General features: G+C 37.5%; 4 protein-coding genes and 1 long non-coding RNA gene across 7 annotated transcripts; 4 read left to right on the plus strand and 1 right to left on the minus strand.

The window, feature by feature from the left end:
- The first annotated feature begins 3,293 nt into the window (after positions 1-3,293).
- On the plus strand, positions 3,294-6,518 carry TSPYL1 (TSPY like 1). Its single transcript, XM_036893543.2, has one exon. It carries the CDS (start codon positions 3,400-3,402, stop codon positions 4,696-4,698), a length of 1,299 nt encoding a protein of 432 aa, XP_036749438.2. The 5' UTR covers positions 3,294-3,399; the 3' UTR covers positions 4,699-6,518.
- An 11,843-nt stretch (positions 6,519-18,361) lies between these two features.
- TSPYL4 (TSPY like 4) lies at positions 18,362-22,377 on the plus strand. The gene has a single exon (XM_036893533.2). The coding sequence runs from the start codon at positions 18,450-18,452 to the stop codon at positions 19,671-19,673; it is 1,224 nt and encodes a 407-aa protein (XP_036749428.2). The 5' UTR covers positions 18,362-18,449; the 3' UTR covers positions 19,674-22,377.
- Positions 22,378-27,147: 4,770 nt separating this feature from the next.
- Positions 27,148-196,565, minus strand: NT5DC1 (5'-nucleotidase domain containing 1). Of its 3 annotated transcripts, none has more exons than XM_036893531.2 (12): positions 196,349-196,562; positions 190,576-190,667; positions 189,144-189,215; positions 186,529-186,635; positions 183,711-183,790; positions 182,179-182,260; positions 80,295-80,469; positions 78,470-78,567; positions 61,847-61,965; positions 60,577-60,729; positions 40,751-40,919; positions 27,148-28,233 (listed from the first exon to the last, which is right to left on the minus strand). In XM_036893531.2, exons 1-12 carry the CDS (start codon positions 196,439-196,441, stop codon positions 28,118-28,120), a joined length of 1,356 nt encoding a protein of 451 aa, XP_036749426.1. In that variant the 5' UTR covers positions 196,442-196,562; the 3' UTR covers positions 27,148-28,117. The 3 variants fall into 3 exon arrangements, with proteins under 3 accessions (XP_036749426.1, XP_036749425.1, XP_036749427.1); XM_036893530.2 differs by having other exon boundaries at positions 182,179-182,263; XM_036893532.2 differs by lacking the exon at positions 60,577-60,729 and having other exon boundaries at positions 182,179-182,263; positions 196,349-196,565.
- LOC130679825 (uncharacterized) lies at positions 36,611-58,617 on the plus strand. The gene is made up of 2 exons (XR_008992781.1): positions 36,611-37,340; positions 58,382-58,617. It is a non-coding gene; the product is annotated as an uncharacterized LOC130679825 (long non-coding RNA).
- Positions 173,299-182,170, plus strand: COL10A1 (collagen type X alpha 1 chain). Its single transcript, XM_036893529.2, has 2 exons — positions 173,299-173,495; positions 178,240-182,170. The coding sequence occupies exons 1-2, from the start codon at positions 173,300-173,302 to the stop codon at positions 180,108-180,110; spliced, it is 2,067 nt and encodes a 688-aa protein (XP_036749424.2). The 5' UTR covers position 173,299; the 3' UTR covers positions 180,111-182,170.
- Positions 196,566-236,021: the final 39,456 nt, after the last annotated feature.

A 236,021-nucleotide genomic window follows, 5' to 3' on the forward strand; every position in this document is an offset into this window, starting at 1 on the left:
CTATTAGGTTTATAAGTGGATAATGTTATCTATGAATTTCATTTCAAGAAAGTTAAGACTGTTTTAGAAAATGTTATAAAAAGGTAACATTGGGTCTGATAGGGTTTAGAATTTAGGGATCATGAATAACTGCCTTTCCTTTAAACAGAATGCACATCCTTGGGCACTTTCCTAACTAATATTAACATGCTTTCAGATAGGGGAGTAGAGGAGGAGGCAGAAAATTGTGTATTCTTTTAATTCATTTAAATGAGGATAGTTTTATGCTCTTCTTTTAAGAAGTGACTTCACATTTTGTTCAGAGCATGAACTCCTGAATAAACTACCTGGATTCAAATCTTGGGTCTACCATTTGTATGTCCTTTTGAGTAAATGACTCAGTCTCTTTGCCTCAGTTTCCCAGTGAGTAAAATGAATGTCATTATAGCATTACCTCACACGGTTCTTATGAGAACTAAATGATTCAATACATAGGATGGTATTTACCACAGTGTCTGGTATATATCAGAAGCAATAAGACATGAAAGATATCACTAATATAACCAGAAAATGTATATTTCTGCAAAACAAAAATGTATAAACTGGTGCTAACCTCCTTATCACCTGAGAAGTCATTCCTAAAGAATCTGATTCCTTGATATGGTGGATAATAACTTCATGGTTTTTGTGAATGTTTTCTTACAAATTCATATTAGAAAAGATTAGGCTATCTTTTGGGCAGTGAGATTTATTACCGAATGCCAAGGAAATGCTCTGTAATGTATAAATGTATCTTATATTCCAAAATGCAAAAAGGTAATATATGAAGCACAGCTAAAATATATTTCCCTATCAAATAAAATATATACCAGTATAGACACACTATATTAGTGTTTGTAAGATCATTTAATGTTTTATTTTACTCAAATCAACAAATATTATTAATGATCAACCAAAATCTCAGCTGCATGCTATGCTAAGCAAATAAAAAGAAGAAACATTGTACTCCTACCCTTGGGGTGATGTTGGCATGATGAGACTACATGTATGTAACAACCAGAGCCACTAAGAGAAAGTGAATAATCAATGCTAAATTGCATGGCACAATTCATAAAAGAGTTGTAGGAATTCAGAGGAGGAAGATATTGAGTCCTAGCATGCTAGGAAGCCAAGCCAAGAAAAAGGACAATGTTTCTTTAAGGCTTTAAGAACACAGAGGAATCACAGGGTGCTTGAGGGCAATGTAACAATGTACCCGGCACACGGACCCAGTGATATGGAACAGCTTGTTGATCATAGTCGTGTAGGCCCGTTAGTTTACAATAGAGTATCCGGATACCCTTTAGTGAGATAGGTTAAAACATAACTAGCATTCTGGCTGAACCTATAGTACACTAACAGCTCCCACTGCAACAGTCCTGGGGGCTGACTCTCCTTTACCCTAGTAGTGAAAGTAAAAGGCATGGCCTCCCTGCGCTCGGGGCTCAGCCTTTGGATATGAACTCACTGAGCTAGTGCTAGCACTAATTAACTGCTTCTCGCCTAACGTCCCGGTGTCCCGACTCCTTGTTCGTAATTCCTGCAGTTCCTGCAACAGTAGGGTGGTAAGGAAAGTTGCACCTAGGAAAGGGGAAGGAAAATGCAGCAGTTATTATATGATAACCTTGATTAAGTTACTTAACCTCAAAAACTTGACAATTTAATGCATGTAATATGCCTAGCACATTCTAAAGCAAGATAGGTTTGTGGTGTGGCCTTAGGGAATGGACAGTACTGCCTAAAAAGAATGTTTCAGAATAGTGGGATAACTTGTGCCATGTATAAGAGACACATATCCCTTTTAAGACTTTAGGTTCAAAAAGACAAGAAAAAAGTTCTACATGTTATAGTCCTACTAATTTTTTTGTGGCAAATAGCAATCACATTTTTGTTCCTGCATGTAAAATAACTCCTTGAGCACATGAGACTTGGTGCAGGTTGAACTCCTGGACAGCTCCTTCTTACAAGCAAAGATTCTTTTAAAAGAAGTCATGGTGTAGCATAGACATACCTACTTTTCCTTCTAAATCCTTGCTTCTTTCTGGCCTTGTATTCAAAAGTGATCATAACCTGGACTCTCTATATTCCATAACAACGAATTATAATCACACTTATTTCTCTACTGTGATTTTCAGATAATTAACATTAGAAGAAATTTAAGTTTCTCCTAATTTTCTGTACATATTCAATCAAATATTCTATATAATGTTTTTTCCAAATTTAATGACAAAAAGAGAAAGGGTTCCTCCAAGTATCTTGGTATTGTCTAGGCAAACTACTCAGCGGAATCTTGGTTACAATTTACATGCACTATCTATCACTGGAGTCTTTCCTAACATTGTCTGTTAGAGAACTAATTAATTAATTATACTTGTGCTTCCTTATCTGCTTCAACCGGCTTTTCTTCATAAAAATGGTGGTGGGCGGGATCCCCACACCCCCAACTCCCCAGTGGTATTTCTCTGAGGTCTTGTAGCTATTTAACACCATTTTGCCTCCTAAGTCAACAAACTAAAACAACCAGAGTTTGTTCCTCTTAAATAATTCTAGGAGCTGATTGCTATGAACGGACAGCGCACTATCGACAACATTTCCTACCTCCCAGCAGAACTAAATTCGTTAACAGGTTCAGTTTATGGGACTGGGAATAGCTTTTCTATTTTCTGCAGTGAGGGGCCATGGAGCAAGATTTAGCAAATTGATCCTGGCTTCCTTCCTGCAGACATTATGCAGCACAAACTCTTCTTTGATGCATATTATAAATTTAGGGCTAACAAGGGGATTATTATATGCATCACTGTAGTGACAAAAAGCCGGGGAGTAGCTCGCTCTCCCAGTAATGTTAGAGGCTAGAAGTGATATTTTCAGATCATTTTTACTTGAGGAAAGGGAAACCCTTTGCTATTCATCTTAGTTTTTAAAAAAAAGACTAGATTTTTCCTCCTGGCCGTTATGAAGTAACGGAATGGAAACCCAGAAAAATTCGTTTCAGTGCCAGCAGGCAGTGTAGTACTGTGAGCCCTACAACTGACCCCAGCCTACAGGCTGGAGGCAGTTTCCAGAACTATCTCAGGGAGGGTCCTCACTGCTTTCAGTCTCTGGTTCGATCTACATTTGTTTGCGTAAATCAGATTATCGCTCCACCCGATTAATTCGTATAAACAAATTTAAGGGAAAGCACTCAGGCACCATAAGCCACTGCGGAAACAGTCCCGGGAGCCGCGAGTTCTCGCGTTAAGACTGTGATATACAGTCTTGACGTCATCGTCACGGGGACGTTCGCGATACTACAGGGTAGGCGGAGCTTGCGGTCGTTTGTGAGCAGCGCGGCATCTGTGAGGTAAACAGCAGTCATCCTTACTTGGTTTGGGTGCTGCGACCATGAGCGGCTCGGGTGGGGTCGAGAGGACGCCTCTCCCCCAGACCCATAGTCTCACTACGCTCGACCGTCCCGCCGGAGACACGGATCCACATAAGTGCCAGAAGCGACTCGAGGAAGCTGAGGCGTCACAGGTGATGGCGGAGGCGGGTGAGGAAAGCCGGGAGGCGGTTTCGCTCCCAGTGGGAGCGCGCCACTACCCCGCGGACGGCGGCCGTGCGCCCCAGGTCCGAAGCGGTGGAGATCGAGGTCATGTAGCGACCACAGCGGGCCAGGAGGAGGCCCTGTCTCTCACCGCGGGCGAGGGAGCCGTGTCTGTGTCCGTGGCAACGGACAGCAGCCTGAGAAATGGATGTCAGTGTGGAGAGCCAGGCGGCCTGGGTCGCGGGCAGACCCTAGAAATCCGTGGCGCGGAGAGGTCGGCGTGTGAGGTGTTGGCTGAGGCCGAGGCCGAAGCCGAGGAAATGAAGACTGGGAAGTGTACCGTCTTCTCAGTAGCAGTGGGTGAGGAGGTGGTTGAGAAGGAAAGAGTGAAGGAAGAGAAGGCTGTGGAACAGAAGATGGAGGTAGAGGAGAAGCCAGTAGGTGAAGAAGTAGAAATGGAGGAAAACAAGCTTGTGGAGGAGGTGGAGGAGGAGGCAGGGCCCCAGCTCCTGAATATGGATCTCCGCATGAACCCTTTGGAGGCCATCCAAATGGAACTGGACACTGTGAATGCGCAGGCCGACAGGGCCTTTCAGCAACTGGAGCATAAGTTTGGAAGGATGCGTCGACATTACCTGGAACGGAGAAATTACATCATTCAGAATATCCCGGGCTTCTGGGTCACTGCCTTTCGGAACCATCCTCAGTTGTCCCCCATGATTAGGGGCCAAGATGCAGAGATGTTAAGATACATAACCAATTTGGAGGTGAAGGAACTCAGACACCCTAGAACTGGCTGCAAGTTCAAGTTCTTCTTTCGAAGAAACCCCTACTTCAGAAACAAGCTGATAGTCAAGGAATATGAAGTCAGAGCCTCTGGCAGAGTGGTCTCTCTCTCCACTCCAATCATATGGCGTCCAGGCCATGAACCACAGTCTTTCATTCGCAGGAACCAAGGTGTCGTCTGCAATTTCTTCACCTGGTTTTCGGATCACAGTCTTCCAGAGTCAGACAAGATTGCAGAGATTATTAAAGAGGACCTGTGGCCAAATCCACTGCAATACTACCTGCTGCGTGAAGGAGTCCGTAGGCCCAGACATCGCCCAATAAGGGAGCCAGTGGAGATCCCCAGGCCCTTTGGGTTCCAGTCTGGTTAAACTCTTCCCTTGTGAAGGCTCCTGCACAAGGTCTTCCACCACCTCTTGCTTGACCTGTGCTTGGGGCAACAGAAATGGGTATGCCTTTTTTTTCCCCTGACATTTCTGCAACTTTTAATTTCTGGACATTCAGTTCTGGCAACCTCAAGAATGACATTTTGTGGCCATGTTCTTCATTTCCACATGGCCTTCATACTGTTCTGCATTCCTACCACATGTTGCATGACCATGCATCACAGCACTCCTAAGCAAAGCAAAGCAATGCTGTAAATTGCACTGCCTTTATCTGCACTGCTTGAACCCTGTTTGTTCCCATGCCTTTGATCTGGCTCTGTCTAGGACTGTGTTCCACCCACTTTGTTTTGCAGTATAGGCATGTAACCTGTGGACAATTGGAGGGAAGAAAGGAGATTTGAAAGAGCAGCAGTAGGCCACTTGGCCTGTGTGACTTATGTGACTCCATTGCTCTTATATCTCTGGTCACCTATTGCTGCCTGCTACTGGCTATGCTCACCTTGGCTGCTACCTACTAGATGAACATCTTCTAGATCATTGTCAGCCCCACACTTTGGTTTCTGGTAAATAAGAATCTCCAGAACTGTTGGTGGACCCAGGTTTCTTGCCAGCATACAAAAGTCCCTTCATTACTCTCCCCAAAAGACCTCTTCCTGATTTCTTACCCCCCTCTTCTCTCCACCCCATCATCCGGGAACCCTACTAATTGACAGGCAAGTGGTTGAGATGACAAGTTGGACCTTGTCCAGGTACCCCCTTTATGCCTGCTCTCCTCATTCTGAACATGATGAAGTGCCAGGTGGCAGTCACTTTCTGTCTCCTGTCTCTTAAAAGTGATAGCTCAGAAACATCTACAAAAGTAGGCCTTTTAGTTTAATTTGGCTCTCTCTGTTATTTCCAGGGTAAGTTTGTTCCAGAAAATAGGCTGCCAGAGCTGTTATTTCCCTTTGCTTTCTCTACCCTCCACTTCCTGTAGCAACATCTAGAGGGCTTAAAGGGACACAGATCTAGATGAAATGCGAAGTGATAATCTAGTTCATATGATTGGGAGAACTAAAGAGATTGTGATGGGTGACCAAAGTGGGGAAAACCCCACGAAAGACCACACACAAAATTTGGCCAGGTAAAAATTGGGCTTAAAATTAAGACTGGCTGACTGAGAGCCTCTAGGGAAGAGGTTCTTTGTCAGTAGTGATGGAAGGAGAAATACTTTTTCTCTGGGTTTCCGTGGGAGAATTGAAGAGGGCGTTAAAATATGTTCATTGCCTAGAAAGAGTTCTTTAAAGAAATACAAACACAGCAACTTTGGGTGCTTTCTCCTTTTCATTTGACTTTTAATTTATGTGGAAGATTAATACAGTGTCCTTTATTTCACTAGCCTTTAGTAAAATACTGTTTCTGTACTGCTTACTGGGAAAATTGAGCTATACAGGCTTGCTTTTGCTTTCAGTTGGGAACATTTGGAAAAGTTTTCTTTATAATATAGAGATTTAAATGAATATTAGTAAGGGTTTTCACTTGTTTCTGTGAAAACTGTATCCTTAGAAATATAGTTTGAATAACTTCGTCTTGTCAGATTCTGAAGACGGGGAATTGTTGTTCTTCATGGAAAAATAGCCTACAAGAAATGTGTGGCTTTATTGTCTTACTTGATAATTTGCCCTGGTAACAACTTAGTAGATGTGTCTCTTTTCCTAAATAGCATAAATACTTGTGAAGTTGTTCTATCAATTTGAAGTGTACCATTGATGTATTTTTCTTTTCTTATATGCATCATAGTAAAATAAAAGCATGTTACTCTGCTAGATTTTTCATTTTTTGCTGTGCCTGTAAACCTGATTGAAGAAATTGTTCAAAATAACAACAGGTTATGGAATTAAGGTTCTTAAATGGATCCAACAGGCACTATGCCAAAAGTGAGAAACTAGGGCATACTACTACTGGTCCTTCCAAGGTACAGAGGCTTATTGTTGGTATTGTTTGGCTTTAAAATGTTAACAATTGTAACTGCTTACTCCTGACGTCACTTTTTTCCATGCAGCTTTGTGCAGCACCACCTCCCTTCAGTTCCCCAAAGCTTCCATATTTGTCTCTGTAAATGATATTCTCAGGTCATTCGGGCTCTTCTTTTTATTCACTTGAGCATTTAATAAGCAAACATTCAGAGATTTTCTATTGTAACTGATAGGCTCTTCTATCCCTGTACTTCCTCAGCTGTAAAAAAGTATTCATTTCTTCAAAATTCACAACCTTCTATCTGTGTCAGATCCTTGAAGGAGTGTCATAGATAACTCTTCTGTTTTATTAAATAATAATAACAATTCTGTTCCGCTTAGGGAAATGTTTCTTTACCTGGTGTACTTATAGGGACCCCTGTTTTAGAAAACATAATAATTCATATAATTCATAATTTAACAAATATTAAGGCACTCTTATCAGGCCTTGGCAAGATAACAAGAATAGTAATAATAAAGGCAGTTCCCTTTATTGTTAAAGATTGAGGAAAGACTGATATACAAATAACTGACACAGTGACACAGGAAAGTAAAATAGATGTATTTTCACATGCTTTTCACTCTCTTTCCTATTTTTTTCCACTTTGGAATCTTTGTGAAAACATCCTTTACTGGATCTAGTATGTTTTGCATAGCTGTCACCAGATGATACATTGAATTACAAAATGAACAACTCAAATGGAGCAAAAGAACAAAATAACCTAGTACCCAGAAAGACTTTTGATTAGGTAATGGAAAGAAGAAAAGTTTTCAAGGCATTTGTAAAACTAACATCAAACCATTTGCAGTCTTTCTTTAAATAAAAGAAAATTTCTTGTTTAATCAGAAAAGGTCCAAACACTATATTAAAACTTTCACTTACCATTTTAATGGAGCATTACTTAACTTTGAGTCAACTTGCACGTGCTTCGTTTTTGTAAAGTTTAAAGTGATTATTACACTGGAGATAGAAGGGAGTCAGACTAGATCTTAGTAGCCACTTGCACTTGAAATGCGGCTAGTCCAAAGTGAGATCTAAGTGTAAAATACACAAAATACAATTTCAAAGACAGTATGGAAAAAATCATGTAAAATATTTAAATGTTATTGATTGCATATTGAAATTATATTTTTGATACATGGACTTAAAATACAGTAATTAAATTACCCCTATTCATATTTTTTAATGTGGCTACTGGCAAATTTTAAATTACGTAGTACAACGTGGTTTCAGATTTCTCAAAGCATATAAAATATCTATAGAAATTAAACATGCTATTTCCCCCCATGAAGTTTTTTGTGACTTTAGGCATATTATCTAGCTAAAATTCAGGATAGATAAAGTATAATTAGAGGCTAATGGGTAAAAAGAAGGTACAATGAAATATCTCTACTCAACTTGTTCTTTAAGATATACTTAGTACTTGGCAAAAGTAGTTGGCAAAATGTACTGTGTTAAATGTTTCTGGATGTAAGTAGGGTAAAACTGGGTGCCAAATTTGCACTGATAGTTATATTGGTTATTTAGTCTTTTTAACAACATTTAGAACCCATAGCTTCATATTTTTCTAGAATAAAATATTCTCTGTATTTTGATACTTGAATCTCAGAAAATAATTTCAATCATTAGTATACCATTTTGTGTATGTAACATGGTCTCCAAATTTTAATAGTTGGCCAGCAACAGAAAAAAAATAATCTGAGTCTAGCATTGCATCAAGTCAATTCAATGCTCACCTCTTGCAGAAGCGTGTTTTTGTGAAGATTAGTCTTGTAATTGCTGTCATGTTGCAGCAATTACTATTTTATATTGGATACTATATTAAGGATTATGTGGGATAGTAAAGCAAAAGTCCTTGCCCTTGAGGAACTCACTGTCTAATTGAGGAGGGTGGTACCTTTCCTTGCATGTTTCCTGTTCTCCCTCACATACTCAAACCAGTCATGTACACAAGTAAACTCCGGGTGTATGTCCAAGAGAGGTGTCAGATAATCAACAACATCCCCGTAGGACAGTAACTTTCTCTGAGCCTTGGTAACCTTGTCAGCAATGCAGATGATGCTACCTGTATTATAAACTAATATATTTTCTGGGATGTATTTGGAAAATACATGATAAAGTAGAGAGGATGAAACAGCAAACATTTGGAAACTTACTATGTGCCAGGCACTGTGCTAAAAGATTCCAAGTATAAACTAGTAAAGGTTAGAGTGCAAAAAGGCTAAATGCCTCTTATTTAATGTGTAATCAGTAAGTGCAAATTTCCATTTATCTTGCTCTCAATTTTTATTTTTCAATTTAATTTACAATCTACCCTAATAAGTCTCAAACTTGACTACCCATTATAAATAGCTGGGAGCTTTGAAAAATTCTTGATACCTAGGCTCTACCCCAGACTAATTAAATTAGACCCTAAGGTGCAGACAACTTTGAGAATCATGGATAGCCTTTCCCTGGATTCGTCAAGTGAGGGAATACCCACTCTTCAGTTCTGTTAAATTTCTCAGAAATTTAGTAACATCCAGCTATTTCAAAGGGTCTGGCATGTAGTAAACACTCAGCACGTCTCCGTATTTTGACTCCTGTAGCCTTGCAGAATGGAATTAGCTTGATTTCACAAAAAGATCATAATTATATCTTTCCCATGAACTCCTATTCACCAACCTGGCCAAACAGTTGATCTTTGCATGGCTTCACTTACATCTGTATTTTTTCAGCAAGTATATTGGAAATTTTTTTTTTTGAGATTTGGGACAATTTGAAAAAACATTTTCTCTTGCTTTGTTGTAAAAATATAGTATTTAATATATAAACATACAAAATTGTGTTAATTGACATCCGTAAAGCTTCCTGCCAACAGTAGGCTATTAAGTTTTGGGGGAGTCAAAAGTTATATGTGAATTATTGGTTGAATGGTGGTTCAGCACCCCTGCCCCCACATTGTTCAAGCAACAACTGTGTATCAACTTCAGTACTGCATATTCATTCATTATGCTAATTAGAGTCATTATGCCAGTATTATAAAGTTTGATACCCAGAACTGAACAAAATAACACCCAAATAACAGAACAGAACAGGATTGTTACTGCCTTTATTAGAAATAGTGTATTTCTCTAAATGGATCCTGGGAGAACATTAGCTTTGGGGGCAGAAATATTTCCCTTTTCATTACTAATGAGATAATTTACTGTACCCTTTAAAGTATTAAGTGCTGCTGAGTTGGGCTGCTTCATCTCATACTTTGTTGAACAATAGTTTGTGTCCAACACTTTACATGTATCTATATGAATTTTTATTCTATCAAATTAGGCTATTCAAATTTGGAGGATTATTATTTCTAATGAGTAATTTTACCCCCTAAATTCATGTGTTTGCAAATCTGGTCTGTAGCCAGGTCATTTTTCAAGTGTTCACTCCCAGAAAACTTCTTTCAGAGTGAGACAGCATCTTTAGAATATGATCTTTAATCAACTTTGGATCCACCTAGTATCTAGTCTCTCTTTATATGTAGTTTAACTGTTCTTGGGCAAGCACACTTGGCACCTCTTTAGAAAGTAGGGAAAGATGCCCCCTCCAGGCTGAGGGATTAGGAAAGTATACCAGTTCCTCCTACTTGCAGTTCATAATAGCTGATGGACTTTGTTTTCCAAATTCCCTAGTCAAAAAAGGAAGTATCTTAGTGATCCTTGTTTACTTCTATTGATCACTCTGCTTTTAAGATTTTAATACTGCTATATCAACTGAGTTTGAAATTCTTCAAAATAAAAAATATATTTAATATACAGGTAAAAAATGCACAAAGATCTTGATCAATTGATAATTTTGAACAATTTCCGTAAAGTTAATAAGTCACATTTAAGAGATTGTTCTGTAATTGGCAACTATAGGATAGGAAGCACACATTATGAAGAGTTATCAGGGATGGTGGGTTATTTCATACAGCTCTTGATAGACCCAACATTGCCCCCAATTGACCACATATCTAGAAACTTAAACTTATTTTGAGATTCATGTACTCTTATACAAAATTCTAGAAATAAGAGTTTTGTTATCGAGGGCTTGGTTTCAACACAGTTCTTGAGACTGAGTCCACTGATGGAGAAGAAGTTGGCACTGCAGAATCAACTACGAGAATTGAAAGCAAGTTTGATATGTCTGAGATAGTAACTTCATTTCCAAGTCTCATTTCTTCCAGATTCAAGCTGGTTCCAGAGATCAGGGCACCTTAGTATTGGAAAATGTGTTCTCCACTTGCTTTCCAGTGAGTATACATAATCCGGTTTGAATCCATTTGCATTTTCTTCATTACATTAACAGTGGCTAACTTTGAGTGCTAAACATTTAATCCCTACTAAACAAAAACTGTTGTTTTTGACTTAGCCCTCTCTTTTTGCTCTTTTAAGTGACCAAAGATGTTATCTAATAATAAATTTGTGGTTTTTTTGGTCATTGTTTTCTTCATTAAAATATAATTTACATACAGCCCAGGAGTATTATAGCAGTTCTAGTCACAATGGCTCAAATCTAGAAACAAACTAAATGTCCATCAACAAACCAATTACCTTTATGTTAACCAATAATGGGTCTCCAAACCCTATCAGAGTTTAACTAGTTCCTGCATTTAAAAATGAAATCTTTGTTATTTGGTACTGCTTGAATTAAATTGCTTGGTTTTACTTTCCCTCAGAAGAGAGTAGGCCAAAGTAGTTCAAATGTTTTCATATCTTTTTGGAATTTGGCTGCTGAGATCTAAAGAACTTTTATCACTAAAAAATGAAGAGTATGTGTATTAAGGTTTAACTGGATCAGTACAGTGAGTACTTATGACAGGCATTTAATTCTCATCTTTACCAAGCTCTGACTTCTTTCAGCACAGTACAATTAAGAGTTATGTTGAAATGGGTCTAAGAACCAGTAATTGTATGGTAGTTAGGTGCTATTTTCAACCATTTCAATGGCCAAGCTTCTCTAAGTTTACTCTCAGGTCAGTTTTGAGGATCCTCTCCAATTAGCTATTAAAAGCATAGATTTAACATAACTAATTTTTTTTCTTAAGGTATTTTGTAAAGTCTTTTTTAATATCATGTGGAAGAATGTAGTAAAGCATTTTAGTTTCAGCAATTTTTATAAAGTCTTAAGAGTAATGTCATGTGGTAAACCATTCTACTTCTAGTAATAAACTTTCTTTTAAATATGAAGTGGAAATAATATATGCTTAAAATCATTTAGAAATGACTGAAACATAGTGAACAAGCATTAACTTTGTCCCAGTGTTTCATGTCCTTTTCAAATTATTCAGATTATATCCTGTTTGGTCCAGTTCAATTTACTGCTTCATTCTTTACAGATGTCTTTCATCTTTGAAATTCTATACCCTGAGTTTCACAATGGAATCTGACATTGATTTTTTTATACTGACTCCACTATAGTCTGTTTAGTATAGGTAAATCTTAGCATAAAAATAATAAAAATTTATCAAGTCAGCTTTTATTTATTAAAAGCCCATTGGGATAACGCTTTGCATATATCTCATTTTATCTCCACAACAATCCTATAAATTCAGTTTTAATATCTTTCACTTTATGTATGAGGAAATTGTGGCTCAGAAGTCAATTTACTTGTTTAAATTGAACAGCTGTTAAGGGCACAACTGAGACTTGAAGCCAGATCTGTATGATTCCAATGTTTATGTCTTTACCCAGTGTATTAATTAGGGTTCTCCAGGTAAATATAGCCAATAGGAAGATAATTTTTATGAAGGATTGACTCGTGATTATGGACACTGAGAAGTCCCATGATCTGCCATCTGTAAGATAGAAACACAGGAATGCTGATGATGGTGTAATTCCAGTCTGAGTCCTACCTAAAGCCTGAGTATGAGGGGAGCTGATGGTGTAAATACCAGTCCAAGGGCAAGAGAAGACTGATGTCCCAACTTAACTATTTAGGCAGCATACAAAGGTGTGAGGTCATTCAGATCAGTGACCTGTCCCTTATTTCCCTTATGATTGGGGAAAGTAAGGCTATATGACATTTTCTGGGGCTAAATATTATCAGAGGGAGCCGACATAACCAAACAAGCTTTTCTGAGAAATTTTAACTTTGTAACAGTAATAGCCTAAGTATAGTAAAGATTGTGATTCAATTTTAATAATATAGAGCATCAAACATATTGAAAGCTCATGCCATAGTCCTTTTAATGAATGTGTGGCTAATAAAATTGCCATAAATATTCTCTTCAGAGCATATAGACTTTAACATCAAAAGCAGACAAACTAGAGTCAAATATATTATCATTTTGAAGACCATTTCCTCCCTATAGTGACCAGGAATAGAAACCTCATATCATATTCACAAGCATTAAAAAACTGATTCTCAGTGTGTGTGTGTACCATCTCCTAGGGGGTCTTTGGGAAGTTTGCCAGAGTTATTTTGGTTATTAAAATGAATTGGGTGCTAGTGATATTTATTAGGGGCCTTAGGGATACTAGACATCTTGCAGTGTGAGGGACATGCCCATTCATGTAGATGGAAATTTATTATTATTTAAGCCTAGAGCCTAACACTATTGTATATATGAAAATGTAGTTTTATACATGGCATTTTTGAGAGCAACTTATTTAATATACTTTAAAGTAAGTAAGATACATCATTACCTAACACTAAAATGAAAATAAAATGTGGCATAAAGTTTTCTAATACTTACACATTTTATTAACAATTAACAGTGAAAAGGCAACCTATGGAATGGGAGAAAATATTTGCATGTCATTTCATGAAGGCATGACCAAGCATTTAAAAATTAAAATAGGTATTTTAAGAGCTATTTCCCTTTTATTTCTCCTTTAAATTATAACTAAGATATATTGATTTAAAAAATTCTAATGATGGTATACTAGTGAATTTCAAGAAAAAGTTATAAAAGAATATTTTTAAGGAGGAATATTTTTCTTCTAAGAATATTATTTCTATTCATCTAGAAAATCTCTTACAAGCTCAACTTTATTGCCCCTGTATTGACAGTTCTGATGTTACTATGGCTGGGCTCATGGGTCCCACACTTGGTGTAATGCTCTACTGTGCCATCTTGAAGTTCTCAATAAATTTTGAACAAGGAGCTCCATGTTTTCATTTTGCTCTGGGCCCTGCATATCATGTGGTCCTGACTGCAACCAACAGAAAAATAATAATCTCTGGCTTTGAAGTAACACTTTTTTACATTAAGTGCTTCTACCTGTTATCTCATTTGATCCTCACGACTAAGCAGCCAGAAGAGAAGAAAAAGTGGTAGAGAAGATAAAACCTTGAAGTCAGAAGAGGCCTGGGTTCAAATCTAGACTTTACAGTAACCTGGGGCTAGTGATTTAATTTCTCTTATTTTCAGCTTTCTCTTCTGTAAAATAGCAGTACTACCTGCCACATTAAATATGAAAATATGATGGAATGATTATGTAAAATAATGTATGGCACATGATATACACTAAGTCTTTTCCTATTTCTAGCTCTTCTCTCTCACTCTTCCTATTTGCAAGATATAAAAATTGAAACAAGGTTAAATGGTCTTCCAAGTGTGTTACTCTGGTTCCTCTGAAAAGCAGAAGTTATTTGGATTAAATGAACCAAGATTTTATTAGGGGAAACACCTGAGTGAGTGAAATTGGGAGGGAGCCAGAAAAAAAGATGGAAGCAAGTCTGATTTTGAGTGAAAAGGAGAGCAAGAAGAAGTTGGTAGAAGTGTACTAGACTCCTATATCGCCTAAGGCAGATTCAGCAAGGCCAGTGGGGTGTCCTTGAGCCAAGTAGAGTCAGATGTCAGTCCTATCTCCCAGAAAGCAGCTTTCTAGTACCCTATGCTCAGTCACTGGCTGGAGTAGTTCATGGGAGGTGTGGTCTTAGTATGAAAAGTCTGTAGATTGCAGGGTGCAGCAGTCATTGCAATTATTTTCCCTGTATTTGGAGGTCTGTGAGGTGCATTTTCATGGCCACCACATCAAACTTCACATTGAATTGGTGCCAAAGCCAGATCTACCCTTGACTCTTACCTATAAGGAATTTTCCTGTAATAGAACTTCCTGGATTGTGAAGGATGTGGTTCTTCAAACACTGTTTTCTCGAAAAGCAGGACAGCTTTCTGTTGGAAGTGGCAAATTTGGCCTGGCCCTGGACACAGAGGGGCTGACTGCTGAAGATGCCTTTGTCCTGTTTTGAGAAATGTTTCTATGGAATGCTTCTGTTGCTGCTCAACTCAACTCTGGGCTTTTAGAGGCCAGGAGAGGTGACTCATATGCTAAGGGTCATTCAGGGCATATTGTTCAAAAGTATCTTTTGACTGTAAATGGTTCATTAAATATTTTTTAAAGAAAGGAAGGAAAAGAAAGAAAGAAGGAACTGGGGGTGAGAGAGGAGAGAAACATTAGAAAAGCAACTTCTTACTTAGAAAGAATGTTCACTTACATTACAATGTTGACCCATTACTGTAAGAAGTGGATGAAGATAGGTGAGGTGATCTTACTAGTCCCATTTTTAAAAAATGTGTAAATTGAGATTTTGAAAAGTTAAACCGCTTGCCCAAATTTCCATAGTTTACGGAAAGGTACGGGTGGGACTGTAGCCCATGCCTAATGACCTCCTCTAGTAAGAATGGGTCTACATAACACCATTAAAGAAAAAACAAGCAAAAGGAATATTAGATCTAATAGATTGAGAACTTTCAACTTAAGGCCTTGATGCAAGGATCATGAATTCTTGTTTTTTCCTTAAGAACTGGGCACTTACCAACAATTTGTGGATGGGGAAGGGTAAGAGAAAAATGAAGATTTAACATAAGTTGGGATGGTTGTATGGTCTTATTTTCAAGGAAGTACCTTCTCACTTTTATGTGTAGGGTTGCAGAATAATATAATGAATGACTGCACAGGTTTTTGAGTCAGATTACCTGGGTCTGGAATGCTGGCCTCTTTGCTGGTGTGACTTTGTGTGACTCAATTTCTCTTTGCCAAGTCCTTCTGAGGTAAATTAAAATGGAAGTCATAAGAGTACCACCTCACAGGGTTGTTGTGAGGATTAAATAACACATTTAAGTGTGTGTCCGGTATATAGAAGACACTAAATAAAGGTTAACTATAATGTGTACATAACCAGAAATCATATTGTTCTGAAAAAACAATCTTGCTGTTCAAAAGAGTAATAATAGGGGATATTTCATAAATTTTCCAGTATTTACTGTGCATTTTAGTAAAGTCATTTCTATTTGTATTAATTTATGTTTGAACTTCTGTTAAACTCCTTGTCCCATAGGAAATGAAAATTACCTCTTACATGGCATTGTTTGTGGATATTTTTCCATAGAATCGTAAGTTGTTATGTATCTTTTTCTGTGCAGTGAGGTTTATTGCCAATAGAACAGGCTCAGTTGTACACAAAAAATATAAAATGATTCATAGTTACAATATATATATCCACCCTACTCAAAATGAAATACCAGCACAGTCATATTATTCACTTTGATAAAACCTTTAAGATTTTTCATTTAAATCTAATCATCAAGTTTCATTAGCTTCTTCTATGAGGTAGTCACTGGGCTATACTATAGTAAATATGCCAAGGAAGAAGCAGCCACTAATGCAGCTCTTGTCTAGCTGGGATGAGGAAACTGATCTGCATGAAACAACCAAGAAAGTTAAAGATAGAAGATACATAAATACTAAATTGGATGGCAAAGGATGTAAGAATTATAAAAATTCAGAAGACTATCAAAATGGTAAGGCAGTTAAGGAAGGTTATTCATAGAAGATGGGAGGAGACAATTTGCCAATTAAAGTGTGTCCAATCATGGACTTTCAAAGAATGGTCAGACAGTTATTAGTGGAAAAGGACTCCACTGACAGGAAAAATCAAAGCCAGAGACAGGAATGTTTAAAGTAATGGAGATTTAATCGTCCAACAGATTTCTTTTCCTAAGGAATCTTTAGGAAAAGAAAGGCAAAGTAGTGTCAAAAGAATAACTCAAATAAATATAGTCACTTAACTATATTACACTGTTTACTTGTTTAGAAGAAGGATAAATCAATAGATTAATTTCACCTCACAAAGACAAAAATAGGACTTATTTAAAGAAAGAAGAAAGGGGAGAGAAAAATTAGTGTAGTCTGGGAAGAGTGAATCTTGTTTGCACATTTTTTCAGGGAGATAACCAATTAGCTGGCAGCTGTCAATCTAGACAGTCTGTCCTTGAGTAGGCTGACTAGAGATATAAATTCTTAATTTCTTATGAATTCTCTGGAAGACTTTTGTGAGCTAAACTATAAAGCTGCATTACAGGCTGTTTTTCTGTAACGTCTGCAGTGTCCTTCCATTATTTGCATCTCATTCTTAGTTGGGCCAGGTCTGCACTACTTTCCTCACTGGAAGTCTCAATATACCTGCTGCTTTTCTCTAATTCTTTTTCCCTAAATCTTTACTTCTCACTGGATTTTCTTCTGAGTCCTAATTTGAAAGTGATCATAATCTGGGGTTCTCTAGTGGAATTTCTATTACAAAGAATAATAACCATAATCATTTTTGTAATATAATTTAAACATTCAAACTATACAAGATATGTTTTCCTTCATTCTTGCATTTTTCAAAGGATTAATTCTTTCACACTCCAACAAATAACAGATAATAGTGACAATAATATCAAATGAATTGGATGAACTGACTTGAATAAACAGTATTTTTTTTTTACTTTTTAAGTAAAGATTTTAACATTAACATTTTAAATGTTACTGAAGATATTAAAACAATTAATGGCATCGGTACCCCCAAAATAGTTGATTTTACTCCTGTCCTGCAGTGAATTATCACAGGAGCACATTTTGGCAAGTATTTGCTGGCTCCATGCCCAAAGGCATTACGAAGCAGGATTCTTTTAGGTTAAGATTGTAACCTGAGGATTAGAAACATGTAACACACATACTTTTTGAAACTGAAATCTTCTTAAGTTATATTTCTTCTAGTAATGTTCAAAAAGACTAAATTTGCGCGCTCGCGCGCATGTGGGTTCCAAGAAAGGAAAAGACATATTATTTATATTTAAAGTTAAGAGGAAATATCCGATTTCTTCGTAGTGGTTGACCAAAGCACACAAACTTTAAAATCTCAAAGGCTAATTGAAATAATCCTTCATTTTGTCTTACTAGGATCAGAAAATATTCCCTTTCAGCGGCTCCTAATTTTTTAAATGATGACACAACACAGCAACACTTCACTTTATTAAAAATCAAACTCAATTCTTTGATAACAGCCATAACTCTGCACATTAAAGAAATGTTAATTGCTGAATCTACAAGAGAAGGCATTTGCGCTAATTTGAATAGACAATAGAATAAAATACCTCGAGTAAATATTTTAAAGAATAGTTTAGGTGTCTTATAAATTCATTTAGAGCTTAGGAATCCATATTAACACAGTTCTCACATGCTTGAGTTTAGTGTGCGTCCATCTATGTAAGCCAAGTCTTCTCCAGACTGACGAAATTCATATTTTGTAACACAAAGGAATACCCTTGACAAAAGCATAATCACAAAGAGCAACGAGTTATCGCGCGAGGTTAAGACGAGACCGCCCTGACGTCACCGGTTGCCATGGCAGCAGGCCCTAGCGTGAAAAGGGGGGCGGTGCGAGGGGCGGGTTGGAGTGGAGCGCGGCTTCTGCAGAGGACAAGGCCCTAGTGCAGATCTGCAGCTCTAACTTCTGCCAAAATGAGCGGCCTGCGTGAGGGCAACAGCTTCCCTGTCGCTGAAACCTGCGGCCTCGCTACTCCTGATCATGCCTCGGGACACCCGGCCCTAAACCAGTGCCAGGACGAGAAAACGGAGGCAGCACAGGTGAGGGCAGGCGCAGGTGAGGGCGGCTTGGAGACTGCGGCGGAAGGAGGAGCAGCCCGGGGCCCCGCGATCTGGGGCCCCCCGCTCCGCATTCGAGTTGCAGGGAGTCGCGGCCGCTCAGCGACCAAAGTGGGCCAGAAGGAGGTTACCCCTCCCACCGAAGGCCGGGAGGCAGCCTCCGCCTGCGCCTCGGTGGCGACCTACAGTAGTCAGGAAAATGGCTGTCCGCGTAGAGAGAAAGCTCCAGAAGCCTGTGGCGCAGGGGGTTTGGGGTTTCAGACGATGATGCCTCGCGCTAAAATCAAGGAAATGACAAAAAAGTGCTCCGTTTCTGCAGCAGCAGAAAAAGAGGGAGTAGCTGAGGAGGTGGTGGAGGAAAAGAAGGTGATACAAAAGGAAAAAAAGGTGGTAGGAGGAATGAAAGAGGAAACTCGGGCCAGGGCCCCGAAGGTCAATAACTGCATGGACTCGCTGGAGGCCATCGATCAGGAACTGTCAAATGTAAATGCTCAGGCTGACAGGGCCTTCCATCAGCTGGAGCGCAAGTTTGGCCGGATGCGAAGGCTCCATATGCAGCGCAGAAGTTTCATTATCCAAAATATCCCAGGTTTCTGGGTCACTGCCTTTCGAAACCACCCCCAGCTGTCACCTATGATCAGTGGCCAAGATGAAGACATGATGAGGTATATGGTCAATTTGGAGGTGGAGGAGCTTAAACACCCCAGAGCAGGCTGCAAATTCAAGTTCATCTTTCAGAGTAACCCCTACTTCCGAAATGAGGGGCTGGTCAAGGAATATGAGCGCAGATCCTCTGGCCGGGTGGTGTCTCTTGCCACTCCAATCCGCTGGCACCGAGGCCAAGACCCCCAGTCCCATATCCACAGGAACCGGGAAGGGAACACTATCCCCAGTTTCTTCAATTGGTTCTCCGACCACAGCCTTCTAGAATTCGACAGGATTGCTGAGATTATCAAAGCAGAACTGTGGCCCAATCCCCTACAATACTACCTGATGGGTGAAGGGCCCCGCAGAGGATTTCGAGACCCAGCAAGGCAGCCAGTGGAGAGCCCCAGGTCCTTCAGGTTCCAGTCTGGCTAATCCTGTGCTTGTGAGAAGCTCCTGCACAAGTTTCCTTACCACCACCTTTTGGACCTGTGCTTAGCCAACAGCATGCAGTCTTCCATCTGCTTTTTCCTCGCACTGGATTATTTTGTCCTTTGTTTCTTCCAACTCTTCAACAATCAGTTCCAAGACTCTCTCTTCTATGCCTGTGCTTTTCCTCTGGGCCTTCATGCTGTTCTGCATCCTGTTATATTTTCCAAGTGCATGACTTCTGTGCCAAGCACATGATGCTGTAGATACACATTGCCTTCCTTTGCATGCCTTGGGCTCTGTCTGTGACTATGATCTTCTCCCAGTTTTTTAAGTGTTATCTATCACAAAAAAGCTCGATACGTGCAAATGACTGCTGGGTTTCATACTTTATGCTGGTTGCCCTGTGAAACCCATGTACTGCACGGGAGGTCTGGGAGTGTCCCTGCTGCAAGATGAAGGTGATATGGATGATGCTGGCTGTCAGCCAAACTGGACATTGCAGGCTGCCACTGACAGGTTCCCAACTGCCTTCCTGGGTCCATGCCATCCACCCTGCTGATCATCTGGCAGGATAAGCAGGTGGCTGGTGGGTGGCTGCTAGGAATGGGATGGGGTAACAGATGAGAGGTATTCTGTGTTATCACTGTTGGTCGTCTTATGTCTTTGGGCACTTTGCATTGTGACCTGGTACTGGTGAGTATGAAGGCCTATGCTGTGGCCCTGCCCAAACCTCTCAGCTTTCTGGATGAGCTTTGCACAGGCACCATTGCCTTCCTCTTCAGGAACGATCTGTAGACTTAGACTTCTAGGTAGCATAAAGGAACTCCCTGCTTCTCCCACCCTATGGTTACCCATCAACCTAATTGTCATATGTTCAAAGCAGGTCTTATGGAGTACACTTCCAGCAGTTGGCCTTTCTAAGCCTGAGCAAACAAACCACCTTAATCTCCTCTGCAGCGTTATTAGGTAGCCCCCTCCTGACCCTATTGCACCCACTGTGAGCATGACAAAGTTGTCAGGGTGGGAGCACTATGGAAGAGGTATGTTTGGCTTGTGGGGCCTGTTGTGCATCTGTCTCTGTCTCTTCCTCTTCTCTCTCTCTCCTCACTCCCTCCTCCTCTGTTCCCTTACCGTCCTCCCTCCCTTCCTCCGAAGCAGTTAAAACTCAGAAACGGAGAACAAGACTGGCAAAAAAACTGGTGGTTTAATTTGCTCTCTGTTTGATTGTGTCCAGAGGGAGAAAGGTTACTAAACAATAGACTCCAGAACTCTTACTGCCTTTTTCTGCCCTGACCCCAAATTGATATAGCAAGGTCTAAACATTTCAAAGGGAGACCTGTAGGTTGATTGCTTAGTTTGGGCAGTGTTCTTTTGGGCCAGCTTTGACATCCACACCTTTTCCCCTGTCCTACCAAAACCTTACGTGTGTTTCTTGAGCTTCAGTGTGAGAAGCTGGGAGGACAGGCAAAAGAGCCTCACAGTTTCAGACAGACCCAGAGCAGGTTGTGTTCTAAAGCAACCGAAGTTTCACTCCATGGAAATCCTTTTTTTGGGCCTTGGTCCACTTAGAAATAACCCCAAAGCAGCATTTTGAAGGTGTTACTTTGTTACCAAGTGGCCTCCTGTGCCTGGCCTTTTTGGCTCTCAGCCCTCTTTCCCCACTTCCTTCCTGATTTTATCCTAATAAATGAGGGGCAGGCTGCAGTCTGCACTGAGGGATGCCAAGCCTCCCTCCCAGGGCGTAAAGGGATATGTGTAGTCCCTCCATTTCCAGGAGAGCTCCCAGGTGGAGAGCAGTGCTGTCAGGGCTGTCTGACTTGGGAGTTGTATGGTGGTGGTAATGACTATATGCCCTTACGCTTTCTCCTTTCATTTTGAAGGCCTTGCCCTAAGCTCCATGAAGGCTTGGGAGGTCTGGACACAGAGCAGTGGGAATGCTGCTCTAGGCTGGGCAAGCTGAAAGCCCGAAACAAAAATAAGCATCCTGTGGGGTGGGCTAGGAAAGGCAGAATGGAAAGCCTGGAGCCCTGCAGGGCCAGGGGTGGAAGGTCCAGAGGCTTTCCTCAGAAAAGGTGGGAGAGTCAAAGTGGTTGACGTTTAAAGAGGATGCTTGGAGGAGTTAGGTTCTACTCCCATTTTTTTCTCAATCTTTGGATTCACCAGATGTTTGTGCATAAAAATGCAAGTGGATGTTTTTTCCGTGTTATTCTAGGATTGACTGTATGTGGAAGATTATTGGTATATGCTCCATATTGCATTATGTTTGAGTAAATCCTATTCCCTTTTCCCATTTTTGCTTGATGGCAAAATTGACATTTACAGGCCTGCTTTTTGCTTGTAATTGAGATTGCACAAAAATACCAAACTTGTTCCTCGTGCAGTATGAAGACTTCTGTGAATATTCATTAATATATCAGTTTGTTCTGGTCTCTCTTCAAATATATAGCTCTGCTCTTAGAAATGTTATTTGAATGTGATCTTTGAAATTTTGCAAATTGTTTCTGTGTTTTGTGAAAGCAGTCTCAAAAAGAAAAACATAACTCTGTTGTCTTACTTGATATTTCTTGCCCTAGTTGTAATGTTGTTGACATTTTATGTTCCTAACCAGTGTATTTGTACAATTGCTCTGTCAAACTAAAGAAGAATTTAGTATTTTAGTCTTCTCCTTTGTGCTTGAAGGCAAAATAAAATTGGCCACTCTGCTGTATTTCTTGTTTTCTCAAAAAATAAGTTTCTGTGTTGTCTAGGCTAATAAAAGGTTGGGAAATAAAATTACCAAGTTGTCACAGTAAACATCATTCTGAAGCTTTGAATAAAAAGGGGGGGGGAGGGCAAGAGCCACCAAAAATTTCCAAGTGTTTTTTAGTTGGAAAAAGGTAAATAAGCCCAACTGCAACTGCATATTTGGCATAATTTTCCCTGTACAATCAGTGTAGTTTTAGGTGGTAATTAAAGCACCATACTGTCATTTACTTAAAATAAATAACAGTGGAAAACTGTCCTCCATGTACCATCCTTGTTTACTACATTTATGGTAACTATATTCTCCCTTTGTCTTACTCTTAATAAGCTTAAGGTAGAGTTGCAGAAAAATTAGTCATTGTACATTATGTAAGTACTAATTTCTTACAGCAGTGTGGTGCCTTAAAAAGAATAACATGATTGAAATATGTCTAGAAACAAACGATGTGGGACATAACTTCAATTACCAGTAATATTTTGCTGTTCAGCAGCTATCACAGGAAGGTTTAGGAGATAAATACCTCGGCATTCTCTGTAGTAGAGGGCTGTGGATGCTGCAAGATTTGCGAAGATGAATAACCAAGTATTTTTAGTCATCCAAACAAAAATTTGACATAAGCTGCCTAAAATTACTGATTTGAAGTAGAGATTGTTAAGTATAGTTAGACTGGCTGATTCTTGGTGCAGTTCTTACTTGCAAGTTCTACTTGCTGAAGTATAACTTTTCTAGGCCTGGAGAACTTTTTATTAGCTAGATTTTCTTTTGCAGGCTCTACACCCATCTAATCCTAAATTCTCACAATGTTCCTTTTACCTTTTCAGTTTCAGTGATTGATGTCTGCATCATCAGTCACTTGTTTCAAGCATTAATTAGTTCTACCAGTCAGCAAATATCCTTTTTGTTGCCCTTGGTTTATTGTCAGCTTTAGCCTAACCACTTTTTTCTAGAAGGCTGGTACCACTCATCTGTTACAGATTTCCATTGTTTCTGTTCTGTTGTAACACAGGCATTCTCTAGGTTTCAGTTACCAGCCAACTGGTTCACTCCTATTCCCTGCTCCCACTTCTTTGCATTACTTTTTCTTCTTCCTCAGTTCTAGACCCAAATTATTCTTCATGCCGACTTCCAAACCAGTTAAGAGGTTCTCCCATCTGTTCACCAAGGGAGCGCTGTCATTTTGGTCTGCTTAGGCTATATGGCCCCGTGAATAGTAAGCTTTTCTGTTCTGGGTTTTGAGCTCGGACACCCATAAACCTGACCTTCCTCACTCAGGTCACCTCCTCATCATTTTCTGTTTCTGCTGCTCCATCTCCAGCTTATTCAAGTTTCCTTAAATCCAATTTCATTATTAAAAACCAAATGGATTACCTATATTCTTAATTTTTTATTGCCCTGCCCCATGGAGTTGTAATTTGAATCTTGGTATTCAATTTTGTGTCAGATACACCTTCTTTGGTGTGATAATCTTGAGATCTGAGATACGTCAGGCACTTTCACTTGTGTTCTCATGTTACTTTCATAATCCTGAAATAATCTTCATTTTAATAGTTGAGAAAACAGGCTCAGAAAGTTAAACTGCCTAAGATGCAAGCCACAGACTCAAGTTTTTTTATTTCAAGCTAGAGTCCCTTCTGCTAACAGTTAGTTATCTGTATTAAATTTGGCATAAAACAAAACAAAAACCTTACTTATGTGGGTATTCAGGACTCAGCTGAAGGTTATTCTTAACCCACTTGTAAATGGTACTTTGTCATTTATTTTAATACAACACTCTGAACATGGTAAGACATTCCTGAAATTTACATACATAATCTTGATGTTTGGTGCATAAATGAAATTAGCAGTTTTTTCACTCATCAAAGGGAGAAAATGCACCAAAAGGACTCTAAATACATCTATAAATTTAGTTGCTAAGAACTGTGAAGAAATGTTGACATCTGTTAAATTTAGAGAATTTTTAAAATTCAACTTGGTGGTAGCTTCTAACAGGTAGCTACTAGTATTTTCCTTCTCTTCTTTATAAAACGTCCAATTTTATTAAGTTTGATCTTTGCCAAAAAGTACTTAGGCCAAAGTACCAAGAAAATAAACAAATAAATATTTTTAAGACTCTAGAAATAGGTGCATGGTAGAAAAACCTGTTAAGCATTCTACGTGCTGTTCTTGTTCTATGTAATAACCCAAGTTCCTAATAGGCTCAGATAGCCCATTTCCTACTAGGTTTACTTGGACCAGTTTTCATTATTCCTTCTCCATTTTGGTTTCCTTGGCACCAGAGAGGGAAATGTGTCAAGTATTAAAGGAGAATGTTTGAACCTGAATATGCAGAGTAGATCTGCTTTTTGATGGCTTTAGTATATGTGGCTTCTAAGAGTGATACATTTTAGGACTCCTGTGATCCGTGGTTCTCTATTTTACTCTTCCAGGTAAGTTCTATGTTGTAGATATTTTACTAAATTCTAAATAGCTTAAGGACAGAGATTATCTGATCCCTCACATGTCCTAACATGCTGTGATTATTAAATTGAAGTGTGGTTCTAGACTGGGAATTTCCCCCAAATCAAGAGCCAATACTGCAAGACTTATATGTGTCCGTCAGCTAAGAGCATGATTTTTGGGGCCAAACTTAAGCAAACTTAGTACAGACTCTATTCATTAGTAACACTGCAAGTTTGAGCAAGCACATCATTTTAATCTCTGTGAACTTCAGTGTCCTTATCTGTAAAATTTTAATAATTACTCACACCTCATATAGTTGCTGCAGGGGGTATATAGGGAGCAAATAAGGTGAAGTACATGAAATAGCCTGGTGAGGAATCAAGCACTCATTACCATGATTTTTTTTACCACAATTCTGATGATGATTCTTGAGTCAACCACAGGAAACACCTTTTTGAATTCATTCTATGTAGACTGCACAATGCACATGGATTTTCAAGGGACCACACTGGGTGAATTCTCAAATATATTAGTGCTAGTCTTGCACTAATCTGGAAACCAACACTTATGAAAACCATGGGCTTAAAAGCCTGAGAAGATGTAAAGGAATATTACTGCAACATCACACATTTGAAAAAAGCTATCCATGTGATCCTAACATAGTCAGGGTTATTGGTATCAAAGGGATAGTTTGACATACCATGTTATGCTGTTTTGTTATATAAAATAATCATATAGGCTTGATTTACACTCAAACCAATTCACCAGAAGTGTGTGTATACGTGTGTATGTGCATATATATATACACACACACACATACACACACACATACATACATATATATATAAGCTTTAAATATAAAGTTATTATATATTTGAGCACTGGTGGGCAAGTAATACTTGATTTCAGTTTAGAGTTTAATAAATTCTGAGGTAGTTGATTCTAGATTGCAATTTGTGGTTCATTAAAGTTTCTGCTACCTCAATATTCCAGATACCAAATTATGACAAACTGACCAATGTGTCCTTCAAATCTTTCCTTTGCTGATGAGATCAACAGTGACCAGCAAAGAAAATTTCAGCTCCCTTGCATTTATTTGTAGGTATCCTTTAGATGATAAATGTCTGCCTGTATACTAATACTAAACTTAAGTCCTCTGCTCATTTATACCACTTTCCTACTTTTTTACTTCAAATTTTATTAAGGAATATACTACTTTTCTTCTCTAATATCCTCTTTTAAATTTTTATAGTGCCATTTTTGGATGGTTATTTTTACTTTTCATATCCAATTAGAAATATTGCCACTTTTAGAAACAATGAAATAAAAATTTTAAAAGTCCAACAGAAAGAGAACATTCATTGACTGACTCTACTAGAAGGATGGGAAGGAAACTTGAAAATAAATTCTAACCTTCTAAAGATGATAAAAAATGAGGTTGGATTGTAACTTGTTTTGATTCCTCAGGTAGGTACTAGTCAAGTAGGACTAAAACTTCTGATTTGAGTCAGTTTTTTTCTCCACTTCTAGTGGCCAAAAAAATGCAGTTAAGGTTTTTTGGGTTCTCATTTTTCATCTTAGCAATAGCAGTTCATAAGCATTTAAAGCTGTATTATTCTTTGCCATTGACAAAGTAAATATGCAGAAGGGAAAATAGCTTTATTTTTAAAATAATATTTATTGAAAGTATACATGAGATAGCATCTTTCATTTAGCCCTAAACTTGATAATGTATGCTCATTATCATATTCCAATGAAATGCTGGAAATCAATTTGAAATACATTACCACATATTAGTAGATATCAAACAAAGCTACTACTCACTTTGAGGAAAAAATTTCAGTAGCTGTTTATTTAACCTGAGATACTCATCCCCACAATATATTTGGGATTATATGAGTTTTAAAAATTTAACAAAATATCTTTTTGTTGCATGTGTCAATATGCTAAATTATCTACTACAATCCCAGAAAAATAATGATAGTGAACAGTATGATTTCTGATACTGACCATGATGGACAGAGTGAAATTACAGCATAAAGAGTAGCCAGCAATTTATATTGTAAACATTATCTGGCTCCAAACATTTTGCAACAAATAGCCACTAATATGACTACATATAGCACACAGAACACAATGATCCTGTATTGTAAAGAACTACAAAGCCTCTTAAAAGCAGTTTTTCTCAACTTTTTTTTTTCATTACCACTCCCTGAGGAGAAAAATTAAGCCCAAATTAAATTTAAGTAATAAATAAATTTGAATTATATTTCTCCCTAATGAGAGAAATTAATAGTAAGAAAAAAGATTTTATTGGGTAGGGTTAAACTTTGGAAGGCTACAATCCATTCCCTTATCAAAAATTTTTTCCAAGAACCAGTTTTTGTCCCATTGAGGATACATGCCTTTAAGTGAATGAAAATGAATCCAACATTATTAGGGGAGACAAACCCTACCTGGTAACCCTGGAAGTTAAAATAGTTGGCTTCCCATTTCAGATCATTTTTGTTCCATATTGGCTGTGTGTGTGGTCTCAGAAGAAATCATGCCTTTTTTTTTTTTTTGGAAAACACAGTAACAGAATAAAACCTGATCATGTGAAAAAAGTAATTTATTCTTAGTGAATTCTGTTCTTGGCTATAAATTGAAGGAACAGGTGTAGATCAGTTCTCACTTCTGGCTGCATTTTCCCAGGGCATTTAAAGATGTCAATGTTCATCTATATCCCGACTAACTAAACCAATAGGAGGTTATGGTCTAGATAGTGGTTCTCAAACTTTGTGTGAAACATACTATTGTTAAACACAAATTGCTGGGTCCCATTCCCAGGTTTTCTGATTCTGTAGGTCTGGGGTGGGGTCTGCAAATTTGCATTTCTATCAAATTCTCAGGTGATGCTATGCTAGTGGTTTGAGGACCACACTTTGAGAACTACTGGTCTAGGCATATGTGAAAATATGTGTGTGTTTATGTATGTGTGGATGTGCAAACATATCTCCCCAGGGTGAATTCTAATGTCAGAGTTATTAGCATAGAAAATATAAATAAAGATCTTTTCAGTTCTAAGATACTGAGATTTCAATATAAGGTGAGTTGTTGGGTGTCAAGGCAATCTATATAGAAAGAAGACCTATTGAAAAACATACTGACACCTTGGTCAGTATTTATTAAGAATTTGTTCATTTTACAGTATATTTTTGAAAATTAACATTTTTACAGTACATGTGCTGCATATCTGGTTCTTCACTTCATTCTTCAGTAAAGATTATTTGGTTTTTAGTGTCTCATCATTTGATAAAATCAATGGAGGGTTTGGATAGTAGCCAGCTGTTTTTGAATTCTTTGAAGAGAACCTCATAAATTTGTAGTCCAGGGGTAATTCTGGAAAAAAAAATTTTGGTTATTTGGCAGAGTTCAGAAGGCCTTTCATAAATATAAATAAATAAAAACTTAATAGCCATTGATAATAAAACTTTTTTAGTTTTGTAATTTTAATATTTGTCACCTGGATAGGTTGCACCTAGGAAGAAGAGAGTAGATGTCTTTCCCTATAAAGTTTACAATAATACTTAAGTCAAATTACATTTAGATATATTGCAAATCATTTTCAGAGCTTTAACTAGTGAGTTTAATTTTAATACTCTCTGCAGAATTAACATATAAAGAATTCTTGCTCATCTGATTTTTTTTTTTTAATTTAAAAATCTCTCAAACCTTACTCAGAGGATCATATAATTAGTAACTGAGAACTAATAATCTTCGTAATCTTCATAGACTTTAGTAATAAGAGAGTTACTAAGAATTAATAATTGAATGCTTAGTTAAATAAAGATTTTCATATGCACATTGTGGCAACTTTCTTTATATGATAAGCATTACACACTCACAGACTCACAGCCAAAAGGGGAATCGGGAGAGAGAACATGCATACTTCATTGATGGTAGGGCACTGTGTATATTCATAAGTTTCTCAAAAGCCAGCCTTGAGACATTTTCTTCCCAAATTTCTTCACATTACCAGAAATATTATATGTGAAACCCTATGATATATGTTATGATAGTCATTCTGTATGCAGATACTGGGCAGTAATCCTTACATTACGATTTTCCCAAGTAAAACTTCATTTGGTAGTAGTATTTTGAAAATGACACCAGCTAGTGTAAAAATTATACTTTATTATTTGTGCCAGTGAGAACCATTAAGGTCTAAGCCATCAATTCTTATGAGGAGAAAACTAGTGCTAGAGATTGGGAAGAATGAACACTGCCTTTTTGATGCTAGAGAAAACTAAGGTTACTATAAATAAAAACATTCGGTATTAGTGAATTTCATTGGTCTTCACTACTTAGCTGGAGTGTATTTTGAGGTACTGAAAAGTAAATTGATAAAACTGAGTTTCTGAAATTATACTTCTGAGTTCATAGATTTCTGGTAAGCCATCAAAATGTACAGACTAATAGTAGAGCCAGACATCTCTTTCTCTATCTTTCCTACACATTTCCTAAAGTAGATGTTTAGGTTTCCATACATCAAAATGCTTATAAACCAATCATCTTCATACTGTTTATGGATAATAAGTCCATTTTTATAACATCTGTAAAAATGGATTCTATGTGCTTAAAGATCGGTGAGATAATTCAGACTAATAGGATATCCATGAATAAAGTAGTATTACATGAAAACAAAAAGGTTTTTAAGAGGTAAAGGGGAGTATCAGGTTTGTTTTTCATCTCCTATCTCATTTAAAACAAAACTTTTATCTACTATCCCAGGTAGCAAAAAAGGTCTACGATTGTTAAGAAATTTGATTATGGATAGCCAAAATGATATGAGATGACTATTCTGTTCAAACAAGGATCTCCATCCAGACTGGGGATTCAGCAAGGGGGGAAAACATTTGCCTCTGTGTTGTAGGAAAATTGTTGTTGGATGCTGACTATTTGGAAGAAAAGAGAAAGGAAGACAACTAAATTCTTGTTTATCATAACAATGTTCTACTAAACATTGAGTACTAAATACACTATAATAGCAACCATGTTATCTAACAGTTATATGAAGTGAACTAAAATGAACATATATTCTTAAACAGTAAATTCAATTAAAATAATATAACAAAAAAGAATAAATCCTGGGACTTTTCTTTTCAATTAAAGTAGCAGCAAGATAACATTTATATAAAGATTCTATCTTCAACATGTCTAAAGCCATGGCCATCACATTATTTTTCTTCCAGCCATTTTTTTGGGAAGGCAAATTACACAGGAATACCCAACTTCACTGAATATATGTTACTGAAATAGTAAATTAAAGGTTCTGTGTGAGCCTTAGCTTCCTTATGAAAATGTGATCCTTGCAGTGAGTACTAACTTAGAGATTAATGCTTTGTTTTTTGGGGAAGTGTCTTGGTCATCATAATTAACAACTGAATATAACACATCAAGTCTCTCTCATTCTTTCTCCACACAAAAAAAACTGGTGTTTGTTTAGCTTTGTTTGACTACTGGTAAGCCCTAATTAACATTTTCTCCTCGGAGAAGTTAGATGACAAAGGCCCTGCCAGGTTCATTTCCAGTGCGCTTTGAAGTAAGCTTTTGCAAAATGCAAAAGGTAAGATGCGCTGATGTTATTATTGCTCCTTTAAGGAGGGGTGATAGAGAGGGGGTTATTTTCCAATTCTTTGGAGAAATATTTAAATCCTGGAATAATAGAGATTCACTTTTCTTTGACTTTCTTATTTCACAACCATATCTCACTGAATAGTTTTTATTCAGGTACTTTTGAATAATGCAGTGACTTCCATTATCACACTACCTTACTCTCTAACCATAAATCTGAATCACACTGAAAGTAAGTTAGAATGAAATAACAAACATTGGAAATAACAGTATATTTCTGGCCTGGTTCCTCCTTTCAAGTTGCAAGATCCATTTCTTTAACAGGAAAATTGTAAAAAGGAAGAAATATTTTAAGTCGTTTTCCTTTAATTTTATGGGTGTTATCATGGAACAAAATGAATAAACCATTCCATTCCTTTGATTCCATTATAATATTAATATTTCAACGAGCAGGACACGCTGATGTGTTGGACCTGTACACTGGTGGGGGGCGGACCTTTTGGAAGGCCACACATGTCTTAGGGTCTTCAGCAGCAGCAGCATCACTAACTCAGATAAACATCTTGCTTTACTTTTTCTCACATCCATTCTGTGAGGGAGGAAATGCAGCCTGGTCTTATCCCCAATTTAAGGAAGAATCTGAGGTTCAAAAAACTTAAGTAGACATTCATTTCTAACTTCGAGCTGAGACAACTTGAAAAACAGGATATAATAACATCAGTCTGAAGTCACTGGAGAGACTGGAGAGCTGAAGAGGCACCTAAGACCTGAGGGCACACAATTCCTGAGAAGGAACAGTAAACATAGAAGGGAGCTGACGCGTCAGTTTCTTCCTTTAGGCCCCTGAATTCTGTCTGACAGGGCCAGTTACTAGCAGCAGAAAAACCAGCAGGTCTCGGCAGTCTTGAAGAGCTGCAGATAACAAAAATTGAGGGGCTGTGAAGGAGGCAGTGAAGAACTGGACTCTGCTGGCTTTCTCCTCAAACCCTTTGCCAAATTCTGAGGGAAATTCAGGAAACTAAGCAGCAAGCAGAAGCATACACCTCTGTAAAGCAGATTTTTCAAGTCCCATTGTATTGACAAAATGGATTAATTTCTGACCTGAGAGTTTCAGTTATATATCTCTAAAAAGAATTTATTATTATGAAATGATTCTTCAATGTTATTAGTGTTTTTTTCCATTTGTTCTGCTTACTCTTAGCATTCACTTCTTCCCATTTTTTTTTTGATTTTAAAATATTTTACAAAATTAGCTCTATGCATATCACTAGAATTCTCTTCATAATTATCTCAGATATTACAACATACATTTGGACTTAACAGTATCTAACATACTCTTACCTTTACCATATAATACAAAGATGTTAAAACACTTAACTCCAGCTGTTCCACTTTGGAATTTATATGCTATTGGTGTCACAATTAAAAATTTAAAAAAAAATTTTGGTGTCATTAATGTACAATTACATGAGCAACATTATGGTTACTAGACTCCCGCCATTATCAAGTCCTCACCACATACCCCATTACAGTCACTGTCCATCAGCATAGTAAGATGCTATAGAGTCACTACTTGTCTTCTCTGTGTTATACTGCATTCCTGTGACAGGCCCCTACATTATGTGTGCTAATCATCGTAATGCGCCTTTTTTCCCCCTTATCCCTCCCTCCCCACCCATCCTCCTCAGTCCCTTTCCCTTTGGTAACTGTTAGTCCATTCTTGGGTTCTGTGAGTCTGCTGTTTTGTTCCTTCAGTTTGTTCTTTGTTCTTATACTCCACATATGAGTGAAATCATTTGGTACTTGTTTTTCTCCACCTGGCTTATTTCACTGAGCATAATACCCTGTAGCTCCATCCGTGTTGTTGCAAATGGTAGGATTTGTTTTCTTCTTATGGCTGAATAATATTCCATCGTGTATATGTACCACATCTTCTTTATCCATTCATTTACTAATGGACGTTTAGGTTGCTTCCATTTCTTGGCTATTGTAAATAGTGCTGTGATAAACATAAAGGTACATATGTCTTTTTGAAACTGGGATCCTGCATTCTTAGTGTAAATTCCTAGGAGTGGAATTCTGGGTCAAATGATATTTCTATTTTGAGTTTTTTGAGGAACCTCCATACTACTTTCCACAATGGTTGAACTAATTTACATTCCCACCAGCAGTGTAGGAGGTTTCCATTTTTTCCACATCCTCACCAACATTTGTTGTTTGTCTTATGGATGTTGTGGGGTGTTATCTCTATATTAATTTGCATTTCCCTTATGATTAGTAATGTGCAGCATCTTTTCATGTGCCTGTTGGCCATCTGAATTTCTTTGGGGAAGTGTCTGTTCAGATCCTCTGCCCATTTTTTGACTGGATTATTTGCTTTTTGTTTGTTGAGGTGCGTGAGCTCTTTATATATTTTGGATGTCAACCCATTATCGGATATGTCATTTATGAATATATTCTCCCATACTGTAGGATGCCTTTTTGTTTTACTGATGGTGTCCTTTGCTGTACAGAAACTTTTTAGTTTGATATAGTCCCACTTGTTCATTTTTGCTTTGTTTCCCTTGCCCAGGGAGATATGTTCATGAAGAAGTTGCTCATGTTTATGTCCAAGAGATTTTTGCCTATGTGTTTTTCTAAGAGTTTTATGGTTTAATGCCTTACATTCAGGTCTTTGATCCATTTCGAATTTACTTTTATGTATGGGGTTAGACAGTGATCCAGTTTCATTCTTTTACATGGAGCTGTCCAGTTTTGCCAACACCAGCAGTTGGAGGAGACTGTCATTTCCCCATTGTATATCCATAGCTCCTTTACCATATATTAATTGACCATATATGCTTTGGTTAGTATCTGGACTCTCTATTCTGATCCACTGGTCTATGGGTCTTTCTTGTGCCAGTACCAAATTGTCTTGATTACTGTGGCTTTGTAGTAGAGCTTAAAGTTGGGAAGCAAGATCCCCCCTGCTTTATTCTTCCTTCTCAGGATTGCTTTAGCTATTCGGGATGTTTTAAGGTTCCATATGAATTTTAGAACTATTTGTTCCAGTTCGTTGAAGAATCCTGTCAGATTTTGATAGGGATTGCATTGAATCTGTAGATTGCTTTAGGCAAGATGGCCATTTTGACAATATTAATTCTACCTACCCAAGAGAATGACATGAATTTCCATTTATTAGTGTCCTCTTTAATTTCTCTTAGGAATATCTTATATTTTCAGGGTATAGGTCTTTCACTTCCTTGGTTAGGTATATTCCTAGGTATTTTATTCTTTTTGATGCAATTGTGAATGGAATTGTTTTCCTGCTAGCTCATATTAATGTATAGGAATGCAACAGATTTCCGTGTATTAATTTTGTGTCCTGCAACTTTGCTGGTTTCAGGTACTAGTTTTAGGAGGTTTGGAGTGGATTCTTTAAGTTTTTTTACATACAATATCATGTCATCTGCAAACAGTGACAGTTTGACTTCCTCCTTACAAATCTGGATGCCTTTTATTTCTTTGTTTTGTCTGATTGCCAAGGCTAAGACCTCCAGTACTATGTTGAATAAAAGTGGGAAGAGTGGGCATCCTTGTCTTGTTCCTGATCTTAGGGGAAAAGCTTTCAGCTTCTTGCTGCTAAGTATGATGTTGGCTGTGTGTTTGTCATACATGGCCTTTATTATGTTGAGGCACTTGCCCTGTACACCCATTTTGTTGACAGTTTTTATCATGAAGGTATGTTGAATTTTGTCAAATGCTTTTTCAGCATCTATGGAGAGGTCACATGGCTTTTGTCCTTTTTGTTGATTAGTGGATGACATTGATGGATTTTCGAAAGCTGTATTTTCCTTGCATCCCGGAGACGAATACCAATTGAACATGCTGTATGATCCTCTTGCTGTATTTTTGAATTTGGTTTGCTAATATTTTGTTGAGTATTTTTGCATCTATGTTTATCAGGGATATTGGTCTGTAATTTTCTTTGTTTGTGGTGTCTTTGCCTGGTTTTGGTATTAGAGTGATGCTGGCTTCACAGAGTAAGTTTGGAAGTATTCCCTCATCTTCTCTTTTTTGGAAAACTTTAAGAAAATGGGTATTATGTCTTCTCTAAATGTCTGATAAAATTCAGTGGTGAATCCATCTGGTCCAGAGGTTTTGTTCTTGGGTAGTTCTTGACTACCGATTCAATTTCATTGCTGGTAATTGTTTAGATTTACTGTTTCTTCCTTGGTCAGTCTTGGAAGGTTGTATTTTTCTAGAAAGTTGTCCATTTCTTCTAAGTCATCCAGTTTCTTGGCATATAGATTTTCATAGTATTTTCTAATAATTCTTTGTATTTCTGTGGCGTCCATAGTGATTTTTCCTTTCTCATTTCTGATCCTGTTTATGTGTGTAGATTCTCTTTTTCTCTTAGTAAGTCTGGCTAGGGGTTTATCTATTTTGTTTATTTTCTCAAAGAGCCAGCTCTTGGTTTCATTCATTTTTTCTATTGTTTTATTCTTCTCAGTTATATTTATTTCTTCTCTGATCTTTATTATGTCCCTCCTTCTGCTGACTTTGGGCCTCACTTGTTCTTTTTTTTCCAGTTTCAACAATTGTGAATTTAGGCTTTTCATTTGGGATTGTTCTTACTTCTTTAAATAGGTCTAGATTTCTGTACAGTTTCCCCTTAGAACTGCCTTCGCTGCATCCCACAGAAGTTGGGACGTGGTGCTGTTGTTCATTTGTCTCCATACATTGCTTCATCTGTTTTAATTTGGTTATTGATCCATTGATTATTTAGGAGCATGTTGTTAAGCGTACATGTGTTTGTGAGCCTTTTTGTTTCCTTTGTAAAGTTTATTTCTAGTTTTATATCTTTGTGATCTGGGAAGTTGGTTGGTAGAACTTGAATCTTTTTGAATTTACTGAGGCTCTTTTTGTGGCCTCTTATGTGGTCTATTCTTGAAAATGTTCCATGTGTACTTTAGAAGAATGTGTACACTGCTGCTTTTGGGTGTAGAGTACTGTAGATGTCTGCTAGGTCCATCTGTTCTAGTGTGTTGTTCAGTGCCTCTGTCCTTACTTATTTTGTCTGGTTGATCTGTCCTTTGGAGTGAATGGTGTGCTGAAGTCTCCTAAAATGAATGCATTGCATTCTATTTCCTCCTTTAGTTCTGTTAGTATTTGTTTCACATATGCTGGTACTCCTGTGTCGGGTGCATATATATTTATAATGGTTATATCCTCTTGTTGGACTGAGCCCTTTATCATTATGTAATGTCCTTGTCTCTTGTTACTTTATTTGTTTTGAAGTCTATTTTCTCTGACACAAGTACTGCAACACCTGCTTTTTTTCTCCCTATTGTTTGCATGAAATATATTTTTCCATCCTTTCACTTTTAGTCTGTGTATGTCTTTGGGTTTCAGATGAGTCTCTTGTAGGCAGCATATAGATGGGTCTTGCTTTTTTATCCATTCCATAACTCTGTCTTTTGATTGGTGGATTCAGACCATTTACATTTAGGGTGATTATTGATAGATACGTACTGATTGCCATTGCATGTTTTGGACTCGTGGTTACCAAAGGTTCAAGGGTAGCTTCTTTACTATCTCCCCATGTATCTTAACTCACTTATTAGGCTGTTACAAACAGTCTGATGATTCTTTATTTCTCTCCCTTCTTTGTCTTCTTCCTCCACTCTTTATATGTTAGTTGTTTTAATCTGTTCTCTTTTGTGTTTCCCTTGACTGATTTTGTGGATAGCTGATTTTATTTTGCCTTCAGTTAGTATCTGCTTGGTCTGCTTTCTTTACTGTATTTTTATTTTCTCTGGTGACATCTATTTAGCTTTAGGAGTACTTCCATCCAGCGCAGCCCCTTAAAAAAATACCGTAGAGATGGTTTGTGGGAGGTAAATTCCCACAACTTTTTTTTATGTTGGAATTGTTTAATCATTCCTTCAAATTTAGATGATAATCTTGCTGTATACAGTAGTCTTGGTTCAAGGCCCTTCTGTTTCATTGCATTGAGTATATCATGCCATAGTTTCCTGGCCTGTAAAGTATCTGCTGAGAAGTCTGATGACAGCCTCATGTATTTTCCTTTGTAGGTGATCTTTTCTCTCTCTCTGGCTGCTTTTAATACTCTGTCCCTGTCTTTGATCTGCCATTTCTTTATTATATGTATTGGTGTTCTCCTCCTTTGGTCCCTTGTGTTGGGAGATGTGTGAACTTCCATGGTCTGAGAGACTATTTCCTTCCCCAGATTGGGGAATTTTCAGCAATTATTTCTTCAAAGACACTTTCTATCCCTTTTTCTCTCTCTTCTTCTGGTACCCCTATAATGTGAATATTCTTCCGTTTGGTTTGGTCACACAGTTCTCTTAATATTCTTTCATTCCTAGAGATCCTTTTATCTCTCTCTACCTCATCTCTGTATTCCTGTTCTCTGATTTCTGTTCCATTAACAGTCTCTTGCACCTCATCCAGTCTGCTCTTAAATTCTTCCATTGTTTGTTTCATTTATGTTATCTCTTCAGGAATTCATCTCTTGGCTCTTGGATATTTCTTTGTAGCTCCATCAGCATGCTTATGACTTTTATTTTGATTTCTTTTCCAATAAGATGGGTGATTTCAGTCTCAGCAGGCCCTCTCTCTGGTGTTTGATGGATTTTGGACTGAACAAGGTTCTTCTGCCTTTTCACGGCAATGGAAGTGATCACTGGCAAGTGGCACATGTGTCAGCTGGGATAACAAAGTCCCTTTCTGCTTGCTGGTTGCCTTGCCTGTCTTCGTTCTGCCTCTGCCAGTCCACCACATACATGGAGCAGCCTCTGGGTTAATCCCCTGAGCTGCCATGGGCAGGGCAGCTCTTGGGATGTCCTAGGGCACTGGCGGGTTTGCAGGTGAGTAGTGTGTTCTCCCATGGGAACAGAGCCTCCTCGTGCTTCTGGACTCTGCGCTGGTCTCTGCTGCCTGTGTTGGGCAACTGCACACAGGGAGCAGTCTGTTGATTGATCCCGAGCTGCCATGGGCAGGATGGCCCTTAGGATGGCCTAAAGTTGCAGGTGAGCAGCAGGTGTTTGCCATGAGAACAGAGCGCCAGGTGCTTCTCAGACTCCATGCCGGTTTCCTCTGCCTATGACAGTCAGTCGGGTGCAGGGGGCAGCCTCTGGGTTAATCCCCTGAGTTGCTGTGGGCAGGGCGGCCCTTGAGATGGCCTAAGGCAACTGGCGGTGGCTGCCAGTGAGCAGCGTGTGTTCGCCTCAGGAACAGAGCCCCTGCGTGCTTCCTGGACCCTGTGCTGGCTTCCTCTGCCTGTGTCGGTCAGCAGCACACAGGTGGCAACCTCTGGGTTAATCCTGAGCTGCTGTGGGCTGGGCAGCCCTCGGGATGGCCCAGGGCACTGGTGAGGGTTGCAGGCGAACAGCGTGTTTACGAGAATAAAGCCCCTTTGTACCTTCTGGACTCAGCACCGGTCTCTGTTGTCTGTGCTGGTCAGCTGTGAGCAGGCAGTAGCCTCTGGGTCTGGCCCGGTTAGCTGTGTGCTTGGAGAAGCCTCTGTGTGGTTGCCGTGGGTGGGGCTGCTCCCCGGCAATGGCGGGTCAGCCGGTTTGCTTGCAGTGCCAGCCGGGAGGAATGAACAGCAATTTGCTCATGGCTGTGAGGGGCTTCCGAGCTGCGTTGCTATCCAGGGGGTCAGGGCGCCTGAAGTTCCTTAAAGTTCCCAGCCTCCTGGGCTAAGTGTGCCAGGACGATTTTGTCCACCTGTTAAACCCTTATCCTTTTAAGACTTTAAAAGTGCCCACTTTTCCTTTGTCCCAGGGCAGAACCTGTTCATAGTCTTACTCTCAGATTTTGCTTTTCCTTTTTTCTAATATCCAGTATACCATGCAATGTGTGTCTCTGCTCCCAGTGCAGATTACTAGGGCTGGTTATTTAGCAGTCCTGTGCTTCCATTCCCTCCCCACTCTGATTCTTTTCCTCCCACTGGTGAGCTGGGGTGGAGGGAGCGCTCGGGTCCCGCTGGGTCACAGCTTTGTATCTTACCCTTTTTGTGAGATGATGAGTTCTCGCAGATGTAGGTGTAGCCTGGCTGGTTACTGTATCTTCTGGTCACTCTTTTAGGAATAGTTGTATTTGCTGTATTTTCAAAATATATATGGTTTTGGGAGGAGATTTCCACTACCCTACTCACACTGCCATCTTGAGAATCACTCTAAAATTCTTTACTTAAACTAAACCTCACAGATTTTAAAATATTGTTTCCAACAATAAATACTTTATTTATTTACATATCTGTATTTCCACTGCTGTATATTCTTTCTTGCACTTCCAGGCTTCTATCAGAGATCATTCTTTCTTTTGTCTGAACAATAACGCCTTTTAGTATTTTCTTTAGTGCCATTTTTCTGGAGATACATTTTCTTCATTTTTGTCTGTCTATAAATATTTTTCTTCTATTCCTTAGTAATGTCTTTACTGGGTACAGAATTCTATCAAGAATGACAGGTATTTTCTTTTCAGCAATTTATATTCCATTGTGTTTTGCCCTCCTTTGTTTATGGCAGAAGTCAGATATCATTGTAAATTTTACCCTTTTGAAGTACTTCTTTGAAATCAATCTGTCTATTCTCTGGCTGCTTTAAATATTTCTTAATTATCTTTCCGTTTTTAGCAGTTAACTTTGGATTTTTTGGTTGATAAATTTTCAAAATTGAAGTATAGTTGCTTTACAATATTATATTGGTTTCAAGTATACCACATAGCGATTCAACAGTTACACACACCATTAAATCCTCTCCCCAACTAGTGACAATTATCTCTCACTATAGAAAGATGTTACAGAACTACTGACTATTTTCCATGCTGTACTTTTATCCCAATGACTAATTTAAGCTATGATTAAGATTTTATGGCTCTTTATCCCCTTCTCCTATTTTATCCCACCCACCCCAACCCCTCCCCCATGGTAACCACCAAGCCACTTCTCAGTGTCTATGAGTCTATTGCTGTTTTGTTTTGTTTTTAGGTTTCACATATTTATTTTGCCTAAGTTCCTTGGGCTTCTTAAACCTTTGGCTTATTCTTTGGACATTTTTGGACAGTTTGAATCTATTGATTTTGGCTTATTATCTCATCGCCTGGAATTCCAGTTACAGAAAATTTCCTTCTTGGTTTATTTCCTGTGTCTCTTAGTCCCTCTTCTGTATCTTTCATCATCTCTCTTCATGTTTCATTCTGGATATTTTGTTTTGGCCTATTTTCTAATGCACTAATTCATTTTTCAGCTGAGTCTGATCTGCTATTAAACTAATCCATTGAAGTCTTAATTTTAATTTTGTAATATTTCAGTTTTAGAATTTCCATTCTTTATGCAGTTTTTCTGTCTCTACCAAGTTTCTCACTCCTTTCTTTTCTGTACTTGACCACAGTAAACTTGGCTATTTGTGTTGGTATAGTCTCGTATCCTTGTGTGCCTGGCTGTTTTTCATATGTGCTAAACCTTATATTAATTTATTTTAGAAATAATTTGAGTCCTAGAATGACATTATCTTCCTCAAAAGAAAATATTCATTGATTGCTACCAGATGCCTTGCGGCATTCCCCACCTAGGATCTTCGCAATACAGTTTTGGGGATTACACTGATTTGAAGCTGAGCTTCAACCATCCTTACTCTAAGGTAAATTCCTTCAGGGTCTCAACATAGAACGAGATGGTCTGCCAGGCCCACCTCTCTTTTGGCAGGCCCTATCCTTCACTTTCTATGCCTGTGAGTTTTATGAAGCTACTGCAAGGGCCACTCATTTTTGGGGGTGTCCTCTCTCAAATAAGCAAACACTCCATGGGAAAACCAGCCCCCAAAGTCAGGTTCACCTTACTTGGCCTCCTTAACATCTTGTCCTGGTAATTTTTCCCTGCACTTATCCTATGTCTTCAAGCAGACTTAAAACAAAAAAATCCAAAGGGGCACTATAATTAGCAATTACAATATAGAAAGGTCATGGGGAAGGCAGTACAGCACAGAGAAGACAAGTAATGACTCTACAGCATCTTACTATGCTGATGGACAGTGACTGCAATGGCAGTGGGTGTGAGGACTTGATAATACAGGTGAATGTTGAAACCACAATATTATTCATGTGAAGCCTTCATAAGATCGTGTATCAATGATACTTTAATAAAAATAAATAAGTAAATATCAAAAAATATATCATGGAAAGATTTTCTCCTTTTTTAAATGGGAGAATTCAAGTATGTAAGGTCATTACTGTCTAGTCACAGGTAAAACTTTATAAGTATTTCTCCCCTTACCTGCTATAGCTTCAATACTTGGAATTGCAATAGTGCTGTAAGTACTGATTCTCTTACAAGACCATGTATAAACCAAGGAGTCTTCTGCATTTTCCAGTCCTGGAATTGAATCAATAAAAAAAGAGCCCCATTTTTTAGATAATGTATTCAGAGGCTTTGCCTTTGGTCCCTGAAAGAAAAGAACAATGAAAACTATAATTAATTAATGTTTGATCTCATAATGTTTCCCCCCACATTTGATATAAATCAAAATTTAAAAAAAAACTATGAATTTCACTTGTTTACCTTTAACCAAATATATATTATATAAGAAGTAAAACAAAGCTTAAAAGTCCTTTAAAGGTTTCCTCTCCTGGCTTTGTTTGGGAACCCTTTCTCATCCTCTGAGATTTGGCCTGAATGCCATCAATGATGTCTGCCCTGACCGCCCACACTCCGGCTGGATTAGGTCTCCTCTATTTTCGCACACCCTCAGTTTCTCTCTAATATAATAATTCTCATACTAAGTTGCAATTACACTATTTACTCTTGATAGATTATGAACTACATAAGGTCAGGAACTTTCTTCTATATTAATATATCTCTAAGGCTTGGTGCCTAGGACAGAACAGGCACAAAAACTGTGGATGAAATAAAAGGCTTATTCAAAAAATATGAGCATTAAAGATAGTAGTGTGAGAGCTGAGAAAGAAACCTCCTACCAAAACGACAAATAATATGAAAATATAGCAAATACATCTAATCCTGAAAGAGCAACAGGAAAGAAGGCACCTGGGGAAAACAGCAGACCTCAAGGAAAGGAGTAAAGTACCAAAACCATGACCCAGAGGGATCCAAGGCCTTTCCCCACCCCATATCATTGGCAGGAGGAAGAGAAACAGATAGGGGAAGGGGTGGAGGCCTAGGACTGCTGAACATCCAGTCATGGAGATCTGCTTTGGGAGCACAAACCTACATTGCATGGTGCTATGAAGATTACTAGGGCAGAAAGCTAAGACAGGTAGAATACTTGGAGAGACAGAGATTCCAGCTGCTTGGGGAAAACGTACCCACAACTGGCCACTCTGGGAAAAAAGAAAGGCAGGCAGGGTGAGAGACTTCCTAACACCGAGAGGACTGCTAAAGGGGCAAGGATTGCACAGAAGTTGCTGCTCAGGAGAAAGGACAGGTGGACAAAATAGTCTGGGTGAACTCAGCCCAGCAGGTTGGGAACTTTTAGGAGCTTCAGGCACTCCAACCCCTTGGCTGGCTACACAGCTCTGACGCCTCCCACCATGATATGCAGCCTGCTGCACCTTCGGGCCAGCACCAGCATGCAAACCGGTTGCAGACGTCCTTGCTTCAGCCACCCAGAGGGAGGCCCTGCCCAGGGAAGCTACAAGTGCAAACCATAGAAGCTTCCCCCTCCACACATGACCCACTGGCCCTGGCAGTGGAAACAGGCACTGCAGCCGGGAAGCAGGAAACAGCTCTTTCCTCCCAACAGGCACCAGCGCCACTCCCCTGCAACACCCAACATCACTCTGGGGGCTAAGCAGATCCAGAGTAAAGCTTCTGGGCACTAGAGGGCACCACCTACAAATATGAAACGTCAAAGGAACCTGGTTCAAACCAAAATCCCACAAACAACAGAAAACATAAAATGGAGGGATTTAGCAGCAGATTAGATGAGGTAGAGGAGACAGTAAAGGGAATAGAAATTAGAGAAAAGGAATACAAAGAAGCTGAGTCAAAGAGAGAACTAAAAGGATCTCTAGGAATGAAAGAATATGAAGAGAACTATATGACCAAACCAAATGGAACAATATTTGTATTATAGGGATACCTGAAGAGGAAGAGAGATAAAAAGGGATAGAAATTGTCTTTTATGAAGTAATTGCTGAGAACTTCCTCAATCTGGAGAAGGAGATTGTCTCTCAGGCCATGGAGATGCACAGATTTCCCAACAGAAGGGACCCAAGGAAGACAACACCAAAACATAAAATAATTAAAATGGTAAAGATCAAGGATAAGGACAGACTGTTAAAAGCAGCCAGAGAGAGAAAAAAGATCACATGTAAAGAAAAACCCATCAGGTTATCATCAGACTTAGCAGAACCTTACAGGCCAGAAGGGAGTGGCATGATATATTTACTGTAATGAAACAGAAGGGCCTCCAAGCAAGAATATTCTAGCCAGCAAGATTGTCATTTAAATTTGAAGGAGGGATTAAACAATTCCCAAACAAGCAAAACTTGAGAGAATTTACCTCCCACAAACCATCTCTATGATGCATTTTGGAGAGACTGCTATAGATGGAGGTGTTCCTAAGGCTAACTCACGAGAGAATATGAAACCACAGTAAAGAAAGTAGAATAGTTAATTACTAAGCAGACCGAAAATCAAATCACTACCCCAAAAGTCAGACACGGAATAGACAAAGAGTACAGAATATGATACCTAATAAATAAAGAATGGAGGAGGAAGAAAAAGGAGAAAAAAACAAGAAACTTTAGATTGTGTTTGTAATAGCATACTAAGTGAGGTAAGTAAGAGTGTAACATAGTAAGGAAGGTACCCATGAACCTTTGGTAACCACGAACATAAGCCTGCAATGGCAATAAGTACATACCTATCGATAATCACCCTAAATGTAAACGGACTGAATGCACCAATCAAAAGACATAGAGTCACGGACTGGATAGAAAAACAAGACCCATCTATATGCTACCTACAAGAGATGCACTTTAAACCCAAAGACATAAACAGAATAAAAGTGAAGGGATGGAATAAAATATTTCATGCAACGAATAGGGAGAGAAAAGCAGGTGTTGCAGTACTTGTATCAGACAAAATAGACTTCAAAACAAAGAAAGTCACAAGAGACAAATAAGGACATTACATAATGATAAAGGGGTCAGTCCAACAAGAAGATATAACTATTATAAATATCTATGCACCTAACAGAGGAGCACCTACATACGTAAAACAAATACTAACAGAATTAAGGGAAATAGAATGCAATGCATTCATTTTAGGAGACTTCAACACAACACTCACTCCAAAGCACAGATCAATCAGACAGAAAATAAGTAAGGAGACAGAGGCATTGAACAACACATTAGAACAGATGGACCTAACAGACATCTACAGAACATTCCCTCCAAAAGCAGCAGGATAAACATTATTCTACAGTGCACATGGAACATTTTCAAAAATAGATCATATACTGGGATACAAAAAGAGCCTCAGTAAATTCAAAAAGGTTGAAATTGTACTAACTTGTTTCTCAGATCACAAAGGTATGAAACTAGAAATAAATTATGCAAAGAAAAGAAAAAGCCCACAAACATATGGAGGCTTAACAACATGCTCCTAAGAAACCAATGGATCAATGACCAAATAAAAACAGACATCAAGCAATATATGGACAAAAGAGAGCAATAAGTCAACAACACTTTCACTGTGGGACACAACGAAGGCCATGCTAAGAGGGACATATATTGCTATACAGGCCTACCTCAGGAAAGAACAATCCCATATGAACAGTCTAAACTCACAATTAATGAAACTAGAAAAAGAAGAACAAATGAGGCCCACATTCAGTAGAAAGAGGACATTAACAAAGATTAGATCAGAAACAAATAAAATCGAGAAGAATAAAACAATAGAATCAATGAAATCAGAAGCTGGATCTTTGAGAAAATAAATAAAATAGATAAATCCCTAGCCAACTTATCAAGAAGAAAACAGAGTCTACACACATAAACAGAATCGGAAATGAGAAAGGGGAAATCACTTCAGACAACACAGAAATACAAAGAATTATTAGAGAATACTATGAAAAATATATGCCAAAAAACTGGATAACTTAGAAGAAAAGGACAATTTTCTAGAAAAACACAACCTTCCACGGCTGACCCAGAAAGAAACAGAAAATCTGAACAGACCAATTACCAGCAAAGAAATTGAACTGGTAATCAAAAAACTACCTAAGAACAAAACCCCTGGACCAGATGGCTTCACCGTTGAATTGTATCAAACATTTAGTGAAGACCTAATACCCATCCTCCTTAAAGTTTTCCAAAGAGTAAAAGAAGAGGGAATATTTCCAAACTCATTCTATGAGGCCAGAGTAACTCTAACACCAAAACCAGGCATAGACACAACAAAATAAGAAAATTACAGACCAATATCCCTGATGAACAGAGACGCAAAAATACTCAACAAAATGTTAGCAAACCAAATTCAAAAATACATCAAAAAGATCATCCATCATGATCAACTAAGATTTATTCCAGGGATGTAAGGATGGTACAACATTCGAAAATCCATCAACATTATCCACCATATCAACAAAAAGAAGGACAAAAAAAAAATCACATGATCATCTCCATAGATGCTGAAAAAGCATTCGATAAAATTCAACATCCATTCATGATAAAAACACTCAAAAAAAGGGTATAATGGGCAAGTACCTCAACATAATAAAAGCCATATATGACAAAAGCACAGCCAGCTTCATACTTAAAAGCGAGAAGCTGAAAGCTTTTCCATTATGATAGGAATAAGACAAGGATGACCCCTCTTCAAACTTTTATTCAACATAGTTCTGGAGGTCCTAGCCATAGCAATCAGCACAAAGAAATAAAAGGCACCCAGATTCGCAAGGAAGAAGTTAAACTGTCACTCTTTGCAGAAGACATGATGTTGTATATAAAAAACCCTTAATAATCCACCCCAAAACTACTAGAACTAATAACTGAATTCAGCAAAATTGGCAGGATACAAAGGCAATACACAGAAATCTCTTGCATTCCTATATATTATTGATGAACTAGCAGAAAGAGAAATCAGGAAAATAATTCCATTCAGAATTGCATCTCAAAGAATAAAATACCTAGGAATAAACCTAATGAGGAAATGAAAGACCTATGCCCTGAAAACTACAAGACACTTATGAGAGAATTAAAGAGGATACTAATAAATGGAAAAGTATTTGGTTCTCATGGATAGGAAGAATTAATATTGTCAAAATGGCCATCCTGCCTAATGTAATCTACAGATTCAAAGCAATCCCTATGAAAATAACAATGGCATTCTTCAACGAAGTATGGTAAATAGTTGTAAAATTCATATGGAATCACAAAAGGTCCTGAACAGCCAAAGCAATGCTGAGAAAGAAGAATAAAGCTGGGGGGATTACGCTCCCAGACTTCAAGCTCCACTACAAAGCCACAGTAATCAAGAAAATTTGGAACTAGCATAAAAGCAGACCCATGGATCAATGGAACAGACAAGAGAGCCCAGATATAAACCCAACCATATATGGTCAATTAATATACAATAAAGGAGCTATGGACATACAATAGGGAAATGACAGCCTCTTCAACAACTAGTATTGGCAAAACTGGAGAGCTACATGTAAGAGAATAGAAACTGGATTATTTTCAAACTCCATACACAAAAACAAGCTCTAAATGGCTCAATGGCATAAATGTAAGTCATGAAACCATAAAACTCTTAGAAGAAAACACAGGCAAAAATCTGTTGAATGTAAGCATGAGCAACTTTTTCATGAATGCATGTCCTCGGGCAAGGGAAACAAAAGCAAAAATGAACAAATGGGACTACATCAAACTAAATAGCTTCGAAACAGCAAAGGACACCATCAACAGAACAAAAAGGCATCCTATAGTATGGGAGAATATATTCATAAATGACATATCAGACAAGGAATTTACATCCAAAATATATAAAGAACTCACATGCCTCAGCATTGAAAAAGCAAATGACCTGATTTAAAAATGGGCAGAGAATAAGAACAGCACTTTGCCAAAGAAGAAATTGAGATTGCCAACAGGCACATGAAAAGATGCTCCAAATCACTAATTAACAGGGAAATGAAAATTAAAACCACAATGACATAGCATCCCACACCAGTTAAGATGGCCAAGATCTAAAAGATTAGGAACAACAAATGCTGGCAAGGATGCAGAGAAAGGGAAACTCTCCTACACTGCTGGTGGAAATGTAAATTAGTTCAACCACTGTGGTAAGCCATATGGAGGTTCCTCAAAAATCTAAACATAGACATACCACTGGACCCAGGAATTCCACTCCTAGGAATTTACCAAAAGAAAGATCTCAGATTGAAAAACACATAAAGAAAGATGGCGGTGTGAGAGTTGAGACAGAAGCTTCCTCCTAAAACCAGAGACAGTATGAAAATATAATTAATATGACTAATTTTGAGAGAGCAACAGGAAAGAAGGCTGCGCCAAACTGCATACACCTGGAGAAAAGAATAAACTTCATGAACAGGGTAACGTACCAAAGCCGTGGCCCAAGCCCTTCACCCACCCCAGCTCACTTGCAGGAGGAAGAGAACCGGGGTGGGGAGGGAGTTGAGGCCTGGGACTGCTGAATACCTAACTCCAGAGATCTGCTCTGGGAGCACAAACCTACATTTCATGGTGCTTTCGTGGAACTCTCATGATTAGAGGGTTGGAAAGCTAAGACTGGAGAGACTGAGATTCCAGCCACTTGAAGAAAGCAGGGGTCCATATCCAGCTGCTCCGGGACAAAAGAAAGGCAGGCAGAGAGACTTCCTAACAGCAAGAGGGCTGCTAAAAGGGGAAGGATTGCAGAGCTTACTGCTCAGAAGAAAGGACAGGTAGATAAAATTATCCAGATGCACACTGCCCAGCAGGGTGGGAACTTCCCCAATCTTCAGGTGCCCCAGCTCCCTGGCTGGCTACACAGCTCCAAGGACACCCTCTGTAATATGCAGCCTACTGTGCCTTTCTCCCAGCCAGCGACACCTGGTTTGTAAACCAACAACCCTTATCCTGGCATTAGGCCAGCCAGAGGGAAGCCCCATCTACAGCAACTACAAACCAAAAACATAGAGGCTTATAACTGTTTGTTCGGCCCACAGGTTCTGGCAGTGGAGGCAGGCATAGTAGCTGGGAAGCAGGAAACAGCTCTTTCCTCCCCCCAGGAACCAAAACCGATCCCCTGCGACCCCTAATATTAATTCAGTGGCTGAGTAGGCCCAGAGAGTAGAACTTTTGGGCACTAGAGACCACCACATACAAATATGAAACACCAAAGAAAACTCATTCAAACTAAAATTATGAATACAACACCTGAGAAAGAATCAAATGAAATCAACCTCATGAATCTTCCAGAAAGGGATTTCAAAATAAAAATCACTAACATGCTCATGGATATACAGAAAAACATTCAACAACTCAGGAATAAATTCTGGTTGGAGATACAATTGTTGAAGAGCACAATGGAGGGCTTTAAAAGCAGATTAGATACAGGGGGAGTAGACAATAAATGAAATAGAAATTAGAGAATACAAAGAAGCTGAGGCACAGAGAGAAAAAAGGATCTCTAAGAATGAAAGAATATTGAGAGAACTGTGTGACCCATCCAAACGGAACAATATTCACATTACAGAGGTACCAGAAGAAGAAGAGAGAAATAGGGATAGAAAGTGTCTTGGAGGAGGTAATTACTGAAAACCTCCCCAATCAGGAGAAGGAAATAGTCTCTCAGGCCATGAGGTGCACAGATCTCCCAACACAAGGGAACCAAGGAACACAATACCAAGAGATATAGTAATTAAAATGGCAAAGATCAAGGACAAGGACAGACTACTAAAAGCAGCCGGAGAGAGAAATAAGATCACATACAAAGGAAAGCCCACCAGACTATCAGACTTCTCAGCAGAAACCTTACAGGCCAGAAGGGAGTGACATGATATATTTAATGCAATGAAGCAGAAGGGCTTCGAACCAAGAATACTTTATCCGGCAAGATCATTTAAATTTGAAGGGGGGATTAAACAATTTTCACATAAGCAAAAACTGAATTTACCTCCCATAAGCCATCTCTGCAGTGTATTCTGGAAGGATTGTTATAGATGGAAGTGTTCCTAAGGTTTAATAGCTGTTACCAGAGGTAATAAAACTACAGTAAAGAAAGTAGAAAAGCTAATTACTAAGCGAATGCAAAATTAAATTAACTATTCTCAAAGTCAATCAATGGATAGACAAAGAGTACAGAATATAATACCTAATATATAAAGGATGGAGGAGGAAGAAAAAGGAGGAGAAAAAGAATAATAACCCTAGATTGTGTTTGTGATACCATATTAAGTGAGTTAAGTTAGACTCTTAGATAGGAAGAAAATTAACCTAGAACCTTTGGTAACCACGAATCTAAAGTCTGAAATGGCAATAAGTACACACCTATTGATAATCACCGTAAATGTAAATGGACTGAATGCACCAATCAAAAGACACAGAGTCAATGAACGGATAATAAAACAAGACCCATATATATGCTGCCTACAAAAGACTCACTTTAAACCCAAAGACATACACAGACTAAAAGTGACGGGATGGAAAAAGATATTTCATGCAAACAATAGGGAGAAAAAAGCAGGTGTTGCAGTACTTGTGTCAGACAAAATAGACTTTAAAACAAAGAAAGTAACAAGATACAAGGACATTACATAATGATAAAGGGGTCAGTCCAACAAGAGAATATAACTATTATAAATATCTATGCACCCAACACAGGAGGACTTACATATGTGAAACAAATACAGAATTAAAAGGGAAAATAGAATGCAATGCATTCATTCTAGAAGACTTCAACACTCCACTCACTCTGAAGGACAGATCATCCAGACAGAAAATAAGTAAGGACACAGAGGCACTGAACAACACACAGATGGAGACCTAACAGACATCTACAGAACACTACACCCAAAAGCAGCAAAATACACATTCTCCTCAAGTGCACATGGAATATTTTCAAGAATAGATCATATCCTAGGCCACAAAAAGTGCCTCAGTAAATTCAAAAAGATTGAAATTGTACCAACCAGTTTTTCCAAACACAAAGGTATGAAACTAGAAATAACTTACACAAAGAAAATGAAAAATTCCACAAACACATGGAGGCTTCACAACATGCTCCTAAATAACCAATGGATCAATGATCAAATAAAAACAGGGATCAAGTAATATATGGAGACAAATGACAACAATAATTCAATACCGGAAAATCTGTGGGATGCAGCGAAGGCCGTTCTAAGAGAAAGTACATTGCAAAACAGTCCTACCTCAGGAAAGAACAACAATCCCATATGAATAGCCTATACTCACAATTAACAAAACTAGAAAAAGAAGAACAAATGAGGTCCAAATTCATTAGAAAAAGAGATATAATAAAGAACAGAGCAGAAACAAATAAAACTGAGAAGAATAAAACAATAGAATCAATGAAGTCAGTAGCTGGTTCTTTGAGAAAATAAACAAAATTGATAAACCACTAGCCTGATTTATCAAGAAAAACAGAGAGAAGAAATGGCCATTGGTCCGTTCCATCATCCTAGCCATGGTGATCAGACAACACAAAGAAATAAAAGGCATCCAGATTGGCAAGAAAAATAAACAGAATCAGAAATGAGAAAGGAGAAATCACTACAGACACCACAGAAATACAAAGAATTATTAGAGAATACTATGAAAAATATATGCCAAAAAACTGGATAACCTAGAAGAAAAGGACAACTTTCTAGAAAAATACAACTTTCCATGGCTGACCCAGAAAGAAACAGAAAATCTGAACAGACCAATTACCAGCAATGAAATTGAATTGGTAATCAAAAAACTACCTAAGAACAAAACCCCTGGACCAGATGGCTTCACCGCTGAATTGTATCAAACATTTAGTGAAGACTTAATACCCATCCTCCTTAAGGTTTTTCAAAGAGTAGAAGAAGAGAGAATACTTCCAAACTCATCCTATGAGGCCAACATCACTCTAATACCAAAACCAGGGAAAGAAACCACAAAAAGAGAAAATTACAGACCAATATCCCTGATGAACAGAGATGCAAAAATACTCAACAAAATGTTAGCAAACCAAATTCAAAAATACATCAAAAAGATCATCCATCATGATCAAGTAAGATTTATTCCAGGGATGCGAGGATGGTACAACATTCGAAAATCCATCAACATTATCCACCACATCAACAGAAAGAAGGATAGAAAAATCACATGATCATCTCCATAGATGCTGAAAAAGCATTTGACAAAATTCACTGTCCATTTATGATAAAACCTGTCAATAAAATGGGTATAGGGGGCAAGAACCTCAACATAATAAAGGACATATATGACAAACCCACAGTCAATATTATACTTAACAGCAAGAAGCTGAAAGCTTTTCCTTTAAGATTGGGAACAAGACAAGGATGCCCACTCTCCCCACTTCTTTCAACATATTACTGGAGGTCCTAGCCATGGAAATCAGAAAGCACAAAGACATAAAAGCATCCAGATTGGCAAGGAATAAGTTAAACTGTCACTATTTGCAGATGCTATGATATTGTACATAAAAAACCCTAAAGAATCCACTCCCAAACTACTAAATCTAATATCTGAATTCAGTAAACTTGCAGGATACAAAATTAATACCCAGAATCTGTGGCATTCCTATACACTAACGACAAACCAGCAGAAAGAGAAATCAGGAAAACAACTCCATTCACAGTTGCATCAAAAACAATAAAATACCTAGGAATAAACATAACCAAGGAAGTGAAAGCCCTATATCCTAAGAACTACAAGACACTCATGAGAGAAATTAAAGAAGATACAAATAAATGGAAACACATCCCGTGCTCATGGATAGGAAGAAAACAGCCATCCTGCCTAAAGCAATGTACAGATTCAATGCAATTCCTATCAAACTACCAACAGCATTCTTCAATGAACTAGAGCAAATCGTTCTAAAATTCATATGGAACCACAAAAGACAATGAATAGCCAACGCAATAGTGAGAAGGAAGAATAAAGCTGGGAGGATTATGCTCCCCAACTTCAAGCTCTACTACAAAGCCACAGTAATCAAAACAATTTGGTACTGGCACAAGAACAGAACCATAGACCAATGGAACAGACTAGAGAGCCTAGATATAAACCCAACCATATATGGTCAATTAATATATGATAAAGGAGCTATGGAAATACAATGGGGAAATGACAGCCTTTCCAACAACTGGTGCTGGGAAAACTGTGGACAGCTATATACAAGAGAATGAAACTGGATTATTGTTTAACCCCATATACAAAAGTAAACTCAAAATGGATCCAAGACCTGAATGTAAGTCATGAAACCATTAAACTCTTGGAAGAAAACATAGGCAAAACCTCTTAGACATAAACATGAGTGACCTCTTCTTGAACATATCTCCCTGGGCAAGGAAAACAACAGCAAAAATGAACAAGTGGGACTATATTAAGCTGAAAAGCTTCTGTACAGCAAAAGACACCATCAATAGAACAAAAAGGAACCCTACAGTATGGGAGAATATATTTGAAAATGACACATCTGATAAAGGCTTGACGTCCAGAATATATAAAGAGCTCACATGCCTCAACAAACAAAAAACAAATAACCCAATTAAAAGATGGGCAGAGGAACTGAACAGACAGTTCTCCAAAACAGAAATACAGATGGCCAACAGACACATGAAAAGATGTTCCACATCGCTAATTATCAGAGAAATGCAAATTAAAACTACAATGAGGTATCACCTCACACCAGTAAGGATGGCTGCCATCCAAAAGACAAACAACAACAAATGTTGGCGAGGCTGTGGAGAAAGGGGAACCCTCCTACACTGCTGGTGGAAATGTAAATTAGTTCAACCATTGTGGAAAGCAGTATGGAGGTACATCAAAATGCTCAAAACAGACCTACCATTTGACCCAGGAATTGCACTCCTAGGAATTTACCGTAAGAATGCAGCAATCAAGTTTGAGAAAGACCAATGCACCCCTATGTTTATCACAGCACTACTTACAATAGCCAAGAATTGGAAGCAACCTAAATGTCCATCGATAGATGAATGGATAAAGAAGATGTGGTACATATACACAATGGAATACTACTCAGCCATAAGAAAAGGGCAAATCCTACCATTTGCAGCAACATGGATGGAGCTGGAGGGTATTATGCTCAGTGAAACAAGCCAAGCGGAGAAAGAGAAATACCAAATGATTTCACTCATCTGTGGAATATAAGAACAAAGGAAAAACTGAAGGAACAAAACAGCAGCAGAATCACAGAACTCAAGAATGGACTAACAGGTACCAAAGGGAAAGGGACTGGGGAGGATGGGTGGGTAGGGAGGGATAAGGGGGGGGGAGGAAGAAGGGGGGTATTAAGATTAGTATGCATGGGGGAGTGGGAGAAAGGGGAGGGCTGTACAACACAGAGAAGGCAAGTAGTGATTCTACAACATTTTGCTATGCTGATGGACAGTGACTGTAAAGGGGTTTATAGGGGGGACCTGGTATAGGGGAGAGCCTAGTAAACATAATATTCATCATGTAAGTGTAGATTAATGATACAAAAAAAAAAAAAAAAGGAAAATGCAGTTCCTGTGTGGTGACCTCCAGTGATTTCTACACAAGGGTATAAAGGGCATATAAAAGTGTAGGCAAAGGGTCTGTTTGTGTTTATACAGAGGATCAAAGCCTAATTTGGCTACCCCGAAAATCAACTAAGATACGATATGAAAAAGAACTTCCAACATCTGCACTCTCTGGAAGACTCATGCCAGAAGATGATCATCAAAAAACCCCAACAAAGATCCACACACTGCTACAGGTGTAGATGCACTCATCCCACCAGTTCCTGGACTTGCCATGGGAATGAGGAAGGAGCTATCTAAGCTGGCCTGTGCACACAGTAAAACAACAAATTTGACTGGATCTATACTGTTGGAACTCAACCAAGAATTAGGAGAAGTGCAAATTGTAGCGCTCCAAAATCTTACAACTACAGACTATTTACTGTTAAAAGAACATATGGGACGTGAACAATCCCCAGGAATGGGTTGTTTTAATTTGTCTGATTTCTCTCAGACTGTTCAAGTTCAGTTGGACAATATCCACCATATCATAGATAAGTTTTCACAAATGCCTAAGGTGCCTAACTAGTTTTCTTGGTTTCACTGGAGATGGCTGGTAATTACAGGTATGCATTGGTTATGTAACTATACTCCTATTATGTTAATGTGTGTGCGCAGTTTAAGTAGTAGCTTAAAACTTATACATGCTGAAGTTACTCTATAAGAAGATATGTCAAAGAAATAATCAATCTTCCCATGTTTTCTTCCGCCTGCTACTTCTATAGCTTTTCTTCTTCCTTCCTAATTACAACCCTTAAATAGAATTCGTGCCTCGTATCATAATTCTTCCAAGTGGTAAAGATACCTCAAGACAAATGTTGGGCATAGAAGATACAGGGCATAAATATGCAAAGAAATAAAAAGCTAACCATTTCAAACAATAAGGCTTCTCTCTCACTTACCAACTTTACATTTCCCTGTATGGCCCCGGAAGATGACTGGTTAGCCAGAGACGGGTAAGATTCCTCAAGGGAGGAACAACCTAAGACAGGCACAGTCGCAGGGGGGTCATCAGGTGAGAAATTGGGGATCAACAGAGGTGAGGCTTAGAACCTCACCCCCCCTGTTCTGAGAGAAATCTTCTGCATACGTGGATGTTTTATTGCCCTGGTCTAGCTTGGATTAACACATAGTCTACAGGCACACACCTGATCATCTACATTTGCTCTCTTACAACACTAAACTATGTTTTCTACCTTTATCTTGTATCTACCTACCACTTCAGCATTTTATTAAAAATAATAATAACAATAAAGAGAGAAATGTGGTATCCACATATAAATCAAGTATAAAAATCAAAAGAGTATTCATATTTGAACTGACTGTTTATAGTTCATAATGGATGAGCAAAACCGAAAGTTTCTGTTTCCCTTTTACTGTTCACCATGTAACTTATTCACTATGTAAGAATTTGTTCTACATGTAAGAACTTGTTTGTTATGCCTCAGAAGATTGGAGACTGACGAAAATTAGGCTTGGGGTGGATTAATGATTGTGCATTGAGCATTGACTCCCCTATACAGAATTTTATTGCTGTTAACAACCATTTGATCAATAAATATGAGAGATGCCCTCACAAAAAACAAAACAAAACAAAAAAAAAAGGACAGACTTCCAATTGTAAAATAAATAAGTAACCGGGATGTAACATATAGCATAAGGAATATAGTCAAAATATTGTAACAACTTGGTATGGTGATAGCTCATACCTAGAATTATCATGTATATAAATGTTGAATCACTGTGTTGTACACCTGAAACTAATGTAATGTAATACCGTGTGTCAACTACCCTTCAATAAAAAATAATTATCTACAAAAAAAAAAAAAGAACTGAATGTAAGTCATGAAACCATAAAACTCTTAGAAGACAACAGAGGCAAAAATCTCCTGTGCATAAGCATGATCAACTTCTTCCTGAACCCATCTCCTCGAACAAGGGAAACAAGAACAAAAATGAACTCATGGGACTACATCAAACTAAAAAGTTTCTGTACAGCAAAGACACCATCAACAGAACAAAAAGGCATCCTTACAGTGTGGGAGAGCATATTTGTAAATGACATATCCGACAAGGAGTTAAAATCCAAAATGTATATAAAGAACTCACACGCCTCAACACACAAAAAGCAAATAACCTAATTAAGAAATGGGCAAAGGACATCAAGAGAGAACTCTCCAAAGAAGAAATTCAGATGGCAACAGATACATGAAAAGATTCTCCACATCACTAATCATCAGGGAAATGCAAATTAAAATCACAATTAGGTATCACCTCACACCAGTAAGGACGGCCAGCATCAAAAAAGACTAAGAACAACAAATGTTGGCGAGGAAATCGATTAAGATGAACCCTCCTATACTGCTGGTGGGAATGTGAGCTAGTTCAACTGTTGTTGAAAGCAATATGGAGGTTCCTCAAAAAACTAAAAATAGAAATACCATTTGACCCGGGAATCTCACTCCTTGGAATTTACCCAAAGAATACAACTTCTCAGACTGAAAAAGACATATGCACCCCTATGTTTATTGCAGCACTATTTACAATAGCCAAGATATGGAAGCAATCTAAGTGTCCTTTCGTAGATGAATGGATAAAGAAGAGGTGGTACATATACACAATGGAATACTATTCAGCCTTAAGAAAGGAAAAAATCCTACCATTTGCAACAACATGGATGGAGCTGGATGATATTATGTTCAGTGAAATAAGCCAGACGGAGAAAGATAAGTGCCAAATGATTTCCCTCATTTGTGAAGTATAACAACAAAGCAAATCTGAAGGAACAAAACAGCAGCAGACTCAAAGACTCCAAGAAGGTACTAGCGGTTACCAAAGGGGAGTGTTGGGGGAGCCTGGGTGTGGAGGAAGGGAGAAGAGGATTTAGGGGCATTATGATTGGTAGACATGATGTGGAGGGATCATGGGGAAGACACTGTAGAGAAGACAAGTAGTGAGTCTGTGGCATCATACTTAGCTGATTGACACTGACTTCCATGGGGTATAGGGGGGACTTGATAATAAGGGTGAATGTAATACCGCGTGTTTTTCATGTGAAACCTCCATAAGAGTGTATATCAGTGATACCTTAATAAAAGAAAAAGAAAAAAAATACTTCCCAGCATTTTATAGATATGGCATCAAATTTAAGGATTAAAAAGAAATCCTGCCAGATCCATAAATCTGTAGTATAAAATCTATTGTCCTTTTCTGATGAAAATTTCATTTTAAAGGATCACACAGTCCCAAAGATGCCTTTAGATTTATGATTCTTGGTGCTGAGAAGCATTTTGTGAAGCAAGATAAGAATATATGTGTTTAGATTAATTTTGTGAATATGTGTTTGAGAATCACTCAGCAAGAATCTATTTTGGATTCACCAAATATATTTAGAGCCCTATTAACATGAATACGTATGCTACTATATGTACATTTAAGGTGTATTTAAGTATAATCTCTCAAGGTTTAAGGAGCAATTTATAAAAAAGATTTTTTTATTTAATTCATTTTCTAAAATAATGAGTCTGAAATTAATGACTCACATCACACATACTGTATGTAGATTATGGCTCTGTAAACATTGGTAGATTAAAAAATTTAGTATATGTACATGTTGAACAAGAGAATGGTGTTAGACGGCTGTTTAAAATGAATGGCCTTATTAAGATATCTCTGCTAATCCAATAAGCCCTTACTTAAGTCTGATACTTGTGAATAAAAATTTTGAATATTGTTCTGAAATTTATGTATACATACACACACACACACACACACACACACACACACACACACACACACCCCTACTAAATCCCCCACAGTGTGAGTAGATTTAATGATATATATATATATAGGAGAGGATATTATACATATATAAACTAAAGTGTATATGGATTTCTGTTTCTTCATAGTTTCATGAATCTGAAATGTTTCATTTACAATCTCAATAATGACATATAATATGTATATATATCAATGTTGTATGAACAGTGCCATGGCCACTGACCATAATGTAAAGAAGTTTTCAAGAAGAAAGAACACTGAATATACCAGTTTCTTCTACCTAATTTGTAATTCCGTTTTATTGAGAAGCCTGACTGCAGAAGAGCCTTGAGAAAAAACTTCACCAATTGAAAATATCTCATAGAAAGTAATTTGAAAGAAGACTGTAACCCCAAACTCATTATACCCTTTATGAGAGTAATAGGGAAAATGTCTCCAAAATGGCATTATTTAAATACCTACTATTGCTACAGGTAAAATTGAAAATTACATAGCTGCAAAGAATACTTTATTTTAAAAGCCCAAGAATACATTTTTATTTTGAGCTAAAGTAAGAAACAGATGAGATTATTATGAAGGAAGCTAGGGAGGAGCTCCCTTTCCTTTTTCTAAACAGGAGGCTAGTCTTATGAAATTACAACTGTCCAAGTAATTACAAGATTATGGAAGTGACTTTTGATTTATTTCTGGTAACAGAGATAAATGAAAACAAATAATTCTTCCTTAGCATCCTTAACTGCCTTAATTTAATGATCAAAATGTGCCATTTTTGCTTATCTGTCATGTTCCAATATAGGTGAGTGAGTAATCAATAAATACATTAAGATTTTAGAAAAAGTTTCTTGTATAAGCCTTTAAAGCCATGTAAGATGTTTTTTGTCCTCATCACAAAAAACAGGTCCCAAATGAAGTGGGGTAGAAGTGATTTCCACAGTCCAGATGGTTTTATCTAGGATGGAAGTTACTCTAAATATATGAGAAACTGAATTGAAGCCCAAGTGAAACAAAATGCTGATTTCCACAGAACGCTGTAAGTGTAAATGTTCTGGTTCACTCTGTCAGTCCTGAAATGACCTGGTCAATTTGGTTTTTAGTTATACGGTTCAAAGTTCACTTAGGCTGAAAAGTAACCAGAAATATGAAATTAAATCCCTTTGCATTCAGGTTTTGTACTCACCAAAAGACAGAATATCATGTATGTTCTGTGCTTGACATCTGGTTAGAAAACTGAACTGTTTTTCTTAATGATCACAAAATAAACAGAGGAACCCTCAGGTGATGCTTTGTGTTTAGCTTTCTTGACGGGCTGTTTCCCTCCTGCTGCAGCAATTGAGGATGTTTGTTTTCTTCTCTCCACCCAGGGAAGCAAGAAAAAATCAGAATCCCCACCACATGCTGTACTTATGCTTGGCTTTGATAAACAGACAGAAGAAGTGTGTGCAGAGAGACAAACCTGAACTCAAATATGAAAGCAGTCTGACTTTTAGAAGTTGTGGTTCTATGTTTGTATCAAAAGGTAACTTTTGAAAAAATCACATCATTGTTTTAAAATTATTCATAATCTGCCTTTAAATATAAGCAGAAAAGATGTCTGAAAGAGGATTTTCCTTAAAGCAGATAAAACAACTGTTGGCCTGAATCATCGGCTAAGGATGGGGCCATCGATACAAACACTGCTCAAAAACAAACTACAGACACATGATGGTATTCAGACTGACCAGGAAAATTTTAGTCAAGTAGTAGCAGGATACTTTGCTTTTTTAATGTAATGCTTTAGGCCACAGCCAGGAATCCTGTAGTAAAACACGTGCCTCGGACCCCAAGTGGACAGGGGAATCCATCTTCACAACTCTACTTTTCCTGGAATCTCAACAGTATGAGACATGGAAAGAGAGGTCAGGGTAAAGTGGAACCTTCTAAGGCTTTATTCTAATCCTGTTACTTGGCCAAACCCTCCCATTCCTTGCTTCCTTGCAAGGAGAAGAGTGAGTTGAGGAAGTGGAGTCTGGTAAGGGAGGAACATTATTTATTTCAATTCTCTCTTAGGAAATAGAACCTTCAAGCTGTGTGATTCACTATTTCCTGTCTAAGAACCAATTATTAACTAATTATTAACTTTTTGTGAAATTGTTTGTAACTAACAAGAGAAAAGGGGTCTGTGGAAATAGGATGGGGCTACTGTCCAGGTAATGCTGGAGGAAGCCTTCCCACAGATTCTTCATTTTATTACTGTACATACATTCTCACATAATTTTGAAGAAATCTTATCTCCTAATTTCTCTTTAGTGAAAACCTTCTCCAAAGTCACTCAGGTTAGAAGGTCTGACTTTTGATAGGTTGTTTTAAAACTCTTCTCAACTCAGAGTCCGAAGAACTTCTAATGTCATGTTGAAAACTAAATGTTACTCAGTGGAAATGGCATAGAAATCCTGATTCCTTTATTTGACCATTTTGTTTGGTCTGCTTACAATTATTACTACTTTTAAATAAACAGACTTAATTTTCTTAGAATAATTTTACATTTACAAAAAAATAGAGACATAGTATGAAGAGTTCTCATATATATGTTCCCATCCTCTGCACCCCCCATCTCTCCCATTATTGACATCTTGCATAAATTGGTGTGGTACATTTGTTACAACTGATTAACCAATATTGATACAGTATTATTACATGGTTTACATTAGGGTTCATGATTATGTCATACAGTTCTATGGGTTTTGACAAATACAGAGAGTCATGTATCCACTATTACCGTATCATACAGAATAGTTTTACCACCTTAAAAATCTCCTGTGCTCCATTTATTCATCCCCGTGATCCCTGAACCCCCACCACCCACTTTTACTCTTTATAGTTTTGCCTTTTCCAGAATGTCATGTTGGAATCATACAGTATGTGACCTTTTCAGACTGGCTTCTCTCACTCAGTAAAATGCATTTAAGGTTCCTTTGTATCTTTTTCTGGAGTGATAGCTCATGTCTTTTTATCATTATTTTTTGATTTGATGTTTGCTTTTGATGGGGTTTTCCTTCTTTATGATTGTTCTGGTATTTAGAAAAATACGTTTTATTCTTTGATCTTCCTTCTTTTTGCATTTTTTGCTTTATATGCTATTTTCCTTTTCTAGATGTATGATGTATTTTACTTTTCTTTATCTTAAGTCTTCACCTAAGTTCATTCTGGGCAGCCCAGGAATAAGTCTAAAGGAGTCACCAATTTAGTTAAAACAGACTCATGGAGAGAGAGCACAAGAGCTTTCGTTGCCAAGTAAAAGAAAAGCATGGAGAACAACTATAGTGAGTCAGGATCTGGCTGTTTCAGCAAAAAGCATCTGTGATGCCCCAATGCAGAGGGCAGGGAAGACAGACAGATGGTCAGCTTTATCTTGGCATCATTCAAAAATTATCAACCAGATCAACTATAGAGCTGAGAAGCCTACAAGATGACAGCAAGCGCCAGCAGTTCTCCTTGGTCTTGGCACAAACAAGTACTTTCTAAGATAGTCAAACATAAAGGTTTTTCTCTTAAGGGAAGAGCTGAAGGGTACCCTTACCTCATATTTTCCTTTCTTCTCTAGAGGCTCTGATTCCTCAGGCTTCCCATCTCTGTCCCCTCTGAGCTCTTCCAGGATGAGGACTGTCTCCCAGTTACTGTAATGACGGGCTGGGAAGATATCTGAATGCATGCTATCACCAAAGTAAACAACCTGAAAGTCAGACAGAAAATTCTGCCTTAAGCATGAGAATCTGTGGTGTTCATTTCACGAAAGGCAGGAGAAAATTCCTCACCAGGTATCAGAGTAAGACAAAGTTGCATAAAAACCTTAAACTTCCTTGAGTAACTTCACAGGTGAGCGTTGACTTACCTTATTTGGTTTGCATGGTGTCAGGTTTGTTCTAAGAAGTTATACAATGGATTTACAGGTAGAAGAAAGGCAGAGAATAAGTGATTTTATTAAATTTTCTGAAGGAGTCAGAGTCCATATGTTTACAGTTTAAACAGGCTACTAGAACTGAAGAACTGGTGAGATTTAAGAAACCTACTACAGTGGGTTAGATTAACAGGTGTGCACATCGTAATTGCTTTTCCAGAGAAGTTCTGGGCCCTGCCCAGATCTGGTGAAAGAGAATCTGTGAGAGTTGACAAGTGGACTATGGCAAGCTCCCCAAGTTTTCTGAGACAAAGCTCCATTGACACAGTCCACATCCCTCAACTTACAGATGAGAAAATAAGGCTAAGGGACTATGAACTAGAACCTCCAAGTCAGGATGCTCTGCCCACTGAACACCTCAGGAGTTCCCAGGGGACTGTGGTAGTATGAGAGCCAATGGAGCAGGACTCAGTTACCCACCAAACTCTCCTGCTCATGGGGCTCCTGGCAAACATTTTACAAGAAAAGGCCCAGTTGTTAAAAATGCACCAATGTCAATATCAACACCGTGGCCAGAATGTCAAAAGCAAGTGTATCTTTAGGCTTGGCTGTAATGTAATTTCAGTCATTGCTTGTTTTATATAAAAACTTTTTTGATGAAATGTTTTTGGAATATCATTCTCAGGTATCCCACACACTAATCCAGTGCATCCTACTTAGATCTGTAGTCCCTGCTTAGAACCCTTGCTCTTCTGTTATGGATAAAGATCCAGTCCACATCAACAAAGGAAAAGCTTATTTAAAGCAGAAGTAAAAGAGATTGGTAGATAGGCAGAGGCAGATAATTTCCCCATAGATAACTAAGAAGAATGCATTTAGGATTACGGTTTTAATTTATAATGGTTTGTGTCTGTAAGTGGGTATCAAGGACTCCACCTCAATCAGAAAATACCTTGGGTTCAGGTTTGCCAGTCATTTTCTTCAGAAGTTCATAAAGGTGTACAGCATTCCCTTGGGAGTACCAGCCAGGTTTATCAAGAGATGGCAGTGCCTCCTGTTCCTCGTCATTCTCTGAAAATATAGTTTGACAATCACATACTTTTTAATCAAGTGAGAGTACTTGGTTAGGCAGACTACATTTAGGCATGGCTGCAGGATATGGTCTGGGACCAGTATTCAGTGTGTACCTATGTATTATAAGTACTACATGGAGATACACATATATTTTTTGATCTTTACAACAGCCCTCTTAATTGGGGAAAATAAGGTTCATGGAAGTTATTTTTCCCAAGGTCTCAAAGCTGGTGTGTTGTTATTATTAATCAGACCCCATAGTTTACTAGTATTAAGACTTTAAACTGAGACTTGATAGATAGAGGGTAAAACAACAGCTCCCTCGACCATTTCTAAATTTGAATTTTAGGGCCTGAACATGGCCCATGGAATCTCCATAATCAAACTACTACAGCACAAAAAAATTTTTATCTGGCATCCCTGAGGACACCCATAACCTGTGATCTCTATCCTGGAGTGTCAGCCAGCACCCTGTGACATCTTTAAACAATGCCCAAATTCAGTGTTGGCACTGTCCTCCATTTATATTAAGAACAGTATCAGCAATGGCTAGGGACAAGAAAGTAGACTTTACAATGAATTTTGTAAACTTTATAAAGTTTGCTACCTTTACAATCTCCCTCAAATTAACTAATAAAACAGCATATCTTATGAAAACTACAAACCAGTATTATTTTCCTAAAATTCAATTGTCACAGCTTGAATTTAAAGCATTTTCAAAAGCTGCATGGAATGCATTAACTGAAGAAATCTTCTGATGAAAATATATTCAGAACAATTTTCTGTACCAAAGTTCTCTAAGATATCCAAATTATTCTTCAAGTATTTAACCTAATGACTAATGGATATTTGGGTTATAACTGTTAAGGGCCAAACTTAGACTTGGTCCTATGACCTGCAAACTCCCCCAAAGCTGACTGAAGTTAGGAAGCAAATGAGGGTTGGATAAAGATGTAGAACTGTAATTAATTAAAGAATTAAATCAAACCAACATTTTTCTGAAAATTATGATTTTCATTTGAATATAGCTAAGTTTTATAATAACAAAGTAAATCTTTTAATTTTCTTATTGTAAGAGCATCTGGACAAGAAAAGTAAAAATATGAAATAGTAAAATTTTAGTCAGTAGATGAGTTACAAAATAAATACGAGGACTGATGCAGCCAAAGCTATGGCTCACAGTCTTGAACAAAGATAAATTCTATAACTCATCTTAGGTAAGATAAATTCGCCATAGAGTAGTAGAACTTGTGAGAAGAGTTTTGCATGCTGTGGATAAAACTCCAATATTTCCAGAATCTCTCGCCTGGCATTAGTGCATCTCCGTATCAGTAGGTGTTTCCAAGGGGTGGAGAGAAGTAGTCCATCTCCATGTCAGTAGGTAATTACAAGGGTGAACAGGGCATATCTTGATGGGGGAGGTTGGGTGGGGCCTCTTCTTCTGCAGCCCAGTGAAGAGAGATGTGGGATGACTGCATGCAAAAAATAAATGGGTTTCTCCCACTTTATTTCTCCTTCTGACTGATTTCAGTTTCAAAGGTATTTTGCCCCGGGATTCTCCACCCAGAGTTACACATGTCTGTATCTCATCACTGACCTCAACTCACAACTGCCTCCCCTAACTCCCAAAGTGCTTGGTGGTAGAATCTTACCAATGTCTAAATGACATGTATTTATGTGATTATTTTGAATCAGTAGCACATTTACATATCTTGAAAGTCCCATTATTTAAACTCTATGTGCTCACCTCCTCTGTAAAAGGTAACCACTCTTTTATGCATATATATTAAATATAAATATATATTATTTTCCTTTTTTTATACATTCATTGAGGTATAACTTACATACAAAATAAACATCACATATATAAATCATATACTTTGATGAGTTTTAGTGTGCACACACACACCCTTATCTACCTGTTATGGGGCTGAATGTGTTTCCCTCAAATACCTATGCTGAAGCCTAACCCCCAGTACCTCAGAATGTACCTGTGTGTAAAGACAGGAACTTTAAAGAGGTGATTAAATTAGAACGAGCCCATTAGGGTGAGCCGTAATCCAATATGACTGGTGTCCTCATAAAATGAGATTAGGACCCAGAAGAGAGACCATGTGACAATATAAGAGAAGGTGCCCATCTACAAACCAAGAGAGACTATAGAAGAAACCAATCCTGTTGACAACTTGATTCCACACTTCTTGACTTCAGACTGTGAGAAAATAATTTTTGTTGTTCAAGCCACTCCCCCCCAGCCCCCATGTATTATGGCAGCTTGGGTAAATAATACAATATCCATGACTTTTTCCCTTTTAAATGCAAATATTAACATATTCTGTACTCTGTTATACAATTTAACTTTTGAAAAACTTTATTTTATAGACATACATTGTGATATGCCTGTTCTTTAAAAAACAGATGCACAGGAGGCAGAGTCAAGATGGCGGTGTGAGTAGAGCAGTGGAAATCTCCTCCCAAAACCACATATATTTTTGAAAATACAACAAAGACAACTCTTCCTAAAAGAGAGACCAGAAGACACAGGACAACAGCCAGAGCACATCCACACCTGCGAGAACCCAGCGCCTCGCGAAGGGGGTAAGATACAAGCCCCAGCCCGGCAGGACCTGAGCGCCCCTCCCCCCAGCTCCCGGCGGGAGAAGAGCAGGCAGAGCGGGAGGGAGACGGAGCCCAGGACTGCTGAACACCCAGCCCCCGCCATCCGCACCAGAGCGCAGACACATAGTGTGTGAGGTACTGGATGCTAGGGAAACAGGACAGTAAGACCTGTGAGTGGGTCTCCACAGCCGGCGCCCCTGGGACAAAGAAAAAGCGAGAGCTTCTTGAAAGTCTTAAAGGGACAGGGACCCCACAGTTGGACGAAGTGTCCCGGGACACGTAGCCCAACAGCTGGGAACCCGGGGAACTCAGGGTACCCTAACCCTAGGGAAGCAGCACACCTCGGAGGCCCCACACGGAGATAAACAGCCTCGCGGCCATTTCTCCTCTGACGCAGCTCTGCCATATTAGAGCAGCAGCCTGAGGCAGGCCAGGCCCACAGCAACCGCAAAGCTAAACTCCACAGCGGCCGGGCAAGAATCAGAAGCCCCGTCTACACGCAGATACTCAGCAGAAGCCGCTAGAGGCTGCTGTTCTCCCAGGAGAGGAAGGCCACAAACCAACAAGAAGGGACGTTCTCCCAGCTGTCAAAAGGCAGAATTTGAGGCTGAACAAGATCACAGAGTCAACCCGTGAGAAGGAGATAGACCTAACCAGTCTTCCTGAAAAGAATTCAAAATAAAAATCATTAATATGCTGACGGAGCAGCCGAGAAATATACAAGAGCTAAGGGATGACGTAAGGAGGGAGATTACAGAAGTCAAACACTCTCTGGAAGGTTTCATAAGCAGAATGGATAAGATGCAAGATGCCATTGATGGAATGGAAACCGGAGAACAGGAACACATAGAAGCTGACACAGAGAGAGATAAAAGGATCTCCAGGAATGAAACAATATTAAGAGAACTGTGTGACCAATCCAAAAGGAACAATATCCGCATTATAGGGGTACCAGAAGAAGAAGACAGAGAAAAAGGGATAGAAAGTGTGTTTGAAGAAATAATTGCTGAAAACTTCCCCAAACTGAGGGGGGAAATAATTGATCAGCCCACGGAAATACACAGAACTCCCAACGAGACCCAAGGAGGACAACACCAAGACACATAATAATTAAAATGGCAAAGATCAAGGACAAGAACAGAGTATTAAAGACAGCTAGAGAGAGGAAAAAGGTCACCTACAAAGGAAAACCCATCAGGCTATCATCAGACTTCTCAACAGAAAGCCTACAGGCCAGAAGAGAATAGCATGATATATTTAATGCAATGAAACAGAAGGGCCTTGAACCAAGGATACTGTATCCAGCACGATTATCATTTAAATATGAAGGAAGGATTAAACAATTCCCAGACAAGCAAAAGTTGATGGAATTTGCCCCCCAAAAACCACCTCTACAGGGTATTTTAGAGGGACTGTTCTAGACGGGAGCACTCTTAAGACTAAACAGAAATCACCAGAGAAAATAAAATCACAGCAAAGAAAGCAGACCAACCAAATACTAACTAAAGGAAAAAAATAAAATCATCTACCCATAAAAAGCAGTTAAAGGAAACATGAAAGAGCACAGAATAAAACAACCAACATATAAAGAATGGAGGAAGAGGAATAAGAAGGGAGAGAAGTAAAGAATCTCCAGACAGTGTATATAACAGCTCAATAAGTGAGCTAAGTTACGCAGTAAGATACTGAAGAAGCTAACCTTGAACCTTTGGTAACCACAAATCTAAAACCTGCAATGGCAATAAGTACATACTTTCAATAGTCACCCTAAATGTAAATGGACTGAATGCACCAATCAAAAGAAACAGAGTAATAGAATGGATAAAAAAGCAAGACCAATCTATATGCTGCTTACAAGAAACTCACCTCAAACCCAAAGACATGCACAGACTAAAAGTCAAGGGACAGAAAAACGTATTTCATGCAAACAACAGGGAGAAGAAAGCAGGTGTTGTAGTACTAGTATCAAGCAAAATAGACTTCAAAACAAAGAAAGTAACAAGAGACAAAGAAGGACATTACATAATGATAAAGGGTTCAGTCCAACAAGAGGATATAACCATTATAAACATATATGCACCCAACACAGGAGCACCAGCATATGTGAAACAAATACTAACAGAACTAAAGGGGGATATAGACTGCAATGCATTCATTCTAGGAGACTTCAACACACCACTCACCCCAAAGGATAGATACACCGGACAGAAAATAAGTAAGGACACAGAGGCACTGAACAACACACTAGAACAGATGGACCTAATAGACATCTACAGAACTTTACATCCAAAGCAACAGGATACACATTCTTCTCAAGTGCACATGGAACATTCTCCAAAATAGACCACATACTAGGCCACAAAAAGAGCCTCAGTAAATTCAAAAAGATTGAAATTCTACCAACAACTTTTCAGACCACAAAGGTATAAAACTAGAAATAAATTGTACAAATAAAACAAAAAGGCTCACAAACACATGGAGGCTTAACAACATGCTCCTAAATAATTAATGGTTCAACGACCAAAATAAATAGAGATCAAGGAATATATGGAAGTAAATGACAACAACAACACAAAGCCACAACTGTGGGATGCAGCGAAAGCAGTATTAAGAGGAGTATATAGCAATCCAGGCATACTTAAAGAAGGAAGAACAATCCCAAATGAATAGTCTAACATCACAATTATCAAAACTGGAAAAAGAAAAACAAATGAGGCCTAAAGTCTGCAGAAGGAGGGACATAATAAAGATCAGAGAAGAAATAAACAGAATTGAGAAGAAAAAAACAATAGAAAAAATCAATGAAACCAAGAGCTGGTTCTTGGAGAAAATAAACAAAATAGATAAGCCTCTAGCCAAACTTATTAAGAGAAAAAGAGAATCAACACACATCAACAGAATCAGAAACGAGAATGGAAAAATCACGACAGACTCCACAGAAATACAAAGAATTATTAGAGAATACTATGAAAACCTATATGCTAACAAGCTGGGAAACCTAGGAGAAATGGACAACTTCCTAGAAAAATACAACCTTCCAAGACTGACCCAGAAAGAAACAGAAAATCTAAATAGACCAATTACCAGCAAGGAAATTGAAGCGGTAATCAAAAATATACCCAAGAACAAAACCCCCGGGCCAGACAGATTTACCTCGGAATTTTATCAGCCATACAGAGAAGACATAATACCCATTCTCCTTAAAGTTTTCCAAAAAATAGAAGAGATGGAAATACTCCCAAACTCATTCTATGAAGCCAACATCACCCTAATACCAAAACCAGGCAAAGACCACACCAAAAAAGAATATAACAGACCAATATCCCAGATGAATGTAGACGCAAAAATATTCAATAAAATATTAGCAAACCGAATTCAAAAATATATCAAAAGGATCAGAGACCACAACCAAGTGGGATTAATCCCAGGGATGCAAGGAAGGTACAACATTCGAAAATCCATCAACAAAAAGAAGGACAAAAACCACATGATCATCTCCATAGATGCTGAAAAAGCATTCGATAAAATTCAACATCCATTCATGATAAAAACTCCCAACAAAATGGGTATAGAGGGCAAGTACCTCAACATAATAAAGGCCATATATGATAAACCCACAGCCAACATCATACTGAACAGCGAGAAGCTGAAAGCTTTTCCTCTGCGATCGGGAACAACACAGGGATGCCCACTCTCCCCACTGTTATTCAACATAGTACTGGAGGTCCTAGCCAAGGCAATTAGACAAAACAAAGAAATACAAGCAATCCAGATTGGTAAAGAAGAAGTTAAACTGTCACTATTTGCAGATGACATGATATTGTACATAAAAAACCCTACAAGACTCCACTCCAAAACTACTAGAATTGATATCGGAATACAGCAAAGTTGCAGGATACAAAATTAACACACAGAAATCTGTGGCTTTCCTATACACTAACAATAAACCAATAGAAAGAGAAATCAGGAAAACAATTCCATTCACAATTGCATCAAAAAGAATAAAATACCTAGGAATAAACCTAACCAGAGAAGTGAAAGACCTATACCCTGAAAACTATAAGACACTCTTAAGAGAAATTAGAGAGGACACTAACAAATGGAAACTCATCCCATGCTCTTGGCTAGGAAGAATTAATATCGTCAAAACGGCCATCCTGCCCAAAGCAATATACAGATTTGATGCAATCCCTATCAAATGACCAACAACATTCTTCAATGAACTGGAACAAATAGTTCAAAAATTCATATGGAAACACCAAAGACCCTGAATAGCCAAGGAAATCCTGAGAAAGAAGAATAAAGTAGGGGGGATCTCACTCCCCAACTTCAAGCTCTACTACAAAGCCATCGCAATCAAGACAATTTGGTACTGGCACAAGAACAGAGCCACAGACCAGTGGAACAGATTAGAGACTCCAGACATTAACCCAAACATATATGGTCAATTAATATTTGATAAAGGAGCCATGGACATACAATGGCAAAATGACAGTCTCTTCAACAGATGGTGTTGGCAAAACTGGTGAGCTACATGTAATAGAATGAAACTGGATCACTATCTAACCCTGTACACAAAAGTAAATTCGAAATGGACCAAAGATCTGAATGTAAGTCATGAAACCATAAAACTCTTAGAAAAAAACATAGGCAAAATACTCTTGGACATAAACATTAGTGACTTCTTCATGAACATATCTCCCTGGGCAAGGAAAACAAAAGCAATAATGAACAAGTGGGACTATATCAAGCTGAAAAGCTTCTGTACATCAATAGAACAAAAAAGTACCCTACAGTATGGGAGAATATATTCTTAAATGATAGATCCGATAAAGGCTTGATATCCAAAATACATAAAGAGCTCACGCACCTCAACAAACAGAAAGCAAATAATCCAATTAAAAAATGGGCAGAGGAACTGAACAGATAGTTCTCCAAAAAAGAAATTCAGATGGCCAACAGACACATGAAAAGATGCTCCACATCGCTAGTTATCAGAGAAATGCAGATTAAAACCACAATGAGATATCACCTCACACCAGTAAGGATGGCTACCATCCAAAAGACAAACAACAACAAATGCTGGTGAGGTTGTGGAGAAAGGGGAACCCTCCTACACTGATGGTGGGAATGTAAATTAGTTCAACCATTGTGGAAAGCAATATGGAGGTTCCTCAAAATGCTCAAAATAGACTTACCATTTGACCCAGGAATTCCACTTCTAGGAATTTACCCTAAGAATGCAGCACTCCAGTTTGAAAAAGACAGATGCACCCCTATGTTTATCGCAGCACTATTTACAATAGCCAAGATATGGAAGCAACCTAAATGTCCATCAGTAGATGAATGGATAAAGAAGATGTGGAACATATACACAATGGAATATTATTCAGCCATAAGAGGAAAACAAATCCTACCATTTGCAACAACATGGATGGAGCTAGAGGGTATTATGCTCAGTGAAATAAGCCAAGCGGAGAAAGACAAATACCAAATGATTTCACTCATCTGTGGAGTATAAGAGCAAAGGAAAAACTGAAGGAACAAGACAGCACAGAATCACAAAACCCAAGAATGGACTAACAGTTACCAAAGGGAAAGAGACTGGGGAGAATGGGAGGGTAGAGAGGGATAAGGGCGGGGAAGAAGAAATGGGGTATTATGATTAGCATGTATAATGTGGGGGGTAGGGGAAATGGGAGGGCTGTGCAACACAAAGAGGACAAGTAGTGATTCTACAACATCTTGCTATGCAGATGGACAGTGACTGTAATGGGGTTTGTGGGGGGGACTTGGTGTAGGGGAGAGCCTAGTAAACATAATGTTCTTCATGTAATTGTAGAATAATGATAACAAAAAAAGGGGGGGATTACTCCCTGATAGGATAAAATTAACTGCAAATCAATGATTAATGCATGCTTTACATACCCTTAATTTTGATCTTTTAAAGGGTGTTGGATGATCAGCTATGGAAGTACATTTTTCTGATAATATTTCTTTCTCTTAAAAAAAAGCAGTTCCTGTGTGGTGCTTTCCAATAGGTTCTTCACAATGGTATAAAGGGCATATCAAAGTGTGGGCAAAGGGTTTGTTTGTGTTTATACAGAGGATCAAATCCTAATTTGGCTACCCAGAAAATGAATTAAGATACGATATGAAGAAGAACTTCCAACATCAACATCCTCTGGAAGAGTCACTCCAGAAGATGATCATCAAAAAATTTCAACAAAGATCCTGGTGCTGTTGCAGTTGTAGCTGCATTCATCCCACCGGTTCCTGTACTTGCCATTGGAATGAAGAAGGAGATATCTAAGCTGGCCTGTGCATACACAGTAAAACAACAAATTGGACTGGATCTATATTGTCGGAACTCAACCAAGAATTAGGAGAAGTGCAAGTTGAATGCTCCAAAATCATGCTACTATAGACTATCTACTGTTAAAAGAACATATGGGATGTGAACAGTTCCCAGGAATGTGTTGTTTTAACTTCTCTGATTTTTCTCAAACTATTCAAATTCAGTTAGACAATATCCATCATATCATTGATAAGTTTTCACAAATGCCTAGGGTACCTAATTGGTTTTCTTGGTTTCACTGGATATGGCTGGTAATTTTAGGTCTGCTTTTGTTATGTATCTGTATTCCTATTCTGTTAATGTGTGTACGCAATTTAATTAGTAGTTTGTTAGAACCAATACATGCTTATGTTACTCTACAAGAAGTTATGTCAAAGAAATAATCAATCTTCCCATGTTTTCTTCCGTCTGCTACTTCTATAGCTTTTCTTCTTCCTTCCTAATTACAGCCCTTTAGTAGAATTTCTGCCTCATATCGAAAATTACTGAGTATCATAATTCTTCCAAGTGGTAAAGATACCTCAAGACAAATGCTGGGCATAGAAGCCACAGGGCATAAATCTACAAAGAAGTAAAAAGCTAACCTTTTCTAAGAATATTGCTTCTCTCTCACTTACCAACTTTACATTTCCTTGTATGGCCCCGGAAGAAGACTGGTTAGCCAGAGACGGGTAAGATTCCTCAAGGGAGGAACAACCTAAGACAGGCCCAGTCGCAGGGGGGCCATCAGGTGAGAAATTGGGGATCAACAGAGGTGAGGCTTAGAATCTCACCCACCCTGTTTTGAGAGAAATCTTCTGCATCTGTGGATGTTTTGTTGCCTTGTCTAGCTTGGATTAATACTTAGTCTATAGGCACAGACCTGATCATCTACATTTGCCCTTTTACAGCACTAAATTATGTTTTCTACCTTTATATTGCATCTACCTACCACTTCAGCATTTTATTAAAATAATAATAATAATAATAATAAGGGAGAAATGTGGGATTCACATATAAATCAAGTATAGAAATCAAACGAATAATTATATCTTGCTTGATTGTTTATAGTTTATGATGCATGATCAAAACCGAAAGTTTCTGTAATATGACTGCCCTTGCACTTTTCACCATGTAAGAACTTATTGACTATGTAAGAAGTTGTTCACCATGTAAGAACTTGTTCGTTATGCTTCAGAAGATTGGAGACTGTTGAGAAATAGGCTTGGGGTTGATTAATGACTGTGCATTGAGTCCCCTATACAGAATTTTATTGTTGTTAACAACCACTTGATCAATAAATATGAGAGATGCCCTCTCAAAAAAAAAAAAAGATGCATTTTGCATGACTTATTTAATAGCTCTTCATTGATAGACAAGAGATGTTACCAATTTGTTGTTACAAGGAAACATCTACAAATTTAAGAAAACCCACAAAGCCTGGTGGGATCAAACAGTCTGAGCTGGAAACAGCTCATTTTATCTTCTTTTATCTCTACTCAACTATATTTTACAGAACATTTTAGGTATGAGGGATGTAGTAATGAACTAGGTGGTGGCCCAAGCCCCTGCCCTCAGGACACTTATATGCTGGTAGTAATCTCTGACTTGCTAAAGGTTTTACTAAACAATGATTAAAATATGTATTTACAATTCTTTGATTTCTAGAACTCCTTCCTTTATTATATGAACTTGACTGAATAGTTCATATTTACTTTTATATATCCCTTCTTCAATTTTGACCTAGAAATTTTTTTCCTAATTGTGTATTTTCATATGCACTTTCTCCATTTTTTTGGCATGGGCAGTTAAGACAGTTTTCAAGTAAAATATTTGCTAAAGTGCTGTCTGTGTTGGGGGCCATAATAGGAAAATTATACTATTATAGGGAAATAAACACCATACCAGTGAGTTGGAGCAACTTTAATAGAATTGAAAGTGAAACTCTTATTATTTTGGTTTTGGGGCTTTACTATTCATTCAATATTGATAATTCTTTAATAACTAAAAGCACTTAATTATTTCAAAGTATTTTTCTTTGGTTTAAATATCTTATCTAGCTCATTTCATACCTAGTATAGTGGGACATTTATTTCTTTCCGAGTAACAATCTACAATCAAGTGCACCAAACATTTTGTTGGGGTCACTAAAATTTGTCACTGGTCATCTTCAGACCAGTAACATCTGCTTCACCACAAAATTTGTTTAGAAATGCAGAATCTAAGGCTTTACCCAGGTCTACTGAATCAGAATCTCCATTTCAACAAGATCCCTAAGTGATCTGAATGCACATTAAAGTCTGAGAAATAATGATGTGGAGAGAACAGCAGGAAATAAAGACTTTATAGAAGAATAAAAGGCAGTCATTTCAGCAAGGATAAAGTAATAATGGGTACCTGCAGGGTACAGAGTGAAGATGAAAAGGTAATTTAGCAGCCAGATTTGGAATTTGCTTTAGGATGCTCTTTGGAGTGGGGAGGCAATGAGATTCAGTGTGTATATGATTAACTATACTGTGTGCCTAACAGTAATAAATGAGCAATATAAAATATATTTAAATCAAGTGGCAAATGGAAATCTGTGCCAATGAAAAGTATTTGAGGGCAGCTGGCAAGAGATAGAGGGGAGAGGTATAAAAGGACAGCCAAGTACAGAGATGAGTTAAAGCCTCTCAACAGGAGTGATGAAGGCTTAATGAGATGGAAAAGAGCAGAGATTAGTATTTCTGGGATAGTTTAAATAGGACCTGATGCAGTGTGGATGTGACAGTGACAGGGACCCTGGGCTTAGACAGAGTAGGGTGAGAGCCTCTGGAAACAACAAAACAAGATGATTCATTGTGGGATTTGCTTTAGCCTGCTGGGGTCCCAGCTTATTATTCTTTTGACTTTACCCAGGTGCTGCTTTTCCTCCTCCAGCCCTAATCAAGTGATTTGCAACAAGGACAATTTAGCAAGCAAGCCCAAAACAATTTAGTAAAAACAGGAAGGATTCCATCTTCAAGATAAGATTGCATTTTAAAACCCAATTAGTTAAAAAATAAGTTTCTTAACATACTCTTTGACAGACAATAACTCAGCCCACCTTGGGAGCAAAGCAGTCAGTTTTGATTGATATGCTCCCATACCAGGAAGCTGCTATCCTGGGAGGAAACCAGAGCAATAAATTTCTTGTAAATAACCCTGAAGACTAATAAGAAACTTAATGTCTCTTTCAAGATAAACATTTTGGGACCACTTAGCAGGTCTGCATCCCTAGCCCTTTACCTCTCACCCGCGTATAAATCACCTAGACAATGCACCACCCTGGGACTCTCTTGTCCCCTCCTGGTGTAAGCCAGGAGCTCTGCCCTCTGGCTTTATCTCTCACTTGCTCTCCTACCTTGAGTGTTTGCGAAAGTTCATTCTTCAACTCTGCAAACAAGAACACCGGCATCAACGGGGTCAAGATAATGGAGGTTTCTAGTTGGGGCAATCAGGCAATCAGTGGATAATCATATAAAATGAACACAAGGCAACCAGCATGTTTGGTTTCTAGGTGGAAGGAGGGTATCTAGTTGGACTTAAGAATACTGAGTGGCGCCGTCTGATGTGCAGGAGGAAATAAGGAATGAGGCTCTGGGAAAGAAGTCTCTGGCTAGGGAAAGATTTGAGACTTGCTGTATTGGTGACAGCTGAGGCCAGGGGACCAAAGACAGCAAGTTGGGTCAAGATTCCCAAATTGGGGGAGGAAAAAGGGGTAGGTGGCAGCACTGGGGACTAGCGGGTGACAGACACGGTCCCTATCCCCAAAGCATTTACAATCTTGTCGGGTGGACAGTTCCTTAGTGCCCGCACCACCCAGCCTTGGCACTGGTGGGAACCTGCGTCACACACTGTCTGTGGGGGTAGGGGGGAAGGATGCTGCAGATTTTGCCTAGAAGAGCTTCCTAGCTCCCGAACAGTCCTGCGTTGGCAGGAGCTCAGCCAGCAAGGGTCCCGACATCACCCGCTCCGTCTTGTCTCCCTGACAGTGGCTGACGTCAGGCCTGTGTGACTGCATCACGGACATGCTGTCAGCCCGGCTCGCCCGGTGCCTTTGGTCCCAGCAAGCCCCTTCGCCTTAACTTTATTTCTAACTTGAACCATTTGGGGGAGTGATTTGATTCACCTGACACTGGAGTTTATTTAACGGGACTGACAGGACTTGTGTCGCAGAATAACACTAACTGCCATATGGTGGTTACAAGGCGGGTGGAGGCTGGGAGATCGGTCACTGCGATACCAGCAGCGATCTAAGTGTACATTTCATACAAAAGATGGTAAGGCTGCGGCAGGGCTGTGGCAGGTGTCGGACCTGAGAGAACTGAAGGACAGGGGAGAAGGGAGCTGAGGATGACTGCCTTCCCCAGCTTGGGCAAACTCCGTGGTTGGGAAAGTTTGTGGGAAGGGGAGCATGCTAAGACGGGAGGAGAAATTAATGTGGTGTTAAAGGCACTGTCAAGTTTCATGCAGGCTGGGGCTGCGGTGTGTGGAGAGTTTAGGAAACAGAAATATGACTCTCAGGGAAAAGTGAAGTGGAGAGATAAGGAATTGGAGTCATTCGTGTAGAGTGATTGTTAAAACCACCAGAGTGGTAGAGAGTGATGACAGCAGAAGGGAGGAGGGCCAATACAGAATGCTGGAGAGCATCCCCTTTAGAAGAGGAAAGCAGAGGGAAAGCAGCAGTGGAACCTAAAGAGCAGGTGAGGCGGGTGAAAAATCGGAATCAGCAGCAAAATAAATACAATGACAGAGCATTATGGGAGATTCTTTACTATGAGCAGTATGATCTTTTTATTAATACTCTGGCAATCTTTTCTGCACTCTAAATGGGAGTAAACTATTTTGTGTTAACTCCAAAAACTGTATGAATCAGTGTTTCTTCCACTGAAATATTGTAGATCAGAGGCCCAGAAAACCAAAGCTGGAAAGAACTTTAGAGATTTTCTAGTCTAATCCCTTCTGGATGGGAAAAAACTGAGGCAAATTTTTCTATATACCTATAGGAAGAGCATGGAATCTCTTATGTTCTGAGGCCCCAGGCATTTTATATTAGTTATTATAGACCATGGTGGTAGGACTTTAGGTCCTACTTCTTCTAGACTTTTTGTGTCTGAAAGTACAAAGAGAATGAAAAGCAGTAAATTCCTTTTTAAAACAGAGTTTTTGTGGAACCCAAATGTAAAACTATTTTAAAGATTGGTATAATTATTATTTGCATATTTTTAAAGTTAAGGTTTATAACATTTTCATAATATAAATTCAGTCAATATGACTATCAAGTCTTTGAATGTAATATTTGAAAATACACTTTGGATACCTATCATTATTATATCAGCCCCCAAATCCAATTTGATACCATATAACCGAAAAAAAAAATGGTGCACAGAAATCGTAAGTACTTAAACTTATGTATGTAATAAGTAATCACACATGAATACTCTTCAATTAGAGAAATACTGCATAAAATGCAGAAACTTGTCAATTTAAGTTAAGGGATCTGTGGTGTCCAAATTCAAAATTTTGGTTAACATTTTCCATTATTGGCATGTGTATGTATGTTTGGGTGAAATTTTAGTATAGAACAGGTATTTTCTTGAAATATGATAACCTTGCAGATAAAAATTAAAAAGAAAACATTTATTGAGCACTTAGTTATGCATGCAAATAAAAGTTTGTGAAGAGAAAAACATTTAAATTATTTTTCTAGTTTCATACAGAGTATTCTTTCAATCCCTGATAACAGATTACTTCTTAATATCAAGGATTTATATAAGATTAAATCAATATAAAAAACATCACCAATCTTTCCCTTTACACTAGACCAGGGTTGCTTAATCTTGGCACCACTGATATTTGGGGCCAGATAATCCTTTGTTGGTGGTAGTGGTGATACAGTCTACTTAGCAGCATCCCTGCCCTCTACCCACTAGGTGCCAGTAGCATCCCACTTCCCAAGTCGTGACAACCAAAGGTTTCCAGACATTGCCAAATTTGTCCTGAGGAGCAAAACTGCTACATACAGCAAAGTATAGCTGAAAACCACTGTACTAGACCATTCTCATGGGCATATACCCATATTTTAACACCTTCAGTTGAAAAAAATTCCTACCCTTGATCTTCCATTGTCTTCAAGCTAAAACCTCAATTCTTTGACTATCTTTATAGCTAAAATTCTAGATAATAGTTTTCTACACTGACTGGTTCCAACACCTCCAATAAACTCTTCTGGACACTGCAATCTGATTTCTATCCTAACCACTGCTTGTGAAGACACCGGGGACCTCCATCTTGCCCACTCCAACGAACATTTCTCTTTCCTTTGTCTATTGACTTTGGCCATAGTTGACAACTCTCCCTGGTTTCTGAACACTGTATTCTCCTGTTTCTCCACTATAATCTATCTCATTGTACTCTTTCTTCTCTAACCTTCATGGTAGAGTGTGTCAGAGCTTGGTCTTGGCTTTTTAGCTATATACATTCTCTCTATATTTGAGCTCATATAAGCCCATAGCTCTAATATCTATGAGCTGATGGCTCCCAAATTTATATCCCGAGCATAACTTGTTCCCTTGGAATCTGGACTTACTATCAAATTTCCTAACTCATGACTCCAGTTAGATAACTCTCAAGCATTTCAAAATTAATATACTGAAAAATGAGTTCTTAATAGTTATAACCCCCATCCCACACAAACTTTTCCTCTGTATTCTTCATGGCTGTATGTTACCACCATTCACCCGTTTGCTCAGTTCAACAACCTTGAAGTTAGTTCTTATTACTCCCTTCTTTTCATTTGCTGCTCTTAAAGCATCACCAAGCCCTATGTTTTCCATTTCTACAATGTTATCTTAAACCTAATTCTCTCCATCGTAGCACTACCTCTTCAGACCAAACAACCACAGTCTCTCACCTGGCACACTCAATAGCTTGGTCTTCCTCTTTTTCTTTATCCTTCTCCACATCCAATCCACTCCCCACCCAGCAGCCAAAGAGGTCTCTGTGTCACTCTTATACCTCAACTGCAATAGATTCAAATTGCTAGTGCAATAAAACTAAAACCCATTTCCATGGTGGAATGGAAAGGCCTGCTTCCCTAGTTTTACCCTTTCTCAGTAATCACAGGCCTCTTCTCTGTCACTAGAAGTAACCAAAACTACTCTCAGCAGACCCTTTGCCTCTGTCCAGGGACACTCTTTCTCTGTTCTCATCCTTACCTGTCCTTCAAGTCCTGCCTAACCAGACCTGACCTTTGGACAGGCTTTCCCTGGCCAGCCACTCTAAGGTGGCCTCCCATTTAGTTTATCAGGCAGCCATTTCCCTCCCGGCAGGTAATGTGCCCTGCATTTACTGACTTGGCCATGTGTGTTAATGCATCTCCATAAGGGGAAAGAAGACTTGGCATCTCTTTTATACCCCTTGTTACACTTAAGACAGTACTGTGCACATGGCTGTCAACCAATGAGTACTTATTACGTCTCTGAATGGACAAGTCTTGAAAGAAGAAACAAAACATTAACTTACCAAGAGTCCGGAAAGGCCTTTGACTCGGTAAGTGGGAGAAGAAACCAGGCTTCAATGCATTTGTGATCACAATATCAAAAATATCTTCAAAATCATTCCTAAAAAGCAACAATATTTTTCATAAGTTTACTTAAAGGAATTAGAAAAGGTCCATATAAAACAAAACTTAATCTCTGCCTAATGATCACAGCATCATTTCTTACTTTTGATTATCTTTTACATGCTTTTACATACTTTGAGGTGAATCTTACACTGCAAATATAAGGTAGTTGAGAACTAGCCCTCTTGACACCTTGAATATGAAAAGAGGGAAAAAGCACATTAAAACTCATTAACTTTGGATACTGAGCTGGCTTCCTACAGTGGTAATAGTTATAGTGGGTGAATTCAACAGTTTCTAACAGCTAATATATTCATAAGCTGTGTCTTCAAATTTGGGGCATTAAGTTTGTCTGGGTTTATCAGCATTAGGAATTATTAATAATTTGTGTTTTACATGGATTCTACAGAAAAGTAGCATAACAACCAAGGCATCTTTCAGAAGGTGTTCAAAATGTAGAAAAGGCAGCTTCTTTTGAAAATCAGTGTAGTAAACATGGCGATTTTTCGATAATTATTTTTTAGACTGTACTTAGTATTATATTAAGGATTATTTGGGATGGCAAAGAAAAGGCAGTCCTGGTTCCTGTGGGACTCTCTATTACATCAGAGAGAGAATGTTTACCTAACATTCTAGAATACTTTTCAAAATCTAGACTACATTAGGGAGAAATTAAGTTAGGAAGAAAACCTTTTGCTATCTATGCTAATAAGGAAGAAATGAAGACTCCTGAGTGTTTATTCCGAAGCATGGCCCCACAACCAGGACAGCAAATGCTTTTTTAAGAGGCACCTTGTAGGGTTCCAGGACTTCAGCCTTAATTCACTTCAAGAATCCCAAGCCTATGTATTATTCAGAAAACAGAAAACCCACCAACAGATTACAAAGATACCACACACCAATCTAAACCCACATGTGCTGAGGAATATGGAAGTCAGGACGCTAAGGAAGTTGGCCAGAAGTCATTTTTGAGGATAAAATTTGCTTCATAATCATGGCAATTCAGTATTTGCTGAAATTTCAGGAAACTTGAGGGGAGATCTTCTAGCCCATTTTAGAATCTGGCTCTGACCATGGATAATCCCTGGTATTGCCTACAAGAATGGCATAAATAAATATTCATACGTACTGAAACCTACCAACTACTGTGCCTATTACTTTACCTCTATTATGCTGTATTTAAGCTTCCCCTCATACCTATGAGGTATTACTGTCCCATATTTAAAATGATGAAATTAAAGCTTAGAGAGGTTACAGAACCTACCCTAGGTCACAGAATAAGTCGCAAGGCAGAGCTGGAACCCATGTCTGTCTTATTTCAAGTCTATGCATTTACTGCCACAATTTTCATGGAAGTAAATTCTGTCCCTCACTGTGCTAAATGGTGAAGTACATAGCTCCACACTATAATGGCCAGAGGGACTGTACTTCAGGTATGTGTCAGGGAGTATAAGTTGCAACTCAGTGTCCCATTCACCTTTCAGAAAATCTAAAGCCCAGACCATTAGCGGGCTACGAGCATACTAGCCTGCCAGTAATACTGCTTTGCTAAAATGTACTTGGGGTATGTCACTGTCAGCTGATGTTGAGGGATGTTAAGAGAAACAATCACTTGTCAGTCAGCATTGTTTAATATGATATGATCAAGCACTTTTAAAAAAGTGGTTACCCAATTTCCTTTCAGTATTTTGTGAGACTATGAAAACAGAATGGCCCATCACTTACCCAAGGATATAGTCACAGAGAAGTCTACAGTAATCACTGTGAGAACTGGTAATCAACAAAAGAATTTTCCCAGCATTCTTCAGCTGTCGAAGCCACTTTTTTACAGATTCAGGACAACTGTGTAAATATCTGCCTGGATCGCTTTTTACTTCTGGAAAATATATTCCACAGTTTTCTGAAAAACAAAAATATCAAGGAGATTTTTCTTTCTAAAATTTTTTTACTCAGTATATTCTCAAGTTCCTATCCCTCAAAGCTTTCGAAAAAATTAAAAGGATAAAAATTAGGTATGATACAGTCTAGCAACGATGCCATTACTAACTATTTCTTAAGAATACTTTTTTCTTTGCCTAAAAAACATGATAATTGAAAATGTCAGTTGAGAATATCTGTAGTCTATTTGACAAGAACTGATGAACTGTTAAGACAGATAACATAAACACAATATCTATATTTTCAAATCAGAGAAAACCTTACTGCACTTGAAGTGCTAATTAATAAATATTCTTTCAATCATTCAACAAGTATTTGCTGAATACAGATAACAAATAAATATGCAGGTACACCAGGATTGCACCTTTGGCATGAAGCAGCCGACATGGCATCGGTGTTCCTGAGTCACAGCAGTGTTGTCCTAGATGGAGCTCAGACTACAAGAGCCAGTCTATTACAGCCTGTGAGAGGTGCTGAGATGTCAAATGGAAAAACCAGCCAGAAAAGGCCAGAAGTTAACAGTGAAAGCTGAAGGACTTGCGTCACCGGGATGGGCCTGTTGGTTCTGTCCCTTTGAGACTTTAGAGAGGCCAAGGGGTCAGCCTGAGCTCTGAGGTAGATGGTGCCAATGTCTCCAACAGTCCTGGTCAGTTGCCCACAGTGCTCACTTGAAATGGTGCCTTAAAAGTTGTGCGTACTTAGCAGACAACTTTGGCCGAAATGCTACTAGATTCATAAAGCAGTTTAGAGATACTGTTCTCTGGACATGATAAGCACTAACAAGTAGGTAAAGAGAACCCGAGTTCTTACTTCCTTTAACTGCTAGGAAAAGGACGCAAGCAAACAAAACAGCCAGTGAGTGGGCCTGTGCCGAAAGGCACACCGCAGCGGAGAAGGGCTGTACCTGTGGTTCTGTACAGTCTCAAGCACTTGGGAGAACGGAAAGGAAAATTACATTTCAGAATATCAGGACAGGAAAGAAAAGCCTATAAGAAAACCAGAACAAAAAAAGAAATGGTAGCAAATTCTGTTGTCTACCCGCCCAAATCCACTCTCCCTCCTCTTGGCTGGTGAGGACTCTGATTTTGTTTGAGGTTTTATCTTCCTCTGTGCTGTGTGCTCAGGAAAGGCATGGGTCTCTGTCAGTCTAACCTACTATGGGGATTCCTCCCCCTGCCAATGAACTGTTTAGGGAGCGCAGGAGACCCAGGCACGGCCTATGGGACCTGAGAACTCTGCTAATCATGGTCTTTGGCATGAGGTATACCACTGATAAGAAGGCATCTACATATGAGAACATCCCCTCTTCTCCTCTGGACTTTGCTATGGTTACATGGTCTACCTAACACTGCAGCAGCTTCCTTCAACACAAAGCCCAAGGCTGATGTACAAGGGATGACAGAGAGGACATCTGAAAGTGGCCTGGGGCCCTGAGGAAATCACCTGGTTTCTGACTAAGACACTGAATCAGTTTAAGTGCCATCCAAACTCTGGATGTCTTCTGGTCATGTAAAATGACTCCATTTAATAACAGCCTAAAGATTAAGGGTATCTATTGTTTCCACCCTACAGCAGAATAGGAGGCTCTATTCAGAAAAATACTATACTGCAGAATTAAGCACAGCCAGACCAAAAAAATAATGAAAGAAAATGTTCAGACATCGGGAGACCAAGAACAAAAACAAAATTCTTGCTCTTCTCGTATTTTGTCCTACAAGACATTTGTGTGTGAAATCTCTAGGATCTCTCAATATACCAGAAGCTATGTAATAGCCCTTAGAAATTAAAATATATCTTCTGTTTATTAAGGAAGAGAATGTACTAGTAAGAAAGGGCTAATTTAAGAAAGAAAAAAATAAAATTAAATAGCTAAGAATAGTCTGAGGAGTGAGTGACTATCAAAGTAATGGCAGAGGCTGTATTTCTCAAAATTTAGTATACCTAAGGGAGTCATGTAATATTATTTCACCCAGAAAAACAAAACTTTGTAGTAGTAGGAATACTATGGGCTGGATAACAAAATATTTGTAGTATATACTGCTAAAACATTTATAAACTTAAGCGCCTATATTCAGAAACTGCTGAGAAAAAGGCGGTTTTTTCTCCCTGGCTGTATGTGATTCATACCATCTAGTGATTGAAATGTAACTTACTGTTGAACGCTTATTATCCCATTTCCAAACCAAAAGGAAAGAGAAGCATATACATTTAGATATAGTATTTAAAAATTGTAGCCTACATTAATTTTTTTAGTTTCCCTTAGTAAGACTAGTGCAAAAGAGTGTGAACGTAATAGTTCAGTTGAAGAAAATTTATCTGGTGTAATAATAGGGGTGCCCTTGTTTTGTTCACAGGCCTGACTGGCATGGGCAAACTAAAAAAGACAAGTCCTGTACATCTAATGGTAGATTATGCTTTTACTATAAAAGATCACTGACTGTTGCTGGGAAAAATAATTTCATCCCCTTGTAGCCTCAAGTCATTAAAGGAACAGGAGGCATAATTCTGGCAAGTACAAACTCATCTTTTTTAAAATTTACTTTTATTGAGATATAATTGACATGTAACATGCTAGGAATACACCATGTTGACTTGCTACATGTATATACTGCTATATCCATAGCTTTGGCTAACTACTCTATCACGTTACATAATTATCATTTCTTTTTCTTTGTGGTGGTAACAATTAAGATCTAAACTCTTAGCAATTTTAAAGTTTTTAATACAGTATTGTCTGTAACTCACAATCATATCTTTATTGAAATAAATCAAGCTATTAAACCAAAGGAAGTTATGTTAAACATACTACATTGGATTATGATTGTCTATTAAATCATCCCCCAAAGTGACCATACACTCCTAAAGGTAAGGAGTCTTTCTGCTTGGCAGGCAACATTCATTCAATGAATGAATATGTAAATTAGTGCAGGGGCAGGCACAGGAACACTTATGATTACTCAAAGTAAATCTAACTGTGAGTGAAAGAAAATTACATTATTCATGTGTTATTTATCAAAGTCATCTATCTAAAGTAACTTCCATTCTTCCCCAACTGAAAAAAAAACCCATGTTTAATTATATACTGACAGATTAACATTGCCTGGACAAGACAGGAATTTAGACCTGGGGTAGAAAGGAATGGCCTTGTTTGTTCTCAATTCACAAAGTAGCCTGTGTTTTCACTTACCTCAAGAATTCTACTTCACTGCCACTTTACGTAACTCATTTTCCTGGCCTTTCTACTTCTCTTATAGTCTTAGATGGGGATCTTTTCTGCATCCAGGTGGAATTAAAGTAAAGTTTTAAAAACTAGTTTCTAAAGAATAAAAATTGCTTTTCTATATAAAAAATTTTGTTAATAAAATCATGGAAATAATAACGAAGAAGTATTGCATATGCACATAAAATGGCCTGAATGTTTCAAACATCATTCAGAACTTAGGGACCTCTTGTGGTAAAACAAAGTAAGTACAACTTGAATATTAAAAATATTAATTTTATGATTGTGCCACATCACTGTTTCTATCATTACGGAATAATTGTTTTTTTGTTAACTGTATCACTACTGTTTGCATGATTTATGGCTAGAGTTTTCAAAGCTGTTGTCCAAGCGGATCAGAGATGCTGGGATGTGTGCATCTCCACCATCAGCCTCTAATTAAGGGCTGTTGTTTGCATTGCAGAACATAATTTAGGAGAGACTGAAACATTTATGACCTTTACAAGCTATAGAAGAGCATGCCAGTGAACAGCTAAAACATTTAGCTATAAACTGCTTAAATGTACTTGCTGTAAGATATAATCTTCTGAAATACACACACACATATATATCTTTTTTGGCCAAGAGATACTGAAATATTTTTTGAAGGATGGAAAGATAAACATATTATCTTGATATAAAAAGATAAAGTGTGTCCTAAATTTCTTCAGTTTACTTACAGAGTACAAACATGATACTGAAATTTAATAATATAATATTTTTTGTTCATAGTCTTTATGTAGTTTGTTTCTATTTGTAAATAAATCAAGAATATCTAGATTGAGTAAAGTGAAAATGTACATGTTAACTATAATGCTTGGAAAAAGGTAACAAGTAAGAACTGGGAAATGAAGATATTTCATATAATTTACATTTTTTTTTTTAAATAATTATTTTTTATTGAAGGGTAGTTGACACACAGTATTACATTACATGAGTTTCAAGTGTACAACACAGTGGTAGAACATTTATATACATAATTCTAGGTTCCAGCTATCACCCTACCAGGCTGTTACAATATCTTGACTATATTCCTTATGCTATACATTACATCCCGGTTACTAATTTATTTTACCATTGGAAGTCTGTCCTTTTTTTTTTTTTTTTTGTGAGGGCATCTCTCATATTTATTGATCAAATGGTTGTTAACGACAATAAAATTCTGTATAGGGGAGTCAATGCTCAATGCACAATCATTAATCCACCCCAAGCCTAATTTTTGTCAGTCTCCAATCTTCTGAGGCATAACAAACAAGTTTTTACATGTAGAACAAATTCTTACATAATGAATAAGTTACATAGTGAACAGTACAAGGGCAGTCATCACAGAAACTTTCGGTTTTGCTCATGCATTATGAACTCTAAACAGTCAGTTCAAATATGAATACTCATTTGGTTTTTATACTTGATTTATATGTGGATACCACATTTCTCTCTTTATTATTATGATTTTTAATAAAATGCTGAAGTGGTAGGTAGATACAAGATAAAGGTAGAAAACATAGTTTAGTGTTGTAAGAGAGCACATGTAGATGATCAGGTGTGTGCCTGTAGACTATGTGTTAATCCAAGCTAGACCAGGGCAACAAAACATCCACGGAAGCAGAAGATTTCTCTCAGAACAGGGGGGGTGAGGTTCTAAGCCTCACCTCTGTTGATCCCCAATTTCTCACCTGATGGCCCCCCTGTGACTGTGCCTGTCTTAGGTTGTTCCTCCCTTGAGGAATCTTACCCGTCTCTGGCTAACCAGTCATCTTCCGGGGCCATACAGGGAAATGTGAAGTTGGTAAGTGAGAGAGAAGCCTTATTGTTTGAAAAAGTTAGCTTTTTACTTCTTTGCATATTTATGCCCTGTGGCTTCTATGCCCAGCATTTGTCTTGAGTAATTTACATTTTAACAGTAGTTGACTTCTAATCCTGTATCTGTGCCTTACCCTAAAGGTTCTGATTTAGTTGGTCTAAACTGGGGTGACTGACATTATTTTTTTAAAGCCTATCAAGTAATTTTAATGAATAGCTAAGATTAAGAATTACTGCTCTATAAGAACTAGAACTCTTGCTATTATTATCTGTATATCCTGCTTGCCTCATTGTATAATTTAAGCTCTCAGAGGACAGACATCTTAATTTTACAGTATTTTTATTACCTAACATACAGCCTTGTACACAATAGGCAATCAACACATATTAACTGCTGCAGATGTGTGATGTCACACATGGCATGAATGAAGGACCCTGTCTGATAAAGAGAAGGCTTGTGCTGGAGACAAGAATGAAGAAAAGAGAAAGGATGTAAGAGCTGAACATTCAAATGCATGTTCACTGACAGTGCTGAGGGAGGTTGGCTTGGTCCATATGACCAGGTAGGGGAACAAAGGGAAGGTAGCGCATTATGATGCCTAAACCTAGGAGCACAATGAGTCCTGGGTAGTATTTGCCCTAACCTAGAGATCTCTGGTGGGGCTCTAGAGATTCATGCCTGGCCAATCAGGCATTCGCAAACCTGTAAAGGGAGTTGCTTAGATGAACCATTTTAAACTTAGGATCGCCTTAGCCTACATCTCCATGGTGATGTCACAGCCAGATAACTCTTTAGTAACAATGAACACTCATTTCTACTGTGTTTCTCCTCTAAAACGTATCTTTGCTTGGCATACACAATCTTTCAAAAACAGAATTTCTGTAGAGTAGTGGTTCTCAAACTTCAGGGAACATTAGAATCACCATTTTAACAAGAAGACTTGTTAAAATACTCCCAGAGTTTCTGATTCAATAGATTTGGGGAGAGGCTGAAAATGCATTTCTAACAGTTTCCCAGGTCAGCTGATAGTCCAAGGACCACACTTTGAGAATTACTGTTAAATACCCTTTTAGAAAACCTATTTCTCTTAGAAGAACTTGATCCTCACTAATTTGGCCAGAGTACAAATCAGATTAAGCATATATAATGTAACCTGATGAAAATCCTCAAATCTGTGTCTTATGTTAAAAAGGATCAAAGCCAACAAGGCTTTAAGTTTTTAAAAATTATTTTTATTTATTGTATCTAAGGAAAGGATACATGCAAGGGTGAAGGTCTGATGGAATGTTTTTTGCAGTATTATTTTACAGGTACAGCAGAAAAAGCCCAGGCTTTGGAGTTGGACCTAAGCTTGAATTCCACGTTTGCCACTTAATTATACTGGTTGTAAGTTTTTTGAGAAAGTCTAGAAGCAGAGTTAATTTTTGTTAAAGGTCCTTATGTTTGGATAGACATTTTCATGTCTTTCCTGAAAAATGTGATTTGCATATAAAGTACATACTCAGTTTATTGTATATACTATATATTACAGGACAAGATGTGTGGTGGATTGAGTTCCCAAGATGGCCACATAATGTTTCCCACCTCACAAGTGTCTAGAGTTGGAGTCAACTGCTTCATTCCTTTCGATCTAGGAAGGTCCTTTTACCGCTTTGACCAATAGAATGAGGTACAAGTTACACCACTAGCTCCAGGTGTGGCCCTTAACTGGCCTGGAATCATCAACTTCCTGTCTCTTGGAAGCTGGTGCCATGTAAAAAGTGCAACCAATCTGACAGCACCACGCTATGAGGAGCAAGTCAGATGAGCTTATGTGTAGGTGCTCCAAATGCCAGCTCCTGCTGAGCTCCAAGCTGACAACTTCAATTGTAATATTCATGAGAGCCCCCTTCAGACATCCAGCCTAACGCCTTTCAGATGACTGTCTCCACCCCTGCTGACACCTGACTGCCATCACAGAGGAGACCCTAATGTGGGAAGCACCCAACTGAACCCAGAATGTAAGTGATAATAATAAATTGTGGTTTTTAAGCTACTAAGTTTTGTGGTGATTTCTTATGGAATAATTGATAACCAAAACAAGATGCTTTGGAATGAAGTCACAATTACAATTATCATCCTAATGCAATTCAGGATTAATAAGAAACATTCACAAATGCTTCTAGAAGCATCTGAAATAAAAATAAACAGGCTCTAAACTGTGTTCACTCCAAAGAATAGCTTGAAAGTTTCTATTGTACAAAAATTGACAGAACATAAATACATGTATAGCTTATATCAACATAAAACTTTTGAACAGTTTAAAGAAAACCAAAATTAACAAGTATTTAAGGCAAATTCTACATAGTACTTCTGACTTCTCACCTACTTCAAATGTGGAAACGTGAGCTTGGAAGCTGATACAATACTAACCAATTGCTGAAATACACTGTGATAACAACAAAAATATGAATCTTTGGAGATATTTACCCCAACTCAAGAACTTTGAGATTTCTTCAAATAATAGATTGATCTTCAAATAATATGCATTTTATAGATCATACTTTATCCCAAGGGTGCACTGTTTCCTTAATTACTTTAATTGAAATGGCCTCAGTGTCTTCAGAAATAGCTTTTCTTACCAATAAAGCCAAGAGTATGCAGAAGTAATGCTCATTTAGAGGAAATCAGCTTCAGAATACACATAAAGATTACAGTTGCAAAGGATTACTTACCCAATATCTGGTCTCACAGTGTCTTATGTAACTAGGAAAGCCCTATACAACCACTACCTGTCCGTGCCACATGTATAGCCAGGACACATGGAACTTAGTGAAGCAACTATTTTAATGAGGTAGTATTGTTTTTCATCACGCTTTCCAATCGAATCTATACTGCATCAGTTGTATCCTCTATATGTTTTTGTAAAATACAACTTGGCCAGTTATTCCAAGTTAATAAAAAAATTAGGGAAAAAATGCACTGAAGTTTTTAACTACTGAGATTTTAATTCAGATAATTGTTTTGTCAGAGGCATTCATCTTGTAATACAAAATTTGAAATTATGGACTTAATAAAATAGAAAAGTGCTGATTTCTCCTTAATATAACACACACAGATCTATTGGCTTTACATGTAATGCTCTGCAACACTGCTTGAGGAATAGCAATGCCCTACCCTGGAATTCCCAACCTGAAGGACACATGTGGGCCTCAGTGGGCGAATGAAGCCCAGCAGTGTCTCCAAGTTTGCCTGCTGATGTAAACGTTTGTGTCTGCGCCATCAGCAGAGGCAGGCCTCCTGGGGTCGGTGACATGTGACTCCAGGTGGTTAAGAACCATAGACTGAGATTTCCCAGATTAGGACAGTCCCGTAAAGGAAGGATTCCAATTTGCCCCCTTCGCCAACGTCAAGAAAAATATTACAGATATGTCTTAGAAATAAGGAGATTCCTTAGGAATAGTGATATAGAATTTTTATACAAATATAACTCCTGAAACACCACCTGTACTTTTTTTTACATGTATACATCCTAAATCTAATAAATTTACATTTACTTAGGATGGTTAAAGAATTGTTGTTTTTGTCAACTTTATTTATAGGTTAGAAATTACCAAATATACAATTTAAAAACACATACAAAACATAACTACATTGAAAATAACATTATTTAAAAAGATTATATCATTGCTTTTCTTATAAAATATATTGTTATAGGTAATTCCCTATATTGGGTTTTCTATTGTGTAACAAATCACCTCAAATACAGGGACTTAAAACAAGCATATGATCAAATCTCATGGTTCTGCTGGTTGACTGGGTTTAGCTCAGTGGTTCTTACTTGGGGTGTGCCAATTAGACGTCACTGGGTCTGGAGAAACATCTCTTCACTTAGCTAGCTTGGGCTTCCCAATAGTATGCTGGTTTCAGGGCAGCTGCACTTCTTAAAGGGCAGTGGGCTCCCCCTCTCCCCCGAGTAAGTGTGCCAAGACACTGAGGCAAACGCTGCAAGGACCCATGTGATCTAGCTAGGGAGCCACGTGATCTAGTCAGGGACCCACGCGGCCTAGCCAGGGAGCCATGTGACCTAGCCTTAGTCTTACCCTGCCACCACTGCTGCATTTTACTGTGCACTTCACCTGTTTTCTGTTCAGAATCATATTTGAGCTATTTCCGATGGCATTAACACTTATTTTAAAACATTTAAATGGTTTTAATTTAGTGTCATATTTTATAAATGGAATTATTTATAATAATTCTTTACTTCTAACAAAAACTGATATACTTTGAGTGTCTATTTTTGTTAAACATGATTCTAAGATCTTTACAACTGCTAATATATTTAATCCTTATTTGTAACAGCCCTGTGAGACAGATCCTATATTATTTCCATTTTGCAGTTGAGGAAACTGAGATACAGAAAGGCTAAGAAAATTGCTCAGAGCCAGGATTTGAATGCAGTCAGTCTGCTTTCAGAGACTCTGAAATACTGCCTTTCCAGTGGTATGGCATTTGGGTACCATATAACAACTTCAAGGATGCCATAAGTCCCTATTTTTTTTTTTATATCGTGCACTATTAGATAATACCATAGTTCAGGGCCTTTGGGTTGACTGGCATTTGAATAAGTGGGAGTTTGAGATTTGGACAAATCAAATTAGATAACTGCAGAGGAAAAAAGTAGTTATCAATATGCATTCTAATTACAGTTACAGCATCTTCAGCCTGTCCTGTTAAATATGAATTAGTAGAGACTACACATTTTGCTCAACATCACAGTTAATAACAAACTTGGAAATGGAATACAGTGCTCAAGAATCCTACTCCACGAAAGCTTGTGTGATGTCACATGCAACCTCCTCACCTATACAAGGTATATAACCTCATGGCTTATGTGTCTAAAACTATGCGTTTTAGATCTAACTTACCTGGCAATCAGTATCTATTAGAGAAAAATAATGTTCAGAAGAAACAAGTCAAATGCATTAAGGAGTATACCTATTTTGCTCTGTAATTACTGAGTAACTTACTTTTCCTCAGAATTTTTGCACAAGTTCTCTTTAGTCACTGAGCTGACGTTATCTATGCTACTATCTGGGAACTGAGACCTTACACTAAGATAGGAAAAACCCCAAATTAACTGTCTTAATTACGGAATAGATCACTTCCCTTCCTGGAGTGCACTGTCTACCCTTTGCTGCTTAGGAACCTTTGTGGCTTGTCACAGGTTATGTTCTGTGTGGAGCCCTTGACACTCTCACCCAGTCGCGCAGCTTCTGAGACGTCACTGATGACACTCATCATACCACACGATGATCAACACTTCCAGTAAGCGTGTTGCTGTGTTTTTCTTTCCCCTGCCACTGTGAGAGTTTTTTTAAGAAAGGAACTGTCTTTACATTCATATTTACATTCTTGATGCCAGGGAGACAGTGGAGGATTAATACCAGACAACATTTACAAGGTGATCATAAAAACTCAAGGTTGGCAAACCACAGCCCAAAGGCTAGGAAACATTTTTATATCTTAAGATGGTTATGTAAGTATCTCTATAAAGCCTGTAATCTTTATTATCTGGTCCTTTAAGAAAAAGTTTGCTGATTTCTGGTACAACTATTATATTTTATATTTATAGAACAGTAGCAATGAATAACAGTTGTAACTCAGTATTATAAGGTGATAACAAGAGTAATTAAAGTAATTAAGAAAATCACTAATTTGAGAGATTTTGTTTAAAGGTAATTCATTCTCTAGCAGAATGAATACTAAAAAATATTTTGTTATAAAACTGCTTTCTGAACAATATAAATACCTGTATGTATTTTTTTCACAATGTACTTGCTCTGCAACTGTTCTCTAGCCTGGTTTCTCTAAGAGTATTCTGTTGAGCCAGAAGAGGGTTCTCTTCACTTTACCATCTTGTTAAAACAAGTCTAAATTTGCCCTTGCCATTGACTTCGTGATTCTGGCACACTTTATTTTTAGTCTCTGAATAAAATGTTTTCAGGCTCACTTGATGTGCTGGTTCAAAGAGCAATAGCCAGGGCTACAGCAAGACACTGTAAGGGCTGGAACCTAACAGCTCGTAATAGTTTCCCTTGTTGATGTCAGAGGAAGTAGTAAGATCTAAGAAATGCACATGATGACACGATGACATCATCAGAGGGACCTAAAGAGCTTGTAGCTTGGGACAAATAAAGACATTATTGCCTAAATGCAGTCTTACAAATTAGCTGCATGAGAAACAGGAATGTTTTCCTTGGTACCACAAATTAAAGATGTCTCCAGGTAAAACATGAGACAATTTTTAGGGGCTAGCTTCAAAGAGATACACTGGAAGTTACATCTTAAATAATTTTTAACTGTATTTGCCAGGCATAAAACCATCTTGGAAGGTTTTATTTTCACCAGAGGAAGTGCACCCACTGATTAACCTGACTTGAATTCTCCCACCTCCTCCAGAAGGAAAGCTGGAAAAAAAACAGGAAAACTAAAACGGGGCAAAAGGAGGCTCAGAGATGTGCCAATGCTTATTCCTTTAAAAAAAAAAGGAAAGTTGACTTCTCCAGCTCTCAAACACCCAGAGATCAGAAACAGTAACAGAGCAACGATGGAGACATAAACTAGATAGCAGGGTTCAATTACTATAAATGTCTTAAGGAAACCTGCCTCCCACTGAGGACTCAAGGCTCAATTAACAGTTCTTTACCAAACAAAACCTTGGAATAGAACTTTCACTGTTTCTTCTAACTTGGTTTTTCCTCTGGAGTATGTAGCCTAACAGAATATCAGGGCAGTATTTTAGCACATACATGCTACACTAAATTCAGCTCCCAAATGAAGGTAAATAAATAAGCAGTCTGTTATGGGCACCAGTCTTCATTCTACAATAATCCATCATGAGATGCAGAGTACAGAAGACCCAGACACAGCTGCCTGAACCTCACTACCCAAAACAGGCTGAGATTCTGTAAAGAGTGGGCAGGGTCTCAGGTTGAAAGCAAAGCAGTGGGGACCTGGGCAGGCAGGATTCAAAGAGGAATAATGCTGGGTATGGCTCACTTCCTACTCTAGGTGGGACTTGGTCTTTTTCTTCTCTGGTGGCCCAATTCCTTTCACCTCTTTCACTATGCCTCCGTCAAATTTCTACAAGTACAACAAGTTTATACATCTAGGGTGTTTTCCTGAATTAACAAACACAGTCATGTTAAAATGATAATCAGATAAACTTTTTAGACACTTAAATATAAAAGGCTTTTAAAACCAAAAATCAAAAATAACTGTCAGTTAACATAAAAAGTCTTAAAAATGTTAAGAATTCAGTCTTTATATAATTTGTAAATATATACATATATATTAAAGTTTTGAAAGGATATTTTTCTGCTTTCTTTAGGCTACATTAAGTCTACAATAAAAACAAAACTTCTGCTTCTATAACTGCAGACTCTATTGACACTAATAGGAAATGTAGGTAGAGAAATATTTTTCCCACTAGTCTCTAAAACTCACGATCCAGTTATTGACTTCTTCCTTGGGGCCCACACTGTGTTGGCACTGAGGATACCAGATGATGTAGTTCTTCCTGCAAGAAGGCCTCAAGGTTGAGGAAGTAACTGTGGTTGAAGTGTAGTTTGAAGTGGGCTGGGCTAGACAGACAATCAACATGTCAGGGCTGCTGGGGAAGAAATGACTACACCTTCTCAGGCAGCTAAAGTGAGGAGTCAAGAGAAGATGGGATCTGGATTGGGCCTTAGTCAGAGAGACATTTCAGCAGGTCATGGAGGGAAGGAAGGGCAATCCAGCAGAGAGAATAGCACAGAAGAGGCAGAGAGTGGACTTCAGAGGAGGTCTGGGGCTAGAGTCCACGTGAACTCTGAATGCGAAGTGCAGGTTTTTCTCACTGCCTGGACAACACGACGTATTCGTTCCTTCTGAAGTGCCTTTGCTCAGCATGTCTGCTGTTCAGCCATCTCACTATCAACCTTATGCCATCACCTCAAAACTGACTTTTGCTTTGCTTTTCTAAGTTCGAACCTGCTTTGAGGAGTCAGCTTAATTCCCACTTTTTCTATTTTTTCTCTCCTTCGAATATGACAACGGCTATGTTCTAGTTCACATTCTCCAACTCTTCTTCATATTTTTCTTTAATTGCATGATAGATTTTTATTTTCTACTTAAGCTCCGTAAAGCAATTTTCTTTGTGCCATTGTAGTGTAAGCACTACAGCGATTAGATTCTGGACACACAGAACATTCCATAAAGGTAATTTAATTAAAACTTCTGTTAAGGAGGTTAAACATACTTGTCTGACATCTTAGTGTGCACACAGTATTATGTGGTTTAATAAAATAAACCATTTCTTTTGTAGACAAAGGTAACTTTATTCCTGCTCAATCTAAATGAGGCCTATTTTTAATATATTTTAATTAAACAGAATCTCAAGAGCTTAGAAGCAGCAGTGCACATTTGAGTGTTGGTATATATGTAATACATATCCTTAATTTTTCAGAAAACAATTCTAGTTATCAAGGCAGAGATCCTGCAAACTTCCAGGGCCCCCCCAAAAAAACATTGTAATATCAAACTATTTACTGATGAAAAGTTATATTCTGACTTTCTTTTGATCTAGAAAAAAATTTGTTAAGAAATCATATGTGATCGAACTGTTTCTCTTTGAAAGGAAAAGAGCTGTCACATAAATTCAGAGAACCTGAAAGACTGAAATTACTCGATAACGAAGAAGGAAACGAAGGAAAAAAAAATTTAAAATTCAATTGGAGGCTAATATTTTACTTACAGTGTTTGGCAAATGTTAGCAATAAACACTAAATGAGCAATGTGTACTCACTGAAGAAAAATGTGAATGAAAACAAAATTGTACTAGATCTCACAGATGACCATTAACAGTTTGATTTATCTGAAAACTATGACAAAGAAATTGCTTTTCCTTCTAGATAAGAACTCCGTTCAAGAGTTTAATCTAAATGTCTCCTTCCAGGAAACTAAATCATTATAGAGTACAGTATTAGAGAAGGGAATGTGTGATTGGCAATTGATTTCATTAAGTAGTAGCCGTTCGTATTGATCTAAGGAGAGTGGCTATTCCATTTCAATTGAAAAATCTTCAAAAGCCAGAGCAGTTTTGTATGGAGCAGACCCACATAAATCAGCACATTATAGGATGCAGTACTTGGTGTTTCTGGGAGGCCTCGATCCAAATTGCACAATCCTAACCCAAATCTCAGTTGTGACATCTACTTGGGTAAGTGTCTTAGTAATTCACATGCTTTGTTGGCTTATCTGTGAAATGATAATAACAAAACACACCCCATAACCTTACTAAGTAGATTAAAGGCAATAATGTATGTGGAACATCACAGCACTTGACACATAATACACACCCGGTGGTAGCTACCTTGGCTTAAGTACAGGCAATTAATCAACTATGAAATGCTGTGGGTCACACTATAACATGGAATTGCCCTACATGGGTCTAAAATGCAAGGTTTCCTTTATTGAAATGGCACTCACCTCCAAAATGTATTTTGAAAAAAACCCCAAAAGTTGTACTGACAGGGAGAGACAGGACAGTCTCTTTTTTTAACTTCCAGGGCAAAAGAGAGAGCAAGATGGCCTATTGCCACATTATATTATCATTTCTCACAAAGCACCAGACAGATAACCTTGGGGACCACAAAAATCCCCCTCCTCACTGTGCAGACATGATAACAAGGCTGATTTGCCTGTTATCAGACAATGAGGAAAAAGCATGATGGAATGAAAATCTTGTATCCTGATACTTTTATTCCATATTCCTGTCTCCTTCTATGACCTTATTATCTCCTTTATTAAGGTATTTTTCAACCTTTTTTGGAAAAATATATGAATGCAAGTAGTGAAAGTAAACACTTCTTAATATATCCTTCAACATAAAATCACACAAACAGCTGGTTGATTACTAAAGAAATGTGCAGAACCACTTGACAGCTTTTTAAAAAATTTATTTGACATATTCGAGGAATTTGTGCAATTCCTTTGGGAAATAAAATCGAGCAAGCACTCTGTGTAGCCATGTGGAGATTGTGAGGCTGGAGAAGCAGCTCCTCACCTAGTAAATTTCAATCTGCTAGGCAACAAGGAAATTATCTTTCCATAATGAAATGTCATTTTAAAATTATTTTGTAATTACCCAAGTAATACAAAAAAAATTATCCTTTCCCAAATTTGAAACACAGCACAAAAGTTTGAAGTCTTTCCTGAGTGCTATTTCCAAATTCTGGTCCCTTCCCTTTGTCTACCCTTATGGTATCATTATCATCATTTTGATGTATGTCCTTCCAGATAAGTTTTTGTAGATGTACAAACACACATATGTGTTCCACCTTTTGGTATATACCTTTCCAAAAAGATTTTATGGATTTATACACATGCATATATATTTTATAATACAAATTTTCTGCAATCTGCTTTGTTCATGTAACAACATGAGTTGGAGGTCTAGCTGTGTACCTACGAATTCATTCCCCTAATAATTATGAGCATCTACTACATGCCGTACATTGTTATAGTTGTTGGGGACATGGGAAAGAACAAAAAGCAAAGTTCCTGCTTTCACAGAGTGTATGTTCTAGAGAGACTTATTTCTTTTTGACTATGGCATGGCAAGCCACTGTATGAATGTATCTGAGCTGACTATGGCAGTCCTTCACTGATGAGTTTTTTTCATTATTACATATTTTTGAGTAAACATCATAGTGTATAATTCATTACGCATATGTGAGTATTTCTCTATGGCTTTTATCTACAAATGCAACTGCTGGGTCATTGCATATGTACATTTCTAATTTTAATAGATACACCCAGTTTCCTTCCCGAATGGTTATAACATTTTTAGCAGCATGTATGATATACCCTTATAGAACACTCTCACGAGAACATACTATCATACCTATTTTTGCCAATCTACTAGGTGAAAATTGGGCATCTTGTTATATTATACATTGAAGTTCCCTGGCTACTAATAAAGTAGAGCATCTTTCTGTATCTTTATTAGTTACCATCTTTCTTTTCTTTTGCATTTCTTTCTTTTTTTAATTAAGGTATCATTGACATACAATCTTACAAAGATTTCACAAGGAAAACAATGTGGTTATTACATTCACCCATATTATCGAGTCCTGCCCCCCCCATGCCCCATTGCGGTCACTGTCCATCAGTGTAGTAAGATGTCACAGAGTCCCTATTTGTCTTCTCTGAGCTACACTGACTTCCCCATGACCCCACACACACCATGTGCACCAATCATGATACCCACAATCCCCTTCTCCCTCCCTCCTTCCCCACCTTCCCCCACCCCTCCCCTTTGGTAACCACTAGTTCCTTCTTGGAGTCTGTGAGTCTGCAGCTGTTTTGTTCCTTCAGTTTTGCTTCATTGTTAATACTCCACAAATGAGGGAAATCATTTGGTATTTGTCTTTCTCTACCTGACTTATTTCACTGAGCATAATATCCTCTAGCTCCATCCATGTTGTTGCATATGGTAGGATTTGTTTCTTTGTTACGGCTGAATAGTATTCCCTTTTGCATATATAATACACAAAGTTGGGAATGAAGCACTCACTGAAAACATTTTTGAATTCAATTGGGTGAATTGAGGGATATTTGTGTCAAATTACTTTATTATAAAAATTCACCAAACACACTCTAAGTACACTTGGCCAATTCCAATATTATTAACTCAAGTATTCCTTACCATGCCCAAAGCCTTCAGGTTCACAGCAGTGCACTGTTCTCTTACCCAATTGTTTCCAGACAGGACCAAATTGCAAATTATATTGCCAAAGTGAACTGGGTCAAAGACCACCATTTTCAAGGTGTTTTTGGATGGACCTCTGGAAAGATGCGAGTGGGTATATTTGATGATGTGCATGTGTGTGTGTGTGTGTGGTTGGCCTAACACTGTTAAATCAGTTCCTAACACTGTTAAATCGTCCCTCCAACATGAATCCTGACGACATCAAGTACTGGTGAGGACACTAACTATATGAAGTATCTAGAACTCTCATAACACTATTGTAGGAAAATTGTTTGGCTATATTAAACAAAACTGAACACACACACATACTTAGCCTATGATGCAGCAATTCTACTTCTAGGTACAGGCCTATGACGAACATTATAATAGGTACACGAAACACATGTAAATGATGTTCATGAAACATTATTTGTAACAGTCACCAAGTTAAATTTACCCAAATGTCTACCAATTGTAGAATGGGTAAATAAATTGTAGTATAGCCACATAACAGTATACTGTACAGTAATGTAAATGAATGAATTAGTTAATTCAACAATAGTAATGAATTATAGGAACATAATTTTGGGGAAAAAGAAGCCAGATATTACAACATACATACAGCCAGATTCTACTTAAATAAAGATAAAAATTAGACAAAATTAATCTATGGTGTTAGTTGCCTCCAGGCAAGGGATACTGGCTGGACAGGAGCATGAGGAGGACTTCTTGGGGACTGGAAATGTTCTATTTGCTGAAATATGTTCATATTTAACAGTATTTAATAATAGTAATTGTAAAAAACTGATACATTTTCATGACCATAAAAATGAATCTAATAAATCAAGTAGAAACAAGTGATAAATCAGAAATTAAAGAATCACATCCAAAGAGAATCTATGCAACATGACATTGTAAGACCGTTCAGTATAGAAAAATAAGCATTTGGTAATTTAGTTTGTTCAAATTTGCATTAAATCACATTTTAGATTAACATCATTATTGCCTCTCTTCCAGCATAAGGAGTGTTTTTCTAATATCATAATTTGTGCAATTATGATATTAATAGTTGTCTATTAAACTTAATCAAAAAGCATTTGTGTTAAAAAGTCAAAGTTATGTTAGAAAAAAAATAGCACCCCTACTTCTTTTTGGCATTCCTGTATTATTTCTAGTAATACCTTTGTACTTTCCTCACTCCTTGAGATTTTCCAACCAAGGAATTGTTAGGTAACTGAGAACCATCACTTTTTCTAGTATCTTCTACAAAGTTCTGAGTTTGCTTGTTCAATCTAATGGCAGTGGTAGTGAAAACAGCTGACATTGTTTTAATATATTTATGCTTATATGTAATGCATTATGAATTTATAAACCACAGTTTCCCTTTTCCTAGACTGTAATCTCAGACTTCCATTCTTTAATGGAAATATAATGTGACTGGATTTTTGTTTGGCTCTGTAACTATCATTTGATCCTGATTTAAAGTGTCATTGAACTTTGCAGGCATAATATAACCGATTTGTATCTGTAAAAGAAAACAGCCCTTTGTTTTTACAATTAGAGAAATAAGTCTCTTGCCAATAATAATTTTCTAAAGATTCAGACCTTTAAAGGTAGAATCAAGGACATATGGATGACTCTTCTCATTTCCACTAAAAGGGGTATGGTGAACCAGACTCAGTGAATTTTATTTTTTAGTGTTGATTTAAGACCTCATTTTAAATTTAAGTTGGTCAAAATTTAAAAGAGGCTTTGTTCTGGCAATATTTATATACTCCAAATATCCTAAGCATAAGAAAAAAAGATTCTCAAAATTTTTTTCTCTAAAAGAATGGCCAACTGTGCAATGCTGAGAACTAACAGGTAAGAGGAACCCACATCATAACAGAGGATTCCTACACTGTCTAGACCTGTGCTGTTTAATACGGTGGTCATTAGCCACATGTAGCTATTTCAAGTTACATTAACTAAAATTTAAAAGTCAGTTCCTAAAGCAAAAACTGAAGGAACAAAACAGCAGCAGACTCACAGAACCCAAGAGTGAACTAACAGTTACCAAAGGGAAAGGGACTGGGGAGGGTGGGTAGGAAGGGATCGAGAAGGGGAATAAGGGGCATTATGATTAGCATACATAATATGGGTGGGGGCACGGGGAAGGCAGTATAGCACAGAGAAGATAAGTAGTGATTCTATAGCATTTTACTATGTTGATGGACAGTAGCTGTAATGGGTATGTGGTGGGGACTTGATAATGGGGGAAATCTAGTTGCTCATATAATTGTATATTAACGATAGCAAAATAAAAAAAGAAAGAAATAACCCATGTCAAGCACCAAAGAAAAAAAAAAAAAAGAAAAATCAGAAAATAACAGGTATTGGTGAGGATGTGTAGAAAAGGGAGCCCCTGTGCACTGTTGATGAAGATGTAAAATGATGCAGTCACTATCAAGAACAGTACGGCTATGACCCAGTAATTCCACTTTTGGACATATACCTAAATGAAATAAAAAGAGGATCTAAAAAAAAAAGTCAGTTCCTGCAACACCTTAGCCATGTTTCAAGTGCTGGCCAGCCACATATGGCTGCTGGCTACACTGGCCAGCACAGATACAGAGCATTTCATCACTGAGGAGGTACTACTGTCAGCACTTGCCTAGGTTAACTTCAGTTCACCAATCCTTAAATTACCAACCATGGCAGCATAACAGTGTGGCATTTGGATCAAAATAGCAAGCAAACATAATTTGGTACAGAAATAGAGCACTTTAAAAAAGGAGAAGTAATAGTTATACTCATGAAACCATGCCAAGGCTGCAGGGTGGGCAGCAGGTGGCTCAGGCCTTACACCTGTGTTTCACCTCTGTGTCCGTCCTTGTCCTCACTGGTCAGGTGGTGGCCATGTTACCTTCCCTGCTTCATGGGTGGGACGCCTAAGTGATGAGAGTGCTTTGGAAAGTGGTTAAACACACATTGTTTATGCTATTATTTTTATGTGAAACACCACTGTGGTATCAGCAGCAAGCGTAGCCTGACTGTGGCAAATGCTCAGCCACCGAGGTGATGAGAACTGAATAGCATCACTGAGGTGCCTGGTCTGGTCACATTAGGGAGTCCTGACTGTTCATTTATTATTAGTAACAGATTATTATCACTTAAGAGATTATATAGAATTCTGCTTTCTATATAATGGAGTGATTTAGTTTCTATAATGTTCACCTCCATACTTTTATATAGTGCTATATGCCCAGACTGAATAAACAATACCAGTCACTGGTTAGTTTAAGTATCATAGCTAGAGCTGGAAAGGTCAGAGTGTCATAGATGAACCAGTTCTAGCTGCCTACATTAAACTTCCTTATCCTGTAATACATTGCCTCTCCAAGGCTTTACCATTCTGAAGGATCTTCCCTCTTCCACATTCCAATTCTGCATGCATCCAGTCGCAGTTCTCTGCTTCACCCCACAACTGTCAATGGGGTGCCTCTGCAGCACCTTTCCATTCCCTTTTGAGAGCACAGAAACCAACCGGGGAACCTTCCAGCCCCTGGCCAGAAGAAAGCACCTGTACACTGTGCAGGAAGCTGCACCTCTGACTAGGTGGAGGGAGAAGAGGGGGTCACGTGTGCAATTCCTTGTAAGAGAAGGTAATCCTCGTCTGCCATAGGACCTACACCACCTCGGCAAAGAGCTGTTACCTCATAACCCTGGGCCTCCTTAGTTGGGAACCTAAGACTTCTCCAAGCTAATAGAAAGATAAAGTATGATTTATAAGGACATAAAAATCATCAATGGAATGAAGTAGGGAAGAAACTCCATGAACAGACTTTTAAAACTAAGGAATCATACACTAGAGCTTGATGACATATCCTTCTAGATAAAATAACCATTACAGGCATACCGCGGAGATATGCAGGTTTGGGTCTAGACCACTCAACATAGTGAGTTATCACAATAAAACGAGTCAAATGAACGTTTTATTTTTCTAGTGCATATAAAAGTATGTTACACTATACTGTACTTTAAATTTACAACAGCATGTCTAAAAAACAATGTACACACCTTAATTAAAAATACTTTATTGCATCCACTAAAGTGCTAACCATTATCTGAGCTTGTAGCAAGTCATAATCACTGATTACAGATCACCTTAACACATATAATAATAACAAAAAAGTTTGAAATATTGTGATAATTACCAAATGTGACACAGAGACACGAAGTTAGAAAATGCTGTTTGAAAAATGGTGTCAACAGACTTGCTTAATGGCGGGTTGCCACAAACTTTTGGTTTGTAAAAAACCCAGCACTGACAAAGTGCAATAAAGTGAAGCACAATATAATAAGGTGTGCATGTACTTACAATAGTTCCTTTAGCTCTGGCTTTTTAAATGAATTTTTAATTTTAGGATAATTTTAGATTTACAGAAAAAATGCAAAGATAGTACAAAGAATCCCACTTACCCTTTACTGTTTCTCTTATTATTAACATCTTACAATATGATGATATATTTGTCACAATTGATGAATCAATATTGATGCATTATTATTATTCAAGGTCCACACTTTATGTATGTTTCCTTAGTTTTTACCTAATAGCCCTTTTCTGTTTCAGGATCCCGTCTAAGATACCATATCATATTAAGTGGTCATGTCTCCTGAGGCTCCCTCTTGGCTGGGACAGTTTCTGACTTGCCTGGTTTGTGATAACCTCAACAGCTTTGAGGAGCACTAATCAGTTATTTTGTAGAATATCCCTCAACTGAGATTTTCTGATATTTCTTCATGGTGAGACTGGGGTTTTAGGTCTTCAGAAGGACGACAGAGGCTAGGTGCCATGCTCAGCATATCATATCAAGGGTATACACATTAACATGGCCTTACTGTTGATGTTGACCTTGATCAGCTGGATGAGGCAGCTGTCAGGTTTCTTCACTGTAAAGTTATTATTTTACCCCATTTCCTATACTGTGCTCTTTGGAAGGAAGTTACTATGCACAAACAGGCCATCATTAAGGAGTAGGGAGTTATGCTCCACTTCCTCAAGGAAGCATCTGTATAAATTATTTGAAATTCTTTTAGATAGGAGAGTAGTCTCTTCTCTGCATTTATTTATTTGTTCAACCTTTTATTTACATCACTATGTCTCACTGATATTTGTTTTATACTTTGGGTTATAATCCAATACTATATTTATTTTGTTTTTGAATTGTTCCAGCTTTGACCATTAGGAGCTCTGTTTTTTGATTCCTTTGTTCCTTTAACCTACACAGTCATTATTTACTTATTTATTTTTGGGGGGAAGAACTTGCCTACTTTCTGGCTGCAAGGCTACAAGATTGTACACTGTCTGTCCTGGCCTGAGGGTCAGACGTTCCTCCTCAGAGTCCTGGGTCATTTTACTGGAGTGGCATCAGAACCCAAGATCTGGGTGCTGGGCACCTTCATGTTCTGAAAGTTCAGGGCCCTTTCCAGTAGCTAATGTCTTCTGGATGAGGACAGTATCAAAGACCAGATTAACAACTTGTAGGAAAAAGGTAAAAAGAAAACAGCATTTTCAGAACATAGTCGTTTCAGGAGGGAAAATTTAACAGCGATCTCACAGATGCTTCTGTCTACCTAGAACAAACAACTGGAGATTTTGTCCTATATGGAAAGAGGTCTTTAATTAAATTATTATATTACAGCAAATATATATCAGTAATATATCTCAGCTGGAGGCGATTTTGTCCCATCCCTAGACATTCAATGCCTGGAGACATTTTTACGGAGGAGGGGGTATGCTGTTATTGGCATCTGGTGGACAGATGACAAGGATGTTGCCAGATATCCTGTAACACACAGAACACCTCCTACAACAAAGAAATACCCAGTTCAAAATGACAATGGTGCTATGGCTACAGACCCTGCAGCCAATGAAGTGACCACTAGAAGAACTTCATCTAATTTTTACATCATTTCTATATTTGTTGAATTATTTTTCTGTTGGTGGCTAGGAGGAACGATCACAGAAGACTATCTGACTCTGTGACCTCATAAGCTAGCTTATCAGAAGAAAAGGTCCCTCATTTTGGATAAGGATTGTGGTTCACAATCAGACAAAACAGACGCCTCTGTTTCTTACTTACTGGACAAACAGATGGGGTGCTCTTTAAAATGAGTTGCTTGAGTCAAGCAGGGCATGAACAGAGCAATTATTTCCCTCAAGTATGAGCATAATTCCATGTAATCAACCTGAAAAAGGATGGCACAGCTCCATCCAAATAAGCGAAAAGGGTGGCTTATTTACTGGCCATGCTGTCCCGTATTCTGGCTCAGGAACAAGTTGTGCAGAACAGTAAGGTGGCTTGGAAAATCTGCCAATGAATTAGTGAGCCTTAGTAAGTGGATGGCTGTGACCCAGAGACTGTTGTTCACTGCTCAGTGCCTCAGTTTGGAGAGGAAGTGGGTGACTGAATCCTAGTTTGTTGATATAGTCAGTGACCACCTAGCAGTTCGACAGAAGAAAGAACCTTTTTGTTCACCAGGATCTTTCTTGGAAACTTCAGTAAAAGCTTGCTCACTCCTGGTACTAGCACGTTAACGGAGGGCATTTTCTGAGCAAAGGTAGATGTGCCCTGGGGCCATAAGCTGCCATTGGCCTTATGAAAAAATACAGCGAGCTTACAGGGGAGTATAATTTGGGGTGATCTTTGGGGAGTTTCTGATGACATAGACATGTGCCTATAAAATACTCTATGCACTGTAATATCTGGTACATGGTCATTGCTTGTCAATAGTAGCAATAATAAAGAGCCAATGTTTATTTAGTGTTTTCTATGTGTCAGGCCCTGTGCAAAGTGCTTTACACTACCTCAGTGAATCCTCATAACTAGCCTGTAAGTACTATTACTAGGTGTATTTCCATACATATAATTTAAAAGTAATCGTGTCAATTGGCAAATGTTAAACAACTGGCAACTAGTAGAGCTGGTGTTTCAATCTCTAGTACTCTAAGACCTGGGTACCTTTTTCACCATGTTATTGTCCTTTACACCTATCACAGCCACTGAAATTATTATCAACCACCACACCATGGCTGTTTGTTCTTAAGAATTGGGTGGCAGAGGTAAGAGATCATGGAGGTCAAGAATGTTGAGTGATCCTACCTAGTACTTTCCAAGAACTCAATTCTGCTTAACTTTTCAAATCAGGGAAAATAGAGAAACCAGAGACCAAACAGGGAAAATCAAGGCTTTTGTGCGGACTTTGTAAAAAGTTCAGTTATAAGTTTTCATGGACCTCACTAAAGGGTAATGTCTGCCAACTGTGGTTTAGGGCTAAGCTGACCTCTAACATCCTTGGCCAGGCAGAGCAGGTCAGTGTCCAGATGCCGTGGAAGGCTCATGCCTATTCAGGCCCTAGCCAGGGAGAAGAGAGCAGAGGTGAAGAGCACAGCAGGCAAATTAAAAATGAGGACAGGAGGCAGGGGTGAATGGAGACCAGGGGACACCCTGTCCTAGAGGACACAGAAGACACTCTGCTCCCGACAACCCCTGGCTCTGAGGCTGTGGCTCTAACAAAAACAGACAGCTTCAGAGAGGCATGGACCCACTACAGACCAGGTCTGCCTTTCAGAAGTGAAGAGAAAATGAGCTGACTCTTCTTCTCTGGGAGAGGACTCTGGGGAAAACATGGCTGCTCCATCGCCAGGGCAGAAGGCAGGCAGAAGAGGAAGCATCTCCTCCTTGGCTCATGAAGAATAGTTAGCACTGTGTGTCTGTTAAAAACCAGCACACATGAGGCTGCATAAGTGGAATAGGTAAAGCTGGAGAGACTGAGTATTCCTGGCAACACAGACTTAAGAGGCAGAAAATACATCTTACCAGAAAGTCAGCAACACTAGTGAAATCCTCATAAAATGCCCCAGTAGGTAGGGATATGTGTGATTTTGTTTGGTGGAATGAAGCTGCACCTCCTATACCGCAACCTCAAGCTTCTATATATTAAAATTTGATAAAATTTTAGGTAATTTGCTAGTAAAAAACACCCACATGAAAAGAGAAAACTGCTTTCTAAATCAAACTAATTGCCAATAATAGGTTGATTTATAGTTTGAAGAAAATGCTTGGGAAATATTTAATTACTATTAAGTACAACAGGTTTAAATTTGATTAGGCACTTTCCTTTTTTGGTTAGAGCAATGCAGAAATTTGAGGAAAAATTAAAGAATATGACTTACATTTCAAATAACAAATGTGATTTGGAAATACAAATAATCAGTTAAGAATGTAATTCCTGGAAGTTGTTGCTGTGTGATTTGACATTTAAGCCATTAAAGGAAGTCACGAGTTTTTGGAATATATGAATGGCAGGAAAAGGAAAACTGTCTTGTGATACAATCTGACTCCTGGAGGTAGTATAAGGTCAGGGGAATCACAGGCATAACAAATGTCAAATTTCGCCCCTTTACATAACCAAACACAATTTTACAGGTGTTCAAACAACTACTGGGGCTGGTGGGTGCAAGGATGAATGACTAAGTGACTAAAATGCTTGTTATCAAATATGGTCAGAGAGTGTGAAACTCTCCCTGTCTCCACTTTACCCATTCCCAACTTGTGGTTCAAACAACTACTACGGGTCTCTCCTAAAATTAGTGCTACACAAGAAGAACTTCTTTGGTCTTCAATCTCCATCCATGATGCCAGTGTCTGCTCTGTGCACAAGCTGCTATTTGTTGCTATTATTGATCTAAATCTACCTAAACTTTCCATCTTAGTCAACAAATACATCTGGCTAATTAACAGCAGAGCCTACTGTTTTCTAAAGATGTGTCCTCTTCAACCAGAAATTTGGGAGATGTTCTGGCAGCCAATTTTCTAATGCCTGATTATGTACATTTGAGCAGGGAATTATCAAAGTAATGATTTCAAATGTGGTCATATCTAAAGGCAGAATATTTGGATTACTGTTGGCATCCCTGTAACGACCTATTATTAAAAATAAGTATTTTAGTAATGATTTGGTCATAATCTGGCCATGCCCAAGCTAATCTAGTATACTACCACTATCTCTCCAATAGAAACATATGTTAGTTAATTTAACAAAAATTTAGGTAAACTTAATAGAAATAAACAGGAAATAAAAGTTGGCAAAAAATTTCCAAAGTTTGGACAATCTGTATGAATTTGTAGTGAAATCTTGGTATAAAATCCTGATATGAGCAAGCCATTTTCTAACCAGCAGCTACACTATTTCACTTACTAACATACACCTGCACTGTGCATTGTCTATTTTGTTTTATAGAAATTTACTGTCTTGACATTTCAGTGAATGAGATAACTAAGAATTTCTATTGATGTGATAGATGCTGCCCCTAGGCTGGAAAGCAAAACGTTCCATGCTACTCAGGTATTAGAGCAGGACAGAAAGTTTGGAGGGAATGGTGAGCAGGAGTGACAGGGGAGCAAGATAACTTCAGGCTTGAAGAATTACAGTGTATCTTTTAGGTTTGCGGGTTGGGGTGAGATACACCACAGTATCCATCCCTGCTAGCAGTACTTAAAAAAAAAGTACTTGTATCAAAGAAATGCATGTACACAGTAAAACTATTACTACAATAATGTAGAGTGGTTTATAATGAAAAATAGGCTCTAGCCCCATGCCTGACCCTCTTTAGAACTGCCCTCAGAGGTCATCAGAGGTATTTGTTTTTAAATCTTCTAATCATTTACATTCAAAACACAATATAATTAGTTCTCAGTTTATCAGCATAGAAACATCTGACTTCCAACTAAAAAATAAGGATTTAATTAATTCACATTATTCTTTCCCCCCTTCATAATTTTTATAGGTATATTTAATTTTATTCTTTTACTGGTCATTTTTAACTTTAAATAATACACTTTTAACTTTAAATAATGCACTTCAAACTCTACTTGTGTTCCAACAATTTTTAAATTAGTGACTCCTTCGCACCCATTCTCTGAGGTCTCCATCCTAACTCTATCATCCTTATTTTTTCAAATTATTAACTAATCTTTTTATGTTTTGCTTATAAGTTGTCTCTAAAAATTAAAGACAAATAATCCTGTATTATATGTAAATATTGTTCATAGCAGAAACAAGTATTGTTAGAATCACATTTCTATTTCTAGAGGTTCATTTTTATGATCATTCCAAGAGCCTATTACTAGAATAAAGTTTAAATGGATTTTCATTTCTTAGTTTTCATAACTACTCAAAATTATGTCACATTTTTGTTGCACCATGATTGTACCATGACATTAATGTAGAGCTTTTTATCTGGTGTTTCTAATTGCCTTTTGAAAAATTGTTCATCAAATTCTTAAATTTTTTACAGGAAAATTGCATGTTTGGACCCAATATATAAAAATTAAAAATTCAAGGTTGATTTTAGTATGGTTAAAATGAAATTAAACATTTGAAAATACTGTTTTGTTCTCAAATGCCTAAGTGAAGAAAATCTTTGCTTACATGTCCTTTAGCACAAAGATGAACTGTATTCTACATATATTAAGGAACTCCATTGATTCGGTACTTTCAGTTTAATATAACACTGCTTGCACATATTATTTTAAGCTCATAATCCATGCAGGCGGCAATGTCATCTCCATTTCACAAATAGAGCAATTTAAGATTACAGAGACTGAGAGATTTAGCCAAGACCAGACTGTAAGTGAACTCTAAGTTTCAGATTTGAAACCAAGATTTTCATTTTCAAAGGCCAGTGCTCTTTGCTTCTGATACAGCTGCCTAACTAACAAACAGGCTCTTCCTCCTTTCTGTTTAGAAGTAAAACATGATTTTTTTTTTAATTTCGAAGTTTTCTTATCAGTTACAGTGCTACTATGGAAAGCAATACAGTACATTCACTCATTATTTATTTATTTTTATTATTTATTAATTAATTTATCTATTTTTATTGTTTTTCTTCTTTTTTTATTTTTAAGGTATTATTGATATACACTCTTAGGAAGATTTCACATGAAAAAATTGTGATTGTGGTTACTACATTTACCAATATTTTCAAGTTCCCGTCCATACCCCATTGCAGTCATTGTAGATCTAGTAAGATGACACAGATTCACTATTTGCCTTCTCTGTGCTACACTGTTTTCCCTGTGACCCCTCACACCATGTGTACTAAACATAACATCCCTCAAACCCCTTCTCCCTCCCTACCCAAACACCCTCCCACATCCCTCCCCTTTGGTAACCACTAGTCCCTTCTTGGAGTCTGTGAGTCTGCTGCTGTTTTGTTCCTTCAGTTTTGCTTCGTTGTTATACTCCACAAATGAAAATCATTTGGCACTTGTCTTTCTCTGCCTGGCTTATTTCACTGAGCATAATACCCTTCAGCTCCATCCAAGTTATTGCAAATGGTAGGATTTGTTTGTTTCTTATGGCTGAATAGTATTCCATTGTGTATATGTACAACCTCTTCTTTATCTATTCATCTACTTATGGACACTTAGGTTGCTTTCATATCTTGGCTATTGTACATAGTGCTGCAGTAAACATAGGGGTGCATATGTCTTTATGAATCTGAGAACTTGTATTCTTTGGGTAAATTCCAAGAAGTGGGATTCCCGAGTCAAATGATATTTATCATTTTAGTTTTTGGAGGAACCTCCATATTGCTTTCCACATTGGTTGAACAAACTTAATTCCCATCAGCAGTGTAGGAGGGTTCCACTTTCTCTGCACCCTCGCCAGCATTTGCTGTTCTTGGTCTTTTCGATGCTGGCCATTCTCACTGGTGTGAGGTGCTATCTCATTGTGGTTTTAATATGCATTTCCCTGATGATTAATGATGTGGAGCATCTTTTCATGTGTCTGTTGGCCATCTGAATTTCTTTATTGGAAAAGTGTCTCTTCATATCCTCTGCCCATTTTTGAATTGGGTTATTTGCTTTTTGGGTGTTGAGGTGTGTGAGTTCTTTATATATTTTGGATGTTAACCCCTTGCTGGATATGTCATTTACAAATATATTCTCCCATACTGTAGGATGCCTTTTTGTTCTGTTGATGGTGTCCTTCACCGTACAGAAGCTTTTTAGTTTGATATAGTCCCACGTGTTCATTTTTGCTTTTGTTTCCCTTGCTCAAGGAGATGCGTTCAGGAAGAAGTTGCTCATGTTTTTGTTCAGGATATTTTTGCCTATGTTCTCTTCTAAGAGTTTCATGGTTTCATGACTTACATTCAGGTCTTTGTTCCATTTCAAGTTTACTTTTCTGTATGGGGTTAAACAATAATCTGGTTTCATTCTCTGGCATGTAGCTGTCCAGTGTTGCCAACAACAGTTGTTGAAGAGGCTATCATTTCCCCACTGTATGTCCATGGCCCCTTTATCATATATTAATTGACCATATAAGGTTGGGTTTATATCTGGGCTCTCCATAGTCTGTTCCACTGGTCTATTCTGTTCTTGTGCTAGTACCAGATTGTCTTGGTTACTGTGGCTTTGTAGTAGAGCTTGAAGTTGGGGAGCATACTCCCCCCAGCTTTATTCTTCCTTCTCGGGATTGCTTTGGCTATTGGGGTTCTTTTGTGGTTCCATTTGAATTTTAGAACTCTTTGCTCTAGTTCATTGAAGAATGCTGTTGGGGTTTTGATAGGAATTGCCTTTAATCTGTAGATTGCCATTTTAACAATATTAATTCTTTCTATCCATGAGCATGGGATGTGTTTCCATTTATTGGTATCTTGCTTAATTTCTCTCATGAATGTCTTGTAGTTTTCAGGGTGTAGGTCTTGCACTTCCTTAGTTAGGTTTATTTCAAGGTATTTTATTCTTTTTGACGCAATTGTGAATGGAATCGTTACTCTGATTTCTCCCTCTGCTAGTTCATCGTTAGTGTACAGGAATGCAACAGATTTCTGTGTATTAATTTTGTATCCTGCAACTTTGCTGAATTCAGATATTAGACCTAGTAGCTTTGGAGTGGATTCTTTAGGGTTTTTTTATGTACAATATTATGTGATTTGCAAACAATGACAGTTTATCTTCTTCCTTACCAATCTGGATGCCCTTTATTTCTTTGTGTTGTCTAATTGTTGTGGCAAGGACCACCAGAACTATGATGAATAAAAGTGGGGCAGTGTCTTGTTCCTGATCTTAAAGGAAAGGCTTTCAGCTTCTCTCTGTTAAGTATGATGTTGGCTGTGGGTCTGTCATATATGGCATTTATTATGTGGAGGCACTTAACCTCTATACCCATTTTGTTGCGAGTTTTTATCATGAATGTTGTTGAATTTTGTCAAATGCTTTTTTGGCATCTATGGAGATGATCGTGATTTTTGTCCTTCTTTTTGTTGATATGGCGGATGTTGTTCATGGATTTTCTAATATTGTACCATCCTTGCATCCCTATAATAAATCCTACTTGATCATGGTTGATGATTATTTTGATATATTTTTGGATTGTTTGCTAATATTTTGTTGAGTATTTTTGCACGTATGTTCATCAGGGATATTGGTGTGTAATTTTCTTTTTTTGTGGTGTCTTTGCATGGTTTTGGTATTGGAGTGATGATGGCTTTATAGAATGAATTTGGAAGTAGTCCCTCCTCTTCTACTTTTTAGAAAATTTTAAGGAGGATGGGTATTAGGTTTTCACTAAATGTTTGATAAAATTCAGCAGTGAAGCCATCTACTTCAAGAGTTTGCTCTTAGGTAGTTTTTTGATTACCAATTCTATTTCCATACTGGTAATTGGTCTATTCTAATTTTCTGTTTCTTCCTGGGTCAGCCTTGGAAGATTGTATTCTTCTAGAAAGTTGTCTGTTTCTTCTAAGGTTATCCAGTTTGTTACCATATAATTTTTCACAGTATTCTCTAATAATTCTTTGTATTTCTGTGGTGTCTGTACTGATTTTTCCTTTCTCATTTCTTATTCTGTTTATGTGTGTACACTCGCTTTTTTCTTGATAGGTCTGGCTAGGGGTTTATCTATATTGTTTATTTTGTTGAAGAACCAGCACCTGCTTTCATTGATTCTTTCTATTGTTTTATTCTTCTCAATTTTATTTATTTCTGCTCTAATCATTATTATGCCTCTCTTTCTACTGAATTTGGGCCTCATTTGTTCTTCTTTTTCTAGTTTCGTTAATTGTGAGTTTACACTGCTTATATGGGATTGTTCTTCTTTCCTGATGTAGGCCTGTATTGCAATATATTTTCCTTTTAGCACGGCCTTCACTGCGTCCCACAGATTTTGCGATGTTGAATTATTATTTTCATTTGTCTCCATATATTGCTTTATCTCTGTTTTTATTTGGTCATTGATTAATTGGTTATTTAGGAGCATGTTGTGAAACCTCCATGTGTTTGTGGGATTATTCATTTTCTTTGCGTAATTTATTTCTAGTTTTATACCTTTGTGATCTGAGAAACTGATTGGTACAATTTCAACCTTTTTGAATTTATTGAGGCTTTTTTTGTGGCCTAGGATATGATCTATTCTTGAAAATGTTCCATGTGCACTTGAGAAGAATGTGTATTCTGCTGCTTTTGGGTGTAGAGTTCTGTAGATGTCTGTTAGATCCATCTGTTCTAATGTGTAGTTCAGTGCCTCTGTCTCCTTACTTATTTTCTGCCTGGTGGATCTGTCCTTCAGAGTGAGTGAAGTGTTGATGTCTCCTAGAATGAATGCATTGCATTCTATGTCCCCTTTTAATTCTGTTTGTATTTGTTTCACATATGTAGGTGCTCCTGTGTTGGGTGCATAGATATTTATAATGGTTATATCTTCTTGTTGGATTGACCCCTTATTCATTATGTAATGTCCTTCTTTATCTCTTGTGACTTTCTTTGTTTTGAAGTCTATTTTGTCTGAAACAAGTACTGCAACATCTGCTTTTTTCTTCCTATTAGTTGCATGAAATATCTTTTTCCATCCCTTCACTTTTATTCTGTTTATATCTTTGGGTTTAAAGTGAGTCTCTTGTAGGCAGCATATAGATGGGTCTTGTTTTTTTATTCATTCAGTGACTCTACGTCTTTTGATTGGTACATTCAGTCCATTTACATTTAGGGTGATTATCAATAGGTATGTACTTATTGTCATCTCAGACTTTAGATTCGTCATTACCAAAGGTTCAAGGGTAACTTCCTTCCTGCCTAAGAGTCTAACTTAGCTCACTTAGTAGCTATTACAAAAACAATCTAAAGGTTCTTTTTTCCTTCTCCATTTTCTTTCTCCCCCATTCTTTATATATTAGGTATCATATTGTGTACTCTTTGTCTATCTTTTGATTGACTTTAGGGGTAGATGATTTAATTTTGCATTTGCTTAGTCTGTTCTACTTTCTTTACTGTGGTTTTATTACCTCTGGTGACAGCTATTAAACCTTAGGAACACTTGCATCTATAGCAGTCCCTCCAAAATACACTGTAGAGATGGTTTGTGGGAGGTAAATTCTCTTAGTTTTTGCTTACCTGGAAATTGTTTAATCCCTCCTTCAAATTTAAATGATAATCTTGCCAGATAAAGTAATCTTGGTTCCAGGCCCTGCTGCTTCATTGCATTAAATACATCATTCCAGTCCCTTCTGGCCTGTAAGGTTTCTGCTGAGCATTCTGATGTTATCTGTCCTTGTCCTTGATCTTTGCCGTTTTAATTATTATGTCTTGGTGTTGTGTTCCTTGGGACCCCTGTGTTGGGAGATCCGTGCACCTCCATGGTCTGAGAGACTATCTCCTTCCCCAGATTGGGGAAGTTTTCAGCAATTTCCTCCTCAAAGACACTTTCTATTCCTTTTTCTCTCTCTTCTTCTTCTACCCCTATACTATGAATATTGTTCCGTTTCGATTGGTCACACAGTTCTCTCAATATTCTTTTCTTCTTTGAGATCCTTTTTTCTCTCTGTGTGTCAGCTTCTTTGTATTTCTCTTCTTTAATTTCTATTTTTTATTGTCTCCTCCACTGTATCTAATCTGCTTTTAAAACCTTCCATTGTACGTTTCACTTCTGATACTGTGTTCCATAATGATTGGATCTCTGAATGGAATTCATTCCTGAGTTCTTAAATATTTTTCTGTACCTCCATGAGCATTTTTATGATTTTTATTTTGAAATCTCTTTCAGGATGATGCATGAGGTCGATTTCATTTGACTCTTTCTCTGGTGTATTTATAATTTTGCTTTGAACCAGCTTCCTTTGATGTTTCATATTTGTATGTGGTCCCCTCTAGTGCCCAGAAGCTCTACTGTGGAGCTGCTCAACCCATGGAGCAATGTCAGGGGTCACAGTGGGGCTTTGTTGGTGCCCTGTTCATGAGGTTTTTTTCTTTTCTCCAGGTGTATGCAGTCTGGTGCAGCCCTCTTTCCTGTTGCTCTTTCAGGATTAGTTGTGTTAATACATTTTTGTATTATATGCGGTTTTAGGAGGAAGCCTCTGTTTTACCTCTCACGCTGCCATTTTTCTCACTCTTTATTTATTAATAGACATTATGGGGCAGAACTTTTATAAATAAACAATGGAAGGGCTGCAGAACTAGGAGAAAAACACATATAAACAAAAATCCTAAACAATAAAGAAAACCAAAAAACAAATTACACAAAAGTTGCTGGAATAACAAACTGAGTAGTCAACGAAGGCCAAATTTCATAAGCACCAACGTTCTCAAGTAATATGTGCAAGTCAGTAAGACTCTGGGGTTATGATGTACATATAGCTTTAATATGGTAGCATTCACATAAAATGGGACAGTGATCCCAACAATACTCTGACAAACCAAGTATATTTCACACAAACAGCTTCTTAGGAACAATTCTGAGTATTCACTCTGAAAGGGCAGCCCAAGACCACTCAGGAAGAGAACAGGATCTAAAGATGCCATGTGAGACCCAGGGGAAACTGACCCTAAAAAAGCAGGCTCACCTTACAATAGTATGAGTACAAAGAAGTGGGTTTCAGCTTAACACCAAGAGGAATCCCTAAAAGAGGAAATGTGCTCTTTGAAATTCACTAAATTTAAGTGGACCAGGTAGATTCTGGTTAATTGAAACGTTTCACACTCAACACAGGTGTAAGTCAAAACCTGATAATTAATTTTTGAAATTTCATATTTCATATTTGCCTTTTTCCAGGTACAAAATCAGTATTCTTTAATGTTCTTTAACATTAAAAGGAAACAATTAAAGAAAAAAAGTTTTTTTAAAAACAAGAACCTACTTAAATATTAGCAGAAATAGAAAATCCAATTTGAGCAAGAAGAAATGACCATTTTAAGTCTTTCATTTGTATATGCTTAAACTCTACTGCCAATTCTCTTTTTAAAATGATGGGAGGGGGACATGTATAATTCTGCAGCAGTAATGAATTTTAAAGGGTATTTGAATATATACAAAAAAGAGATTCACATGTTAGGCATTGTGCTGAACACATACACGTAATACATTATCTTATAATAATACAATTTATCCCAATTTTAAATATGAGCAAATAAAGAATTATAAGGGCTCATTAATTTGTCAAAGCCACACAGTTAAATCCAAACTCATGTACATCTCTTAAACATCACATACACCACTAACTACCTAATTAAGTGGACTAAAAGTACACGTGACAAATTCTTACCATGATATTAATGATTATCAATTTTCATCTGAATAATGGGCAAAGGGAGATTCATTAGATGCATTTCATAAACCCAATTCTCATTCTCATGTTTCTGACAAATTTCTACCTCATTTTTATTCTGTCTTAAAAAAGGAACAACATAGCTCACAAGTACAAAAATAGTTTGAATTCATCTCTGATACGTTTCCTACTCCCTTGCTGGTGAGAGCATTATTAACCAATGAGAACCTGGCAGCCTGAAGGTTCAGGGAATACAAATATACAAATACTGCATATCAATATGTATACGTTAAGGAATTAGGAAAAACATCTCAAATTTTAGATGATTTTAGAAACTTATAAAACCTACTTTATACACAAAACATGTTTAGAAAATTCTGTAGATTATTTTTAGCAAAAGGAAGATTTTCCTAATAGTAGTTTGGACAGACTATTTTCCCACTGCCCTTCCTTGCCTATACTTAGTCTTACCATGTAAAACAAATAATCAAGATGTGGTTAGTCTTACATATAATTTTAGCAGATACCTAAAAATCTGAGTTAGAAAGTGGTTGTTGAAGGCCCTTTCTTCTTATCACTGAACTATAAATCTATCAGCAAGTATTTGTGAAGCATGTACTAAATAGAAATCACTTGTACTAAAAAATCCTTTTTCTTGCCTTTTCTTTCCTTTGAATCATCTTTGTTTACTTATGGTTTTTGAAGACCTCAGATGCTCTTCCTTGTTTTGTACCTTGAAGCAGCTGGAATTTGGGTCAGAGGTAAAAATTCTTGCTGAACTACAGAAGGGCAGGACTTGTTTATTTTCTTTCTTTCTTTAAGATATTGACTTTCAGGGTTAAATATTTTAAAATGGGTAGCGTCACAAACTACATTCTTAAGGTATGGTTTCTCCTGCTAATAGCATTTAGCGCAGGAGCTCAGAAACTCGGGTGCTGGCCCTAGTACTAACACTAACTTGCTAGGCAACTCTGGTGAAGTCACTTTGGGCCTCTGAGCCTCAGTATCCTCATTTAATATAAAAAGCTATAGTTAATTTTTCAAGTCCTTCCTAGCTCTGGAATTCTAGGATTTCCTTGCACTGGTCTTTATCAACTGGGGTAACCACTAATTTGAAGACCATCTTGAAGCCCCCCACAGACCCCATCCCAAAAAACTGTAAGAGCATGCCTCTGGTACCTTCTTGGGTTACTGAAATCTACTAGAACTGTCACTTGCTCCTTAGAAGAATGATTCCTTCCAGCCCTTTTACATACCACATGATTTGTGGCAGTTCAGCTGTCAAGAATCCACAGACCACTACATTTTTGGCAGTTTTGTGGGTCTAAAGTCTTTCCTGTTTGATTTTATTCAGGATCCAATAAAGTTAAGAGTTGTATAAAAGTGGAGGCTTTCTGCACTGGGTGTTTATCCCCACAGCCACTGTCATCTTTATTCCTCTTGACTTTGAATTTAGCTGTGTAAAAAGAACAACTAATGTAACAGGGCATTTATTTTCTCAAGCTACAATGCCACGAAATCCTTTACCCCATATACTATCTCCTTCCCTTGAATCCCTCATCAGAATAACTATCCACATTTCCCTCTCTCTTTCTACATCTACTGACAAAACAATGTGTCTTCTTTCAAAATAAGAACCATCAGAAATTACTTCCTTGTTTCATGTGGCAGTAACTTCCCTTTCCAAGGGGACACCAGTATTTCACATAATAATAAAAGAAAAAAATAAGAAGATAATTTAAAAAATATTGTTTGGCTCTGGGAATGCTGCCTTTCCCTTGTTGAAAAAGTGGTGACAAGAAGAGAAGAAAATAAACACATACCAACTACTACAAGCCAGGCACTTTATATACCTCATCTCATTTAACATCCGCTACGACCTCTGTGTTACATACCCACAGTATAGCTGCAAAAAGTCTGGAGATTGATTCAGAGATGAAATAATTCGCCCATATTTAGACAGAGCCCATGCAGTTTCCATTTTATCATGCTGCTCTTATTACTCTGCCACTATCTTAAGACTATCAAAACAAAAGGACAACATATATTTCATTTCTCCATGGAAATCAGTTAAACAATTTCCTTGTTTCATCAAAAGTACTGCACAACAATTTGACAGGGACAGGAAAACAAAATTTTCTCAAAAAGCAAATGCATGCATGAAGAATATGTAATAAAATTATTATGTACTTCCTTTGAATGGCTGCTAATTAGCACTTAGCATTTAACTCAGTAGCTGCTGCCTACCATTATCAATTAGTTCATTTGCCCTACCTTCTGCATGTAAATGGATTTTTGTATTCATCTTCCATTAAGGAAACAGTTCTATAAAAATCATTTTCTTCACCCTTATAACACTTTACCTAGCCAATTATAAATATTTACTCTCACTTGACAAGCAAGCGCCTTTTTAAAGGAGAGGAAAAACAGTCTGCATAGCTGGTTTAAACTTTTGAACTTTATTTCATCCACAAGAACGATGGAGAATGAGCAAGCAGTCTTGTAAGCACAACTCAGTGCCACCCAACATACATTCATCTGTTTGTATCTTCATTCATGTGTTCTCCTTAATGTAAAAGGATTTGAATTAGTTTTATAAAATGCTTAGGAATAGAGATGTAAGATTAAACATCACAACCAGGGAAAATCAGAGTAAAATGCCAATACTAAGAAGATTAAAAATAAACTGCAAACAATATACAATATAATAATACAGGGACTATATGTAAGCTACAAATTGGACTCTGAGCTTACTGGAACTCAAAATGGGGAAAAATATAAATACACAATCAATTACATAATTCTAATGGTCTATGAGAGAAAAAAATTCTAGTTAATCAATTGAGGTAAAGTTTCTACCACAATTTACACCTAAAATAAATTTCTCAAGAGTGAAACTGAAAAAGCAAAATTCAAGTAGGAAAGGTATTCCTAAACATACTATTTCAATCAGATTCAATGAATCTTGGGGAAATCAATTGTAATGATGAGTACACTGATAGGTGAAGACTTTGTTCTAAAAGAATATGCAAGGTACCACCACTTCAAGGATTTATAAGGTTTGTTTTAAATAAAGTTCTAATGCATGAATCAGTGTAAATGTGTCACCTATCCACTGCAATTACAAAATTAGACTCCACACCTAAAAATGATAGCGGTGCTTAATTTCAAACACCCCCCCCAAAAAAATGAAAACAAAGTATTAGCTATGAAAAGAGGTCTTATGCTATCAAATCACAAGTTATACATGACTCTTTACAGAAATTACTGAAAAAATATACATGTACAGGAAAGCATAAAAACCATAAATCTATATTCTTCAGTGAAATATTATACAGTAAACTCATGTAATCACTGATAGATCAAGACACAAAACTTTTTCAGGATGCAGAAGCTCTCTAAAACTTCTCCCCAAAGTCTCACTATCATCCTGATATTTATGATCCTCACATCCTTTCTTTTATGGTTCTACCACTTAATTATGCTCTAGTTTATCCCATCCCAAAATTTATTACATAAACTGAATTATAGAGTATGTATTTCTTGTATTTTAAGATCCATTCATGCTGTTCATAAAGATGTGAATAGAATTCCATTTTATATGCATGACTTATTAGCTGCACGGTTGACAGGACATTTGGGTTGTCTCTAGTTTGGGGCTTTTGCGAATGCCAGTAAGAACATTCTTATGGTATATATAGTGGCATGGAACGGCTGAGTCATGGGAAGTGCACATCTTCAAGTTTATAGGATAATACCTGACAATTTTCAAAACTAGTTCGACCAATTTATACTCCCTCCTGTAGTCTGGAGGGTTCACATTGTCCCACATACTCACCAACTGCTACTACCACAGACTCATTCCAACCACTCCAATCAGTACCTGATGGTCTCTCACTGAGATTTTAATTAGCATTTTCCTGCTTATTAGTAAGCATAGAACATTTTTTATGTTTCTGGACACTTAAATCCTTGTTTGCGAACTGCCTGTCAAATCTGCTCGTTACTGGGTTGATGTCTTCCTGTTTTATAGAACTTCTTCATACTTTTGGATATAAGTCCTTCTACAGTTATATGTGTTCTAAATATCTTGTTATTCCATACTTTTCATTCTCTTAATGATGTATTTTAATGAACAGAGATATTTAATTTTAATATTTGTCAAATTCCCTGATTTTTTTAAAGATAGTATTCTTTGTATTGAATTTAAGCTATCTTTCATTACCTTAAGGTGATAAAGATATTCTCACAGACCTTCTTTCTGAAAGTTTGTTTGCTTTTTATATTTGTCTATAATCTATGTGGAATTGATTTCTGTGTATCATGTGGAGTGGGGATCATGTATTATGATTTTCTATATGGATTCCCAACTGTCAAGTCACCACTTATGAAAGATAGTCCTTTCCCCACAGCTCTGCTCTATATCCTCTGTCATCAAGCATGTCTATATATGCATGACTGTGTTTCCGGGATCTCTGTGCACTGCGCTGTCTGTTCTTGCACCAAAACTCCACTGTCTTAATTACTGTAACTTTATGAAGTCTTGATGTCTTGTAGAAAAAGTCTTCTTACCTTGCTCTTCTCCAAGGGTATCTTGGCTCCTCAAAGCCCTTTGCATTTCTGTATAGATTTTAGCATCAGCTTTAGTTCTATAAAGAAACCTATTAAAATTTTAATTTGATTTATAATTATTTTATAATTTTTTATTTATATAAAATATAAATATTTTATAATATATTAAAATCAAATTTTAATTTGATTTATAACCTATTAAAATTTAATTAAAATTTATATAATTTGAGGAAATGACATCTTCAAAATATCAAGTCTTCTAATCTGTGAATATGATACAGTCTCTTCATTTATTTAGGCCTTCTTTTATTTTCTTCCAATATTTTATAGTTCACTGCATAAAGAGCCTGCAGTAGGTTTTGCTAATTTATCCCTACAAGCACTTGATACTTTGTGATGCTACTGCAAGTCATATTGTAAAAATTGTAACTTCTAACTGATTGTGCTAAGACACTGATATACAATGCTTACAATGATATTAAATATCAATAACATTAAATGTTAATGTTAAATAATATTAAAATCATTATATAATGAATAAAAGTATTGATAAAGCCTTCTTGGCTCATTCCAGTCTCAAGGAGAACACTGTCACCAAGAGCATGAAGTCTTGGAGACTTCCTGTAATGAGATTAAGTAAGTTCTCTTTCCAGGTTCCCAAGTTTTTTATAATTATGAATGGATGTTGAATTTTATTAACTGGGTTTTTCTGAGTCTATTGGCCTAATCAAGACTCTTCTTTAATTTGCTAATGTCATGAATTAAATTGGTATTCTAATATTAAGTCAATCTTGTGCCCTGTAGAGGGGGTAACTTTTTATGTAGTCTGAATTTGCTAGTATTTTTATAACATTCTTTTGTATCCATACTACATTATACTCTCTTTATTTTATTTTTCTTTATATTTTTTCTCTTTATTAAAGTATTGTTAAATTACAATTTTATATTGGTTTCAAATATATAACAGTGGTTTAACAGTTACCCATATTATTAAATCCTCACCTCCACTAGTGTGGTTAATATCCATCAACATAGAAAGATGTTACAGAATCACTGACTATATTCTCCATGCTGTACTACTACCCCGAGATCAACTTATATTACAATTATACTCTTTTTAATATTAATTTAGTATCTAATGTTTGTGATATTTACTTATCTGATATCCCTAAAGTTCTTACTATTTTTAATTATTATGGAAAATTTCAGATACATACAAAAAAGTAGAGAGGACAGTATAATAAACTGCTATCCTCACCATTCAGTTTTTACAATTATCATTTTGTCATCTATTTATCTCTCCTATACCTACCTCTCTTAGGTTACATTAAATTCAAGGCACCTTATTACATCATCCATAAAGACTGCAGTATTTATATCTAAAAGATAAGGGCTCTTAATCATATGACATTGGAGCAATATGACAATAATTCTTTGATATCACCATATGCCAATGTTAAAAATGTCACCAGTATCTCATAGTTTGTTGGAATCAATGCATGAACAAGACTTAAACTGCATTTGATTAATATGTTTCTTAAATTTCCTTTTTTTCTACAGTCTTCCCTCTTTTCCTTGCCAATTATTTATTGATGACACTGGGTCATTTTCCTGATAAAATTTCCCCTATGCTGGATTCTGCTTATTGCTTTTCAACAGTGTCAGTTAACATGTTACTTTACTTCTTATACTTTGTATCAGCTAGTAATTCAAGAAGTTTAATGCAATCTGGGTTTGGTATTTTGGCAAGAAAACTTTATAGGTGATGTTTGCATTTCTTACTGAATGAAATCAGGAGGCATATAATATGCGACTGTTTCTTTTTTCATGTGATGTGAGGTTGATGAGTAGGTTCAAGCATTATTGCTTTCTCCATCAGCCTTCCACCTAAGAGTTTCAGCAGGCATTGATGAAAATAGCCTAGATCCGTTTTTCATTAGGGATTGCAAATGTGATATCTATTCTATCATTTTTTTTCCATTTTTTTTTTGAAGTTGGGAATCTTTTATAAACATAAACTTTCCTCCATCAACTACTTGGTTATCCAGCACTAGAACTTGTAAAAGATAAATAATAAAAATAGTATGTATTAAAATAATATAAAGTAATAATTTAAAATAAATAGAAACATTTATCCTTTTGGATTAAATTTCTCTCAATTTTGTACAAAACCGGGCAATATTTTGCAATTTGAAAAAACAAGATTTTATTGTGCTAATGCGCTTCTTGCTATTTTATATAAGTGGAGCCAGAATTGCCCATACTTTTCTACAATTTTAATAAATGTGACCTTGCTTTAGAGGGAACACTGGCTAACAAACTCCTTAGGATAAGAAGGAATGCATATCACATAAAGAATCTGCTAACATTTATGTACATTCCTGTGTGTTTCCAAAAGAGAAAAAAAGATCACTATGTAATTGTGGGCATGGTTGGAACAAACCAGGGGAAAGGTAGGTGGGTCTCAATCAAACTAGAATCTTTTAATACTGAGTTATTGCTGAAGATGCTTTAGATTCCAATCACCAAACTGCAAATGTTTATTCAAAATTTGTTATGCTTTTGGACAGCCTTGGGGATGCTTTAAAAATTTAATATTAATATGTTAATTTTTATGAGGTCTTTGGGTGCTAATATTCAAGAGAAAAGAGTGAATACTAAAACCACAGTTCTCTGAATTAAAGTATTACTGCCTGATCAGAAAAAGAACATAAATCCTCTTGCTAAGTTCTTCCACAGGACCAAGAAATTCCACTATTAGGTATGTACCCAAGAGAAAACATATGTTCATACAAGATCTCATACCTGAATGCTCATAGCAGCATTACTCACAATAGCCAAAAAGGAGAAACAACCCAAATCTCCATAAACTGATGAATGGGCAGACAAAACATGATATATTTATACAATGGAATGTTATTTGGCAATAAAAAGGAATGAACTTGTGGCACATTCCAAAATAAAATAAAGTATATCGGTATAAAATACAAAATTGAATTTTAACACCCTTTCACATGTTGTATTTTAAGATATTAGAAAACATTTAGAACGTTATTTAATTACTTAATTATTTAATAATAAACATAAAAAGAGCCTGTATTTTAATATACCTCTTATTCTTGTAAATTTTTGGATCAATTCCTTAACTTAAAAAGCTTGAAGGTACCAGAAAGCACAGCACTTGAATGCAATTTGCAGCATTTTGAAAAGCAGATGAAACTGTTCCAAAGGAGATTACAGGGGAGTTTCAAAGATGTTACGTTCTTTATGAAAGATACATCTGGACATGATACCATGAGATGTAGCATGGTAGGACATGTAATAGTACATATACTTAGTTTAATCCTAAATGTATATCTAGCAAAAAATAGCAAACAGTTTTGACTATGATGATTTAGTTTAAAAGTATATCACTTTACTGCTAAATACATTTTATCATCTACTTTTATTTACCTGTATAGCATTTTAAATTTAGCAATAAAGCTCATATTTAACTAGAAAATTTATATTATTAAAGCCAAGAAAGCTCATGAATATATTTCAACCCACTTTAGAAAACAGATGGAAGCCATTTATATTTAGAAAGTGGTGAGTTTCAATCACAGAAATAAGAAAGTCTAGATCTTAGTGGTGTCTGTCTTTGGATATATTCTATCCAGCTTCTTCTTGAAAGTCTATAATGCCCATAAATGAGAAGTACAGTAATTGAAAAGTATGTCATGAATGTTATAAACAGTCAAGGGAAATAAATAGCAAAGGAACATAACCTGAGGCTAAACTTAATTTGTATTGAGAATTTGTTGGAAATGGAAAGCTCACATAACAAGACTTAATTTTTTCAGTCTTATGCATGAACTCATTCAATACAAATTTCATAGTCTTTGTATTGAAACCACTCTACATATTACATTACAAAGAAACCACACTATAAATGGGAACTTCAGATTTTAGTTATGGTGCTCTAGACATTTTCTAAGCACACCTTTTCAATTCAGTAGATGAGGAACTGTATTAAAATTATATCTTAAGTTCCCATTAACTTCCTAAAATTATATGGGGCAGGAAAAGGTGTTCTAAAAGAGGAAAATAGGAAAAACACAGAGTAACACAAAAAGCAGTTTGTGCTACTATCAGTTTAATACCCAGTTGCTACAGAAAATTATTTTTGCTAGTACTAAGTCTTTATAATTTTGTTTATAAACTTTCTTTTTAATTTTTTAGTATTCTGAAACAAAGTTGAAAAGGAATGTGGAAAAAAAGTTGGTTAAGGTTTTAACTTAACCTAAAAGTATGGCTGAAGGAAATCTGTGTATTATATAGAAAGGTTTCACTATTCAATTTTTTTTGTATGTTATTATTTAAAGTGAAAAGCCCTACAAAGCATGCATAATTTTACACAATTAAGAGAATCTACCATTTATGAGTTGACATGGAGGAAAAAATATATTAGAACCACTGAAGCAAACCAGAAAGATAGCCAATGAATTCTGACTGAGATTTCTTACTTTTCTCAAGAGATGGGAATGGCTCGTGAACTTCTACCATTCCCACCAGCTGTGATGCCTAGAGTTGAGAATAGTTAATGGCAGGAGAATTTATTGTGAAGAATATATATATACTCTTTGCAAACACATTTTAAAACATGTTATTTTACAATGTCTTCTTTTAAGAACATGTTATCATACAAATTAAACACATACACCCCCACCCACCCCCACACACAACTTATCTATTAAACTACCATGTTCAGGGAAAATTTGGTATTTCCTTTCTGGGGGAAGTCACAGGTAGAAGATGGAAGTTTACAGACAGAAAGGCAGGGGTGGGGCTCCAAGTTAAAATGGACAAGACAGAAAGTGCATTGAAGATAAGACAGGCATAGTTTCAATTATTTCTTTTCAGTATATAAATTCCAAGGATGAGCTAGTAAAGAGCTGTATCTGGTATTCTAACTCTAGACTTTCCAATCGAGAAAAAAAATGCTGTGCTTTATTTTACCAAAGCCTAGATAGTTCTTTCTAATATATCCAGCTAGACATCCAATTTCCCTCTTTTCCCAGAACTGTGTATTTGTATTTTTTTCAGCTGTTGGTCAGCCATGTACTCAGATGGCTGCCAGTGGTCTTCTTTACTGATATTAAGCTCTTGTGGTATAGGATGTCATTATGTAGATTTTTCTTCTGCACGGTACCTGACACATCCCATATATTGCAGTGGTGATGATGAAGACATTACATATTATTGTCTCCAAAAACTGTCAGGATTTGTCATCTACAGGTGAATGCTACAAGAGGTCAAGATCGTGACTATTCTCTACTTCTAAATCAACTGTGGCAATCTCATTCTCATTTTCCATTTCAATTTCTTTAAATTTCCTTTTTTTAAATTTATTATATATGACAGCTAATATACAATTGCTACTATAACTATTTCTAATACTACCATTCTCTAAGCTTATGTACTAAACAGCTATAAGATTTCTCAGTGACAATGTTAATCAGAAGCCCTCAAAAGGATATTTAGCTATCTATACAGAGAAAAATACATCATTAAAATATAGTTACATCTTTTCTTACATAAATGTTATTTAAAAAGTCAAAGCAGCCCCAGAGTTATAATTCTGTCCTAAATATGTTTTATTTATTTAAATAAATAACTATAAATCTTTAATAATTCAGTTGTTTTAATTATATATTTATCTCAAGAAAACAAATTTAGAGTCAAAATACCTAGTTTAAAATGTGTTCTGTTTAAAGTGTACCATGTCTTAATTTGGTCATGTGAATTAAATTATGGTTATATTGTCTTTGTTATAACAGAAGAGACATCACTTTTCCACACTTGTTAATTTCACATATATTTCCAAAAAGAAATCCCATGAATAATACTAAAGTATATAGAGACATTACTGAATGCTTTAGAAATGCACTAACACTGGTGAACCTGTTAGCAAAAGATAAACTTTATCTTATAGTTCATGGTGACAGAACATTATGGTGAAAGTTCTATCTTACATGATAATATTTAGTATAAATCTAGGAGGATTCTAATATATATAATTTTCCTATAATAAGTAGTTCTCAAGAAAATAGCCAAGTAAGAATGAAAATAAAGTTATGATTCTGTTAACTTCTAAAGCTCAGGAAAACAAAAACCTAGCTGGTGGAATCCAAAAGAAGTCTGGGGTTGAGTTCATAGCAATATACCAATATTGGTTTTTCAGTTTGACAATCTTGGCAATATAAGAGGAATATAAAATCAGAGGAAACCAGTTGAGGGGTATACAGGATCTCTCCATATTATCTTGTTTATCTGTAAATCTAGGGTTTACAAATCTAGAATTATTCCAAAGGTTTATAAGGCGACAAAATATAAATTAATAAATCCTAAACAGCAGTGATCTATCTAGGAAGAGAGGAGACCTGTGTCTGATTTTGAGGTGCACACTCGCCCTCACATACCTTTCCAGCCACTGCTGCTGGGATGGAACATGCCGTGTGCATGGAGCTCACTGCTCTGACATGCTCTGACAGACCCTATCCCCTCATACCACACCACCAGAACAGCCTTCTCTGTTATTGGGCAAGCACACAGCTAGAAGACACTGTCAGTGTTCTCACTGCTACTGCACATCATCCAACCTCCACCCCAGACGGGTACAGGTATTTCAGTTTCAGGCTGTTAAAGGCAAATCTACCTGGTTATTCCTATTTTTAATTATGTTTTTTAAAGGTCTGATTCTGCAGCTCTTCAAAACAAAATTTGGAGAGCCCTGGTGTGTATTTCAAATGAGTAGTAATGAGCTGTCTCTTAACGGTTACACAGTTACATTAGTTTATCACTCAGATGGACACTGCTGGGGCCCCCGGTTTTGACACTTAGTGGTTTTAGTTATTTTTAGAATATTGTGTTTAATTATTCACATGATGGACCACTGTAAAAGACAGGAAGCATAAGGATCACAAATTCTGAACTATAACAAATAATGGAAGAACATAAAAGTGACTAATTCTACAGGTTAATCCCAAATAATTGTATCTGTGAATTGCATTCATTTGATCAGATGTCATATGTCACAAATCAAGATATCTCTAGTATTTAAAAAAAAAAAATGTTGAAGGAAACAATATAAAGCTCATTTTATCCTAAGTGGTTACCCACACCTGCCATGAGAGATTGGAAAAGTACTTTCAATCAGAAACCTGAAGCATTCTTTCTTACCTCATCCTTTAGAAACCAAACAGAAACAAAAAAGAAATTTTCCTAAAAGTAAAAATCCAAGAATTTCAAACATCCAGACATGAAAATCATTTTTGACTATTTCTGAAGCCTCAACATATAAATACAATAAACATTTAAACATTTCTCAACAAGTTTTTCTCATGTAATGCAACAAAATATATTCTGTCATACAGAGACAATTGAAAAACTTGTTTGTGAAGTATAAATACTAAGGATTATACCAAAATGAAATTTATAATATCTTTAATGATATAATGATAGAATATTTTAAACTTAAAGTCACATTATATATCATATGAAACTGACAAAATGAACTTCAAAATTTCTATGAGGGAATCATGGAATCATATTATTTAGGAAAGGGCTCATAAATTTACAGAAGGTTAGGAAATGCTCAGCTAGTTTGCTTTTATTTGCAGATGCAAAAATTGAAGCCCAACATTTATTTAAATACATACAGCCTGGATTAAAGAGACAGTGTTAAGGCAATAACCTAGTTCTTTTTCTCCTTCATCTTTCTGTAATGTAATTTCTCTATTAAGATATTGCAGCCTCCATCTGGCTGGCTATCCATCAACAAAATCCTCTCCACTAAGCAAAGTCAGTCAGAAACTCTCTCATCCTTGGACTTCTTCATATGTAGGAACTGAATCTTCAACATTAAAACATGAGACAACTTACACATTCATATAAATGGTTGTTCCAAGGCTTCTCATTGCATTCCAAGTGCCCAACACACCCCACTGTTCCTACCACAGGAGGAAAGCTAAAGACAGCATTGTGGAATAATCTTCAAAATCAAAAGTAGAATAGAAAGTAGCAGAGAAAAGCAGAGGAGTACAGAGGATATTTAGGGAAAAATCAGCCAAATCAAAAGTGGGGTAAGCTGTCTTCCTGCTACATCACTGCCCTATTCCAGGTCTCCCCAAAAAGCTAGTTCTCAAGTTCCATGGCATTATGATTTAAACAAGTATTTTGTAAGTATTATAAGTACAGGTCTGAAATCTGACTAGTATTATGTTAATAACCATCTTTATAACCAGTAACACTTGCACAACATGACTTGTTTTAGAAAGTATATTCCAAATTTTTTATAACTTTAGTATATGTGGCCTTTTGTAACAATGTCTGTACGTAATTCCTGGTCTCAAATCCCTTTCACAAAATAATGCTCTTCTAAGCCAGAGCAAAAAACACATATTTATCTGATCTTATGACTTGTATTCTTTGTGAAATAATAATCTTGGCAAGTAGTTAACAAATAAAGTGACCAAAACATTAAAATATACAGAACTATAACAATGGCGATGATACTAACAGTTCATTCACATATTTATTCAATAATCATTTACTGAACACCTACTATGGGTCAAGAATTGTGCTAGGGATAAAATAAAAAGAATGTTCTACTTGTAAGGATATTACAGGCTGATAAGTTAAGACAGATCTGTGAACCATCAAGTCCCAAGAAGAGTGGCAGAGCAGTAACAGGTAAAGTAAGGCCACACAGGAGGAAGGGCAGGGATCCCCACAGGATTGTATGGGACAGGACAAGTATCAGGAAAAGCATCAGGAAGAGGGTGACCCTTGAGTTGGAGTTTGAAAGGTAAGTTGGCCTTGGTAGAGAACGAGGATGGGATGCATGCAGAGTCGGGGTGGGAAGTGGAAGATCTGCCAAGCTGGCCAACTCAAGTACGGTGAACAGTAAAACCTGGGACCAAGCAGCCTGTAAGGCTGGGTGTGGGAGGAGTGAGGTCCAGCAACAGCCAGGGCAAGGCTATTGCTAAGGAATATGACTAGCCACAACTAGTTCTTAATTGTTCTCAAACCTAAGCCCTTTTCCGAAGGTCAAGAACAAGAAGCCTGACAGCTTAAGTGGACTGATCGCCTACTGTGAAGCAGGCACCATGCACACATCTCTCATTTACTGCTAGATTTGCAACAGCCCTAGGAACAGGAACGACTTAACAATTCAATGATTCTGAACACAGACCCTCTGCAGAATTTAAAGGTTAACAATATCAGTAATGACAGTGTATTTATTACTTACTATGAATCAGGCACTTTACAAATATTTCTTATTTAATTTTACATTTGCAACAATCATAGGAATAGATGTTATTTCTAACAGATAATAGTGGTTAGGTAATTTGCCCCCAAGCACGCCAAGTAAGTAGCAGGATGGACTTCAAACTCAGTTTAACGTGGACCTATGCTTAAGGGACCCTCTCTTTGAATTTAAAAAAAAAGGGTACATACATATACTCTGTTCTTTTCTTCTTCATTCAGATTACACCCCCAAACATGAGTGGGAGCTGATGATCTCCTTTGATTCCACATCCTCCTCTAGCTACCAGTCCCTTTCTTTCTCTACTTCATACTAAATCAATGAAGAGTTGTCTCCAAAGGTCATATTCACTTCCTCACATTCTCCTTTCAAACTAGTCTTACTAGAAGAGAACTGAAATCTGCTATGGACACTTCAGCTATGGCCTCCCCATTGCTCATCCAATGGCATCACACTGGGTACGTCCTCATATTTATTACCTGACAGCTCAACAGTTTCTGTTTTCTCTTAGCTCCAGGTACCATTCTCTCCTATTTTGTTTTCCTTTTTCTCCTTAACTTATCTGACTTTCTCAACTCCTCTTCTGCCTGAAGAAATTTAAATGTTGGACCGTTCCTCTTTCAGCTCTGGGTTTTCCTCCCTTCATGGAGTTAAATACATCTATAATCTGATAATCAAGAAATTTTTACCTCTAATCCTGAACACCAATTATCTGTCCAACTGTCTACTCAGTATCTCCTCTAGGACATCAAATGTGTATCTCAAACTTACAGAACTCAACAGAATTCTTCATGCTTCACATTTTATCTAGCTTTTAAAAATTTCCCAATGAAAAAAAGTAAAGCTTAACATAAGCAGGCACTATAAGCTCCCCATAGCTAAAGAGGTCATGTAGTGCTGCAGACATTTGTTCAGGATGCAATATGGATAGCTAAAAAACCCCAAAAGCCTTGTTTAGCTGTGTATTTTCCTACCACATATTATTTCACATGGGATTTAGGGTACTTATCATATGATATTCTAGGTAATCACTTGGCTTATTGGACTTCCAGAAGTGGGAATGTAATAAGCAATGTGTATATATAAATGTACTTACACACACACGCATAATGTTCAACTGGGACTTGTAACATGTTTTCAGTTTTCAAATGTTGAGAAAATTGTTCTCCTGCTGCTGATAATAGAGGACTATGCAATTTGAACCAAGGGGATAACAAGAAAAATTGGACAAAAGTTTGAAAAATATATGCTTGAAAGGACTGGAGAGCCAACAAAATCAATGAAGATTTAAGGAGACAAGATGAAGGGGAAACAAACCCAGGACGGTGGGCCTGCCTGAAGTCTGGAGCCTCTTTCCTGGGATCTGCGGCGATGCCAATTCCTAGGGCTAAAGGAAAAGCCTAAGAAGCCTCAGGACACCTGGGGCACAGTTGAATCCAGCACCTGCTGAGGTATGGAGGAGACTAACACCCCGCCATGATTTGTAGGGTGGCCCAATGGGCTACACTACAGGAGCAAGTGTGAACCAGACACAATACTGTTCTCAGTTGCCTGAAGCACAATTTCAAATCATGTCAATCTTTGAAGAATGAATTCAAGGCGATCCAGGATTGCTAGGGCCCTAACTGCTTGCCAGAAGCAAAGGTTAAATTCTCTCTTTTAAAGATAACATCATCATCCTAGGCTTCAAAATCTTTCTATAATTGTTAAAAAATACAATGTGATAGCAATAAAAAATGATCAGATACATGAAGAGACAATACACAATGAAAGTAAAATTTTTAAAAAAGGGAAAAGATGATAAAACCAGATCCACAGGGCCTCCTATGCATGAGGAGAGACTATTAAAAACTGTGTAATAAATGGAAGAAGCCACAAGAGAAACCAAGTAGAATTCTAGATGTGAAAAATATAATAACCAAACAGATAGGTTTAAAAGCAGCTTAGATACAACTAAAGAGGGAATCAGAGAAGAGATTATAAGTCAGATCAGAAGAAAACTAGCAAGGTACTCTTTAAAGAGTAACTGATAGTCCTAGCCACTGCAATCAGACAACACAAAGAAATGAAAGGCATCCAAATTGGCAAAGTTAGAAGTTAAACTGTCCCTGCTTGCAGATGACATGATACTGTACATAAAAAACCCTAAAGAATCCACTCCCAAACTACTAGAGCTAATATCTGAATTCAGCAAAGTTGCAGGATACAAAATTAATACACAGAAATCTGTTGCATTCCTGTACACTAACGATGAACTAGCAGAAAGAGAAATCAAGAAAACAATTCCATTCACAATTGCATCAAAAAGAATAAAATACCCAGGAATAAACCTAACCAAGGAAGCGAAAGACCTACACCCTGAAAACTACAAGACACTCATGAGAGAAATTAAAGAAGATATCAAAAAATGGAAACACATCCCATGCTCATGGATAGGAAGAATTAATATTGTCAAAATGGCCATCCTGCCTAAAGCAATCTACAGATTCACTACAGTCCCTATCAAAATACAACAGCATTCTTCAACAAACTAGAGCAGAGTTCTAAAATTCATATGGAACCACAAAAGACCCCGAATAGCCAAAGCAATCATGAGAAGAAAGAATAAAGCAGGGGGGAGTACACTCCCAGACTTCAAGCTCTACTACAAAGCCACAGTAATCAGGACAATTTGGCACTGGCAGAAGAACAGACCCATTGACCAATGGAACAGACTAGAGAGCCCAGATATAAACCCAAACATATATGGTCAATTAACATATGATAAAGGAGAAATGGATATACAATGGGGGAAATGACAGCCTCTTCAACAGCTGGTGTTGGCAAAATTGGACAGCTACATGCAAGAGAATGAAACTGGATTACTGTTTAACCCCATACACAAAAGTAAACTCAAAATGGATCAAAGACCTGAATGTAATTCATGAAACCATAAAAATCTTACAAGAAAACATAGGCAAAAATCTCTTGAATATAAACATGAGCAAATTTTTCCTGAACACATCTCCTGGGCAGGGAAACAAAATAAAAAATGCACAAATGGGACTACATCATGCTAAAAAGCTTCTGTACAGCAAAGGACACCATCAGCAGAACAAAAAGGCATACTATAGTATGGGAGAATATATTTGTAAATGACATATCCAACAAGTGGTTAAGATTCAAAATACATGAAGAACTCACAAGCCTCAACACCCAAAAAGCAAATAACCTGATTAAGAAATGGGCAGAATAAATTCAGATGGCCAACAGGCACATGAAAAGATGCTCCACATCACTAATTATCAGGGAAATGCAAATTAAAACTACAGTGAGATATCACCTCACACCAGTTGGGATAGCCAACATCAAAAAGACTAGGAACAGATGCTGGTGAGGATGCAGAGAAAGGGGAACCCTCCTACACTGCTGGTGGGAATGTAAACTAGTTCAACCACTGTGGAAAGCAGTATGGAGGTTTCTCAAAAAACTAAAAATAGAAATACCATTTGACCCAGGAATTCAACACATAGGAATTTACCCTAAGAATGCAGGATCCCAGTTTCAAAAAGATGTATGTACCCCTATGTTTATCGCAGCACTATTTACAAGAGTCAAGAAATGGAAGCAACCTAAGTGTCCATCAGTAGATGAATGGATAAAGAAGATGTGGTACATATACACAATGGAATATTATTCAGCCGTAAGAAGAAAACAAATCCTACCATTTGCAACAACATGGATGGAGCTAGAAGGTATTATGCTCAGTGAAATAAGCCAGGCGGAGAAAGACAAGTATCAAATGATTTCACTCATCTGTGGAGCATAACAACAAAGCAAAAACTGAAGGAACAAAGCAGCAGCAGACTCACAGAACCCAAAAATGGACTAACAGTTACCAAAGGGTCTGGGGAGGATGGAAGGGAAGGGAAGGATAAGGGGGAAAAGGGGCATTACTATTAGCACATGTAACGTAGGTGGGGGGCGGGGGGACATGAGGAAGGCAGTGTAGCACGAAGAAGACAAGTAGTGACTCTATAGCATCTTACTACACTGATGGACAGTGACTCCAATGGGGGTATGCAGTGGGGACTTGATAATGGGGGGAATCTAGTAATCACAATGTTGCTCATGTGTTTGTATATTAATGATAACAACAACAAAAAAAGAGTACTGACAAGTGACTTCCTAACATAAAACCGCAGCAAATAGAAGATAGTGCAGGAAATAGCCACTAACCTAAGACTTCTATCCCTAGAAAAAATATCCTTTAAGAATGAAGGTGAAATAAAAACATGTTCAGGAAACAAACACCACATGCACAGACTAATTATTTTACATTTCAGTTGTGCTACATAATCATATGTATTCATCATATGGGGGGCTCTGCAAGGTAATTACTCAACAATGGCCACAGGTATTGCCTTTTCTAGGAAAGCTCTACCTTTCAAGATACTGAGGATTAGTACTGTTCATAAACAGTATAAATCAATATAGACACTGATGGGAAGTAGAAGGGTTAAGAAAGAAAGAAAGCAACATTCACCAACTTATAAGACATTTGAATTTTATCATGAAATCAGTACAATTAATCAATGTCCAAATTATCTTTTTATTGCTCTAGAAACTTTTTATGTTTCAACTAGTTTTATAAATACTTTTGAAAGTATTTAAAAAGCATTACAAGTATATCACTTACCCTTTGATGTATTTTATTACACATACACAGATCATCCATGGTAAAGCCTATGAAGGATGATTCTAAAGTTGAGTACTCTGAATAGTTGGACTGTGATTTTAATTTTCCTGAAAGTGAGAAATATTTCTTAACCATTTTTATAATTCCTATAGCCTGCCTGGCATACAACTTTGCACAGACTAAACTCCCCAAAATATTTTACTTAATAAACAAAATTCAGAAAGACAAGAAAGGTAGGATACTTCATCGGCTCAGTTCAAATGAGAACAAATTATTCTGGCTTCAAGGTTAGAACTGGCATATTTAAGAATTTTGGTCGTTTCATGTTTAAGTAGACATGACTGTCATGAAATTGACTACAGGGAATAATTTTCATCTTTAAACATATTTAAGTAACAACCAGATATAAGATGAAAGTAGGTCCCTTTGAAATTTAGAAGTTTCCCAAGGGTTTATATTATAAATGAACTAATTTTCAAGTATATTATTGATCTGGTTCAACAATGTTTTTTATTTATGAGTATGTAGAAAAGGTTACCAGTGTTCTGTGCACTTCAGGAGGCATAAAATAAAATACAGGCCACAGCTACAGCACAAAGATTCAGTAAGTTAGTAAATTATTTACATGATGTCAAGAAAATCTGACACATACTCATGATGGCAATAGTCTCCAACAATTAGTACATCCTATAATACATAATTCATTTTGACGTGGGTGAAATAAAGAGCAAAGGAATGAGCAGAAATGAAGAATCATATATGTGTAAATTACCAAATCTGAATAATTAGGAAAAAGCCGGTGAGTAAAAAAAAGGCACAGGATTGATGACTTGGTATGGAATCTCTTTTCTCTTTAGAGAAAGAAGGTCATATTTCTGGCTTTCAATAAGAATAAACACACAGCTAAGTTAATTTAACAAGGAATAAGAATAAAAATCAATGAAGTTACAAAAAAGTCACATTTAGTGCTATGTTTTTAAAAATATCACTGATCTCAAAAGAATGGCACAGGAAGCCAGCCTTCTGTGTAACTCCCTAACACTCCTGGTTTGTAGGTAGATACAAAGTAATTTTTTTTCTAGAATGCACACTTCATTTAGATTTATTAATTAAAAACTACTGAAGGATTTGTTCTTTGAGCTTTCCCAATGCAGTGTTCATGCCAAGGTGTCATTCCATTCTTGAACTGACATAATTCCCCAAACCCCATCCATGTCTCAAAGTCAAAGACTGCTTGAAAACAACAGAAATTTATTCTCTCCTGGAAATGAATCAGAAGGCAGACCATCATTCCAGTAGCCAGCATGTTTTAGCAGAGCTTTGTATAAAAGTCTAAAGTTCAAAAACAACCCAAAAAGGACTCTGGAAATATTGGACTGTTGTTACCTTCATGGAATCATAGACGGCAGCATCCATGAGCTTCTTCTCTGTGTAACTGAACACACCACACCATGGTGATAAAGTAGTGACTTTTAAAGAGCAGCCAACATGCACTGAGGGATGCTTTCAGCAAATACAGGCAGGAGAAATGCAAATATGTGACAATAGGTTTATATGGCCCACATGTGATTAAATGAAAAACAGAGCATGAACATTGGCTATGACTACTTAAATGATCTTTCAGATGAGAGAGTAAAATGTATTTAAAGAAAATATGATAACTTTTTTTCTGGATCTCACAAGATTGCTATATTTGTAATTTTTTGTCTTCATTAAGCAATGTTTGAATCAACAGCAAATAATTTGCAATCTATTTTTTTCTGGATTTGAAGAGATGCTGGAGTAGGCAATTTCAACAGGAGGAGGAAAGCATCCATGTAAATGTACAAAACTAACAGGGAAGCTAGTGTTTGAAATTACATTTATCTTTAAGTGAGGCACCACCTCTAAAGTACTCCCAGATCTGCATTCACCTTTATAATGCTCAACATCTCTCCACAATGAGGGACCATCAATATTGTTCATTATAGAGTCATTATGTAATAAAAATGATAGTAGAAGAATTTGCTCTTATTAAAGCTATTGAAACAGAAAGTTCTTGTAAATTCAGAGAAATTGCCTTCTTTTGAGCTCAAGCTGCCATCATGTGATCTTTTTTTTCTCTCTAAAAAGGGAAAGTATCAAATGAAGATGGGAAGAGACTAGGGAGAAAAGGAAAAAAATATTTAATTGAAATATATGCCTTTCGTTTTTCTAAATGTTCTTATAACATTTATAAGGTATTTTGTTTTTGTACTTTAATGTTATTGGTAGACTAACAGATGTGGAAGCAAGGGTCCCAAGGCTTTCAAAAAGAGCCTCACTAGATGTATCAATTGGCTACTGGTCTTTATTATTAGAGTATATATGACTTCCCTCTTAAAGCCTCTGAACTGAAAAGTGCCTTGCATCTCTCCATCTGCTTTCACCATTCCAATTCAGCTTGACATTTTTGCTTTGTGTTGTTAAAAATGCGTCCAAACTGGGGGAGAACAGGGAGATACCCTCTCTTGTGGTTTCATATGCTTTTCAGCTACGGTCTACTGAAAATGCATAACTTAAAAAAAATGCAGTTTCACATATACTTGATCCCCCTTTGGACTCAAATCTCTTAGCAACAATTCATGTTAATGATTTTCAAATTTAAAAAACCAGTCTTAAGACGTCAACACTGGTTTTTGGTAGACAGCTTTTTCAACATCATTTCAATTCTTTAAACCTGTCCCCATAGTTCATTTCCCACTGTCTGAGCTTCTAAGACAGCAGTGGCCAAAGGACTGAAATGAGTGTGGAAGCCCGTAGATGTTATTTGTCTAGGGTTCCACTGAACAAGTTACACAAACTATTGACTGGTTCCACCCCATCTGATATTTTTACAGAAGCTTAGACCACTGCAATTCATTGAAGAGATTGGGGCTGGCAGGGGTGTCCTCATTCTTAGACCAAATTAGTCAAGAAAACAGGAGGGAAAAGGGGAAAGTATCTGGTATACATATTAGTTTTGTGTTATTTCCCCCACTACCACCCTAAACAATCCTTCTCTTTCCCTCTATCTCTCTTAAGGACAAGCATATTATTTATTTGTGTGGATGCACAATTGTATATACAATCAGTCCTCTTCAGATGGATATATGCCTTGCTTCCAAGCTCTTGCTTTAATGCCCAATGCTGTAATGGAGAACCCCATCCATGTGTCCTTAGCTGATTTGTAGAATACTGACAGGTAAATACATATGCAATTTTTGATCAATTCAGTCATTTTTAACGGTTTGCTTGAGCCTTACAAAGGATGTGTTCAAACTTCATAAACAGGACTTAATTTATTATATTATTAAATCTCAAACTATGGTCTTGGCAAATGTTGATTTACAATGGTTCCATAGTGATCTAGCAAGTGGCACTGGCTTCCCGAAGACGTGTTTGTGCTGGTAAGTGACAAGAACTAACAAATGACACCAGTGCTATAAAAAGTGCTAAATGAACAGATCATTCATAATAAGATTGTTACCTTTCTCGGATTATCCCAGATCCTTGGAGAAGTTAGGAAACTACATAACAGATAACCATCATGACTGCATATTTTCTATCAATGCCTACAAGCACCGAAGGGTACAAATACTTAATACTAATCCAAATAGAGAATTATTTCAATGCTATATTGTATCCAGTTGGCCACATATAAAGTCTACATACTCCTGTCAAAATGAATCTATTGTAACAGCCTCATTCCAAATCTGCATAGGGAATAAAAAAAAAACAAAAACAAAGAACAATGTGGTTGTAAGGTTTTTTTGGTTTTGTTTTTTAAAAACTCCTGAACTATGTTTTCTATTTTTATCTCATAAAGAAATATTATATTTTATTCCCAAAGCAATTCATTACTTTTCCTCATCTACAGGACATTATAATCAAGAAATGTAGTAAGGGGCCTCTACTAAGCAGAGCAAAAATTATCTATTTATTAATCCTGAGGCATAAACAGTCAAACTTTGCTTTGTTTTATAGATTGATGGGTGAAATAAAACAGAATAAGGAATTATTTAATTTCATCATCAAAAACATCCAAATATTTCTTAGGGAGGATCTCTCCCTTTCATAATTAAATTAACCTGCTAAGTTTACCAAATAAACACAACATAGTGTACTTTCAAACTTTTTTAACACTACTCAACTGTCCTACCATTTTTTTAAAAAGTAAATTAAAGTTTTGTGTATTTTTTTAAATCAACATTTTTTCTGAAAGACTTAAAAATAAGATAACTACAAGAATTCCAAAACACTAGCATGATCAGGTATAGTAAGGAGTACATGTCTGGGTGAATCTGTTGTCAGAGTTCAGGTAAGAAAAGTCAAAATTATGCCTCCCCAAAAGGAAACTGGATTACCGTGGACAGTGTTAGGATACAGGAATGGAAAGTAATCAAGGCCTCACTGACAGCAACTTCAAACTTAGCCAAAAACATCACTTCATATATTTTGCTGTTTTGTTAACATATTAAATATATTTACCTGTTTTATTAACATATTAAATGTATTTACCAACTATTTCTAAACTTCCCATGTTTAGTTAAATATTAACACTACCACTCTAAGTATTCAAAAATAAAACTGGCAAACTATTTTATTAATGTTATTCCAAGGGGAAAAATATATTACAAATCAATGATGATTTGAGACCCACATTTTAACATCTTTTTGATCACTTAAACTAGCATATATCCCATATAAACCTAGAAATATTCCATTTAGACATGCATTGTATGTCCTGTTTTCAAAGATGCACCCTGCATTTTCTATGTGCAACATTTAAAACTTTACACTAAAATGATACTTTTGGCAATTAGCAAGATCTATTATTACCCCATAGCTCATTTTGCCAAATTGTAGTTTTGTGCATGTATCTTCCACAAAATCCCACAGGGAAATAAAGAAATACTCCTTTCAAAACCAAATCTTTAGTTAACGAAGGTTTAACAGCCCCAAAATGACAGGGACCATTCAAATCACTCCATGAAATCTAAGAAATTTAAATTATTAAACAATAAGAAAGTTATTAGGTTGAACTACATGAGATTGTGATTTGCCTGTTTTGAAATACAAAAATGGGAATTTCATATGGTTCAACTTAATATATTCCTGAATCCTGACCAAAAATAGAGATGCTTATTATGACCAAGACTTGATTCAAGGAGACTTAAAAATTGCAACAAAATGTTTTACAACTTAAAATTTAATATTGTGTTTTTCTGTCATTTTGAACACTTTCTCTATAAAGAGAGTGAAGTACTCATTTGACAACAGATACTAGCTCTCTAACAGAACTAAATTTACCCTCAAGAGGACTGTGAGACTTCTGGAGCTGATGTTTATGGATATTCCATGCAAAACCATGATTTAAAATATAGTGACCTTTTTATATGTCTTTTCAAAATATAATGTATCTTACGAATTAAGGTTAAAATCATATAAGGTTATAATTTTTATGCGTTAAGAAAGAATTCTTAATGCCAATTAACTTGACTATCTGTTTAAATTATGTGTGTGTATATGTATGTGTGCATATGTGTAAGTGCAAACATGTTTACATATCAGACATTTTGTTGAACTTTACATATTAGACTACTTCAAGGGATTAAGACTTTACTTCTTTTCCAAAAGCAATGCAATCCAGCCATCTAGTGGTAAAGCATGAAGCAATCATTTCTCTCTAACTGCCATAAAAATAAGACCAATAGTATGGAGAAGGAATTATAGGTTATTTAAATTTATTTCTTTTCTCTGGTGAGTTTACAGAGCCTAATCAAGAACTCAGAGGTATTTTCTAAGTGGACCTTTAAAAAGCTGTATTTAAATATTAACATGGCCAAGCATTAATTTTTAAGTTATTTTATATTATCTTAATGATTCATGTAATTTAAAAATATTCTATAAAAAATCCTATTATCTTAACAAATAGGTAAATTTCATGCTATCTTGCCAAAATAAGTCAAGTCATAAGCCCATAGTAGATACAGTCTAGTGAGAATGAGACTATATACATAAGTCACCAAAAACAATAAATGTCATCATAAGGCACTGTGAGAGCAGAGAGAGGAACACTCAGACCTGACTGCAGCTTCCTGGAAATGATACCAGAGGTAAATTTTGCAAGATAAGAAAGGGAATTCATCAGATGGGCAGGCGGGATTCAGGCACTGATCAATATGTACTAAGACAAAGGACTAAGACTGCACAGTAGAAGAATGTCATGGTTACAACAAAGTTTACAGGTGCAGATGCAGAAAAACAACCAGTGAAGGCATGGGAAATGCAAGTAGATGCTCATGACGAGCTGTGATGCTGGCCCTTCTCTTCGCCTTCTGTGCTCTGTAAACTCTCCCAAGTCTTCAATGTCCACTTTAAATGGGTTCCTTCCAAGTCTGTTATCTTTATACCAGATCTCTCTGGAACTCTTTATTCATACAAGCAAATGAATAACTGAAGTCCAACAGATGCTTTCACCTCTTTATGTTCAAAGATACAACCATCATCTTTCAAAGTCCCACTCATTTTCTCATACTCCAAATCTCAATGAATGAAGCCACAAACCTTCAAGTGACTAAGCTTAAAACCTCAAAGTCATTCCTTCAGTCCCACTCCCTCAATCAAATAGAATATAAAATTCTGTAGATTCCACCTCCTTACTGTATTTTGTAAATACCTAACTTCTCTATCTCCTCTGAGACTCCAGAGTTTAGTTCCATATCACCTTTTATCAGGATGGTTGCAACAGTCTTCTAATTCCTAGTTCCTATCTAGTAAATTTCCAATAGGGTGCTGGAAATACTGGTCTGAAGAAGAGGCAAGAGATCTTAGGCAGAGATCAGAGAAGGGAGAAATCAGCAAGATAAACGGTGAATGAAGTTTTGACAGTGAGTGTGACCATCCAGGCAGCCCCTGCGGTACAAAGAGAAGGACCAAATGTAAGACTTTTAGTCCTAACATTCATAAGATAAGCAAAGTAGAAGAAAGAAGTCAAGGAATAAGACAAAAAGGAAAGTCAGAGTTGACAAGGAAAGCAGGGAGAGAAGTAGTAAGAAAGCCAAGAGAGAAGTTTTCAGAAAGAGTAATTTATAAAATTACGTGTTTATAGCAATATGACTATTGAAAAGAGATCCTTGGACTTGCAAGTTGGAGTTTCTGGTTGACCTTATCAAGGACAACACAATGGTGTCAAGAATTGTATTACAGAAGTAAATGGAAACAGAAAAGTATGGAACAATTATCCAAGAATTATGGCTGTAAAGGGAGAGCAAGACAGAGAAGAGAAGAACTGTCAGGCTTTAGGATTTGTCTTTAATTCATAGCATTCAAAGTCTTGAATTTGTTAAGGGGCTTCCATAAGGATATGATGAAGCAGGACAAAGAATAAATGGTAAAGTAATAGTCCCAGGTGAGATAGAGGGGAACGAATCTAATACACAGGAGTTGGACTGCTTTGGAGAAAGGATAAGGCACCTCATTCTCTGATGGGACTGTATGGGAAATCACTATAGTTGATGAAATTCAAGGTGGAGGAGAGTAGAGTTGAAAAGGTTGTTATCCAAAGCTTTCTCTAATTTTTGAAACAAAAAGCAAAGGAATCTAACTCATGGTGAAGAGGAAGAGGCCATCCATGAAAGGGATGGGAACGTTTAGTCGTAAAAGAAGGTGAATAACTAACTGCTGTGTGCAACTTTAAGGTGTTAAAACTCTCACCATTAATAGATGGAAAAGAATTAGTTAGTTCCTACATTTACCGATTATATATTCCCATCCCAGTTCTGAACATTCTAGTTACATTACTGTTTGTATTTCAGAAGTCAACGGTACTGAAGAGAAGGCAGCGGTTCCTTTTAAAGTAGACTAAAACACAAACTCCATTTCTTTCAAAATTTCCATCTCTCCTTCTCCTTTGTAAGGAGTGGTGCATTAGACTCAACTAGGTCACTGGGATCCTGCATCTTAGTCAAAGTAGCTTAGTAAAATAGCTGTTTTCAATAAACTTGGCATCAATTACTCCCCAAATAACATGTCCTTATAAAGCATCAGAAGCCAAAATAAATGCCTTGGTACTCCAGAAACAAAAGAATATTTGATGAGCCTAAATTATCAGTTTATAAATGTCTCAAGAATCAAGAAAAGATCTGCTATTATTTATAGGCTATAGTGAAGTATTTCATTGTTCTTTTTAAATTTAAAGTTCTATTTGAAGTATTATTTAAATGTAGTATTTATTATAGAAAAGCTAACATGCACACTATTCCCATTATGAGTGGGAAGTAGGAGTAAAAAAATGGTTTCTAACACACTATGTGTAAATCTAACCCTGAATTTGTAAACACTGTAACATCTATAAATAATCCAGTATCACATTTTTCAATATGTAGTTTTCTTGATAACATAGGGAATTTTAAAAGTATACCAAGAGATCACATGTTTAAATTTAATAACCTTATATTAGCAAACTTAAATAAGGAACAATATGCAAATGCTCAATATAATTCAAGCGAATAAATGAATGAGTGAAATAAAATTTTACTCTACAAGTTCCTTTTAATCATGCAATAATTTGGAGGGCATAAACAAAAAACAGTGTAAGTTGATAACATTTAGGAGTTACTTAAATATCACTCTTATCCAGCTACTTCACTCTACCTACAGGGCACCACCTTGTCCAAGACCCCATTTTCTTAAAATGATCTCCCAGTGAGTACTGATTCCCCGAAGTTCAGCATATTACAGTCTGAGCAGTCTTTCTAAAACACCCATCTAATTAGCCTATTCTTTGGTAAAAATCCTTCAAGCCTTGGCTTCTTAATGCCCGTGTAAAAGACAAAGGCCTACAGAACTACATGATCTAATTCCCATGCTCTCAATCTCATTGTTCATGGCCCACAAGCCTTCCAGGGCCTCAGCATTAGTTTGTGAGAAATGCATAGAAAACAGAGGTAAAACACTATGTCAACACACTTAACTGTACCCACCTGTGAGGGGGAATACTGGACTTTAGATAAAAAACCATGAGTCCTAACCCTGATTCTTTGTGTAAATCAAATTTCTTCTCAGTTCCTTAACTTTAAAGAGAAGATATTGGCCAGGTCTCTATGAATCCTCAAGTTCTCTGATTCTGTACTTCATTCATTACTTCTGGAGACTCTAAAGTTCTAGCCCAATCTCTACACTGATTTGGTGCAGCAACATCAGTTCAACTATTTCCTTATTAATTCAGTGTCTGCACTAAGCACTGAGACTCTGCTGGAAAATAACCATTTCTCCAATTTTGAGTCTAACTACCCTTTTTGACAGTTGTCCTTTGGCTTACCTTTGTTAAAAGCAACCATGTTATATACTTCACTGCTCAAATACCACTGTTTGGAAAAGCCCCACCTCAGACTCAACTTATTTATCCTATTAGACTAACCTTTGAATAGGTTAGTGTTCTGTTAATACTGGGAATGAAATAATTTAGAAGACAATAGTCCTAAGAATACAGAGTCAGTCGAGTAAAGAAACACAGTCTAGTTGATCTCTTGTTGTACAGTCGGAAAACACATAGGTTAGTAAATAGAAATGGCTTATACTGCCCTGAAATTTTGCAATGATGAAAACAGTTACTTAAGTTATGAAAAAGTTAAGTTCTTAAGTTATGAAAAAAGTTCTTAAGTTAATATTGAGAAGTCACCAAGTAATTTAAATTGTGTTGAATTTGGTAATAACATCTACACCTTCAAATTCTAAACCGAATGTTAATTACCCGAAAATGTCCTGCCAGACAAAATATATTTTTGAGAACTTTGTTGGTTTATGTCCACCTGTGTTTATCCACAGATTATGTACCTGTCTTAAAATAAAGAACGAAAAATTTAAGAAACATGTACAATAGGTTAAAAACCCAAATGTTTAGGGGCTCTGAGCAGCATGGTCAAATCCATGACTTAAATTTTTAGTATGTTCTAGTGATAAAAATGAAGGATAGACTCCTTAGAATAAGATGTAACTGAATAATCAGTGTCCTGTAATACATATTTATTGCAAATAATTTTTTGCGCTAGATCCTTATTTTCCCTGTTACACTTTGATTGTGATTTAGAGGTATCACTGCCTGCAAAATTAACTCAAAATACAGTTAAAAAAATAAGTCAGTGCACTTAAGTATGTCTGAAACATAAACATTTTACTCATTTGTTTCTCACTGAGAAAACCAAAAAAAATTCTCAAAATTTAGTAATGCTTTGTTAATATAAACCATCCAACTTTTAGCCATTTAATCTTTAATAAAACAGTTAATGTACAGGAAAAATACCTATATTAAACATTATCATTAATAGTTCAATTAAATAGGTCCATATTTTTAGAGTATAATGAAAATTGACCTTCACAATGATATAAGGCAATACAAAAACTAAGTAGCAGTAGCCAAAAAATAAAAAAATTAACTAAACTTAAGGATTATTGTTGTCTACCACTGTATTCAAGTACCCAGAAAAGCAGGCAATCTTTGAACAGCATATACAGCAAACTGTAATGCAAAAAAAAATGATATATTCTTTTCCCTTTTGCTTTTTGTCTTTTCACATCATGTACTTTAGAATAGATTATACTGTATGTGCTATAACATTCAAAAAGGTAAAGAACAGCACACAAAAAGAAGTCCCTTCCCACCCCATGGCCCAGTGGCCCTCCCAAAGGCAACCATTCTTACTAGTTTATCTCTGTGTATATACTGTATGAGATACTGTGTTACATAAACAATTATATTTACTTTACACAAGTGCTTTTTACCATGTGCTCTATTCTGCCCATATTTTTATCCTGCTAAATATATTGCTGAGGTCCTTCCACATCAGTCCATAACAAGGTGCCTCCATCTTTTTAATGACTACTTAATGTTCCACTGCACTGAAGTATGAAAATGGAACTAGACTTTATTAACAAATATTTGGGCAGTTACCTTCTTTTGCTATTATGAACAATGGTGTAATGAGTAACCCTGTATATACATTATCTGCAAATATGCATTTATATCTGTAGGGTAAGTTCCTCGAGATGGAATTCTTGGGTAGAGGCCATGTGCATTTATAAGTTTTAATGTTTGTGTTAATTTCTATTTCTTGCAGCAGTTATTATTTGTAATTTCTTATTATGAATGAGAGTGTATACCTTGTATAAGTTTAAAGTCATTTCTATTCCTTTCCTGTTTATCTCCTCTGTCCATTATTCAACAGGGTTGTTTTTTTTAATGTATTTTTTAGAGAATCTCTTTCATATGTAACTATTAGCACCTTGACTATGTCATGAGTTGGAAATTTCTCCCAGTTGTCACTTGTCTTTCATTTTGCTTGTGTTTTTCTTTAAAGGCAAAATGTTTTTTTAATACTGTCAGATTCATACATCTTTTATGATTCTGGGTTTGGGGTCATACTTAGGAAGGTGTTCTGATTCTAGGATTAAACAAATATATATTTCTCTCACATTTTCTAATGGCAATTTTATCATCTCTTTTTTAATGCTCAGATCTTTGATCTCTGTGGTATTTATTTCATTTCGGTATTAGGTGTGAGATGGGGTACAACTTTATTTTTTGAGGTAATTATTCAGGGGTCAAACACCATTTGTTGAGTAATCTATCTACCACTGATTTGAAATGCTGCTTTTGTATATACTAAACTTGCCAATACCTTTGGATTTTTTTTCTGGACTTTTTATTTAGTTAATACTATAATTTTTAAACAATGTAGAACAGGACCAATTTATAGTACACTGAAGCTTAAGAAATATGTTATGCTGTGTCATAATTATAGAAAACTGTAACATACAGGTAAAATAAATATTTTTCCTGGCCCTAATCCTTAATTGTTAATTTATTTACCCTTCCCCTCACCCCTTGGCACATAGTTCCTTTCTTTGAGGAGAAAGTTTCCAAGTGGCCATCTGAGAATTTTCCTGACTTTAACCTTAAGGGATTTCTTTCCCTATATTGAGTGAAGAAACTCCAGTTACTTACTTATGCTCTGCAGTTTCCAAGTTCTTTCTTTCCCTTTTATTTGAGAGGTCAGAGTATGAAGTCCACATAGCAAGAAGCAAACATTGATGCCACATACTCGAAAAGTACACAGGATGATTTTCTGCAGCCTGGATAGCTTTGTTTGCTGGATTCCCTTTTAACTATATACTGGACTCAAATCTCAGAGTGGCTACATTCCTCTACTACATTCCAGGGACTCTTCCTGCCTAAAATTCTGCCCACCACAGGAAGCATGACAGTTTTTTCCAGTCAGCACTAATGTTAACCATAATCAACAAGCTGGGCTGTATGACATGTAGCGGGTATGTGTGCAGACTTGGGAGGAGAAGGGCACCCCTTCATTTCCACGCTGCTCTCCAGGAATACATAAGGGAAGACTTTTGACTGGTACAGTGCTCTGCAAGAAACTGATTGGGCATTAAATTAAAATAATTACCAAATACAAAATTCTGGGTGTTTGCTATATTTAAATATTGTTGCATAAATATTAAAAGAAGGTATGAAAAATTCTATTTGATCAATTTACAAATATAATTTGCAACTCAGCCACACAACTAATATTAAAAATTAAATCACATTCTGAATAACCAGATGAGTTGCTAAAGCCTGAAAATAAATAATAAATTAAGAAAACATGAAACAAAACATTTTCACATTTCACTAGACGGGAGATAGAAATTTGATTCTTATGTCACTGACAGTGCGTTGCTAAAGCCTGAAAATAAATAATAAATTAAGAAAACGTGAAACAAAATATTTTCACATTTCACTGGATGGGAGATAGAAATTTGATTCTTATGTCACTGACAGTGTGTTGCTAAAGCCTGAAAGTAAATAATAAATTAAGAAAACGTGAAACAAAACATTTTCACATTTTATTGGATGGGAGATAGAAATTCAATTCTTATGTCACTGACAACGCCTGAAAGAAAGCTTTATTTCAAAACATTAAGAGAAGATTATATAACCTGGTAAATGAATACTGGGGAAGAGATGAAGAGAAAATATTATGACAATGACAGGGCTTCTAATAAAATAATTAGGATCCCTTTTATATCTTATGTGAATGTGAAGCTTATCGATTTATCTGGAGGCATTGATGTAACCAATCTCCTTACTAAGAGATAATGAACAGAGAAAACCTTAAGTTTTGAAGACTAGCATTCCTTTTTCAGTAACAACTTAAAGTTGTTTAATTTTTTTAGACTCTCGTAGTGAAGAGTTATTGAACTCAGATGTTATGATGCAATCTAAATATTTGTTGCCAATTCATTTCATCATATTTCATCTTTCAAAACAAATTCATTTGGAGACATTTAGCAGTAAGCAGTTACCAACTGTTCTCTGTCCCTTAATAACACATTTTGCAGGGGCAGGTAGTGGAGAGATCCTAAAAAATCTTCCAGTCTATTATGTTTCAAACTCAAAAGAAGCTTTTATGTTCTATAGCTTTGCTCATGTATTAGATTTAAAAGGTGTTCCATTTCTCACATGTCAATCTGATATAAGAATTAAACCTATCGCATAAATATGCAAAGAAGTAAAAAGCTAACCTTTTCAAACGATAAGGCTTCTCTCTCACTTACCAACTTAACATTTCCCTGTATGGCCCCGGAAGATGACTGGTTAGCCAGAGACGGGTAAGATTCCTCAAGGGAGGAACAACCTAAGACAGGCACAGTCGCAGGGGGCCATCTGGTGAGAAAATGGGGAGCAGCAGAGGTGAGGCTTAGAACCTCCCCCCTCATGTTCTGAGAGAAATCTTCTGCATACATGGATGTTTATTGCCCTCGTCTAGCGCGGATTAACACATAGTCTACAGGCACACACCTGATCATCTACATTTGCTCTCTTACAACACTAAACTCTGTTTTCTACCTTTATCTCGTATCTACCTACCACTTCAGCATTTTATTAAAAATAATAATAATAGAGAAATGTGGTATCCACATATAAATCAAGTTTAAAAATCAAATGAATATTCATATTTGAACTGACTGTTTATAGTTCATAATGCATGAACAAAACCGAAAGCTTCTGTGATGACTGCCCTTGCACTGTTCACCATGTAACTTATTCACTATGTAAGAATTTGTACTCCATGTAAGAATTTGTTCGTTATGCATCAGAAGATTGGAGACTGACGAAAATTAGGCTTGGGGTGGATTAATGATTGTGCATTGAGTATTGACCCCCCTATACAGAAATTTATTGTGGTTAACAACTATTTGATCAATAAATATGAGAGATGCCCTCACTATATATATATATATATATATAAACACACTTCCAATTGTAAAATAAATAAGTAACCGGGATGTAATGTATAGCATAAGGAATATAGTCAAAATATTGTAACAACTTGGTATGGTGATACCTGGTACCTAGAACTATCATGTATATAAATGTTGAGTCGCTGTGTTGTACACCTGAAACTAATGTAATGCAATGCTGTTGTCAACTACCCTTCAATAAAAAAAAAAGAAGAAAAAAAAAAAGAATTAAACCTATCATTGGTTCATTCATTCACTGAGAATATTTCAATATCATACTCTAGACAGCTTTTCCCTCAGATCACATCCTCACTGCTGGTAAATATCACATTTTGAAATACATCCAATACGCTCAATAAAGTTTTGCAGAGAACAGTTAATGATGTCAGTCTAAGATCCCTTGTTGAAAAACTTCTCATTTTGAACTCCATGTCAAACAGAGGTCTCATTCTCCTAAGCATGTGTATTTGTGGCTGGGATATGGTGAACTAGCTCAAAACTGTCAGGGAGAAATGTTACTGGTTCACCACTCCTAGTTTACTTCCTGTTATCACACCCAGTCCCCTTAAAGATTCTATTACTGTTGTGAAGCCTAAGAAATAGTCATCCCAAAGTGTGGATTACAAATAAACTCTAAGATTCCCTTTACTCCTAGCTTATAGGAAATCAAGGTTAATTTAAATAGACCCAAGCACTTGAATTCTACACTTAGAATCTCATATTTAAAGCAATATAGATAACTGGAAAAAAATAAGTCCAATAAACATTTAGCAACTCAGTATGTGAATGGAAGTTGGCATTCTTTAGGTTTACATTTAATGTTGTAACAAAAATAAATGCTTATTTTATGTTATAAACAAGATTCCTATTATGTATAGCCCTAGAAATAAATCCAAATATCCAGTGGCCAATACCAATAATAAATTAGTTATGGATATGCTCATGAAAAAAAATCAATGATCATTTACATGTGGCAATGAGTGTGAAAAATCATAGAGAAAAAGCTTCTAATTTCTTTATATTTTTCCTCAAGCTATAAAAAGGTTTAACATTCTGTTCACATCTGCATTTTTAGAAAGTTACAAATGTCGTACTATTATAGATTAAAATCTAAAAGAGAAAACACATCACAACCAACACTACCACAAATCCAGCTCCCCTGAAATTAATAATGACACTTAGTTAATGAATTACTATAATCTTTTGAGTAAATGGCTTATTTCCTAAGCTTACCCATAAAATGAACACTTGTCTTAAAAAAAATACATAACAAATACCCAAATATGTAGCACAGCAAAATGAAGAATTAACAGCCATAAATAAGTGGCACATTCCCATTCCTTAACTATGGCTAACAAAGTAAGTGTGATTTGTTGTTAGTTTTCATAGGAAAAACAACTTATAAGTAGTAGAATGAATTCATTCTGAACATTATAAAAGTTGGGAAAATGCAGCACTATTGCTTCTAATGTTATCTATAGTGGTGAAAATTCCTTCAAATATTATCTATGCCAGAGACAAATTTAATACGAGTGAAGGATCATGGATATTCATATTACATTTAAAATATTATTCAAATTAACAAAATCCTGTCAACAAGAATTTTATAGTAATAGCAAAATGTATATGACAGAGTCATAGACTTTTCCAAATAACATATAAAATTATGTTTTTATGTACCAAGTTTTCCCACCATAAAACATAAATAGAGAATGGTTAATCCAGGTATCTGGGGGCATTTTCTTGACTTCCATGTATTCAGACTGACACGTGTGAAGAAACTGGGACCTACAGAACAAAGGCTTCTAGAACAAGAAAATATCTTGTAGAGCTGGTAAGTACAGACGCTGGCATTTTCAGCAGTCTAAAGAAGGCAGTGAACAAGAATGAAAGGGAGTAAAAAAAGCAGTGCCAAATTCTATTTTTCAAGGTTGGAAGAACCCTATAATTTACTTTACTGATTCCTTCTTGCTTAACTATGAGCCACTGCCATGAACCTCTGAGTTACCATTCTATCAAGATGCTCAGCTCACTGAAGGTATTTCTTACTAATAAGCACAAAACAGTTTTTACAAGTAGTAGAGGTCATATTGAGATGAAAAACAAAATTTCAATCACATAAAACCCAAATGAGATCTCATTTTCCTGTTTATTTTCAGATTTCAACAATATTTCAACAGAAGCAAGTCACAAGCTCATTTAACAAGTTTTAAGAGTGAAAATGAATTTGAGTGATGGTATATAAAATACTTAAATATAAAATGTGAAACCTGAAACTGAGAAGATGGCTTTTTTAAAGCCAAATTAGGTTGTATGTGGTTTTGGGTTTTATGTGGTTAAAATTTTGTTTTTCATCTCAGTATAACCTCTACTACTTTTTTTTAATAATATGCCAGGTAACCTTTTTTTTAGGCTTAAAAAAAAATGATGTTTAACAAAAGCAGAGTTTGTGATATTGTCTTTTAAACTTAAATTACTAGAATGGTCCCTAAAAATAAAATATTAACAGCTGTGAATATTAGTTTCATATTTTAGAAAGGATATATACATTTATGCCCTACAAAATGTTTGCAAGTAACAAAGTAATAAGGAATAATATCCTAGCACCAAGTCTATTTGTATCATGCACTACAAATCAGTTATTAAATGAAAATAAGAGGTAACAAATCTTTTTTGGGTTTTCATCTAAGTAACTTCAAAATTTTCCTAAAAGAGTAATTCCTGCACATTATCTCAACTAGAAACATACCATTTACAGCATTTTTCTCCAAAAATCATTTACTGAAACAATTAGGACTCCAATAAAGAAAATGTGGTGCTAGTTATTGCATGAGGAGAAAAGTAAGTTTTACTCGAAATCAAATGTTGAATGACTTATGTAGAACCTTTCCAAGTAATCCTGGAATTGCAAATTCTATAAAAAGAATGATCACTTGTCTCTACTACAGAAAGGAAAATAATCAAAAGAAAAATGTACTAAAAAACATTTTCCACATCACTCCTAGAGACGCCAGGTCTTTTCTTAAATTTTCAATGCTCTAGAGTCTCACTGAAGAATTGAGAAAAGAATAACATAAATAACGTATTGGGTCTCAATGAGTTATTCTTAAAAAGAGAGTCTTTCTCAGCTACACACAGCTGTAGACAACAAATAAGACTCCATACAATCTGCAATGCATATAACTAATGAAAATTAATATTCAAAATATGTAAGGAATGCTAAAAAATCAACAACAAAAGACAACCCAACAAAAATAATGGGCAAAAATCAAACAGGCATTTGAGAGAAGAGTAAACAAAAATAGCCAATAAATATATGAAAATATGCTTACCCTCCCTTATCCTCCTAGAAATATACAAATGAAAATCTAATGAGATAGCATTTTTTTAAATTTAGGTATCATTAATCTACAATTACATGAAGAACATTATGATTACTTGGCTCCCCCCTCCACCAAGTCCCCCCCACATACCCCTTCACAGTCACTGCCCATCAGCGTAGTAAGATGCTGTAAAATCACTACTTGTCTTCTCTGTGTTGCACAGCCCTCCACTTGCCCCACACACACACTATACATGCTAATCGTAATGTCCCCTTTCTTTTTCCCCACCCTTGTCCCTTCTTCCCACCCATCCTCCCCAGTCCCTTTCCCTTTGGTAACTATTAGTCCATTCTTGGGTTCTGTGATTCTGCTGCTGTTTTGTTCCTTCAGTTTTCCTTTGTTCTTATACTCCACATATGAGTGAAATCATTTGGTACTTGTCTTTCTCCACCTGGCTTATTTCACTGAGCATATTACCCTCTAGCTCCATCCATGTTGTTGCAAATGGTAGGATCTGTTTTTTCTTATGGCTGAGTAATATTCCACTGTGTATATGTACCACATCTTCTTTATTCATTCATCTACTGATGGACATTTAGGTTGCTTCCATATCTTGGCTATTGTAAATAGTGCAGTGATAAACACAGGGGTGCATCTGTCTTTTTCAAACTGGAGTGCTGCATTCTTAGGGTAAATTCCTAGAAGTGGAATTCCTGGGTCACCACAATGAGATATCACCTCACACCAGTAAGGATTGCCATCATCGAAAAGACAGACAACAACAAATGTTGGCGAGGTTGTGGAGAAAGGGGAACCCTCCTACACTGCTGGTGGGAATGTAAATTAGTTCAACCATTGTGGAAAGCAGTATGGAGGTTCCTCAAAAAACTCAAAATAGAGATAGCATTTTATAACTATTAATTGGAAGACTTTAAAATTTATATGATACCAAGATGTTGTAGCTCTTATGTCCCGATGTTAAAACATAAAATGGCTTTAGTAAATAATTTGACATTTGCCAGTAAAACAGAACATATATATAATCAGTATTCCACTTCAAAGTATATCCCTAAAAAAACTCTTTTGCAGGTAGCCAGGAAACATCTATAAGAATGTTTAAAGTAGCATTATTTTTTAATGAAAAATACTAAAGTGTCAGGCACTTTGTTTTTCTCATTTGACCTATAAGAACCTTATATGAGCAATATTATCACTTTTATTTTGTATGTAAGGAGACTGAAGCTCAAAGTTTAAGGATTACATGAGCTCAATAAGCCAGTAAGTGGCAGAGTAGAGAGTTTGGACAGCAGGTTCAAAGGTACATTGACATGAAAGCGAGCTAAATACTCATCAGCAGATGAACAAAAAGTTCTGTGATACCACAGGAAACCATTAGCAGTGAAAAATGAATAAACACTAGCTGCACATATTAACATGGGTAAATCTCAAAAACATGGTGTACTAAAAAGCAAGCTACAGAATGAAACACAGAGAATAATTTCTTTTAAATAGAATGTTAAAATGAGGAATAAGAAAACTGTGGGATACCTATGTGTATATTTTGGGGCATGGGATTTGGGAGGGTATACTTTCTCTGAAGATAGAGGGAATAACAGATACACAATTCAGCTGTCACCACACACACACACACACACACACACACACACACACACACACACACACACACACACACACACACACACGTCTTCCCAATTGTGAATATTGAAAAAAAGGGACTTTGTTTTCGAAAATTGTGTAATGATGTAAGACAGAAAAGGGAGATAGGCATAATGCTGACAGAAGAACAAAATAGTGACTTCTAAACTGGAAAGTATATTATCCACATGAATAGCTATATTAGCATTTCAGTGACAGTTTATAAGGGATGGAACTTGAGCATAAGTTGATTGATTTAAGTAACAATCATAGCAAATTAAGAGGAATAAACTAAAAGTATCTGATTGCATGGTTTTCTGGAAAATGTCAATGTAGCCTTTGAACCTAGTGTCCAAACTCTCCACTCTGCCATCTACTGGCTTATAGAAGCTGCATAATTCCCAAAACCTTGAGCTTCAGTTTCCTTATGTACAAAATAAGAGTGCTAATATCTATCATATAAGGTTCTTCTAGATCAAATGAGAAAAACAAAGTGCCTGACACACAGATGATGGTCCACAAATGCAAGACAATCTGAAGACAAAGGTGAATTAGATCGAGTTAGAGTGACAGTCAGAATACTATTTAAAAAATGACAAACAGAAGACTTAAGTGTCTTTACTAATGTCTCAAAGATATAATTTTAATAAAAATCATCTTGGACAAAATGATTTAATATTTCTAATGTCTTATAAGCAAAACAAAGTTAAAGTCCTGTTTCCCTCTTACCTTCCATGATAAGAATATCTAAAGAACCATACAGCTCATGAACTTGGACCACATGTGCACTTTTCAACTGAAAAACCATATCCTAGAGTAAAGCGCTATAAAGTTAAATTTAAAAAGATGGGGAAGTGCTCTTTAGTCATATGAAGGATTTTTTAAATTCTCATGAATTTATTAACACTACAGATCAGCGCATTTTAATAGCAGTTCAATAGTTATATTGTAGCATACAATATGCATTAAAATGTACAAGAATTTCGTTCTATCAATGCTACCAATAAAATACAGTCTAAGAATAGATGTTTTCAAATACAACTATTTTTCAATATTATTATGGACTCAGCTCTTAAATGGTATTCTTCAAAACATAATAATTTTATTACCCCAAATCTACACAAGTTTAATCAGCATTTGTACCAATTAACACAAAATGTTAAGGCTTTAAGTTAATTACTCATAAACTGTTACTAGTTGAATGAGAGCTTCCCCCTGCACTCCCCACTCTCCAACCCTTACCAAAAAAACCTACAATTGGTAAGGTCAGTTGTTTCCCACAGGCTACAAAACTCTTAACATTTTCCCCATAAATTCTCACACTACATAGCTTAAAATCTATACATGCTGAAGTTACTCTACAAGAAGATATGTCAAAGAAATAATCAATCTTCCCATGTTTTCTCCCGCCTGCTACTTCTATAGCTTTTCTTCTTTCTTCCTAATTACAACGAATTCTTAAATAGAATTCGTGCCTCATATCAAATTTACCGAGTATCATAACTCCTCCAAGTGGTAAAGATACCTCAAGACAAATGCTGGGCATAGAAGCCACAGGGCATAAATATGCAAAGAAATAAAAAGCTAACCATTTCAAACAATAAGGCTTCTCTCTCACTTACCAACTTAACATTTCCCTGTATGGCCCCGGAAGATGACTGGTTAGCCAGAGACGGGTAAGATTCCTCAAGGGAGGAACAACCTAAGACAGGCACAGTCGCAGGGGGGTCATCAGATGAGAAATTGGGGATCAACAGAGGTGAGGCTTAGAACCTCACCCCCCCTGTTCTGAGAGAAATCTTCTGCATATGTGGATGTTTTATTGCCCTTGTCTAGCTTGGATTAACACATAGTCTACAGGCACACACCTGATCATCTACATTTGCTCTCTTACAACACTAAACTATGTTTTCTACCTTTATGTTGTATCTACCTACCACTTCAGCATCTTATTAAAAATAATAAAGAGAGAAATGTGGTATCCACATATAAATCAAGTATAAAAATCAAATGTGTATTCATATTTGAACTGACTGTTTATAGTTCATAATGCATGAGCAAAACCAAAAGTTTCTGTGATGACTGCCCTTGTACTGTTCACCATGTAACTTATTCACTATGTAAGAATTTGTTCTCCATGTAAGAACTTGTTCGTTATGCTTCAGAAGATTGGAGACTGACGAAAATTAGGCTTGGGGTGGATTAATGATTGTGCATTGAGCATTGACTCCCCTATACAGAATTTTATTGTTGTTAACAACCATTTGATCAATAAATATGAGAGATGCCCTAACAACAACAACCAAGAAAAAGTACACACTTCCAATTGTAAAATAAATAAGCAACCGGGATGTAATGTATAGCATAAGGAATATAGTCAAAATATTGTAACAACTTGGTATGGTGATAGCTGGTACTTAGAATTATCATGTATATAAATGTTGAATCACTGTGTTGTACACCTGAAACTAATGTAATGTAATACTGTGTGTCAACTACCCTTCAATAAAAAATAATTATCTAAAAAAAAAAAAAAAAAAAAAAAAAAAATTCTCACACTACAATTTTTGCTAAATAATTATTTTCTCATTATTATCTATATTTTTTAACAGCTACTCTATATACTATTAGGATACATCTCTTATTTTGTAATTGCAATTTTTTATCTGTCATGTCTGACCAATATACTTTCTATTAAACTTATCTTTAAAAGCTTGGCTACAATTACACAAATCTTACTGGATACAAAATCAAAAAGCAATTAATTATAAATTAACACATACCAACACAAGAAATCAAAGTCTATGGGGAAATCACACCAAAAGCAGGACTGGAGACAAAATGGGAAGTACCCAAATATGTATTTTACTCTCTTGCCATCCTCATTGTAATCAAAGGCAATTCCCTGTCATTTTTAACTTGTGCTAAATACACAATTTATACAAATATGAAGATCCAAAAATGAAATTCTAAATGTATTCCATTAGTATATGTAAATAAGTAAATCTCTGCAAAATCAAGTATAGATTCTAATGCCATTCTCTTAGTTCCACTCAGAAATTATGTCTAAATACTAAACACACATAATGAAACTGCCAGAAACTCAACATTTTAAGTAGCATTATGTCAATGAAACTTTAATACTGAAACACAACTTCCTGTATGTACAATAATGATCTTACCTAAATTTGTAAGAAAAGATTCTCTGATAAGCATGCTAGTCCTAGTTCAAAATAGGATTATACTATTTTAAATGTATTTTAAGGCTTCTGATGTCTGTAGTACCATCACATATACTTGATTTTCCATTTGAAGGGCAACAGTGAAATAAAGATAGGAACTAGATTAATTAGATTAATCATTAGCTCAAAGTTGAGCTATTATTAAATCTAAGGAAATATAAGCATTTGAAGAAGTATGTCAAAGGTTGCCTAGGATACCTTTTATAAAATGCACATGTACAAAACATACAAATTTGTATGGAGAACCAGGTGTCTTCTAGAGTTCTGAAATCTCTTAGATAATCTCCAGCTGCAAAACTAACATATTTTGAGGTTGCCTAGGATACATTAATGAGACAATTCAAATTGTAAATTTATAAAAAGCTCTCAATCTATTTTTTTTAAACTATCAAATGCTCTTAAGTTGGGAATCCACATTAAGGTTTCTTAAATGGGATTTTTGTTTTTCAGAATAGCCTCTTAGCTTTTACTATGGTTTATACATTGTTTAAATTAAAATATTAGTAATAATTCAAATGTCTCCTAAAACATTTAGAATTTTTTGGTAATACCACTTTTTCTTTCAACCATTATAAAAGGCCATGTGTTATAAATTAAATATATTAAAAACTTTTTCAAGATAAAAACAAACATCAACATTAGCACTATTTGTTTTTCAATTAGTTTATTTTTCAATTAGCAAAGTCTGAATTAATCACTCTTAAAAACTGAAACTCTTAGAACATGACTCAATGGCTCTTTCATTTTGAGAAGATGATCTGGAAAACAAGCATAGTGGGATTACACTTTCATCCAAATTTTGACAAAGAACAGCCAATAGTAGTTCCAAATTAAATAGTGCTATCCTCAGAATTATGCTGGGTTCCTTGTAAATCCTTAAGAAACGTATCCATTCAAAACAGTAACTTTACCATCACCTACTCTGTGACCTTGGCCAGGGTAATAATTAACCTCTCTGGCCTTAATTTCTGAGGTCTAGAGACAGGGATAACGGTACCCACCTCATGGGACTGCTACAAGGAGAAAATGAGATAATAAATGTAAAGTTCTTAGAATCGCACCTAGCAAAAGATAGGAGCATAAAATATGTTAGTTTTGCAGCTGGAGATTATCTAAGAGATTTCAGAACTCTAGAAGACACCTGGTTCTCCATACAAATTTGTATGTTTTGTACATATGCATTTTATAAAAGGTATCTTTGGTTCTGTAAATAAGAATACCTGTGAAAACATGACCAGAAATGGGTATGTTGATCCATAGCTAGAGTATCACCTGAAACACAGCTAAAATAATATTATTCAATTGAATCAAGTATAATGAGGCCAGAGTCAATAAATATACAGTAAAACTTATGGAAAAATACTTTTGTTAATATAAGTTACATTGTTCCTTAAGTAATGGAATGAATGGCATATTACCTAAGATTTTAATAGGAAAAAGTTAATTCTGTCTAAATATGCTTTCGCTAGTTGACAGGTATAAGCCATAGCTCTGTTATTGTTATCTAAGAAGACTGACATGGAGTCATAAAATATTGGTTTAGGGCTGCTATGGACAAAATTTAAATATCAGTTTCTGGTACTAAGACTGGTATTTTTTGTAGCTCTAAAATTCATTTTCTAGTGATGCTGAATGTGATCCTCAAAGTTTTCATTTACAAACTCTAAATGTTCTAAAATATCTATCTAGTACTCACTTCCCAAATAATAACATTTACCCCTTTAAAGGCCATGTATTTCCACTCAGGAGAGAAGAGCTAATAGGTAATTTGAGCAGGGAAGGAATCAATAAGTGCTATCAGTAGTCTATGAGCCCATTTTTATTTCCTGACATATAATACATTGAGGAGCTGAATGAATTGACGTATCAACAAGTAAATGAGCTATGGATGCATGAGGAAATTTGGAAAACAAAGGCACATATAAAAAATTATCTGTTGACATTCTGGGCCTTCCAGAAAAAGGTGATGGGGTAAGAAGGCAAAGTGGAAACCTCCTCCCAAAAACACATGAAGAAGAAATACAGCAAATACAACTAAACCAGTAAATGACCTGCAGACTGCAGAACTGACTGCCTACATCTGGGGAAGAAGAGGAGACCTCACAGAGAAGGGTAAAGTGGCAGAGACAAAATTGAGTGGGACCCAAGGCCTACCCCCAATCAGCCTACGGGGAGAAGAAAGAGGAATGGAATGTGGAGGAGGTATGAGCCCAGGAGCACTGCACACCTGGGCCCAGAGTTGTGATCTGGGATCACAAGCCCACATTACTGGGTTCTGGTGATTAGCAGGGCTGGACACCAGGGGCTGGTAGAACCCTCTGGGAGGCTGAGACTCTAGCCAGTGAAGAGGTCAGGCACGCTCTGCCAGTCCTGAGACCCAAAGCAGAGGTGGCAGTTTGAAAGACTTGCCAGTAGTGCGAGGGGTGCAGAGGGCTGAGGGTTAGATGGAACTCTCTCCCCAGGAGAAAGGGCAGGTGGACCGTATCTCTTCAGCCATCCCTCAATACCCAGATGCTCCATGCCCCTTGCTGGCAATGCACCCCCAGGCTCCTCCCAGAGCAGGCTGCCCCCAGACAACCCACTCAGCCCAGCAGCAATGTCAGGCTTTGCTGCCTTACAGTCAGAGGGAGACTCTCCCCGCTTCCTTGGCTCCGTTTTAGCCCAACTAGGGAGGTGCCTGCAGGAGCCAGACCCAAGAGCTCCATCTCCCTGAGGGTGTCTAAACTGGGTGCTACACATCTGGCCCAGGCAGAGCTGCATATCAGCACGCCCATCCCATTATCCCTGCAGACCCACCATCCCTGCTGGAGGCCAGGCAGACAGTGGCCTTATCCACAGAGAGCTGAACAGAGTCTCCTGAGTTGATCATAAAGGAAGTGGCTGAAGAAAACTGCCAGTAAAGACAGAAAGAAGCCCTGCTCAGTTCACAAAAACAGCTGGGACTCCACAAAATAGAACCAGAGAACACAAAAATAAACTATACACTTCTTTTCTGCAGAGAGTAAAGAATCTTGAGCTTCTGGGTACCACCGCACACCTTCCGCATAAAGCTATTACTCTATAGGCCAGGAAACATAACAGATTCATCTAATAAAAAGGTAGAAACACAGATACCCTGATAAAATGAGCAGGCAGAAGAATATGATCCAAACAAAACTACAAGACAGAACCCTATAAAGAGGACTAAATGAAACGGAGACCACCAATATTCTTGATAAAAATTTCAAAATAAAAGTCATAAGCATGTTCATAGATTTATAGAAAAGTACTCAAGATCTCAGAGCGTTCTTCAACAAAGAGACACTCAGGGCTGAAGAACACAGTATATGAAATGAAACATACAGCGGAGGGTTTAAAAGATTAGTGCAGGTAGAGGAGACAGTGAGAGACATGGAAATTAGAGAAAAGGAAGACAAAGAAGTTGAGGAACTGGAGAAGAAGGATCTCTAGGAACAAAAGAATGGTAGGAGAGCCATGTAACCAGTCCAAATGAAACAATATTCACATAACAGGGGTACCAAAAGAAGAAGAGAAAGACAAAGGGATAGAAAATCTTTAAGGAAATAATTGTTGAAAACTTCCCAAATCTGGGAAAGGACACAGATACTTAAGTCATGGAAACACAGAGATCCCCTAACAAAAAGAACCCCAGGAAGACAACATCAAGATATATAATAATTAAAATGGCAAAGATCAAAGATAAGGAGAGTATTGAAAGCAGTCAGAGAGGGGGAAAAAAATTACTTAGAAAGGAAACCTCATCAGGCTATCAGCAGACTTCTCAAGAGAATTTCTTCAGGCCAGAAGGGAGTGGCAAAATATATTTAATATAGTGAAAGAGAAGGACCTCCAACCAAGAATTCTCTACCCACCAAGATTATCACTGACATTTGAAGCAGGGATTAAACAATTTCCAGATAAACAAAAGTTGATGGACTTCATCACCACTAAGCCAGCCTTACAGAATATGTTAAAGGGACTGCTGTGGATGGAAATGACCCTAAGGCTAAATAACCTTCACCAGTGAAAATAAAACCCACAGTAAAGGTATTAAACCAACTAATTACCAAGCAAGTACAAAATTAAAACAAAACTAAAGAAGCAAAATCAACTATACAGAAAATCAGTCAAGGGATACATAAAAAGCACAGATTATGACATCTAACACCAAAAATGTGGAGGAGGAAGAAGAGGAAGAAAAAAATACCTTTAGGCTGTGTTTGAAAGAGTAATCAACAATTTAAGATAGACTATTATATACTAAGGAGGCTATCCTTTAACCTTTGGTAACCACAAAGATAAAGACTACAATAAATACACATACAAAAAAAATAAATAAATAAGAGAAATACAATTACAACACAAAGAAAACCACCAATAACAGGAGAAGAGTGTAAAAGAGGAAGAAAGGAAAAGAGAGGAGCTATAAAAAATAGCCAGAAAATGATAAATAAAATGGCAATAAGTTCATATCTATCAATAATCACCTTAAATGTAAATGACTGAATGTACCACTCAAAAGACAGAGAATGGCAGAATGGATAAGGAAACAAGACCCACCTATGTGCTGTCTATAAAAGACTCATTTCAGACCCAAAGACACACAGACTAAAAGTGAAGGGATGGAAAAAGATATTCCATGCAAACAATAGGGAGATAAAAACAGCAGCCTTACTTATATTAGACAACACTGATTTCAAAACAAAGTAACAAGAGACAAAGAAGGACGTGACATAATGATAAAGGGATCAGTCCAACAAGAAGATATAACCATTATAAATATCTATGCACTCAACATAGGAGCACCAAAATATGTAAGCAAATGTTAAGAGAATTAAAAGGGGAAACAGACCATACCACATTCATTTTAGGACACTTGAACACACCACTCACATCAACAGATCAGCCAGGCAAAAAATAAGGAAACACAGGCACTTAATAATACGTAGATCAAATAGACTTAACAGACATTTACAGAACACTCCACCCAAAAGCAGCAATATACACATTTTTCTCAAGTGTACATTCCCCAGAATAGATCACATACTAGGCAACAAAAAGAGCCTCAATAAATTAAAAAGGATTGAAATTGTATCAAGCAGCTTCTCAGACCACAATGGTATGAAACTAGAAATAATTTACACAAAGAAAACAAAAAAACCAACAAACACATGGAGGCCAAACAACATGTTTCTAAATACTCAATGGATTAATGAACAAATTAAAACAGAACTCAAGCAATACATGGAGAAAATGAAACAAAAACAGAGCAGCCCAAAATATGGGAGGTGGCAAAGGCAGTTCTAAGAGGAAAGTACATAGCAATACAGGCTTACCTCAAGAACCAAGAACAATCCCAAATAAACAGTCTAAACTCACAATTAAAGAAACCAGAAAAAGAACAAATGAAGCCCAAAGTCAGTAGAAGGAGGGACATAATAAAGATCAGAGCAGAAATAAGTGAAATAGAGAAGAATAAAACAACAGAAAAAAAAATCAATGAAATCAGGAGCTGGTTCTTTGAGAAAATAAGCAAAACAGATAAACCTCTAGCCAAACTTATGAAGAAGAAAAGAGAATGTATACACATAAACAAAACCAGAAATGAAGAAGGAATAATCACAACAGATACCACAGAAATACAAATTAATAGAGAATACTAAGAAAAATCATATGTCAATAAATTGGACTAGAAGAAATGGATAACTTCCTAGAAAAATACAACCTTCCAAGACTGACCAGGAAAAACTAGAAAATCAGAACAGACCAATTACCACGAATGAAACCAAACTCGTAATCCAAAAAATTCCCCCCAAAAAATACCAGGTCCAGATGGCTTCACACCAAATTCTACCAAACATTTGAAGAAGAGCTAATACCCATCCTCCTTAAAATATTCCAAAAAGTAGAAGAGGAGGAAATACTTCCAAACTCATTCCATGAAGCCAGCATCACTCTAATAACAAAACCAAAGACACCACAAAAATGAAAATTACAAACCAGTATCTCTGATGAACACAGATGCAAAAATCCTCAAAAAATATTAGCAAATTGAATTAAAAAATACATCAAAAGGTCATCCATCATGACCAAATGTGAGTTATTCCAGGGATGCAAGGATGGTACAATATTCATAAATCAATCAGTATCATACACATTAATAAAAAGAGATAAAAATCACATGATCATCTCAGTAGATGCTGAAAAAGCATTTGACAATATTCAACAACCATTCATGATAAAAACTCTCAACAAATGGGTCTAGAGGGTATGTACCTCAACACAATAAAGGCCACATATGACAAACCATAGCCAACATCATATTCAATAGGAAAAAGCTGAAGGCTTTTCCTTTAAGATCAGGAACAAGACAAGTATGCCGACTCTCATCATTTTTACTCAGTATGTACTGGACGTCCTAGCCACATCAATCAGACAACACAGAGATAAAAGGCATCCAAACTGGTAAGGAAGAAGTTAAACTGTCACTATTTGCAGATGACATGATATTGTACATAAAATCCCTAAAGAATCCACTCCAAAACTACTAGAACTAGTAACTGAATTCTGCAAAGTTGGCAGGATACAAAATTAATATACAGAAATCTGTTTCATTCCTATATACTAACAACAAACTAACAGAAATATAAATCAGGAAAACAACTCCATTTACAATTGCATCAAAAAGAATAAATTACTTGATGATGGGGGGAGTCTAGTAAACATAATGTTGCTCATGTGATTGTAGATTAATGATACCAAAATAAAAAAACATTAAAAAAAAGAATAAATTACTAGGAATAAACCTAACCAAGGAAGTGATGAAAGACCTATACTCTGAAAACCACAAGACACTCATGAGAGAAATTAAAGAAGACACCAATAAATGGAAATTTATCCTGTACTCATGGACAGGAAGAATTAATATTGTCAAAATGGCTATCCTGCCTAAAGCAATCTACAGATGCAATGCAATCCCTATCAAAATACCAACAACATTCTTCAATGAACTAGAACAAATATTTTTAAAATTTCTATGAAACTACAAAAGACCCCAAATAGCCAAAGCAATCCTGAGAAAGAAGAACAAAGCTGGAGGGGTTTACGCTCCCTGATTTCAGGCTCTACTACAAAGCTACACTAATCAAAACAGTTTGTTACTGGCACAAGAACAGACCCATAGATCAGTGGAACAGAATAGAGAGCCCAGATATAAACCCACACATATATGGCCAAGTAATATATGATAAAGGAGCCCCGAATATACTATGGGGAAAAGACAGCCTCTTCCACACTGGTGTTGGCAAAACTGGATAGCTACATGTAAGAGAATGAAACTGGATTATTGTCTAACTTCAAATACAAAAGTAAACTCTAAATGAATCAAAGACCTGAATATATGTCATGAAACCACAAAACTCTTAGAAGAAAACATAGGCAAAAATCTCTTGAACATAAGCATGAGGAACTTTTCCCTGGACACATCTCACTGGGCAAGGGAAACAAAATAAAAGACGAACAAGTGGGACTACATCGAACTAAAAATCTTTTACAGCAAAGGGCACCATCAGCAGAACAAAAGACAACCTACAGTATGGGAGAATATATTCACAAATGACTCCTCTGATAAGGGGTTAATATCTAAAATATATAAAGAACTCAAATGTCTGAACACCCAAAAAAGAAATAACCCAATTAAAAAATGGGTGGAGTATATAATGAACAGACAGTTCTCTAAAGAAGAAACACAAATGGCCAACCGGCACATGAAAAGATGCTCCACACCACTAATCATCAGGGAAGTGCAAATAAAAACTGCAATCAGATACCATCTCATACCATTTAGAATGGCTACAATCCAAAAGACAAGAAACAACAAATGCTGGCGAGAATGCGGAGAAAGGGGAACCATCCTACACTGCTGGTGGGAATGTAAACTAGTTCAACCATTGTGGAAAGCAATATGGAGGTTCTTCAAACTAAAAATAGAAATACCACTTGACCCAGTAATTCCACTCCTAGGAATTTACCAGAATAAAACAAAATTCCTGGTTTGAAAGATACATGCACTTCTATGTTTATCACAGCACTATTTGCAACAGCCAAGATATGGAAGCAACCTAAGTGCCCATTAATAAGATGAATGGATCGAGCAGATATGGTACGTATACACTATGGTACATATACATGCCATAAAAAGAAAAGAATCCTCCTGCCTTTTGCAACAACATGGATGGATCTAGAAGGTATTATACTTAGAGAAATAAACCAGGTGGAAAAAGACAAATACTGTAAGATTTCACTTATTTGTGGAATATAAAAACAAAGCAAAAGAGAAGTAGACTCACAGACACTGAGAAGTGACTGGTGGTTACCAAGGTTTGGGTGAGTGCAGGGTGGGGAGGGGGACAAAGGGGCACTAATTCACAATCAATATAAGTTGATCATGGGGACTGCTGATTGTTCATGAATGGAACTTTAACTTAAAAAAGTTATCTGTTGCTTTGAAACTGCACAGTTCAGGTTTCTGAGAGATTTAAAGAAATCTGTTTAAATCCCTAAGAGTCTGGGCTCCTCTTCTTTTCTTTGTCTCTCTTTCTCAGCTGCTTTCTTTTACCCATACCTTTATCGCTATCACACATCCATCCCCTTGCCTCCCACCTCACTTCTACTTTGAGAAACACCGTCTTTCGAAAATGTAGTCTGAAATATGAACTCACCAGTAGAAAAGTTTAAGGTACATAGTCACTAAAACAACAGCCAGTTATTCTCTTGTGAAAACTACTTTGGGAATCAGTTGTTGATGTTGTCTGGGACTTCAGTTATTTTAGGTAAATACATAGACTGAAAGGACTCAGATCCAAAGTAGCCCTGTGCAAAAGTCCCCACCTCTGGGTGCCCAGAAGTGTGAGGCAGAATGACCATGCTCAATAAATACTGAAATCTGGTCTCTTAAAGCTCTTAATTCCATCATTCAGCAAAAATTTATGAAGCTCATGCTTTGTTCCAGGCACTATCTGTGCAGAGCAACAAATAACCAGTAGTCCTTGAGTTATATCAGGAGTGAGTGTTAAAAGAGTGATGAGAAAACACTATTTGATGATTTGGAACACGGATTTCATGCCAGAATCCATTAATTCTGGAATCTAAAAGAAGTCATGGCAAAGGATGGAAGGGGCTGTGTTTGGTGTCTGCCTCCTCCATGAGACTAAGATTACCAGTAGCAGGTTAGAGAATATAACCTAGCACTGGCACACAGTAGAGGCTCCAAACAGTTTGGCAAACATTTGAGAAGACTGATGCTTTAGAGATTCAGGGTAACATCAGAGACATTTACTTACAATCATCATCATCATTCACATTTGTCAAATACCTCCAGGTACTGTTCTCCCACTTTACATGTATCTTATTTCACCTTCCAAGGTTTCTAACAAAAATAAGAGAAAACAGGACAGGACCATAGCATATTTACATTTTAGCCTTCCTGGCACTAGAAGTGGCAAGACTTACTTTGATTCATAAGAGAATAAAGATAACTGACAGAATTTTAGCACTAAAAAGGTCACTGGGGGAGAAACCATCACCATGAACAGTAACTGTGTCTCTGTGGTATACAAATTTTATTTTCTATTTTCTTCATTTTCTCTAAATAGTAGTTACTCTTAAAATCTGAAAGCAAGTAAGCAGACTTTAGGGATTTAACCAATGAGGAAATCCACAGCGCAAGAAGGCCGGGTGAACCGCTCGGGGTCACTGATGGGCGGAGCAAGGAGCCAGAGACGGCAGAAGGACAGTCCTGCAGCGCTGGTCCACAGTTAGGCTACAGGTCGGTCGGTCGGCAACAAAGTCTGACCAAAGGCTAAGTAGACTAGGGCCCAGAATTACTTAAACTGGAAACCCATTGAGACTGATACTCATTTAGCAAAGTTGGCAGGATACAAAATTAATACACAGAAATGTTTCATTCCTATATACTAACAACAAACTAACAGAAAAATATATCAGTCTCAATGGGTTTCCAATGGTCTGTGCTGCCACTCACACCGTTTGGCCCCCTACAGGCGCCCAGGTACCCTCTAGGTTCTGGCTATTATATAGGTAATTGCTAATAGGTAATTGCTAATTGTGGAGTTGTTCTAATAATAAGCAGAGGAGTAAACACATTCACATAGAAAGTGTCACCCTCTTACTTCCCCAATTAAAACTTCAACTTTCTACACTTTAACTTTCTAATTTCTCCTTCCAACAAAGCAGAGACTGCATGTGAAAGTTGAACTTGTAAAGAGAGTAGGAACATGTTTGAATGGCTGAGACCCAGTTGGGAGGCCAGATCTTGGGTCAAGCAGCCAAGCAGCTCTATATTTTTAACTGGGCAAGTTAATATGGAAAGACAGTGATGTCATTAAGAGCCTGGGGCACAAAACTATGAGTTCTTTAAGTAATGTAGCAATTTATGTGTAATAGAAAATAGACTATAAAGCCCTTGTTCAATCTTTTTAAATGACTCTCAGTTTTTCTTGACCTGGCCTGAAGTTTCAGGGGTTGTCATAAACACCTGTTTTTATGTATGAATCTCTTTCTTTAAGCCCTCAGCAGGTATCTAACCACTAAACCACGTTAGATTATTTACACAAATACATCATTTTTAGCTCCTGGGCTCTATAAAAGCACCTACAAATGCTCTTTTAAAACTTTTTTGAGAAGAATGAGGTACAGCTAGGTGGTGGTAGGAGCTGTGGGTCTCGTAAGTGCCCTAAGTGAGCTTCTGGGCACTTTTCCCATCCCACTGCCAAAAGGCTGGAGGATGAGGGGCAGGAAACTCAGTATCCTCTTAGTAAAGGGATGAACACAGTAGCTCAGCTTGGGGTGTTTTCTTTCAATAGACTCTCTTGCAAACAACTCTTCTTTCAGAAATTTAATTCAATTAAACATTAGGGAAGGAGATATTCCTAACAGAGAAGCTAGTTTCCTCATCTGAAGAATAAAATGATTAATCTAGATGATCTTTAATGTCCCTTATAGCTCTGAGTTCATAGAATAATAATATTCTGAATCAAAATTTATAGGTCTTCAAAGGAAATGTTGAATAAAGAAAAACCTCATAAGCAAACAAAAAAGACAAATAACAAACTGGGAAAAAATATGCGCAAACTCTATCACAAAAAAAGGTTTATATTCCTAAGATATAGAACACTCACAAGTAAAGTGGGCTAGAAGTATAGTTTTAACTACATGAAAAGATGCTCAACCACACACTTAGTAGGAGGAATCAAAATTACAGGTAGACTAAGATTCCAATTTTCATCTCTAAACTGGGCAAAATCTAAAAATTCAACAAAATCTAAACAACATGGTAAGGCTCTGGGGAAATAGGCACTCTCATTTATTGCTGGTGGAAATGCAAAATGATTCAATACCTAGGGAGGGGAATTTAATGATCTGTAGCAAAATTACATATTTATTTACCTTTTGACCCATGAATCCCAGTCCTAAAAATCTCTCCCAAAGATATTCAGGCAAATATATACATACACAAAGTCATTCAATGTAGAAGTATTTGAATTTGCAAGAGAGGAATAATACAGATGTCCATTAATAGGGAAATGGTTGAAAAACTGTGGTACAGTCACACAATGGAGTACTATGTAGCTATAAAAAGGAATGTGGACCAGTTTGACATAATTTTATGCAATTATCTCCAAGGCAAACAGTTACATAAAAAGAGGTGGGATAAAGTAGGTGTATTATGATGCCATTTATCTAAGAAACTGGAAGGAGATATGAATGTCTAAAAAGTAACAGAAGGATAAAACTTTTCTTAAAGGTTACTTACAAAAAGAGGGTGAAACACAGTATGGATGTCAGTAACAGAAGCCAGACTTCTCCGAATATTCCTAGTTTTATAAATTTGACTCAGGAAAACATGCAATGTGTGCTAGAGCTGGCCTGGACTGGCTCTTAGTACATGTTCAGGTACTTTGTGAGCCAGCTGTCTTTACTTCGGTAGCTTGATATTAACCATGGTAGAAGCACTTACATCACAGATATCAACAAACACACTGGCCTCCACCCCAAGCCAGTTCTTAACCATTTATCAGCATACCACAGGAATTGTAACTATTCTAGGAAAGTATAAAAGAAAATTAAATTTAAAGAGCATTTCTAAATATTAAAACCAAAGTCACAACAAACTGAACAGTGAGTTGAGTGGGTAGGTCTGCTACATTGAAATGAGCCATTTCAAGGGACTCTAAAGCATGGCAATTTGACTCTACAGGTCTACTGGAGGTACCAAAAGACATGCAAAAATAATCTTAAACTACTTTCAATATTGTGGTTGAATGTTGGTATTGCTATTGAGAAAATATGAATGTTATGGAATAAAGCAAATGAATAACTACATGACTGTCATGAGAGCTGGGTTTTTAGTGGGGGACTAGGAGCTACAGATACAAGTTGGAGGTCATGAAATACCCTGTGGTCCTGAATGCGAACTGGATGTATCACTATGAAGTTATTATGTCTTTTGTATTTAATTAACATTATATGAATGCATTTCCTAGCTCTGTCTCCTGGGAAAGCCTAGAAACAATTCCCAAACCAGGAGCAATACACACCCTTAGCACCCAGATTGTAGTATCTAACTTCTATTTCCCACAGATGGAAGCAAGACTCCCTGATTACAGATTTGAGCCAGGAAAAGTAAAAATACCAGAAGAAAAGAAGCTATAAAAGGTTTCTGGGATCATGTCAAAAGGACTCAGGAGCTAACATGAAAACGTTCCTGTTAAGCAAGGATGGGGAAATATTTTGAGCAACAAGAACAATACCTGCTTTATGACACAGTTAGGCAGCTCAGTGGCCCACCTCTACAGGATGCTAGGAAGTAAGCGTACTGGGTCCAACATTGGTAAAGGCATTTGTTCTCCTTTTTCTATACAAACTTCAGGGTAGCCAAATAATTGATAGAGTAGTGTTTCTTCTTATAGAAGTATTCTAGCTAATGAACACAAGGGGAATGATAGATAATCACCATTTTGTAACCTCCAAAGCAACAATGAATCTAGCTAACATGAATGTATCTATGCCTAGTAACACCAAAAAATGAGAGAACCAGCAATGAAGGGCCTCCTGTTTAAAATACACCGCAGCACTGTCTACAAAGTGTTCCTGCGAAAGAAGTATTGATGGGTGTGTGTGCACATGTATTGTGAACCTGAATGGGACTGAACCTCTAAATCTAACTAGCAATCTACAGAAAAAATAGAGTACAGGTAAGTATTTTCAGTAAAAACAAAATCTAAATTGTGGGAAACTGTATAGGACAGATGACCCGGTTTTTCAGCAAATATACTTCAGAAGGCAAAAAGAGACATGGACAGAAAACTACATTAGCAGGGAAATATTTAAAAACCTAGTACAATAAGCCTATCAATAAAAAAATATATAAATATGTATATATGTGTGTGGAGTTTGTGTACGTACACATGTAAGATAGCTGAGGAGATTTCAATATGGACTAAAGTACTTGACAATATTAAAAATTGGTTATTTTTTTAGGCATAATGAAAACACTGTTTTAAAGAAAAAGGACTCCTTATTTTCTGGAGAAATACACTGAAATATTCACAGGTGAATTGGTACAATATAAGATTTGTTCAAAATACTGAGAAAAGGTGGTGAATGGAATAAGGATTAAGTGGCAGTGAGTCGAGATTAGTAAATTGGGTAATGTGTACATAGGCATTCATTGTAATTTTTCCCTACTTCTATAAAAGACTAAAAATTTCCACCATAAGTTAGTTAAAAAGCATATGAATACAAACAACAAAAAATTATGTAGCTAATATTAACAAGCTGGTAATAGAACAATGATATCCAACTTAGGAGTCCCTCATGATCAGCTTTTTCTAAATATAGTCTCTGAACCATCACTATCTTAATGAACCTCTAAGACTAGAAGGAGCTGTGTCATATCCCTCAGGACTGTGGAAGTGGGGGAAAAAGTTTGAGAACCACTGTTTAAACCCTGGAAAGGTGGTGGCTGCACATTTTAAACCAGTTTTTATTTATCTCCATGCCTGATGCATAAGAGGTACTCAAAACTATTTGCTGAATTAATGAATAGTCCTAGGTAGTGAAAATGAATAGGCAAGCCTAAGAGCAGCTAAATGCTAGATGTGCAAAAGAAAAATCATTCATATTTGATATCAAAACAATCAGTTAGGTTACTGAGTTTAAAAAGCATGGTTTCCTGTTTTAAGTGGAATGGGTTTTCATCACAAAGCCACAGACTAGTCACTTCAAACAGCTACAAGTAAACTCCCAAAACAAAAATAGTTTTAAATACACAATTAGGTGTTCTGTGGCTAGCTAATATTCTGATTCTACAATCTGTTTTAGATAAGACAGTACTTCTTATGTGACTAAAAAAGAAAACAGCAGTCAGATTCCTCGTGCTGAAAAAGTACACTATTTGCAAGAAGGGTTGAACGTCCAAAGTTCAACCAATAAAGGCACCACAGTTTCCAAAGTTAAAGGGAAATATAGAGTGACAAATATCCACATATATTTACATATCCCAAAAAGAAGGCATATGACCTTCTTTTGTCTCCAAGAATACTAAATGGAGCCAAGCCCACTGTCTCACCATGGCAAAGAGCCAAAATACCTCAAACACTAGAAAAATCTAATTTTAAAGCTCACAGAAGCTTATAAGCCTAGTACAACCTTTTCATTGTGTTGATGAAAAAACAAAGACCTAGAGAGGTTAAGGTGAAAAGCTCTGAAAATAGCTGGAGTAGTCGCAGATGAACAGTCTACACAGGTGCCCAGTAAGAATTAATCTGAACTTTCTTGGGCCTGATATCGAACATGATGTCAGTCTCAATTATAAACAAATGTGTGTGCAACCTTTATTCATATAAAAATAATAGATTATGTACTTCTAATAACTCCTTTTAAAATTATACAGCCTAGCAGTCAGAGCATTCATAACGTTACTTCAATCTACTTTTTCAAAATCTTGTCCCATATTGTCTACCAGAAGTAAATGGAAGGCAGCCATTTCTTTCTTATCCTGCATAGAGAATGTAGCAGAGTATGTACTATAATTACAAAAGTTAGCCCATAGGTACAAATGATGAAAGAATGATGAGAATATACACTTCCTAATTCTGTTAATCTCAACTCATAAAAGCCATATTTCATGTCTATCCATGAATGTTATATAGAGACATATAGGCCATTGTAGGTGTTTTAATATGACAACCAATAAAAGGTTTAAAAGTGAGACTTGGGATAAGGGAGGCAGTGAAATGAATTACCATTTATATTTCTGTAAGATGCTACTGAAGACTTAGTCTAAAAAAATACAGAAAATTGTATACATGGAAGGAGGAAGGATAAAGAAAAAGAACAAACCTTTATTTCATCCACTGGTCAAATATTCATTTTAATTATTGATCAATCCTAAATCCGTACTACTTAATTCTGCAGAAATTTAAAAAATGAAAAGCTATGCCTGTTAAACAATTTTCCTTCTCACCTATGTCACCTGTACAGTTGACTTGATTTAGCCATAAAATTAGGACATTAAATTAGATAGAAAATTTGGCTTTTCAACTTCCTATTTTTATTAGATTCTTTAGGATCCTGAAAATTTCTTTTAAGAGTGTTCTAATACTGTTAAGGAGAATACCAGCCATTTAAAGTGACAATGACAACATTTATTTTCATCTTTGGGGAAAAAAAAAGTTTCTAATTAGGCTGAATCAAGATTCCTGAAGGAAAGTGAAAGGTAAGCTAATGATAATTTTAAAAAGTGAAAGCAAAATTTGAAGAATTTTTTTCTTCTGAAATGTACACAGCAATCTTATTTAAATAGACATGACAGACGTTATCAAGTGAAGGGTTTTTGTAATCTCTACTGCAACTGTAAAGGAAAATCGAAAATAAAGCAATAAAACCTAAAGCCATTTACTGAATATAGTATAGTACTGTGAATCAAGAATTTAAATCCTTCAGGGCAATTATATTGCTATCTCTACTATCAAACTGATAGATTTCTTGACTCAGCCTGAAAAACTTCAAATATTTAGTATGCAAAAAATTCAAATATCTATATGTTAACAAGTTTCAAACTTCTCTTATTAAATCTGAGGTTAATAAGAGAAATTTCTCTTAAAATACTGAGATACAGAACAGTGTACCTACATTTTCACCATTTTGTTTCTCTCAAACCTAAAAATAAGTTAAGAATTGGGGTAAACTATTTTTGTAAGAATTTAGAAATATTACTGGACACATTGATGGCTTTATGTAATACCTGAAGAATTTAATGATGGTTTAAATTCACACGCCACTCCAAAAATACCTCCCCTACTTTTATATACTACCAAATATTTACAACCAAATAACACAAGAATGTACTTTTCAAAAAAACAGAAACAGATCATCCCATCATGAGCCAACCTAAACATCTGCATAGTAACTTCTAAAATAAAATCACAGAAAAAGATGGTACATAGTTAAAACTATTAATACATATTTCAGACAAAGAGTTTATTTTTCAATAAGAAAACAAGAAAAAAAGAGAGCCTGCCCAATAGAAATTTCCACAATAATTAGTGCTTTCCACCTCCAGGAGGAAGAGCTCAAACTCAGGGTAACCTCATGCAGTCAGGGAAAAACAGTATAAATACTGCAGGACTGCCCTGCAGAGGGCACTTTCTGTCCTGCTCACCTGGGCCCCGGAGTGCTCAGAAAGCTGCCAAGAAACCATCTCCAGGAATTCTCAGCACCCAGGTAAGTCTATGACCCGATTCTCACTGGCCTTCCATACTAGCTTATTTGGATACAACTATCAATAAATTTATGATTTAAAAAAAGTGCCTTTCCACTAAGGTGCTCTCAGAAAGTTTACATTGTACCTGCCTATATAAAAGATAGTTTTAAGAATGCCATATTTATAAAAACATGCCCTAAGCTGAATCTCAGTGTATTTTCAAACTTCTGGATATTTCAGTTTATGTCAAAGATCTTGAATTATTACTATAGGCATCCAATTAAGGTTTTTGTGTTTCTGTTTTTAAAATCACTTCATTTTTACTTGATGACTTGAATGTGGTTTCCACAAACAAATAAGACATATTTATATAACTAAAAAATTAAAACTTATTAATTTATGGAATATATTCAAAATATACAGGATAAGGTAAAAAAGTAGGTAACTATAAATAACTCATCTGTGCAAACTCAGACAAATAAAACAGGTCAATAACAAAGCTGTATGGAATTATTATTTTCTGTTTTTCAGAATCCAGCTGAGAACATGCTGCCACAAACAGCCCTTTTGCTGCTAATGTCCTTGAACTTGGCTCGTGGAGTATTTTATGCTGAGCGATACCAAACACCTACTGGTATAAAAGGCCCACTGCCCAACACGAAGACACAATTTTTCATTCCCTATGCCATAAAGAGCAGAGGTAAGCGGAACTGTGCATTTTCTCCATAACTAGTTGGTTTGCTTGCTACGATCTTAATGATCTCTTCAACAAAACGCTTATTTAACTCTGATTGGTATTATTTTCAAACTCCCCAATTAGCCCAAAATAGTACAACAAAAGATCTGTAGAAAAAGTAGGTCTATTCAAGAACATTAATATCCTTTACACAGCAAGTATAGTAGAAAGATACACATGAAGAATATTAAGAGATCTTATGTGTGGGGGGTTTTTCCCTCAAATAATGCTTTTGCACAAATAACTACCCATGATCTAGAATTATTAGTCCAGTGAAAATTAAGTTGAAAATATTCTAACTAAAAATAATTGCCAATTGTACAAAGAGAGTATCAGGCTTAGAGATTAAATACTTCAACATAATTAGTTTTATAACCTATGCAGCTAGCCCACAAATACATACAAAATTGAGTCTTAATTATCCTGTAAAATCTGATGCTTTCCAAAGAAATTTAAGAGGCAAATGAAGTAGCAATTCTCGTAATTTTTTATATATTTTTGTGTGGTTTAATAGTTTAGTGCACAGACTTAAATCCTTGCACTAACTGTGACCTTGAGTAAATTATGAATCCTCCCTGTGCCTCAGCTTCCTGATTTGTAAAACAGGGAGCAGCTGTCTCAAAGGGCTATTTTGACGCTTAAGTGAGTTAGTATCTTTAAATAGCTTAAGTGTTAGCTATTACTCTTCCTCCTCTTCTTCTTACTTCTATTTCTATGACTCCACCTCCTGCTGTAGTAGTACTGGTGGTGTAGCCTTTGGTAAGTTTTAACTTTCTTCTGGAATCCATTTCTCATCTGTTCAGCTTTCTCAGCTACTGAGAAGAATACTGAGATAATGTACATCAAGTACTGAAAGATCCTCAAAGAAGGACATTAGGTTTCATATTCACTAATGCCATTTAATAGCATTGGACAAAAACTGCCTGCAAAACATCTGAATTAAATTGAATCAGCTCAAATGATTACAGGATTCAAGGATTCTTTCTGAAGTACTTTTTCATTATAGTTATTTATATTTATCCTGCAACCAAAGCTAAAGGTATTTATCATAAACTTTAAAAATTATTCTCTTGGAGACACCCATTTTGGGCAAATTAAACTTATAGGATTGTCTCTTTAAGAAGAAAGATAAAAATTTTAAGTATTTCATGAAAGGTAGTTTAATGTCTAGAAATAAATGCACAGATGCACAAGAGATACTCTTGAATGTCTCAAAATACAAATAACAAGAAAGAGAAAAGTTAGGAAAGACAAAATAAAAGATGAGACCTGCTACTTTACCTGAACCAACAAATGGCAATTTGAACCATGCCATGCAGCACTAGGTTCTCTCTCTATGATGACAAGACTTTTTATAGTTTACCAAGATCATAAGAAACAGTCTTGTATTAAAAATAATGTGTGCCACTCTTAGGTTAAAAACATTCTATCTCCCCACCTCAATGTACTGTATTATCATAGCTATTTTTGCAGAGTAAATTAAAATACATACCTTACTAATGAACGAAAAGTTTAGAAGCTATATTTTGACTATTAAATCCACCTTAGTCTCTGCTTGATATACAAGGTGGAAACAAATACATTATCAACCACTGGTAGGCATAAATAAGGTGCTGCAATGAAGACAAAAGCCCACAACTGATGCAAGTATAATACTAAGTTGGTAACAGAAACACAAAGAATTCCTAGTAATTTCTAGGCACATCTGTTCAACACAGGCTACAAGATTAGCTCAGCCAAAACACACCAGATTATGCTGTAGAAGTTTCCACAGCTGATGGGCACATGAATGCCACATTTTGACACAACCAACTGCCATTTCAGTTTGAGAGCATTTCAGAAACTTCTCCTCTGGGTAATCATTTTTCCTTGGGGATGGTATCATCTAATCTTTAATTTTTTCAGATGGCAAGCTACCAACAGGGGCTGTCCCCCAAGGAACACAACAGATGCCACTTTCTTTCTTGCACAGAAGTTAAAGACCCATTAGAGCAAAATTCCAAGTGGCAGAGATCACCCTGTCTTTGGAGTTGTAGTCTCAAACAATGCTCGGTGTAGTCATTTTCAGTAAAACGTTTTTGTTTTCCTATTTTAACAGTTAAAAGGTTTCCAACTAGAATAAACAATTATTCAGTATGGGCATGACCTTTAAGAGATTCAGAAAAGATATGGAAGCAAACTCCATTCTAACATAGTTTGCATTTAAAAAAATGTTATTTTATTCCAAATGACTAAGAAGTCTTTCACTTGTCTGTTTGCAATGTATAGACACTCATTTATACATATAGATATATCATAAACGTACACTAAAAGTCAATCAACAAGATATGTATTAATATATAAAAATCTTTTCCATAAATGAACTTTTCTCATTGTCTTTTTCCTGATGTGATTTTGTGAAAAACCACTAGTAAATAAAGCTCCATACATTTAAATGTTTGCAAAATGAAATATGATTTTGAGTATAAAATATAGATACCCAAGTTGAAAATGATTTTCCTAATTCAGCCTATTTTAGTGATTCTGCTCTGTATTTTATATTTGTCTGTCACCAAAAAGTTTTCAAATATCAGGAACATCTCTACCCCAAGATAATAATATTAGCAACTTCTGTTGGCTGATTAGTTCTTATCTGCCAGTTAATTAATGTGAAAATTTTTTTTTAATTTAATACTGTACCAACAACTAAAAGTTAAAGGGAACTATATCCATAAACATGTTCAAAGGCAATTCACAGTTCAACTCATTTAATATTAATTCCAATTTAGTCTTCATATTGGTTTTTAAAGCCATTAAAAATTTAGTTTGAATTTAAGATATATTAATCTTTTTTATACAAAAGAGATATGGCTCAAAAGTCATAGCTATAAGTCATTGTTAGCATTTTGACCAAATTAGTTAACTACCGTGACATTTACTACATCCACCATTACGATGAACCATCTTCCAACAGTATAAAATCTAAATATTATATGTAGGAATTCTAACAATGTTTCTGAAAATTTACCAAACAGAAAATAATTTTAATATAAATTCTGAAAGTAGGTATTTAGTATCATATGCAATTTTGCTATCATTTTTGCTAGCTATTAAAGACTTTCTCTGAGACAGAGTAATTTATGTAGATGTTCCTGATGATTACTACCTACAGATTATTTGAAGTATTATATGATAATACCTCCCTGTATCGCAATGCCAGCAATGCTGTTACATCCCACCTTTGAATGACTCAACTAAAACCTTGGATGCCTCTTAAAGCGCTTATCACATGAACACTTGCTTTACGCTTGTTGTGACTAAAACTCTTAGAAGACTTGTGTCCTGTTTTCCCACACATGTGACCCAGTGGCACTTTTCCCATTGCAGGCACTGAATAAGTACTTGTGAGTTTATTATATCAGTAGAAGTATTTAGCTCAAAGTTCAAACGAACCCACAGTTCTATGAAACCAACAGTATTTACTAACATCAATTAAAGGAAACTTTAGTTAAGCTCTTTAATGCTTTTTCATGCACCTTGCCCATTAGGTCTAATTCTCTAATTCACTGTTTCAATTTTAAGTCAATAATGGAGAATATAAGAGCTCACAGTATATAGGAAAGTAAAAAAAAAATCAACCTGAATCTAAACTATGTTCAGCAGAGCCATGTAAATTAGACATAAATTAGAATTAACTGCTTTTCTCATTTATGTCTTATAGAATAGCTTTTGTCAAGGAAAATTATTATAGGTCTTAAACATTTTATTATTTATTCTGCTTTTGTCTTTTTCTTCCTTTTCTGTCAAATACCTATTATTTCTTTACTTTCCAGATACGTGATTTTCCTAAAATAAATGTGATACATTTACCTTCATAGCCCTCTTATTTTAGATGAATTCTTCAATCCCAGCTTATTTTCAAGGATCATTAGGATGTAGACTATCACTGTAGCCATAGTTTTGTGTTTTTAAGTAATGTCTTTTCTTTTTATTATTTATTAAGGTATCATTAATATGCAATCTTATGAAGGTTTCACATGAGCAACTTTGTGGTTAGTCCATTCAGCCATATTACCAAGTCCCTCAGACACACACTATTTCAGTCACTGTCCATCAGCATAGCAAGATGCTATAGAGGCACTACTTGTCTTCTCTGTGCTACACTGCTTCCCCGTGCCCCCCTGACACTATGTGTGCTTATCATAATGCCCCTTCTCCCTCCTTCCCCACCTACCCTCCCCACCCCCTTCCCTTTAGTGACCGCTAGTCCCTTCTTAAAGTCTGTGATTCTGCAGCTGTTTTGTTCCTTCAGTTTTGCTTCGTTGTTATACTCCACAAAAGAGTGAAATCATTTGGCACTTGTCTTTCTCTGCCTGGTTTATTTCACTGAGCATAATACCCTCTAGCTCCATCCATGTTGTTGCAAATGGTAGGATTTGTTTTCTTCTTATGGCTGAATAATATTCAATTGTGTATATGTACCACATCTTCTTTATCCATTCATCTACTGAGGGACACTTAGGTTGTTTCCATATGTTGGCTATTTAAATAGTTCTAACAGTGTTTTTAGAACAACATAAAATGTATTGTCTGAAACCATTCAAGACTAGTCTGCCAAAGTGGACTGACTGACATGGCAATGTCATATCTTCATTCATGAGATGAGAGGCAATGATTCCTTAAAATACTAACCATGCCCCTCTCTGTGTGTGTTGGTTTTGTCTTTTAGGTATACCAGTAAGAGGAGAGCAAGGTATTCCTGGCCCACCAGGCCCATCTGGACCTCGAGGGCACCCTGGTCCATCTGGACCACCAGGGAAACCAGGCTATGGGAGTCCTGGACCCCAAGGAGAGCCAGGCTTGCCAGGACCACCAGGACCAACAACTAGTGGGAAACCAGGTCTTCCAGGGCGCCAGGGAAAGCCAGGAGAGAGAGGACCACATGGACCAAAAGGAGATATTGGACCAGCTGGTTTACCGGGACCACAGGGCCCACCAGGGCCACCTGGAATCCCTGGTCCAGCTGGAATTTCTGTTCCAGGAAAACCTGGACAACAGGGACCTATAGGAGCCCCAGGACCCAGGGGCTTTCCTGGAGAAAAGGGTACACCAGGGGTCCCTGGTATGAGTGGCCAGAAAGGGGAAACAGGCTACGGTGCACCTGGCCGCCCAGGTGAGAGGGGCCTTCCTGGCCCTCATGGTCCCATGGGACAATCTGGCTCTCCGGGAGTGGGAAAAAAAGGTGAAAACGGGCTTCCGGGACAGCCAGGAATCAAAGGTGATCAGGGTTTCCCAGGAGAAAGGGGACCAAGGGGCCCACCAGGTCCCCAAGGTCCTCCAGGGGAGCAAGGACCAGAAGGTACTGGAAAGCCAGGAGCTCCTGGGGCCCCAGGCCAGCTGGGAGTTCCGGGGACGAAAGGCTTCCCTGGGTCTCCAGGAATGGCTGGGCCCCCAGGGGCTCCTGGCATTGGGAAACCAGGATTGCCAGGCCTAAAGGGACAAAGAGGTCCTGTCGGACTTCCAGGGATTCCAGGTGCCAAGGGGGAACAGGGCCCAGCAGGCCATCCTGGGAAGCCAGGTCTTACTGGGCCCACTGGAAATATGGGGCCCCAAGGACTGAAAGGCATCCCTGGGAGCCATGGGATTCCAGGCCCCAAAGGCGAGATGGGGCTGGCTGGGCCTGCAGGGCAACCTGGGGTGAAGGGAGAAAGTGGCTCCTCTGGGCTACCAGGGAAGCCAGGACTCCCAGGAGAACCAGGTATCAATGGACCCAAGGGTAGCCCAGGGTTACCAGGGCCAAAAGGTGATCCTGGACTTAGAGGACCTCCTGGTCTTCCAGGCCCTGTGGGCCCAGCGGGAGCTAAGGGAGTACCCGGATACAGTGGTGAGGCTGGGCCAAGAGGAGCCCCTGGAATACCAGGCACCAGAGGTCCTATTGGGCCACCGGGCATTCCAGGATTCCCTGGAACTAAAGGCCACCCAGGAACTCCCGGTCCTCCTGGCCCAGCTGGCATAGCAACTAAGGGCCTCAATGGACCCACAGGGCCACCAGGGCCTCCAGGTCCCAGAGGCCACACTGGGGAGCCTGGCCTCCCAGGGCCCCCAGGCCCCCCTGGTCCCCCAGGCCAAGCAGTCCAGTCTGAGGGCTTTATAAAGGCCAGCCAAAGGCCTCTTGTCAGTGCCAACCTGGGAGTAACAGGAATGCCTGTGTCTGCTTTCACTGCTATTCTCTCCAAAGCTTACCCAGCTATAGGTACCCCCATCCCATTTGATAAGATTTTGTATAACACACAACAGCATTATGACTCAAGAACCGGACTCTTTACCTGCAGGATACCTGGAATATACTATTTTTCCTACCATGTGCATGTGAAAGGGACCCACGCTTGGGTGGGCTTGTATAAGAATGGCACTCCCATAATGTACACTTATGATGAATACGCCAAAGGCTACCTGGATCAGGCCTCAGGGAGTGCCATAATCAATCTCACAGAGAACGACCAGGTGTGGCTCCAGCTGCCCAATGCCGAGTCAAACGGGCTGTACTCCTCTGAGTATGTCCACTCATCTTTCTCAGGATTCTTAGTGGCTCCAATGTGAGCATATTCCCACCATAACATAAAGCTGCTTGAAAAAGCATTCCCCTACTCTGCCCCAACCCACAAAATGTATCTGCTGAGGTAGGCTGAAAAAAAACATGACAGATCTTAATTTTCCAAAATACAGATTTGAGCTTTCAGACCTACAATTTCCCCCCAGAAAAAGTGAGCAGCAATAGTAGACAACATCTGAAGATCCCCTCAAATTTCTAGCCAGCAATCCTAAGACTCTTTAAAGTCTTCTCAGAACTCATTTGAAAATTTCACCGTAGAAGTACTGCTAAGTTAAAAGAACAAAATGGCAAAAAAACTTGAAATGTGACACTAAATTATGATAATTTTGATTTCGGAAACTCTGCATTTCCTTTTAAATAAGTCTGTTTCCAACAATTAACAAGAGAACTTCTAGGAAACACTCAGGAGGTGTCATGTATCTTTATTGAACTAAATACTTGAATATTCAAATGTAAAAGACACTTTGTACCCCAAATCTTTCTTTCTAGAGTTGGCATTACTCGACGGTTTATATGGTCCCCTTCATCAAGATCTATTCAAATACATAGGTGCATATATACTTCTTTACAGCTCTCATAAAATAACAAAATATTATATTAAAATTAATCTAAAATGCAAGGTGCTTTAGTCATGAACGTTTTCAAACTTTTCTGTGATGGCAGAAAAGGTTTCTATATGTCTTTCACAACTTGGAAATGGGTGTCTGACCTATTTTATATATCTAATGCAAGTGTGATTTATTTACTTCCTTTATTGAATCTGATGTAATATGATTTTTTGGTTTATAGAACATTAACATGTATACCTTGGGCCCCATTCTGGTGAAATTATAACTAATATCAAGGGTTTAAAAATCTGACTAGAAATGGAAATACATTATTTATTTATGCTCTCTGTACTGTATTTTTGTGTTGCTATTTAAAACTTTAAGCTGTGCCTCATTTATTAAAGCATGAAAAGTTTTACCTACTCCTTATTTACAAGACAATAAAATAATATCACTAAGTTTTTATACTGCGTTTCCTTGACAGCAGCAATTTGCTATTTTCAACCATTTTTTTAAGGCTTTTCATTTTACAAAGTTAATAAAAAGTAAAACAATAAAGTGGTGGGTGGCTTTTACAGCTGTCATGGACATGCCCCTCTACTGGAGATGGGCATCCCCACACCCAAGCCTCAGTGTGGACTGTGAGATGGCATCTGCAGAACCACATGTAGTCCCCAAATCAGGCAGAAGGGCTGATGACTGGGCACAGAAAAATGAGACAATCACCCCAAAGCAGAGATTTTCTTCTGGAAAGGAAAGAAGCAGGTGGCAGAGAATATATAGTTTGAACACATATTCTGCCATTACTATTTACTGACTTGACATGTTTTTAGTCATAATATTTAGGATTATCTTGATGGCTTACACTACATTAAAAGGAAGACGAGCCATTTTTATGTCAGTCAAAAGGCAACATTTTTCTAAGTTGAAAACCAGTGCTCTTGAGAGTCTATCCGTCCAGTGGTTGAATAGGGAGTCTGGTTCAAGTCACCAGGGTAGCATACCATCAAGGCATCTCTTTATTTCTTGGAAGCAATCTCTGTATAACCAAAGCAAACCTGGTAGATGGAACCACAGAACCCTAGACCCAGGTTGGCGATACCTCTGTCCCCATTCTGGGTTAACTGGTTCTGTTTTTAAGCAATAAGAATAGAATTTTTGCTTTCCCTTTCTATAGCTACTACACTAATGGTTACAGGTGTCACCAACCCTCATTCCCAAGGCAGAAAAGAAGCAAAGCTGGAACTTTAATTCTGGGGAACCCATGAATGAACCTATTGGCAGGCATGTAAAAAACAACACAGCTCAGAAAACTGCAATTGTGGCCATGAAACAGACATGAATAAAGGAACCTCTTAAAAAATGCAAGCAGTACCAACTTTGTAGAAAAGTTTAAGATCAAATTAAATCCTAACTAAGGAACGTAGCAAAATAGGTTAAGTTCTAAGTAATTCTCTAGGCACACAGGATTTAACAATCATCTATTAAAAAGTCTTACATTACTTACCCTTAAAAGCTGACATTTTATAATTGTGTTGTATACCAGCAACTATATCCTTCCAAAAATCAAATGTTTTCTGACCATTGTTCTGCTAAAAAAAAATTCCCAATGTAACACATGTAATAATTCTGTTTTTAAGGACAGAAGAAAATACTCAGCAAATAATTACTATGTTACTGTATTCTAAAATAGAAACTTAATAAACTTTTCACTCTTCTAAATGTGATTTTAGAAAGAGAAATCTTCCATGGAAATCACTGCTATACACACACACACACACACACACACACACACACACACACACACACACAGATGACTAAAAATTAATAGAGCTCATAAAACCCGAATAAAATTAAAACTTCCAATCACTATAAAGTCTAAGTTTATGGAATATTTTAAGCACATGAGTAAATTTACAGTGTTGTAACTTCTAAGATACCAGAAAGTATGATGCTGCTTTGTGCACCATGGCATCAATGGGGCTGAGAACCCTGAGGCCGCAAGCCTCCCCAAGCTGGTTACTTCAGAATTCAGTGCACATTTACCTGAATTTCAATATCAAAGAGCAGCAAATCCCTGCAGAAGAGATGGAGGTTCCAAATCCAAAATGTAAATCATTTTTATTGAGACTTTTTTTAAAACCAAGAAGCAAATAAACGTTACACTAAAACACAGGAATTTCAATGTAATTAACTGAAAACAGAACTGCATTCAAATTCTGTGTATGTTTAGTGCTACTGCCCTTTGCTTCATTGCAACCATTATCCAGTATCCTTCTAACAAAATCTAATTATTTGTATCTAATTATACAAACTCCGAATATTTAAAGACATACATTTGCTTGTAGTCACTATGAAATGAGAAAGTGATTCCATCTCATGTTAATAGCAATTGCCACAAACATACACAACAGAAACTTCTGTATGACTACAATTCTGATTCAAAAATGAACCATGACACTTGTTCTATCATAAACACGATGATTATGATTTTAAAAGACAACACATGCAAGGAAAGTGATTCTGACATAAAACTGGTTTGTGTTCACAGGTCTTGAATTTTAAGTATAAACTGATATAATCAGACAGCTATTTTTTTGTATTGTACAAAGGAAAAATCTGTATGTATTCAGCTATGCCCAAAATGATTTAAAATTTAAATAGTTCATCTCATTTTTCTCATTTTCTATTATTTAGAAAGCTTAAAGACACATGGATTTTTCTTAATTACCTTTAGTGTTTTTTATTCTGCTAATGAAACTAATAAAATATCTTTTCTAGATTTAAGTTCTCTATTTTCTTTTCCTAGATGTTGGCACCCCCTGCTGGAGAATAGTTTTACTATCCTTGGGCGAAAAAATGGTCCCTGCTATTTAATTTTCCAAAACTGTTTCCAGCAAATTTTGTTTTTCTTCCTCAGTCACCTTTGAAACCACAATGAGGAAATTGAGGAAAATTTCAACTCAAAGACATATAATTAAGTCCTCTGATTTATGACTAAATAAATATCATAGTTTTAAAAAATGAGTCTCCACACACCTTTGTTAAAGAGTCCACCACTCTGGCACATAGAAGAGCTCCTGGCAGGTCAAAGTAGTTATCATAAAAATAATATTTTCCTAAAAAAGAACAAATTTAAAAATGGGAACAAATGAGTAACTCATTTATATAACATATACAGAAACTTAACTGAAGGGACACTAGATTTTGGCTTAGTTACTTAAAGGAGCCTCTATCTCAATTCAGAATGGCTCCATTACAGACTATCTGTCTTTTTAAGAAAATTTAATCTAAAAGGTTACTTACTATAAGAAAGTTAAAATATGATATCCATAAAAGTTAAGCATTTTAATTAAACAGTGTTTATTTTCTTAGTGTTAAAAACTAAAAAATAGACTGTAACACAAATATAAAATGGATTATGAAAAAGCCACAACTTATCTTACTGGTGTCACTGAATTTCAAAACAATCAACTGAAGGCTGGAATACCACAAAGTGCTCTGAACAATAAATAATGCCTCTCCACATCTGTGCTGGTTGGCTCACCTACAGTACTGCATTCAAATTCTATGCAATTTCAAACATATCTCAGTACAATGTGAGAACAATAAGTGTGAGAGGAATAAAAAAAAAATCATTATCATGTGAGGACACAGTGTGCTTATTTTAGAAAAACTCAGGAGCACAGGACATGCACATTCCAGGGTCTCAAGGAAGAGAGGGATTTGATTTATCCTGTTTAACCCTAGGATAGAATTAAACTTGAAGCATTCCTTGGCAGAGTCACTTTTGAATCTTCTTTCCCTACCAGACACTTTTGATGACCCATGTTACGTCACATCTCTTTGGCTCATGTGTGATCCCAGCATAAAATGTTACTTTACTGCATTTTAATTAAGGAGTAGGTAAAACGTTTCATGCTTTGTAAGTGAGGCACAGGTTAAAATTATAAACAGCAACATAAATATATAATACAGAGAGCATAAATAAATAATGTCTATTCATTTCTAGTCATCTTTAGAGCAACTGTACTTCTATTTACTCTGGAAATATTTACAGAAGTGCAAAATACACATGTATGAAAATGTCACTGAAGGCTTGTGTGTAATGGCCAAATACCAGACACAGTGTAAATGTACACTGTGAGGGGACAGTGAAATATATTAAGGATGGAACTAGATGGTACAGCACTCCAGCTTTTCAAGGAATGAGGTACCTTTGTGCATGTGCCAATGGCATAGGCTAAGATGTAAATTACAAACAGCAAAGTACAGAAAACGTATGATCCCTTTTGTATGCTTTTAAAAAATAAGTTCTGGGGAAAAAGGATTCTGGGGGATAGGGGCTGGATTTCACTTCATTTCTGGGATAGGCTCTTCATTTCATTTCTTTCCATAATATTATTTCTTAACTATATGCTCACATTATTATTTTTTTAATGTAAACAAGGTTTAACTGGGTTTTAGAACCACAGGCCCTTTTTTCCTATGTCTCCACATTAAAAAAATAGCAAGTATTCTTTTTTAAAGGCCTTAGCTTTCTCTTATTTTGTAGAAACAATAGGCTGTGGTAATGTGTCACTACTTGACCAATGGGCACTTGGATGGGAAATACTTCCCTAGCCAACTCTAATTAAGAGCAGTAAACTCCAAGACCCCCACCTTCAGAGCACTCCTGGGTAAATGAAGCACCAGGGGGAAGCCAATGATCCCAAGATGCAGCAGGTAAACAGGTGGGTCACCTTGGGTGAATGCTCTTTTCATAGCTGGGAAATATTTCACTTGTTTAAAATACTCCCTGTTTCTGAATGAACGTCCGAGTGAAACACTTAGCCATGTGCCAAGCTTTTCTGGAAGAAAGGAAGAGCTTATTTACAACTGCCTGTATCTGGAGAGACAACCACAGTTCTCTATTATCACTTGAGTAAAAGGCTATATACCCATTTAGCTTCCACTAGCTATTTTGAATCTTACCCTATGAATAAACAGCTGATGTGTGAAAGCATCCTATGTCTAATTCCAATGTAAAATCTGTTTTTCCTATCAACTTATTTTATCATACTTCCTGACAGTCTCATGTCACTACAAAAAACCCAAAAATTCAAAAGACAGCGAGTATCACCAACAAAGCAAACATAACAGTAACAGGAAATAACTTCAACTATTTTCAGGTTACTGCATTTCGTGTTACTGTGTTTATTTTTAAGGTGAACAGGTGCATTTCAAAACTGTGGTAAAGGAGAAAATGGCAAAAAAAATTTAAACAAATGAGAAACTAACAATTATGACTTTTAATGAGGTCTATGTGTTTATAATTATGTTTTGACATTTCCTTATTAATTTATGCATATCTATGTCTAAATAATTTTTGAAAAATCTTTTCATGGTTACCCATGATGATGTTCTTTAACAGCGGGAAAAAATGTGTAAAATCATTTAAAATAAGGGGGAAAAAGACAAATTAAGATGATACTAGAACTGGAAGTAAAGAAGAGAATTCTAGAGAACAGGAGAGGGAATATGAACATGGGGAGAAAAGGAGAATAGGGAAAAGTAAGATTGAGTGCGTAATAAACTAACAAGAAATACCAACAACTGAGGAATGTATTATTCCTAAGTGCTAGTCTTTTTATTCCAGAACAAAGTAAAAAGTCAACAAAAACCTTAAATAAAACAGAACCAACTGTCAAAGACAAATAAGACATATGTGGGAAAACATATATCCTATTCCTATAAAACTGCAGCTGATCCCTGTGCCTGGGAGGCAAGGACACCATTCTTTGTGTCCTCACATAGCAGATTCAGGGTTCAAAACAAAAGGGGAGGGAATGGTGGCGCTGCCCCACGTGAGCCATACCTGATCGGCAAGCCATGCCAGTGTCCGACATGAAGTGCTTCCACTCCTTCCCGCCGTACTCCTCCGCCAGTGCTTCTGGAGCCATCAGTTTTGTGCCATGGCTGGCCCTGGTGGGGAGGTGCGGCACACTGCTCATCAATGGCTCCCTTGAACACCCTTTCATCCAGCCTTGCTATTGTTAATCCTCCCTAAAACTAATTAAGTTCTTTTTTTCCATTTTCAACTGGATGATTTCCCCCACTTAGGATTCTACAAGGCATCTCCCTTGACAGTTCCAGCTCTTCCTCCATTCCATCCACCACCTAGTAGGTGATCAGAACAGCTCACTCTGAGGTCCACACTGACAGTTGCTCTGGACCTACAGTATGCAAACTATTTATCTAGAAGAAATGACACATCACCCTTCCTAAGAAGTTGCCATTTAACTACAAAGGTAAGATTAATGTAACTGAAAAATTAGGAAACAACTGCATGGACTAGAGGGGTTGGGGGGAAGGGAGCTAGTCTGGCAGCAGGAGAGAAAGCGCAGCAGGTAGGAGTCAGTGTGTGAGCTGTACCAGGTCTGCAGTAGTGGTGGCAGGCACCTGGCACCCAGGCGTGGGCCTGCTGTGAGTGGAGACACAGACTTGGAAGAAGGGGGAACAATCTGCCAATTCAAGGACACAATGCAGCTAAAAATACAATAGGAAACAGCAAGACAAATGTGGTAAAACTGAGAACAGCAAGACAAGTAGCTACTTTCTATACTCAAAATACTGCTTCTGCCAATTGGGCCTGGTTAAGAGAATCTTACCCTATAGAGAAACAGTTGATATTTTATATAGTTTATTATGAGAAATTATAATGCTAGGGAACATAATTTTTCTTCTCTTGGTGTAATATTGTGCTAGCAAAGTGAAATGAAGGGGGAAATAAAGATAAGAAGGGCAAATGGAGGAAAAATCACAAACAGCTTCCTTTCTATAAAGGGGTTAATGTTTCAGAAAGCTGTATGTACTGATGGAGAAACCCTGAGTGGGAAATATGATCAGACTGAGAATCTACTATATCGGATGAAAGTAGGCATCAAGAAGGTAAGCAAGTAAACTCAGGAGAAACTGTAGGTTAGCTAGAACCTGAATGGAGGTCAGACCTCAGTAGAGGTGTTGGAAGGCAGGACAGACAGAAAGACATAACACTGAAAAAAAATGGCGAAACTGCGAATGCTTTCCATTCTTCCAACCACGACTTGAAACAGCCAAGTACACTGTAAGAATCTGACAGGAGAGATAAAGGTCACAGTTAGAGCTACATTGTGTAATAGTTGGCCCTCGAACAGCATGAGCTTGAATGCACAGGCCCACTTACATAAGGGATTTTTTTCAGTAACTCTACTGGAAGACTTTTTGGAGATCTGGCACAATTTGAAAAAACATTTTTCTTGAGTTTACTGTAAAAATAAAGTATATAATACATATCACATACAAAATATGTGTTCATGGGCTCTGTATGTTATTGGTAAGGCTTCTAGTCAATAGTAGGCTATTAGTAGTTAAGTTTTAAAGAGTCAAGTAAGTTATACATGGGTTTTCAACTGTTTTGGGGGAGTCAGTGTTCCTAACCCTCACACTGTTCAAGAGTCAACTATATCTATATAAAGACATAAAAATGAATATATACATTTTATTCTGGTTACCTGGGGAAAAACATGCAAATGAATAACAAAATAATCAGTGGGGGGCATACATATTCTAGTTAGCTGCACCTCAGGGGAAGGTCAGAGGGAGAGTGTGAGTTTGTATCATGCAGAAAAAAATGAAGTATCAAAAGAGAGAGTATGTACAAGGGGTAACCTCTGTTGAGCATCCTCTCCTTTGACTCTGATCAAGGTAATATAAATAATGAATTGCATGGCTCCATGGCCATGTTGACTTGCCTGTACTATCGGTACAGGGTTGGGGGTGGGGATAGATGTTCACTCCCTGGTACTCTCAGTAAGATGCAGAGCAGTGATGGTGACTGCTTCTCAGTCGTTTGCCCTGCTCTCACCAACACTCAAAAGTATAGAGGAATAAAAGGGAGTCAGCAATGGGTATAAGTGGTGGGGAGAGACTGCTGAAGGTTAGAACAGTCTAGAAAAACTTACACAAGCTGCTGGAACACAACATGAGTCCTGCAAGCTGGGGGCAAATTTGGATAAACAGAGGAAGAAAGGACAGTGTGCACAGATCACCAGCCCTATGCAACATCCATTTTCTCCTCTTATTTTAATAAACAGAATTCCAATTTTATTTCAGACACTTATGTATCCATCTAATATAATATATTTCCAAGGCTCTTTTGCAGTAGGATCAGTCAGTGAAATGAAAAAAGTTATTAACATTCTACTCTCTTTCCTGCAGGTATTTCTGATGAGCTAAATTTAAAAGTATTTAGACCTTTAAATCTAATGCTCCCAGGTTTGTATTTAAATCATTCAAACAATTCATACAAAGAAATGCAGGCACACAGATAATCTGTCATCTGATTGACTAAAATAAAAGTTGTATTTAATATATACCTTAACAATCAAATGCTATATAGCAATAGTGTCCTGGACAGAGTAAAGTTTTGACTTCACAACTAAATTTTATTACCTGAGCACTGTGCCATTGTCTCCAAGTTTAATGAAGTTCCCATCTTCCAGATCCAGGGCCAAGCCCTTGCAACTAAAATAGAAAATTTGATTACCAATTGATTCATATATAAAGCTAACCCAAGAAATAATAATTTCTATTTTCAAAAAGTCACAATGCTAAAAAGGGATTTTCTCCCACTCAGGTAAATAATACATTTATCAAATGAATAAGAATATCCAAAAATTCCAAAGTTAAATATCCACAGGGCACATGTATAAGGAAAACTCACGTGGGCAAATGAAGAACATTTTTGTAAAATCCTTAAGTTTTTACAAAAAGGAATCCAAAATTCAAAGAGAACAAAAAATAAACATTATTGCATGTACTATTAAAACATTCACATGTTTTCTAGTAAATAAAACACACATACACACACCATTTATATTCTTCAAGATAAGCTCTTAGCCAGAGTCTCTTCTATACTCTTTAGAATTTGCCTCAGTTTAGGTCAGGTTGTAAGAACTTACCATCTAGGTAAAGCATATTATTGAAAACCACTAAAAGAAAGTCAAATACTAAGTTTTAGGTTCTTCACTGTAAAAGACTTGTGGAATCTGAGGAGAAAAGTGGGTATTTTATGAATACAAGCAAGGCGGTATATAGTCAACAAATACCAAGAGAAACAAAAAAAATGATAGGGTATTTTAGAAGCATTATTTACTTTGGTCCACAGTAAAACTTCCAGAGTCAGTGGTTTTTATACAGTAAAATGTTTCTGTTTCTTCCTTTTATAAAAGTGATACATCAAAAAAAAGACTAACCTAACATTAGAGGAAATGTATAATACGTGAACATCATTGTTCTAAAATTACTTCTGCATGTATTTTTCATGTGTTTTAGAATCATTATTAATTTCCAACTGAACAATTTAAAGTGTAGGATTTTTGTTTCTGATGATTAAATGAGGAAGAAAAACAAATGAAGCCTTGGGAAGCTGAGAATTCTAACCCAGGAAGAGAGTTAGCAGTGAGAGCATTAGACACAGGAATGCCTACCAAAATTACGGACAGCCAAAGGTCCTAATTCAGTCAAAACATGATGATTCTTCTTCTTACTACAGTTCTGCATTTGAAGAGCAATAAAGCAAACTTTTTTTTAAGATGTAAATTTGACACAGTTCTTAGTACCCTCTGAAACTCTTATGACAAAATTATACCGTACAAACATATCCAAATTAGTCTCATAAGCTCTTAGCTTATTTTCATAATTAAGTCTAAACAAGTAAAACAGACTTTAATTCATTAAATATAAAACTTTCAGTATAGAAGGCATTTTGTCCTTTGACTAATTTCACATTTCACTTTCTGTCTCCATAAAGAGGAAGCATTAAAATTTTATCAGCAACAATTAAGAATCAGATGCAATTCAGACCTTGAAAGAAAGAACTTACCAGAAATCCCAGTCCTCTGGAGGGACAGTGAGCAGCTCCTTGTCATACCCTTTCTCCTTGACCAGGAACTGGGCAAAGCTATTATAAATGAGCTATAAATAAGAGGAATGAAAAAATTAAGATTAAATGTAAAATTCACTTTGATTCTTAATTTCATAGACTTGATAACATACCAGAATTACTCATGGGGCATGCGGGAGGGACATGTCTAACTGTGAAGTTCTGCAGTTTAATCTTCCTCTGGAAGCAATTTATCCACCCCTGTAAGTCCCAGGTAGCTGCTGTATCTTTTTTATATTCCAAAATTATGCTGTCAGAATACAATTATAGAATATACAACCAAGGACAATTATTAATCTTCCCCATTTCTAATGGGTTGGAGATCATTAAGACTTGAAAAAGCTTTGTAAACTTATTTAACACTTCACCAAGACAACAAACATTCTGACCGCTCTATCACCACAGTCCCCAGTCCATCTCTAACAGAAAGGCCGCATCTCATGGGATAAAGTCGATCCACATATCAGAACTCACAAAATGGAGGCCACCCCTGTGGACCGGCCCACGTCACAAATCTAAACCTAAGTCATCTTGCATTTACAGAAGACAGTTGTCAAGAAAACCTGACATACACCATCACAACCCTCCAACTCAACTTTAGCTAGCTTGCTGTATTCTAGAAAATAGACCATGCCCTGTTTCCATGCTGCCTCTTCCAATGTTCTATAAAACTCTCTCTTTCCCAGAATCACTGATTGTAAGGCACTGTGCTCCCCATCTATGGGCTGCTTTCCCTTGAATAAAGGATATCACACTCGTTACTAAGTTGCTTTAGTTTTGTCATTTGAAACAGAGGAATCTCACGGGAAAATACACATGGGGACCTGGCAGCTGACTGAAATAGGAATCGTGGTACCTCCAACAGACACAGGAAACACCTCTTATTTCTCTGCCATAAGAGAAACTGAGGACAAAGGAGGCTTCTAGGAGCAAGTACAAAAATACATGCTTTGCTGATTTCTGACAGCAATTCTAATTCTCAACAACAACCAAAAAGAAAAAAAAAAAGACCTCAAACCTTTGAGTGATACGCCTTTTTTTTTTTAAAGAGCTGTCTTAATTTTTAAAGAACTATACATACCAAACAAAAAGCAGGCAAAAACAAAGAGCAGTGGATGGCAACACTGGCTCTACCCCATTTTCGTTCAAGAGTGTTTGTTCCTAGGCCAGCATCAGATGCACTGGAACCTGAGGCTGAATGGTGTTCTAGGGTCTGATCGAGCAGTGTCCAAGACAGAGTGAGCAAGCGGACCCCTCCGTAGATGTTAACCCAGGACATGTTTTGGTAGCATGGAAATGAACATGGGGGGAGAGGGCAGAGACACAGCAAAGGGAGCAAGGAAAGGCCTCCCTGAGGTGGTGACAGTCACACTGACACCTGCAAGGTGCAGCAGCTGACTGGGTGAATCCAGAGGGAGTGCGCAGGCCCAGAAACTGAGAGACATGCACATGCCTTGAGATGAGGGTTCAGTATGAGTGTCAGGAGATTAGTGTAAATAAATCAATGGCTCCTTGTCAGATATGCTGTTCTCTGACATAAAGCTAAATAAAATCACTATTCATGTACTCCCAATGCAATGCAGTGTGACCTTGATCCAAGTTAATTGTTAACAGATCAACATTGTGTCAACACTATATTATCAACTGTTTTCAACCCTGGCAGTGATTCAGAACCACAGGTGATGGTTCTTAAAACTACCCAGAAAATTCCAAGCCTACAGGACAGGGTGGTGCCCAGGTGGGGCCCATACAGGATTCCTGAACTCCAGAGATGACTGAAAACCATTGACTTATATGTCATATGGATTTTCATTCAACGTTAAACTAAATAAATAAAAAACATATTGAATCATTCTGAAGTACAGAGTATGACAGACAATAATAAATACACATCATGATCTTTCCTGCAAGGAACCAGTGTTGTGGGATTAACAGATGTAATATTCTTAGAGCCACAGTGCCTGGCATATAAGTAAACTCAAAGTATTTGCTATTATTATCAGTTGAGTGCTGGTTAAAAAAAGCCCCAACAAATAGTTTGCCCGTTTCCATGGTTCAAATACTCTCGCCACAGCCAGTTTGAAACTACCAGTGGTTACTGCACACTGTTAAACTTGCCTGTGGTCAAGGCACTTTATGTGGTCTTGGACAACTGGAGTTTCTCACCCCTTGGTAATAATGACAGAGAGGAATCGGCCGTGTGATTCCAGTGAGGTGAGACACCTCCCTGGGAGAAAGGAGCCCTTGTTGGCAGGGCTGCCAACAGGGGCATCCACAGTGTGTTCCTTCCCTGGTGGAGGAGGTGTTTCTGTCATAGGAAAGAACGAGGTCGATGTGTGAGGACAGCAGAGACCAGCAATGCTGGGAAAGCAGGGAGGCCAGGCTGCCTTCCAAACTTCGGTTTAGCTCCAAGGCCTTGGTTGTTGGCACTTTTCCTTAAATCATGCTGAGCACCCCCCATAGAGCTCGTGACACAGGGCCTGCAAGGCCCAGCAGCAGCCTTCCTCTCCCAGCTCCAGCTGCGCTGCCTCCCTCCCAGTCTCGCGTGGCTGATGACAATGCACACTCCACAGCGGTTACGATTTGGTGCTCCATGGGCCATACACAGATCACAAACTATGGTTCCCACTTAAGGTTGCCAGGTAAAATATGAAATTCCTAGCTGAATTAGATTTTCAGATAAACAATTTTTTAGTATAAGCATATCCCATGCAGAACATTTATTTACTAGAAATGTTTTTGTTGTTTGAAACTGAAATTTAGCTGGGTGCTCTGTATTTTTCTTTGCTGTATCTGGCAACCTAATATCCCTGGTGCACCGAAAACAAGATTAACATTTAGGAACGGAGAGACTTCTCATACCTGGTTTCTAATTTGTCTTCAAGAATTACATCTGGCAAGACAGAGCCCTTACTTTCTCATGGTAAATAACAGCAGGAGTCCAGTGTGGCTCCACCTTCAGAAGGGCACACTCTCCTGGATGCCCTGGACCTCATTCTCCGCTCACACTTGCAGCTTGACTGCCTTGCCTCATGCCCTTCTGATTCTGCACCCTAGAAAAGCACAGGTGTCATTGCCCCTTTCTGGGCCACAAAGTGAGGTCACACACCCAGTTCCACATCCACATATCACTCTGTGCTAACTAAACAATCAGAAGACTGCAGTGAGGGGCGCTTGCAGCCTCCCGGGATAAAGCCACCACTGACCTCTCCAGCATCTTCTGAGACTCCCTGTCTTCTGCTTGCCCCCAGCTGTTCCTGTGCCATTTCTCACCTCTACATCCCTGCTCTGCTTTCCTTCCTTTGCCTGAAGTGCACCTCCTTTCTGCCTCCTCCCCTGTCAACTGTAACTCTTATGTCGTGATCCAGTTCAAACATCAACATGCAGGCCTCTCTTCTGGGTTCTGCAGCACATGATGGTGGGGGACAGAAACCAACCAGAAGACCACCTTGCCCGGGGCCCTGGATAAGCCAGTTACCTTTTTTGTACCTCGTTTCCTCATCTCTAAATAACAATTAGGATAATAACATCTATATCACATGGTTGTTAAGGATCAAACCAGTTCACCTAAGCAGAATGCTTATCAAAATAGTGGCTATGCCATATTCAGTTATTAAAATACCTATTATTTATTCAATCATTCCACAATTACTTATGGAACCCAAGCACTCGGCTGGGTACATAGAAGCAACAATGAACTGTTGGAGATACTGATGTCAAGGAGTCTGGGCTCTAGGCTCTAAGGAGAGTCCAAAAAATAAACAGGAAATTTTAATGCTGTAAGTGCTATGAGAAACAAAGGGTTTTATGGGAAACTGGAAGTGGGTTGTGGGTGGAAGGACTGGAGGGCCTTCCCAAGGCTTCCCAAAGGGAATGCTATATTTAAGAGGAGTTGGTGTGATGGATTTAAGATGAAGTTGGTGTGATGAAGGGCCTCCAGGCAGGTAATAGTCTGCAGCTAGGTCCAGGCAGTACTGCCCTCACCACAGGGTACTTCTCTGCTAATTTTCAGGCATCTACACTCATTGAAGGCCTGTGTTATGTGTATCCCCAGGTCTGTTGTGGTGCTCAGCACATTACTAGTAAATGTTTAAAAGCCAAACAGGATTCAAAACAAACTAGGTTACTGTTTTCAATCTTGAAACATCACTTTTGTTCAAGGCTTGTAGTAAATAATCCTTGTCTTCAAGGATCTTGTATTCTGAAATTTTATGCTCACACATGCACAACACTGGTTCTAACATGATGGTGGTTTAACAACTTTTTTCAAATGAAGGTGACTAGAGATGCCACAAAATGTGAACCAGGAGGGGATTTGAAAATATCCACAGAGGGAAGGAAAATATTGATCAAAGACCTAGAAGAAGTAGTGGCCAAAGGATAAAGAAGTTAAGAAAAGCCTTCTCAATTCTCACTATGAGTAAGGAAACACTTACTTAGATGAAAAGCAGAAACATGTAATAGCAGCAACTATATTTCTAAGCATCTGTGCAGAGAACACTAGAGTATTCAGACACTTGTTTTGCCCTTTGACAGGTAACCTGAACTGCTGAGAGTGGCACCATAATGAGCAGGTCTAGCTGTCTGCACCAGAGGCTTAAAGGTCTACCCATAAATGGCTTGGGTGGTAACAATAAAAGTAAACCATACAAGACTCTATGTGCCAGACACCGCTCTAAGCATTATATATCTACTGCCCATTTAATCCTTGCAACAACCTTTTGAAGTAAATCCAATTGTTAGTCCCATCTTGTAGATGGGGAAACTAAGAATAGAGAAACGAAACTTGCTCAAGGTCACAGAGGTAGTAATGGAGGAGCTGATACCCTAAATCTGGTTGCAGAATCCTCCCTTTGACCAGTGTGTATGTTTAGCTTTTGATTACAAAAAAACCTGCGAAATTTTCAGAATTACTTTCCTTGTGAAGCCAAAGGAATGGGGGAGAAAGATTCATCCTCAGTTATTCGTAGAGTGTGGAATCATGCACTGTCCATTCCCCTTCCCTCCCAAAGTGCTGTCAGGACCCAATTCACAGACGGTTGTTGGAACTTATTTCTTTTTGTTGTTGTTGTTGTTGGAACTTATTCTTAAGGGTGTGGATCACGCTGCAAGTGCACAATACATGTTCATTTCCTTATCTAAGGAAAAGGCAAAAATAGGGCTAAAATCATAATGACGTGTCGGCCAGCGTTCCTTCCAATACACCCCACAATTTCTCCCTGACTACAGTGTTCAAAAACTGACAGGTGGTCGCCTGGACCTGTAAAAGATAAAAAGCAGCCAAGGAAAATAGCCTCTAACCAGGTGGCTGTATCGGCGCGCCCCCGGTGTCCAGAATGACTTGCACAGAAGTTCCAAGGCCAGAGATCTGCAAAGGACACCCCGAGTTTCCCCTGGCGCCGCCCCTCCTCTGGCCCACGAACCGTGTGTACCAACCCGATCTAGCACAGTTTGCCCCTCCGACGCCCCTTTTCTTCCCTGCTCTTCTCTCAAATTTGGCTAGTGGCTAGATTACAGGAGCCGGTGTCCTGCGCGCGGACGGAGACGGGGGCTACACACTTCCGCCCGGCCTGGGAGGCCGAGGTCTGCGCAAAAAGGCGCGGCCGCTGCAGGGCCTGGGCAGCCGGCGCCGCCGCCTAAGCCAGGAGGAAGCTCAAACCCCAGACGCCATGGAGGCGCCCGTCTTGCGCCCCGGGCTGCCCGCGCCACTCACCGGGGCGCTCTCGTGCAGGTTGTAGCGACATAGAGTGTGGTCCAGGTCGAAGCCGACCACGTCGCAGGCGGCCAGGGAGAAGTGCTGAGCCATGGATGAGCAGCGAGCACCGGCTGGCGCCACAGGCGAGAAGGGTGCGAGGGGCGCGCAGGCGGGACGCCGCGGGACGGGAACGGAGGAGTGCGGTCTGGACCGGGCGGGGCGGGGCGGGGCGGGGTTGCAGCCGTACCCGGACGCTGAGCGGCGCCGCTGCCTCCGGCTCTTCCCGCGCCCGCGAGCGCCGCCCCTGGCCGCGCTTCTCCCCGCCCATCGCGCGGCCCGCCTTCGCGACGCTGCTCCCGGCCGCAGACCCCCGTACGCCCGCTTCCGTAGCTCGGTCGTCACCGCACCCCGCCCAGCAGTCCCGAAACCTGGAGGTGACCAGGAGCCGTGCCGCCCCTGCAGAAACAGGGGTGAAGCTAAGGCCCTGGTGACGCGCAGCCCTTGCCACGGAATAACTACCTGCGCTGTTCTTAGTTTTCAAGGCACCACAGAAACCAGGACATTGTAGTTAGACCTCTTGTGAGCGGAATAATGTAGGATTATGGAGAAAATTTTATCCACGAATATTCCGTGACCCAACTAGGCTAGAATTTATAAGACCTTTTCCCTACATGCTCTCTGGCTGAGAACTGAAACTATGAACTTTGAATTCCAAGTTGAATCTAAAACTTTGTATTTCGTAGTTTCAGAAGTATTAAAATAGGAAACCTTTCATTTTTACCTTCTGAAGTTCCTTAGAAAATAGAAATAGTGAAACACCATTTTTGCAAAATGACACAGGTTAAAGAAACCAGTGTTAACATCTTGTTATTTGATTATCCTATTATTGTAATGATTTTTTTCTATGAAAGGATATCAGAAACGATAGAAGATACTACAGAAGAAAGAACTTTATGCAAACAGATTTTAAGGTCTATAGAACACAAAATAATATGAGTGACAGTTTTCACAATTCCCTCAAGGACTGTGTATAGCCAGCATCATTTTAGATTCAGAGGAGAAAAGGTAATTGATTACATACAATGGATGCTCAGGGCATTTAATTCTGTCTCACAACCCCTGGTATGAATGACTAGGACTTTGAGATACTTAAAATCATTTAAGAAAGAATGCACAAATCATTCACAAGAGAAAATCTCATTAAAAAGAGGAAATACGTTGAAAGATCTGTTATCTTTGTACTGCTTCTGTTTTAAGTTTAAAGGGATACTTTGTCCAGTTGAGACAGGGACCATGGGCATAGACAGAATAGGGTGAGGGCTTCTGGAAAAAGCACGGCAGGATTTTTGCAGTCAGAGAAATGTTAACTACATGCAAGGAAACCCCCTACCAAAACTGTGTTAAACATTAACCTCTACGGTCATTCTTCAGTGAGATCAATTAATATTCCCCAGATAAAGAAAAGTATTACATGTTTTTATTATGCTAATCATTTGTAATCATGTGTAAGATTCACTTTAGCGTGCAAAAAAGCCCAGGCCTATGTGCTGTCTTTCCTCCTTCAGATCTGATGAGGTGATTTTGCAAACTGGGCAACTAATTTAGCGTGCAGACCCAGCTGTAAACAACATAGTAAAAGGCAGGAAGGATTCTACCTTAAAGATAAGATTGCATTTTAACACCCAGGAAGTTCAAGAAGTAAGATTCTAAACTTACTCTTTAGCAAACAGACAATACCTCAGCCCACCTTGGGGGCTGGGCAGGCGGCCTTTTGATAATGCTCCCAGACCAAGATGCCGGTATCCCAGAGATAAATCAAGGCAGGAAATTCCTTATGTTCAGTTAATTCTAAATACTGAGGGACCACTTAACAAGTCCACACCCCTAAACTTTTTTTCATGTTCCCAAATATCCTCAACTGCCTATAAAACCTCTAGACAACGCACCACTACGGACTCTCTTGTCCCCTCCTGGCGTGAGCTGGGAGCTCTGTTCTTTCACTTTCTCTAAATTAAAGCCTGTACCTTGCTCTCTGACCTTGAGTGTTTGTGAAGCTCATTCTTCGGCTTCGTGAACAAGAACCCCGGCATCACAGTCCTGTTACCAGACAAGGGTCCGGTGTCAGATGCACCATTAGCCAAACATAGGACACTGGATTTTGCAAAGGGAAAAAAACTTTATTGTAGGGCCTACCAGAAAGGAGACAGGAAGCAAAGCTCAAATCTGTCTCCTTGAATTCAAAGGGAATGCAGAATTTGTAGAGAAGGTTGATGCACATTTAGTAGAGTTTATACATGTATAACAAGATTGGGGAAATAAACAGGACTTTGCTGCACCTGCTCTGCATGGAATGTGATAGAAAGTTAACATGCTGCTTTATACTTGTAAATGTTTAACATAGAGTTTTAGCAGGGGGGTTTCCTTGCATGTAGTTACATTGCTCTGACTGCAAATATCCTGCCCTGCCCCCTCCGGAGGCCTTCACTCTATTCTGACTACATCTATGGTCCCTGTCTCAGTGGCAGAGGTTGGTAGCTTCCCAGTTCAGGGTCAAGATGACAGAGAACAGTCTGGTGGCTAGCAGTCTTTGAGATATAAACCTGACAAGAAAATTAAGAATCACAGGCTGTGCGTAATATTGTAATATTTCCAGAATATCTAGCCTGGCTTTAGTGCATTTGTATATCCTCAGGGTGGAGAGAAGTCATCTCCATATCAATGGGTAATTACCTGGGCAACCGCGGGCGTGTCTGAACTTGAGAGGTTAAGGGGAGGGGGCTGGCTTGCTTGCTTGCTGGCTTCTTCCAGAGCAGAGGAGAAAGGTGGTCCGGGACTGCAGTTTGTGAGCAATAAACGGATTTTAAAGTTTATTTCTCCCTTTGACTGATTTCGGTTTCTAGAGGTATTTTGCCCCGGGATTTTCTCTCCCCGGACTTACACAGGCCCAAACAAGAAAATTAACATATCAAAACCAAAGGAAGGATTAGTAGGTAAAATCAATTTAACCAAGACTTATTGGAGAGAAAACCCTTTATGGAATTCCAAACCTCCTGAGCAGAATGGTTACTAAATTCCCTCAACTAGCTGGCTTGTTGGTATGTTTTCTTTATATCTTATTTAACCTGTCCACTGTGTTTATCCATGTACAGCTGGAAGTGTTAGCCACTGCACAGACACCTTGTTCTGCCAGGAGTTAATCAAGAGCTCTTCTGTTATCCATAACTACATTTGCTGAGGAGTTTACTGAAACTTCTAATTCCTCTAAGCTAGTGGCTGCAGTCATGGCTAATTCTTCCATTGAGGTGGTTGTATTTCCAAAGGCGGCCTCATGATACTAAGCAAATCTCTCCACAGCGCTACTAGTCCCAATGTGAAGCCTCTGCCTGCAGTTACCATTTCTAAGGCCCTATTCATCCTCTTTTCCCTTTTCTGATTTTCTGGGAAATAAATACTTATTCAGGGTTGAACGTGTCCTAGGGTACACTGCCTGTGTGTCCAGATGTTAACACGTTGGAACGCTCTGTCCTGGTCTAAGTGTTATATAGGTCTGTATCTTCTGTGCCATTGGCTTCTTGGACTACCACACAGTAACACAAATCCTTCAGGTGCAAGCATTGTTATTCATGCATTTTTCTGGAGACAAAAAAGAGCTAGGGCCAAGGGTGAGTTGGGGGGTTTTGGCATGACATTAGAAGGATAATGGGCCTGACTTGTAATCTAGTGAGTCTCCAGGCGTCGATATATTGGAGATTATTGGTGCCGATTGGTATGGAAGCATAGTCAAATCATTCCTGCCATCTCCTGGGCTCCTGGGAGTCAGAATGGTATATAGTTTTCTGGGAATGGTGGCTGTATCCCTGGAAGATCTATCTGACCATCTTGAATTTGGAGTTCTCCATTTTTTAAACATAGGGCTGACACATTCAGGATCCCCTTCCCAACACGTATGGTTACCACTTATGAGATTATAGATATCTACTAAGACCTTTCTAAGGGTGTCCCGGATTTCGGATATATGCTGGATCTGAGCTTTGCAGGGAGGCATTTAAGTTTACAATTTAAAAGAACTGGTTATCATATAGGGGAGGGTCACATTAAAACAGGGAAACGTCTCAGAGGTGGATATTAGAGTAGCCTCTAAGGGGAAATTCAAAGACTGTATTACCTTGCCCTTCTTTAATGACTAGGGAGGAAATCTGAGATGAGAGGCTTGGACCACTGTAGAGAAAAAATGGTGGCTCTGGGAATTAGGGTGACATACCAGCATTTGGTCACGTCCCCTCCTGCAGCCCCTGCCTGAGAGATTGTTACCCCGAATCAGTTTCCCATTGTCCATGGACCAGAATGGATGCATCATAGGACTAAAAGGTAGGAGGTATTCATTTCAGTTTCACAAGGAAGGAGGGTTCGGTAGAGCACAGAGGTGGTTTCACCTCTTCCGGTTGTGGGGCAGGGGGCACAGTCTATGAGGAAAGGTGAGAGTTGTACTTAAACAGGCAAACAAGCCACACGCTTTAAGGCACAACAAAGTCTCTCTCATTGTTTACTTATTTCTTCACCTTATTATCTTTTCAAAGGAAATGTTCCTGCCCTTCAGGGGACACACCAAGTTTCATGAGCACGTGGCGGAGTATGGAAAACCAGTAGGCAAGCCTTCCAGACTAGCAAGAATGTGAGTTCTGGTCATCTTGGTTTTCCTGGTGATTTCTTCCCCAAAGTCAGTTTAAGTTCATTGCAGGTTTTGCAAGAATATTCTGAGAGCTGGGGTGGGTCAGCCTCTGGAGTGTGCCCACTCCAAGAACATGCTTGGCCCAGGCAGTTCCTGCTCCCTTTGACATGCTGGTGAGGTAGTCTGGTGGGATCTGTCTGCTGCACCAGTGCAGGTCTAACATGGGTGTGATGGATCCAGGGCTTCTCTCCCGGACCTACCAAAGTACCTCATAGAGCTACACCCACTGGGGATGCAGCTGATCCTCAGGCTGTTTATTTTTCCAGGATAAGCAGCACCCTATCTCCCAAAATCAGATGATGTAGCTGCATATTGGGGGAAACATCAGCCTACAGCACCTGGGGACTGAATGTATTTAATAAGGTCTAGTTCTTTAATGCATGGCTCCTCTGAATCCTCCAGACCAAACTTATTGTCCAGAAAGGGTGCCCTATATAGCATTTCATAAGGGCTTGACTGGAGTTTGCTTCTGGGGCTAATCTATCTGTAAGTGGTGCAACCTAAGGCCTTATCCTAGGTCAGGCTAGTTTCCTGACAGGTCTGAGCCAAAGTTTTCTTCAAGATTTGATTCATTTTTGTTTTTCCTGTGGATTGGGGTTCCCATAAAACATGAAGTTTCCATTGTATTCTGAGGACTCAGGCTTCCTGAGTCACTTTGACTATGAAGGCCCCTCTGTTGCATTGAAAAAAGAAAGGCTGTGTCTGGGGATAATTTCTTTTAATAGAACTTCCACTTTAGAGCTTTCTCAGATCTGCAAGGGACTGCCTCTACCCGTTTTGTGAGGTATCCACTAGTACAAGCAGATTCTGGAAATTTCCAGATGCTCTTGGCCTCACAATGAAACAGATTTGCTAGTCTTCTCCTCGACCCAGCCCTCTTGTTTGTACCCCTTTGACTACCGGGGTGGTCCTGGTTTAGGATTACTCTTTGCACAGACTAGGTACTTCTTTACCACCTTTTGGATAGCCCTCTGCATATTTGGCCTTGTGATGTATTTCTGTATCCACCGTGAGGTACCATCTTATAGAGAGTACTTTGGTCTATGTAGTCAATCACCTCTTCCATCAGAGAGGCAAGAATTAGGATAATTCCCTGATGTTATATATAGCCATCCATCCTCGGTATATCTATACTTTGCATTTTTGGAGTATTCAAGCCCCCAGTCAAATGACTACCATTCATCTTCTCCCTCTAAATCCTCAGATGGTTACACCTATTCACTCTTTGGCAAGTCAGTATCAGGGCTAGTTTTTGGACTTTCAGTTTGAGTGGCACATTTATCAGCTTTATCAGCCTTATTATTCTCCCTTGCTAGGAACAGTCTGTCCTTTGGCTACCCAGACAATGGGCTGTGGCTACTTCTGTGGGTTCCATTATTGCTCCTTACAGTTCAAGAATTTTCCCAACATATTTAATTTTCTCCCTCCCTGCTGTCAATAGCCTTCTTTCAATCCAAATGGCTCCGTGAGTATGTACCATGGAAAAGCAAATTTGGAGTCAGTGTATGTGGCTCTCATTTTATTCTTATGAGGCTGTAGGGCCCATGTGAGAGCAATCAATTCTGCCTTCTGGGCTGAGGTACCTGGTGGGAGAGCTTCTACCTCTAGGTTCTCCTAGTGAGTCACCACTGTATATCCTGTTCTGCACAGGCCATGATCCATGAAGCTGCTCCCATCTATGAATATTTCTAGATCTGGATTTTCCAGAAGTTGATCTGCCAGGTTCAGCTGGCTAGAATAGACTTGGTCAGTAAGTTGAATACAGCCATATATGGTTTCACATTGCATGGGAGCAAGGGGTGGGATTCAGAGTGGACACCACTTTCAATTTCATGTTTGGATTTTCTAACAATATAGTCTGATATTTTCCTAGCCTCCCCAAAGTGAGCCAATATCCTCCCTTTTGTTCTAAGTGGAGCAGTAAACAATGTGGGCTGTATACTGTGGTGGGCTGGCCTGGAGAGAACTTTTCAGCTTCCTGAAGTAAGTCACAGGTAGCTGCTATTGCCCTGAGACAAACTGGCTACCCCTGGGTGACAGAGTCTAACTATTCTAAAAAATAAGCTACAGACCTTTCCACAGGCCCCATGTTTTGAATTAACATTCCAAGACTTGTCCCCTGCCTGTTTTGCACAAAAAGATCAAAAGGCTTTTAGGAAGGCCTTCGGTGGGGGCTGTCATCAATTTTCTTTTTGTCTTAGAATGCCTTATGGCAATCGCCAGTCCATTTTAAAGGCTCATTATCTCTGCCTCTTGGGATCTCATAGAAAGGCTTTCCAAATTTGGCAGAATCCTGCCGTTCCTAGAAATCCCTGACGCTCTCTTGTTTATAGGGACAGCTACTCTGGCTAGCGCTTCTCTCTGATCAGGGAGAAGGTTGCTTGCCCATGTGATAGTTCAAATCCTAAATATTTCACTGTCCATTGGGATATCTGAGCCTTTTTGGACACCTGATAGCCCTCTCAGCCGGAAAATTCAGTGTTAGAATGATATCCAGGTTTGATCTCTCCTTGGTTTTGCTATCAGAATGTCGTCTACATATTGAAGCAACATTCCCTCTTTTAATGATAACTCTCTCAAATCCTTACCTAAGATCTCCCCAAAACTAGTAGAAGAGTTTTTGAACCCTTGGGGAAGCACAGTCCAAAACCAAATAGCTCTTGGGATCTGGACTCAGTGGCATACAATAAAAGGCATCCTTTAGGTCTAGGACAGTGAACCACTTTGATGATGAGCCAGAGTGTATAGGTTCGGTACCACCAAATGAGTATCTTCCACTGTCTGGTTGATTGCACTAGGATCTTGTACAAATCTACATTCCTTGACCCCAGGTTTTTATGCAGGCAGGACTGGGGTGTTATATGGTGATCAGCACAGGCATATAAGTTGGCATTCCAGAAAAGCAGAGATCAGGGGTCAATATCCCTCTTAGCCTATTTCCTCAAGGGGTAGAGCTTCAAATTTGGGAGTCTTGGAACTGAGGTGAAGACTTACCTTGACAGGTTGAACTGTCTTTTCTTGTCTAGAATCTCCCTTCTGTGCATACGTCTGGACTCACCTCTCTGAGGACCCCTTCAGATTTGTCCATAGCTGGGGCTGCCTTTTGTGGAAGCAGTGCTGCTTGGAACACACGTGCAGCTTGCAGAGGCATTTTCCTATCTATTCTTGCTCCGAAGGAAAGATCACTTGATCTTAGTTTGGCCAGCAAGTCCTGTCGTAAGAGGGGTATTGGGTAGTAAGGCAGAGAAGAGGAATCTTGCTAGATGCAGGTTTTCCCACTTGACATTCAAGAGGTCGGAGAAAGACTTTAGTTTAGTTCTCCAGAAACTCCAGTCATAACCTTAGTTTCTGGGGCTAACTTTCCTAATTTCACATTTAATCCTGAAAGGTGGCTCCAGTGTCCATTAGAAAGTCTGTGAGCTTTTTCCACACTATCAAAGTGACCCGGGGCTACATGTGGGTAATTTTGAGGGAGCCTATAGGGCTTCCTGAAGTCCCTAGGCTTCTGGATCACTGTTGGCCAGCTGAGGTAACTGGAATGCTGACTGGTAATTTTCCTTAGCTTCCTTACATGGGCACTGTTATTTGTTGTTTACCTAAAGAATAACTGACCAGTTGGCTTAAGTTTTAGACTCTAAAATAGCTTACTAAATGATCTTTAGTGGATTTGTAACACTGCATTTTTAACATCTGCATTGTCGGTGTTATTTACCAAACTGTTATTTTGGATGGGGGACATGGCCTGGTTATTCTTCACTAGTTTAAGATGTGGTTTTCTAAATACCCCCAAAAAACATTGTGATATTCAAAATTTATATAACCTAAGCCAATCTACACACCTTCTACAGGTCATATTTTTTATGGGAGAACAATTACCTTCATTTAATAATAAAAAATATGAAATATACAAATGCCTAACAATCGCTTTGTCATTTAAATATTAGCCATTTAGCGAAATACAATCTAAAGCTGACTTGTGATACTGAACCATGGCCTTCAGATGGCAGTAGTTTTACATTAGGAATATTTTTCATTTGATTTCTTTAGTAATCTTACAAGCCTTACATTTCTTAATAAAATATGTTATTTTCTACTCTCCATTTCTGCTTTTAACTCAAGAAAAAAAAATCCTACTTAGAAATTTCCCTGTGGTATTTTTCTGTGTGTGTACTTATTTTTGATGGTATAGAGGGAGAACATGATGGGATGAAGTCCTTTGGTAGGAAACTTCTCATTACGGTATTGTCTGAATGAAGAACCAAATGTTCAAAATAAAAAGCTAGTTCCTCTAAGAGAGAGAGGTAAAATACCAGTAGCAGAATTGTGATTCAAAATGTTCTCAAATGATGTAGCAATGGATTGAAATTTAATTAGGACAAATATTAAGTTTTTGGGTTAGGTTCAAATAATCTACTTTAACAACAATATGGGAAATCTTGATTTATCAGCAGTCAAGTTAGAAATAAAATACAGATAAAATGAAGGTGAGTTCAGCTCAACAATTTAAACTGTTTCTCTTGGACTTCACTTCACCTGTACCTTGGCTGTCCTGGGAGTGCAGGGGTTTTAAATTGCAGAAGGGCTAACATGTCCAGGAGCCTGGAGACTGACTTCTGTTCTTGGTTAATGGCATCCACACCACTGCTTTTCCTAGGCCAGACCATCTCTGTCAGTTGCCTCTGGCCACAGTGGCCACACACTCAGCAACCACCCCTGTTGCATAAACTCTGAAATATCCCTAGTCATCAGAAAAATGTTTAGTTTTGACCCAAATGAGATCATTTCAGGCTTGCCATTCTGCACTCAGACAACTGCTGCTCCTCCCTTTTTTTTTTTTTAATTTTTATACAATCAACATTTTATTCTTCACAGCTTCTGTGTGTATGTATGTACCTTTGAAATTGCCCTTCCCAATTTGGGGTATCATTTTATTTTTTATTTTTTTATTTTATTATCATTAATCTACAATTACATGAAGAACATTATGTTTACTAGGCTCCCCCCTTCACCAAGCCCCCCCACATACCCCATTACAGTCACTGTCCATCAGCATAGTAAGATGCTGTAGAATCACTACTTGTCTTCTCTGTGCTATACTGCCTCCCCCATGCCCACCCCAACATGCTAATTATACATGCTAATCATAATACCCCCTTTCTTTTTCCCTGCCCTTATCCCTCCCTTCCCACCCATCTGCCCTAGTCCCTTTCCCTTTGGTAACTGTTAGTCCATTCTTGGGTTCTGTGAGTCTGCTGCTGTTTTGTTCCTTCAGCTTTTCTTTATTCTTATACTCCACATATGAGTGAAATCATTTGATACTTGTCTTTCTCTACCTGGCTTATTTCACTGAGCATAATACCCTCTAGCTCCATCCATGTTGTTGCAAATGGTAGAATTTGTTATCTTCTCATGGCTGAATAATATTCCATTGTGTATATGTACCACATCTTCTTTATCCATTCATCTACTGATGGACATTTAGGTTGCTTCCATTTCTTGGCTATTGTAAATAGTGCTGCGCTAAACATAGAGGTGCATCTATCTTTTTCAAACTGGGCTGCTGCATTCTTAGAATTCTAGAAGTCAAATGGCATGTCTATTTTGAGCTTTTTGAGGAACCTCCATACTGCTTTCCACAATGGTTGAACTAATTTACATTCCCACCAGCAGTGTAGGAGGGTGTCCTTTGCTGTACAGAAGCTTTTCAGCCAGATATAGTCCCACTTGTTCATTTTTTGCTTTTGTTTCTCTTGCCCGGGGAGATATGTTCATGAAGAAGTCGCTCATGTTTATGTCCAAGAGATTTTTGCCAATGTTTTTTTCTAAGAGTTTTATGGTTTCATAACTTACATTCAGGTTTTTTATCCATTTTGAATTTACTTTTGTGTATGGGGTTAGACAGTGATCCAGTTTCATTCTCTTGCATGTAGCTGTCCAGTTTTGCCTGCACCAAGTGTTGAAGAGGCTGTCATTTCCTCATGGTATGTCCATGGCTCCTTTATCATTTATTGATTGACCATATATGTTTGGGTTAAAGTCTGTAGTCTCTATTTTGTTCCACTGGTCTATGGCTCTGTTCTTGTGCCAGTGCCAAATTGTCTTGATTACTGTGGCTTTGTAGTAGAGCTTGAAGTTGGGGAGCAAGATCCCCCGCACCTTTATTCTTCCTTCTCAGGATTGCTTTGGCTATTCAGGGTCTTTGTTGGTTCCATATGAATTTTTGAACTATTTGTTCCAGTTTGTTGAAGAATGCTGTTGGTAATTTGATAAGGATTGCATCAAATCTGTATATTGCTTTGGGCAGGATGGCCATTTTGACGACATTAATTCTTCTTAGCCAAGAGCATGGGATAAGTTTCCATTTGCTAGTGACCTCTTTAATTTCTCTTAAGAGTGTCCTGTAGTTTTCAGAGTATAGGTCTTTCACTTCCTTGCTTAGGTTTATTCCTAGGTATTTTATTCTTTCTGATGCAATTGTGAATGGAATTGTTTTCCTCATTTCTCTTTCTATTAGTTCATTGTTAGTGTGTAGGAAAGCCAGAGACTTCTGTGTGTTAATTTTGTAACCTGTAACTTTGCTGTATTCCGATGTCAGTTCTAGTAGTTTTGGAGTGGAGTCTTTAGTGTTTTTTATGTACAGTGTCATGTCATCTGCAAATAGTGAAGGTTTAACTTCTTCTTTACCAATTTGGATTGGTTGTATTTCTTTGTTTTGTCTAATTGTCGTGGCTAGGACCTCCAGTACCACGTTGAATAACAGTTGGGGAGAGGGGGCATCCCTGCCTTGTTCCCAATCTCAGAGGAAAAGCTTTCAGCTTCTCACTGTTCAGTATGATGTTGGCTGTGGGTTTATCATATATGGCCTTTATTATGTTGAGGTACTTGCCCTCTATACCCATTTTGCTGAGAGTTTTTATCATGAATGCATGTTGAAATTTGTCAAATGCTTTTTCCACGTCTATGGAGATGATCATGTGGTTTTTGTTCTTCTTTTTGTTGATGTGGTGGATGATGTTGATGGATTTTCAAATGTTGTACCATTCTTGCATCCCTGGGATGAATCCCACTTAGTCATGGTGTATGATCCTTTTGATGTATTTTTGAATTCAGTTTGCTAATATTTTGTTGAGTATTTTTCATCTATGTTCATCAGGGATATTGGTCTGTAAGTTTCTTTTTTGGTGGGGTCTTTGCCTGATTTTGGTATTAGGGTGATGTTGGCTTCATAGAATGAGTTTGGGAGTATTCCCTCTTATTCTATTTTTTGGAAAACTTTAAGGAGAATGGGTATTATGTCTTCTCCGTATGTCTGATAAAATTCTGAGGTAAATCCACCTGGCCCGGGAGTTTTGTTCCTGGGTAGTTTTTTGATTACCACTTCGATTTCTTTGCTGGTGATTGGTTTATTTAGATTTTGTGTTTCTTCCTTGGTCAGTCTTGGAAGGTTGTATTTTTCTAGGAAGTTGTCCATTTCTTCTAGGTTTTGCAGTTTGTTAGCATATAGGTTTTCATAGTATTCTCTAATAATTCTTTGTATTTATATGGGGTCTGTCAAGATTTTTCCTTTCTCATTTCTGATTCTGTTGATGTGTGTTGATTCTCTTTTTCTCTTAATAAGTCTGGCTAGAGGCTTATCTATTTTGTTTATTTTCTCAAAGAACCAGCTCTTGGTTTCATTGATTTTTTTCTATTGTTTTATTCTTCTCAATTTTATTTATTTCTTCTCTGATCTTTATTATGTCCCTCCTTCTGCTGATTTTAGGCCTCATTTGTTCTTCTTTTTCCAATTTTGATAATTGTGACATTAGACTATTCATTTGGGATTGTGCTTCCTTCTTTAAGTATGCCTGGATTGGTATATACTTTCCTCTTAAGACTGCTTTTGCTGCGTCCCACAGAAGTTGGGGCTTTATGTTGTTGCTGTCATTTGTTTCCATATATTGCTGGATCTCCATTTTAATTTGGTCCTTGATCTATTGATTATTTAGGAGCAGGTTGTTAAGCCTCCATGTGTTTGTGAGCCTTTTTGCTTTCTTTGTACAGTTTATTTCTAGTTTTATACCTTTGTGGTCTGAAAAGTTGGTTGGTAGGGTTTCAATCTTTTTGAATTTACTGAGGCTCTTTTTGTGGCCTAGTATGTGGTCTGTTCTGGAGAATGTTCCATGTGCACTTGAGAAGAATGTGTATCCTGTTGCTTGTGGATGTAGAGTTCTATAGATGTCTATTAGGTCCATCTGTTCTAGTGTGTTGTTCAGTGCCTCTGTGTCCTTACTTATTTTCTGTCTGGTGGATCTGTCCTTTAGAGTGCATGGTGTGTTGAAGTCTCCTAAAATGAGAGCATTGCATTCTATTTCCTCCTTTAGTTCTGTTAGTATTTGTTTCACATATGCTGGTGCTCCTGTGTTGGGTGCATATATATGTGTAATGGTTATATCCTTTTGTTGGACTGAGCCCTTTGTCATTATGTAATGTCCTTCTTTATCTCTTGTTACTTTCTTTGTTTTGAAGTCTATTTTGTCTGATATTTGTACTGCAAAACCTGCTTTTTTCTCCCTGTTGTTTGCATGGAATATCTTTTCCATCCCTTGACTTTTTGTCTGTGCATGTCTTTGTTTTTGAGGTGGGTCTCTTGTAAGCAGCATATAGATGGGTCTTGCTTTTTTATCCATTCTATTACTCTGTGTCTTTTGATTGGTGCATTCAGTCCATTTACATTTAGGTTGATTATTGAAAGATATGTACTTATTGCCATTGCAGGCTTTAGATTCGTGGTTACCAAAGGTTCAAGGTTAGCTTCTTTAGTGTCTTACTGCCTAACTTAACTTGCTTATTGAGCCATTAACGACACTGTCTGGTGATTCTTTATTTCTCTCCCTTCTTATTCCTCCTCCTCCATTCTTTCTATGTTTTGTGTTTTATTCTGTGCTCTTTTGTGTTTTGTTTAACTGCTTTTGTGGGTAGTTGACTTTATTTTTTGCCTTTAGTTAGTATTTGTTTAGTCTGCTTTCTTTGCTGTGATTTTATTTTCTCTGGTGACATCTGTTTAGCTTTAGGACTGCTCCCATCTAGAGCAGTCCCTCTAAAATACCCTGTAGTGGTGGTTTGTGGGAGGCAAATTCCTTCAACTTTTGCTTGTCTGGAAATTGTTTTATCCCTCCTTCATATTTAAATGATAATCGTGCTGGATACAGTATTCTTGGTTCATGTCCCTTCTGTTTCATTGCATTAAATATATCATGCCATTCTCTTCTGGCCTGTGAGGTTTCTGTTGAGGAATCTGATGATAACCTGATGGGTTTCCCTTTGTAGGTGACCCTTTTCCTCTCTCTAGCTGCCTTTAAAACTCTGTCCTTGTCCTTGATCTTTGCCATTTTAATTATTATGTATCTTGGTGTTGTCCTCCTTGGATCCCTTCTGTTGGGAGCTCTGTGTACTTCCATGGTCTGAAGGATTATTTCCTCCCCCAGTTTGTGAAAGTTTTCAGCCATTATTTCTTCAAAGACACTTTCTATCCCTTTTTCTCTCTCTTCTTCTTCTGGTACCCCTATAATGCGGATATTGTTCCTTTTTTATTGGTCACACAGTTCTCTTAATATTGATTCATTCCTGGAGATCCTTTTATCTCTCTCTGCGTCAGCTTCTATGCGTTCCTCTTCTCTGGTTTCTATTCCATTAATGGCCTCTTGCATCTTATCCATTCTGCTTATTAATCCTTTCAGAGATTGTTTCATTTCTGTAATCTCCTTCCAGATGTCATCCCTTTGCTCTTGCATATTTCTCTGCAGCTCCATCAGCATAGTTATGACCTTTATTTTGAATTCTTTTTGAGGGAGGTTGGTTAGGTATATCTCCCCAGATTCCTTCTCCGGGGAGGATGTCTGGGTTAGTCTGATCTGTATCACATTCTTCTGCCTTTTCATGGAGATAGAGGTATTTGCGGAAGGCTGGTGCGTGTGTTGGCTTGGAGAACGTGCCTTCTTGCTGGTTCGTGGCCTTCCTCTCCTGGGAGAACAGCGACCCCTAGTGGCTTGTGCTGGCAGCTGTGCACAGAAGGGGTTTCTAATTCTTGCCTGGCGGCTGTGAAAGAAGCTCTGCCCTGCTGCCTCAAGCTGCTGCTCCACTATTTCAGAGCCACGTCAGAGGGAAAATGGGCAGGAGGCTGTTTATCTCCGTGAGGGGCCTCCGAGCTGCGCTGCTGCCCAAGGGGTTGGGGCACCCGGAGTGTCCTGTGATTCCCAGCTGCTGGGCTAAGTGTCCCGGGACGTTTCCATCCAGCCGGGGGGTCCCTGTCCCTTTATGTCTTTCAAAAAGCACTCGCTTTTCTTTGTCCCAGGGGTGCCGGCTGCGGGGACCCACTTGCAGGTTTTACTGTCCCGTTTCCCTGGTATCCAGCACCCCACACACTGTGTGTCTGCGCTTCTAGTGCGGATGTCTAGGGCTGGGTGTTTAGCAGTCCTGGGCTCCCTCTCCCTCCAGCTCTGACTCCTCTCCTCCCGCCAGGAGCTGGGGTGAGGGGCGCTCGGGTCCCACCAGGCCGCGGCTTGTATCTTACCCCCTTCGCGAGGCACTGGGTTCTTGCAGGTGTAGATGTAGCCTGGCTGTTGTCCTGTATCTTCTAGTCTCTCTTTTAGGGATAGTTGTATTTGTTGAATTTTCAAAAATATAAATGTTTTGGGAGGAGATTTCCTCTGCTCTACTCATGCCACCATCTTGGCTCCACCTCTCTTCATCAGATTGTAAAAAATTAAAAGTTTGATAATACAGGTCAAGTGAGGATGTGGAGCAGTGACTTATGACTTTATGGGAGAAGTGTTGATTGGTATAACTTCTTTAGTATATCTAGTGCAGGTGAAGATACCCATAACTTACAACTCAGGAATTTGGCTACTAGAGAGAGAAATGTGCATACTTGTGTATCAGGGGCATATGCATATAGGCTCAAAGTATTGTTCAAAATGGCTCCAAACTGGAAATGACCCAGAGGTTCCACCCCAGTAGGATACACAAGTGTGGCATATTCATACAAAGTTACACCATGCAACGATGAAAATGAATGGACTTCTGAGATATGTTAAAATTGGATGTCTCTTAATGACATAATGTTAAGCAAAAGAGACTAGGCACAACACTACTGTTACTGATGATCCAAAAAATAGGCAAAATTAAATGATATTTTTAGGGATGGTTACTTATATTATAAAACTACAGAGAAAGAGAAGGAAGGTAAATTTCATAAAAGTCAGACAAGTGTTTGGCTCTGATGGGGCTATGATCTGGAAGGGTCCTGCAGAGGTTCTGTCAGTGTGCTGGAAATACTCTGTTTCCTTATCTGAGTAGAATTATATCACGTGTTCCTTTTACAATTTGTTGAGCTATAAATGAAAGTTTTATGCACTTTTGTGTATGTTAGCTCTGTTTCACAATTTTTAAAGTTTAACAAAATAAGGTATTTATATCCAACAACTGAACACCAGGCTAGTTAGACTCATTTTTCCAGATTCACCAAGGGACCTTAAAAGTGGAAAAGGATTGTTCCCATTGGCATGTTCTATTGCCTTTGATCTTGAGAATAAGCAATAATGTTACCCATCAAGTTAAATGCTTCAGTCTAACAAATCCTGGCATGCCATGTTCATAACTGCTGGAAGATACTGAGGGTATCAGAAGATGTGACACTTTACTCCTGGGTCAAAAAGCCATTGTCCTTCAGTATTATTCTAGAAGGCACACTATCTTATAAGACATGTCAGTGGCCCACTTTGTGCAACTGCTGTAAGAGCATGAGTTGATCTGGTGCGATCAGAACAAATGAACGCATCTGTATGTGGTCAGTGTTGCATGGAGATCTATGACCAACAAAGATGTTTCATCTCTGAAAGAAAGAAGCACAAGCTTTCTCTAGTGCCTGGCACAGTCCCTGGCATATAGAAAGTAGTGAGAAATGTTTGTTCAGTGAGTAAGGGAATGTGTAAATGAACACAGTGATCAGGAAAGAAGTTAAGGGATCATTCAGTTTAGTCAGAGGAGAGAGAGGCCATGATTGAGGGAAAGAGAAAATTGAATCAACAGTGCGAATCTGTCTCTCAGAATGGGATTACAAATTTGAATGGGGTGAGTAGGAAGTGCTGGATTTAAAGACCCTGCTGTGTGAGGAGCAGGCTGAAGTCAACAGGAAACTTGTGAAGGGAAAGGCAGGCAGCTCTGGGCTCCAAGGAGGGGAGGTCTGGGGTCCTGGGGTTGCATTTTCATGGTCACAGATGACAGCTGTAGAAAATGCTCCTCCCACTGCCCTGAAAGGAACCAGGACTTGGGAGCTAATTCCTGCTTGGCCTCTGCTATGTAATGTCAGGTAACTTAAAGCCTCTGAACCTCAGTTTTCTAATTTGTAATAAAGATAAATGACAATACCTATATCACAGGTAAGAACACAAAATGCAATTGGAATATGCCTCTTTCTATATACATTTTATTTCTGTATGAATAAAATATATTGTTCTAATGTGGTAAGCACCTAATACTTTTTATATTTCATTATATTTTGGGGATAGTCAAATTTTATATTTGAATAATTTGGAGTTATCTGTGGGTAGCTGAAAATACGTTTATTAATTGGGAAATTAATTTTTCAAGGGAGCTCAGATGCAATATAATCAAAATGATTTATAATGTTGTCCTCTTACTTTCTTTGCTCAGATCAACCCCTTTCTTTCCCTGACAAGTTCAGATTCAAATTGTTAGCAACGTGAAAACTTTTTATTGTTGTTTTGCTACTGTTACTATTATTTTAATTTAGAAAATCAGTGCACAGAACACTCATGTGACAACAGAAGTATAAATACTGCCTGGGTCTGCAAGGCCTTTTGTGCAGCCAGATCACTGCTCTACTTTAGTCAGAGGAAAACATACATGAGAGTTGATCTGAAATGTGTAATTTTGAGCATTTAAGTTTACTTACTAGTTTCATTCTCAAAACAAATGCTACAAAGGCTTTAGACATGTCTATGACCAACCGGAGACAGTTCAGCAAGGTGTTTATGGGTAATTTCATGCCCTTTGCTTCTTTATCATTATTTGTAGCTGTACAAAGACTGAATGAATGCAGAACAATTACACATTTTCATTTTAACAAAAGATAGCAAAAGTCTAACAACAGTGGAATAATTTTTAAAATACAGGGAAAGACATAATGTTGAAAATAAAATACATGAAGTACAAAATGAAAGGTGATATAGAATATTTTAGAATAGAATCAAACAGGTAGATTTAGAATAATTTAAAGGCAATTAATGTTGACCTTTGCTGTTTAATATTTAGAAATTTGCACATACAAATTTGCATATACAAATAATGTATAAATAATAATTATATATTAAACAAAAAATTGCATATGTGAATTATATATGACACTCAGCATAGCATACTATAAGGAAAAAAATGAATAATTTCAGAAGAATCTTGCATTATTTGCCAATAGCCATATAAACTTTTGATGAGGGTACTCAGAAGTATAAACAAGATATTTAGGAGATGGGAATATATAAGTGAAATGACTCTAAAGATACTACAAAATGAAAAGCAATAAGAAAATGATTATGAAGGTAAAAACTGTACATTGTAGAAGGAATTTGCAGGAAGGAATCAATGTTAAGTGAAGAGTCACTAGATGCCAAAACTTTGTGTTTATTATTTCATTGCATTTCCGCATTCTAGAGTTTACAAGGCCCTGAAGATATGGCTCCTCTACCTTTCTTACTTCTTGCCACTCTCCTAGCTTTGTTCAATCCAGCCACTTAGAGTGTCCTTCTTTAAGCATCTAGTAAATCAATCAACAAGTTAGTGAGTACTGTCTGGCCTCACAGATAAAAAATGTGAACCAGGCAGACAATCCTTACCCTCACTGAGTTTACGTCCTACATGAACTATAGAGAGAGTAAATCAATAATTACAAAAGATCTAGTAATTATGTGAGTTTCCTTACTATGTAACAACTTTGCACATGCCATGAAATATTTATCATGAAAATTCAAGAAGTTTTGCTCTAGTTTAATTTGCCCCATGTATATTTGATTACCTACAGGAATAAGACAACTGGTTAAATTATTTTCGTCAGTCACTCTTCTGCCCTCTACCCCAGCTCATTTGCTCCCCCTTCTAGTCTCAGTCTAAATGTCCCTTCCTCAAGAAGACCCCCAGACCAAGCTGAGTCCCTTTTATACTTCTCATCACAGTTGAAATTACTAGATCTGTCTGTAATTATTCACTTACTCTCTATCTTTCATGCTAGGCCATAAGCTCAGTGAGGGTAAGAACTGTCTGTCTGGTTCACATTTTTATCTATGGGACCAGACAGGGTGTCTAGCATATAGTACTTAATTTTATTATTTTCTTTGATTTACTCAATCACTGAATCATCTGTTTCATTGATGAAGAAGACTGAGGCTCAGAATTTAAGGCACTTACCAAAGCCACTTGCCAAAGCTGGCAAAGCCAGTGATACCACCTGGATGTTTTTTTTTCTTCTCTTTACTTGGGGTTGAGAGACAGTCCTTTCATAGTTAAAAGCAGAGCAAAAAGCTGAGGTCTAGGTTCCCAGGGAGAGGGTACAAACAACCCTAAATGAAGACTTAATTTCTGCCCTGAAGACTTAATTTCTGCCCTGAGTTTCAAGGTAGACTTTTGAGTCTTTACCAGGAACAACCATTTTAAAAGAAAGAAGGCTTTTTATTGCAAGAACCAGCTTCTGGGAGAAGTAAAATATTATTATTTTTTTTATAATTTAAAGATTGGATTTAAATAATACAACAAAGTAAAAATGTTAACTAATTTTTTCAAGGATGTATTTGTGTCAAAGTTTTAATGAGCATTTTGTATCTATTAACTCTTTCTTTACAACAATGTGTATGATAAAGATACTATAATTATCTCCATTTTTATAGATGAGGATAGGGGTATAACAATGTTAAAAATAAAAAATAAGTTATCTCATAGTCCCACAGAGAATAAGTAGCCATAGAAGAGCCCAAAACTGGGCAACCTAGCAGTGTATTTCATCTCAGTAGTGGGTAGATGTTGATGTAAGATCCAGTTTCTCTCCCAAAAAGACAGAAAAACTCAGTCTGCAAGTGGGAAGAAGAGAATCAGAGACACTTTGGTGCAGCTGTGGTGAGAGCTCTTGGAGATTAAAATGTGCCTGATCTCTGTTCCTTTTCTTCTGGCTGAGCATTCTCAAGGCAGGGGGTGCTGGGGAGACCCCAGAGCAGGAGTGCTCCTTGCTATCGAGGTTGTAACCAGCAAGACTATAATCTAAAACTTCATCTAGCATGACACAACAGGAGGAGGAGCTGTGACAGGTAGAAGAGAGCAGCCTCTCAGATTCTCTTGTTCCTGGAGAACATTAGGAAGTTTCCCATGTCCCTGAGTAGGGCTTTAAGGAAGCATGACTTAAGGCCACAGATGAGAAGAGGCCCTGGGATGGGACAAGGGGAATCAAACCTCTCCAGTCTGACTTCTATAAAAGGAAAGAATGTTAAGATAAGTTTTTAGTATGGATTTTTGTATATAATGATTGTCCTACCCCATGGAAATTTGGATACTGTATATAAAGTTGTGCTATCTATGAAAACTTGGCCGTAACTCACTCAAAGGCATATTTTAAAAAGTACTTTAAAATTATCCCATGTAAATCTAATTACCTGCAGGAATAAGACAACCAGTTAAGTTCATTTCTTCAGTCACATAATATAAACAAAGAAGCACCAGCATATTTCATTGCCCAACAGTAAGGTGGCCAAACATTTGGGTTTGCCTGGGACGTCCCCAATTCTAACAGAAAATCCTTTGTCAGGAGACCCTCATTTCTGGCTACCCAGGATAGTCGGATACCAATATACCACGTGCAAACCACAAGCTCCTTCACATTGAAAGTACACAAACAAAGGTGTTAGTCTTTAAGAATTAAGATGAGTTAATCCTAGTTGTCTTGGTTTTAGCTCCTCAGGATGCAATGATACTCCTTTTTAAGTGCTAAGTAGACTTCTGTCATTCAGAATATGAAGACTTCTTGAAGCAGGTCTCTGAGGTGTGGATTTGAAAATTTTCATTCTGTTTGCTGAAGAGAAGTGAGATACCTAACTCTGAACCACCAAGACCTCGGCTAGAAGAAGCAGCTGCCATAGCTTCACCGACCACATAGGGTAATATGGGAGTGGGTGCTTTTGGTTCCTGTGTCAGTGTTGAGGACAGGAGTCAGAACAGGACAAGCAATCTCTGCCGATTTCCTTTGCCCTGTCAGCAGCCAGAGTCAGGGCTTTGGACTCTGTTTTCAGTCTCTCATTAATTCTCCCAGCAGTCCTTGGCATCATAGCCAAACATCATTTTAAGCTCTCAGTCTGTCAACTCTGGATAATTCTTAGCTATCTCACAGTGTTGTTGTGGGAATTGATTAATATTTATGAACACATTTAAATGGAAAAGTGCAGTATAAATATTATTGCATGAACTGAAAAATTGTTTCCTACATAATATTATGCACAAAGGAAAATAAACCATGGACTGTAGTGTCTTCTTGGAACAGTTTAAAAATAATGATCAGTTAGCTGCCACCTCTCCTTTCATCTTTAATAAGCTCAGTGCTTTTGTTATTTAATATTTTCAGCAGTGATTTCTGCTAAATTAATTTTTTTATTATTGTTATTGTATTGATGCATTTTGTTTCCTGTTAAGCTCAATATATCTCTTTGTTTTCAGTTAAGATTTTCTAAGTCATTGACTATGATTTTCCTCATTGCAATTTGTTCAGTAGATTGGGGACATTTGTCATTACTTAAGAATAATTATTGAAACCCATTGCTTAAAAGCATAGATTATCTAGGCAACTCATTGCACATCAATTTTCTGTTATGTAAATTCTTACCCAATTCTTATGTTCTTATGTATAAAATTAAAAGTAAATTAAACTGTAAGAAAATGGGATTCTGAGCATAATAAAATGATACTTAAGTATTTGGTTCAGCTTATGAATCATAGAGAATAGAGGCATAATACCTTCATCATAAAATATATAACATATTAGTAGTAATACTTTAAACTATTCTAATGTCAATATTTCACAAATGGCTGAAATTGAATACATTAAATGTTAAAGGATAGTCCAGTTCAGAAAGATTATTTTTAAAAATTCTGCCTCATATGTTGTGGCAGCAGGGAGGTAACAGTCATTTCAACAATTTACTGTTTAACAGCTTAAGTTCTGTATCATGTCTAACTTAAGCCCAAGATGATTTTTGTAAATGTTTCTCTTATTTCTAATAACTTCAACCTATGTAACTCTTTCCAGCCATAGCTGCTACTTTAGCTAAAACAATGATGATGCTGTCTTCCATCACCAAATGCTGTGACACGTTACCCATTGCAGACTATGTGCTTCAGGGCATCTGTAATTTACTAGAATCAACACTGATGCAGAGCATATTTAGAAACTTTTAAAACATCAAATTATGTAAAATTGATCAAATTTATAAAATATTTTCTAGCTAATCAAATTCACAAGATAATTATTTATTAAATAAATGTCAAATTATTAATTCCTAGTAACTTAGCAGAACTAGTAAGATACATTCAGGAATTCAAAACAAAGAAAGTTGTTTAGTGAATACAGAATCTGGAAAAGGAACTTGAGTGTTACCAGGCAGGTAATAACTTTAGTATGTCCTGGAGTGGGAGCCTTTCTTTTTCTTATGAAAATTCTGTAATAATAACTGGTAATAAAAATCAGAGTGCAGTAGAGACACATTGATATGTATTTTTTTGCCCACTTTTCTCTGTTAATACTTCTCATCAGTCACATATACACAGAATCCTTCTATAATTGCATAACAAATGTCCTCATGAAAAATATATTACATTTCCTACGATCCATTTCAAAGGGACATTTCCTTTTTTAGGGAGCATCTTCAGTCTTTTATTGAGATTTCAGAAGTGCTCTAATTTTACCAGCAGTTTTTTAAATATTCTTCTAGATGTCACCTGCCCCCTGCACCAGTACACTTTTCACATATGTCTAACTTTATCTAGGTTATCAGTCAATTAGGGTTAGGTTAAGCTCTACAAGAAATAATTCTTAAAATCTACAAGGACTAAAACAATCAGTAATTTCTCAATGAGGTTAGATGTGCCTGTCTGGTCAGTGAGGTATGTGCTCCATGATTTGCTTAGCCAGGGAAGCAGGCTCAGAGCCCACCCCTCATCTAGAACATTGTCGTCATGGTAGGGGAAGGAAATGAATTTGATTGAACATTTCCTCCTAAAGGTTTTACTTGGAAGTGGTATACATCAGTTATAATAACATTTCACTGGTTAAAGCATGTCATATCGTCATGCTTAACTTCAAAGCGATAGGAAAGTACAATTTTACCATGTGCTTGGACAAGGAGAACAAGAAATATCCTTGAACAACAATAATACATACCATAGCTAGTCATTTTGATTCATGTTTTCATTTTTAAAGAGTGATAGCTTCTGATATGGTTTCCAAATCAGGTCTCAATCACTCAATAAATATTCATTTGTGCTGATTTTTTCAATATACTTTTCTAAGTTCAGTAAATATTTGTTGGCTCAGTGGAGTGAAGGAGGTAAGCCCCAAGGACTGCTGCAATAAATAATTGTTAATAGGTCACTGTTTTATAACAGTCACCAGAGTGTACTTCCTTCAACTGGTTCATTAGTAATATATGGTAGAGCTTAATCTCCTAAAGCATGAGTGTTACACATAATATCTTCTGCTAGACTAGCAAATGATAGTTTTGTAATTGGACAAAATTCTGATTGCATCTGACACTAAGTGATCAAATGACCAGTTTCAGTAAATGACTTCTAGTGGCTGGAGACAGATCCTCTGCTAGAGGCCAACATGGAGAATGAGAAGGGGGAAGTTCGCCACATTCTATATATTTGGGGCTAAGTTTGTAGAACGACTTGTAAATCAGTTCAAATACACCACTTTAAAGCTCGATATTCTGAAATTTATATTAACAGAGGAGATGTAAAAATGTTTGCAGTTGGCTGGATTATAATGACTACTACTTTCTGAATATAAGTATAGCACATAGATTATAGGCTTTTTGTGCTAAAGTGAACTAAATATGTTTATTTATCATCTGTATGCAAGGAACAAGGTGTGACTCATGATTTAACTTCAACTGAGGAAAAGCAAATAACTTCTAATAATAAGTTTTTCCTGTATATTGAACATGTTTACTTTGATGATTCTCCAAGAACATTAGCCCCTGAGACTTGGTCACATTTCCAAAATGATCAACTCTATCTCTCAAGGCCCAGGACACCAATTAAACAAATTAAAAGTCTGTAAGTTGCCTGCCATACACAATTATACATATTATATAATTTAACAGGAGATTTTTCAATGTAAACATTCCTATAACATGAGCTTAATTGTTCTTTTTTTTTTTGAGAGGGCATCTCTCATATTTATTGATCAAATGGTTGTTTACAACAATAAAATTCTGTATGGGGGACTCAATGCTCAATGCACAATCATTAATCCACCCCAAGCATAATTCTCGTCAACAAGTTCTTACCTAAAGAGTCTTTTTTTTATATTATGTTTCTTTCTTTGTTTCTATATATATTTTCATAAGTTTATTAAGCTTTTATTTATCTGAAGGTAAGCAAAAATATTTCTTTAACCTTGACTTTAAATAGTAGTAGTAGTTTATGAGGATAATAGAATTTGTTTTTCTTTTAAATCAAGAAACAAATGAAAGAAATACTTAAAAATATGAGAACAATTAAACAGTGACCATTAATATAAACAGTAGAAACCTAAATGTGACTACTTAGAAATAGTCCAATATCAAAATAAAGAATGTCAAGTATACTGCTTATGTATCAAAAGACAAAAAATAAAAGGCCTAACTGGACAGGAAATTCTTGAAGTTCTGCCCAATTACTTGGCATCAACATTGGAAAATTCCAAATCAGGAAATTTATTATAAGAATTTTTTTTTGTTTCTATATAAAATAATGTATATGTGTAAGTAAGACCCAGTATTTTTAATGTTGTTACTAATGCCTAAAATTTTTCAACTTAGGTGACAGAAATAAAGCTATTGCCTATCTCTTTTTCTTTTTTTTTTCTTTTTTCAAATTTATTTTGGTATCATTAATATACAATCACATGAGCAACATTGTGGTTACCAGATTCTCTGAATTATCAAGTACCCACCACATGCCCCATTACAGTCATCGTCCATCAGCATAGTAAGATGTTTACTTGTCTTCTCTGTGCTATACTGCCTTCCTCGTGCCCCCCACTATGTTATGTGTGCTAATCCTAATGCCTCTTATTTCCCTTCTACCTCCCACTTGTCCAAGCACGTGGTAAAATTGTACTTTCCTATCCCTTTCCCTTTTGTAACTGTTAGTCCATTCTTAGGTTTTGTGAGTCTGCTGTTGTTTTGTTCCTATAGTTTTTGCTTTGTTCTTATGATCCACAGATGAGTGAAATAATTTAGTACTTGTCTTTCTCTGCCTGGCTTATTTCACTGAGCATAATACCCTCTAGCTTCATTGTGTATATGTACCACATCTTCTTTATCCATTCATCTACTAAAGGATGCTTCCATATGGTTGCTTCCATGTCTTGGCTACTGTAAAAAGTGCTGCAATAAACATAGGGGTGTATATGTCTTTTTGAATCTGGGAAATTATGTTCTTTGGGTAAATTCCTAGGAGTGGAATTCCCAGGTCAAATGGTATTTCTATTTTTAGTTTTTTGAGGAACCTCCATATTGCTTTCCACAATGGATGAACTGGCTTACATTCCCACCAGCAGTGTAGGAGGGTATCCCTTTCTCCACATCCCCGCCAGCATTTGCTATTCTTAGTCTTTTCGATACTGGCCATCCTAACTGATGTGAGGTGATACCTCACTGTGGTTTTTATTTGCCTTTCCCTGATAATTAGTGATGTGGAGCATCTTTTCATGTGCCTGTTGGCCATCTGAATTTCTTTGTGGAAGTGTCTGTTCATATACTCTGCCGATTTTTTAATTGGGTTATTTGCTTTTTGGGTGTTTAAGCATGTGAGTTCTTTATATATTTTGGATGATAACTCCATGTCAGATATGTCATTTACAAATATATTCTCACATACTGTAGGATGCCTTTTTATTCTATAGATGCTGTCCTTTGCTGTACAGAAGATTTTAGTTTGATGTAACCCCATGTGTTCATTTTTGATTTTGTTTTCCTTGCTCAAGGAGATGCATTCAGAAAAAAGTTGCTCATGTTTATATTCAGGAGATGTTTGCCTATGTTGTCTTATAAGATTTTTATGGTTTCATGACTTACATTAAGGTCATTGATCCATGTTGAGTTTAATTTTGTGTATGGGGTTACACAATAACCCAGTTTCATTCTCTTGCATTTAGCTGTCCAGGTTTGCCAACACCAGTTGTTGAAGAGGCTGTCATTTCCTCATTGTATGTCCATGGCTCCTTTATCATATATTAATTGACCATATATGGTTGGGTTTATATCTGGGCTCTCTAGTCTGTTCCATTGGTCTGTGGGTCTGTTCTTGTGCCAGTACCAAATTGTCTTGATTACTGTGGCTTTGTAGTAGAGCTTGAAGTCAGAGAGCGTAATCCCCCAAGTTTTATTCTTCCTTCTCAGGATTGCTTTGGCTATTTGGGGTCTTTTGTGGTTCCATATGAATTTTAGAACTATTCTCTCTAGTTCGTTGAAGAATGCTGTTGGTATTTTGATAGGGATTGCATTGAATCTGTAGATTGCTTTAGGCAGGATGGCCATTTTGACAATATTAATTCTTCCTATCCATGAGCACAGGATGTGTTTCCATTTATTGGTATCTTCTTTAATTTCTCTCATGAGTGTCTTGTGGTTTTCAGAGTATAGGTCTTTCACTTCCTTCATTAGGTTTATTCCTAGGTATTTTATTCTTTTTGATGCAATTGTTAATGGAATTGTTTTCCTGATTTCTTTTTCTACTAGTTTATGATTAATGTATAGGAATGCAACAGATTTCTGTGTATTAATTTTGTATCCTGCAGCTATTAGATCAGTAGATAAGATCTAGTAGTTTTGGAGTGGATTCTTTAGGGTTTTTTATGTATAATATCATGTCATCTGCAAACAAGGACAGTTTAACTTCTTTTTTACCAATGGAATGCCTTTTATTTCTTTGTGTTGTCTGATTGCCATGATGAGGACCTCCAGAACTATGTTGAATAAAAGTGGTGAGAGTGGGCATCCTTGTCTTGTTCCTGATCTTAAAGGAAAAACTTTCCTCTCCTTACTGTTAAGTATGATGTTGGCTGTGGTTTGTCATACATGGCCTTTATTATGTTGAGGTACTTGCCCTCTATATCCATTTTGTTGAGAGTTTTTATCATGAATGGTTGTTTAGTTTTGTCAAATGCTTTTTCAGGATCTATGGATATGATCATGTGGTTTTTGTCCTTTTTGTTGATGTGGTGCATGATGTTAATGGGTTTTCTAATATTATACCATCCTTACATCTCTGGAATAAGTCCTACTTGATCATGATGGATAATCTTTTTGATGTATTTTTTAATTTGGTTTGCTAATATTTGAGTATTTTTCCATCTATGTTCATCAGGGATATTAGTCTGTAATTTTTTGTGTGTGTGGTTTCTTTGCCTGGTTTTGGTATTAGGGTGATACTGGCCTTATAGAATGAATTTGGAAGTATTCCCTCCTCTTCTACTTTTTATTACCTCTGGTGACAACTATTTAGCCCTAGCAACACTTCCATCTATAGCAGTCCCTCCAAAATACACTGTAGAGATGGTTTGTAGAAGGTAAATTCTCTCAGCTTTTGCTTATCTAGGAAATTGTTTAATCCCTCCTTCAAATTTAAATGATAATCTTGCTGCATTAAGTATTCTTGGTTCAAGGCCCTTCTGCTTCATTGCAGTAAATATATCATGCCACTCCTTTCTGGCCAGTAAGGTTTCTGCTGAGAAGTCTGATGATAACCTCATGCGTTTTCCTTTATATGTGATCTTATTTCTCTTTTTGGCTGCTTTTAATAGTCTGTCCTTATCCTATTTAATTATTTAATAGTCTGTCCTTATCCTTTTTAATTATTTTAATTATTATATGTCTTGGTGTTGTCCTCCTTGGGTTCTTTGTGTTGGGAGATCTGTGCACCTCCATGGCCTGAGAGACCATCTCCTTCCCTAGATTGGGGAATTTTTCAGCAATTACTTCCTCAAAGATACTTTTCATCCCTTTTTCTCTCTCTTCTTCTTCTGGTACCCCTATAATATGAATATTGTTCCATTTGGATTGGTCACACAGTTCTCTCAGTATTCTTTTATTCCTAGGGATCCTTTTTTCTCCCTTTACCTCAGCTCTTTCATATTCCTCTTCTCTAATTTCTATTCCATTTACCATCTCTTCTACTACATCTAATCTGCTTTTAAATCCTTCCATTATATGTTTCATTTCAGATACGGAATTTCTTAATGATTGAATCTCCACCCTGAATTCATCCCTGATTTTGTGAATATTTTTCTGTACCTCCATGATCATGTTTGTGATTTTTATTTTGAACTCTCTTTCAGGAAGTTTGATGAGTTCAGTTTCATTTGGCTATTTTTCTGGTGTTTGTGAGATTTTGGTCTGAACCAGGTTCCCTTGATGTTTCATATTTGTATGTGGCACTCTCTAGAATGCCCAGAAGCTGTAGTCTCTGGAGCTGCTCAGCTCCTGGAGTGATATCAGTGGTTGGAGGGGAGCAGTGCTGCTGCCTGTGGGTAGGAAAGAGTTGTTTCCTACCTCCTGGCTGCAGTGCCTGTCTCCTCTGTCAGAACCAGTGAGCCAAGCACACAGGTGTAAGCCTCTGTGCTTTTATTCTGTAGTTGCCACAGGTGGGGCCTCCCTCTGGCTGGCCTGACACCAGGGCAGGTAATGCTGGTTGCGAGCCGGTGCTGGCAGACCAGAAGGAAGGTGCAACATGCTGTGTATCACAGTAGGGTCTTTGAAGCTGAGTAGCCAGTCAGGGGAATGCCTGAAGCTCCTGAAAGTTCCCAACCTGCTGGGCAGACCACACCCAGATAACCTTGTCTACCTATCCCTTCTCCTGTGCAGCAAGTTCCATGCAAAGCCCGCCCCTTCAGCAGCCCTCTCACTGTTAGGAAGCTTCTCAGACCGCCTGCCTTTCCTTTGTCCCAGAGCAGCCTGATGTGGATCCCTGTCCTCCAGAAACAGCTGGAATCTCAGTCTCTCCAAGTATTCCGCCTGCCTTAGCTTTCCAGCCCTAGTAATCTCCAGAGGACCATGCAATGTAGGTTTGTGAGTCCAAAGCAGATCTCCAGGGCTGGGTGTTCAGCAGTCCTTGGCTTCCACCCCCTCTTCTCTCTTTTTCTCTTCCTCCAGCTGGTGAGCTGGGGTGGGAGAAAGGCTTGGGTCCCACCGGATCAAGGCTTTGGTACGTTATCCTGTTTTGTGATGTCTGCTCTGTTCTCCAGGTGTATGAAGTCTGGTGTAGACTTCTTTCCTGTTGCTCTTTTAGGATTAGTTATATTAACTATGTTTTCTTATTATATGTGATTTTGGGAGGAGTTCTCTGTCTCACCTCTCATGCTGCCATCTTGAATTGGACTCTTGCCTATCTCTTTTAATCTTACTGGATATATGGCAACATTCTTTCTCCCCAAGTTAGAATTTTGTTGATATTATTAGGATTTTGCAAGTAATGAAAAACAGTAAACATGCTGAAAAAAAAAATACTATCGGGATTTGTTGTATCATACATACAGTTTTTTAAGAAAGGAGAGCCTGTGGTTGAAGTTGTGTTTTTTGTGTAATTAGAAAGATATACTAGAAAAAAAATGTTATTAGCATAATACAAACTGAGTCTGAAAATCAGGAGCCCAGAATCCTACCCCTGATTCTAGCATAGCCCCATCCTGGGAATCTTAGATAGTCCAGCAGTATAGACCCTTAGATAGGGTCACATTCAAAATCAAAATGCTCCTTGTCCACATCCTTTTCTTATTCTACTCCCTGAGTCGACTTCCCACAACTATGACAAGCAAAATTTGTAATCAATTCTCTTTTGACTGCACTTCTTAGAGACAAGCAACTGTGTGGTGGACAGGAAGAACCCACTTTGACAGGAGTGCTGGGTGTTCCTGACTTTATAATCAATAGCTCTGTGACCTAAAACAAGTCTTCTCATTTCTGGGTTGCTTCGTTCATTTTAAAAAGGGATAATTGGACTAGTTGGTCTTGAAAAGATCTTCCAAGGTAAAAATCTAAAAGACAGACAGTAACATTACTTTCAAAAGTGATGTCCCACTTAGAGAAGCAAGGTATGATTTGTCACTAAATCCCCTGTACAAACTGGACCTCAGATCAGCAGTATGGACATCTTTGGGACCTTGTTAGACATGCAGACTCCCAGGCCTCAACCCTAGATCTACTGAATAGGGATCTACATTTTTACATGATCTACAAATGGTTCATATGCACATTAAAGTTTGAGAAGCAACTGGGCTAGATCAAGTCTGTGAATGTTTGTACCCACACAGCCAAGCTTTGTGCTAAAGCTGAGGAATAGAGGGCAACCCTAAGCCTCCAGGGGTTTCCCTTGACCATCTTCAGGTCTCTCATCCTGAATCCTTTCTTGTTTGATGTGAGAAATTAAGTGGAGTTGAACCCGCTTTGTACCTGGATAAGACCTCCTGGAAATACTAAGTGAGATTGGTCTTTAGCTTCTGAAATGCATTTGCCTTCCTGTTGCTCCTGGGTCCTTATACTCGCTTCCCCTATATGTGTGACACTATCTTTCACTCTCTTCTCTCTTGGGTAACTCATACTCTTTCTTCAAGTCTCAGTTGAGATGTCACCGTTTTTTTCTAATTCCTCCCTTTCCCCACATGCTTAGCTGGGGTAGTTTTGTCTTCTATACGTTCCATCCTTTCTCTCTGTTCAGTAGCATGTTGTTTAGTTTCCATGAGTTTGGGTTTTTTCCTGTTTTCTTCTTGTAATTGATTTTTACTTTCCTATCATGGTAGGAAAGAGGCTTGATATGATTTCAGTCTTCTTAAATTTATTGAGACTTGTTTAGTGGCTTCCTGTGTGAACTACCCTGGAGAATGTTCCATATGCATTTGAAAAGAATGTGCATTCTTCTTTTGTTATGGAATGATCTGTATGCATCTATTAAGCCCATCTGGTCTAATGTGTTTTAAGGCCAATGTTGCCTTAATAATTTTCTGTCTAGATGATGTAGTCATTGAAGTAAGTGGGATGTTAAATCCTCTACTCCTATTGTATTACTGTCAGTTTCTCCCTTTGTGTCTGGTAATGTTTGCTTTATATATTTAGGTGCTCCTATGATGGTACATAAATATTTACAGTTGTTATATCTTCTTGTTGGATTGATTCCTTTATCATTACATAATGCCTTTCTCATTACAGCCTTTGTTTTAAAGCCTATTTTATCTAAGTATTGCTACCCAGATTTCCTTTTGTTTCCCTTTGTATGGAATATCTTTTTCCATCCCTTCATTTTTAGTCTGAATGTGTCTTCAGATATGAAGGGTCTTGTTTTTCTTATCCATTCATCTACCTTATATCTTTTGATTGGAGCATTTAGTCTATTTATTGCAGGTTATATGTTTATTGTCATTTTGGTAATTGTTTTCTGGTTGTTTTTGTAGTTATTTCTTCCTTTCTTCTTTTCTCACTCTCTTCCGTTGGATTTGATGACTTTTTTTAGTGCTCTGCTTGGATCCCTTTCTCTTTATTTTTCTCTATAAGTTTTTGGTTTGTGACTACAATGAGGTTCATGTGTAACAACCTATGTATATAGAAGACTACTTTAAGTTGGTGGTTATTTATATTTAAAAGCATTCTAAAAACACTACATTTTCATTCCCCTCCCCACAAGTTTTATGCTCTTGATGTCATATTTTACATCTTTTTATTTTGTGTATCCCTTAACTAATTATTGTGGATATAATTGATTTTACTACTTTCATTTTTTAGCCTGCATAACAGCTTTATAGGTGGTTAACCCACCACCTTTGCTATATGTTTACCTTTACCAGTGAGCTTTTTTTTTCTTCCATATATTTTCTTATTTCTAGTTATGGCCTTTTCTTTTCTGTTTAAAGAAGTCCCTTTAGTATTTCTTATAAAGCCAGTTTAATGGTGATGAACTTCTTTAGCTTTTGCTTGTCTGGTAAACTCTTAACCTCCCCTTCAATTCTGAATGATAACCTTGCCAGGTAGTGTATTCTTGACTATAACCTTTTCCTTTCAGCTCTTTGAATATATCATGTTACTTCCTTCTGGACTGCAAAATTTCTGCTGAAAAATCAGCTAATAGTCTTAGGGGGTTCCCTTATATGTGACAAATTGCTTTTATCTTGCTGCTTTTAAGATTTTCTCTATAAGTATTTAATTTTTGACATTTTCATCAAAATGTGCCCTGTTGTGGATCTCTTGGTTCATCTTATTTGGGACTCTAGTGTGCTTTCTGAACCTGAATGTCTGTTTCCTCCCAAGGTCAGGGAAATTTTCAGCCATTATTTCTTCAAATATGTTTTCTATTCCTTTCTCTTTTCTCCTTCTGGGACCCCAGAAATGTGAATGTTTGTATGCTTGCTCTTGGCCTAGATATCCCTTAAACTGTCTTCATTTTTAAAAATTCTTTTTTATTTTTGCTGTTCAGGTTGGGTGATTTCTACTACTCTGCCCTCCAGATTGATGATCCCTTATTCTGTATCTGTTGCCTCTCTTTCTACAGATATTACCTCTTCTGTATCTATTCCATGCTATCTATTCCCTCTAAGGTCTTTTTCTTTTCTGTTATGATATTCTCCCACTCTGATTGCTACTTTCTTATGCTTTCTTTCTTTTTGTTGAAGTTTTCACATGTTTATCCACTTTTCTCCTGAGTTTGATAAGCATGTTTATGCCCATTACTTTGAACTCTTTATTGGGTAGATTGCTAATCTCCATTTCATTTGGTTCTTTTTCTTAGTTTTTTTTCTTGTCTTTTGTTGGAACATGTTCCTCTGTCTCTTCATTTTGCCTAACTCTCTGTGCTTGTTTCTATGTATTAGATAGTTCAGATATGTCTTCTAGTCTCCAAGGAATGGCCTTATGTAGATGTCCTGTGGGGCCCAAAAGTTCAGAACTGGCTACCAGATCCAGGTGCTCCTGCGGTGTCCCCTGTGTGGGATGCATGTGCTTCCTATTGTGGTGGAGCTGTGACTGCTGTGCTGGGCATGCTGGTGAGCAGGGTTATCATCCTGTACTTGTGAGACACTGCCAAGGCTCAGGGTTGTGTGGAGCTCTGAGCATGCCACCTGGCATTAGCAGTCTAGAAGGAGGATTTCAAAATGTTGCCTGCTAGTGCTGTGATCAGCATGGTAGGATGAGATAGCAAAAAGGGATGCCACCAGTGTCTCAGTCCCTGGGAAGAATCCAAGCTACCTTCTGCCTCTTCAGCTGCTGCTCTAAAATTAGTAAGTGGGTCCCCTTTTCCTATGAGCTATGTGCTTTTTGATCTGATGTTTTTGCACTGGTTTCTTCTGAGTTGAGGGAATCTGCATGTGACCTGTTTATGAGTGGGTTTTACTTTCCTTACAATTCAGTGGTTTTCTGGGATGTATTCCCAATTAGTTTCAAAGCCAAGTGTTTTGGGAGTTTGTGTAAGATATAAGGGCTGGAGAGACTTATGTGGGACTCAAATCTCTCACTCCTTAGAGAAAAGTTCCATATCCTTGAGATCCCTCCCTACCATAGAACCCTGCATCTGGGGTGTGGTTGGTTTTCTTAGAGAGACTCTATCTCTGCCATTTCTACCCATCTCAGTGCTATCCCTTGTTGAGAGGGCTCTATTCATCCAGTTTCTAGGTCCCCTTCAGGGAGAATTATTCCATATGTAGTTATAGATTTGTTGTGTCCATGGGAGGGGGTAAGCTCGGAATCTTCCTTGCTGCTGTCTTGCCCTGTAACACTCATAAAAGGCAGTGACACACACTTTTAAAAGTGTTTCCCAGACATTAGATCCCCTTCTCCTTGCTCTGGCATGAAGTGGTCCCCCCCTGAGGATAGTATCTGACCGACAAGCATCCATCTACTTTGGGATTCTAATAGATATAAACAAAAGCATTCTAGTGTTCTGTAGAATTATTTGATTGTTTAAAATTTATAATGCATTTTTGACATTTTGGAATCTTTTGACCCCAAATCTTAACACAAAATAAAGAAATGAAACAACTTTAATTGATCTACCAGGGATGGTATAGGCATAATTTTTATTTTAGTTGATTATAAATTGATGCTTTCCTGAATGGAATATATAAATTAAAGGATGAGAAGAGATAGGGAGAAGGATACAGCTGGGGAGTCTGAGGACCAAGAAGTGATAGTAGTCATAGGAAGAGATGTTCTGGGGAAAAGCAGAGATGCTTGGAAGGGATTTTTAAAGGATATTTTCCTTTGATGAGTGCAATGTAACCATCTCCCTCACATACTCACAGATTCATGGTTTTAGCTATATATGTGGCAATGCCTTTGGAGTTGGATGTGTGGTGTGCACTTTGCTTTTGTTTGGAGGAAGTGTGTGGGCTAAGAATGTGATAATTTCCTACAACTGGTCTCAGTAGTACAAGGAGAGGGCAGGAATATTCCAGGGTGGCCCAGTTATATATTGCTTAGTAACAGCTAAATTTATTGGGCATCTACCATGTCCTACACAGGGATAAATATTTTAATGCATTTTTTCATTTACTTCTCATAATTCTCTCTGTGAAGTACATGTTACTATCAAGGAATTGTCAGCATCTTACAGATGAAGAAACTGAGGCTAAGCAGTCAATAATTTATCCAGGACCACAGAGCCAAAGAGTGCCAAGGGAATAGGAATTCTCACTCACAAGCCATGCTGTCTCCCTGTGGCAGTGCACGAAAGATCCCTATCTAGGGGGAATAAATTAACAAGCAACACTACTCAGGTCCATTTCTTCAGCCAGTGTCTTTCTAGCTTTACTGTTAACTAATGTACATTTAAAAAATCTTTTCCATGGCAATATTCAGTAAGAATTAATCTTTTGACAGGAGTTAAACCCCAGTAGAAGCATGGCTGTGCTGATCTTACTTTGCACATGGAGTTTGGAATCAGCCATGAAACTTACCAGATTAACAGTAAGAAGCATACTATAATAAAATACATGCTCATGCCCAGTCTGCCCAGACACAGATTTTCTATCTCAAGCTTATCAAAATATCAAAAGAAAAGGGCTTAAGAAAACAAACAGAAACTTCTAGGTGCTTTGGTTTTCTATTATCTGTGGGAATTCTGATGGTCTCCAACAGACTAGAGGGACTCCTCAACATTATTAAAATAATTTGCCGCTTGGTAGATGAGAACCTTGATTAATGAAATATTTGTTTATGGAGCAAGGCCAGACCATGTGGGTAAAGCATGGATACATATTGCCATTTTAGAAAAGTCTCATCAACTGCTTCTAGGAGATTGTATATACGAGAATATTCAGTCCTTCTGGAAAGCAATTTCTTTAATCTCTTTTTCAGGTATCTGCAGAATATTTTTTCAGTATCTTGCTGAAATCTAGATATAGTATGCCTGTTTCATGTCTTTGACAGTGCCAAAGAATGAAACAAAGAGCTTTCAGGAGTTTTTTTCTTTTTCAAAGCAGAATTGATTTCCTTGCAAGCAAAAGAAGTCATGTCAGTAAAAAAATTCACTGAGTAATTCAGTCAAGAGGAAAGTCATGGCTTCTGAAGTGTGAGAAATGGGGTTTCCTGGTTATGCTCTCTAAGTATTGAAAACACACTCTCTAGGTAGGACAGAATGAGTCCAGTGTTGAGTGTCGGCTGATGTTTAAAACAGTCCATTGGTGAGCAAAGATGCTTCAGTTATGGAGACTAAGGGTCTGGCATGCCAGGACTCCTCAAAGTTCATGTTCCTTAACAGTGTTAGCTGCTTACCACCAGTTGTGGTGAAACAAGCATTTGCTCTGATAGCTCCTGAAACCTGCTGTAAGTGAAAAAAATTCCCTGTATAGTAGCAATCTTATATGAAAAAAAGAAATTGAGGTTATTTTGGCATCTTTTTTTTTTTTTGAGTTCATGTTAGCTTCTAATAATCATAGCTTTCTTTTAAATTTCAAGTCTCAGTTAGATATGTCAGGTCTTCTTTTTTTGGTCTGAACCTTATACTCTTTGGGTAAGAAAACTGGAATGAATTTAGAATTAACTTGTTACCTGCTTCAAATATTAAAGCTATCTCTTCATCATCATAACCATCATCATTTTCCTCTGCAGGTAATTTAAACGCTTCATAATATATTTCATATCCTTTAGTTCATTGTAGCAGATTCTTGTCATTTCTCCTACTGCAAGGCTAGTGTTTGGTCTCAATGAAGATGGCTAAATGAGACGCTGGCCGAGACTATGGTAAAACGGATGAAGGATTGCAATACTAGGCTTTATTAGACCCAAAGGAAGAATCTGAACTTTGTGGAAAAAAAATCTTATTTCCAAATAAGGTCATATTCTAAGGTTTTGGGGGTAGGACTTGAGCATATCTCTTTTGGGATCCACAGTTCAACCCCTCAACCCATATATCCCATGCTAAGAGAGAAGCTAGGTTTGTCAGTTTTGCTGACAGAGTAGTTAGGGGTTACCTCATTAAAGATGTATTATCTAGGCTGAGAACAGAAGGATCCATCTGCATGAAGGGTCTGAATAAGAGTGTTCTTGCCTGTGAGAACGATGAGCAACAAGTCTGGTCAGAAAAAAGTCTTAGCTGTTGTCTCGGTGAGCAGAAATGTGGCTACTCTGGCTGGATCACAGAGAGTCAAATGTGGAACCATCTCAACTGAGTTCCAGGCAGGAGGAAGGAGAAAAGAGGGATCTACTAGATCTGCCCCGACTCTACCTGTCTTAAGGCACTTTCTCGAAACCCTAGCCAATGACTTCTGCTTATTTTTTTAATGCCACTTATAGCTGTAAAGAGGGCTGAGAAGTGTAGTCTTTATCTGTTTGCATCTATATTATGTTAGTAAGTAAAAAGAAACTGGACACTGGGTAGGCAAGTAAAAGTTTTTGTCCCAAGACAAAACTTGTTCTTTTGAATGTGCAAGGGTTTATACATGTAGGTACATTTTTTGATGCAAGAAAAGGAAATTGAATTGCTTAATGTTAATAGATGTGGAATTTCTGTGACAGGTCATTAGCAGAGAAAGTGGTATCTGCAGAGACCCTGAAAAGAATGGTGGATGATTTGGAGCAGTGCTATGAGCAATGAAGAGAACGGCAGCTGACTGGACTAACATATGAAAGAATTTTGAGCAGTTCAGGGCTTGCAGGAGTTGGAGATCATTAATTTGTCCTGGCATAAATCTGCATAACTGTGGGATTTTCTGTTGTAGTGTTCAGCAAGTCATAGGTAGGTTAAATTCATTTAATGTTGTATGTGTGTTGGGTATAGGGGGTTTCAGGAGCTGGAAAAATTCAAGGAAGAGAAAAATTATTCCAGCCAAAATGGACTAGGAATGGCTAAAGAGGTGTGGGATTTATATTTAGACCTCAGAATGCAGGCAGGAGTCTATTGGGAGGGAAAGGAATACCAAACAAAGGCATGGCAAGGGAGACAGGATCAGAGGTGGGAATGGCCGAGACACATTGGGAGACACAGTAAGCCAATTTGGCTGAGTGCGATGGCTAATGTAAGGCAGTAACAGAAGGAGCATGTTGAAAGGGTACATCTGATAAAGATTGTAACAAAGTACAAATTCTTTAGTCTTCAATTCCAAGCTGTATCTTCCAGGCAATGAGGATCTTTTGAAGGTTGTTGTGCAGAAGGGTGATTTAAGAAGATTAATGTGGTGTCAGTTTGCTATAAGCATGGGAGGGAGAGTGACTGTAGGCAGGAAAACCGGTTTAGAAGGCTGGCAAAGGAATCCAACATTCAGGAAACAATAAGAGAGGGAAGAACAGAACTGAGAGACAATAGGCAGAAAGTCACTCTCTCCTTTGTGCTTCCCGCACTTTTCCCACTACAACTGTTGCTTTCAATGAAATGTGTTTCTCTCACCCTGATGGCTTCCCTCCCTCCCTCCCTCCACACCTCTGTCCCTTCCTTCCTCCCTGCCCACCTTCCTTCTTTCCTTCCTTCCTTCCTCCCTTCCTTCCTTCCTTCCTTCCTTCCTTCCTTCCTTCCTTCCTTCCTTCCTTCCTTCCTTCCTTCCTTCCTTCCTTCCTTCCTTCCTTCCCTCTTTCTTTCTACAAATAATTGCTGAGCATTTACTACTTATGTACAATGCTGTACTAGGCACTGAAGACTCAGAAGGAAATGTTACTCTCTTGGAGAAGCTAGCAAGCAAGGGAGAACCAGGTGGAATTCAATAGGTGACCAAGTAAAAGTGTGTCCCAGGTTTTAGGGGTGCACAGAGTAGGGGGCTCTAATCCATTAGAGCAGAGAAGGTACCACTTGAATCCAGCCTGGAAAAAGCACCAGGAGGTCACTGGGGAAGAAGGCAGAGGAGGAGACAAAGGAGCAGCAGGGGAGAAGTCCTCATGCCTCGGGAGCTGCTGGTTGCTTGGTGAACCTGCATCACAGTGGCAGTGAAGCCATCAAGTTAGAGAAGTTAGCAGGGCCTTGTATGTTCTGATAAAGAGCAGGTTTATTCCAAACATGGTGAAGGTATTACACAGAAGAATGACATTAATTTTTTTTTTTAGAGTCATTGAAACTAAGTAATTGCCATCTCAGTCTCTGGAATTAGACTCACACCAGGGTGTTACTCAGGGTTCCACATAGGTATTGTTCTGATTTTCTGAGAATTAAATGGTGTGTCATCTGTGACTTTCTTAGCATAGTGCCTGACACACAGAAAGCCCTCCAAAACTTATAACAACTCTGATTAGCACTCATATCGCTTCTGGTATTATTCTTATGATAAAAACCACTCTAGAAGTGGAGTGCATGATAAGTCAGAGCTAGGGGTATAAGCTGGAGGGAGACTACTTAGGAGCCTTCTGGAATAATCTAGGGAAGAATATTCTATTTTTTTGTTTTAGTACCCAACTGTCATGCAGAAGGAATAAAAAAAAAACGGTAGAGTAAAGGAAAAGAAAGACCAAACAGAATTTAGTGATGATTAGCACAAAGAAACCAGGGAAAGAGTAAAAGATGGCTGTAAGGCTTCAAGGTTGGATAACTGCAGAACTCTGGTGCTATCCACATAAGGAAACCCTTTCTCTTCTTACCCCATGGCTGAGCTTTCTCAGGCCGTTGCTTGCCTGACATTTTTGGATGGTCAGTCACTTTTTCATTTTCATTCACTAGCTCAATGACTGTGCTGGGCAGGTCTGCCACATTGTCTTTTTCCAGAATGCTTTGTCATAACCATACCAGAAGCATATTTGAATTTAGAACCTTCACATTTTTGAAGTCTCAAATTCCTCTTGCAAATTGGTTTTGAATATGTCCCTCGAGTTGTTTTCAAATCTTACTTTATTTCTAGATCATGTAGATGTCTCTAGAAAGATTTTAGCATCTATGCCCCTATTTAAGGGCATTAGTAGAATCCTACACTTTGACAATTAGTATTATATTTGAAACAAATATTCTTATGGCTTCTCAATATTATATAATTACTATTTTCTCTTCTGTATATATATATATATAATATATATATATATTATATATATAGAATTATATTTTAGGTCCCATATCAAACAAACAAACCTGGCTCAGCTTTCAGTTTTTCTATTCCTGTCAATTGTTCCTTCTGCTCTGACTCTGAAGAAAATCAGAGGAAAATCAGATGTTTTAAACAAATGACCTGTCTACGTGAATGCCTGATTTTTAGTATGAGGTAATAGCAGGTAATAGAAGGAA

This window comes from Manis pentadactyla, chromosome 12, assembly GCF_030020395.1.
Source record: "Manis pentadactyla isolate mManPen7 chromosome 12, mManPen7.hap1, whole genome shotgun sequence".
In the NCBI taxonomy this organism is placed as follows: domain Eukaryota; kingdom Metazoa; phylum Chordata; class Mammalia; order Pholidota; family Manidae; genus Manis; species Manis pentadactyla.

What these genes read in the sequence shown, in the direction of transcription:
- TSPYL1 (XM_036893543.2), top strand. Translation starts at nt 3,400, where the DNA reads ATGAGCGGCTCGGGTGGGGTCGAGAGGACGCCTCTCCCCCAGACCCAT.
- TSPYL4 (XM_036893533.2), top strand. Translation starts at nt 18,450, where the DNA reads ATGAGCGGCCTGCGTGAGGGCAACAGCTTCCCTGTCGCTGAAACCTGC.
- COL10A1 (XM_036893529.2), top strand. Translation starts at nt 173,300, where the DNA reads ATGGAATTATTATTTTCTGTTTTTCAGAATCCAGCTGAGAACATGCTG. An exon ending in CTATGCCATAAAGAGCAGAG is followed by an intron (nt 173,496 to 178,239) that starts GTAAGCGGAACT and finishes TTTGTCTTTTAG; the next exon opens with GTATACCAGTAAGAGGAGAG.
- NT5DC1 (XM_036893530.2), bottom strand. Translation starts at nt 196,441, where the DNA reads ATGGCTCAGCACTTCTCCCTGGCCGCCTGCGACGTGGTCGGCTTCGAC. An exon ending in GACAATGGCACAGTGCTCAG is followed by an intron (nt 186,636 to 189,143) that starts GTAATAAAATTT and finishes CCTCCCCACCAG; the next exon opens with GGCCAGCCATGGCACAAAAC. An exon ending in TAAAATGTCAGCTTTTAAGG is followed by an intron (nt 80,470 to 182,178) that starts GTAAGTAATGTA and finishes TTTGTTTTTCAG; the next exon opens with AAAACTGTGGAATATATTTT.